General features: G+C 58.8%; 57 protein-coding genes across 57 annotated transcripts; 23 read left to right on the top strand and 34 right to left on the bottom strand.

The window, feature by feature from the left end:
- Positions 1-974: 974 nt before the first annotated feature.
- On the bottom strand, positions 975-2303 carry JKF63_06097 (uncharacterized protein; the record flags this gene model as incomplete). Its single annotated transcript, XM_067902049.1, has 1 exon — positions 975-2303. One exon carries the CDS (start codon positions 2301-2303, stop codon positions 975-977), a length of 1329 nt encoding a protein of 442 aa, XP_067758396.1.
- Positions 2304-4207: 1904 nt separating this feature from the next.
- JKF63_06096 (uncharacterized protein) lies at positions 4208-5746 on the bottom strand (the record flags this gene model as incomplete). The annotated part of the gene is made up of 1 exon (XM_067902048.1): positions 4208-5746. One exon carries the CDS (start codon positions 5744-5746, stop codon positions 4208-4210), a length of 1539 nt encoding a protein of 512 aa, XP_067758395.1.
- A 999-nt stretch (positions 5747-6745) lies between these two features.
- On the bottom strand, positions 6746-9241 carry JKF63_06095 (uncharacterized protein; the record flags this gene model as incomplete). Its single annotated transcript, XM_067902047.1, has 1 exon — positions 6746-9241. One exon carries the CDS (start codon positions 9239-9241, stop codon positions 6746-6748), a length of 2496 nt encoding a protein of 831 aa, XP_067758394.1.
- Positions 9242-11689: 2448 nt separating this feature from the next.
- JKF63_06094 (uncharacterized protein) lies at positions 11690-12409 on the bottom strand (the record flags this gene model as incomplete). The annotated part of the gene is made up of 1 exon (XM_067902046.1): positions 11690-12409. One exon carries the CDS (start codon positions 12407-12409, stop codon positions 11690-11692), a length of 720 nt encoding a protein of 239 aa, XP_067758393.1.
- Positions 12410-13251: 842 nt separating this feature from the next.
- Positions 13252-14241, bottom strand: JKF63_06093 (uncharacterized protein; the record flags this gene model as incomplete). Its single annotated transcript, XM_067902045.1, has 1 exon — positions 13252-14241. The coding sequence occupies one exon, from the start codon at positions 14239-14241 to the stop codon at positions 13252-13254; it is 990 nt and encodes a 329-aa protein (XP_067758392.1).
- Positions 14242-17189: 2948 nt separating this feature from the next.
- Positions 17190-19055, bottom strand: JKF63_06092 (uncharacterized protein; the record flags this gene model as incomplete). Its single annotated transcript, XM_067902044.1, has 1 exon — positions 17190-19055. One exon carries the CDS (start codon positions 19053-19055, stop codon positions 17190-17192), a length of 1866 nt encoding a protein of 621 aa, XP_067758391.1.
- A 708-nt stretch (positions 19056-19763) lies between these two features.
- Positions 19764-25100, bottom strand: JKF63_06091 (uncharacterized protein; the record flags this gene model as incomplete). The annotated part of the gene is made up of 1 exon (XM_067902043.1): positions 19764-25100. One exon carries the CDS (start codon positions 25098-25100, stop codon positions 19764-19766), a length of 5337 nt encoding a protein of 1778 aa, XP_067758390.1.
- Positions 25101-26745: 1645 nt separating this feature from the next.
- On the bottom strand, positions 26746-28731 carry JKF63_06090 (uncharacterized protein; the record flags this gene model as incomplete). The annotated part of the gene is made up of 1 exon (XM_067902042.1): positions 26746-28731. One exon carries the CDS (start codon positions 28729-28731, stop codon positions 26746-26748), a length of 1986 nt encoding a protein of 661 aa, XP_067758389.1.
- Positions 28732-29801: 1070 nt separating this feature from the next.
- On the bottom strand, positions 29802-33635 carry JKF63_06089 (uncharacterized protein; the record flags this gene model as incomplete). The annotated part of the gene is made up of 1 exon (XM_067902041.1): positions 29802-33635. The coding sequence occupies one exon, from the start codon at positions 33633-33635 to the stop codon at positions 29802-29804; it is 3834 nt and encodes a 1277-aa protein (XP_067758388.1).
- Positions 33636-37409: 3774 nt separating this feature from the next.
- On the bottom strand, positions 37410-38366 carry JKF63_06088 (uncharacterized protein; the record flags this gene model as incomplete). Its single annotated transcript, XM_067902040.1, has 1 exon — positions 37410-38366. One exon carries the CDS (start codon positions 38364-38366, stop codon positions 37410-37412), a length of 957 nt encoding a protein of 318 aa, XP_067758387.1.
- A 1078-nt stretch (positions 38367-39444) lies between these two features.
- On the bottom strand, positions 39445-39909 carry JKF63_06087 (uncharacterized protein; the record flags this gene model as incomplete). The annotated part of the gene is made up of 1 exon (XM_067902039.1): positions 39445-39909. One exon carries the CDS (start codon positions 39907-39909, stop codon positions 39445-39447), a length of 465 nt encoding a protein of 154 aa, XP_067758386.1.
- Positions 39910-40927: 1018 nt separating this feature from the next.
- Positions 40928-43993, bottom strand: JKF63_06086 (uncharacterized protein; the record flags this gene model as incomplete). Its single annotated transcript, XM_067902038.1, has 1 exon — positions 40928-43993. The coding sequence occupies one exon, from the start codon at positions 43991-43993 to the stop codon at positions 40928-40930; it is 3066 nt and encodes a 1021-aa protein (XP_067758385.1).
- A 980-nt stretch (positions 43994-44973) lies between these two features.
- Positions 44974-47580, bottom strand: JKF63_06085 (uncharacterized protein; the record flags this gene model as incomplete). Its single annotated transcript, XM_067902037.1, has 1 exon — positions 44974-47580. The coding sequence occupies one exon, from the start codon at positions 47578-47580 to the stop codon at positions 44974-44976; it is 2607 nt and encodes an 868-aa protein (XP_067758384.1).
- Positions 47581-48914: 1334 nt separating this feature from the next.
- JKF63_06084 (uncharacterized protein) lies at positions 48915-86855 on the bottom strand (the record flags this gene model as incomplete). Its single annotated transcript, XM_067902036.1, has 5 exons — positions 48915-64116; positions 68078-70036; positions 72026-74061; positions 81432-83381; positions 85158-86855. 5 exons carry the CDS (start codon positions 86853-86855, stop codon positions 48915-48917), a joined length of 22845 nt encoding a protein of 7614 aa, XP_067758383.1.
- Positions 86856-116789: 29934 nt separating this feature from the next.
- JKF63_06083 (uncharacterized protein) lies at positions 116790-117782 on the bottom strand (the record flags this gene model as incomplete). Its single annotated transcript, XM_067902035.1, has 1 exon — positions 116790-117782. One exon carries the CDS (start codon positions 117780-117782, stop codon positions 116790-116792), a length of 993 nt encoding a protein of 330 aa, XP_067758382.1.
- A 751-nt stretch (positions 117783-118533) lies between these two features.
- On the bottom strand, positions 118534-118914 carry JKF63_06082 (uncharacterized protein; the record flags this gene model as incomplete). The annotated part of the gene is made up of 1 exon (XM_067902034.1): positions 118534-118914. One exon carries the CDS (start codon positions 118912-118914, stop codon positions 118534-118536), a length of 381 nt encoding a protein of 126 aa, XP_067758381.1.
- A 930-nt stretch (positions 118915-119844) lies between these two features.
- On the bottom strand, positions 119845-121995 carry JKF63_06081 (uncharacterized protein; the record flags this gene model as incomplete). Its single annotated transcript, XM_067902033.1, has 2 exons — positions 119845-120612; positions 120649-121995. The coding sequence occupies 2 exons, from the start codon at positions 121993-121995 to the stop codon at positions 119845-119847; spliced, it is 2115 nt and encodes a 704-aa protein (XP_067758380.1).
- Positions 121996-122923: 928 nt separating this feature from the next.
- JKF63_06080 (uncharacterized protein) lies at positions 122924-124966 on the bottom strand (the record flags this gene model as incomplete). Its single annotated transcript, XM_067902032.1, has 1 exon — positions 122924-124966. One exon carries the CDS (start codon positions 124964-124966, stop codon positions 122924-122926), a length of 2043 nt encoding a protein of 680 aa, XP_067758379.1.
- Positions 124967-125737: 771 nt separating this feature from the next.
- Positions 125738-127328, bottom strand: JKF63_06079 (uncharacterized protein; the record flags this gene model as incomplete). The annotated part of the gene is made up of 2 exons (XM_067902031.1): positions 125738-125817; positions 127079-127328. The coding sequence occupies 2 exons, from the start codon at positions 127326-127328 to the stop codon at positions 125738-125740; spliced, it is 330 nt and encodes a 109-aa protein (XP_067758378.1).
- Positions 127329-128066: 738 nt separating this feature from the next.
- On the bottom strand, positions 128067-131156 carry JKF63_06078 (uncharacterized protein; the record flags this gene model as incomplete). The annotated part of the gene is made up of 1 exon (XM_067902030.1): positions 128067-131156. One exon carries the CDS (start codon positions 131154-131156, stop codon positions 128067-128069), a length of 3090 nt encoding a protein of 1029 aa, XP_067758377.1.
- Positions 131157-131827: 671 nt separating this feature from the next.
- On the bottom strand, positions 131828-133762 carry JKF63_06077 (uncharacterized protein; the record flags this gene model as incomplete). Its single annotated transcript, XM_067902029.1, has 1 exon — positions 131828-133762. The coding sequence occupies one exon, from the start codon at positions 133760-133762 to the stop codon at positions 131828-131830; it is 1935 nt and encodes a 644-aa protein (XP_067758376.1).
- Positions 133763-136905: 3143 nt separating this feature from the next.
- On the bottom strand, positions 136906-140094 carry JKF63_06076 (uncharacterized protein; the record flags this gene model as incomplete). Its single annotated transcript, XM_067902028.1, has 1 exon — positions 136906-140094. One exon carries the CDS (start codon positions 140092-140094, stop codon positions 136906-136908), a length of 3189 nt encoding a protein of 1062 aa, XP_067758375.1.
- Positions 140095-142095: 2001 nt separating this feature from the next.
- Positions 142096-144153, bottom strand: JKF63_06075 (uncharacterized protein; the record flags this gene model as incomplete). Its single annotated transcript, XM_067902027.1, has 1 exon — positions 142096-144153. One exon carries the CDS (start codon positions 144151-144153, stop codon positions 142096-142098), a length of 2058 nt encoding a protein of 685 aa, XP_067758374.1.
- Positions 144154-146086: 1933 nt separating this feature from the next.
- Positions 146087-147997, bottom strand: JKF63_06074 (uncharacterized protein; the record flags this gene model as incomplete). The annotated part of the gene is made up of 1 exon (XM_067902026.1): positions 146087-147997. One exon carries the CDS (start codon positions 147995-147997, stop codon positions 146087-146089), a length of 1911 nt encoding a protein of 636 aa, XP_067758373.1.
- A 1840-nt stretch (positions 147998-149837) lies between these two features.
- Positions 149838-150275, bottom strand: JKF63_06073 (uncharacterized protein; the record flags this gene model as incomplete). The annotated part of the gene is made up of 1 exon (XM_067902025.1): positions 149838-150275. One exon carries the CDS (start codon positions 150273-150275, stop codon positions 149838-149840), a length of 438 nt encoding a protein of 145 aa, XP_067758372.1.
- A 700-nt stretch (positions 150276-150975) lies between these two features.
- JKF63_06072 (uncharacterized protein) lies at positions 150976-153372 on the bottom strand (the record flags this gene model as incomplete). The annotated part of the gene is made up of 1 exon (XM_067902024.1): positions 150976-153372. One exon carries the CDS (start codon positions 153370-153372, stop codon positions 150976-150978), a length of 2397 nt encoding a protein of 798 aa, XP_067758371.1.
- Positions 153373-155404: 2032 nt separating this feature from the next.
- Positions 155405-155968, bottom strand: JKF63_06071 (uncharacterized protein; the record flags this gene model as incomplete). The annotated part of the gene is made up of 1 exon (XM_067902023.1): positions 155405-155968. One exon carries the CDS (start codon positions 155966-155968, stop codon positions 155405-155407), a length of 564 nt encoding a protein of 187 aa, XP_067758370.1.
- Positions 155969-158180: 2212 nt separating this feature from the next.
- Positions 158181-158744, bottom strand: JKF63_06070 (uncharacterized protein; the record flags this gene model as incomplete). The annotated part of the gene is made up of 1 exon (XM_067902022.1): positions 158181-158744. The coding sequence occupies one exon, from the start codon at positions 158742-158744 to the stop codon at positions 158181-158183; it is 564 nt and encodes a 187-aa protein (XP_067758369.1).
- Positions 158745-160856: 2112 nt separating this feature from the next.
- On the bottom strand, positions 160857-161600 carry JKF63_06069 (uncharacterized protein; the record flags this gene model as incomplete). Its single annotated transcript, XM_067902021.1, has 1 exon — positions 160857-161600. The coding sequence occupies one exon, from the start codon at positions 161598-161600 to the stop codon at positions 160857-160859; it is 744 nt and encodes a 247-aa protein (XP_067758368.1).
- Positions 161601-162822: 1222 nt separating this feature from the next.
- Positions 162823-164238, bottom strand: JKF63_06068 (uncharacterized protein; the record flags this gene model as incomplete). Its single annotated transcript, XM_067902020.1, has 1 exon — positions 162823-164238. The coding sequence occupies one exon, from the start codon at positions 164236-164238 to the stop codon at positions 162823-162825; it is 1416 nt and encodes a 471-aa protein (XP_067758367.1).
- A 1617-nt stretch (positions 164239-165855) lies between these two features.
- On the bottom strand, positions 165856-171606 carry JKF63_06067 (uncharacterized protein; the record flags this gene model as incomplete). The annotated part of the gene is made up of 1 exon (XM_067902019.1): positions 165856-171606. The coding sequence occupies one exon, from the start codon at positions 171604-171606 to the stop codon at positions 165856-165858; it is 5751 nt and encodes a 1916-aa protein (XP_067758366.1).
- A 1259-nt stretch (positions 171607-172865) lies between these two features.
- Positions 172866-174083, bottom strand: JKF63_06066 (uncharacterized protein; the record flags this gene model as incomplete). Its single annotated transcript, XM_067902018.1, has 1 exon — positions 172866-174083. One exon carries the CDS (start codon positions 174081-174083, stop codon positions 172866-172868), a length of 1218 nt encoding a protein of 405 aa, XP_067758365.1.
- Positions 174084-174992: 909 nt separating this feature from the next.
- JKF63_06065 (uncharacterized protein) lies at positions 174993-176753 on the bottom strand (the record flags this gene model as incomplete). Its single annotated transcript, XM_067902017.1, has 1 exon — positions 174993-176753. The coding sequence occupies one exon, from the start codon at positions 176751-176753 to the stop codon at positions 174993-174995; it is 1761 nt and encodes a 586-aa protein (XP_067758364.1).
- A 598-nt stretch (positions 176754-177351) lies between these two features.
- On the bottom strand, positions 177352-178392 carry JKF63_06064 (uncharacterized protein; the record flags this gene model as incomplete). Its single annotated transcript, XM_067902016.1, has 1 exon — positions 177352-178392. The coding sequence occupies one exon, from the start codon at positions 178390-178392 to the stop codon at positions 177352-177354; it is 1041 nt and encodes a 346-aa protein (XP_067758363.1).
- Positions 178393-179466: 1074 nt separating this feature from the next.
- JKF63_06063 (uncharacterized protein) lies at positions 179467-180114 on the top strand (the record flags this gene model as incomplete). The annotated part of the gene is made up of 1 exon (XM_067902015.1): positions 179467-180114. The coding sequence occupies one exon, from the start codon at positions 179467-179469 to the stop codon at positions 180112-180114; it is 648 nt and encodes a 215-aa protein (XP_067758362.1).
- Positions 180115-180585: 471 nt separating this feature from the next.
- JKF63_06062 (uncharacterized protein) lies at positions 180586-181710 on the top strand (the record flags this gene model as incomplete). Its single annotated transcript, XM_067902014.1, has 1 exon — positions 180586-181710. The coding sequence occupies one exon, from the start codon at positions 180586-180588 to the stop codon at positions 181708-181710; it is 1125 nt and encodes a 374-aa protein (XP_067758361.1).
- A 605-nt stretch (positions 181711-182315) lies between these two features.
- On the top strand, positions 182316-183884 carry JKF63_06061 (uncharacterized protein; the record flags this gene model as incomplete). The annotated part of the gene is made up of 1 exon (XM_067902013.1): positions 182316-183884. One exon carries the CDS (start codon positions 182316-182318, stop codon positions 183882-183884), a length of 1569 nt encoding a protein of 522 aa, XP_067758360.1.
- A 2923-nt stretch (positions 183885-186807) lies between these two features.
- JKF63_06060 (uncharacterized protein) lies at positions 186808-187476 on the top strand (the record flags this gene model as incomplete). Its single annotated transcript, XM_067902012.1, has 1 exon — positions 186808-187476. The coding sequence occupies one exon, from the start codon at positions 186808-186810 to the stop codon at positions 187474-187476; it is 669 nt and encodes a 222-aa protein (XP_067758359.1).
- A 1095-nt stretch (positions 187477-188571) lies between these two features.
- JKF63_06059 (uncharacterized protein) lies at positions 188572-189438 on the top strand (the record flags this gene model as incomplete). Its single annotated transcript, XM_067902011.1, has 1 exon — positions 188572-189438. The coding sequence occupies one exon, from the start codon at positions 188572-188574 to the stop codon at positions 189436-189438; it is 867 nt and encodes a 288-aa protein (XP_067758358.1).
- A 1729-nt stretch (positions 189439-191167) lies between these two features.
- JKF63_06058 (uncharacterized protein) lies at positions 191168-191659 on the top strand (the record flags this gene model as incomplete). Its single annotated transcript, XM_067902010.1, has 1 exon — positions 191168-191659. One exon carries the CDS (start codon positions 191168-191170, stop codon positions 191657-191659), a length of 492 nt encoding a protein of 163 aa, XP_067758357.1.
- A 972-nt stretch (positions 191660-192631) lies between these two features.
- Positions 192632-194386, top strand: JKF63_06057 (uncharacterized protein; the record flags this gene model as incomplete). The annotated part of the gene is made up of 2 exons (XM_067902009.1): positions 192632-193082; positions 193113-194386. The coding sequence occupies 2 exons, from the start codon at positions 192632-192634 to the stop codon at positions 194384-194386; spliced, it is 1725 nt and encodes a 574-aa protein (XP_067758356.1).
- Positions 194387-197759: 3373 nt separating this feature from the next.
- Positions 197760-199850, top strand: JKF63_06056 (uncharacterized protein; the record flags this gene model as incomplete). Its single annotated transcript, XM_067902008.1, has 1 exon — positions 197760-199850. One exon carries the CDS (start codon positions 197760-197762, stop codon positions 199848-199850), a length of 2091 nt encoding a protein of 696 aa, XP_067758355.1.
- A 1514-nt stretch (positions 199851-201364) lies between these two features.
- Positions 201365-202579, top strand: JKF63_06055 (uncharacterized protein; the record flags this gene model as incomplete). The annotated part of the gene is made up of 1 exon (XM_067902007.1): positions 201365-202579. The coding sequence occupies one exon, from the start codon at positions 201365-201367 to the stop codon at positions 202577-202579; it is 1215 nt and encodes a 404-aa protein (XP_067758354.1).
- A 2275-nt stretch (positions 202580-204854) lies between these two features.
- JKF63_06054 (uncharacterized protein) lies at positions 204855-207350 on the top strand (the record flags this gene model as incomplete). Its single annotated transcript, XM_067902006.1, has 1 exon — positions 204855-207350. The coding sequence occupies one exon, from the start codon at positions 204855-204857 to the stop codon at positions 207348-207350; it is 2496 nt and encodes an 831-aa protein (XP_067758353.1).
- Positions 207351-208359: 1009 nt separating this feature from the next.
- JKF63_06053 (uncharacterized protein) lies at positions 208360-208923 on the top strand (the record flags this gene model as incomplete). Its single annotated transcript, XM_067902005.1, has 1 exon — positions 208360-208923. The coding sequence occupies one exon, from the start codon at positions 208360-208362 to the stop codon at positions 208921-208923; it is 564 nt and encodes a 187-aa protein (XP_067758352.1).
- A 3500-nt stretch (positions 208924-212423) lies between these two features.
- JKF63_06052 (uncharacterized protein) lies at positions 212424-213068 on the top strand (the record flags this gene model as incomplete). The annotated part of the gene is made up of 1 exon (XM_067902004.1): positions 212424-213068. The coding sequence occupies one exon, from the start codon at positions 212424-212426 to the stop codon at positions 213066-213068; it is 645 nt and encodes a 214-aa protein (XP_067758351.1).
- Positions 213069-216791: 3723 nt separating this feature from the next.
- JKF63_06051 (uncharacterized protein) lies at positions 216792-219137 on the top strand (the record flags this gene model as incomplete). Its single annotated transcript, XM_067902003.1, has 1 exon — positions 216792-219137. The coding sequence occupies one exon, from the start codon at positions 216792-216794 to the stop codon at positions 219135-219137; it is 2346 nt and encodes a 781-aa protein (XP_067758350.1).
- Positions 219138-223220: 4083 nt separating this feature from the next.
- Positions 223221-224177, top strand: JKF63_06050 (uncharacterized protein; the record flags this gene model as incomplete). Its single annotated transcript, XM_067902002.1, has 1 exon — positions 223221-224177. The coding sequence occupies one exon, from the start codon at positions 223221-223223 to the stop codon at positions 224175-224177; it is 957 nt and encodes a 318-aa protein (XP_067758349.1).
- Positions 224178-225152: 975 nt separating this feature from the next.
- Positions 225153-227552, top strand: JKF63_06049 (uncharacterized protein; the record flags this gene model as incomplete). The annotated part of the gene is made up of 1 exon (XM_067902001.1): positions 225153-227552. One exon carries the CDS (start codon positions 225153-225155, stop codon positions 227550-227552), a length of 2400 nt encoding a protein of 799 aa, XP_067758348.1.
- Positions 227553-232124: 4572 nt separating this feature from the next.
- On the top strand, positions 232125-233564 carry JKF63_06047 (uncharacterized protein; the record flags this gene model as incomplete). The annotated part of the gene is made up of 1 exon (XM_067902000.1): positions 232125-233564. The coding sequence occupies one exon, from the start codon at positions 232125-232127 to the stop codon at positions 233562-233564; it is 1440 nt and encodes a 479-aa protein (XP_067758347.1).
- Positions 233565-235376: 1812 nt separating this feature from the next.
- JKF63_06046 (uncharacterized protein) lies at positions 235377-236342 on the top strand (the record flags this gene model as incomplete). Its single annotated transcript, XM_067901999.1, has 1 exon — positions 235377-236342. The coding sequence occupies one exon, from the start codon at positions 235377-235379 to the stop codon at positions 236340-236342; it is 966 nt and encodes a 321-aa protein (XP_067758346.1).
- A 947-nt stretch (positions 236343-237289) lies between these two features.
- JKF63_06045 (uncharacterized protein) lies at positions 237290-238945 on the top strand (the record flags this gene model as incomplete). Its single annotated transcript, XM_067901998.1, has 1 exon — positions 237290-238945. One exon carries the CDS (start codon positions 237290-237292, stop codon positions 238943-238945), a length of 1656 nt encoding a protein of 551 aa, XP_067758345.1.
- Positions 238946-239662: 717 nt separating this feature from the next.
- JKF63_06044 (uncharacterized protein) lies at positions 239663-242719 on the top strand (the record flags this gene model as incomplete). The annotated part of the gene is made up of 1 exon (XM_067901997.1): positions 239663-242719. One exon carries the CDS (start codon positions 239663-239665, stop codon positions 242717-242719), a length of 3057 nt encoding a protein of 1018 aa, XP_067758344.1.
- Positions 242720-249736: 7017 nt separating this feature from the next.
- On the top strand, positions 249737-250636 carry JKF63_06043 (uncharacterized protein; the record flags this gene model as incomplete). Its single annotated transcript, XM_067901996.1, has 1 exon — positions 249737-250636. The coding sequence occupies one exon, from the start codon at positions 249737-249739 to the stop codon at positions 250634-250636; it is 900 nt and encodes a 299-aa protein (XP_067758343.1).
- A 2260-nt stretch (positions 250637-252896) lies between these two features.
- Positions 252897-253895, top strand: JKF63_06042 (uncharacterized protein; the record flags this gene model as incomplete). The annotated part of the gene is made up of 1 exon (XM_067901995.1): positions 252897-253895. The coding sequence occupies one exon, from the start codon at positions 252897-252899 to the stop codon at positions 253893-253895; it is 999 nt and encodes a 332-aa protein (XP_067758342.1).
- A 943-nt stretch (positions 253896-254838) lies between these two features.
- Positions 254839-256122, top strand: JKF63_06041 (uncharacterized protein; the record flags this gene model as incomplete). The annotated part of the gene is made up of 1 exon (XM_067901994.1): positions 254839-256122. One exon carries the CDS (start codon positions 254839-254841, stop codon positions 256120-256122), a length of 1284 nt encoding a protein of 427 aa, XP_067758341.1.
- Positions 256123-256983: 861 nt separating this feature from the next.
- On the top strand, positions 256984-258735 carry JKF63_06040 (uncharacterized protein; the record flags this gene model as incomplete). Its single annotated transcript, XM_067901993.1, has 1 exon — positions 256984-258735. The coding sequence occupies one exon, from the start codon at positions 256984-256986 to the stop codon at positions 258733-258735; it is 1752 nt and encodes a 583-aa protein (XP_067758340.1).
- Positions 258736-272641: the final 13906 nt, after the last annotated feature.

Here is a 272641-nt window from a genome sequence, read left to right as displayed (position 1 = left end):
AGGGGGGAGGAAGTGAGCAGCGCGCTGATGAGTGTCTGTATGGCAGCTGGCACACCGGGCAATCATTCATGTGGTGGTGGAGGGAAGGAGGGGAGATGATGTGACAGGGGGGCTGTTTATCGTTGGGAGGCGGGCAAATGTATGTGCGCGTGTTGGGGTGGGGGAGTGGCAGGGAGGATGAGGGGTAGCATGACAACACGGTGAGAGAGCATTCAACGCCTGCCTTTCCCTCCTCTCCCTCTTTTGCTCTTCCCCTCTCTTTTTTCCTCCCCCCCGTAGAGGTAGTGCGGTGCATCACACGAAGCGAACACCAACACAGCATGGGAAGACGTGTCCTCCCACCCTTTGTCACTCAGCTGACGCTTGCGTCTCCATAGCACACAGGATGGAAGGCAATGACATGGGCGAGGGGCAACTCAGAGACCCTGAAACGACGAAGACAAGTGGGGCAGCGCTCCTATTGGAAAACGTGGCTCGCTGAGTTTCTTTGGATGCACCATGGTAGCGATACTGTTGTTGTTGCTAGGGCTGCGGAGTATAGCCTGCTGCCTGGGCACCTGCGCGCACATACAGCACTCACAATTTAAAAGAAGAATCTCGCAGAGTTGCAATCGCCCGCCCCTTCTCTCCCCATTCGCGCCATAAACACACAAGTAGATGTATAAATATATTTGAAAAATCTTGGCTCATCGTGTAATGACGTATCGACTCTTTTCATTCATCCCCACTCCCCGCCCCTCTTGACAACGTGTGGCTGTGTTGATGTACGAGTCCACGTGGACGGCTCTCGTTATGCGGAGAGGTCACAGACACAGTTTTGTGGATGTGGAGGCAACAAATAAAAAAAAAGAGGGGGGTGGAGCGCTGCGCTCAACCAATTTTTTCTTTGTAAACAACTCCGCTCGCAGCATCTTCACCCCGAAATCTGCCACGCACACTGTATCTTCGTGCGCCCCACTCTCTCTCCTTCGGCATCAACATTTCATGGTGCGAAGCGTCATCAGCGTCGCCTCCGCCGCAGCGCTCTCCGCGTCACGCCTATTGTTCCACCATCGTGGGGCCTTGAAGCGGGCTGTGCCGCCCTTTTTGTTGAGTAACGGCAGCTCTACTGTGGCGAGGTAGTAGCGCGGTCCTCGGCGGCTTCCATTCTTGCTGTTCTTGACGTTGTGTGCACCCACCAGGCCGAGTTGCTCCAGCGCATCAGCGGGCAGTTCCGCCTCGACCTTTTCATCTACACTGAAGATGCAGCTCTTCGCGACCGGTGTGTAGGGCCATCGACGCTGGCATTCCTGCTCCAACTCTTCTCGTAAGAACCGCATTTGCTGCATTCTCTTTTTTTCTTCCATCGTCTCCTTACTGGGGGCCGTGATGACGTTGCCGCTGGTGCCTTGGTGGAGACGGGCGTTGCCACCGCCACGGCCGACGACAGCAACACCACTGCCACTGCCGGCGCCGTTGTTGTTGCTGCTCGACGCGCTCTCCGATGCCGCGGCTGCTTGCGCGGATGGGGTGCAGCAGAAAGGAGATGTGGCGTTGTTTTTTTTCAGGTCCCGCCTTGCGAGCCCCGTGATGCTGCCGTCAGTGAGGTGATAGACTTTGTTCTCCTCAATGAGTTCCTTGACGGCGACCCACGCAAAGCGCAGCTGGTCCAGTTGGAGGTACGTAAAGTGTTGCAGCTTCTCGGGGCCCTCGTAGTAGAGAAGAAAATGATTGTGGCCTGGCAGAAGCGAAAAGTATACGCTGCTGTTCGTAACTGTTGTCTTTGTCGTGGACCCCGCTACTCCAGGAGCCGATGGCGCGTGAGAGGGCTGGTGCGTGGCGCGGTAGTCACCCTCCACCTTGGAGCGAGTGACGACCTTTGGTCCCTTGGGCGTCGGCACCGTGAGGGACTCGACGTAGTAATACAGATCCGTGTGCTGCGGGATGATCTTGCTGCCCTCCACGAAAAACTTCTCAAAGATCGGGAGCAGCCGCAAGGCGGCACGAACATCCTCGTGCGGAACGGCCTCAATGTCGATGGGCACATCTGCTGCTTCGGCGGAGTTGTTCTGGTCCCCCTTTTTTTTCCTGTGCTCCACAGCTGACTTCGGGAGCCAGTCGGCGAGTTCGTAGACGGGCAGGAGCCAGTGTAATGCACTGAAGATGGAGATGTCAAGAAGACCGGACGAGGACGCTGTCGCGGCAGCCCCAGAAAGCGACTGGAGGTCTTCCTTTGCCCTTCCCGAGAAAGTGATGGGGTACCCCAGCGGCTCCTCTGGCGGAGGCGGGGCGGCCACAGCAGCGACATTCGGCGACATGGGCATTACCGTAAGGAAGAGAGGGCAGACGGGCGGGGTGGGCAGCAAACAACAAAAAAGAAGTGGCTTAGCTACTTTACACTTCGAGAGACACACACACACACGGCTGATTCCGGAAGGAGGAGGAGAGGGTGGTCTGAGGATGCGTATGTGTGTGTGTGTAATATGCCTGTGTTCCAGGTCAGATAGGGGGTAGTGTGTGTGTGTGTGTGTGTGTGTGTGTGGCAGGGGGAGGGGGGTGTGTGGTGCGGCCAGGGGAAACACCAGCAGCTCCTTTCCTTCTCCTCTTCCCCCTAAAAAAGAAAGAAGTACGATGGGTTGAGGCGAGTCCTGCAATATATATATATATATACGTGGAGTCGGTGGGGAGAGTTTTTTTTTTTTGGGTGGGAGGAGTTTCAGAGAGGGGAAGAACTGGTTGGGGAGGGGGGGGGGGTCAGGAGAGGCGTCCGATATGCGCACGTGTGAGTGTATCGAGAAAAATGCCGAGCAGGTCATTCCTTTATTACGCACCGCACATAGACCCCCTGGGCAGACGCGATTACAGCACAGTGAGCCGATTCTGCATATCAGCTCCAAGGGAGCACACAAATAAAAAAGAATAAAACAGGTCTGTGGCGGTGGTGGTGGTGGTGGTGGCGGCGGTGGCGGTGTGTCTTGGGAAAGGGGAGGGGGGGGGGAGGGAACGGGTGAGGAGGGGCAAGGCAGTACCGGTGCGAGTGTAGAAGACGTACGTGCCAGACGTGCATGTACTCCCCCCCCTTCATTATGTCATCACTCAGGAGATCCGCCGAGGCGCGCTAGAAAAGAGAAAAAAGCGAAGAGGAGAGAGGGGGTGGGGGTGGGTGCCCTCTCCGTTCTTCTACGAGACTCTGCTTGCGTGTCGCGCTTTCACTACGATTGCCACCGCCGCTCACCTTGTGTTCCACCACGTTATCTGGATTACATACACGTGTGCGTGTATACTTTGGCTCATCGCAAGGTTCACATATCGACACATCCATTCACCCTCCCCCACCCTCCCGTTTTTTTTCTCTCTCTCTCTCTCTCCCCCCTGGTACTACCTACAAGATACGTATAGTTCAAGGTTATGCAATATAGGGGAAGCATGAAAAGGGGGTGTGGGAGGCGGGGGTAGCAGAGAGGTACAGAGAGACCACCCCCTTCACACACACACACACAGAGAGAGAGAGAGCGCGCATCCCCCCACTTCACCACTACAGAGGCCCTTTGTTCCAAACCACCTCCCCTCCTTTCTACCGCTACATTGGGTCATCCATCCCATCCCTCCCCTCGCCCCCTCTTTCCCGTAACTCTCCCTATCTGCAGCCGACATGGCCGCAGCTGGGTGCGCGTGCGATACATTTGAGCAATCGAGAGAGAGAGTCCACCTGCGGTGAGTTGACGGGAAGGGGTGAGGGGGCGAGGGGACATGTCCGTACAGCGGAGAGAGAGAAAAGGGCAACATGCCACCAAAAGGCACCGGCATTTAATAAGAGAGACCCGGAAGCGGTGTACCCCTCAATCCCAAGAAAAAGGTCTCACACACACACACACACAGACAGACAGACCGACAGCCGCGCGTGAACACAATACGAGAAGAGCATCAACGCCGCCACCACCACCAACAAAAAACAAAACAAATGGAATATCAAAAAGAGGTAAAGGGCAAAAACAGAGGATCCATATCCTACACTGAGAAAGAATAAAACATAGCGCTTCTTCCTCCCCCCCCGCAAAAAAAAAAAAGAAATGAGAGGGAGAAAGAGACAACTCCATCCACCCACCCACCCACTCCGGTCTGCTCACAGGTTGTTCTTCACGACTGCCCCCCTTCCCTGTCCTCGCCGCCGCCCTTTTTTTCTTCAAATCCGCCGAGGTTAGCGGCCGTTTTCCCCCTATCGGGTTGTCTACTTGCGGGAGAGCGTTTCTTCCATCAGCGTACAGAATGCCTTCCATTCCTCCTGGCTGACCGCTTTTCCTTCCTGCGCGTTGGTGAAGATGAACTCGTCCGGTAGCAGCTCCGGCATCACATGGGTGTGGAGGCGCTTGCACGCAGCCGCGTAGTGAGGGTCCTCTGACAGTTTCTTCGGCGGAGAACCTCCATAAAAGAGTGGGGAGCTGATGGCGGTCAAGTGGCCACCGTACCATGAGGGAATGAAGTCCTCGTGGATGTACTCAGCCAGCGCATCGCGCAAGGCGAGGTCCGCCACCTTCTCTGATCCACTCACCACCGGCGGCGCCTCGTCCTCCTCGCTGTCGTCGCGTTGGCGCGTCGCCTGGTCTAGCGGCGTGTTATTCGAGTCGCTGCTGAAGTCAGCCGGTGTGGCCTTGTTCGTTGCGGAGAGCAGCAGTATTTTCTGTTGTGTCTGCGGGTCCAGCCACGGTCGGATGAGCTTGAAAAGCATCTTGAACACAAATCCACCATTCACGATGATCATTTGGCTCATATTCTCGGGGTAGAAGCTCTGCCCCATCAGGGAAAGAAGGCGGAAGAGCTTCAAGGCTTTTTTGAACTTGCTGGATGTGAGGTGCGACACCTTCACGCAACCGACATCCACAAGGCAGGTGGCACCGCCGCCATTTTCCATGAACGTGTCCGCCGACAGCGGCTTTGCCCCAGTCTGCACGTGCAGACATTTCCGAATAATGTGCTGCTGGTTGTAATTGAGGAGGCGCGAGATGCGTCGACCTTTCTCGAGCTGTCGCAGGTACAACCGCGACAACAAGTTTGTGTAGGGCAGCGTGACGGAGTGGAAGTCCGGGTTGCGGCAGTCGTACTGACTCTCCACAAAGGGCCACCGCTTTTCGAGCATCGCCAGTTCCTTTGGATTGGGCCGCTGGTAGAAAACCACATGACCACGCCTGTCTACACCACAGTTCCACGCCGCCCAGCCGGCCTGCAGCAGCGGACGTGTGATTTTGACTTTATCTGCCGGGGTGGAGTTTTTTCTCATTTCTGTCATCACCTGCTGCACCAGCTCCTCGCCATCGAGGCCGTTGAAGATGGACTCCACTTCTCGGTCCCAAAGGATCGTATCGAGGCTGTACTTCTCGCGGAAGGCGATGTAGTGCAAGATGTCGGTTGTGGCCAAGTGGACGTCCATGCGTCGGGCAAGAAGAAATCGGTAGATGAGGTCGCAGTCGGACACTTTGTGGATATCAGGGATAGGCAGAATCTGCTTGAGCTGACGCGGGTCACGGATGGACAAGCTCTCTGGGTACGCAGGCGCGGCACTCTTGTGCTGCGATTTTTTGTCATCTTTTGAGTTTAGCTCGAAGGGAAGTGTGCCCCTCGCTTCGATGTCCTTCTGATAGAGAACCAGCTGCTGGAACACTTTGCGGTTGGCATCCTTGAACTCATCGTTGATGTGCTTTACAGCACAGCAGTGCGTCTGGTTCGCCAGATCCTTCAGGTACTGCTCCTGACATGCGTCCAGCGAGGACATGATGATGCCAAAAGCGTTGCTATAAAGGGGGAGGGGAGAGAGACGGGGTGGTGGTGGTGGTGGGTCAGGACAGTGAGTGTGCGCTGGTTATATGGTGTAAGTAAGCAGAAAGACGCAAGCCCACAGACGTTGCCAGACAAAACTACTTGAGTATGCAACCAATGATTTTTATACAAACACACACACACACAAAGATGGAAGAATGCAGGCCGAATTGTGAAAAAAAAAGAGGGCACACGTGAGCCGGTTGGAGCGGGGGGGCGTCTGTGTTTGTCTGTGTCGTCTGTGTTTGTCTGTGCGGGAGGGCGCCTGCAAGACCACAAAAAAAAAACGACGAAGTCGGGGAGGAGGAGAGAAAAGTATAGCGGGGTGGGGTGGGTGTAGAGCTTCAGGAAACCTCACCTATTAAATGGCGGGCCAGCCGTTGCTTGTGTACCAAAGTGGGGATCGGCCGGGAGGGACACAATCGTTCGGAGGTGGGTTGGATGTTGTAAGCACATGTTCACACGACCCAAGGGAGGGGGAAGGAGGGAGGAGGACGACTGAGAGTCCGATGGACACACAAAGACCAAATCTTTAGGCGAGATGTTTAGAGCAGATGAGCAGCTGGGGGTAGGATGGCGCGGGCTCGTTTATTCTTTGACTGTATCGCTTCTCATGACAACGATGGGGAACAGTCGCGGTGTATGTTGGCACATGTACCCCCCCCCCCTTGTGAGTATATCAAAATATAGTTTTGGCTCATGGTGGTGTGTCGTACAAAGACGGAAAGCCTAACGAAACGGAGATGGGGCAAGAAGGTCAGACGTGTCAGTCGTCATCAACACATACCTCCAACAGATGCGCGTGTCTCCGCATTTGTATCCTGGCTCCCCCCCTCCCCTCCCCTCCACCAACCCTTCTTCTCTTTCCGCAAGCCTGCATCATCATCATCAAAGTCGATTCGAACGCAAGCACGCTTTGCCCCCCTCCCCCCCCCCCTCCATTTTTTTTTGGTCTTCAAAGCAGGCCTTTGTTTTCAATCAATGAGAAGACCTCGTCATCGCCCTCGCCCCCGAGGATGAGGTAGACAATCACCACTACGGAGCAGAACATTATCATCGGCGTTAGCACTGTCTGCATAATTCGCACGTTCTCAGAAGTGAAGACGGTGTCTCTGAGAATGTTCGAAAGGCGCGCGAGTGCGCTCATGGCAGGCGGGCCGTGCTGCTGCACAAGGCCGACCGCTGTGGCGCAGACGACACCCGCAGTCGTGGTGAACAGCCTTGCCGCGACTCTCACCTGAAATCCCGCAACTTTCGAGTGATCGGCAATCCAGTTGAGCCCTTCTTGAGGGTTCATTGAGAAGCTACCGGCTGTGATGTTTGTGCTCGGAGAGGGGCTGTTGATGTTCGAAGAGCCGTTGGCGCGGCGGCGGTATGCCAGCGTCTGGGGCGGCGCAGAGGAGATATCGCGTCTGTGCGCTGAGGAGTGACCCTCGTCCTCCACCTCTACTTTGGCGCTGCCGCTACTACCGTAAAAAGGCTGTAAGGGCTGCGCTGCGAGGCTGCTGGTCAACGTATTGGGGGTAGCCAAACCATCGATGGACGTCCCGGGTGGGGGGGCATTGTCCGTAATCGTAACTCGTCCACCGTTGTTATTGGTGCTGTCAGAAAGTCCCATCGTGGTCGCGGCACTTGGGGAGTCGTCAGCGTTGGTGAGGAGGCCGTAGAGGCGACTCGATGGATTCGACCTGTTGCTCAGCTGCACCCACTCCAGCTTCTGTGACGCAGAGCCGAGAGGATTCGGTCCAGTACTACCGCTGTTCCATGTAACGCTATCTGGAGAGGCCACTTCATCGACGGGGGAGGTCGAAGGGGGCAGCGGCTGTGACTGCTGCGGCGATTCGGGGTGCCCGGGTTGCTCTTGGCAACTCATGTCGTGAAACGACGACCAGTGAGTGGGGGAGAGGGTCATCGCCGCCAGCTCCGCCGTGGCCGGGTCAAGCGTCTCGGTGCGATTCACCCGGATGTTGTCAGAGAGAAACCTCTGCTGTAGGTTTAGCAGCGCCTTGGTGGAGTCTTTCTGGGGCGGCATCGTGGTGGTCACCACACCCGCGAGGGAGGTGTGCGTGGGCGTTGGTGAGCTTGTTAGGGATTCCTCTAGGAGAGCCATTCCAGATCCCGCTTTGAAGCCAAATCGCTCGTTGCCTGGTTCAGCAAGTCGGCGCTCATTCACGCGCGAGCTGCGGCCGCATTTTTCCTCCATATCCATAAATTTATTCATGGTGTACGGTCGTGGGGAGGTGGGGACGTTGCAGGGGCGCGTGTGCCACGACTGCTGTTGATGTTGAGGCGTCGGCGGCTCAGGCGGCTGAGAGAGCGCAGACATGGAGGCGTAGCGGGGGTTCGCTAAAGGCGCACCGCTGGCCCCGCTGCTACTAGCGGTTGTGTAGGGCGGCTGCGTTGGCAGCTGCCGTTGTACTACCCTAAACGGTAAGACCACCGTCCCGGCACCGTTACGCTCTTCCTTAAACATTTTGCGTGCTTTCTTGCTGACCCGATTGCGTCGCGTTGAGGCGAAGGAGGGCGGAAGCACCAGGACAGCTCCCTTGTTGCGGAAGCCGCCCGCGTTGCTGCTAGCGCCACCAGCCCCCAAGTCAGAGGTGCCGTTGCTGCCACCGCTCATATGCGGCATGAATCGACGCATGCCGTTGTCGAGCAAGATGTTGCCGTAGTAATACTGAAACGCAGCAGCGGTGATGGGTGATCGTGTCATTACATCCGAGACGGCGTCGCTGCCACCGCCGTCGGTACGCCACCGGACAAGCTCACCGAGTGTGGGCGGCAGCACACGCCGCGCACCGAGTGGCCGATGATGCAGCGACTGCACTGAGTTATTACTTCTCCGCGTCCACTCTTGCTCGCACTTACGTTGCAGTTCGACAACGGTGCGCACTGTGTTGTCCAGCCACAGCTGATACGCATGCTGTTCCTTCAGCAGCCACTTGCGCGCCTGTTCGACGCACTTATTCTCGTCCCCAAGAGCTGCGTAGTAAATGTAAAAGGTGGGGCGCTGCGATACCGGGGCAGGCGACGGCCATTTTTGTGTGCGGGGCTCGTTGCCACTCGCCAGCTCGGCTGCCGCGTCCACGTCACTTTCGCAGGGTGTGTGTGTCGCACCAACACCCGCTCTGTAAGCGTTCACTGCGAGAGGAGTGCTAGCTTCTGTGGAGTTGACGGAGGTGAGCACTGAGTCGATCGGAGCGGCGCGAGACGCAATGTCAGGCGACCTACGTGTACTTGAACTCTCCTTCACGATGCTCAGCCGCTCTCGCAAGGGCGAAGACTCATCGATGTTCTCCGTGTAGCTCAGATCCGGCTCCCAGTCCGTTTGTCGGCTTCGTGGGTCGTTCTCGGATGGCGTCTGGGCTGCCGTTCCACCACCTTTACGGTGGTTACCCTTGTTGTTACTAGCGTCCAACGGCAGTGCCCCCTTACTTGGCGTGTGCTGCATCTTGCTTATCTGGCCTGCACGGGTGTGTGTGCGCTTGTCGCTGTCGGTATGTCTTCTGCTGCTGCTGTAGACCTGGAGAGGGTCCTTGCCACGCACATTCGAAACTTGCTGATGCCGCCCATCACCACAAGTGGCCATGATAGTCTCTTCCGCGGTGCTCGCAATTCTCGGGGACGGGGCAGGGCACCGCTTACTCGCGCCGTCGATGTCGTGTACTTCCGTGAGAAACCCTTTCGTCACAACGCGTCCAATGTGGAGAATGCCCGTGCCATCAACTGTCGTGGTGCTGTCAGTGGATTGCGCGGGTGCGTGTTGATGCGAGCAGGAGGGGCACGAGGCTCGCGGCGTGCAGTTTAGCTGCCGTGAGGGGGCCGCTGATGCCACTTGCCGCCTTTCGTGTACCAGCGGGGCTACGAGTCGTCGCAGAACAGATGGGGTGTCCACCTCCAACAAGAAGGTGCGCCGTTCCCCGGGGAACAGGATGCAGTCTGCCAACTCTTCACGCACAAGCAGCGGGCGGTCATGACCTTCACTTCGGCTAGGATTCCTGTTGGAGACTGAAGAGTCCGCCGCCGCCGCCGCCGCCGATGATTTTTGCGCCCCCGCGGTCGGCGCTGCCACTGGCAGAAATCCAAGGTCCTTCCACGTTTGCCGCGACACGTCTTCGATGACCGGGTCGGCATCCTCGAAGTTCCATATGGACAAGGTGCTGCGTAGATGCGTGTTGCTGTCCCCACGAATGGCACCACAGCCGGCGCTTCCGGGAGGTGGTGCGTGCAGAGGCGAGGCCACAGATGTGGAGGGCAACTGCTTCTGCTGCAATCCGCGGTAGTAGAAGAATTGCGGGTGCGATGAGCGCAGTGACACGATCAGCGAGCGTGGCTCTTCGCCTTCGGGGATGTCACGAACATTGTGGTGCCTGGTGGTGGTGCTTGGTGGCAGCGGGTTCGCTTGGTTCTGCGGGAGTCCGCTGGTGTTAGACACATCGATCTGTACCTTCCCATCGGCTGTCAGCGACTGTGTCACACGAAGGAGCGACATCGCACGCACAGAAGAGGGGGAGGGGGTGGGGAGTTTTGAGAGAAAGACGAGGCAATGTAGATGAAGAAATACTACAAACCGCGTCAAGAAACATATATATATAAATATATATACAGTATATATATATACTTATACACATATGTATATAAATATAATATATGCAGAGAGGAGGAGAAAGACGCGGCAAATTGTGCGCGTGTGTGGTCAAAGACACGGTGCCCTGCTCGAGTGCGATAAGTGAAACGGAATATTACCTTCGGTCATGGGAGCGCGGAGAAGGCGGATGGGAGATAGGGTGGAGAAAGAAAGAAATACATGTATTGCCCGAGCAAAGAGGTACCTGCGAGCCCCCCCCCTGCCCCGGCAGAGGTTCGTCAGCATCGATACTCTCTTCTCGCTCCCCCCTCTTCCAAACCCACGTAGCATTTGCACAGATGGCGCTAGGGTTAATGCCAGGCTGCACCTTCCGTGTCAATTGACACTAGTGTGCTGTGTGTGTGTGTGACACACTCTCACCCATCACACGACCTCTCCCACTCCCCCCTCCCCCCCAAAAAAAAGGGGGGTTGCGAGGAAGCGGGTGCGGCGCAGTTTTGTGCAGATGATGATAATGCGCTAATTGCACAGAAGAGATTATCAAGAATACACACACACACACACACAAACACACACAGACACCGGCACATGCACAGAAGACACTTGTAAGGGAGGGAGAGGGAGAGGGAGGGAGGGGGAGGGGGAGGTAGAGGAGGAGGCCGCGGATGCGGTGAGCGAGAGGCAAGGGGAGGGAGTGCCACCACGGGCGTCTCTTTCCTCTGAGCCAAAAACGCTGTCCTCCCCTCTGAACAACCACAACCACACAATCCTCCCTCGGCTGCATTTTATTCCCATTTCTTTCTCCTTCCCTCGCTTCTTGTATTTGAGTCTATTTGGCTCAATAGGGAAATTCATCACAGCGGCCTGGCCGCCTGGCCGCCGCCGCGCGAAAACTTTTTGCCTGCTGAGACAAAACATGAGGGGAGGAGGAGGAGGAGGCGAGGGCGGGGGGAAAGTAAAAAACATGCGGGATACATACATATATACGCACAGAGACACAGAGAAATGGAGGAAGGGTGAAGGGAGGGAGGGGGGGTATGGTGAAAGGGCCATGCTGCCCCCCCTCCCTTCACCCTTCCTCCGCCTCTAACTGTGTATGCGCAACTAAAAAGAGGTGAAGAGCAGCCAAGGAATGAAAAAAAAAGGCAGCGGGCGGGGGGGGGGGGGAAGGGAAGGGAAGAGGTTTGTCGTGCGGAGAGTGTTGCAGCACCGTGGTGCACCGGGGGCTTGTGCCCTTCATCTGCACACAGGAGGAGGGAGAGGGGAGGGGCGAGGAGGGTCCCGCACGACGCGCCTAGTTGTCTTTGATGCCTACTTTGGTATGCAGTCGTAGCCGAAAAGCAAGGCGTGCTCCTCGTCCTCGGGTTTGCGATAGGCTCCTATCTTGCGAAGACCCATCTGGCGGTGCGGTAGGGATGAGCTCATCAGTGACGATGCCGACCCCTCGTCGGTGGCGGCGGGAGGCCACCCCACAGTCTGAGCGGTGGTCGCCGGCCCGTGCGGGTAGCGCTTCTGCAGCGTGTGGTTTCTACGGCGAGCCTGGAGGTATTCCTCGGTGGTGGTGCGCGCGGTAAGGGAGTATGCGCTGTCGACTGGGTCCCACGGAGCCCTCGATGCCTCTCCCGGCGCTGCCGTTGCCGTGTTGGTCTGGAGAGTTGAAGATGGGGCCTTCGCCGCCGCCACCGTTGCCGCTGCAGAGTCACACAAAGATGACGGAGGTGCCCTCTTGTACAGGATATTGTAGAGCTCTGTGTTGTTGTCGGGGTTCACGTACGTCTCATGGCGTGCCGCATCACGTGCGCGTGTACGCGCTACTGCTTGAACCTCTTGTTCTGCCCGCTTGTGCTGTACATCATAGGTCGACTCCCAAACCTCTCGAATGCTCTCCTCCCGCTGTACCTGTTTGACCCAGCAGAGCGAGGAGGCTTGGGAGTTCTTCATACCCATGGCAATCGTGGTGGCTGGCGCATGCGAGCGGGCGAACAGCGCCGGATCGATGGAGTACACGAACGGCTTCTTCTTGTGTGGCATTGTTGACCTGGGTGGGTCTATGAGTGTGGTGGGCAAGTGGACTGAACGGTGCTTATGTGGAGTACGAGAGGCAACAGAACTGGTTGGGGAATATTGCTTGATGATAGTGCTGGTTGCTTGCTGGTGTGCGCTTGTGACCGGGGGTGTTCGCGCGCGCGCGCACGTGTAATCCTCCTAAGGAGAACCTCGTGTGTTGAGTGGAGCTGACACTTTGTGAAACAGAGAAAGAATGGCAACGAGAGAGAAAACAGTGTGTATACCAGGAGACGTGCAGAGACCACTGAAGGAGATGCGTAAAGGCACGGAAGGCCCCACCGCCGCCAAACTCGTGTCCGGTGCATTACACACCGATCTCGTACCGAAGAGGGCGGCAGTAAGGGAAGGGGGCGGGGGTCTTCGTTCTCTCTACTACGGCCTTGAGTGTTCTACATCAGAATACGAGAGCTGGGAGAATGTAGTTTGACGCTTGACGTGATGCGAGAAGCGGGGTCACATTCGACTCCGCCGCTGCCGAGACACACGCACACATACGCTCAGAAAAGATCCGCACTCCTCCCCGCTCTCCTTCCCCCCCCCCCCCCCCTCACTCAGCACCATTCTCTCTCCCTCCCACCGGGAAAGAAAAAAAAAACAAAGATATATCTTTTTTTAAAACAATATGCTTCCACACAGCAATCAACACACCGTCGCAATAGCGAAAATATAGCCTAGTTGCCCCAACGGGGGGGGGTGGGGTGGGGTGGGGTGGGTGATGTGCCAGTGCCGGATCGGATACTTTCTTCTTTCACTCTAGCGTCCTTGTTCATTCTTCACAGCCCAACGCGCACCTAGGTCAGGAACACTCAGGATTTTAGCCCAAATCCTGGCTTATAGGGCTCCCATGGGACCGCATTCGCAGAAACTTTTATCTTCACTTGATGCCCAAGAACATCTTCACGCAGAGGTGCCCAGCCCGAGTAGCTCATCACCTGGTAGCGTAGCACCACCTCCACTGTATTGCCGCCGAGGGAGATATCGTCGAAGGCATCCACGTAGTACTTGAAGGAGTCCTTCAGCACGATCCGCTTGTCAATGTGGTCGATGTACAGCGAGGGATGATCGTGGTTGTCACTGCGGAGAGTCCGCTCGAAGTCGGCAAGTTGCTGCCGCTCTGCGTTTGTCAACAACGGTGTCGCAACAGGCCCCTTCACTGCGCTCGTTTTCTCGGTATCACTCCTCGATGACGCAGCACGCCGCTCTTGGCGACGCTTCTCCGCCAACTGCGCCAACTGCGCCGGAAGCGACACTGGGCGCAGCACGGCATCAAGTATAGTTACATCGTTCTGCACCACCGATTTTGACGAGAAGCGCGCGATAAAGGAGACGTAGATTGCTTTTGTATTCCAGTCCCAGCAGGGAGAAAAATCTACAGTGCCCGACAGAAAGAGTGAGACGCGCTCAGTCGTGCGGATGCCGAGGGAAAACCCTCTTGGTATGTTCGCTCGCTGCAACGCCTTGCGCCTGAGGTCTTCGTGATTGTCCTCAGGGCTATCCGCTGTGTCCACGATTTCAATGTTCGATGGGAGCCGCGTTGTCGCCTCACTGTGGGCATCGATACCGTTTACAGGTAAGTAATAGGCTGAGGCGTCAGGGGCCGTGCTAGACAGCAATGCTGAGCTACGCACACGGTAGAGCGCTGAGGTGCTCGACACACGCACATCCGAGACGATCGGACACGGATTCAGGACGACGCCTCGAATAATCGTCGAGGTGGCGGTGAGAAGCGCCCCGGTCAGGACGGCCAAGAAAGCTGAGGCGAGGATGTCGAGGAGGCGCTGTCGTGCTGAATGCATGATTGTTGTGCGTGATCGAGTGCAGATGTTTGTTCAAAGTGGCTTCGTTTTTTTCTCGCTTCCTCGCACACACACACACACACACACACACACACACACACACACACACGCACAGAGATAACAAAAAAAAGAAGGAGGGGGAAAAGGCGAAGGAGAAAGCGAAGACGGGAGTGAGTGGGTGAACTATTGGTTTGTATATAATCATATACACATATGCTGCCTCACATGCACATGGACACCGCGCGCGAAAGGGGCGAAGCGTGCCGGGTGGGGGGGGAGTTGTAGAGTGTGTTTAGTGAGCCCAATGACGATTGTGGCTAGTGAAGACTTACATGGAACGAGGGTCTGCCGCGTATCCCCTCCCCCTCCCTCCCCCTGCGGGCGCCCGTCAGCCGGATGTGTGAGACCGAATAATCAGTCCAGGAGAGAAAGGGGAGGGATACGCGGCAGGATACACTCTGAACACTATCGGATAAAGGGGAGGAGGTCAACTACACACCCATACAGAGGAACGCAGTCATTATGGAAAGATTCGCCACCGTCAGCAGCTGAACGGGGCACATTGCCTGCGATGCGGCGCTGTTGCGGTTCCACTCCGGCTGCAAGAGGCATTCGCTGCTCGTGTCTGGGCTGCTCTTCGCGTCACCTTCAATACGTCCGTTGCAGCAGATTTGAGCTTGGTGATGCACTTGGAGTGAGCAGTGGTACTCCCCCCGTGTGGGGTAGGTCTAGTAGATTCGTGCCACACGGTACCTTGCCTGCATCCGGATATTCGGCGCTGCTGCTGCTGTGGTGGTGGGGGCTGGCTGCGTACTGGCAGCACACGTGCTGAACACTCGCGTAAAGGTAGGCATCTGTGTAGACGCTGGGGATGGCGGTCTGGCAAAAGGCGCGAAGAATCGCCACCACCGTGCACGCGGTCGCAGTTGTGTCGTCATACATTGTCACCGGCGGCAAATGGGGTGCGGTGGTTCACGCTGTTCAAGTGTCTATCGTCGATGAGCGGCATGGCAGGGGTCTCTGTTGCGGGCTGTACATCCTGGCAGCACATCACCGACGCACCGCCATCCTGAGTTCCCGGATACAGCCGGCTGGCGCTGATGCTGCCGCCAGGGGCTGCAGCTAGGCGATTCGAACACACTGACTCGATGTCACACGCAAAGCTTGTTATGTCAAGGCACTTCTCGAGGTTCGTTTCTTCTCTACTCGCACAGCAGTGCTTCTGCGTAAGACAGAGGCCGTTGAGAGGGCAGTAGGTGGACGCTTGCATGTAGGGGAAAGAGCGGGCGTAGATATCGCACTCTGAAGAGACATCTTCGGCGGTCTTGAATCGCGTGTGCACGGCGGACACCGCGGCTCCGGCAACCGTGAGGAAGACGAGGAGGAGTGGTGCACGTAGCATCGGGACCGACAGCGGCGCTAAAGAGGAGGAGGAGGAGTGGGGGGGGGCCCTCCGTTTTTTGCTACTCGTGTCGAGGTGATTTGAACCGGCGCGAGTCATGAATGAATAAAAAAATTATAAAGGGAGTGGTGGTGGCAAAGGCGTGACAGACCCGATCACGCGCACCGGGACCACGCAACCCATTCGGCGTTGAGGGGAGGGGGAGAGCGGAAGGAGAGAACAGAAATGTGTGGGTATACACACACACACACACACACACACACTCCTACCGCCTTCAAGTGTTTGCCTGTCTGTCTGTCTGCCTGTGTGTGTGTGTGTGTGTGTGTGTGTGTGTGTGATGAGGGTTTGTTACACCGTGAGAAAAGAAATGAGAAGGACCAGAAGGGGAGAGGAGAGCGGCGGGATGACACAAAGAAAAAAAAACATATAAAATATCAACAATATGCAGATAATGAGTGATCTGCGTGGGGTGTGTGCCATGGACTCACAAAACACAACACACGCAGATCGAATATATAAATTTTAAGTATAAGTGAACATATTCAAGTATAAAAACTCCTTCTCCTGAGAAAAAAAAAGGTGCGCGTGAAGGATAAAGTCAATGAGAGGTAAAATATAAATATATGCGTATATGTAGACTGTGAAATGGAGGGGGGGAGGGAGGGAGGGAGAGAGGGAGGGGTGTTATGAGGCCGTGGGGTGGTGGTGGTTTGGGAGGCTAGTCACTACAAATACGAGAAGGGCGCAGTCAACTTTCCGTGCGCAACGCCGCCACACACACACAAACACACATGTATATATATATATATATTGATGTTGTGCAGTGGAGACGTCTGCGTGGTAGACGTGTTGGTGTGTTTCTTTTTTGAAGGCTGAGCCGTTAAGCAGTGACAAGTGGCACTAGCGGCAGCAGCAGCAGCAGAGAGAGGGAGTGGGTTGCCGTCATGCTCCGCTGCCTAACAGGGGGGGGGGAGGCACAACTAATAGGGGAGGGGGTGCGGGGAAAGAGGAGGCAAACATCGAGGAGGACTGAGCAGTTTGTTCGGCAAAAGAGAAGCCTACGCAAGAAAGCCATCATCTCTATTCCAACACCTTTTTTTTTGTTCCCATTCACTTTGTCATGAGCAGCCTGACACATGTTTGAGAGGGGAGGGGAGGGGGTACACAGCGGGTCGTGAGGTTCGCGTTTTTTTTTTTTTGGAGCGGGGGACGGATGGGATGCGATGGGGTGTGGGGGATGGGGTCACATGAACAGAGAGAGCGCGCGCAAGAAAAGTAGTCCGAGAAGAAAAGACGGGTGATACCTTGGCAAACAGAGAGAGACGGAGACACACACACACACACAAAAAAAAAAAGGCACCAGCAGCGGCAGCAGCAGTAGTACAATTGCTCTTCTTCTCTTCACCGCATGACGTTGTGCCACGAACAGGCCTTGAACACAGGCGCGCACAGGGGGAGGGATGGTCTCCACTACACTCAATGCATACACACACATATACATGCAAGCAAATGGAGAGAGGGAGGGAGGGGGGGGGTAGGCGCGCTTCTATTCTAACGATCTGCAATTCTTCTTTGCGGCGCCTGCTTCTGTGGTCGCCCATAACGCACGCTGCATCTGCAACTCCTTCTCCAACACATCCGACAGCGCACGGATGCGGTTCTTCAACACGTTGTTTTCCTTCAGTAGGACGTCGTCACCATCAGTGGGTTTGGTATCGGGATGTGCCATCTCGGCTGCTGTCATGCTTTGACGCTCGACCAGGAGGATGTATTGAAAGGCCTGCCTCAGTACCGCGGCCAACTGCTTCGCAGAGGCCGCAACTGCTGGCGGGGTGCTCTCCGGATCCACCTCGGGCGGTACCTCGTCACATACCTGACGTATCCACTCGTACAGAGACCCGGAGTGCGGGTTGAGCGGCTGTGACGGTGAGAGTGGCCGTGAAATACTGAGCTGCTGCTGCTGCTCACCACCTTCACCACCACCACCTCCACCGCCACCACCTCCACCGCCGGCCTTTCGATAGGGCGCTATCCGTGTCGCGGCCGCTGCGGCGTTGTTCAATCCATTGCGCATACCACTGACGGTGAAGGCGGTGCTTGTTTCGCTGCTGCCATGGCCTCTAGCGCCGTTCGCCCCATTCATTACGTCAGCCGCTACCCGCTGCCAGTGACGTGTGTCCTCTTGAGTGCGTTGCAGCTCCGTTTTGTACGCCGCCACGAGCTCATCGTCGGCGCTGCTCTTTTCAAGAATCGTATCCACGTAGTTGCGCAGCGTGTCGAGCTCCGACTTCATCGTCTGAACTCGCGCCTGCAGGGCAGACGATTTTATCCGTTCTTCCTTGAGGAGGTGCTGATGGTGGGCGAGGTCAGCGGTGAGCTCACGCAGCTGCGCTGCCCGTTGCTGCTGCATGATGTTCAGTCGATCACGCGCGTCGTCGTCGACGTCGCGGCGCGCGCGACGCCCCTGGGCGGCGGTGGTGGTGGTGGTGGTGGTAGCGGCAACCGATGGAGCTTCAGCCGTGGAGTCGGTATCCACGGCGAGGAAAGCGCGAGCAGGGGTGTGCGGGGCTTGCGAGTCCGTTCGTGCATCCACTCCGTCGTCGCTGCGGCCGCTCTGCACCACTGCCCTTGCCGCTTCCCGTTGCGCGTCTTTCAACTTGCTTTTCAGGAGGACAATTTCTTCCGCACGACCACGCCAACCGCCCCCATCCGCGCTACCGGCAGATTTTCCACTGACAACTGCTGGGGCTGCCGTTGACCCACCACCACCCGCACCACCATTCAAAGCCGGCGTCGCACGGCGAAGAAGGCCGTCCACTTCCTTGGTGTCATCTCGCAGTCCGACTTCGCGTTGGATGAGGGTGCGCAGAGCAGCATTTTCTCGTAGCACCTCTGCCATGGCAAGCTCCTTCTGATGCAGTTGATCGTACACGCGAGCCACCGCGACCGACGAGCCTACGGCACCACCACTGCCTCCGTTGATTTTGCTGCCACTATTCTTGCCCTCGTCGTCTAGACCGGTATCTGCTGCCGACGACTTACAGTTTCCCTTTCCTCCTCGATCACCAAGCGACGAGACCGTTACTGCAGCGACCAGTCGCTGCGTCTTCTCCTGTTCTGCCTGGAGCGCCTTCTGCGCTGCAGCCAACCGTTGCTGTGTTGTGCCAAGCTGCACAGTCAGGTCCTTGTGTTTTTTGATGAGAGTGAGATACTTGCCCTCCAACGCTTCACTAAACGTTCCTTTCATTGAAGATCTCGACCCGCCTCTGCCACTGCTGCCTTCACCCGTGTCGCGGAGAGCGATCTCATGCAGGGCATCGCGCAACTGCTGGACTTCCGCTTTACTGGCAGCGAGAAGTACCTCAAGCGGTGCGGCAGCAGAGGCGGGGGAGTCCGAAGAAGTGAGCGACATGTGACCCGTAGGTCAGCGGCATCCCAGGGGGTGCACTCAACCTCACAAATGAATGCACACGCACGTACAGAGCAGCAGCACTGCGCCAGTTGGGCTCCCCTACACCCCCCCTTTTTTTTCTCCTCTGACGTGCGCGAACCAGCCCTTAATGCAGATGCGGATGACACCTTCTCTCCATCGAAGAAGAAGAAAAAAAAACAGAGACAACACACAGCAGGTCTCTCTCTCTCTACATTAAATATATATATATATATATATATTTAGTTTTATATATCTGTCCTGATGAGAAAGCGTGATGGCGAGGACACCCTGTCTGTCTGTCTATGTGTATGTATGTGTGTGTGTGTATGAAAGCGGGGAGGATCGAGGCAGCAGGAGACGGGAAAGATCGAAAGCGCGGAAGGGAAACGGACACGGATTTCTACTTGGAAGGGGCAGGCTTGTACTGTGGATATGGAAGAGGCATCAACACAGGACAGAGGGCGGGCGGGGAGGGGGGGGTGCGGAGTGCGGACGGTTCCACGTTTCCCTCGCTTCCTTTTTTTTTCTTTCTGCGCTCGAGGCGCCTACACGCGGGACGGGAATGAAAGGCTTGAATATGTTCCATAGGAAACACCTGCATCCACATTTGCTGTGCAGCGTGGTGAGTTGAGCAGGGGAAGTCTGTGTGTGTGTGTGTGTGTGTGCTCTCACCTGAGCCTCGCTCCATCACACTCGCCATGCGTCGCACAGCGTGTCTATCCACTGGACATACCGTGCACAGGACACAAGAGAGACGCTCATCTGTTGAAATTCCCCTGCCGCGTTCGCACCCGTCGCCGGCACTTCGTGTAAATCGTCGCTGCCTGTCATGGCTGCAGTGGTGGGCGCTGTGTACCGAGTCATCGTTGTCGAAGGGCCTGCCAAGAGAAGATCTTCCTCTGTCGCCAGCTGGGCAAGCAGTGTCCAGCTGGTGCTGGAGTGAGATGGGCCACGAAAGGCTAATGGCAACCATGATGTGGCAAAGGCGTCACGGGAGCACGGGATGTGCCCAAGGAGGTTCTGCCATGGCGGGCATGACCGCTGCAGTGATGGGGGGCCATGCGAAACCTTTGGTGATCCAGGCGAACCAGTTGTGGAGGAGAGCGGGCGGCGGCTCTCATGCGCACGGCTGCGGCCGTCCTCTCTATTCCCAGATGCTGCTGTGGTGCGGCGCTCTTTAGGGGAGATCCACGCGCGGCTAGCAGATTCCAGGGAGCCCAACAAGACACCGTTCCAGAACGGCGTTAGGCGAAGCGCCTCCCAAGCGGAGTGCCTGGCGCTCACATTCGGCGACGGCGCTGCGGCGCCGTCCGTTTTGAGCATTGCCGACGAGTGCTGTGGTTGCATCACCAACATCGTTGCGAGAACATCACAGAGGGCCGCAGGTGGTGCGTTGACGTAGTCGTGCAGCAGGTCATCGATGATGCTGGCGACCGCGTAGAGGCACTGGACAACGCACAGAAGTCGCGGTGGACAATCCTGGTGCTGGGGTTTCTGATCGTGTCGACTTTTATCTGAGGCCGCCGCTGCCGCCGTCCACGACGCGTGGAGTTGCAGCAGTGCGCGAACCAGTGCAATGAAGAAGGAGCCGATTCCGAACTGTGCCTCCGTCGAGAGCGGTGACGGCATCGTGGGTACGGTGGAGGTCAATACGGCGTGGGTGAGGCCCGCGTTGGGGCCCCCGTCGGCATCACCGAGGACAGGAGTTGCATGGGTCGACGTGGTTATCGGGACGGCTTCGGAGGTGAATGCCCGCTGGGGATCGCTCAGCTGCTGCGGCGGCGGCCCGGATGCACATGTGGATGCTCTGGGACCTGGAGACTTTACCTCAACTGTCGCGGCTGGTGGTGGTGGTGGGTGCATGTTCGCCCTGTTCACGGAATGCGTGACGGGCTGCAGGACACCGTGGCTGCAGGGTCGGCTGCGGCTGCGTTTCTGGTCAGTGCTACACAATGCTGCTGCTGTGGCCATGCCACGAGCACGCCTGATGGCGACGGCACTTCTTCTGTGCGTCCAATGTGCCTCCAACAGCAGCCCCGAAATCGCCTGCAGAACATCAGCCCAAAGGTCTCGGGAGGGGCGGGAGGAGTCCCTCACAGCGGCGGAGAGACCCCACTCCCCGCAGGATAGCCTCGTCAGGTCCTTCACCTCCCTACGGTCGAGCTCTGTCGCGGCGACTTGCCTCAGCGACGTTGCGAGGGCTCGGCACCCAACATATGAAGCAGCAACCAAAAAAGCTTCGGTGAATGCACACGTAGCCGCCGCGGGGGATGACGCCCGATCCGGTGCATCACCGTAGCCGCCAACGTTGTTGTCATGAACATCACTGCCGCTCGCATCCATTCTCAGCAGACCGTCCACTGACGTCTCCTCGGTTTGGGTTCCGCAGTCTCCACTCCACAGTGAACGGCTTCGGGTGAAGCCGCGAGCACCCTGACAGTGCCCAAACGGATCCGCGATGCCGCGGGGGGGCGAAGTGGGGTCGTCAGTTCTGCCACCTGCTGGAGCTCCTGATACACTGCTGATGGGCGTTGGCGCGGTACTCACCACTGCTCCCCTGGCAGCCGCCAAGGCGTAGCGCTGCAGCATCTCTGTTGCACACCCCGGTTCGCTGCTCCAGCGAGCCTCCAGCACGCCAAGCTGTAACTCACACATCGTGCGCCCGCTTAACTTCGCATACTCGAAGAAGCGCGGTTGCGTCTGCATCAGATGCATCAGAGCGAAACAGCTGGCGAGGAGGGACACGGGGTCGAGCCGGCGCAGGACGCCGCCCGCCGGCGGCGAGGAGGATGATGATGATGGAGCACCCCACGTGTCGCTTCGCTTCGCACCTTTGACTGCTACACCTCCTGGACTGAGCTTCGTGGAGGTTCGGTGGGTGGCGCTGGCGAGGGGGGCTGAGGAGGAGGAGGAGGAGGAGGAGGGCACTCTACCAGAACGCGTGTTCGAGTTTATAGTGTGAGTGCCTTGACGACCGTCTGTTCCAGCCGGTTCGGTCAACAGCACTCGCCCATTAGCTGGGAGGCGCAGCTGCCGGATGAGTCCTCGCAGATGCCACTGTGCCAGCGCCCCCACGGCCATCACGGTGGCGGCTGATTCATTGCCACCACCGGTGCTATCCACTGCCGTGGACACACCAGAGATGCTGTTAGTGTTGCTTCTATTGCACACACTGCTGCGCACACTCCTGCTGGGTGCCATCACAGTAGACACCTCGGGGCGCCCATTGAGGCCGAAGCCAAAAAAGGTGGGCTTCGGGCTGGCGGCTCGCTTCTCTGTTGCCCCAGAAGCGGAGTATTCGAAATCAGCAACAGCAGTGGTGGTGGTGGTAGCGCTGCGCAGCGCACCTGTCTCTGACGTTTGATTACTCAGCAGCGGTTCACCGAGCGGTACTGAGAACCGTGACTTTGTCGCCGATGAGGACAGACAAAGCGAGCAGCATGCCATGAGGGTGGCCAGCGCTGGCGTCCAATCTTGAGGCACGCGCGCCGGTAGTTCCCATAGGCGCTCCATCAGCCCAGCGGGCGCATAGAGGTCGTTGCTGCTGCATGTAGGGGGCCCAGTGTCCTCGACACTCTTGTTAGCCGCGTGTGGGTTACATTGACTTTCAATTATGGTGGTTAGCGCTTCATGATAGCGAGACGGAGGGATCGAGCTGCTGCTCTGGCTGTTGCGCGGGGTGTAGGGAGGAGATGTAGACACAGGAGCAGCAGAGGGTGCTGACGACACCGAAGGCGGTGGGTGCGATGACATGAGGATAGTGGCATCTGCTGCTGCTGCTGCTGAGACTGGTGTGGCAGTATCAGGTGTGGAGGGAAACCGTACGTCATGCGATGATAGTTCGGCCTCCGCCTCGACGGAGTTGGCGCGCAGCCGCCCTTGGTCCTTTATGAGCTGTGCTGCGGCGTTCTCGTCATCCTCGTCGTCGTCCAACCAAAGCGTCTTTCCTAGCTGAGGTTTTTTTGCTGCCTCAGCGGTAGGGAGGCCATCACCAGACGGGGACCCGTGATGTCGAGAGCACTCGCTAGCGTCACCATTGCCGCTGTGGCTCCCCTGATCGACAGAAGGAGCGTTGACGGTGGAGGAGAATGAAGCTATATTTCTTTGCAGTACCGCTGACATGGCTGCCGTCGCCGTCGCTGGCGACGCGGTGAACAGATCAGCCATGCGCTGCTCGTGACGGTGCAGTTGAACGTGCAGCTGGTGAGCCGTCACACTGCACAACGCCACGACCATATCAGGCGATTGCCAGAGTGCACCGGAATGCTGGTGGTGCTGCTGATGCAGGATTTGTTGAACGGCCCGCTCCGCTGCAGCGAGCAAGCGATGCTGCCGTCCTTGTTCCTTCTCCTGGAGCTTAGCGAGGAGAGGCCCGTGGCGGTGTTGAGGCTCTACTGGCGCCAGTTCAGGGGATGAAAGAGTAGTGTCAGGATCGCGCGTGCTATTTTTGTGGTGCCCAGCTCGGAAAAGGGTGAGCACATCACGTAGAGCCGACACGAAGTGACTGCCATCTCCTGCAAAGCTCGACGGCTCGGACTCGCATGGTTCGTTGCAATGGCCTCCTCCGTCGGGCTGCTGCTGCTGCTGCTGCTGCAGTGGTGGTGGTGGTATAAAAACATCACAGGGACAGATGTCGTTGCACGTCTCCTCGACTATGGTGCACATGACTTCTGCAAGTGCAAGCGTCTTGGCAGTAGTGCTGAGCAGCCCGCGGTTTCCTCGATGCGATGGGGCCGAGACACTGACAAGGATACCGCCATTGGGCTGCGGCTGCTCGGAGTCGATGGAGGCGCTCGCCTCTGCTCTCTTCGACGCTCCTCCACGGCAGACAAAGTCCAGCAGACCCGGCCCCTTCGCCACCGGCACGCTGTCTTGGTGGACCAAGCCCGCCGCACGCAGCCATGTCCCGGCCGTCTCCAGTGCCCACCTGGCCTCCATCAAACCATCCTCATCCTCACCGACGGCGCCCGATGACGGCGGCGGTGCCGCTGGTGCTACCCCAACTTCTCGGTTGACATGGGATAGAGACATCACGAGTGTATCGGACAGGTGCCCTACCGCATAGATCCACTGTTTGACCTCCCTGTTGCACAGATCTCGATGCACGAGACGGTAGGCGCGCCTTTGCCTTTCCTCCTCCTCGGTGGTGCTCTCGCCGTTTTCATGATGGCCACATGAGCACACTTGCAGTGCTTCCACAATCGCGCTCACCACATCACAAACGGCGCGCTGACGCCGCAGGAGCAGAGGCATGTAAAGCGGCAACAGCTTCTGAAGCGCTTCGCGACAACTTCGTTGTTGCGCCGGAGACGGGAACGACACCGGTTTGTCGGTCTCGACGGTGTCGCTGTCGCTGTCGCCTCTTGGCATCGGGGCCATGCTCCCAGTGATGTGCACACCACTGCCACCACGTTGCCCACTCGCGCACTCCAGCAGTGCGACAAGCAGAAGTGGAAGGAAGGCTGCATGCAAGTCGTCTACGCGGGCCACACCCTGTGGGCAGCTCAGGACTGACGGCAAATGTGATCCCTTGCTTGGCTGTTGCGGAGGCGGAGAGGAGCGCTGCGACGAAAGCGGTGCTGCCGTCCAGGGTACCGCCGTCAGGGACGGGGGCTGCTGTTTGCGCACCGGCTGCTGAGTTCTTCTCACGACCGAAGGGACGACCAACCGCACTGCTTTGGTAGGGTCACGGGCATTGCTCATGCTCATGTTGGAGTCAGAGCAGCGATCCAAAAGTCTCTGCACCACAGAGTCTACGAGGATGTCGTCTTCCAGGTGATGCGCGTGCATCGCCGGATCGCTCGCAGTAGAGCGATGAGAATGGGCGTGTGGGGTGTCAGGTGTGTGGCCCATCGAAGTGAATGACGTTGCCGCAGCGGTCAACAGCTGCTGGTTCACTGTCGAGGACACACCAAGGAGGTCTGCCAAGGCGAAGTAGCGGAGGAGCTGCTGTTGCCGCCGCCACGACTCGGAGTACACAGAAGCGGCATCATCAATGGGCCCAGAGGCCGCAGGACACGTCATTTCACTGGGGATGCGTCACGACCACACGTGCGGGGTGCGCCGCGCGGGCATCCACAAACACGACCGTGCGTGACAGGGAGAGATTCGGGTGGGTGGTGGTGATGGTGGTGGTGGGTGGGTGGGTGGGTGGGGGGGGGGGTGAGGCGCTTCCGGCTGGGTTGCGTCTTGTCGAATAGAGGGAGGGAGGGAGGGAGGGAGGCACGTTCACTCGGCTGTAGTGGACGTGTCCGTGTGCGCAGATAAAGGCGTTGGCACACGCGCAAAAACACGCATCTTTTTTTTTCAAATACGAGACAAACATGCTGAGGGGAAGAGGGAGAGGTGGAGGAGGAGGGGGGGGTGAGGGTGGTGAGAGAGAGAGAGAGCGGAGACACACCATACTTGGTGGCTGGTGTCCGTAGAGATGAGCCCGGATGCCGCCAAACCGCTGGCTCAAGTAGGCGTCAAAAGTGACGCTCGACACCCTGTCAGGAGATGTAGGGGGTTTGGGGGACAGAGAAAGATATGACGCGGCTCCTCCCAGACTACTTATGGGGATCCATGTAGGCCGGCGAGGTCCAGCGGTTTGACGTAAACTGCCCGCCCCCCCACACACACATATATATATATATACACACATATATACATATATACACACATATATATATACATATATACACACATATATATACATACACACACATATATATATATACACACACATATATATATATATACACACATATATATATATATATACACACACACAGAGAATGCATCGCTGTCTATGCCCAGGTGGAGGGAGTCGGAGGCCCAATCCGCGTTTCGGTAGCCTTAAACTCGTAGAGACATGCGTTGATCGCTTTTGTTTGGAGATTGAGCACGGATGTGTGAGGGACATCATTGGATAACAGAGATTCAATTGGAGGCTACTGCACAGAGGAGGGGGGTTTGAGGTGTGTGAAGAAGTGAAACAACACACAGACGCAATCACCTGAGGCGTTGGGATCAAGGGAGCGCAAGACACGCGGGGGGGAGGGAGGGAGGGAAAGGGGGCGCGTGCAAAAAAAAAAAGCGCAAGGTTGCGAATGGCATCACATCGTTCACCAACACAAACACACAAAAACGGTTTAGCTATCATACATACATGAGGGGGGTGGGGTAACATACACACGGGGACTCACGAGGGGGCGAGTGACGGGTGAGACCCGTCACTCACATACCACACAGTACATCCATAGGGAAGAGGAGGAAGAGGAGGCGAGATCTCCTTGACAGACATATCATCATCACATACACAAAGATCAAACATGACCACACACACACACACACACACACACACACACACACACACAACATCAAACCCAGCCACCCGCTCACACCTACAACACACGCATATGCAATCAAGAAACACACAGACACACACACACACACACACACACACACCCGGGAAACAAAATACAACGAAGTGTTTTTTTTTCACAAATATCGAAGGAGAAGGGTGGGAGGAGGAGGAGGAGGTGTGGCGGTGGGTGATGTGCACGTGTGTGTGTGTGTGTGTGTCTTCCTCGTGTCAAGGTGAAAAGGCTGGCGTGCAGAGATGCAGCATCAATACTGCTTCTCCTTCACGCGCGACACCGGCCTTTTTTCTATCTTTCCTTTTTTTTTACGCCATCTCCTCCTTGTTGCGTCGCAGTTGCATCTGACGCTTTCGTGCCTTCTGCTGCTCTCGCTCCACTGTGGCCATTGACATCATCTTTAGCTCCTGCCGGTCATGGATCTCATTCTCAGGATAGTCTTCAGAGGATGGAGCAGTCGAAGCACTCGGAGCTGTGCTAGAGAAAGCCGCACAAGCCGCCTGTACGTCGCTATTACTGCCCCAAGAACGCCGCTGCGCTGGCAATGAATGACCACCCGCTGGAGCCATGGTCACCGGCGACGGAGCAGCGCCGTCAGTGAGCAGCGGCAATCCGTGCACGCGCTGCGCCTTCAGCACATCGGGGATTCGCACGTTTGTGCCCGGTATCAGGAACTTGACTTCGCTCATCGTCCGTGCGACGGCCTCCAATTCTCCAGGAGAAAGATCCTCCAGCATTACGCGGAGTTTGGAACCGCAGTTGCGCAGCAGATCGATCACCAGGGTCGTCCGAAAGCCGGGTTGCGAGAAGCTTTCCGGGCTAACGGCGGCGTTTGTTGATGCATTCAGCGTGATGGAAAGCGCGCTGGGGACGGATAGCTTCTCGGCCAGGTACTGGACGCCCAGATCCACTTCGCGGAGGATCTCGGCCAGCTGGTGGTGCTCTTCCTCCGCTGCCTCGAGCTCGTCCTGTCGCTGCTGGAGGTGAAGGCGGAATTCCTCCACCACAATACGACGCTCGTGACGCCGGTCCGCGAGAAGGCCGAAGTCGCCCACCTCAGCGCCTCCAGCTCCGGTCGCAGCGTTCTGGTTTTTGTCCATCGCGCCATCGTTTCTATTGACAGCGACGGAACGACTGGTATCCTCGTCCGCTGCGCCGTGTGTGTCGCGGGCGGTCCGCATCGCACGCGCGGATACAAGCGCGTGGCCGGCGCGGTGATTTACCTCTTCCCACTCCGACTGCAGCGCCTTCTTCTCCTTTTCTAGCTCCTGCATACTGGCGTCAAGTTCTGCTGCTGTGGCCTGCAGCTGCACGTGGTGATCTGAGCGCTCGCGCAGCTTCATGAGGACGTCCGTGACGCTCGTACCCATGGTTACATCACGTAGACGGATGTACGCTATCTTTTGGCGCTGGATTTGCTCCAATTCCTCTGGAGTGATGGACGTGGTGGACATCGTGCGGCTGCGTTGCCCGCGGCGACGGACGCTGCCACTGGAGACGTTGGCTGCGCTCTGCATTGTGCGTGTGTGCCGCTCCTCCTGCTGCCTGAGTTTCAGCAGCATAGTCTCGTGCTTCTTTTCCAGCTGCTGGCGCTTCTCCTCAATGAAGGTGCGGCGTTCATCGAGGTCTTTGCGTTGCTTCAGCCGCTCTGCGGCGAGCTGCGCCTTCAAATCTGCCACCTCCGCCTTGGCGACATCTCGCGCCTTGGCTGCGCTTTTCCAGACGGCCACCAGCTCGCCCAGATCCTTGTTCGCGCACTGCAGGGCCTGCTCCGTGGACGACACCTGTGTATTGAAGCCGGCCTGCTCCAACTGCAGCCGTTCCAGCAGTGTTTCGTACGTGCGCCGGATTGTCTGCACTTCGCTGTGCTTGACAAGACACTTGTCCAGGCGGTTCTCAAGCGCGCGGATCTTGTGAGCGACGGAGGAGTCGCTCTCCAGTGTGCCGTTGCCCTCCATCTGTATGTAGCGGTTCTCCTCGTTGGTTCGATCAATCCATTTGAGCAGCTCCGCGTTCTTACCCTTGACCGCATTGAGGCTGCGCTTCAGCACGCACATTTTGTTATGAAGAAGATCTTCTTCCTTGCTGTAGTGATCCTCGGAGGACACGTCGCGCTTGCCGCGAATGGCCTGGTTTAGCACGAGGCGCAGCTCTTTATTCTCGCGGCGCAGGGAAGTAAGCTGCTCGTTGTTGCGGCGTACCTCGGCTTGGAGTGTCTCCAACTGATTGCGCTGCCCCATGTCGATAACCGACTGGCGCGTCTTGGCAGTGCGCTCTGTAGCAATCGTGTTCATGATTAGCACGGAGGATAAGAGTTGATAAAATAATAAGTGGTCGTGAGCTATGTCGGGTGTAACGTGTGTGTGTGTGTGTGTGTGTGTATGTGGGGAGGGGGTGACTGACTGGGCGCTCGTTTGTCAGGGGAGCTGTGCCATGTAGAACACGTTTAGACGCGAAGTTTTTTTTTCTTTTCGGGGGTGGGGAGAGGCAGGGTAGACGGGCGCCTGGAATGTAAACGCAAAGCACACACACACACACCCAGTCTTTCTTTCCCTGGAATACTTGATGCTGTCTGGGGTGGGGGAGGGGGGCTTGAGGAAAGTTGCAGGATTGGGGAGAAGCAAGCGTGGCCGTGGAAGCGTTTTTTTTTTCGAGGAGATGAGAGTGTGGGGTGTGGGTGATGTATGGGAGGACGGAGGAGGGGGGGGGGAGGGAGGAGCTAGATAGGACAATGGGAATGGGCGAGGCAGTGTGTGTGTGTGAGAGAGAAGGGGGCGGTCAAGGTTTTGACGCTTTACAACTCTCACTGGAGCTCGTTCGTTGATGTGCGCGCACGTGTGAGGCGTTTGAGATGAGAGAGGGGTGGGGGAGGAGGAGGGAAAGTCACTGACTTTTGGTGAGCGGGGGCCATCATTTACTGGTTGAGGTAACACAGAGGCACCTCCCTCCCGCCTCCTCGTGATACCGATGTACACACAAAACATATACTCGCAAAGACTGAATGTAGGGGAGGGGGGGGGTCTACCAGAGCTGTTGTGCCTATCACCCCCCTCCTCGTAGTGCTGGGATGTGTCTAGTGGGGGAGATGAGAGGGGTACCAGAAGAGGCTAAAGCCTATCGCTTCAAGTGGTGTTGACCATCACAACTGGGAGAGGGAGTGGGGGGGGGGGGCAAAGAGTATATGTGGCGTCTGTTACACATCAGCAGTGACCCCCCCCGTTTTCTACTGTGTGCAGTGGACGCAGTTGTAATGTTGAGCAGCTCCACGTTGCATTTGAGACGGACCCACGGACGCATCAAGACATAGAGCACTCCCTTGTTACACGTGTCAAGACGACACCTCCTCTACGTTCGTGTTGCTTGCTCATGTCGCTTCGTGTTGCGGCTCCTCCTCCAACACGACCACCGGCGATGCAAGCGGCGTCTCACGTCCGACGACGCTGCCCCATTTGGCCGCATTGGCTGCTTGCCAGATGCGCAGCAGCGCATGAGGGTCGGCAAATGGCTCGTCGCCGTCCCACCGAACGTGCACGATGGTTGGGTTTATGTATCTCTTCACGCGGCTTCCGTGTCTGGAAGCATCGGTGGTGACGGCTGCATCTGCGGCGCAGTGTTTGCCAAAGTAGGCCGTAGCCAGCGTCTCCGCCCATGAGCACTGCGGGGATGCCGTTTGATCTGCGCTGGTGTTGACAAAGGTCTCGCTGTGGCGATTGATTTGAATGACCTTTGCGTGCTGTGCTGTGATGTGTGACGTAACAGCCGCAGCAACGGTCCAGCCTCGCACAAGCGCACCGCGGAGATGATGCAGAAACACTAGAACCACCTCTGGTAAGAGCAGCTCGGCCACGAGGGCCGAGAACGTCTGCTGCGACTCCGGGCGCAACGTGAGGGCATTCTTGCCGCTGGTGCGTGTGGGACTCGCATACTTCACCGTGGAGACCGTTGACGATGGCTGAGCGCCAGCAGAGGGGGCGGAGGAGCCGTTTCCAGAATCCCGTGGGAGGTCGTGAAGGGAGGCGCACATGCTTGAATCCAGATTCGCACATTTGGGTGATACCGATACGTTCCTTTCACTGTAGCATGCGTCGATGGTGTCATTCTTGCAGTGTGCGACTGCGTAAAAATACGCGGGTGCTGTGGACGGGAAGGGCGGCGAGAGCGGCGCTGGTGCGTCTGTTGTCGACACCGGTGATGTCAACTGTTTTTTTCTGAGGGGTGAATGCAGGCGCACGCCGGATGCGTGGATAACCTCGTCCCATAGATCGGGGGAGATGCCCAGGAACAGCCAATACAGGTACACCAGCACGACGATCAGCAAGACTTTGCACTTGATGCCTGGTAGCAGGAAATATGACCACCACAGCTGTGCGTTGATGAAAATACACTCTTGTAGCTCCTCCATCACTATCGCCAGCTGCTCAAGCTTGGGTGAGTACCACCGCCGTATCGACATCTCACGCCGAGCTGCCGAGGTGCTGACGTGCATCATCGAGTCCCACCACGCCCGCGCTGCGTTCTTCGTGGGCGACGCTACGGTTTCCCAGAACTCAATCCACGAGCGCCACCACTTGACCGACAGTGACGTGCCCTCGGCTGCCGCCGGCAAGGCGGTGCCAAACGCGTCGCGCAGCGAGGCCACGTTCATGACCAGAACGAGTGGCGCCATCACCACGATACGCACCACTTGCAGCACGACGTTGACGATGCCGAGGATGGTCGTTGCCAATGTCCACACCGTATCGAAGACGATCATCAAGGGCAATTTAAGCAGCGCCAGCACAAACTGCACAATGGGCAGATAAAAGAGCTGTACGATGTACGTCTGCGAGACGAAGGAGCCGAGGCTGCCAAAGATGGTCACAACGACGGAGATCAAGTAGGTGACGAGGACGGAGACACGAATTGTGAAGCGCTGCTCCACCCACCGGGTCAAGGGCTCCAGCGTGTGCTCCATGAACCGCTTCAACTGCGGTAGGTGTTTATACAAGTCGTAGAGTCCGACAGCAAGTGACAGGAGTGGCCAAAGATTGGTGAGGCACGAGTAGAACAGGCGGAACAGACGACGGTACGGCAGTCCAGTAGAACTGTAGAGGATAGACCACGTCGGCATGCCGACCTCGACCATGGAGAGGAGCCGCTTCTGCACCGTCACATTTGAAGTGTACGGATGTGTGCCCGGCTCCGGCACCAACAGCTCGCGTAACACACTGTTGAAGACAGGATCGGCTGTGTACACGCTGATGACGACTTCTCCATGCGAGGACGTCAGCCGTGGCTGCACAGGTGCCGCCGGGTGGCATCGCTGCGGCTGCGACGTGTGATCAATGATAGGGTTGTTCGCAGCTTCCGCAACAGGGGTGACTCTGGCATCGTCTGCGGCGTTGCAGGGAGACGTTCTCGGAGACTTGGCAGTAGTGCCATTATTGCAAGGGTTCCGTCGACAAGAGTCGCGTGCACTACTGCAGCTCTTGGGCACCGTGGGGTTGGTCCTTGGTGATCTGTAGGGGTCACTGTTCCGTTGGTGTTGACAAGGTTGGGTGCGAAGGTTCTTGGCTGCTGCTGTGAGCGAGGTGGCGGTGGCAGCCGATGATTGGGATGCACCGCCGCACCTTACGTTTCCCATACTTTTGAAATTTCGCAGCGCATCGGACAGGCTCAGTGGCTGTGAGAGGTGGCTGCGGTCCACTCTCCCCGCAGCCCCGGCGAGATCGACACCCGTGGTGGTGATATTGTGTGCCGCCTCGCGACCCCATTTTGTATCCGTTGTGGTTGTTGGCAGCATCCATGGTGACGATGGGGACTGACTCGACGGGCTGCCATCTTCGTGCAGGAGTGCCTCTCCAGGGAATGTCGACGGCACCGTGACCACGCTACTGCTGCGATCGAGACTGCCGCGGCCAGACGCCGACACGTCGTTTGATTGCTGCAGCCTTCGCTGCCTGTAGCGCTGGTTCGCTGCGCGTGGACGGGGGACCTGATTCGTTACGCCAGCAGACCACTGGTTTTCTATGAGCTCCACTGCTTCTTCACACTGATAGTACGCCAAGGCGTCGCTGAGCAGGGGGAAGAACCACGTCCGAGCCGCTGTGGCTTCGATCGAAAGTCGATGCGAAGTGAGTCGAGGCGCGTAGTCCATCGCCGTCACATCGGCGTGCGCCACCACCACAGCCTCAACGCCATCAGTGTTGGTTGGTGGGACCACACTCACCGCAGTATCGGCCCCTCCGACGGGCGACCCCAGATGATGGCGGCGGGTGTCACCATCACTGCTACTTTCCATGCCGTCATTGTCGATATCGCTGTCGTTGTACGTACTCAGGTCACCTAAATTGCTTCCGATCACCGTGGCCGCATCAGCGGCGGATCGGGTGTGTGTGTTGTTCACTTGAGCATCGCGAATGCGCGCACCTGCGGCTGTGTCGCGGTAGGTGAACCATGGCGCCTCACCAAAGATACGTGTACGAAGCGCCTGCAGGAGTGCGGAGGGCTTATTCCATCTCCAGCGCTTTAGCATGCGGGCGTTACTACGGGATGTGCGGTGGATCTCTGCGCTCCCGCCACTACTGACTACGCCGAGTTCGGACCGTGTGGCCGCACCGCCTTCGCCTCCACTTGACGTCCAAGACGCGCCAGCGACGATGCTCGGCCCGCACCGCTGCGTCTGCTCTGCCTTTGTGGTGGTGCGGTCCTCCGGCACCGCCTCTCCACGGTTCAGTACTGGCGTGACAAGGAAAACAAATTGGTCACGTGGCTTCGCTGTGTGCAGCCAAAGCACCGTGTGGCCCGCTATCTCACCTCCACGCAGGCGGCGATGGTTGAAGTAGTCGCGCCCACCCGCTGTCGTGGACCAGCCAGCGATAGTGAGGTAGTGCAGCTGTACAGGAGCGACCACTTCTGTTCCCTTGGGGAAGAACACACTGTCGTGCGTCGGAATCACTCGCGGCACACCCGAAGGCAGGTGGTGCACATGGCTACCCCCACCGCAGTTTGCGCCGCGGACGCCCCGGCGAACGGCTGATGACGGCTGTTGCTGTTCGCACGGTTTCTTAGAGTACTCTGTGCTTGCCGAACCGGCCGGAGAGGGTGAGTGTGCGTGCTGAGCATGGCGAGGGGACGAGGATAGCAGCCCCCGTTCTTGTTGTGCTACGGATGCTGCTGCGAGTTTTAGCGGCGTCGTGGCCATTCCTGGTGTCACCATATGATCGGCTGACGGTATGCTGGCCGTCTCTGAATACACTTCGCTCGTATCGTCTCTGGCAGTATGTGCGTCATCATCAGCGGCGGATGCTTCAATCGAATGGGTGTCGGGGCCATATACAGTGAGGGGAGGGCGAGACGGCGACCACACTATAGAGTCTTTGTTACATGCGCTGGCTTCTGCCAGGGGGGTGGCGGGGAAACTCGCCCCCGTTGCCGCTGCTGATGGCTCACTGATGCCCAGTTTCTGTGGTTCTCTGAGGTTCAATGGAGCTAGGCGTCGCAACATCGACGAGTGCAATTGTGAGCGCGGCGTCACGGCTAGAGAAATAGGCTTGATGGGAGAAGCTGAGGGTGCAGCTGCCGGCACACCCAGCGCCGAGGATAGTGCTGACAGCTGATGTTGTTTTTCACCTCTCCGCCGCGAAGGAGTTGATGCCCCGAGCGCACTGGAGAGCGTGACGTACGGCGCTGACAGTGGAGAGGTGGGGCTGAGTGGCAACTGTGCGGCCGTGTTATGGGAGTCCTTGCAATGTGACAGGCCTCCCACATTCACCCCGTCACAGGAAGAAGGCATATACATGCAGAGGGGTGGGCTCAGCTGCTGTCGTTGCAGCACCTCTGTGCTGTCGCCGTCGTCGTCGTCGTCTTCGTCGCTGCACCAGCCACTGTTGCGATACACTTTTTTTGTCCGTGCACAGGCCACTGAGCGGGGAGGACTTGGCTGATGCGCAGATCGTTCCTCTACTGGTGAGGGCTGTCTGCCGTGACTGTCACCACAACCACCGGTACACACGGTCAGTGACGACGTTGACCTTATCAGCGTATAAGAGGGAAGGGAACAGGAGGAGGTTTCTGGGGTTGCCTCCATACGAGCAGCACTGCGGCATCCTCGTTCCGGATCGGTGCCCTTGTCAAGTAAGCGGGCGGCATCGCTGCAGACTGTAGCTGCATCCCAAATTTGTGCTGCCGCCTTCTCGTTTGCGGGGACCTCGACCACTTCACGTGTTGAGGAGCTCGATCCTTCAAAGCGATTCGAGGTGCTGCCGGCGGCACTGCCGCCTACATTGACCCTGATAGAGGACGCAGGGAAGGAGGAGGGGCTCGCGACGGGGCGCCGACAACACGGGGTGGATGTGCTGGATAACGGCATTGCAGAAGGGGGGTCTCCACATACAGACACATTATACACTGTCACACAAGTACGTATGCGTACGTCTGAGCGTGCGTGCGTGTGTGTGTGCCCCAGAGAAGCGCAACGAAAAAAAAATAAGAAGTGAAGGGAGCAGACACGGTCCACGAAATTCAGACGCGACACGAATTAACGGAAGGAGGAAGGGAGGGAGGGGGGGGAGGGGGCGTGAGGGAGGCGTGCGCTCGCTCTCTCTCTCTCTCTGACAGGCAGACACAGACAGACACGTGCGCTGGGTAAAGTACCGCAAAAAAAAAAAAGGGTGATGGAGGGAGAACACCAACAGAAGAAACGAGAAGAAAAAGTACAAGGGCCAGTAAATTGGGGGAAGCAAGGGGAAGGAAGAGGGGGGGGGGGGAGGGATGGAGGTGATGATGGTGACACTGAGGCCAAACGACACGCACCAGCACACATCAAGTACGTGTGTGCACGTGAGAGGAGGAGCGGCTCTGGGGAGGAAGCTCTGTCAGCGAGGCCGGGGTATACAACAGTGCCACGTATCGAGGGAGGGGGTAGAGAATTCGTGTCGTTCGCAGACGGTCGCTGAGCCAGTTTATGTTGGCCTGTCTGCTGCTCCCCTCACCCCCCCGTGGCTGTCCACGCCTGGCAGGGGGACGCTCAAAGATCAAAGGTTGCAAGTGGCGAAGGGGGCCGGAAGAGAGAGAGAGCGAGAACAAAGAGAAAGCGTAGAAGAATGTAAAGAAGTGTAATGTAATGCACGCGCTCGTCAAAGTGCATGTTTAGTGAAGTTTTTGCAGTTTCTCTCTGGGTTTGTGCGTGTGCGTGTACTTGTGTGGCAGTTACATACATGTAGGTACGTGTGTATATACCTATCTGCTCGCTTACACACGGAGAGACTCTTCGTACTCTCTGCGTGCGTGCGTGTGTGTGTATGTACAAGTGAGAGGAAAGGGGGGGAGAGGGGGTTAGGGAGAGGCACTTCAAGGTACTTGTTGTCGCTGCCTTCGCCTCAGACGCGAAGGTCATGCATAATAATCAACGTGGGAGGGCTGGTAGGAGCCCGCGCAGGGTTGTTAGGCACCTGCTGTTGTGGTGCGTTGCGTGTAGGAGGGGAAGGAAGGTCTGGCGCATCGGCTTCATGAATCCGTTACCATCTTCTTCCGCTGATACCTCTCTGGCACAAGTTCTCGGATGTCACAGAGAAAGAGAGGGGGCACGGTGGTGTGTGGATGGGCTAGAGAGGGTTTTTAGCCACTGCATAGAGGAGCTCTGTATGCGGCTTGTTCACTGCCCCCCCCCTTCCCTCGCTTGCATGTGTGTGTCATCTTGTGAGAAGTGCCGCGATACACAGAGGGTGGTGTGTGCGCGCATCTCGTCGAGTACGCGACATGTCGTTTCTGTTCCCTCCATTGTCATCCTTACACCCCCCCTCCCCTCCCTCCCTCCCCCTCCCCCTCCCCTCAGTGCCACCAAAGCCCTTGGCGACGGTGCAGGAAGGATGAGTGTAGAGCACAACAGCACAACAGCACACACACACACACACGGACCCAGACAGCAGACAGACAGCCCGACCCCCTTCCCCGAAAATATCAAGACGGAGTATAAAGGTCAAATGCTGTTAAGTTGTTATCTTTTGCAGTATTTGAGGAGTTGGAGGCCGATGCCAAGGAGGGTGTGACCTTCAGGAGGTCGGCACAAATTGCGCCCGTATAATGGGGTGGTGGGGGGAAGGGGGGGGAGGTGAGGGATACTCAGCCGGAAAAAGAATAGAAAAAAAGAAGAAAGCATACACACACACACACACACACGCACACCAAACTTTTGTTTTACACACCTCCTTTTTCCTAGTCCTCCTCACAATTTTTTTTTTAGAGGGGGATTATCTGCATGAAGGCTGTGTACATAGATTGCGCACTACAGGGGCCAACAACGATAGTGGCCAGTGCGGGGCGGGTGGTGGTGGTGGTGGGGGGGGCCATGTGCCCAAGTTGTGTTCCCCTCTACCCTCCCCCTTTTCTTTTGAAATAAAAGGGGGAGAAAAAAAAAAGAAGGCACGCAGTCCACGTGTTCGCAATGGTGAATGAGCGTGTATATAAAATTGAGCGAACTTAGAAGTGAAAAAACACAAACACAAACACACGTGCATACGTACGTCCGTGCGTTGGAAAAAAAAAGAGAAAAGCAGGGCTGCCGAACAAATAGCTCGTATGCCGGTGGTGTAGGCATGTGTAACATTGCGTACGCACGCACACACACGAACATACACACATGTTTATTGATAGGGGGTGGGTGGGAGGGGTGGGTGAGTAGGAAGAGGAGAGAAGAGGGACATAGGAGGAAGCATAAGCTCACAACAAGAGTTACGCTGCAGGGTTATCTTTGAGTGTATCCTCGCCGCAGTCACCCTGATCCCACCCGCTATACATTCATTGTGTGCGTGTTTTTGCATCTTCTCCAGTCACCTAACTCCCCCCCTTACTACTATACCACCATCTCCCACTTCCCTTCCCCCCCCCCTCCCCATTGTGTGTTGTCCTACTTATTTTCAGGTTTGATATTCTGTCAAAGAGTTCGCTTCACTGGCGCTCTTTTTGGGTTCGCGAGCGGAGAGCCGTTGGCCAGCTAAGAGTTGGTGCGGATACGGTTCCAAAACTGTTTGGCCTTTTTTTCGTAGCTGTTGTCCTCTTTTTTACTGGTTGCGCTGCCGCTTCGACTCTTCTTCGAAGTGCCAGTGGTGCTGCGTGACTGCTGTTCCACAGCCCCACGGCGTTCCATCTTCGAGTTCGTCTTCGGAGAAATCTCTGTGGCAGACAGCCAGACACCGCTCGAAGGTGACTCAACGGATATCTGCTTCAGCGGTGCTGACGAGATGGTGTCGCGCTGCTCCGGCACCAAGAACTCCTTCACTGGCTTCTCCAGACTGCTGCGACTGCTTCCATTCGGATGTGCCTCGAGGTCCTCTGTCACCTGACACGCGCAGTCCTCCAGCTCTGAAGTCTGGAGGGGTTGTGCCATGGGCGTTTTCTCAGCGCCTTCCTTCCTTACTGGCGGCATTGTGTCCGGCATATCGCTTGGGTGCTCCTGCTCTCCTGGTGTTTCCTGTGTCCTTCGCACCGGAACAGGGGGCAACGGTTGCAGGGTCAGGGCTTTGGATTGCTGCTCAATCCCTTTTATCCGTGAGACGTTGTCACCCCAGATGCGGTAGCGGACCTCATAGCCCTCAGGAGCGTAGACGACAATGGGAAGCTTGCTGTTGTAAGGGATCACGAGTTTATCATGAAGGGCAACGAAGGTGGCCGCGTGTTCTTTGTTCATCGGGGTGTGATCGACGGTGCGGGTGTCGCCCAGCGCCACAACGTAGTACGGGTAGCCGGAGCCCGGCACCGTTTCCTCAGACACCGTACGAGTAAGCCGGTAGAGACAGCCATCCTCGCAGTGCTCAGGTCGACCAGGAATGATCTGCACATACAAGTGATTCTGTTCGAGAGCGAGATCTTGCTGCGGCAGGCGGATGATCTTACGCACCTGGCCAGGTGCGGCTGCAGGGTATGGCATGTGGTCTCCATCAATGTCGAGCATGATGGAAAAGCCTGGGTGATGGGCTGTGATGCGACGGTAAAAAAAGATCAAAAATTGTTCTGGCAGATTTTCTCTGCCGCATATATGTGTGTGTGTGTGTAGTTGAGCACGACGGCACTACGGAGCAGAATAGATGAGGGCTAAAAAAGGAGAGAGGGGTGGGTGGGGAGTTGTGGAAGAGAGAGCAGTGCTGCGACGTGAGTGAACGCTGCAATGGCTGCGAAAAATCTCCCCAGTTAAAGAGAATAACAACGCACCACACCAAACGGAGCGGGTGTGAGTGAGTGCGTCAATGGAAATGAGCAATGAGTCAAATAATTAATTCATAAATCAAGCGTGTGACCACAGGAGTGTGTGTGTGTGTGTATGTGTGTGGTGATGGCTGGGTGATGGGGAGGAAGGAAGGGAGAAAGAGCCAAGGAAGAAGGTAGAGCCGCGCCTCTCATTTTCTGGCTGCTCGAAGATGTCTTGTTCATCATTTCTCAAGCAGCGACACGGATGCACACACGTGCGGCTGGTGGGGGTTTACTTGGTTCCATCTCTATTACGTAGGCATGGACGACCAGGCAGCCAGTCCACAATCATGTTGAGGTAACGTTGCACGCGGTTGTGTGGGTGGGGTATACACAACATCGCACGCCAATTGCTTTGGCCCCCCTCTTTCACACACACACACACACACACAGTGAAAAAATATGACGATGTAAAAAGAATCGTTCAGGCTATAGCTGCATGGGAGATCAGCTATAAGAAAAAAAAAGTGGAGAGGGAAAGGGGGAGAAAAAGCATAATAAAAATAATAAACATATATATATATATATATATATATATATATGTGAAGCATTCATGAAGGGAGTTGACAAGCGCGGAGACATGTGGAAGGCTGACAAAAATGAATTACCAAGGTGTTTTACCGATGGGGAGGTGTAGGGTGGTGGGGGAGGGCCGCAACACCGATACACGCACACACACACACACAGAGGAGGAGGAGGAGGAGGAGAGGCAGAACAAAACAAATAGCGGTCAACGCAAAGACTGCACCCGTAAGATGCCACAACTTGCGCGGGGTGAGACCTCTTCACATTTCTTTAGCTTTGATGCTCGTGGCCTTGCCATCGTTCGAGAACTGCGCGTGCCAGATGCGATAGCGCAACTCGCCGTCCTTCGGCATGTACACCACAATGGGGAGTTTGCTGTTGTACCTGCAGAATTTTTCTGTGCGCATCGACACAAACCGCGGCCTTTTTTGCGCTGCATCGCCGAGGGCCGCCATCAACGTCCCTGCCGTCACTCCCAACTTTACAACAAAGTAGGAATAACCCCAGCCGCTGATTGTCTTCTCCTCGATGCTGCCCCCAAGAAAGTAGCGGTTGGCACCATCCAAATCTTCGACGCGGCCGGGAATGAGCTCCACCTTGTAGTCTCTGCTCTCCGCTTCGTCGCCCATGGGGTCAAGAAAGATGACGTAGCGGCGCTGGTCCGAATCTGGCTCGGGGTACGGAGCCTTGTACTCGGCGAGCGTTTTACGAGCGTTAGCAGGCATTTTCTTCACGTGTGTCGGGGTATTGAGGTAGTAAGAGGTGCCTCAAGTGTGTGTGTGTGTGGTGGTGGTGGTGGGGGGGAGCGGTGCCGATGGACAAGATGTGTATAGCTACGTGTAGGTGGCAGAGTTTTTTTTTTGGGGGGGGAGGGGAGGGGAGGAGGTAGGGGTGTAAGATGGGGAAGATCAGACGAAGTTTACCGAGCGGCAATTGAACTAATCAGTGATGCCCCCCGCCGCCGCCCCCTTCTCCGTCGCCGTCACTCTGCTCTCATCTCGTTTGCATGTGCATCCATCCACCGAAGTTGTCCTTGGATGGAGGAAAGGGGGTTGGGTGGGGGGATAGGTACCGGGAGTATTGACCAGCTCTACAGACACCACCACGACCACTGCGAGGCGAAGGGCCTGCATGCATGAGAATCTGTACGTTTTCTTGCACGACGAGGTGATGGGGGAGGGGAAAGACAACCCAGGAGCTGCGTTCATGGGCGGCGACGCTCCTGAAAGGGGTGGGGGGTGGTGGGTGGGTGGGGGGCGGGCGATACCTACAGAGGGGTGTGTGCATTATGTTCGCCGATGTGCGTCTGTATAAATGATATGGAGAATTCTAACAAGTGCGAGGAGGGAGGGGGGGGGGAGGACTGCCGAGAGATGCATCAGAGGTGCGCAATATCGTCTTAAAAAAAATTAAACCACTACACAGAGCTCAATCAAAGCGACTGCTGTCAAGGGCCTCCACTTCATTGCGTTGCGTGGCGCCCATTTACCTCTTTCACGCAACACCGCCACCGTCGCCGTCAACTCCCTCCCCCTCCCCTCCCCCCGCCTGTCTCTCTCCCCCCAACTTCCAACTTCTGTTTAGCGCAACCTTCAACAACAACAAAGACGCGCGTGTGTGGATAGATGGACTACAACATAGGCGACCTCGATGACTGCACAAATCGTCGAGGTTTGAACCCTGTGGAGAGGGAAGAGGAGGAGGTGTGTGTGTGTGTGTTTGTGTAAGTGGAGCTAGCGGTCCTCAAATCTCGGCGTCTTGGCACTCGTGACGTGCGAGCGCCTTGTCGTCCTCGTCCTCGTCGTCGTCGTCGTCGTCCTCGTTGAAGGAACCGAAGAGGCGATTCCATTCCGCGTATCGCCGCACCTCCGTTGGCCCCACGCTTGGCTTTAGGCGCTTCAGGGCTCGCTTAAAGTCTTTGCACTGCACCGGTCGCAGATCGGCAGCAGCCACTGCGTTGAGCTGCATGATGGACATCTCGCGAAGTGGCCCCATGGCGGCTTCTCTGCACAGTTGCTTCAAGTCGGCACCAGAGTAGCCCTCAGTGCTGCGCACAAGATTGTCCAGATCGGCGTCAGTAAGTGTATGGGCGACCGAAGGGATTGAGGTCGTGATGTTGGTGCTGGAAGCCTCACTTGTGTTGCCGACATCGCTCACCTTGCCTGCTTCACTTGGGCCGAGCGACTTGAGAAGACGCTGGATTAGCTCACGCCGGGCCGCCTCGTCCGGCAGCGGTATGTATAGACGCTTCTCCATGCGCCGTCTTGCCGCCTCGTCCAGCTCATCTGGGCGATTCGTTGCCCCGATCAGGAGTACACGATCTCCGCGGTCGGTCGCCACCCCGTCCAGCTGCACCAAGAACTCTGTTTTGACTCGCCGTACAGAGTCCATCTCCCCCTCCCCGCGTGCGGACAGGAGCGAGTCGACTTCATCAATAAAGATAACGCTCGGCTGCTTCACGACGGCGACGGCGAAAAGGCAGCGCACCAACTTTTCACCATCGCCCATCCACTTTGACATGAGAGAGGAGGAGGAAATGTTGAGGAAAGTACACGCCGCGCGGTTGGCGATGGCGCGGGCGATCATCGTCTTGCCTGTGCCGGGTGGGCCGAAGAGCAGCAGCCCGCGTGGTGGGTCGCGCAGCCCCACAAAGAGGTCAGGACGGCGCAGCGGCCATACAATGGCTTCCTCCACACTCGACTTGGCGTGCTGAAGCCCTGCAATGTCGTCCCAGCCCACCTGCTTCGCACCGGCGCCGTGATCCAGTATCTCCATCGCCACTTGTGTCACGAGCTTTGGGTCCAGTGGCAGTAGGATCGGCGGAACAGAGCCGTCTGGCAAGAGAAGGGAGGAGGGGTAGCTCCCGCTGTCGTCGTCCCCATCGCGTTGATTATGGTTTACGGTAGCCGAGGCGGCGCTGCCGTCCGCGCCGCGGGCCCCGCCAGCGCCATTGACTGGCCCAGTTCTGCCGCCTGCCTTTCCTGGAGATGGTGCCGTTATGCTCTTCAGCACCGTCTGCACGTCGGTGGTGCCTGCTGGTGGTGCTTGCTGCTGCTGCTGCTGTTGATACGGGGGCTGAAAGCCGGCATTGCGCCGCAGCCCAAGGGCAGGAGAACGATTGCTGAGGTACGCGGAGCTCATGGCACGTCCTTGGCGAATGTCGGTGAGGAGTTGTTCACCAGCCGTTACGAAGCCAGCAGCAGTTGTAGATGGGCCGCCGCTGCTGCACGGCGACAGGTGGTTCCTGGATTCCGGAGCCACCGCTGAGGCATGTGAGCCTCGTTCATCTGCTCGCTCAACGCCCCCAACGCTCCCACTGTTGTCAGCAATGTGGCGCAGGTTGTACTCGTACGGTGGGGCTTTGGAAGGGATGCCCGCTTGCTGCTGCTGCTGTGTCGACTGGTTGAACCAGGAACGCTTCGCAGAAGAGTCGAATGGTGGAGGCGACTGCGGTTGACACCGGTGCACCACTGTCGAGGAATCGTCGCCTCCGGTGAATGCCGCGAGGGTCGTCTGGCGAAGCGGCCTGGGCGGCGGCACAGTGGGGATGTTCTGATTGACTTGCCACAAGGTTTCGTGTGGGCGCGGCGCGCCGTCACGGAGTCCCGCGCAACTTTCCGTGACTCGAGTCGCCCCACCATACACATCAGCGCGGTCCTCCGCCCCTTCCTGCGACGGCTGCTGCTGCTGCTGTTTGGGCTGTAGTGGGACGGCGGCCTTGCCGACTGCAGTGCCGCCACGACGTTCGCCGGTTCGAACTCCAAAAGAGAACGAGGACTGGCGCGTCGGTGCCACCGCCGCGGCCTTAGTAGGTGGTGCGACGAACGGCGGCGGCGACTGTGACCGGCTTCGCGACGGTGGGGTTGCTGATCGTGATCGAGAGGCTGCCACCTGCGCCCGAGCAGAGGTAGCCCGGAGGGGGACAGGAGGGGCGGAGCAGCCGGTGGCACTGACGTGCTCACTCAGGGGAATTCTGGCGCCCGCAACGCGAGCGACCCCCCGAGGTGCTTCGTCGGCGTTGAGCTCTGCAGGACTGCGAGGCCGCCTCCGGCGCAGCGCGCATGTCGCCACTGGAGATCTGGCGCACACAGTAAACGACTCTGTGTCTCGCCAGCTGTTTCCCTCGCCGTTTGACGGGGCGTCATCATTTTTGCGGCGATCTGCCTCGTCGTCCAGGAGCCAGCGCAACATGTCCGAGCCTTCTGTTTTCAAGGCGGCATACATACGCTGCATGCCGGCAAGCTCTGCTTCAATCGGCTGTCCACCCGGCGAGAGGCATTGCACCTGGGCAGCTGCAGCAAGAGAGCGCAGTGTTGGGCAGTCACCGTGCGAGGTGCACCATAGGCGAAGAACAGATCCCCACAAGGTACACCCGGGAAGCGCGTCGTTGACAACGGATAGCTCCGCGTTGCCTTGGGATGGCTCATCGAAGACTTCTGTTGTAGAGAACGGAGCCGAAACTCCAGAGTCACTGCGCTGCGAGTCCGCCAGCATGATGGCTGTCAAGGGCGGGATGTAACGCATGCAGGCCTCTGCGACTTGATGATGCGCAGACGACTCGGCGGCGGTGGGCACAGCGTCACCGCCGGGCCCTGCACATTTGCCTTGGATATCTTCGTTCGCCCCTCCCTCACTGCGCAAGACACGTTGACGCCGGTTGATGAGGCAGAGGTACGGGAACAACCAGCGAAGATCATCTGTGGCGGGGTGGCGGGGTGGGGCAGTGTGGGAGGTGGGGGACGTGTGCTTCTGTGCGTCATTCTGCATAGCGTCGACATGCCCCTTGATGGAGCGAAGGGTGTTGAACATATGTCTGCGCCGCGGACGGACGGGCGGGCGGGGAGGGGGGAAGGGGCAGAAGGTAGGTGATGAGAGAATCCCATATAAGACGCCGCTGTCCTCGTCGGAGCTGCCCACACTGAGTCGTACTGAGTTTCTGCACTTCAGGCAACTGCGTAATACATATAAGTATGCACGTATATGGCTGTGCAGCTCAGTTGTCTGCACTCGCTGCACGGAGGGAAGGGGGCAGTGCTGCTAAGCCCCCAAAGGGTGTGGAGGGAGAACACGCGAGGAGGACCAGCCGTAGCTCAGCGCAAAGCAACAACAATGCGTACCCCATTCAAGGGAGAAGGGTAGGGGTAGGGGTAGAGTAGAAAGGCAATGCAGCTCATATCTGTGAGGGGGGGGGGGTGCACAATAGATGCACAGCAGGTTTACAACGGTGCGTGTGTGCTTGTCCATTGAAAGCTTATGCTTGTGTTTGCGCACCCCGAGAGGCCCACTCGGTGGTTTCTTGTACTGGCGGTGCTGTGGGAGGGAGATGACAAGGCGGTGGGCTGATGCAACCCGACGTGACACAAGTATAAAAAGCAGGGTAGACAAACACACACACACACACACACACGCGCGCGCGCAGGCACGCATAGGGCCCTACTCTCTTTCTTTTCTCACCATGGACAAATACTATGACTATGCCCACCCCGCAGACGTTGACGGCCGAATCCGTGATGAACAGTAAAAGCGATCACTCAGGGAAGAAGGGGGAGGGGAGTCGAGCACACGTATACGCAATCGACTCTCCCCCATCCGTGCGTGCATCAACAGCAGCGGCGCGAGGCGATTTAGGCGGAGGAAGGAGACGTGTAGATGGTGGTGAGTGAGGGGATAGGCCGTGGAATAAAAGATTGCAAGTCCAGACATACGACTTGGGGTGCAACCGCATCGTTGTTACATCAGATGAATGTGTTGCGCTTCTCTCTGCCCCCCCCTCCCTCCCTCCCTCCCCCTCATTCCCCACGCGATCCTTGCCCGTGTGGCGTGTGGGTCACAGGGCCAGAGAGGTATGGCATTACGCCCTCCCACCATGCCAGCAAACCCACGATTCTCAGTAGGTACCAGAGCACCCAGGAGCCTTCCCGCAGCTGCACTGTTGCGTTCTGCATGGCCCTATCGAGGTTGTCGCTGAAGTCCGCTGCAGATGTGGCGCTGGCAGCCTCAGCGACGTGCTGTCTGGTCTTGTTATCGTGACGTATCATAACCTCAGCAATCGCTGTCAAGACTTCTGCTACCCATGGCGACATCTCTGAAAGAGTGCGGGCACCAAGGGCGGCCGCTGTCGGCGTTAATAGCTTCAGGGCACCATCCAGGCCTGCTACGACGTTGGCGTGTACTTCACGAAGGCCAAGAAGTTCGCCGCCACAGGAACAACTTTGTACGAAAAATGTGCCGACTGAAGCCGACGTTTGGCGCACCATCGCTATGGGCTCTCGCTCCTTTCTGCTTTCCAGATTCGTCGCTGCTGTCCGCTGTTCATCACTGACCGACTTCACCGTCGCAAGAGCATACGCCCTACGCCACATGTCAGGGAGTCGTAGGGAGATCGTCTGCCAACCCTCCAGGACGCTCCGCCGAGTTCGCTGGATTTGAGGGTGCTCTTCTCCTTCTAAACTGCCATGTTCACCTGCCACGACCGTTTGCGTGTACGCCGCCACAAGATGCACTACCGTGCCGTAGTCCCTGATGGCGTCGCCGTCGCGATGATGGGAGGTCGCCCTGCAGACCTCATTGTTGGTTTCTTCCTTCGAAAGCTGCCATGCGGCGTGAATACATCTCAGAACTGGGGCTTCGATGGACACAGCGCTGCGATAGAGCTCTGCAGGCGCTGACGTCTCATCCTCGCACGTGTGAGCGATTTTCCCCAGCAGCAGTTGAACTGCGTGCGCCCAGCTCTCTCTCTCCACAGCACGCTCCGCCTCCTCGGCCATCAGTCGTTGGCGCTCCGCTTCCTCGGCCACCAGTCGCTGGCGCTCCGCTTCCTCGGCCATCAGTCGCTGGCGCTCCGCCTCCTCGGCCACCAGTCGCTGGCGCTCCGCCTCCTCGGCCACCAGTCGCTGGCGCTCCGCCTCCTCGGCCACCAGTCGCTGGCGCTCCGCCTCCTCGGCCATCAGTCGTTGGCGCTCCGCCTCCTCGGCCACCAGTCGCTGGCGCTCCGCCTCCTCGGCCACCAGTCGCTGGCGCTCCGCCTCCTCGGCCATCAGTCGCTGGCGCTCCGCTTCCTCGGCCACCAGTCGCTGGCGCTCCGCTTCCTCGGCCATCAGTCGTTGGCGCTCCGCCTCCTCGGCCACCAGTCGCTGGCGCTCCGCCTCCTCGGCCACCAGTCGCTGGCGCTCCGCCTCCTCGGCCATCAGTCGTTGGCGCTCCGCCTCCTCGGCCATCAGTCGCTGGCGCTCCGCCTCCTCGGCCACCAGTCGCTGGCGCTCCGCTTCCTCGGCCACCAGTCGCTGGCGCTCCGCCTCCTCGGCCATCAGTCGTTGGCGCTCCGCCTCCTCGGCCACCAGTCGCTGGCGCTCCGCCTCCTCGGCCATCAGTCGCTGGCGCTCCGCCTCCTCGGCCACCAGTCGCTGGCGCTCCGCCTCCTCGGCCATCAGTCGCTGGCGCTCCGCCTCCTCGGCCATCAGTCGCTGGCGCTCCGCCTCCTCGGCCACCAGTCGCTGGCGCTCCGCCTCCTCGGCCACCAGTCGCTGGCGCTCCGCTTCCTCGGCCACCAGTCGCTGGCGCTCCGCCTCCTCGGCCATCAGTCGTTGGCGCTCCGCCTCCTCGGCCACCAGTCGCTGGCGCTCCGCCTCCTCGGCCATCAGTCGCTGGCGCTCCGCCTCCTCGGCCACCAGTCGCTGGCGCTCCGCCTCCTCGGCCATCAGTCGTTGGCGCTCCGCCTCCTCGGCCACCAGTCGCTGGCGCTCCGCCTCCTCGGCCATCAGTCGCTGGCGCTCCGCCTCCTCGGCCACCAGTCGCTGGCGCTCCGCTTCCTCGGCCACCAGTCGCTGGCGCTCCGCCTCCTCGGCCATCAGTCGCTGGCGCTCCGCCTCCTCGGCCACCAGTCGCTGGCGCTCCGCTTCCTCGGCCACCAGTCGCTGGCGCTCCGCCTCCTCGGCCATCAGTCGTTGGCGCTCCGCCTCCTCGGCCATCAGTCGCTGGCGCTCCGCCTCCTCGGCCATCAGTCGTTGGCGCTCCGTCTCCTCGGCCATCAGTCGCTGGCGCTCCGCCTCCTCGGCCACCAGTCGCTGGCGCTCCGCTTCCTCGGCCACCAGTCGCTGGCGCTCCGCTTCCTCGGCCATCACTTGTTGGCGCTCCGCTTCCTCGGCCATCAGTCGCTGGCGCTCCGCTTCCTCGGTCACCAGCTGCCGAGGCGACAGAGCCGTGGGGGACAAAAGGGCGACTGCACCGAGGCGATTTTTACGTCGCTTTGTCAGTTCACGGCCTTTCTGGTCGACTACCTGTCCACCGGCCTTTGTGGTATTCGAGGGGCGAAGTCCTCGAATGCCGCTGCTGAAGCCGGGCGGCGCGGGCGCGTAGGCTGCCGACAAGTTGGCGTGAGAGGTGACACAGTGCGGCATTGAGGCGAAAGACGCACTGTCGCTAGCCGTCACCTCTCGAAAGGTTGTTTGTGTATGTGGCAGAGAGTGTGGAGATGCGCTGAGGAGCTGCTGCATTGCTGTCTGTGGTGCACCTCGGCGGACACCCGCCGAGGCGTTGTCAGAAAGAAAGACATCGTCGCCGCTGACGGTGTGCGGGTTCCCTGGGGCAGAGCGTATGGGTTCTCTTGGAGGTTCTCGGAGGTTTTTTTGTTCAGGCACGGCCGCCAAACTACTCAAGTCGTCGTTGTCAGTTCGATTCTTCACCTGCGTTTGCCCGCAGCTTGGCGGCTGCGGTAGGGCATCGCTGATACGACGAGGATTCAGCGCCTCTGCTGGGCAGTGGCGCTGGCGGATGTGCGCCATACCATGCAGGTGCATCCGATCGCTGCTTTGGTCGACCACCAACGCACGCGCATAATGGTGCGGGCTGTATTCTTGGACTGTCGGCGCTTTATCGGTAGAAAGGCTGCTGCTTATGAGCGGAAGCGCAGGCGATGCAGCGCTGTCGTCATCGCTGTAGATAGTATCGCTCTTCTTGTGCCGCTGGTATCGATGGGCTGAGCCTGCGTCAGAGGGACTGCGACTGCGTGTGGAGGGAAAAAGTGAGAACAGGGGCCATCTGCGGGTGGTGCTGGTCGCTGCTGAGGCGGCGTTGCTGTTGCTGTTTGTCAGGTGCACCACAGAGGCACTGCCAAACTCTCTGTTATTTCGAGTGCCGCTTTCACCTTCCACCAATTTTTCTTGCGAAGCGGATGTGGAGGGAGAAGACTTCGTTTCGTGACGCCACATGAGGCACAGAGGAGGGGGGGAGAGAGTGGGGGGGGGGGCTGGAGGCCTTTGGATGACGTGCGTGTAGGTACGAAAAAAAGTCTGTGAGGCTTCCAAGTAGGGCAACGCCTTGATGAGCAGGATGTAATGTATCAGCGTGTAAGAAACAAACAAACAATCAAAAGGACTGCAAAAAGGAAGAGGTAGTGGGGGTGTGTTGTTGTCAGGGGGTATCGCGCCAGGAGGGAGGGAGGGGAGGGGAGGGAGGGGGTGCACGCTGTGGTGGTGGTAATGGCGACGGTAGGCGCGTGCGTGGCTGTTGCGTTGACGCATGACGCTTGGAGGGGGTGGTTGGTGGATGGTGTTCGTGGTGTTTTTGTAGTCGTTGTGGCGAGGCCACTGTAGTAAAGAAGCGAAAGTAGAGACCCCCTAAAAGGTGCACACACAAAAAACAAACAAACATAGATGCACACACACACAGACAGACAGACGCGAGCTGGGTTCTTTTCAGCATACACTTGTGATTGTTATTTAGACCTTGCTTACTACTCTGGTTGCGGAGGAGTACTGGCCGATGCGCTGGCGTTCCCGGAGCCGGGTTGACTCTTCACAAACCAGCGATCCGGTGCTGCTGCTGCTGCGGTGCTACCCTCGAATGCCCTAGCACGGTCGCTCGTTGAGTTCGGTGGGGTGTGGATGATTTCTTGCCGGTGTTGCAGCGTGTGATGAGTGCCATTTCCTTCGGGGTGTGGCCGCGGCTCCGAGGAAGGACGCTGCAGCCCAGTGCTGCTGGGTGGAATGGCTGACTTGTCTCCCGTTCTTGCGGCTGAGGCAGCAGCCGAGGAGGGTGTGGAGGCGAAGGTTCGCACCGGCAGGGCACTGCTGCTGACGGCATTGAGGCGTCCACGACGGCTACTGCCTGTTTGCGGCGACGCGGACGGTGGTTCCGGGCAGCGCAAAGCGGTGGACGCCGCTCCCGCCGCCGTTGTCGCACGCGTCACGACGTCCTGCTGATCAAAGGCGCTGTCCTGCTTCATGAGTTCTTGCAAAGCCACCATCTTGTAGAACTTCGAGAAGTCACTGAAGTCGACGAGCGTCGGCAGTACGGCGCCGCCCAGCACATCTGGGAAGAGCAGCCGCTCCACATCTGTGCGACTCATGTGCTTCTCTTCTCCCAAAGTGAGCATGATGAAGTCGGTCGTGTCGGTGCGGTCCAGCATACCAAAATGATCGACATCGACGCCGTCGAAAAAAAACCGCAACGTCTCGACATCCTCCATACTCATCGGGATGTCCGATGTCTTTTCCTTCCTCATGCGCACCATCATGCGCTTGATCAGTCGTTCCGCTTCTTGTTTGCTCTGAGCCACAAAGGGCAGGCGCTGCCGTTTGTCCAGGAACCGATTCGTCTTTCTTAGTCGCGCTGTCAGAATGGCGTCCAACAGCTGCTGATCCTCGGGGTTCTCCACAAGTACTTGCGCATCCTTGACCAGCCGCGTTAGGTCGCCACCGCCACGACCAGGCTGCGCCACGGTCGACCGAGCACCCGGTGCAACGGCATCACGCGTTGTCTCGACAGTGACGCGGACCTTGTCAACATAGCGCGTCGCCCGGCGTCCCTGGGCGGCGGCCGCCTTGGTGCGCGCCAGCTTGCCTACGATGTCCCGCATTTGTTGTTGGACGTGGACGCTCTCCTGGTACGCCCCCCCACGGGCGTAGCGCTGGAACTCTGCGTCGTTGGTGAAGCCCACTTCTGTCAGAGCATACCCGGACGGGAGGGTCGGGAGGAAAGGAAATCTCGCAAACAAAGCCTCGTTGGCAGCTTGCTTGCGTGCGGACCACGAGGATAAATAGTCGGCGATGTGCTGCTGTGAGGCGGCCCCGTTCATCAAATTGCGCAGGCCAGTGTCTTCGTCCAGCTCCTGTGCAGTGAGGCGTGCCCATCGAAAGGGAACCTGCCGTGGGTTTTCGACTGTGTCACGGCTGGTGGCCACCTGCAGACGGCGAGACTGCCGCACTGCCTGGATGTTGGCGGAGGTCGTCGCGCGAGGCTCCATCGCCTCCTTCGACCGCTGCACAATCCAGATCTGCAGCAGCTCCTCCAGCTCCCGAAGTCGCGTCGTGAGCAGCGCACTCGACACGCCTTCGCTGGCTGAGTAGCTGCTGAGGTCGTAGTGCTCGAAGACATACTTCATTGGTTCAGCTCCAGCCTCTACTTCGTCTTGAGTGACCGCCCGCGCTAGACTCGGCTGTGCTTCGCGAAGTGCGCGCTGCACCAGAGCCGCTTCGGCCGCCAGCTCCGCCACCTCTTGACTCTCTTCCAGCAGCACGGCATTGTGGGAGTGAGAGGAGTAGCGCCTTGCCGAAGAAGGAGTCATGCCTTGCGGTGCAACAGAGGACTTCCTTGAGTGTTTCACCTGTTCCGCTGCGATGTTTTCGCGCGACACCTCGCTTCGACGGTGATCACCCCCGGCCGGGTACACCAGTTGCTTCTCCTCCACCGTGGTGTGCATCTCACGCACTTCCACTTCCTCCACCTGCGAGATTTTGATACGAGAGCGCTGGGGGCTCGATGGACGAGATATACACTGCTTTGGCTTGCTCCTTGACCTGCTTGTGGTGCCTCCGTCTTGCTGCTGCTGAAGCTGTGGCCTACGGGCCAGTGTCATCGCCGCAGCAGTGGTATCGCACGGAGTCTCCTGGTGTTCTTCGCTCTCCTGATCACGCAGTAGCCCCACGGTGACCTCTGGCACTTCGTCCACAACGGGAAGTACGCGCGAGCCCATGCGCGAACCACCGCGCTTCTGTGACTTGGTTCGCACCACCGGTGCCGGGTTCTCTCCCCCAGCTTTCGCATCACTTGCTTTGGGCGATGTTCTGAGCTCCGGCATTTTGGCGGGGCGTGCTGCCAGCCTAGGTTTTGTGGGAAGCTGTCGGACGTGCATCTTTCGCCGCTGCTCAGGTAGCTGCAGGGGGCGGTGACAGTCGCCGCTAACTAGGTTCTTGGCGCCACCGGCAGTTGCATCAGAGACACCGGGACGCTGTGTCCTGACAGTCCTGTAGGCGACGGTGTCAATTTTATCCATACCGTGCTCGACCAATTCTCCTGGCGTCTCGTCAGGTACTGTGTCAATGGAGGTGCTACTCGTGCGGCACACACGCAAGCGCTTCTTCAACACGCGCTTCTTTCCTTTTCGTGGCTCAGTCGCATCACCTCGTGGCGACGAGCCTGCGGCGTCACTGCCTGAGGCCATATTTGGCTCCGCTGAGCGAGCGGGTATCGTGTCAAGGACAGTGACAGTGGAGGAGGCAAGGCTGCTTTTCGGCATTGCTGTATCTGCGACCGCGGGCGCCAGCGACACAACGGGAACAATCGTGCCGTCCTGGAGCATCGCGCATGCCTCGTCGTCGGGCACACTCTCGGCAGTGAGACTGCCGTGTCGATGCTGTACCTGAGACTGCGAGCGTTGTCGGCGCTGCTGTTTGTTCGGCGTGAGCTGCCGTAACAGCACATGACTGTTTTGCAGGCGGTTCGGCTGCACTGTCACCACACCATTTTCGACCGTCAGAATTTCACCTGGGCTGGCAGAGCAGGGGAGGCTGGTGTGAATATCGTCTTCCCTGATCTCCGTAAACACGTTATCTGGAATCACGTCTACGTCCAGCCTTGTCCAGCTCATGCTGCGCTTCCGGCGCTCGCGAGACTTGCGTGCCTTCAACGCGCGGCCCTTGCTGGGGTTCGCCAGATCATTCACATCGGCGGTGTCGTCGGGGATGTCTGTGAAGGATATCAAGCGACGTTGGCGGTGACGCAGGCGCAGCTGATGCTTCCATAGCTTCGTCAGCTCTTCTGCACGAAGCCGGCGCAGCGGCTCATTCGCAGAGGTCGCACACGCCTTCGCAGCATCGAGCACATACGCTTCGTCCCCGATAAGTTCAACGCTGCGCTTACGTTCTTCTGTCTCGAGCGACTCCAGCAGCTCCATCTGGTCGAACGTTGAGAGAAGCGACAACCGCTGCGTTTCTAGCCGCTGGAAGGTCACGTCACACCGCAGCGCCGGGTTCACATCCCACACGCTCCACGGGAAGCTCTGACGCAGCGCGGTCAGCTCTTGCACCATGTCTTCGGATGCATCATGAAGCGCCTTCGACATGCAGGCTAACAGCTCGCGGTCTTCGACGGTGGCCGGTGCGTAGACGCCGCTTCTAGGTTCGGTCACCAACACATCGCGCGCCTTGACCAACACATTATGTAAGTCGAGCAGCGACGTCGTGGCCGACACCACATCCGTCACCTGGAGCTGTGTCAGGCGATTTGCCATCTCCACATTCACAGCGATAAGGCGCAGTGCCTGCTCTTCGGCAGACTCGCAGAGAAGGTCCTCGTAGATGCGCAGCTTCTCTCTATCGATCACCTCAGCAGACAGAAGAATTCGCCACTTTCGCATATAAGAGTGAAACATGGGGTCATCAGAAAGCGGCAGCTGCCGCAGCGGCACCCCGTGTACGTCGTTCATGACCAGGAATGGATGTCGGGAGCGCACGGCCTCATCCTCGTCCATCTCGCAGACGCGTCTCGCTTTCACTTTTTCCACTGCCCGGTGGTACAGCATCAGCACCGCCTCTTCGCTGGTCTTCTCCGTGTCATTGCACTCAGGGACATCAATGTCGCCAATGAGCACGCCGCCGACACGCCGCGGCAGGCGAGGATCGCGCAGACGGCAGCGCTCCGTGTTCGTATGTTTCTCCCCGGATAGCTCCATGACGCGCGAGAGAAGAGCGTCTTCTGCCGCACTCACCTCCTCTGGCGGTGTCATTTTCTTGCGTATCTCCTCCACTTCTGCTGCCCTGGAGCAGAAGGTGATATCGGCGTGCGCGCCGATCTCAGCGAGGTGGATGCCTGGGAGTGGTTCCACTGGCAGAAAAGGAAACCGATCAGCGAGGCTTTCGAGATCCATCATGTTGGCAAACTCCCACGCAGCTTCCGCCTCGCCACGGCGCATCACCCACTCGCGCATCTGCTTCTCCAGCTGCTTCTGCGATGTCGTTTTCACATGCGGGCGTGCCGACATGAGGCTACTGTTGCTGGCGAGGCTACTGACACGACTGCGCCGACCTGGTTTAACCATCGTAGTCGTGGTGCCCGTCATCAAAACGTCGTCCTCTAATGTGGAGTTGCGCAGTTCAGCGTACTTCCCATAGAGCCTCTGGAGGGATACATCATGTTCCAAGTGCAGCCGTTGCAATGGCACAGGCAACTCGTTGGCATCCAGGAACGGATATGCGTCACGCAAGTGGTTTTCGGCTGCAACGTACGCCGCAACACGCTCGCTCATGCGTACCCGCATAGCCTCCTCGCGGTCTTTCACGCTCTGCAGCTTTGCACGCAGGGGCCCGATGAGGTCCTCGCGCTGCGATGCCAGCCGCATGAAAAGGGGGTCTGTCTCCAATCCCAGCTCCTCTATTGGCACACCGTTGACCACGGAAGGCAGGAAGGGGTACCTCGCACGCAGGTCGCTTGGCGGCTTCAGTAGCCGATCGCGTTCCGCTGCCAGGCGCATAAAAACATCGTCTTCCTCCAGCCGGAGTTCTGCAAGCGACACGTTCACCAAGTGGCGTGCTTGGAGAAACGGATATCGTCTCAAGATAGCATTGTCGAGACGTTGCCTAGTCCGCTGCAGCCGTGCAGCGTCTCCAGTGAGTTGGCGCAGTCGCCGCTTTAGCAGCTCGGATGCGCAGCGCACGCCGCTGCGGTTCCGCGACGCCGACAAGATTGCCTTTTGGCGCTGCAAGTAAAGAAAAACGGAGTCTTTACATGCCTTTGAATGAGCCTGTCGTAAATGTGCGGCGTACGTGTCGTTGTCTGACACCAATTCTGCGCCATCGTAGTCGAATGAGTCGCCCTGATCCTCAGGAAAGCTCAAGAGCGGCGCTGCCACGTGACGGCGGGCCTGTCGACGCGACCAAAGACGGTATTTGTACTGTGCCACGTCGGTAACACGACGGAGGCCGGTAAGCTGCGCTAGCGGCTGGCGATGCGCCTTGGCAAGACGCAACTCCGCTTCCGCTACGCAGTAGCTGTGGAGGGCATCGGCTACACATCGGTCGTCGCCAATCAGTGCTACGCTGCGTGCCAGGATCTCTTCCTGGACTTGAACCAATGTCGACTCGGTTTCGTCCATGAAGGCTACCCAGTCGGCATACGCATTAAGCAGCGTAGCCAGATAGTCGTCCAGCTCAATGGATGGGTTGACATCTCGCACGCAGTTGGGGAAACTCCGGCGTAGTCGGTGCAGTTGCTTCGCAATGTGTGCTTCTGCTTCCATGTAAGCATCCAGCAAGCTACTTCCACGCTGCCGCATAGCTTTTTTAGCCACCACCTCTTCTTCCGCGTCGCTGTTCGGGTTTTCTATGACGTCCAGCCGCCACTCCACGATCTCCTCGTCCTCTGGAATATGGAGGGCTGCGAAAAAGACTCCAGCGGAACGGCGATGGGCCGGTAGGAAGCGCCGGCGGTCTTTCACCTCCGCAGAACGGAGGCGACCAGCGAGATCCGCAACACGTTCACGCATCTCCGATTCGACGAGGGCCACCCCAGCGACATCGACTACTGCACCGGACTTTAGAGCCAAACGGCGTCCAGCCAAACGCTGTAGTTTTCTGTCCGTCTCGACCTCGACCTCCCGCAAGGGGACTATGGACACATCGCTGTGAGCCAGGTACGGGTGTCTAGCGCGAACAGCTTCGCTCTCATGAAAATGGAAAAGTTCCACCACTCTAACATCGACAGACAGCTCCCGCACACGGTCCTGGGCATGCGCCTCGATCGCGCGCAGCCTTGCCGCGTTCGTGCGAGGGCTTCCCAGCAGCGGGGCGCGCTGCGCCATCAGCTCCTGGAACAGCGCGTCACGCGCCAGCGGCAGATCGCACAGCAACACGCCCGCCACGCGACGCGACAGGAACGGGTAGTGCACACGCGCCTCCTCCGTCGCGCGCTGCTTCGACGCAGCCACCTCGGCAGCGCGACTCGCCAGTGCCTCCTCCGCGGCGCGCAGCGCCTCCAGCGATGTCTTGGGACCCCGGCGCAGGTCCAGCAGCGCGTTCGCCAGCGTGCGGAACTCGGGGTCGTTCACCACGTCCGCCTCCACCAGCGACACGCCCGGCACCGGCTCCTCCGGCAGGAACGGGAAGCGCTCGTGCAGCCCGTCCGCGTCCACAAGGCGATGATGTTGGCGCTCGGCCTCATCCTCTGCAGAACGGCGCACGAGCTCGCCAATCGCCTTCTCCAGCCGCCTCACCTCGGGTCCATTCACCGTGGCCAAGTCCTTGGCCAGCTCCTCTAGCTGCGTCAGCAGCGGCTTCACGTCCGGGTCGTTGGCCATGTCCAGCTCGCGCAGCATCACGCCGCCAGGCAGCGGCCCCACGAACGGCATCAGTCGCCGCAGTGCCTCCTCCTCGCATGCGTGCTCCGCCACCAGCTCACTCGCGCGCGCACGCATCATCTGTTCCTGTGACGCCAGTGCCTGTCGCGGCGTCGTCGGCGCTGCCTTGAGCGCTGCGTACTCAGTCGCGAGACCCACAAACACAGCATCGTCTTCCAGGCCCACCGCCGTCAGCATCTCACCCGTCACGGTGGGGCCGAGGAAGGGGTAGCGCGCCTGCAGTGCCGCCTCCGCGCGCTTTTGCGCCGCCTGTGCGCGCGACGCGTCGCTGTTCAGCTGCGCCACGCGGTCCTTCATCTGCTCCTCCACACACCGGATGCCGTCGGCGTTCCCGGTTTCATCTTCTTTCACCAGCGACGCGCGCAGCGCCGCCAGCTCTCGGTAGTAAGGGTCGTTGTGGTGCAGCGCCGTGACACCGCGCGACCTCGGAGGCAGCGTTGTCTCGTCCTGCTGCTCGTGCACCTCACCAGCAGCGTCCAGCGGCACATCCCGTGCGTCCAGAATGCGGCTACGCCGGTGGCGGTGGCGTCGACCGTGGTAGTCGTCCAGCGCACCACCCTCGAGCGCAATGTCGTTCATGTCCAGCAGGCGCGAGATGTGGGCAGGCCGGCGTCGGCGTCGCTGCCGGCGCCCGCTTTCCACCTCAGAACCGCGCTCGCGCATGAGATCCTCTACGTCGGCCAGCGGTGTCCTGTTGGCTGCAGGGTCTGACAGCAGAGCAGCATGCTGCGCCGCCAGCGACGCAAACATGGCGTCCTTTCCTATCGCCTCCGTTGCGTCACGTACGCACATCGGGTACTGTTTCAGCACGGCTGCACGCGCGCGCGCCGCCTCCACCTCGGCGGCAGCGTCTTCGTCCACCAGCTCCTGCACGCGTGCCGCCGCTGCCTCTTCCGCAAGACGCAACGCTTCACGGTTGGGTTGCGGCTGGCAAGCAAGCGCTGCACACTGCTGCTCAAGCTGTGCCACCCGCGGATCCCGTGTAAGCGCCAACGACGATAGCAGCGCCGCCTCAGGAGACACCGCCACAGTCGCGTACTTGGCTCGCAGCGTCGCTTCCGTCACGAGCACCGCATTTGCCACCTCTGTAGCGCGCTCCTTCAGACGCGCCTCCACAGCAGTCAGCTCTACCTCATTCTCCACCGGTCGCTCCTTCAGCCTTAGGCGGTGATCCATCAGCTGGGCGTACTCAGGGTTTCGCATCAGACCCAGCTCGCGCAGCGGCACACCGCGCACGTCGCTGTGCGGCAGGAACGGGTTGCGCGCACGCACCTCGTCATTCGCTGCATCGCGTAGACTGCCCAGCTGTTTCTTAACGCTCGCGAGCTCCCGCACACGGTCCTGGGCATGCGCCTCGATCGCGCGCAGCCTTGCCGCGTTCGTGCGAGGGCTTCCCAGCAGCGGGGCGCGCTGCGCCATCAGCTCCTGGAACAGCGCGTCACGCGCCAGCGGCAGATCGCACAGCAACACGCCCGCCACGCGACGCGACAGGAACGGGTAGTGCACACGCGCCTCCTCCGTCGCGCGCTGCTTCGACGCAGCCACCTCGGCAGCGCGACTCGCCAGTGCCTCCTCCGCGGCGCGCAGCGCCTCCAGCGATGTCTTGGGACCCCGGCGCAGGTCCAGCAGCGCGTTCGCCAGCGTGCGGAACTCGGGGTCGTTCACCACGTCCGCCTCCACCAGCGACACGCCCGGCACCGGCTCCTCCGGCAGGAACGGGAAGCGCTCGTGCAGCCCGTCCGCGTCCACAAGGCGATGATGTTGGCGCTCGGCCTCATCCTCTGCAGAACGGCGCACGAGCTCGCCAATCGCCTTCTCCAGCCGCCTCACCTCGGGTCCATTCACCGTGGCCAAGTCCTTGGCCAGCTCCTCTAGCTGCGTCAGCAGCGGCTTCACGTCCGGGTCGTTGGCCATGTCCAGCTCGCGCAGCATCACGCCGCCAGGCAGCGGCCCCACGAACGGCATCAGTCGCCGCAGTGCCTCCTCCTCGCATGCGTGCTCCGCCACCAGCTCACTCGCGCGCGCACGCATCATCTGTTCCTGTGACGCCAGTGCCTGTCGCGGCGTCGTCGGCGCTGCCTTGAGCGCTGCGTACTCAGTCGCGAGACCCACAAACACAGCATCGTCTTCCAGGCCCACCGCCGTCAGCATCTCACCCGTCACGGTGGGGCCGAGGAAGGGGTAGCGCGCCTGCAGTGCCGCCTCCGCGCGCTTTTGCGCCGCCTGTGCGCGCGACGCGTCGCTGTTCAGCTGCGCCACGCGGTCCTTCATCTGCTCCTCCACACACCGGATGCCGTCGGCGTTCCCGGTTTCATCTTCTTTCACCAGCGACGCGCGCAGCGCCGCCAGCTCTCGGTAGTAAGGGTCGTTGTGGTGCAGCGCCGTGACACCGCGCGACCTCGGAGGCAGCGTTGTCTCGTCCTGCTGCTCGTGCACCTCACCAGCAGCGTCCAGCGGCACATCCCGTGCGTCCAGAATGCGGCTACGCCGGTGGCGGTGGCGTCGACCGTGGTAGTCGTCCAGCGCACCACCCTCGAGCGCAATGTCGTTCATGTCCAGCAGGCGCGAGATGTGGGCAGGCCGGCGTCGGCGTCGCTGCCGGCGCCCGCTTTCCACCTCAGAACCGCGCTCGCGCATGAGATCCTCTACGTCGGCCAGCGGTGTCCTGTTGGCTGCAGGGTCTGACAGCAGAGCAGCATGCTGCGCCGCCAGCGACGCAAACATGGCGTCCTTTCCTATCGCCTCCGTTGCGTCACGTACGCACATCGGGTACTGTTTCAGCACGGCTGCACGCGCGCGCGCCGCCTCCACCTCGGCGGCAGCGTCTTCGTCCACCAGCTCCTGCACGCGTGCCGCCGCTGCCTCTTCCGCAAGACGCAACGCTTCACGGTTGGGTTGCGGCTGGCAAGCAAGCGCTGCACACTGCTGCTCAAGCTGTGCCACCCGCGGATCCCGTGTAAGCGCCAACGACGATAGCAGCGCCGCCTCAGGAGACACCGCCACAGTCGCGTACTTGGCTCGCAGCGTCGCTTCCGTCACGAGCACCGCATTTGCCACCTCTGTAGCGCGCTCCTTCAGACGCGCCTCCACAGCAGTCAGCTCTACCTCATTCTCCACCGGTCGCTCCTTCAGCCTTAGGCGGTGATCCATCAGCTGGGCGTACTCAGGGTTTCGCATCAGACCCAGCTCGCGCAGCGGCACACCGCGCACGTCGCTGTGCGGCAGGAACGGGTTGCGCGCACGCACCTCGTCATTCGCTGCATCGCGTAGACTGCCCAGCTGTTTCTTAACGCTCGCGAGCTCCCGCACACGGTCCTGGGCATGCGCCTCGATCGCGCGCAGCCTTGCCGCGTTCGTGCGAGGGCTTCCCAGCAGCGGGGCGCGCTGCGCCATCAGCTCCTGGAACAGCGCGTCACGCGCCAGCGGCAGATCGCACAGCAACACGCCCGCCACGCGACGCGACAGGAACGGGTAGTGCACACGCGCCTCCTCCGTCGCGCGCTGCTTCGACGCAGCCACCTCGGCAGCGCGACTCGCCAGTGCCTCCTCCGCGGCGCGCAGCGCCTCCAGCGATGTCTTGGGACCCCGGCGCAGGTCCAGCAGCGCGTTCGCCAGCGTGCGGAACTCGGGGTCGTTCACCACGTCCGCCTCCACCAGCGACACGCCCGGCACCGGCTCCTCCGGCAGGAACGGGAAGCGCTCGTGCAGCCCGTCCGCGTCCACAAGGCGATGATGTTGGCGCTCGGCCTCATCCTCTGCAGAACGGCGCACGAGCTCGCCAATCGCCTTCTCCAGCCGCCTCACCTCGGGTCCATTCACCGTGGCCAAGTCCTTGGCCAGCTCCTCTAGCTGCGTCAGCAGCGGCTTCACGTCCGGGTCGTTGGCCATGTCCAGCTCGCGCAGCATCACGCCGCCAGGCAGCGGCCCCACGAACGGCATCAGTCGCCGCAGTGCCTCCTCCTCGCATGCGTGCTCCGCCACCAGCTCACTCGCGCGCGCACGCATCATCTGTTCCTGTGACGCCAGTGCCTGTCGCGGCGTCGTCGGCGCTGCCTTGAGCGCTGCGTACTCAGTCGCGAGACCCACAAACACAGCATCGTCTTCCAGGCCCACCGCCGTCAGCATCTCACCCGTCACGGTGGGGCCGAGGAAGGGGTAGCGCGCCTGCAGTGCCGCCTCCGCGCGCTTTTGCGCCGCCTGTGCGCGCGACGCGTCGCTGTTCAGCTGCGCCACGCGGTCCTTCATCTGCTCCTCCACACACCGGATGCCGTCGGCGTTCCCGGTTTCATCTTCTTTCACCAGCGACGCGCGCAGCGCCGCCAGCTCTCGGTAGTAAGGGTCGTTGTGGTGCAGCGCCGTGACACCGCGCGACCTCGGAGGCAGCGTTGTCTCGTCCTGCTGCTCGTGCACCTCACCAGCAGCGTCCAGCGGCACATCCCGTGCGTCCAGAATGCGGCTACGCCGGTGGCGGTGGCGTCGACCGTGGTAGTCGTCCAGCGCACCACCCTCGAGCGCAATGTCGTTCATGTCCAGCAGGCGCGAGATGTGGGCAGGCCGGCGTCGGCGTCGCTGCCGGCGCCCGCTTTCCACCTCAGAACCGCGCTCGCGCATGAGATCCTCTACGTCGGCCAGCGGTGTCCTGTTGGCTGCAGGGTCTGACAGCAGAGCAGCATGCTGCGCCGCCAGCGACGCAAACATGGCGTCCTTTCCTATCGCCTCCGTTGCGTCACGTACGCACATCGGGTACTGTTTCAGCACGGCTGCACGCGCGCGCGCCGCCTCCACCTCGGCGGCAGCGTCTTCGTCCACCAGCTCCTGCACGCGTGCCGCCGCTGCCTCTTCCGCAAGACGCAACGCTTCACGGTTGGGTTGCGGCTGGCAAGCAAGCGCTGCACACTGCTGCTCAAGCTGTGCCACCCGCGGATCCCGTGTAAGCGCCAACGACGATAGCAGCGCCGCCTCAGGAGACACCGCCACAGTCGCGTACTTGGCTCGCAGCGTCGCTTCCGTCACGAGCACCGCATTTGCCACCTCTGTAGCGCGCTCCTTCAGACGCGCCTCCACAGCAGTCAGCTCTACCTCATTCTCCACCGGTCGCTCCTTCAGCCTTAGGCGGTGATCCATCAGCTGGGCGTACTCAGGGTTTCGCATCAGACCCAGCTCGCGCAGCGGCACACCGCGCACGTCGCTGTGCGGCAGGAACGGGTTGCGCGCACGCACCTCGTCATTCGCTGCATCGCGTAGACTGCCCAGCTGTTTCTTAACGCTCGCGAGCTCCCGCACACGGTCCTGGGCATGCGCCTCGATCGCGCGCAGCCTTGCCGCGTTCGTGCGAGGGCTTCCCAGCAGCGGGGCGCGCTGCGCCATCAGCTCCTGGAACAGCGCGTCACGCGCCAGCGGCAGATCGCACAGCAACACGCCCGCCACGCGACGCGACAGGAACGGGTAGTGCACACGCGCCTCCTCCGTCGCGCGCTGCTTCGACGCAGCCACCTCGGCAGCGCGACTCGCCAGTGCCTCCTCCGCGGCGCGCAGCGCCTCCAGCGATGTCTTGGGACCCCGGCGCAGGTCCAGCAGCGCGTTCGCCAGCGTGCAGAACTCGGAGTCGCTCATCACGCCCGCCTCCACCAGCGACACGCCCGGCACCGGCTCCTCCGGCAGGAACGGGAAGCGCTCGTGCAGCCCGTCCGCGTCCACAAGGCGATGATGTTGGCGCTCGGCCTCATCCTCTGCAGAACGGCGCACGAGCTCGCCAATCGCCTTCTCCAGCCGCCTCACCTCGGGTCCATTCACCGTGGCCAAGTCCTTGGCCAGCTCCTCTAGCTGCGTCAGCAGCGGCTTCACGTCCGGGTCGTTGGCCATGTCCAGCTCGCGCAGCATCACGCCGCCAGGCAGCGGCCCCACGAACGGCATCAGTCGCCGCAGTGCCTCCTCCTCGCATGCGTGCTCCGCCACCAGCTCACTCGCGCGCGCACGCATCATCTGTTCCTGTGACGCCAGTGCCTGTCGCGGCGTCGTCGGCGCTGCCTTGAGCGCTGCGTACTCAGTCGCGAGACCCACAAACACAGCATCGTCTTCCAGGCCCACCGCCGTCAGCATCTCACCCGTCACGGTGGGGCCGAGGAAGGGGTAGCGCGCCTGCAGTGCCGCCTCCGCGCGCTTTTGCGCCGCCTGTGCGCGCGACGCGTCGCTGTTCAGCTGCGCCACGCGGTCCTTCATCTGCTCCTCCACACACCGGATGCCGTCGGCGTTCCCGGTTTCATCTTCTTTCACCAGCGACGCGCGCAGCGCCGCCAGCTCTCGGTAGTAAGGGTCGTTGTGGTGCAGCGCCGTGACACCGCGCGACCTCGGAGGCAGCGTTGTCTCGTCCTGCTGCTCGTGCACCTCACCAGCAGCGTCCAGCGGCACATCCCGTGCGTCCAGAATGCGGCTACGCCGGTGGCGGTGGCGTCGACCGTGGTAGTCGTCCAGCGCACCACCCTCGAGCGCAATGTCGTTCATGTCCAGCAGGCGCGAGATGTGGGCAGGCCGGCGTCGGCGTCGCTGCCGGCGCCCGCTTTCCACCTCAGAACCGCGCTCGCGCATGAGATCCTCTACGTCGGCCAGCGGTGTCCTGTTGGCTGCAGGGTCTGACAGCAGAGCAGCATGCTGCGCCGCCAGCGACGCAAACATGGCGTCCTTTCCTATCGCCTCCGTTGCGTCACGTACGCACATCGGGTACTGTTTCAGCACGGCTGCACGCGCGCGCGCCGCCTCCACCTCGGCGGCAGCGTCTTCGTCCACCAGCTCCTGCACGCGTGCCGCCGCTGCCTCTTCCGCAAGACGCAACGCTTCACGGTTGGGTTGCGGCTGGCAAGCAAGCGCTGCACACTGCTGCTCAAGCTGTGCCACCCGCGGATCCCGTGTAAGCGCCAACGACGATAGCAGCGCCGCCTCAGGAGACACCGCCACAGTCGCGTACTTGGCTCGCAGCGTCGCTTCCGTCACGAGCACCGCATTTGCCACCTCTGTAGCGCGCTCCTTCAGACGCGCCTCCACAGCAGTCAGCTCTACCTCATTCTCCACCGGTCGCTCCTTCAGCCTTAGGCGGTGATCCATCAGCTGGGCGTACTCAGGGTTTCGCATCAGACCCAGCTCGCGCAGCGGCACACCGCGCACGTCGCTGTGCGGCAGGAACGGGTTGCGCGCACGCACCTCGTCATTCGCTGCATCGCGTAGACTGCCCAGCTGTTTCTTAACGCTCGCGAGCTCCCGCACACGGTCCTGGGCATGCGCCTCGATCGCGCGCAGCCTTGCCGCGTTCGTGCGAGGGCTTCCCAGCAGCGGGGCGCGCTGCGCCATCAGCTCCTGGAACAGCGCGTCACGCGCCAGCGGCAGATCGCACAGCAACACGCCCGCCACGCGACGCGACAGGAACGGGTAGTGCACACGCGCCTCCTCCGTCGCGCGCTGCTTCGACGCAGCCACCTCGGCAGCGCGATCCGCCAGTGCCTCCTCCGCGGCGCGCAGCGCCTCCAGCGATGTCTTGGGACCCCGGCGCAGGTCCAGCAGCGCGTTCGCCAGCGTGCAGAACTCGGAGTCGCTCATCACGCCCGCCTCCACCAGCGACACGCCCGGCACCGGCTCCTCCGGCAGGAACGGGAAGCGCTCGTGCAGCCCGTCCGCGTCCACAAGGCGATGATGTTGGCGCTCGGCCTCATCCTCTGCAGAACGGCGCACGAGCTCGCCAATCGCCTTCTCCAGCCGCCTCACCTCGGGTCCATTCACCGTGGCCAAGTCCTTGGCCAGCTCCTCTAGCTGCGTCAGCAGCGGCTTCACGTCCGGGTCGTTGGCCATGTCCAGCTCGCGCAGCATCACGCCGCCAGGCAGCGGCCCCACGAACGGCATCAGTCGCCGCAGTGCCTCCTCCTCGCATGCGTGCTCCGCCACCAGCTCACTCGCGCGCGCACGCATCATCTGTTCCTGTGACGCCAGTGCCTGTCGCGGCGTCGTCGGCGCTGCCTTGAGCGCTGCGTACTCAGTCGCGAGACCCACAAACACAGCATCGTCTTCCAGGCCCACCGCCGTCAGCATCTCACCCGTCACGGTGGGGCCGAGGAAGGGGTAGCGCGCCTGCAGTGCCGCCTCCGCGCGCTTTTGCGCCGCCTGTGCGCGCGACGCGTCGCTGTTCAGCTGCGCCACGCGGTCCTTCATCTGCTCCTCCACACACCGGATGCCGTCGGCGTTCCCGGTTTCATCTTCTTTCACCAGCGACGCGCGCAGCGCCGCCAGCTCTCGGTAGTAAGGGTCGTTGTGGTGCAGCGCCGTGACACCGCGCGACCTCGGAGGCAGCGTTGTCTCGTCCTGCTGCTCGTGCACCTCACCAGCAGCGTCCAGCGGCACATCCCGTGCGTCCAGAATGCGGCTACGCCGGTGGCGGTGGCGTCGACCGTGGTAGTCGTCCAGCGCACCACCCTCGAGCGCAATGTCGTTCATGTCCAGCAGGCGCGAGATGTGGGCAGGCCGGCGTCGGCGTCGCTGCCGGCGCCCGCTTTCCACCTCAGAACCGCGCTCGCGCATGAGATCCTCTACGTCGGCCAGCGGTGTCCTGTTGGCTGCAGGGTCTGACAGCAGAGCAGCATGCTGCGCCGCCAGCGACGCAAACATGGCGTCCTTTCCTATCGCCTCCGTTGCGTCACGTACGCACATCGGGTACTGTTTCAGCACGGCTGCACGCGCGCGCCGCCTCCACCTCGGCGGCAGCGTCTTCGTCCACCAGCTCCTGCACGCGTGCCGCCGCTGCCTCTTCCGCAAGACGCAACGCTTCACGGTTGGGTTGCGGCTGGCAAGCAAGCGCTGCACACTGCTGCTCAAGCTGTGCCACCCGCGGATCCCGTGTAAGCGCCAACGACGATAGCAGCGCCGCCTCAGGAGACACCGCCACAGTCGCGTACTTGGCTCGCAGCGTCGCTTCCGTCACGAGCACCGCATTTGCCACCTCTGTAGCGCGCTCCTTCAGACGCGCCTCCACAGCAGTCAGCTCTACCTCATTCTCCACCGGTCGCTCCTTCAGCCTTAGGCGGTGATCCATCAGCTGGGCGTACTCAGGGTTTCGCATCAGACCCAGCTCGCGCAGCGGCACACCGCGCACGTCGCTGTGCGGCAGGAACGGGTTGCGCGCACGCACCTCGTCATTCGCTGCATCGCGTAGACTGCCCAGCTGTTTCTTAACGCTCGCGAGCTCCCGCACACGGTCCTGGGCATGCGCCTCGATCGCGCGCAGCCTTGCCGCGTTCGTGCGAGGGCTTCCCAGCAGCGGGGCGCGCTGCGCCATCAGCTCCTGGAACAGCGCGTCACGCGCCAGCGGCAGATCGCACAGCAACACGCCCGCCACGCGACGCGACAGGAACGGGTAGTGCACACGCGCCTCCTCCGTCGCGCGCTGCTTCGACGCAGCCACCTCGGCAGCGCGACTCGCCAGTGCCTCCTCCGCGGCGCGCAGCGCCTCCAGCGATGTCTTGGGACCCCGGCGCAGGTCCAGCAGCGCGTTCGCCAGCGTGCGGAACTCGGGGTCGTTCACCACGTCCGCCTCCACCAGCGACACGCCCGGCACCGGCTCCTCCGGCAGGAACGGGAAGCGCTCGTGCAGCCCGTCCGCGTCCACAAGGCGATGATGTTGGCGCTCGGCCTCATCCTCTGCAGAACGGCGCACGAGCTCGCCAATCGCCTTCTCCAGCCGCCTCACCTCGGGTCCATTCACCGTGGCCAAGTCCTTGGCCAGCTCCTCTAGCTGCGTCAGCAGCGGCTTCACGTCCGGGTCGTTGGCCATGTCCAGCTCGCGCAGCATCACGCCGCCAGGCAGCGGCCCCACGAACGGCATCAGTCGCCGCAGTGCCTCCTCCTCGCATGCGTGCTCCGCCACCAGCTCACTCGCGCGCGCACGCATCATCTGTTCCTGTGACGCCAGTGCCTGTCGCGGCGTCGTCGGCGCTGCCTTGAGCGCTGCGTACTCAGTCGCGAGACCCACAAACACAGCATCGTCTTCCAGGCCCACCGCCGTCAGCATCTCACCCGTCACGGTGGGGCCGAGGAAGGGGTAGCGCGCCTGCAGTGCCGCCTCCGCGCGCTTTTGCGCCGCCTGTGCGCGCGACGCGTCGCTGTTCAGCTGCGCCACGCGGTCCTTCATCTGCTCCTCCACACACCGGATGCCGTCGGCGTTCCCGGTTTCATCTTCTTTCACCAGCGACGCGCGCAGCGCCGCCAGCTCTCGGTAGTAAGGGTCGTTGTGGTGCAGCGCCGTGACACCGCGCGACCTCGGAGGCAGCGTTGTCTCGTCCTGCTGCTCGTGCACCTCACCAGCAGCGTCCAGCGGCACATCCCGTGCGTCCAGAATGCGGCTACGCCGGTGGCGGTGGCGTCGACCGTGGTAGTCGTCCAGCGCACCACCCTCGAGCGCAATGTCGTTCATGTCCAGCAGGCGCGAGATGTGGGCAGGCCGGCGTCGGCGTCGCTGCCGGCGCCCGCTTTCCACCTCAGAACCGCGCTCGCGCATGAGATCCTCTACGTCGGCCAGCGGTGTCCTGTTGGCTGCAGGGTCTGACAGCAGAGCAGCATGCTGCGCCGCCAGCGACGCAAACATGGCGTCCTTTCCTATCGCCTCCGTTGCGTCACGTACGCACATCGGGTACTGTTTCAGCACGGCTGCACGCGCGCGCGCCGCCTCCACCTCGGCGGCAGCGTCTTCGTCCACCAGCTCCTGCACGCGTGCCGCCGCTGCCTCTTCCGCAAGACGCAACGCTTCACGGTTGGGTTGCGGCTGGCAAGCAAGCGCTGCACACTGCTGCTCAAGCTGTGCCACCCGCGGATCCCGTGTAAGCGCCAACGACGATAGCAGCGCCGCCTCAGGAGACACCGCCACAGTCGCGTACTTGGCTCGCAGCGTCGCTTCCGTCACGAGCACCGCATTTGCCACCTCTGTAGCGCGCTCCTTCAGACGCGCCTCCACAGCAGTCAGCTCTACCTCATTCTCCACCGGTCGCTCCTTCAGCCTTAGGCGGTGATCCATCAGCTGGGCGTACTCAGGGTTTCGCATCAGACCCAGCTCGCGCAGCGGCACACCGCGCACGTCGCTGTGCGGCAGGAACGGGTTGCGCGCACGCACCTCGTCATTCGCTGCATCGCGTAGACTGCCCAGCTGTTTCTTAACGCTCGCGAGCTCCCGCACACGGTCCTGGGCATGCGCCTCGATCGCGCGCAGCCTTGCCGCGTTCGTGCGAGGGCTTCCCAGCAGCGGGGCGCGCTGCGCCATCAGCTCCTGGAACAGCGCGTCACGCGCCAGCGGCAGATCGCACAGCAACACGCCCGCCACGCGACGCGACAGGAACGGGTAGTGCACACGCGCCTCCTCCGTCGCGCGCTGCTTCGACGCAGCCACCTCGGCAGCGCGATCCGCCAGTGCCTCCTCCGCGGCGCGCAGCGCCTCCAGCGATGTCTTGGGACCCCGGCGCAGGTCCAGCAGCGCGTTCGCCAGCGTGCAGAACTCGGAGTCGCTCATCACGCCCGCCTCCACCAGCGACACGCCCGGCACCGGCTCCTCCGGCAGGAACGGGAAGCGCTCGTGCAGCCCGTCCGCGTCCACAAGGCGATGATGTTGGCGCTCGGCCTCATCCTCTGCAGAACGGCGCACGAGCTCGCCAATCGCCTTCTCCAGCCGCCTCACCTCGGGTCCATTCACCGTGGCCAAGTCCTTGGCCAGCTCCTCTAGCTGCGTCAGCAGCGGCTTCACGTCCGGGTCGTTGGCCATGTCCAGCTCGCGCAGCATCACGCCGCCAGGCAGCGGCCCCACGAACGGCATCAGTCGCCGCAGTGCCTCCTCCTCGCATGCGTGCTCCGCCACCAGCTCACTCGCGCGCGCACGCATCATCTGTTCCTGTGACGCCAGTGCCTGTCGCGGCGTCGTCGGCGCTGCCTTGAGCGCTGCGTACTCAGTCGCGAGACCCACAAACACAGCATCGTCTTCCAGGCCCACCGCCGTCAGCATCTCACCCGTCACGGTGGGGCCGAGGAAGGGGTAGCGCGCCTGCAGTGCCGCCTCCGCGCGCTTTTGCGCCGCCTGTGCGCGCGACGCGTCGCTGTTCAGCTGCGCCACGCGGTCCTTCATCTGCTCCTCCACACACCGGATGCCGTCGGCGTTCCCGGTTTCATCTTCTTTCACCAGCGACGCGCGCAGCGCCGCCAGCTCTCGGTAGTAAGGGTCGTTGTGGTGCAGCGCCGTGACACCGCGCGACCTCGGAGGCAGCGTTGTCTCGTCCTGCTGCTCGTGCACCTCACCAGCAGCGTCCAGCGGCACATCCCGTGCGTCCAGAATGCGGCTACGCCGGTGGCGGTGGCGTCGACCGTGGTAGTCGTCCAGCGCACCACCCTCGAGCGCAATGTCGTTCATGTCCAGCAGGCGCGAGATGTGGGCAGGCCGGCGTCGGCGTCGCTGCCGGCGCCCGCTTTCCACCTCAGAACCGCGCTCGCGCATGAGATCCTCTACGTCGGCCAGCGGTGTCCTGTTGGCTGCAGGGTCTGACAGCAGAGCAGCATGCTGCGCCGCCAGCGACGCAAACATGGCGTCCTTTCCTATCGCCTCCGTTGCGTCACGTACGCACATCGGGTACTGTTTCAGCACGGCTGCACGCGCGCGCGCCGCCTCCACCTCGGCGGCAGCGTCTTCGTCCACCAGCTCCTGCACGCGTGCCGCCGCTGCCTCTTCCGCAAGACGCAACGCTTCACGGTTGGGTTGCGGCTGGCAAGCAAGCGCTGCACACTGCTGCTCAAGCTGTGCCACCCGCGGATCCCGTGTAAGCGCCAACGACGATAGCAGCGCCGCCTCAGGAGACACCGCCACAGTCGCGTACTTGGCTCGCAGCGTCGCTTCCGTCACGAGCACCGCATTTGCCACCTCTGTAGCGCGCTCCTTCAGACGCGCCTCCACAGCAGTCAGCTCTACCTCATTCTCCACCGGTCGCTCCTTCAGCCTTAGGCGGTGATCCATCAGCTGGGCGTACTCAGGGTTTCGCATCAGACCCAGCTCGCGCAGCGGCACACCGCGCACGTCGCTGTGCGGCAGGAACGGGTTGCGCGCACGCACCTCGTCATTCGCTGCATCGCGTAGACTGCCCAGCTGTTTCTTAACGCTCGCGAGCTCCCGCACACGGTCCTGGGCATGCGCCTCGATCGCGCGCAGCCTTGCCGCGTTCGTGCGAGGGCTTCCCAGCAGCGGGGCGCGCTGCGCCATCAGCTCCTGGAACAGCGCGTCACGCGCCAGCGGCAGATCGCACAGCAACACGCCCGCCACGCGACGCGACAGGAACGGGTAGTGCACACGCGCCTCCTCCGTCGCGCGCTGCTTCGACGCAGCCACCTCGGCAGCGCGACTCGCCAGTGCCTCCTCCGCGGCGCGCAGCGCCTCCAGCGATGTCTTGGGACCCCGGCGCAGGTCCAGCAGCGCGTTCGCCAGCGTGCAGAACTCGGAGTCGTTCACCACGTCCGCCTCCACCAGCGACACGCCCGGCACCGGCTCCTCCGGCAGGAACGGGAAGCGCTCGTGCAGCCCGTCCGCGTCCACAAGGCGATGATGTTGGCGCTCGGCCTCATCCTCTGCAGAACGGCGCACGAGCTCGCCAATCGCCTTCTCCAGCCGCCTCACCTCGGGTCCATTCACCGTGGCCAAGTCCTTGGCCAGCTCCTCTAGCTGCGTCAGCAGCGGCTTCACGTCCGGGTCGTTGGCCATGTCCAGCTCGCGCAGCATCACGCCGCCAGGCAGCGGCCCCACGAACGGCATCAGTCGCCGCAGTGCCTCCTCCTCGCATGCGTGCTCCGCCACCAGCTCACTCGCGCGCGCACGCATCATCTGTTCCTGTGACGCCAGTGCCTGTCGCGGCGTCGTCGGCGCTGCCTTGAGCGCTGCGTACTCAGTCGCGAGACCCACAAACACAGCATCGTCTTCCAGGCCCACCGCCGTCAGCATCTCACCCGTCACGGTGGGGCCGAGGAAGGGGTAGCGCGCCTGCAGTGCCGCCTCCGCGCGCTTTTGCGCCGCCTGTGCGCGCGACGCGTCGCTGTTCAGCTGCGCCACGCGGTCCTTCATCTGCTCCTCCACACACCGGATGCCGTCGGCGTTCCCGGTTTCATCTTCTTTCACCAGCGACGCGCGCAGCGCCGCCAGCTCTCGGTAGTAAGGGTCGTTGTGGTGCAGCGCCGTGACACCGCGCGACCTCGGAGGCAGCGTTGTCTCGTCCTGCTGCTCGTGCACCTCACCAGCAGCGTCCAGCGGCACATCCCGTGCGTCCAGAATGCGGCTACGCCGGTGGCGGTGGCGTCGACCGTGGTAGTCGTCCAGCGCACCACCCTCGAGCGCAATGTCGTTCATGTCCAGCAGGCGCGAGATGTGGGCAGGCCGGCGTCGGCGTCGCTGCCGGCGCCCGCTTTCCACCTCAGAACCGCGCTCGCGCATGAGATCCTCTACGTCGGCCAGCGGTGTCCTGTTGGCTGCAGGGTCTGACAGCAGAGCAGCATGCTGCGCCGCCAGCGACGCAAACATGGCGTCCTTTCCTATCGCCTCCGTTGCGTCACGTACGCACATCGGGTACTGTTTCAGCACGGCTGCACGCGCGCGCGCCGCCTCCACCTCGGCGGCAGCGTCTTCGTCCACCAGCTCCTGCACGCGTGCCGCCGCTGCCTCTTCCGCAAGACGCAACGCTTCACGGTTGGGTTGCGGCTGGCAAGCAAGCGCTGCACACTGCTGCTCAAGCTGTGCCACCCGCGGATCCCGTGTAAGCGCCAACGACGATAGCAGCGCCGCCTCAGGAGACACCGCCACAGTCGCGTACTTGGCTCGCAGCGTCGCTTCCGTCACGAGCACCGCATTTGCCACCTCTGTAGCGCGCTCCTTCAGACGCGCCTCCACAGCAGTCAGCTCTACCTCATTCTCCACCGGTCGCTCCTTCAGCCTTAGGCGGTGATCCATCAGCTGGGCGTACTCAGGGTTTCGCATCAGACCCAGCTCGCGCAGCGGCACACCGCGCACGTCGCTGTGCGGCAGGAACGGGTTGCGCGCACGCACCTCGTCATTCGCTGCATCGCGTAGACTGCCCAGCTGTTTCTTAACGCTCGCGAGCTCCCGCACACGGTCCTGGGCATGCGCCTCGATCGCGCGCAGCCTTGCCGCGTTCGTGCGAGGGCTTCCCAGCAGCGGGGCGCGCTGCGCCATCAGCTCCTGGAACAGCGCGTCACGCGCCAGCGGCAGATCGCACAGCAACACGCCCGCCACGCGACGCGACAGGAACGGGTAGTGCACACGCGCCTCCTCCGTCGCGCGCTGCTTCGACGCAGCCACCTCGGCAGCGCGACTCGCCAGTGCCTCCTCCGCGGCGCGCAGCGCCTCCAGCGATGTCTTGGGACCCCGGCGCAGGTCCAGCAGCGCGTTCGCCAGCGTGCGGAACTCGGGGTCGTTCACCACGTCCGCCTCCACCAGCGACACGCCCGGCACCGGCTCCTCCGGCAGGAACGGGAAGCGCTCGTGCAGCCCGTCCGCGTCCACAAGGCGATGATGTTGGCGCTCGGCCTCATCCTCTGCAGAACGGCGCACGAGCTCGCCAATCGCCTTCTCCAGCCGCCTCACCTCGGGTCCATTCACCGTGGCCAAGTCCTTGGCCAGCTCCTCTAGCTGCGTCAGCAGCGGCTTCACGTCCGGGTCGTTGGCCATGTCCAGCTCGCGCAGCATCACGCCGCCAGGCAGCGGCCCCACGAACGGCATCAGTCGCCGCAGTGCCTCCTCCTCGCATGCGTGCTCCGCCACCAGCTCACTCGCGCGCGCACGCATCATCTGTTCCTGTGACGCCAGTGCCTGTCGCGGCGTCGTCGGCGCTGCCTTGAGCGCTGCGTACTCAGTCGCGAGACCCACAAACACAGCATCGTCTTCCAGGCCCACCGCCGTCAGCATCTCACCCGTCACGGTGGGGCCGAGGAAGGGGTAGCGCGCCTGCAGTGCCGCCTCCGCGCGCTTTTGCGCCGCCTGTGCGCGCGACGCGTCGCTGTTCAGCTGCGCCACGCGGTCCTTCATCTGCTCCTCCACACACCGGATGCCGTCGGCGTTCCCGGTTTCATCTTCTTTCACCAGCGACGCGCGCAGCGCCGCCAGCTCTCGGTAGTAAGGGTCGTTGTGGTGCAGCGCCGTGACACCGCGCGACCTCGGAGGCAGCGTTGTCTCGTCCTGCTGCTCGTGCACCTCACCAGCAGCGTCCAGCGGCACATCCCGTGCGTCCAGAATGCGGCTACGCCGGTGGCGGTGGCGTCGACCGTGGTAGTCGTCCAGCGCACCACCCTCGAGCGCAATGTCGTTCATGTCCAGCAGGCGCGAGATGTGGGCAGGCCGGCGTCGGCGTCGCTGCCGGCGCCCGCTTTCCACCTCAGAACCGCGCTCGCGCATGAGATCCTCTACGTCGGCCAGCGGTGTCCTGTTGGCTGCAGGGTCTGACAGCAGAGCAGCATGCTGCGCCGCCAGCGACGCAAACATGGCGTCCTTTCCTATCGCCTCCGTTGCGTCACGTACGCACATCGGGTACTGTTTCAGCACGGCTGCACGCGCGCGCGCCGCCTCCACCTCGGCGGCAGCGTCTTCGTCCACCAGCTCCTGCACGCGTGCCGCCGCTGCCTCTTCCGCAAGACGCAACGCTTCACGGTTGGGTTGCGGCTGGCAAGCAAGCGCTGCACACTGCTGCTCAAGCTGTGCCACCCGCGGATCCCGTGTAAGCGCCAACGACGATAGCAGCGCCGCCTCAGGAGACACCGCCACAGTCGCGTACTTGGCTCGCAGCGTCGCTTCCGTCACGAGCACCGCATTTGCCACCTCTGTAGCGCGCTCCTTCAGACGCGCCTCCACAGCAGTCAGCTCTACCTCATTCTCCACCGGTCGCTCCTTCAGCCTTAGGCGGTGATCCATCAGCTGGGCGTACTCAGGGTTTCGCATCAGACCCAGCTCGCGCAGCGGCACACCGCGCACGTCGCTGTGCGGCAGGAACGGGTTGCGCGCACGCACCTCGTCATTCGCTGCATCGCGTAGACTGCCCAGCTGTTTCTTAACGCTCGCGAGCTCCCGCACACGGTCCTGGGCATGCGCCTCGATCGCGCGCAGCCTTGCCGCGTTCGTGCGAGGGCTTCCCAGCAGCGGGGCGCGCTGCGCCATCAGCTCCTGGAACAGCGCGTCACGCGCCAGCGGCAGATCGCACAGCAACACGCCCGCCACGCGACGCGACAGGAACGGGTAGTGCACACGCGCCTCCTCCGTCGCGCGCTGCTTCGACGCAGCCACCTCGGCAGCGCGATCCGCCAGTGCCTCCTCCGCGGCGCGCAGCGCCTCCAGCGATGTCTTGGGACCCCGGCGCAGGTCCAGCAGCGCGTTCGCCAGCGTGCAGAACTCGGAGTCGCTCATCACGCCCGCCTCCACCAGCGACACGCCCGGCACCGGCTCCTCCGGCAGGAACGGGAAGCGCTCGTGCAGCCCGTCCGCGTCCACAAGGCGATGATGTTGGCGCTCGGCCTCATCCTCTGCAGAACGGCGCACGAGCTCGCCAATCGCCTTCTCCAGCCGCCTCACCTCGGGTCCATTCACCGTGGCCAAGTCCTTGGCCAGCTCCTCTAGCTGCGTCAGCAGCGGCTTCACGTCCGGGTCGTTGGCCATGTCCAGCTCGCGCAGCATCACGCCGCCAGGCAGCGGCCCCACGAACGGCATCAGTCGCCGCAGTGCCTCCTCCTCGCATGCGTGCTCCGCCACCAGCTCACTCGCGCGCGCACGCATCATCTGTTCCTGTGACGCCAGTGCCTGTCGCGGCGTCGTCGGCGCTGCCTTGAGCGCTGCGTACTCAGTCGCGAGACCCACAAACACAGCATCGTCTTCCAGGCCCACCGCCGTCAGCATCTCACCCGTCACGGTGGGGCCCAGGAAGGGGTAGCGCGCCTGCAGTGCCGCCTCCGCACGCTTTTGCGCCGCCTGTGCGCGCGACGCGTCGCTGTTCAGCTGCGCCACGCGGTCCTTCATCTGCTCCTCCACACACCGGATGCCGTCGGCGTTCCCGGTTTCATCTTCTTTCACCAGCGACGCGCGCAGCGCCGCCAGCTCCTCGTAGTACGGGTCGCGTACCTCCGTGCCCGACAGGAAGGGTACCGTGTCCGTCTCTACCTCGCGTACCTCGCCGGCCTTCTCCCCAGGCACCTCCGCTATCTGCACCTTGTAGGTCAGATGCTCGGGGCGCGTGCGGCGCTTGCGCTGCGCCGCCACCCACACCGCACGCTCATGCATCGCCTCCTCCACCGCGCGCAGCGGCGTGGCGTTGCGTTCGGGGTTGCTCAGCAGTGCGTCACGCTTTTCTGCTAGCTCGCTAAACATCGAGTCCTTGGGGACATCGGGGTGCATGTAGGGCACGCACATCAGGTGCTCACGCACCAGCGCCCGTGTGGCCTCCGCCGGCCTCAGCGCCTCCTGGGCGTCTGCAGCAGCGAGTGAAACTACACGGGCCTGCAACGCCGCCGCCACCGCGCGCAGCGGCAATGCGTTTCGCACCGGCTCCCGCGCAAGCGCGGCGTGCTCCTGTGACAGTTGCTGGAACTGCTCGTCCACCGGCACGCCTAGCGACGCCAACAGCGGCGCACCTGCCGGCCGCACCACGAAGGGATGCTTCGCCAGCAACTCGTCCTCCGCGCGCAGCTTGTCCCGCGCTCGCTCTTCGGCTCGGTCGCGCAGCGCGTCACTCAACGGCCTCGAGGGCGTGTTGGTTCTCCTCCGGGTGTTCCATCAACCGCAGCCGGTCCAGCCACTTGTCCGCATACTCGGCGTCCTGCATCAGGTCCAATTCGCGCAGCGGTACGCCGCGCACGTCGCTGTGAGGCAGGAACGGGTTGTGCGCACGTACTTCGTTGTTGTCCGCGGCCTGGGCGGCATCCAGCTTTTTCTTGGCGTCCGCGAGCCCCGCAGCGCAGCTGCGTAACTGGTCTTCCACGGCACGCAGAGGCTCGGCGTTCGCCTCCGGTTCCTCCAGCAGCGGGGCGCGCTGCGCCATCAGCTCCTGGAACAGCGCGTCACGCGCCAGCGGCAGATCGCACAGCAACACGCCCGCCACGCGACGCGACAGGAACGGGTAGTGCACACGCGCCTCCTCCGTCGCGCGCTGCTTCGACGCAGCCACCTCGGCAGCGCGATCCGCCAGTGCCTCCTCCGCGGCGCGCAGCGCCTCAGGATTGGCTTCCGGGCTCCGGCGCAGGTCCAGCAGCGCGTTTGCCAGCGTGCGGAACTCGGAGTCGCTCATCACGCCCGCCTCCACCAGCGACACGCCCGGCACCGGCTCTTCCGGCAGGAACGGGAAGCGCTCGTGCAGGTCGGCTTCCCTCACCGCAGCGCAGTGCAACGCAGCCGCCTCGTCGTAGGCCCGCAACTGGGCCAGGTCGTTCATGGCCTTTTCCAGCCGCTTCGCCTCGGGTCCCTCTGCCATCACGGAGTCCTTCGCAAGCACTTCGTACTGCACCAGCAGCTCCGCGAACTCCAGACACGACTCTAGCCCCATGGCGCGCAGCGGCACCTTGCCCACCTCCACGAACGGCAACCTCTCGCGCAGCGCTGCCTCCTCGGCTGCAGCCTCGTCCGCCAGCTTCTCCGCGCACTCGCTTATTCGCCTCTCCGCGGCGCACAGCGACTCCACGTTGCACGCGGGCTGAGCAGCAAGCCGCGCGTGCTCCTGCTCAGCCTTCACAAACTCGTCGTCGTCACGCAGCGACAGGTCCTCCAGCGCAATGCCATGGGCCTCTATTGGGAGGAACGGGTACTGCTCAAGCAGCGCGTCGCGCATGCGCTCCCGAACCGCGACGGCGCGCTCGCCGTCCGCGTGCAGCTGCACTGCGCGGTCGTTCATCTGCTTCTCCACCGCACGGATCGTGTTTGCGTTGGTCTTGGGATCCTCCTCCACCAGCGACGCGCGCAGCGCCGCCAGCTCCTCGTAGTACGGGTCGCGTACCTCCGTGCCCGACAGGAAGGGTACCGTGTCCGTCTCTACCTCGCGTACCTCGCCGGCCTTCTCCCCAGGCACCTCCGCTATCTGCACCTTGTAGGTCAGATGCTCGGGGCGCGTGCGGCGCTTGCGCTGCGCCGCCACCCACACCGCACGCTCATGCATCGCCTCCTCCACCGCGCGCAGCGGCGTGGCGTTGCGTTCGGGGTTGCTCAGCAGTGCGTCACGCTTTTCTGCTAGCTCGCTAAACATCGAGTCCTTGGGGACATCGGGGTGCATGTAGGGCACGCACATCAGGTGCTCACGCACCAGCGCCCGTGTGGCCTCCGCCGGCCTCAGCGCCTCCTGGGCGTCTGCAGCAGCGAGTGAAACTACACGGGCCTGCAACGCCGCCGCCACCGCGCGCAGCGGCAATGCGTTTCGCACCGGCTCCCGCGCAAGCGCGGCGTGCTCCTGTGACAGTTGCTGGAACTGCTCGTCCACCGGCACGCCTAGCGACGCCAACAGCGGCGCACCTGCCGGCCGCACCACGAAGGGATGCTTCGCCAGCAACTCGTCCTCCGCGCGCAGCTTGTCCCGCGCTCGCTCTTCGGCTCGGTCGCGCAGCGCGATCACTCAACGGCCTCGAGGGCGTGTTGGTTCTCCTCCGGGTGTTCCATCAACCGCAGCCGGTCCAGCCACTTGTCCGCATACTCGGCGTCCTGCATCAGGTCCAATTCGCGCAGCGGTACGCCGCGCACGTCGCTGTGAGGCAGGAACGGGTTGTGCGCACGTACTTCGTTGTTGTCCGCGGCCTGGGCGGCATCCAGCTTTTTCTTGGCGTCCGCGAGCCCCGCAGCGCAGCTGCGTAACTGGTCTTCCACGGCACGCAGAGGCTCGGCGTTCGCCTCCGGTTCCTCCAGCAGCGGGGCGCGCTGCGCCATCAGCTCCTGGAACAGCGCGTCACGCGCCAGCGGCAGATCGCACAGCAACACGCCCGCCACGCGACGCGACAGGAACGGGTAGTGCACACGCGCCTCCTCCGTCGCGCGCTGCTTCGACGCAGCCACCTCGGCAGCGCGATCCGCCAGTGCCTCCTCCGCGGCGCGCAGCGCCTCAGGATTGGCTTCCGGGCTCCGGCGCAGGTCCAGCAGCGCGTTTGCCAGCGTGCGGAACTCGGAGTCGCTCATCACGCCCGCCTCCACCAGCGACACGCCCGGCACCGGCTCTTCCGGCAGGAACGGGAAGCGCTCGTGCAGGTCGGCTTCCCTCACCGCAGCGCAGTGCAACGCAGCCGCCTCGTCGTAGGCCCGCAACTGGGCCAGGTCGTTCATGGCCTTTTCCAGCCGCTTCGCCTCGGGTCCCTCTGCCATCACGGAGTCCTTCGCAAGCACTTCGTACTGCACCAGCAGCTCCGCGAACTCCAGACACGACTCTAGCCCCATGGCGCGCAGCGGCACCTTGCCCACCTCCACGAACGGCAACCTCTCGCGCAGCGCTGCCTCCTCGGCTGCAGCCTCGTCCGCCAGCTTCTCCGCGCACTCGCTTATTCGCCTCTCCGCGGCGCACAGCGACTCCACGTTGCACGCGGGCTGAGCAGCAAGCCGCGCGTGCTCCTGCTCAGCCTTCACAAACTCGTCGTCGTCACGCAGCGACAGGTCCTCCAGCGCAATGCCATGGGCCTCTATTGGGAGGAACGGGTACTGCTCAAGCAGCGCGTCGCGCATGCGCTCCCCGAACCGCGACGGCGCGCTCGCCGTCCGCGTGCAGCTGCACTGCGCGGTCGTTCATCTGCTTCTCCACCGCACGGATCGTGTTTGCGTTGGTCTTGGGATCCTCCTCCACCAGCGACGCGCGCAGCGCCGCCAGCTCCTCGTAGTACGGGTCGCGTACCTCCGTGCCCGACAGGAAGGGTACCGTGTCCGTCTCTACCTCGCGTACCTCGCCGGCCTTCTCCCCAGGCACCTCCGCTATCTGCACCTTGTAGGTCAGATGCTCGGGGCGCGTGCGGCGCTTGCGCTGCGCCGCCACCCACACCGCACGCTCATGCATCGCCTCCTCCACCGCGCGCAGCGGCGTGGCGTTGCGTTCGGGGTTGCTCAGCAGTGCGTCACGCTTTTCTGCTAGCTCGCTAAACATCGAGTCCTTGGGGACATCGGGGTGCATGTAGGGCACGCACATCAGGTGCTCACGCACCAGCGCCCGTGTGGCCTCCGCCGGCCTCAGCGCCTCCTGGGCGTCTGCAGCAGCGAGTGAAACTACACGGGCCTGCAACGCCGCCGCCACCGCGCGCAGCGGCAATGCGTTTCGCACCGGCTCCCGCGCAAGCGCGGCGTGCTCCTGTGACAGTTGCTGGAACTGCTCGTCCACCGGCACGCCTAGCGACGCCAACAGCGGCGCACCTGCCGGCCGCACCACGAAGGGATGCTTCGCCAGCAACTCGTCCTCCGCGCGCAGCTTGTCCCGCGCTCGCTCTTCGGCTCGGTCGCGCAGCGCGTCACTCAACGGCCTCGAGGGCGTGTTGGTTCTCCTCCGGGTGTTCCATCAACCGCAGCCGGTCCAGCCACTTGTCCGCATACTCGGCGTCCTGCATCAGGTCCAATTCGCGCAGCGGTACGCCGCGCACGTCGCTGTGAGGCAGGAACGGGTTGTGCGCACGTACTTCGTTGTTGTCCGCGGCCTGGGCGGCATCCAGCTTTTCTTGGCGTCCGCGAGCCCCGCAGCGCAGCTGCGTAACTGGTCTTCCACGGCACGCAGAGGCTCGGCGTTCGCCTCCGGTTCCTCCAGCAGCGGGGCGCGCTGCGCCATCAGCTCCTGGAACAGCGCGTCACGCGCCAGCGGCAGATCGCACAGCAACACGCCCGCCACGCGACGCGACAGGAACGGGTAGTGCACACGCGCCTCCTCCGTCGCGCGCTGCTTCGACGCAGCCACCTCGGCAGCGCGATCCGCCAGTGCCTCCTCCGCGGCGCGCAGCGCCTCAGGATTGGCTTCCGGGCTCCGGCGCAGGTCCAGCAGCGCGTTTGCCAGCGTGCGGAACTCGGAGTCGCTCATCACGCCCGCCTCCACCAGCGACACGCCCGGCACCGGCTCTTCCGGCAGGAACGGGAAGCGCTCGTGCAGGTCGGCTTCCCTCACCGCAGCGCAGTGCAACGCAGCCGCCTCGTCGTAGGCCCGCAACTGGGCCAGGTCGTTCATGGCCTTTTCCAGCCGCTTCGCCTCGGGTCCCTCTGCCATCACGGAGTCCTTCGCAAGCACTTCGTACTGCACCAGCAGCTCCGCGAACTCCAGACACGACTCTAGCCCCATGGCGCGCAGCGGCACCTTGCCCACCTCCACGAACGGCAACCTCTCGCGCAGCGCTGCCTCCTCGGCTGCAGCCTCGTCCGCCAGCTTCTCCGCGCACTCGCTTATTCGCCTCTCCGCGGCGCACAGCGACTCCACGTTGCACGCGGGCTGAGCAGCAAGCCGCGCGTGCTCCTGCTCAGCCTTCACAAACTCGTCGTCGTCACGCAGCGACAGGTCCTCCAGCGCAATGCCATGGGCCTCTATTGGGAGGAACGGGTACTGCTCAAGCAGCGCGTCGCGCATGCGCTCCCGAACCGCGACGGCGCGCTCGCCGTCCGCGTGCAGCTGCACTGCGCGGTCGTTCATCTGCTTCTCCACCGCACGGATCGTGTTTGCGTTGGTCTTGGGATCCTCCTCCACCAGCGACGCGCGCAGCGCCGCCAGCTCCTCGTAGTACGGGTCGCGTACCTCCGTGCCCGACAGGAAGGGTACCGTGTCCGTCTCTACCTCGCGTACCTCGCCGGCCTTCTCCCCAGGCACCTCCGCTATCTGCACCTTGTAGGTCAGATGCTCGGGGCGCGTGCGGCGCTTGCGCTGCGCCGCCACCCACACCGCACGCTCATGCATCGCCTCCTCCACCGCGCGCAGCGGCGTGGCGTTGCGTTCGGGGTTGCTCAGCAGTGCGTCACGCTTTTCTGCTAGCTCGCTAAACATCGAGTCCTTGGGGACATCGGGGTGCATGTAGGGCACGCACATCAGGTGCTCACGCACCAGCGCCCGTGTGGCCTCCGCCGGCCTCAGCGCCTCCTGGGCGTCTGCAGCAGCGAGTGAAACTACACGGGCCTGCAACGCCGCCGCCACCGCGCGCAGCGGCAATGCGTTTCGCACCGGCTCCCGCGCAAGCGCGGCGTGCTCCTGTGACAGTTGCTGGAACTGCTCGTCCACCGGCACGCCTAGCGACGCCAACAGCGGCGCACCTGCCGGCCGCACCACGAAGGGATGCTTCGCCAGCAACTCGTCCTCCGCGCGCAGCTTGTCCCGCGCTCGCTCTTCGGCTCGGTCGCGCAGCGCGTCACTCAACGGCCTCGAGGGCGTGTTGGTTCTCCTCCGGGTGTTCCATCAACCGCAGCCGGTCCAGCCACTTGTCCGCATACTCGGCGTCCTGCATCAGGTCCAATTCGCGCAGCGGTACGCCGCGCACGTCGCTGTGAGGCAGGAACGGGTTGTGCGCACGTACTTCGTTGTTGTCCGCGGCCTGGGCGGCATCCAGCTTTTTCTTGGCGTCCGCGAGCCCCGCAGCGCAGCTGCGTAACTGGTCTTCCACGGCACGCAGAGGCTCGGCGTTCGCCTCCGGTTCCTCCAGCAGCGGGGCGCGCTGCGCCATCAGCTCCTGGAACAGCGCGTCACGCGCCAGCGGCAGATCGCACAGCAACACGCCCGCCACGCGACGCGACAGGAACGGGTAGTGCACACGCGCCTCCTCCGTCGCGCGCTGCTTCGACGCAGCCACCTCGGCAGCGCGATCCGCCAGTGCCTCCTCCGCGGCGCGCAGCGCCTCAGGATTGGCTTCCGGGCTCCGGCGCAGGTCCAGCAGCGCGTTTGCCAGCGTGCGGAACTCGGAGTCGCTCATCACGCCCGCCTCCACCAGCGACACGCCCGGCACCGGCTCTTCCGGCAGGAACGGGAAGCGCTCGTGCAGGTCGGCTTCCCTCACCGCAGCGCAGTGCAACGCAGCCGCCTCGTCGTAGGCCCGCAACTGGGCCAGGTCGTTCATGGCCTTTTCCAGCCGCTTCGCCTCGGGTCCCTCTGCCATCACGGAGTCCTTCGCAAGCACTTCGTACTGCACCAGCAGCTCCGCGAACTCCAGACACGACTCTAGCCCCATGGCGCGCAGCGGCACCTTGCCCACCTCCACGAACGGCAACCTCTCGCGCAGCGCTGCCTCCTCGGCTGCAGCCTCGTCCGCCAGCTTCTCCGCGCACTCGCTTATTCGCCTCTCCGCGGCGCACAGCGACTCCACGTTGCACGCGGGCTGAGCAGCAAGCCGCGCGTGCTCCTGCTCAGCCTTCACAAACTCGTCGTCGTCACGCAGCGACAGGTCCTCCAGCGCAATGCCATGGGCCTCTATTGGGAGGAACGGGTACTGCTCAAGCAGCGCGTCGCGCATGCGCTCCCGAACCGCGACGGCGCGCTCGCCGTCCGCGTGCAGCTGCACTGCGCGGTCGTTCATCTGCTTCTCCACCGCACGGATCGTGTTTGCGTTGGTCTTGGGATCCTCCTCCACCAGCGACGCGCGCAGCGCCGCCAGCTCCTCGTAGTACGGGTCGCGTACCTCCGTGCCCGACAGGAAGGGTACCGTGTCCGTCTCTACCTCGCGTACCTCGCCGGCCTTCTCCCCAGGCACCTCCGCTATCTGCACCTTGTAGGTCAGATGCTCGGGGCGCGTGCGGCGCTTGCGCTGCGCCGCCACCCACACCGCACGCTCATGCATCGCCTCCTCCACCGCGCGCAGCGGCGTGGCGTTGCGTTCGGGGTTGCTCAGCAGTGCGTCACGCTTTTCTGCTAGCTCGCTAAACATCGAGTCCTTGGGGACATCGGGGTGCATGTAGGGCACGCACATCAGGTGCTCACGCACCAGCGCCCGTGTGGCCTCCGCCGGCCTCAGCGCCTCCTGGGCGTCTGCAGCAGCGAGTGAAACTACACGGGCCTGCAACGCCGCCGCCACCGCGCGCAGCGGCAATGCGTTTCGCACCGGCTCCCGCGCAAGCGCGGCGTGCTCCTGTGACAGTTGCTGGAACTGCTCGTCCACCGGCACGCCTAGCGACGCCAACAGCGGCGCACCTGCCGGCCGCACCACGAAGGGATGCTTCGCCAGCAACTCGTCCTCCGCGCGCAGCTTGTCCCGCGCTCGCTCTTCGGCTCGGTCGCGCAGCGCGTCCTCAACGGCCTCGAGGGCGTGTTGGTTCTCCTCCGGGTGTTCCATCAACCGCAGCCGGTCCAGCCACTTGTCCGCATACTCGGCGTCCTGCATCAGGTCCAATTCGCGCAGCGGTACGCCGCGCACGTCGCTGTGAGGCAGGAACGGGTTGTGCGCACGTACTTCGTTGTTGTCCGCGGCCTGGGCGGCATCCAGCTTTTTCTTGGCGTCCGCGAGCCCCGCAGCGCAGCTGCGTAACTGGTCTTCCACGGCACGCAGAGGCTCGGCGTTCGCCTCCGGTTCCTCCAGCAGCGGGGCGCGCTGCGCCATCAGCTCCTGGAACAGCGCGTCACGCGCCAGCGGCAGATCGCACAGCAACACGCCCGCCACGCGACGCGACAGGAACGGGTAGTGCACACGCGCCTCCTCCGTCGCGCGCTGCTTCGACGCAGCCACCTCGGCAGCGCGATCCGCCAGTGCCTCCTCCGCGGCGCGCAGCGCCTCAGGATTGGCTTCCGGGCTCCGGCGCAGGTCCAGCAGCGCGTTTGCCAGCGTGCGGAACTCGGAGTCGCTCATCACGCCCGCCTCCACCAGCGACACGCCCGGCACCGGCTCTTCCGGCAGGAACGGGAAGCGCTCGTGCAGGTCGGCTTCCCTCACCGCAGCGCAGTGCAACGCAGCCGCCTCGTCGTAGGCCCGCAACTGGGCCAGGTCGTTCATGGCCTTTTCCAGCCGCTTCGCCTCGGGTCCCTCTGCCATCACGGAGTCCTTCGCAAGCACTTCGTACTGCACCAGCAGCTCCGCGAACTCCAGACACGACTCTAGCCCCATGGCGCGCAGCGGCACCTTGCCCACCTCCACGAACGGCAACCTCTCGCGCAGCGCTGCCTCCTCGGCTGCAGCCTCGTCCGCCAGCTTCTCCGCGCACTCGCTTATTCGCCTCTCCGCGGCGCACAGCGACTCCACGTTGCACGCGGGCTGAGCAGCAAGCCGCGCGTGCTCCTGCTCAGCCTTCACAAACTCGTCGTCGTCACGCAGCGACAGGTCCTCCAGCGCAATGCCATGGGCCTCTATTGGGAGGAACGGGTACTGCTCAAGCAGCGCGTCGCGCATGCGCTCCCGAACCGCGACGGCGCGCTCGCCGTCCGCGTGCAGCTGCACTGCGCGGTCGTTCATCTGCTTCTCCACCGCACGGATCGTGTTTGCGTTGGTCTTGGGATCCTCCTCCACCAGCGACGCGCGCAGCGCCGCCAGCTCCTCGTAGTACGGGTCGCGTACCTCCGTGCCCGACAGGAAGGGTACCGTGTCCGTCTCTACCTCGCGTACCTCGCCGGCCTTCTCCCCAGGCACCTCCGCTATCTGCACCTTGTAGGTCAGATGCTCGGGGCGCGTGCGGCGCTTGCGCTGCGCCGCCACCCACACCGCACGCTCATGCATCGCCTCCTCCACCGCGCGCAGCGGCGTGGCGTTGCGTTCGGGGTTGCTCAGCAGTGCGTCACGCTTTTCTGCTAGCTCGCTAAACATCGAGTCCTTGGGGACATCGGGGTGCATGTAGGGCACGCACATCAGGTGCTCACGCACCAGCGCCCGTGTGGCCTCCGCCGGCCTCAGCGCCTCCTGGGCGTCTGCAGCAGCGAGTGAAACTACACGGGCCTGCAACGCCGCCGCCACCGCGCGCAGCGGCAATGCGTTTCGCACCGGCTCCCGCGCAAGCGCGGCGTGCTCCTGTGACAGTTGCTGGAACTGCTCGTCCACCGGCACGCCTAGCGACGCCAACAGCGGCGCACCTGCCGGCCGCACCACGAAGGGATGCTTCGCCAGCAACTCGTCCTCCGCGCGCAGCTTGTCCCGCGCTCGCTCTTCGGCTCGGTCGCGCAGCGCGTCCTCAACGGCCTCGAGGGCGTGTTGGTTCTCCTCCGGGTGTTCCATCAACCGCAGCCGGTCCAGCCACTTGTCCGCATACTCGGCGTCCTGCATCAGGTCCAATTCGCGCAGCGGTACGCCGCGCACGTCGCTGTGAGGCAGGAACGGGTTGTGCGCACGTACTTCGTTGTTGTCCGCGGCCTGGGCGGCATCCAGCTTTTTCTTGGCGTCCGCGAGCCCCGCAGCGCAGCTGCGTAACTGGTCTTCCACGGCACGCAGAGGCTCGGCGTTCGCCTCCGGTTCCTCCAGCAGCGGGGCGCGCTGCGCCATCAGCTCCTGGAACAGCGCGTCACGCGCCAGCGGCAGATCGCACAGCAACACGCCCGCCACGCGACGCGACAGGAACGGGTAGTGCACACGCGCCTCCTCCGTCGCGCGCTGCTTCGACGCAGCCACCTCGGCAGCGCGATCCGCCAGTGCCTCCTCCGCGGCGCGCAGCGCCTCAGGATTGGCTTCCGGGCTCCGGCGCAGGTCCAGCAGCGCGTTTGCCAGCGTGCGGAACTCGGAGTCGCTCATCACGCCCGCCTCCACCAGCGACACGCCCGGCACCGGCTCTTCCGGCAGGAACGGGAAGCGCTCGTGCAGGTCGGCTTCCCTCACCGCAGCGCAGTGCAACGCAGCCGCCTCGTCGTAGGCCCGCAACTGGGCCAGGTCGTTCATGGCCTTTTCCAGCCGCTTCGCCTCGGGTCCCTCTGCCATCACGGAGTCCTTCGCAAGCACTTCGTACTGCACCAGCAGCTCCGCGAACTCCAGACACGACTCTAGCCCCATGGCGCGCAGCGGCACCTTGCCCACCTCCACGAACGGCAACCTCTCGCGCAGCGCTGCCTCCTCGGCTGCAGCCTCGTCCGCCAGCTTCTCCGCGCACTCGCTTATTCGCCTCTCCGCGGCGCACAGCGACTCCACGTTGCACGCGGGCTGAGCAGCAAGCCGCGCGTGCTCCTGCTCAGCCTTCACAAACTCGTCGTCGTCACGCAGCGACAGGTCCTCCAGCGCAATGCCATGGGCCTCTATTGGGAGGAACGGGTACTGCTCAAGCAGCGCGTCGCGCATGCGCTCCCGAACCGCGACGGCGCGCTCGCCGTCCGCGTGCAGCTGCACTGCGCGGTCGTTCATCTGCTTCTCCACCGCACGGATCGTGTTTGCGTTGGTCTTGGGATCCTCCTCCACCAGCGACGCGCGCAGCGCCGCCAGCTCCTCGTAGTACGGGTCGCGTACCTCCGTGCCCGACAGGAAGGGTACCGTGTCCGTCTCTACCTCGCGTACCTCGCCGGCCTTCTCCCCAGGCACCTCCGCTATCTGCACCTTGTAGGTCAGATGCTCGGGGCGCGTGCGGCGCTTGCGCTGCGCCGCCACCCACACCGCACGCTCATGCATCGCCTCCTCCACCGCGCGCAGCGGCGTGGCGTTGCGTTCGGGGTTGCTCAGCAGTGCGTCACGCTTTTCTGCTAGCTCGCTAAACATCGAGTCCTTGGGGACATCGGGGTGCATGTAGGGCACGCACATCAGGTGCTCACGCACCAGCGCCCGTGTGGCCTCCGCCGGCCTCAGCGCCTCCTGGGCGTCTGCAGCAGCGAGTGAAACTACACGGGCCTGCAACGCCGCCGCCACCGCGCGCAGCGGCAATGCGTTTCGCACCGGCTCCCGCGCAAGCGCGGCGTGCTCCTGTGACAGTTGCTGGAACTGCTCGTCCACCGGCACGCCTAGCGACGCCAACAGCGGCGCACCTGCCGGCCGCACCACGAAGGGATGCTTCGCCAGCAACTCGTCCTCCGCGCGCAGCTTGTCCCGCGCTCGCTCTTCGGCTCGGTCGCGCAGCGCGTCCTCAACGGCCTCGAGGGCGTGTTGGTTCTCCTCCGGGTGTTCCATCAACCGCAGCCGGTCCAGCCACTTGTCCGCATACTCGGCGTCCTGCATCAGGTCCAATTCGCGCAGCGGTACGCCGCGCACGTCGCTGTGAGGCAGGAACGGGTTGTGCGCACGTACTTCGTTGTTGTCCGCGGCCTGGGCGGCATCCAGCTTTTTCTTGGCGTCCGCGAGCCCCGCAGCGCAGCTGCGTAACTGGTCTTCCACGGCACGCAGAGGCTCGGCGTTCGCCTCCGGTTCCTCCAGCAGCGGGGCGCGCTGCGCCATCAGCTCCTGGAACAGCGCGTCACGCGCCAGCGGCAGATCGCACAGCAACACGCCCGCCACGCGACGCGACAGGAACGGGTAGTGCACACGCGCCTCCTCCGTCGCGCGCTGCTTCGACGCAGCCACCTCGGCAGCGCGATCCGCCAGTGCCTCCTCCGCGGCGCGCAGCGCCTCAGGATTGGCTTCCGGGCTCCGGCGCAGGTCCAGCAGCGCGTTTGCCAGCGTGCGGAACTCGGAGTCGCTCATCACGCCCGCCTCCACCAGCGACACGCCCGGCACCGGCTCTTCCGGCAGGAACGGGAAGCGCTCGTGCAGGTCGGCTTCCCTCACCGCAGCGCAGTGCAACGCAGCCGCCTCGTCGTAGGCCCGCAACTGGGCCAGGTCGTTCATGGCCTTTTCCAGCCGCTTCGCCTCGGGTCCCTCTGCCATCACGGAGTCCTTCGCAAGCACTTCGTACTGCACCAGCAGCTCCGCGAACTCCAGACACGACTCTAGCCCCATGGCGCGCAGCGGCACCTTGCCCACCTCCACGAACGGCAACCTCTCGCGCAGCGCTGCCTCCTCGGCTGCAGCCTCGTCCGCCAGCTTCTCCGCGCACTCGCTTATTCGCCTCTCCGCGGCGCACAGCGACTCCACGTTGCACGCGGGCTGAGCAGCAAGCCGCGCGTGCTCCTGCTCAGCCTTCACAAACTCGTCGTCGTCACGCAGCGACAGGTCCTCCAGCGCAATGCCATGGGCCTCTATTGGGAGGAACGGGTACTGCTCAAGCAGCGCGTCGCGCATGCGCTCCCGAACCGCGACGGCGCGCTCGCCGTCCGCGTGCAGCTGCACTGCGCGGTCGTTCATCTGCTTCTCCACCGCACGGATCGTGTTTGCGTTGGTCTTGGGATCCTCCTCCACCAGCGACGCGCGCAGCGCCGCCAGCTCCTCGTAGTACGGGTCGCGTACCTCCGTGCCCGACAGGAAGGGTACCGTGTCCGTCTCTACCTCGCGTACCTCGCCGGCCTTCTCCCCAGGCACCTCCGCTATCTGCACCTTGTAGGTCAGATGCTCGGGGCGCGTGCGGCGCTTGCGCTGCGCCGCCACCCACACCGCACGCTCATGCATCGCCTCCTCCACCGCGCGCAGCGGCGTGGCGTTGCGTTCGGGGTTGCTCAGCAGTGCGTCACGCTTTTCTGCTAGCTCGCTAAACATCGAGTCCTTGGGGACATCGGGGTGCATGTAGGGCACGCACATCAGGTGCTCACGCACCAGCGCCCGTGTGGCCTCCGCCGGCCTCAGCGCCTCCTGGGCGTCTGCAGCAGCGAGTGAAACTACACGGGCCTGCAACGCCGCCGCCACCGCGCGCAGCGGCAATGCGTTTCGCACCGGCTCCCGCGCAAGCGCGGCGTGCTCCTGTGACAGTTGCTGGAACTGCTCGTCCACCGGCACGCCTAGCGACGCCAACAGCGGCGCACCTGCCGGCCGCACCACGAAGGGATGCTTCGCCAGCAACTCGTCCTCCGCGCGCAGCTTGTCCCGCGCTCGCTCTTCGGCTCGGTCGCGCAGCGCGTCCTCAACGGCCTCGAGGGCGTGTTGGTTCTCCTCCGGGTGTTCCATCAACCGCAGCCGGTCCAGCCACTTGTCCGCATACTCGGCGTCCTGCATCAGGTCCAATTCGCGCAGCGGTACGCCGCGCACGTCGCTGTGAGGCAGGAACGGGTTGTGCGCACGTACTTCGTTGTTGTCCGCGGCCTGGGCGGCATCCAGCTTTTTCTTGGCGTCCGCGAGCCCCGCAGCGCAGCTGCGTAACTGGTCTTCCACGGCACGCAGAGGCTCGGCGTTCGCCTCCGGTTCCTCCAGCAGCGGGGCGCGCTGCGCCATCAGCTCCTGGAACAGCGCGTCACGCGCCAGCGGCAGATCGCACAGCAACACGCCCGCCACGCGACGCGACAGGAACGGGTAGTGCACACGCGCCTCCTCCGTCGCGCGCTGCTTCGACGCAGCCACCTCGGCAGCGCGATCCGCCAGTGCCTCCTCCGCGGCGCGCAGCGCCTCAGGATTGGCTTCCGGGCTCCGGCGCAGGTCCAGCAGCGCGTTTGCCAGCGTGCGGAACTCGGAGTCGCTCATCACGCCCGCCTCCACCAGCGACACGCCCGGCACCGGCTCTTCCGGCAGGAACGGGAAGCGCTCGTGCAGGTCGGCTTCCCTCACCGCAGCGCAGTGCAACGCAGCCGCCTCGTCGTAGGCCCGCAACTGGGCCAGGTCGTTCATGGCCTTTTCCAGCCGCTTCGCCTCGGGTCCCTCTGCCATCACGGAGTCCTTCGCAAGCACTTCGTACTGCACCAGCAGCTCCGCGAACTCCAGACACGACTCTAGCCCCATGGCGCGCAGCGGCACCTTGCCCACCTCCACGAACGGCAACCTCTCGCGCAGCGCTGCCTCCTCGGCTGCAGCCTCGTCCGCCAGCTTCTCCGCGCACTCGCTTATTCGCCTCTCCGCGGCGCACAGCGACTCCACGTTGCACGCGGGCTGAGCAGCAAGCCGCGCGTGCTCCTGCTCAGCCTTCACAAACTCGTCGTCGTCACGCAGCGACAGGTCCTCCAGCGCAATGCCATGGGCCTCTATTGGGAGGAACGGGTACTGCTCAAGCAGCGCGTCGCGCATGCGCTCCCGAACCGCGACGGCGCGCTCGCCGTCCGCGTGCAGCTGCACTGCGCGGTCGTTCATCTGCTTCTCCACCGCACGGATCGTGTTTGCGTTGGTCTTGGGATCCTCCTCCACCAGCGACGCGCGCAGCGCCGCCAGCTCCTCGTAGTACGGGTCGCGTACCTCCGTGCCCGACAGGAAGGGTACCGTGTCCGTCTCTACCTCGCGTACCTCGCCGGCCTTCTCCCCAGGCACCTCCGCTATCTGCACCTTGTAGGTCAGATGCTCGGGGCGCGTGCGGCGCTTGCGCTGCGCCGCCACCCACACCGCACGCTCATGCATCGCCTCCTCCACCGCGCGCAGCGGCGTGGCGTTGCGTTCGGGGTTGCTCAGCAGTGCGTCACGCTTTTCTGCTAGCTCGCTAAACATCGAGTCCTTGGGGACATCGGGGTGCATGTAGGGCACGCACATCAGGTGCTCACGCACCAGCGCCCGTGTGGCCTCCGCCGGCCTCAGCGCCTCCTGGGCGTCTGCAGCAGCGAGTGAAACTACACGGGCCTGCAACGCCGCCGCCACCGCGCGCAGCGGCAATGCGTTTCGCACCGGCTCCCGCGCAAGCGCGGCGTGCTCCTGTGACAGTTGCTGGAACTGCTCGTCCACCGGCACGCCTAGCGACGCCAACAGCGGCGCACCTGCCGGCCGCACCACGAAGGGATGCTTCGCCAGCAACTCGTCCTCCGCGCGCAGCTTGTCCCGCGCTCGCTCTTCGGCTCGGTCGCGCAGCGCGTCCTCAACGGCCTCGAGGGCGTGTTGGTTCTCCTCCGGGTGTTCCATCAACCGCAGCCGGTCCAGCCACTTGTCCGCATACTCGGCGTCCTGCATCAGGTCCAATTCGCGCAGCGGTACGCCGCGCACGTCGCTGTGAGGCAGGAACGGGTTGTGCGCACGTACTTCGTTGTTGTCCGCGGCCTGGGCGGCATCCAGCTTTTCTTGGCGTCCGCGAGCCCCGCAGCGCAGCTGCGTAACTGGTCTTCCACGGCACGCAGAGGCTCGGCGTTCGCCTCCGGTTCCTCCAGCAGCGGGGCGCGCTGCGCCATCAGCTCCTGGAACAGCGCGTCACGCGCCAGCGGCAGATCGCACAGCAACACGCCCGCCACGCGACGCGACAGGAACGGGTAGTGCACACGCGCCTCCTCCGTCGCGCGCTGCTTCGACGCAGCCACCTCGGCAGCGCGATCCGCCAGTGCCTCCTCCGCGGCGCGCAGCGCCTCAGGATTGGCTTCCGGGCTCCGGCGCAGGTCCAGCAGCGCGTTTGCCAGCGTGCGGAACTCGGAGTCGCTCATCACGCCCGCCTCCACCAGCGACACGCCCGGCACCGGCTCTTCCGGCAGGAACGGGAAGCGCTCGTGCAGGTCGGCTTCCCTCACCGCAGCGCAGTGCAACGCAGCCGCCTCGTCGTAGGCCCGCAACTGGGCCAGGTCGTTCATGGCCTTTTCCAGCCGCTTCGCCTCGGGTCCCTCTGCCATCACGGAGTCCTTCGCAAGCACTTCGTACTGCACCAGCAGCTCCGCGAACTCCAGACACGACTCTAGCCCCATGGCGCGCAGCGGCACCTTGCCCACCTCCACGAACGGCAACCTCTCGCGCAGCGCTGCCTCCTCGGCTGCAGCCTCGTCCGCCAGCTTCTCCGCGCACTCGCTTATTCGCCTCTCCGCGGCGCACAGCGACTCCACGTTGCACGCGGGCTGAGCAGCAAGCCGCGCGTGCTCCTGCTCAGCCTTCACAAACTCGTCGTCGTCACGCAGCGACAGGTCCTCCAGCGCAATGCCATGGGCCTCTATTGGGAGGAACGGGTACTGCTCAAGCAGCGCGTCGCGCATGCGCTCCCGAACCGCGACGGCGCGCTCGCCGTCCGCGTGCAGCTGCACTGCGCGGTCGTTCATCTGCTTCTCCACCGCACGGATCGTGTTTGCGTTGGTCTTGGGATCCTCCTCCACCAGCGACGCGCGCAGCGCCGCCAGCTCCTCGTAGTACGGGTCGCGTACCTCCGTGCCCGACAGGAAGGGTACCGTGTCCGTCTCTACCTCGCGTACCTCGCCGGCCTTCTCCCCAGGCACCTCCGCTATCTGCACCTTGTAGGTCAGATGCTCGGGGCGCGTGCGGCGCTTGCGCTGCGCCGCCACCCACACCGCACGCTCATGCATCGCCTCCTCCACCGCGCGCAGCGGCGTGGCGTTGCGTTCGGGGTTGCTCAGCAGTGCGTCACGCTTTTCTGCTAGCTCGCTAAACATCGAGTCCTTGGGGACATCGGGGTGCATGTAGGGCACGCACATCAGGTGCTCACGCACCAGCGCCCGTGTGGCCTCCGCCGGCCTCAGCGCCTCCTGGGCGTCTGCAGCAGCGAGTGAAACTACACGGGCCTGCAACGCCGCCGCCACCGCGCGCAGCGGCAATGCGTTTCGCACCGGCTCCCGCGCAAGCGCGGCGTGCTCCTGTGACAGTTGCTGGAACTGCTCGTCCACCGGCACGCCTAGCGACGCCAACAGCGGCGCACCTGCCGGCCGCACCACGAAGGGATGCTTCGCCAGCAACTCGTCCTCCGCGCGCAGCTTGTCCCGCGCTCGCTCTTCGGCTCGGTCGCGCAGCGCGTCCTCAACGGCCTCGAGGGCGTGTTGGTTCTCCTCCGGGTGTTCCATCAACCGCAGCCGGTCCAGCCACTTGTCCGCATACTCGGCGTCCTGCATCAGGTCCAATTCGCGCAGCGGTACGCCGCGCACGTCGCTGTGAGGCAGGAACGGGTTGTGCGCACGTACTTCGTTGTTGTCCGCGGCCTGGGCGGCATCCAGCTTTTTCTTGGCGTCCGCGAGCCCCGCAGCGCAGCTGCGTAACTGGTCTTCCACGGCACGCAGAGGCTCGGCGTTCGCCTCCGGTTCCTCCAGCAGCGGGGCGCGCTGCGCCATCAGCTCCTGGAACAGCGCGTCACGCGCCAGCGGCAGATCGCACAGCAACACGCCCGCCACGCGACGCGACAGGAACGGGTAGTGCACACGCGCCTCCTCCGTCGCGCGCTGCTTCGACGCAGCCACCTCGGCAGCGCGATCCGCCAGTGCCTCCTCCGCGGCGCGCAGCGCCTCAGGATTGGCTTCCGGGCTCCGGCGCAGGTCCAGCAGCGCGTTTGCCAGCGTGCGGAACTCGGAGTCGCTCATCACGCCCGCCTCCACCAGCGACACGCCCGGCACCGGCTCTTCCGGCAGGAACGGGAAGCGCTCGTGCAGGTCGGCTTCCCTCACCGCAGCGCAGTGCAACGCAGCCGCCTCGTCGTAGGCCCGCAACTGGGCCAGGTCGTTCATGGCCTTTTCCAGCCGCTTCGCCTCGGGTCCCTCTGCCATCACGGAGTCCTTCGCAAGCACTTCGTACTGCACCAGCAGCTCCGCGAACTCCAGACACGACTCTAGCCCCATGGCGCGCAGCGGCACCTTGCCCACCTCCACGAACGGCAACCTCTCGCGCAGCGCTGCCTCCTCGGCTGCAGCCTCGTCCGCCAGCTTCTCCGCGCACTCGCTTATTCGCCTCTCCGCGGCGCACAGCGACTCCACGTTGCACGCGGGCTGAGCAGCAAGCCGCGCGTGCTCCTGCTCAGCCTTCACAAACTCGTCGTCGTCACGCAGCGACAGGTCCTCCAGCGCAATGCCATGGGCCTCTATTGGGAGGAACGGGTACTGCTCAAGCAGCGCGTCGCGCATGCGCTTCCCGAACCGCGACGGCGCGCTCGCCGTCCGCGTGCAGCTGCACTGCGCGGTCGTTCATCTGCTTCTCCACCGCACGGATCGTGTTTGCGTTGGTCTTGGGATCCTCCTCCACCAGCGACGCGCGCAGCGCCGCCAGCTCCTCGTAGTACGGGTCGCGTACCTCCGTGCCCGACAGGAAGGGTACCGTGTCCGTCTCTACCTCGCGTACCTCGCCGGCCTTCTCCCCAGGCACCTCCGCTATCTGCACCTTGTAGGTCAGATGCTCGGGGCGCGTGCGGCGCTTGCGCTGCGCCGCCACCCACACCGCACGCTCATGCATCGCCTCCTCCACCGCGCGCAGCGGCGTGGCGTTGCGTTCGGGGTTGCTCAGCAGTGCGTCACGCTTTTCTGCTAGCTCGCTAAACATCGAGTCCTTGGGGACATCGGGGTGCATGTAGGGCACGCACATCAGGTGCTCACGCACCAGCGCCCGTGTGGCCTCCGCCGGCCTCAGCGCCTCCTGGGCGTCTGCAGCAGCGAGTGAAACTACACGGGCCTGCAACGCCGCCGCCACCGCGCGCAGCGGCAATGCGTTTCGCACCGGCTCCCGCGCAAGCGCGGCGTGCTCCTGTGACAGTTGCTGGAACTGCTCGTCCACCGGCACGCCCTAGCGACGCCAACAGCGGCGCACCTGCCGGCCGCACCACGAAGGGATGCTTCGCCAGCAACTCGTCCTCCGCGCGCAGCTTGTCCCGCGCTCGCTCTTCGGCTCGGTCGCGCAGCGCGTCACTCAACGGCCTCGAGGGCGTGTTGGTTCTCCTCCGGGTGTTCCATCAACCGCAGCCGGTCCAGCCACTTGTCCGCATACTCGGCGTCCTGCATCAGGTCCAATTCGCGCAGCGGTACGCCGCGCACGTCGCTGTGAGGCAGGAACGGGTTGTGCGCACGTACTTCGTTGTTGTCCGCGGCCTGGGCGGCATCCAGCTTTTCTTGGCGTCCGCGAGCCCCGCAGCGCAGCTGCGTAACTGGTCTTCCACGGCACGCAGAGGCTCGGCGTTCGCCTCCGGTTCCTCCAGCAGCGGGGCGCGCTGCGCCATCAGCTCCTGGAACAGCGCGTCACGCGCCAGCGGCAGATCGCACAGCAACACGCCCGCCACGCGACGCGACAGGAACGGGTAGTGCACACGCGCCTCCTCCGTCGCGCGCTGCTTCGACGCAGCCACCTCGGCAGCGCGATCCGCCAGTGCCTCCTCCGCGGCGCGCAGCGCCTCAGGATTGGCTTCCGGGCTCCGGCGCAGGTCCAGCAGCGCGTTTGCCAGCGTGCGGAACTCGGAGTCGCTCATCACGCCCGCCTCCACCAGCGACACGCCCGGCACCGGCTCTTCCGGCAGGAACGGGAAGCGCTCGTGCAGGTCGGCTTCCCTCACCGCAGCGCAGTGCAACGCAGCCGCCTCGTCGTAGGCCCGCAACTGGGCCAGGTCGTTCATGGCCTTTTCCAGCCGCTTCGCCTCGGGTCCCTCTGCCATCACGGAGTCCTTCGCAAGCACTTCGTACTGCACCAGCAGCTCCGCGAACTCCAGACACGACTCTAGCCCCATGGCGCGCAGCGGCACCTTGCCCACCTCCACGAACGGCAACCTCTCGCGCAGCGCTGCCTCCTCGGCTGCAGCCTCGTCCGCCAGCTTCTCCGCGCACTCGCTTATTCGCCTCTCCGCGGCGCACAGCGACTCCACGTTGCACGCGGGCTGAGCAGCAAGCCGCGCGTGCTCCTGCTCAGCCTTCACAAACTCGTCGTCGTCACGCAGCGACAGGTCCTCCAGCGCAATGCCATGGGCCTCTATTGGGAGGAACGGGTACTGCTCAAGCAGCGCGTCGCGCATGCGCTCCCGAACCGCGACGGCGCGCTCGCCGTCCGCGTGCAGCTGCACTGCGCGGTCGTTCATCTGCTTCTCCACCGCACGGATCGTGTTTGCGTTGGTCTTGGGATCCTCCTCCACCAGCGACGCGCGCAGCGCCGCCAGCTCCTCGTAGTACGGGTCGCGTACCTCCGTGCCCGACAGGAAGGGTACCGTGTCCGTCTCTACCTCGCGTACCTCGCCGGCCTTCTCCCCAGGCACCTCCGCTATCTGCACCTTGTAGGTCAGATGCTCGGGGCGCGTGCGGCGCTTGCGCTGCGCCGCCACCCACACCGCACGCTCATGCATCGCCTCCTCCACCGCGCGCAGCGGCGTGGCGTTGCGTTCGGGGTTGCTCAGCAGTGCGTCACGCTTTTCTGCTAGCTCGCTAAACATCGAGTCCTTGGGGACATCGGGGTGCATGTAGGGCACGCACATCAGGTGCTCACGCACCAGCGCCCGTGTGGCCTCCGCCGGCCTCAGCGCCTCCTGGGCGTCTGCAGCAGCGAGTGAAACTACACGGGCCTGCAACGCCGCCGCCACCGCGCGCAGCGGCAATGCGTTTCGCACCGGCTCCCGCGCAAGCGCGGCGTGCTCCTGTGACAGTTGCTGGAACTGCTCGTCCACCGGCACGCCTAGCGACGCCAACAGCGGCGCACCTGCCGGCCGCACCACGAAGGGATGCTTCGCCAGCAACTCGTCCTCCGCGCGCAGCTTGTCCCGCGCTCGCTCTTCGGCTCGGTCGCGCAGCGCGATCCTCAACGGCCTCGAGGGCGTGTTGGTTCTCCTCCGGGTGTTCCATCAACCGCAGCCGGTCCAGCCACTTGTCCGCATACTCGGCGTCCTGCATCAGGTCCAATTCGCGCAGCGGTACGCCGCGCACGTCGCTGTGAGGCAGGAACGGGTTGTGCGCACGTACTTCGTTGTTGTCCGCGGCCTGGGCGGCATCCAGCTTTTTCTTGGCGTCCGCGAGCCCCGCAGCGCAGCTGCGTAACTGGTCTTCCACGGCACGCAGAGGCTCGGCGTTCGCCTCCGGTTCCTCCAGCAGCGGGGCGCGCTGCGCCATCAGCTCCTGGAACAGCGCGTCACGCGCCAGCGGCAGATCGCACAGCAACACGCCCGCCACGCGACGCGACAGGAACGGGTAGTGCACACGCGCCTCCTCCGTCGCGCGCTGCTTCGACGCAGCCACCTCGGCAGCGCGATCCGCCAGTGCCTCCTCCGCGGCGCGCAGCGCCTCAGGATTGGCTTCCGGGCTCCGGCGCAGGTCCAGCAGCGCGTTTGCCAGCGTGCGGAACTCGGAGTCGCTCATCACGCCCGCCTCCACCAGCGACACGCCCGGCACCGGCTCTTCCGGCAGGAACGGGAAGCGCTCGTGCAGGTCGGCTTCCCTCACCGCAGCGCAGTGCAACGCAGCCGCCTCGTCGTAGGCCCGCAACTGGGCCAGGTCGTTCATGGCCTTTTCCAGCCGCTTCGCCTCGGGTCCCTCTGCCATCACGGAGTCCTTCGCAAGCACTTCGTACTGCACCAGCAGCTCCGCGAACTCCAGACACGACTCTAGCCCCATGGCGCGCAGCGCACCTTGCCCACCTCCACGAACGGCAACCTCTCGCGCAGCGCTGCCTCCTCGGCTGCAGCCTCGTCCGCCAGCTTCTCCGCGCACTCGCTTATTCGCCTCTCCGCGGCGCACAGCGACTCCACGTTGCACGCGGGCTGAGCAGCAAGCCGCGCGTGCTCCTGCTCAGCCTTCACAAACTCGTCGTCGTCACGCAGCGACAGGTCCTCCAGCGCAATGCCATGGGCCTCTATTGGGAGGAACGGGTACTGCTCAAGCAGCGCGTCGCGCATGCGCTCCCGAACCGCGACGGCGCGCTCGCCGTCCGCGTGCAGCTGCACTGCGCGGTCGTTCATCTGCTTCTCCACCGCACGGATCGTGTTTGCGTTGGTCTTGGGATCCTCCTCCACCAGCGACGCGCGCAGCGCCGCCAGCTCCTCGTAGTACGGGTCGCGTACCTCCGTGCCCGACAGGAAGGGTACCGTGTCCGTCTCTACCTCGCGTACCTCGCCGGCCTTCTCCCCAGGCACCTCCGCTATCTGCACCTTGTAGGTCAGATGCTCGGGGCGCGTGCGGCGCTTGCGCTGCGCCGCCACCCACACCGCACGCTCATGCATCGCCTCCTCCACCGCGCGCAGCGGCGTGGCGTTGCGTTCGGGGTTGCTCAGCAGTGCGTCACGCTTTTCTGCTAGCTCGCTAAACATCGAGTCCTTGGGGACATCGGGGTGCATGTAGGGCACGCACATCAGGTGCTCACGCACCAGCGCCCGTGTGGCCTCCGCCGGCCTCAGCGCCTCCTGGGCGTCTGCAGCAGCGAGTGAAACTACACGGGCCTGCAACGCCGCCGCCACCGCGCGCAGCGGCAATGCGTTTCGCACCGGCTCCCGCGCAAGCGCGGCGTGCTCCTGTGACAGTTGCTGGAACTGCTCGTCCACCGGCACGCCTAGCGACGCCAACAGCGGCGCACCTGCCGGCCGCACCACGAAGGGATGCTTCGCCAGCAACTCGTCCTCCGCGCGCAGCTTGTCCCGCGCTCGCTCTTCGGCTCGGTCGCGCAGCGCGTCATCAACGGCCTCGAGGGCGTGTTGGTTCTCCTCCGGGTGTTCCATCAACCGCAGCCGGTCCAGCCACTTGTCCGCATACTCGGCGTCCTGCATCAGGTCCAATTCGCGCAGCGGTACGCCGCGCACGTCGCTGTGAGGCAGGAACGGGTTGTGCGCACGTACTTCGTTGTTGTCCGCGGCCTGGGCGGCATCCAGCTTTTTCTTGGCGTCCGCGAGCCCCGCAGCGCAGCTGCGTAACTGGTCTTCCACGGCACGCAGAGGCTCGGCGTTCGCCTCCGGTTCCTCCAGCAGCGGGGCGCGCTGCGCCATCAGCTCCTGGAACAGCGCGTCACGCGCCAGCGGCAGATCGCACAGCAACACGCCCGCCACGCGACGCGACAGGAACGGGTAGTGCACACGCGCCTCCTCCGTCGCGCGCTGCTTCGACGCAGCCACCTCGGCAGCGCGATCCGCCAGTGCCTCCTCCGCGGCGCGCAGCGCCTCAGGATTGGCTTCCGGGCTCCGGCGCAGGTCCAGCAGCGCGTTTGCCAGCGTGCGGAACTCGGAGTCGCTCATCACGCCCGCCTCCACCAGCGACACGCCCGGCACCGGCTCTTCCGGCAGGAACAGGAAGCGCTCGTGCAGGTCGGCTTCCCTCACCGCAGCGCAGTGCAACGCAGCCGCCTCGTCGTAGGCCCGCAACTGGGCCAGGTCGTTCATGGCCTTTTCCAGCCGCTTCGCCTCGGGTCCCTCTGCCATCACGGAGTCCTTCGCAAGCACTTCGTACTGCACCAGCAGCTCCGCGAACTCCAGACACGACTCTAGCCCCATGGCGCGCAGCGGCACCTTGCCCACCTCCACGAACGGCAACCTCTCGCGCAGCGCTGCCTCCTCGGCTGCAGCCTCGTCCGCCAGCTTCTCCGCGCACTCGCTTATTCGCCTCTCCGCGGCGCACAGCGACTCCACGTTGCACGCGGGCTGAGCAGCAAGCCGCGCGTGCTCCTGCTCAGCCTTCACAAACTCGTCGTCGTCACGCAGCGACAGGTCCTCCAGCGCAATGCCATGGGCCTCTATTGGGAGGAACGGGTACTGCTCAAGCAGCGCGTCGCGCATGCGCTCCCGAACCGCGACGGCGCGCTCGCCGTCCGCGTGCAGCTGCACTGCGCGGTCGTTCATCTGCTTCTCCACCGCACGGATCGTGTTTGCGTTGGTCTTGGGATCCTCCTCCACCAGCGACGCGCGCAGCGCCGCCAGCTCCTCGTAGTACGGGTCGCGTACCTCCGTGCCCGACAGGAAGGGTACCGTGTCCGTCTCTACCTCGCGTACCTCGCCGGCCTTCTCCCCAGGCACCTCCGCTATCTGCACCTTGTAGGTCAGATGCTCGGGGCGCGTGCGGCAGTTACGTTTCACTTTTGCAGAATCAACTTTTTGCCTCAGCCGGGTATCGCAGTCAGCACGCTGCATATCCTCAGCGGCCTGCTGCAGCACGCTCCCCAGCGGGAGGTGCTGGTCCTCGCTCGCCGCGCCCATGGACCGCTCTAGCACAGAGTCGCGGTCGGCATGCTGCATATCCTCAGCGGCCTGCTGCAGCACGCTCCCCAGAGGGAGGTGCCGGTCCTCGCTCGCCGCGCCCATGGACCGCTCTAGCACAGAGTCGCGGTCAGCACGCTGCATGTCCTCAGCGGCCTGCTGCAGCACGCTCCCCAGCGGGAGGTGCCGGTCCTCGCTCGCCGTGCCCATGGACCGCTCTAGCACAGAGTCGCGGTCAGCACGCTGCATATCCTCAGCGGCCTGCTGCAGCACGCTCCCCAGCGGGAGGTGCTGGTCCTCGCTCGCCGCGCCCATGGACCGCTCCAGCACAGAGTCGCGGTCGGCACGCTGCATATCCTCAGCGGCCTGCTGCAGCACGCTCCCCAGCGGGAGGTGCCGGTCCTCGCTCGCCGCGCCCATGGACCGCTCCAGCACAGAGTCGCGGTCGGCACGCTGCATATCCTCAGCGGCCTGCTGCAGCACGCTCCCCAGCGGGAGGTGCCGGTCCTCGCTCGCCGCGCCCATGGACCGCTCCAGCACAGAGTCGCGGTCAGCACGCTGCATATCCTCAGCGGCCTGCTGCAGCACGCTCCCCAGAGGGAGGTGCCGGTCCTCGCTCGCCGCGCCCATGGACCGCTCTAGCACAGAGTCGCGGTCAGCACGCTGCATATCCTCAGCGGCCTGCTGCAGCACGCTCCCCAGCGGGAGGTGCCGGTCCTCGCTCGCCGCGCCCATGGACCGCTCCAGCACAGAGTCGCGGTCGGCACGCTGCATATCCTCAGCGGCCTGCTGCAGCACGCTCCCCAGCGGGAGGTGCCGGTCCTCGCTCGCCGCGCCCATGGACCGCTCCAGCACAGAGTCGCGGTCGGCACGCTGCATATCCTCAGCGGCCTGCTGCAGCACGCTCCCCAGCGGGAGGTGCCGGTCCTCGCTCGCCGCGCCCATGGACCGCTCTAGCACAGAGTCGCGGTCAGCACGCTGCATATCCTCAGCGGCCTGCTGCAGCACGCTCCCCAGCGGGAGGTGCTGGTCCTCGCTCGCCGCGCCCATGGACCGCTCCAGCACAGAGTCGCGGTCGGCACGCTGCATATCCTCAGCGGCCTGCTGCAGCACGCTCCCCAGCGGGAGGTGCCGGTCCTCGCTCGCCGCGCCCATGGACCGCTCCAGCACAGAGTCGCGGTCGGCACGCTGCATATCCTCAGCGGCCTGCTGCAGCACGCTCCCCAGCGGGAGGTGCCGGTCCTCGCTCGCCGCGCCCATGGACCGCTCCAGCACAGAGTCGCGGTCGGCACGCTGCATGTCCTCAGCGGCCTGCTGCAGCACGCTCCCCAGCGGGAGGTGCCGGTCCTCGCTCGCCGCGCCCATGGACCGCTCCAGCACAGAGTCGCGGTCAGCACGCTGCATATCCTCAGCGGCCTGCTGCAGCACGCTCCCCAGCGGGAGGTGCTGGTCCTCGCTCGCCGCGCCCATGGACCGCTCCAGCACAGAGTCGCGGTCGGCACGCTGCATATCCTCAGCGGCCTGCTGCAGCACGCTCCCCAGCGGGAGGTGCCGGTCCTCGCTCGCCGCGCCCATGGACCGCTCCAGCACAGAGTCGCGGTCGGCACGCTGCATATCCTCAGCGGCCTGCTGCAGCACGCTCCCCAGCGGGAGGTGCTGGTCCTCGCTCGCCGCGCCCATGGACCGCTCCAGCACAGAGTCGCGGTCGGCACGCTGCATGTCCTCAGCGGCCTGCTGCAGCACGCTCCCCAGCGGGAGGTGCCGGTCCTCGCTCGCCGCGCCCATGGACCGCTCCAGCACAGAGTCGCGGTCGGCACGCTGCATATCCTCAGCGGCCTGCTGCAGCACGCTCCCCAGCGGGAGGTGCCGGTCCTCGCTCGCCGCGCCCATGGACCGCTCCAGCACAGAGTCGCGGTCAGCACGCTGCATATCCTCAGCGGCCTGCTGCAGCACGCTCCCCAGCGGGAGGTGCCGGTCCTCGCTCGCCGCGCCCATGGACCGCTCCAGCACAGAGTCGCGGTCAGCACGCTGCATATCCTCAGCGGCCTGCTGCAGCACGCTCCCCAGCGGGAGGTGCTGGTCCTCGCTCGCCGCGCCCATGGACCGCTCCAGCACAGAGTCGCGGTCGGCACGCTGCATATCCTCAGCGGCCTGCTGCAGCACGCTCCCCAGCGGGAGGTGCCGGTCCTCGCTCGCCGCGCCCATGGACCGCTCCAGCACAGAGTCGCGGTCAGCACGCTGCATATCCTCAGCGGCCTGCTGCAGCACGCTCCCCAGCGGGAGGTGCCGGTCCTCGCTCGCCGCGCCCATGGACCGCTCCAGCACAGAGTCGCGGTCGGCACGCTGCATGTCCTCAGCGGCCTGCTGCAGCACGCTCCCCAGCGGGAGGTGCTGGTCCTCGCTCGCCGCGCCCATGGACCGCTCCAGCACAGAGTCGCGGTCAGCACGCTGCATATCCTCAGCGGCCTGCTGCAGCACGCTCCCCAGCGGGAGGTGCTGGTCCTCGCTCGCCGCGCCCATGGACCGCTCCAGCACAGAGTCGCGGTCAGCACGCTGCATATCCTCAGCGGCCTGCTGCAGCACGCTCCCCAGCGGGAGGTGCTGGTCCTCGCTCGCCGCGCCCATGGACCGCTCCAGCACAGAGTCGCGGTCGGCACGCTGCATATCCTCAGCGGCCTGCTGCAGCACGCTCCCCAGCGGGAGGTGCCGGTCCTCGCTCGCCGCGCCCATGGACCGCTCCAGCACAGAGTCGCGGTCGGCACGCTGCATATCCTCAGCGGCCTGCTGCAGCACGCTCCCCAGCGGGAGGTGCCGGTCCTCGCTCGCCGCGCCCATGGACCGCTCCAGCACAGAGTCGCGGTCGGCACGCTGCATGTCCTCAGCGGCCTGCTGCAGCACGCTCCCCAGCGGGAGGTGCCGGTCCTCGCTCGCCGCGCCCATGGACCGCTCTAGCACAGAGTCGCGGTCGGCACGCTGCATATCCTCAGCGGCCTGCTGCAGCACGCTCCCCAGAGGGAGGTGCCGGTCCTCGCTCGCCGCGCCCATGGACCGCTCTAGCACAGAGTCGCGGTCAGCACGCTGCATGTCCTCAGCGGCCTGCTGCAGCACGCTCCCCAGCGGGAGGTGCCGGTCCTCGCTCGCCGTGCCCATGGACCGCTCTAGCACAGAGTCGCGGTCAGCACGCTGCATATCCTCAGCGGCCTGCTGCAGCACGCTCCCCAGCGGGAGGTGCCGGTCCTCGCTCGCCGCGCCCATGGACCGCTCTAGCACAGAGTCGCGGTCGGCACGCTGCATATCCTCAGCGGCCTGCTGCAGCACGCTCCCCAGCGGGAGGTGCTGGTCCTCGCTCGCCGCGCCCATGGACCGCTCCAGCACAGAGTCGCGGTCGGCACGCTGCATGTCCTCAGCGGCCTGCTGCAGCACGCTCCCCAGCGGGAGGTGCCGGTCCTCGCTCGCCGCGCCCATGGACCGCTCTAGCACAGAGTCGCGGTCGGCACGCTGCATATCCTCAGCGGCCTGCTGCAGCACGCTCCCCAGAGGGAGGTGCCGCTGCATATCCTCAGCGGCCTGCTGCAGCACGCTCCCCAGCGGGAGGTGCCGGTCCTCGCTCGCCGCGCCCATGGACCGCTCCAGCACAGAGTCGCGGTCAGCACGCTGCATATCCTCAGCGGCCTGCTGCAGCACGCTCCCCAGAGGGAGGTGCCGGTCCTCGCTCGCCGCGCCCATGGACCGCTCTAGCACAGAGTCGCGGTCAGCACGCTGCATATCCTCAGCGGCCTGCTGCAGCACGCTCCCCAGCGGGAGGTGCTGGTCCTCGCTCGCCGCGCCCATGGACCGCTCCAGCACAGAGTCGCGGTCGGCACGCTGCATATCCTCAGCGGCCTGCTGCAGCACGCTCCCCAGCGGGAGGTGCTGGTCCTCGCTCGCCGCGCCCATGGACCGCTCCAGCACAGAGTCGCGGTCGGCACGCTGCATATCCTCAGCGGCCTGCTGCAGCACGCTCCCCAGCGGGAGGTGCCGGTCCTCGCTCGCCGCGCCCATGGACCGCTCCAGCACAGAGTCGCGGTCGGCACGCTGCATATCCTCAGCGGCCTGCTGCAGCACGCTCCCCAGCGGGAGGTGCTGGTCCTCGCTCGCCGCGCCCATGGACCGCTCCAGCACAGAGTCGCGGTCGGCACGCTGCATATCCTCAGCGGCCTGCTGCAGCACGCTCCCCAGCGGGAGGTGCCGGTCCTCGCTCGCCGCGCCCATGGACCGCTCCAGCACAGAGTCGCGGTCGGCACGCTGCATATCCTCAGCGGCCTGCTGCAGCACGCTCCCCAGCGGGAGGTGCCGGTCCTCGCTCGCCGCGCCCATGGACCGCTCCAGCACAGAGTCGCGGTCGGCACGCTGCATATCCTCAGCGGCCTGCTGCAGCACGCTCCCCAGCGGGAGGTGCCGGTCCTCGCTCGCCGCGCCCATGGACCGCTCCAGCACAGAGTCGCGGTCAGCACGCTGCATATCCTCAGCGGCCTGCTGCAGCACGCTCCCCAGCGGGAGGTGCCGGTCCTCGCTCGCCGCGCCCATGGACCGCTCTAGCACAGAGTCGCGGTCAGCACGCTGCATATCCTCAGCGGCCTGCTGCAGCACGCTCCCCAGCGGGAGGTGCTGGTCCTCGCTCGCCGCGCCCATGGACCGCTCCAGCACAGAGTCGCGGTCGGCACGCTGCATATCCTCAGCGGCCTGCTGCAGCACGCTCCCCAGCGGGAGGTGCCGGTCCTCGCTCGCCGCGCCCATGGACCGCTCCAGCACAGAGTCGCGGTCGGCACGCTGCATATCCTCAGCGGCCTGCTGCAGCACGCTCCCCAGCGGGAGGTGCTGGTCCTCGCTCGCCGCGCCCATGGACCGCTCCAGCACAGAGTCGCGGTCGGCACGCTGCATATCCTCAGCGGCCTGCTGCAGCACGCTCCCCAGCGGGAGGTGCCGGTCCTCGCTCGCCGCGCCCATGGACCGCTCCAGCACAGAGTCGCGGTCGGCACGCTGCATATCCTCAGCGGCCTGCTGCAGCACGCTCCCCAGCGGGAGGTGCCGGTCCTCGCTCGCCGCGCCCATGGACCGCTCCAGCACAGAGTCGCGGTCGGCACGCTGCATATCCTCAGCGGCCTGCTGCAGCACGCTCCCCAGCGGGAGGTGCTGGTCCTCGCTCGCCGCGCCCATGGACCGCTCCAGCACAGAGTCGCGGTCAGCACGCTGCATATCCTCAGCGGCCTGCTGCAGCACGCTCCCCAGCGGGAGGTGCCGGTCCTCGCTCGCCGCGCCCATGGACCGCTCCAGCACAGAGTCGCGGTCAGCACGCTGCATATCCTCAGCGGCCTGCTGCAGCACGCTCCCCAGCGGGAGGTGCTGGTCCTCGCTCGCCGCGCCCATGGACCGCTCCAGCACAGAGTCGCGGTCGGCACGCTGCATATCCTCAGCGGCCTGCTGCAGCACGCTCCCCAGCGGGAGGTGCCGGTCCTCGCTCGCCGCGCCCATGGACCGCTCCAGCACAGAGTCGCGGTCGGCACGCTGCATATCCTCAGCGGCCTGCTGCAGCACGCTCCCCAGCGGGAGGTGCTGGTCCTCGCTCGCCGCGCCCATGGACCGCTCCAGCACAGAGTCGCGGTCGGCACGCTGCATGTCCTCAGCGGCCTGCTGCAGCACGCTCCCCAGCGGGAGGTGCCGGTCCTCGCTCGCCGCGCCCATGGACCGCTCCAGCACAGAGTCGCGGTCGGCACGCTGCATATCCTCAGCGGCCTGCTGCAGCACGCTCCCCAGAGGGAGGTGCCGGTCCTCGCTCGCCGCGCCCATGGACCGCTCTAGCACAGAGTCGCGGTCAGCACGCTGCATGTCCTCAGCGGCCTGCTGCAGCACGCTCCCCAGCGGGAGGTGCCGGTCCTCGCTCGCCGTGCCCATGGACCGCTCTAGCACAGAGTCGCGGTCGGCACGCTGCATATCCTCAGCGGCCTGCTGCAGCACGCTCCCCAGAGGGAGGTGCCGGTCCTCGCTCGCCGCGCCCATGGACCGCTCTAGCACAGAGTCGCGGTCAGCACGCTGCATATCCTCAGCGGCCTGCTGCAGCACGCTCCCCAGCGGGAGGTGCCGGTCCTCGCTCGCCGCGCCCATGGACCGCTCCAGCACAGAGTCGCGGTCAGCACGCTGCATATCCTCAGCGGCCTGCTGCAGCACGCTCCCCAGCGGGAGGTGCCGGTCCTCGCTCGCCGCGCCCATGGACCGCTCCAGCACAGAGTCGCGGTCAGCACGCTGCATATCCTCAGCGGCCTGCTGCAGCACGCTCCCCAGAGGGAGGTGCCGGTCCTCGCTCGCCGCGCCCATGGACCGCTCTAGCACAGAGTCGCGGTCAGCACGCTGCATATCCTCAGCGGCCTGCTGCAGCACGCTCCCCAGCGGGAGGTGCCGGTCCTCGCTCGCCGCGCCCATGGACCGCTCCAGCACAGAGTCGCGGTCAGCACGCTGCATATCCTCAGCGGCCTGCTGCAGCACGCTCCCCAGCGGGAGGTGCTGGTCCTCGCTCGCCGCGCCCATGGACCGCTCCAGCACAGAGTCGCGGTCGGCACGCTGCATATCCTCAGCGGCCTGCTGCAGCACGCTCCCCAGCGGGAGGTGCCGGTCCTCGCTCGCCGCGCCCATGGACCGCTCCAGCACAGAGTCGCGGTCGGCACGCTGCATATCCTCAGCGGCCTGCTGCAGCACGCTCCCCAGCGGGAGGTGCCGGTCCTCGCTCGCCGCGCCCATGGACCGCTCCAGCACAGAGTCGCGGTCGGCACGCTGCATATCCTCAGCGGCCTGCTGCAGCACGCTCCCCAGCGGGAGGTGCCGGTCCTCGCTCGCCGCGCCCATGGACCGCTCCAGCACAGAGTCGCGGTCGGCACGCTGCATATCCTCAGCGGCCTGCTGCAGCACGCTCCCCAGCGGGAGGTGCCGGTCCTCGCTCGCCGCGCCCATGGACCGCTCCAGCACAGAGTCGCGGTCGGCACGCTGCATATCCTCAGCGGCCTGCTGCAGCACGCTCCCCAGCGGGAGGTGCCGGTCCTCGCTCGCCGCGCCCATGGACCGCTCCAGCACAGAGTCGCGGTCGGCACGCTGCATATCCTCAGCGGCCTGCTGCAGCACGCTCCCCAGCGGGAGGTGCTGGTCCTCGCTCGCCGCGCCCATGGACCGCTCCAGCACAGAGTCGCGGTCGGCACGCTGCATATCCTCAGCGGCCTGCTGCAGCACGCTCCCCAGCGGGAGGTGCCGGTCCTCGCTCGCCGCGCCCATGGACCGCTCCAGCACAGAGTCGCGGTCGGCACGCTGCATATCCTCAGCGGCCTGCTGCAGCACGCTCCCCAGCGGGAGGTGCCGGTCCTCGCTCCCCGCACCCATGGACCGCTCCAGCACGATGTCGCGGTCAGCACGCTGCATGTCCTCAGCGGCCTGCTGCAGCACGCTCCCCAGCGGGAGGTGCCGGTCCTCGCTCCCCGCACCCATGGACCGCTCCAGCACGATGTCGCGGTCAGCACGCTGCATGTCCTCAGCGGCCTGCTGCAGCACGCTCCCCAGCGGGAGGTGCCGGTCCTCGCTCCCCGCACCCATGGACCGCTCCAGCATAGAGTCGCGGTCAGTACGCTGCATGTCCTCAGCGGCCTGCTGCAGCACGCTCCCCAGCGGGAGGTGCCGGTCCTCGCTCCCCGCACCCATGGACCGCTCCAGCACGATGTCGCGGTCAGCACGCTGCATGTCCTCAGCGGCCTGCTGCAGCACGCTCCCCAGCGGGAGGTGCCGGTCCTCGCTCCCCGCACCCATGGACCGCTCCAGCACGATGTCGCGGTCAGTACGCTGCATGTCCTCAGCGGCCTGCTGCAGCACGCTCCCCAGCGGGAGGTGCCGGTCCTCGCTCCCCGCACCCATGGACCGCTCCAGCACAGAGTCGCGGTCAGTACGCTGCATGTACTCAGCGGCCTGCTGCAGCACGCTCCCCAGCGGGAGGTGCCGGTCCTCGCTCCCCGCACCCATGGACCGCTCCAGCACGATGTCGCGGTCAGCACGCTGCATATCCTCAGGGGCCTGCTGCAGCACGCTCCCCAGCGGGAGGTGCCGGTCCTCGCTCGCCGCGCCCATGGACCGCTGTAGCACAGAGTCGCGGTCAGCACGCTGCATATCCTCAGGGGCCTGCTGCAGCACGCTCCCCAGCGGGAGGTGCCGGTCCTCGCTCCCCGCACCCATGGACCGCTCCAGCACGATGTCGCGGTCAGCACGCTGCATATCCTCAGGGGCCTGCTGCAGCACGCTCCCCAGCGGGAGGTGCCGGTCCTCGCTCGCCGCGCCCATGGACCGCTGTAGCACAGAGTCGCGGTCAGCACGCTGCATATCCTCAGCGGCCTGCTGCAGCACGCTCTCCAGCGGATGCGCGGCGATATGAAGGACATCGTGAAAAATAGTAGTTATAACGCGCTCTTCTAAGCGCCGGTAGTGAGGGGTCTTCTGGATGACTCGTGAGAGAGAGTCGCCGTACGGGTTCGTCTCTTGAGTGGATTGGGATAGTTGTAATCCGGTGATGTATTTGGAAATGTCTTCAGGGGCTGCACTCATGTGGTGTTCTCTCAAGAGCAGAACGGCGAGGAGGGCGCTGACGTTCCCGAACTGGGCATCCTTGATCACGCAGATGGGGCTCGGGGCTCCTTGTATAACATGTTGTTGTTGTTTTTGCACTTTTGGCGAGCGGGAAGGTGGGCCGTCGTGGTACTCGAAGATGGATGGACTCCGTAGGAGTTGATGCCGTCGCTTGGGTTGAGTGCGGTCGTAACTTGGCAAGATCGTGAGGGAGGTGTTGGTAGACGGCGAGGGGCTAGCAGAAGATCGCTCCTCGGTGGCGGTGGGGGTCTTGTTGTGCGGGATGGGACCCAGGTGACGTTTTAGAGGCGACTGCCAAAGCCTCATCCATGCACTATCGTCGCCATCTTTGTCCTTGCTAGAAAGTGAACGTTCTGCGTCATCCTTCCGGTGAATAGTTTCTCGCGGACGGCCGTTGTCACGAGGAGGGGGGTGTCTGCAGCTGCTCGACACCATGGACTCCTCATCCCCTTCACCGTCGGTGAGGAGAGCGTCCGCGTGCTCCTCGGCGGAAGGAAGGGCTATCTTGGGTAACGCTCCGACAGATATCTGCCCTAGACGGCTCTGAGTAAGAGGGAAGAGTCCCTCCTCCTCCTCCTCCTCGTCGTCTTCCGTCGGGACAGGAGACCGCTGCTCAAAGGCTTCCGGGAGTTGCGGTACACGGGATTGTGTCTTCCGTTCAACACGGCTTCTCGACTCCACATGGGACACCAACGGTTCATCATGGGCGTCGTCAGTATCCGAATCTGTCACGGCAAGGACTTCCTCTTTTGAGAACGGGGCGACCTCTGGGCGGTGGGCTGTTTTGCGGCAAGGTGCATCCCGCACAAAAAACAATTCTAACGCTGAGTCGTCTGTGCTTTCATCTCCGGACTCCTGTCTGGCTTCGGCGACCTCTGGGAGAACATTACAGGCTGACTCACCTGTTGCACGCCTCACCATAGGATAGATGAACCCAATTTCGATCACCTCCTCGTCATCGTCGTCGTCGTCGTCGTCGGAGTCATCGGCTCTCAGACAAAACTCGCCGCTCGCAAGGCCGACCGCCCGTGTGGTTCTTCGCGCAGCTTTACACACCAAGTGCTTCTCGTCCCTGCCCTCCCCGCCTTTCCTCCTTTCGGCGCCATCCACGGCCTCGGGACACGGGCTTCGGAGAGACGGACCTACAAAACGCTGTGGGCTCACCAGGAACGACGGTTCCAGCTGCTGCTCATCGGAGCTGCTCTCCTCGTGTGTCGCGTCTCGGCTATCCTCCGCAGGCCGCATCTCGGTGGAGGCAGGGCGCCCGGCCGCACGCTGTGGGCCCACCAGGAATGACGGTTCCAGCTGCTGCTCATCGGAGCTGCTCTCCTCGTGTGGCCCGTCTCGACTATCCTCCGCAGGCCGCACCTCGGTGGAGGCGGGGCGCCCGGCCGCACGCTGTGGGCCCACCAGGAATGACGGTTCCAGCTGCTGCTCATCGGAGCTGCTCTCCTCGTGTGGCCCGTCTCGACTATCCTCCGCAGGCCGCACCTCGGTGGAGGCGGGGCGCCCGGCCGCACGCTGTGGGCCCACCAGGAACGACGGTTCCAGCTGCTGCTCATCGGAGCTGCTCTCCTCGTGTGTCGCGTCTCGACTATCCTCCGCAGGCCGCATCTCGGTGGAGGCGGGGCGCCCGATCGCACGCTGTGGGCCCACCAGGAACGACGGTTCCAGCTGCTGCTCATCGGAGCTGCTCTCCTCGTGTGGCGCGTCTCGGCTATCCTCCGCAGGCCGCACCTCGGTGGAGGCGGGGTGCCCGGCCGCACGCTCTGGGCCTACCAGGAACGACGGTTCCAGCTGCTGCTCATCGGAGCTGCTCTCCTCGTGTGGCGCGTCTCGGCTATCCTCCGCAGGCCGCACCTCGGTGGAGGCGGGGCGCCCGGCCGCACGCTCTGGGCCTACCAGGAACGACGGTTCCAGCTGCTGCTCATCGGAGCTGCTCTCCTCGTGTGGCCCGTCTCGACTATCCTCCGCAGGCCGCATCTCGGTGGAGGCAGGGTGCCCGGCCGCACGCTCTGGGCCCACCAGGAACGACGGTTCCAGCTGCTGCTCATCGGAGCTGCTCTCCTCGTGTGGCCCGTCTCGACTATCCTCCGCAGGCCGCATCTCGGTGGAGGCAGGGCGCCCGGCCGCACGCTGTGGGCCCACCAGGAATGACGGTTCCAGCTGCTGCTCATCGGAGCTGCTTTCCTCGTGTGGCGCGTCTCGGCTATCCTCCGCAGGCCGCACCTCGGTGGAGGCGGGGCGCCCGGCCGCACGCTCTGGGCCTACCAGGAACGACGGTTCCAGCTGCTGCTCATCGGAGCTGCTCTCCTCGTGTGGCCCGTCTCGACTATCCTCCGCAGGCCGCATCTCGGTGGAGGCAGGGTGCCCGGCCGCACGCTCTGGGCCCACCAGGAACGACGGTTCCAGCTGCTGCTCATCGGAGCTGCTCTCCTCGTGTGGCGCGTCTCGGCTATCCTCCGCAGGCCGCACCTCGGTGGAGGCAGGGCGCCCGGCCGCACGCTCTGGGCCTACCAGGAACGAAGGTTCCAGCTGCTGCTCATCGGAGCTGCTCTCCTCGTGTGGCGCGTCTCGGCTATCCTCCGCAGGCCGCACCTCGGTGGAGGCAGGGCGCCCGGCCGCACGCTCTGGGCCTACCAGGAACGAAGGTTCCAGCTGCTGCTCATCGGAGCTGCTTTCCTCGTGTGGCGCGTCTCGGCTATCCTCCGCATGCCGCACCTCGGTGGAGGCAGGGCGCCCGGCCGCACGCTCTGGGCCTACCAGGAACGAAGGTTCCAGCTGCTGCTCATCGGAGCTGCTCTCCTCGTGTGGCGCGTCTCGGCTATCCTCCGCAGGCCGCACCTCGGTGGAGGCAGGGCGCCCGGCCGCACGCTCTGGGCCTACCAGGAACGAAGGTTCCAGCTGCTGCTCATCGGAGCTGCTCTCCTCGTGTGGCGCGTCTCGGCTATCCTCCGCATGCCGCACCTCGGTGGAGGCAGGGTGCCCGGCCGCACGCTCTGGGCCTACCAGGAACGACGGTTCCAGCTGCTGCTCATCGGAGCTGCTCTCCTCGTGTGGCGCGTCTCGGCTATCCTCCGCAGGCCGCATCTCGGTGGAGGCAGGGCGCCCGGCCGCACGCTGTGGGCCCACCAGGAATGACGGTTCCAGCTGCTGCTCATCGGAGCTGCTCTCCTCGTGTGGCGCGTCTCGGCTATCCTCCGCAGGCCGCATCTCGGTGGAGGCAGGGTGCCCGGCCGCACGCTCTGGGCCCACCAGGAACGACGGTTCCAGCTGCTGCTCATCGGAGCTGCTCTCCTCGTGTGGCGCGTCTCGGCTATCCTCCGCAGGCCGCATCTCGGTGGAGGCGGGGTGCCCGGCCGCACGCTCTGGGCCCACCAGGAACGACGCCGTCAGGTGTTTCTCGTCCACCTCGTCTTTGTGGTGGCTATGCAGGGGTTCAGTGGATATCGGGGAGCCGTTCCGCGCTATTTGCGTTGGAGTACTTCGGTAGAGCTGCACGCCCCCCTCGTTGCGAGGGAGGGAGAGTTGATGCGGTGCGGTGACTTTGCCTGGAGAAGCGATGGTGTTCTTGTCGACTTCGTAATCACGATTATCTTCGTACCCTTCATCCGTCCAAGGAGCCGGCTGAGGGGGTTGGATAGTGGTCACGCAATGAGATCGCGTACCGGGGTAGGGGTGAGGGGTAGTCAGTGACATACAGTTGTTGTCGGCGAAGGCAGACACCTCGGAGAACGCGAGTCCTTGAACCAGATGTGTGTACACGGCGACGTCGTTTGAGGCTCCAATGAAACTGATTTGCTCCGAGTCCCAGCGTTGGCTCGTAAACAAGGTGAGGGGGGAGCGGGGAGGCGACGGCGGGTGTGCCTTCCTGCATCTCACGGTCTCCCTCATCCCCTCCTGGCGCTCCTGGAATTGGGCGGACGCAAAGTGGACCTCCACGTAGTCTTCCAAGTAGCTATGGCGATCGGCGCTGTGATTTGCAACGGGCGATATGGCGTTCTCCTGTGACAGCGTCATCGCTTTTACATTACCGGGCAGAGATTCCACCACACTCTCCAGAGTGTGGATAACACTGGGAGTAGGGGTATCCCCCTCATCTGCGACATCGATCCCAATAGCGAAGCTTCCGTGCGCGTGATTGACCGCGTGCTTTGGTCTGCAAGGGACGTTATGTGTCAACTCTTTTTCGCTGTTGCTGCCCCCTTCCACGTGCTCTTCGGCAGCCGTGAGTATGTTGGCCAGGTGCGCCCCACACGTCCTGTAAAGTTCCGCTTGGTCTGCCATTTGAAAAAGAGTGAGGAGAGGGCTTTCCGTGTCGTCCTCGTTGTGGTCTTCTGCACGTCCGTTACGGCAGTTCTTTTCCTCGCTTGTGAGGACCAACTCATTCATCTCGCCTGTCTGCTTTAAGATTGACATGCTTGACGCTTCCAGGACCTGCGAACTGTTGCTCATGTGAGAACGAGCACTACTACTCGGGCACTCCCCTGGCTGTGCCAGGCGCTCGATCCAGGCAGCCGCGTCGAACTGTGCGGCGTCGTGGAAGCTCTCGAACTCCTCTGCCGGCTCAACAGGGACAGTGAAGCGGTAGCTGCTAGTCTGTCCCACCGCGACAGACGTCATGCGCTGAGACCGCGCCTCGGTAACCTCTTCGCGTTGGTGAAGAAAGTTGTATGCTGCGTCGCTGTCTCCCTCGCCCGACGGGAGTCCTTGTCTAGTCGCCTTGCGCGCCTGCTGCGGGTAGTGATAGTCGTGCGCACCAGCCTCGTCCTCTGTGTCGGTGCGACGGAGCTCAGCTCGGCATGAAGTACCCTCGTGCGGTATCATCACATCGCAGAGATCGTCCAGCTCATCTTCAGCGAGGCACTCGATGTGAAAACGATAGCGGCCCTCTGTCGAAAAGAGATGCTCAACGCGCTCGGCAAAGCTCTTCTCTTTGGTCGGCGGGCTCGCATGGCCGATCAAGGCGCTCGCCGCTGCAGCTGCGGCGCCCTTTGTAGGTTTGCCTGAGTTTGTTTCGAGACGATCACCGCCTGTAACAGTCATCGCTGTACGCGGCGCGTGTGCCGGGTCAGAGGCTCCTCGCCCAGTTCCATTCATTACGGAACTCATATCGTTTGCTGGGCTGTCACATCGACTATGGGCTGCGTTCGAGCTGGGGCCCTGAGTGGTGCTGCGCAGCGTCTGCTGCACTAACTCATGCTCTGTGGTGTGAGTACCAGCCGCAGCGATAGCAGTGGAGCTGGCGACTTCTGTGGACGTCCGGTTCATTGTTGTGTGTGAGATCTGAGGGAGTGAGCACCTCAAACACACAAACTAAAAAAGTTGGCGAGCCTGGAAAGAGGTGGCTTCGCTCCGTCCTCTCTCCTCCCTTACGCAATATATGACTACCCCTTTCCTGACTCTCTCGCTCTCTCCCCTCTCGGTGCAAAACAAAACTGGTGAGAGTGTACAGAGCGTGTGGTGGTTGTGTGAGTATGTGGTAACGTCTCGAGAAGACACGTTATCACATGAATTGACGACAGCTGCCCAACCACTGCAACAAACTTTTTCCTCTGGTGCAGCCGTTAGATTGGGGGGAGAGAAAAAGGGTGTGTTGGGGAGCGAGGCGGACAAGACACGCGTATGCGGAACCGGGAAAGACGGAGAGCCAGTTAACCAGGAGGAGGAGGGGGGGGGGGGGATGGGGGAGAGGCGTTGTGCGACTGTTCTCGCAGTTGAAGAAACACACACACACACACACACACACACCAACGTGTATGTATATATGTATGTGTGGGTAGGTGAGAAGGGTAGGGAGGGGGGGGGAGGGGGCGATAAAAATATTTTTAAAAAATCCTCTCCAAAACACAGACAAAACAGGTTGAGGGAGATCGACCGGTAACACGAAGTGGTCACCAACAATAGAGAAACAACAAAGTAGAAAAATATATGTGTGCGTGTGCGATATTACAATGCAAATATGTATATATATATATATATAGTATATATGTATATATAGAGAGAGGCACGGCAGCAAATTCAGATATTGGGTCCTGATGAAACACGGGGATAGACCGACACACACACACACACACACACACAGGCACAGACAAATGAAAAATGAAAAATGAGACAAGTGGGGCCACTATTATGAAGCGAAGCGGGGGGGAAAGATAAGAAAAAAACTTGACGGACAACGACGACGATAGCAGTGACAATAGAAAAACAAGTGGGATCGAATACGGCACAGCTGCCACACGACAGGGGAGAAGAGAGGGGAAAGGGTAAGTGATCTATGGTTTGACTACCGCTTGTGGACACACACACACACACACACACACAGACTGAAAGAGAAATAGACGAAGGATAGACTCACTAAATACTGTTTGCCGGAGTAGCAATGACAAGCAGAAGAAGCCGACCAGGAGTTCAAAAGGAAAAGGAGAAAACAGTTAGAAAAAAAAAACGAGTGAAGAAATCTCTTTTCAAATGTCTACTTGCCTTGATTCGTGGACGGCTGCGTCTCGCAACTTTCGTTTTCAAAAAAAAAAAGGAGTTGTGAATGTGTGTGTGTGCGTGTGTTTATACCTCAATATAACGATGGAAAGATTTCCTCGTTTATTTATATATATACATATATATAAATATATAAATAGCTTTTTTTGGCAGAACAATTTTTAGAGGTGAGTGGTCACAGCAGGGAGACACGACCACGGGAGAAAACGGGGAAACAGCGGGGGAGGGGAGGCGAAGGAGGAGGACGAGAAGGGAGGGGAGGGGAGGAAGAATTGATGAGCTGCGTGAGCCTCGCCAAAATGCGCTAGTAGTAGTATAGAGCGGAGAGAGTGTGAAGGAAGGTTGCGTAATGGACAGCGCAACTTCTTCTCCAAATTGCGCCCAGCCACCAGGGACACAAACACAAACGCAGTCACACGTAAAATGGAAATGAGTGACAACACTAGACCGACAAACAGTTGAACACCACAGAACAAATGGCGAGTGAGGCCTCCAACTCCACAAACTACACGAACCCCTGCGTTGTCCTGTATATATATATACACATATACATACAAACCTATTGGCACGGCCAATGTAGACGTATGTGCTTTGCGTGCCTTTGGAGAGCTCTACTAAAAAAAAAATGTGGGTGTGTGGCTGGTGTGGACGCTTCAGCAAAAAGCAATGAGAACAACAAAAAAAAATGGTGGCAGGACGCGCGAACCAGCCGCCTGATAGACAAGCCCAAAAGAAAAAACACCAACACACACACACACACACACACACAGAGAGAGAGAGAGAGAGTAGGTGAAAGGAAACAGAAAGGAGGAGGTGCACACACCTACGGAAGAAATCGAAGAAGGGAGAAAAACAATGATGGACACGATGCTGAGAGACAGAAAAAAGGTAATAATGCAGAGCGCACAAACGTGCACACACACACGCACACACACACGCACACACACACAGACACACACACAGACACACACACAGACACGGACACACAGTCTGCGGCTACACCTGCGAGGGGAGGGAAGTGAGTAAAACTTTTCTTTTCTCTGAAGTAAACGAATATTCACGACAAATATAGATAAGAGAGGGTGAGAGCGTGTGTGTGCGTGTGGAAGGTGGGCGGGGGGGGGGGGGGGGAGAGGAGAGGAGAGGAGCGTCACCAATGAAGCAAAAGGGAATAGGGAGAGAAAAACTCGTGAAGAGGAAGCGAGGGGGGCAGTGGATGTTGTGGATGTGCGTGTGCTTGATGCGTGAGGGGAATGGGGGAAGGGGGGGGGGTGCTGGGTGGGGGGAGGCCAACAGTCCGTTTGACGTCCTTCAGGGAAGATATCACACAAGCACACACACACACACACACGAAACACCGGGAGAAAGAAAAAGAGAAGGTAAAAAAAATAAGAGTCGATCACGGACCCGAGCAAAAAAAAAAGAGAGAAGAAAAATGCAAAGTGAGGCGTGCAAGCGCGCGCACACACACACACACGCACGCGCCCTTTATCTTCTCGTTCGTTTACCCACACCAGACAAGGAATTGATTAGAGAAAGAGAGAGACGCGCACCAAGAAACCAAACGCATCACACGAACAGCAGTGTGTGTGTGTGTGTGTGTACACATATATATGTTGATCAGAGCAATCTCAGCACACAGGGGGGAAGGCCTCTCTATGGAGAGGTGAGAATGTGACGCACTTTTTTGTGTAATTAAACTAAAAACAGAGATGAGGAAAAATATTGCAATGCGGGCTGGGAGGGGGGGAGGGGGAGGAGGACAAGTGGGGGGGCCGCGGGGGGCCTCAGGCGTTGGTGAGTGCTTCGTCCGTATTTGCCTGAATCCGGTTGAACTGGATACCCTCGTTTCGGTCCTGGTCCGCTCCCCTTCGTTGCTGCGGATATTTGGAGTGGAAGAGGGGAGGGGGAGAATGCTAGTGTGCACGCGCCTGCAACGTTGCTGTTGTCACCGTTGGTCTTCCACGGGTTTCGTGTGTTTGAATTCGTGGCACACGTGAGAGCCGAGGACTATGCAACGGCAAACGAAAGGCGGTGTGGAGTGTTTGTTTACAGAGAATGGCACTATGTAGAGACTCGTGTTTCCCCCACGCGGGTGCGCGCGCGTGCGACAGACAGACAGACAGACAGAGATGACTGATGAGGACACGATATGTTGAGATGACACTTTCAAATAAAACTTTCACACACACACATACACGCGTACGCATTCCGATGTGTGGTAAGTGGCGGGCGAGGGTGTGCCGCATACATTTATCGGTTGGAAGCACGTCGTGAAGGAGAGATGAGGGAGTGGAGACAGGAGCCTCAGTCACCTGATGGAGAGCGCACGAAATAGAGAGGACAGGGTCGATGTACGCACGCGTGCTCGTAGAGTGTTTTGTGACCCAGACCCCCTCCGACTCCCCCCTCCTCCCCGCACGGGCGCATAGCCCACTTTTTCCCTTTTTTTTGTGATGAACTCCACACTGCGCACGGCAGGCGCACACGACAGTGTGAACGACAAGGGTAGCATGTATATATATATATATATATATCGGCCGCCGGGGAATGGGGGGGGGGGGCGGCCTTTGCCGGTGAAGCTGTGACGTCCTTTTACACTGATTGGTGAATGATATGGCACTCCCCCCTCGTGTTGAGCTCTTTCCTTCCCTGCCCTCAGTATTTTCTTTTTATCTTTTTTTTTTGGGGGGGGGTGCATCACACCTACTCGCACCGACACACACACACACACACACACACACACACACACCGACCCATGAAAATACTACAGAAGAAAAAACAACTGGAGAAAGAGAAAAGTAAATAACAACGAAAAAAGGGCGGATTAAGAGCCGATCGCATATATCACGCAACACTGCGCACACACGACACATACGCCAAACGCATACTCAGAGACAGAGGGCGGCACACCACGATGGACAACGTCGACACCTCCCCCCCCCCCCCTCCCCACCCACAAGAGACGATATGGTCTAGGGCTACACAGAGAGAGGGGTAGGTGGGGCACGACTCGTGAGATACGAAAGGCACTCGCGACGTGGTTAATGTGACGCGGTCAATCCAGTGAAAGCAGAAACAACAACGCAAATATGCGGGATGATGCCCGGACACAGTCATGCTCATGAACCTTACACACCTAGTACATACCACACCCACGTAGCCTCTCATTTCTTTTTACTGATCGGTGTCTACGCCGGAGCGGGTTGTGTTGTGCAGCAGAACAACAGCGGCGCGTTGCCGTCCTCTCCGTCTCCGGCAAGATCGAGCAACAACTCCGTGGCGGTGCAAACCATCACCTGCTTGGTCGAGTGCACTTGCAGCTCCGCCGCCGTCCACCCAGATGAGTAAGCACACAGTGAAGGGGCCGAGAGGCATGCCGGGGAGACAGCCACCGCATCCGTCGACGGCGCGCTGCCAGGCTTCGCTGTGTTTGACACCGATACTTGAGACGCATCAACGACGTCCGTCCTGTCCGATGGAATACGGGTGCCGATGTCTGGGGTCGTTTCGGTATATGCGGTGGCCTTCGCCAGCGTTGCCATGGAAGTCGGCGTGACTACTGCAGAGGCAGCAGTAACACCACTGCCAGCAACCGAAGCAGCGCTCGCTGTTGCCAGATTGGCTGAGCACGGGGTCTGTTGGGTCAGCAGACTCCACCGCAGTGCGATTTCCTCACACCCATTGGCGCTTCGGTTGTTATTTTTTGTGGCAACGGTGGTCACGCTATTCCCCACTGCCGCCGCCTGTTGCTGCACCGCCATTGCAGAGGTGAACCCTCGCAGTCGATGGGTCTCCGGGATAGCGTTGGAGGACAGAAGAAACATCGGGTATGGGATACCGGTGGAGACGGCGGCGATGCTGCTCGTATATGCCGTAGTCTCTGGCGTGGGTGGGATCATAGAGTTCCAGTTGACACTTGCTGAACCAGCGCCGCCGCGGCCAGCACCGCCACCGCGACGGTCGGCGCTCTTGTCTCCACCTACTCCGCTGCCTTGCTCGCCGGCCCCGTCTGGCGTCTCAGCCCTGATCATGTCCTTGATGCGCATGGTGCTTGTACCGGCATGATGCAGCTGAAGGAAGAGTCGATAGATGGAGATTAGTTGTTGCCCCTTCTCCGCTGAGAGACTACCGGGGTCGACACCCCCGCTCACCAGTAACCCGTCCGACGTGTACACGTTCATTTTTACTTCCTTGAAGAGGGGGGAAGAAAAAGGGGAGACGAGTGTGTGTAGAAGAGAGAAAGTGAGTCGGTGTTCCTCTGCGTGCGTATGCTCGACGGAGAGAGTCACAGCGTGTAACACAGCCACACAGTGCAGCCAAACACACGAGATGCAGGGATTCGCGAGAGCAGCGGCACTGTACAGGGATGGGGGGGGGGAGGAAGAAGTCGGTACACGAGAGGAGAGGAGTGCCGCTGGGCCCCAGACAACAAGCGGTGGTGTATGGTGTGCGTATATATTTGTTCTTCAAAACATTGAGTGTCTGAGCAAAGAAAAGTTTACTCACACACACTTCGCTAGTGTGTAGTGTATACTGTGTGATCGAAGGAGGGGGGAGGGGAGGGAGGGAGGGAGGGAGGGAGGGAGAGAGGGAGGGGGGGAGAGAGGGAGGGAGGGAGGGAGAGAGGGAAGGCAAAGTATCAAGTGAAGCGGGGTTTCTCGATTGCTTTTGGATGGTCTTTCTATATATGGGGGGGGGGGAGATGTGGCAACCATACGGGACATCACCCCATGTAAGAAGAGTGTATGTGTAGTCGAATATTAGACGTCGACCACCCATCACGAACCGTAACGGCATACATACGAGTGCGCTCAGTTTGTTTTTCCTGAGGTGAGTGTGTGTCTGTGTGGGGGGGAGGAGGGAGGGAAGGAGGGGGTAGCACACACAGCAGGCAATGTTCGGGAAGCGCAATTACACGCGCTTCTCCATGAGTCAGTCAAGTGCTTCTCGGTACCCCATCGCGATGTCTGTCGTGAAGGAACGTCGCTGGGCCTCGCGCGCCCGCGCGGCGCGGGCGCGTGCTTGCCCTTTCTGTAACGGCTCGATCAGCTCACGGAGCAGGAAAAAGGCGAAGATGTGATAACCAGCGATGGGTGAGATCGTCTCGGTGAAGCCCTTTCGGCGCACAACTAAGAGCATGTACAACATGGTCACAAGGAAGCCGAGAAGGATGCCTGGGATCTGGCTGGCTACCCTCATGATGGTGGGAATGTAGCGCATCAGCTGTGTCATGTCCGGACCGTTGGGGCCGAAAGCTGAGAAGGGCATCCCAGGGGCTCCATTGGGCTTTGGCGCGCGCGGGGCAGATCTCATCGCGTGTGCGCTGCGCTATAAAAAAAACAGACGGCGGCAGTGGGGGAGGGTGAGAGACAAAAAAACGAATCGCTGTGCGGATGATGCGAGTGAAGGTGCATGTTGAGGGAAGAAAAAAAAAGACGTAGGGAGGCGTGGTGGTGGTGAATGGGAAATGGGGGAGGGAGGAGGAGGAGGGGGAGGAGGAGGAGGGGAGGGTTGAAGAGTGCTGAGGGGTGCAAACAACAAGAAAACTCAATGCAGCTTCTTCAATAAGCCTGTGCGCCGTATTTCATTGAGAGGGCGGGTTATACAGAAGCGAAGCAGACGAGCCGAGCACATGCGCACAAATGTCTGAGCATGTGAATAGGTGAGACTACTACTCCCCCCCCCCCTCCCTTTCCTTTGCGTGTTCACCATGCGAACAGTCACGGTGGTCTGCTTATAGAGGGAGGGGGGAGGGGAGTGGAGATATATTTATAACTCTCCAGAAACCTCTGGCCCTGTGTGTGTGTGTACAAGTATGCGATGTAGGGAGCGAGACAAGGTAAGAAGTGCGTCGAACAGGAACGGTGTTCAAGCGGCAACTCCACCTACACCACCGATACGCCTTTCCCTTCCGCCATCAAACACACACACACACACACACGCATACACATAATTTGTACTCGCTTCTTTTATCTCCTTTCCGCCTCTGGTAATGTGCAGATCGACCGCGTACGTCACACATACACACAAAAAAAAAACGTGCAGAAGTGCGCGCGTGAGTGGGCGCATCAGCAATATCACACACACACACACACAGTCACACAAAGAGAACCGAAGAATGGGGGAGCAGGAGAGGACGCGAGCCCCTCTCCCTTTTATTGCCCCCCCCCCCCCCAACTCCCCCGCTCCTCCTTCTCTGTGGCCCTGGCGAACATGTGAATGAATCCAGACTACCACCACCACCTAAGCCTCCTGCAGCCACAAGATGCGCATGCGACCATTAAAGCGGGTGCGGCTCTCCTCAACCATCTGCGTGCGCAGCTGCGCCGACTCCTGAAATAAACCCTCAGCCACACCACCACCAGCTGCACGGCCATACTGTTGTGTGTGTACAACGCAGAAATCCAATATGCAGCGCAGCACCACCAGCAGGGCTTCCCAGCACTCGAACTCTGGCTCCACTGACAGGCCATGCGTCTCATATTGCCGTGCTATAAAGTGTTCCATGTCCTGGCGCAGCTGCTGTACACACTGCAAGAGTTGTTGCCAGACATCAAAGTCCAGATCTCTGGCGTAGAGCTCAGTGCTACCCTTATCACCACTGCGGCTGTTGTTGTGCACAGCGCCGGCTGGGACTGCCTCTGCGTCTCCGTGGGGTATCGCATGTGATGCGTGCTGCTGCTGCTGCTGCTGGCCATCTCCCACCGCTTGAATGGCGAGGGCGTCCGCCAGTCCACCGTAGCGACAGCCAGTGGCCACCCCACGCAGGAACACCGCCGCACCAGTGAACACTTCCATCGCCTGCTGCGCGATCTCCTGCGTTGGTACAGCGGTGCTTGCCGTGTCGCTAGACAGATTAGACTTCAACTTGAGCACACCAGTGATGTCTATTAGCTTGCGCACATCGTCCCATCGCTGTTGCAACGCCGCCGCCGTCTTTGGGACGACGGAGCGATCACCATTGCTGTCACCACGCTGTAGTACCCCTGCTTCGGAGCTGGCATCGGAGGTCTGCGGTGCGGTGCTGGGAAGCAAGTCGGCACTCACACCCTCGAAGGCCTCCTCTGGTTCATTCGACGCAGCCGCCGCAGCAGCGGCAGCAGCAGTCGCAGCAGCGGTGGGAGAGCTCCCGCTGATTTGGCTCTTGGCGCTCAGATGTGGTGTGGGGAACATTCGGAATTGAAAGTGACGGTCATGACAGATGTGAACTGGCGTCCACGGGTCCCTGCTCGCCAAATAGCGCCCCACTACGCGCGCGTCGACTGCAGGCGCCACAGCCCGCCACAGCTCGCGGTAAGCGGCGTCGTCAGCTGCCGAGGACCCACGCAAGGCATACCGAAAGAGTCGCTGAGCATCACGATCGCGGCCACGCTCGTCGCGGGAGTACTTCACAGTATCCATCATCTGCGCCATGAGATCTGCCGAGTAGAGAACACCACTGGAGGTGAGTATAGTCAACAGGGCGAGGTACATGCGCCGCTCCGACACCGGCCGGCTGTCATGGAAATCGCGGTCGACACAGCGCTCCACCGCTGCCAGTATCACGCTACAGACATCCGTGTCCTCAAAGTCGGTCGGCTTTAACTGAGCCGGGTCCGCTGTCAGTGGCGGTCGCTTCATCACGGAGGCGACGAATGGGATGCGCAACTGCAGTGACGGCACATCCATTGCAGCGTGGTCAGCGCTGACATACTCCCACAAAAAGTGGTGCACCTCTTGGATTAGTGTCTCACCGAGGTCGATGACTGCGAAGTACCGTCGGTACACGGATGGGCTTAAGCTCGCGCTGAGCTCTTTGAGGTTTCCCCTCAGACGCGCGACTTGCGCCGTGAGCAGCGCGTCGACGTGGTGCGGGGCGAGGCGCTCGATTTCTTCCAACGCAAGGTGCTGGTAGAGCTCGACAAGCTGTCGACGGCGTGCCTCACGCCACTCCGGCGGCTGGTGCGCCGCGTGTTCAAGCACCGTGTGCAGCGTCTCGACGGACGCAATATCAGGCCGGGCACCAAGGGCGGTGAGTTCGTCGAAGAGAAGAAACACGTCATCGACTTGGATGTGCTCGTACCGCGCGGCGCGCGAGAGCAACGCGTTCATCGTGTCCACATCAACCTTGACGCCTCGCTGCTTCATCTCCTTGTAGTAGACTAGCATCTCGGGAAATGTTGTGCAGGCACGCAGCGCGCCATTGTACGCGTAGGCCAGATTTCGGTAAGAGAAGCGAAGCCAGTCGCGAGGGGTGCGAGGCTCCAGGCCGATGGACCACCTCTTTGCTGGCCAGTGTCGACGGTCAGCGATGCTTGTACTGTAACTATCCACCCAGTTTTCATTATGGTGCGCCGGGTCCCAGACGCTCCGTGGGATGTTCGGAGCCAACACGACAAGGCTACGCCGCAGCATCTGTCGCTCCTCTTTTTTTTTTCCTTTTTCTCCTGTGAATGTTGAAGCAGAGGGTGGGCAAGTGAAAAGTTGGAGAAAAAAGGAGAGAAGTGAGTGACATCAAAAGAAGGCCAGCATAAGTCCCAGCGACGGTTGAATGGGGGAGGGGAGGGGAGGGGGGGGGGAAGGCATACTCTGCGCGCAGACACACGCCTCTGTGCCTCCCCCCCCCTCTCCCCTCTCTCTCTTCCTCTCTCTCCGTCGCTGGTTCACTTGGTTGTGCACGACTGAGATGGCGGCGTCTGTTGTAAATGTTTAAAAAAAAAACGGGACTACGGTTTGGATAGGTTTTTCACGCCGTGAGGTCTGTAGCGCTCCATTACGTTGTTGCATGTGTGTGTGGCTGGTGTGTGTGTGTGTGTGTGTGTGTGTGTGTCTGTCTGTTGCGCGTACTACTTGCACGGTGTCTATTCAATACTCACACATGCAGAATACACAGCATCCTGCGTGTGTCTCTGTCTGTCTCTCCCGCTGCTGCTCAACCTCTCTCTCTCTTGATCCACTTGTCCGTGTCACTGTGGCAATGAGCCACCACAGTTAAGCCCATCACGGTGAACCTGCGTGCCTTTTTTTTCTGCCACCGCTACGTACGCGCAACAGACACACACACACACAGACACACAGACACATATATATATGTATACATATATAGATAAATGAACAACAAAAAAACAGCACCAAGGCATCATGGAGAGAGAGAGAGAGGTGGAGATGACCCAGACGATGCATTGGGCCACACAATGGTCAGGAAAGGTGGGGGGGGGGGGGGAGGGTGCGGTGAGAATGCCCATGTGCAGGTAATTGCGGAGGTAAAGCTGCGATTACGTCAGGACTGTGACATCTACCCCCCCCTCCCTCCCTCCTCCCCCCTCCCTTCCTCTCTTCCACATCATAAGACATGCACGTTGGCGGATAGAAACCTGTCACACTCCTCTGGCACCGCATAGCGTGCGAGTAGTAGTCGCTCATTGAGCTGATCGCATGCAGCATTGACCTCATGCATGGAGAGGGTGGTGCAGCTTGGTAACGCCGACCCGTTCGCTGTGCTAGCTCCACCGCAGCCGCCACTCTTGATGTTTTCAATGCACACCTTCGCCCGTAGAGTCGCCATAGAAGCCAGAATGCACACATCAGCCGGGTCACCGCTCATGCAGTCGCCGTCTAGCGGTTGCACTTGGCTGGGCACAAGCACATCCGCTGACAGCTGGACAAGCTCAGTCGATCCGCAGACGTCTACAATCGTCATGAGGAGCGACGCTGCATGGAGACTAGCATGGAGAATGGCGCGGTTGTTGTAGCTGCGATAGACACACCGGTGTTCGGCCTGCCCGGTTCTGGTGTGTATGGTTAATACATGTACGGTGCCACTGCGAGCACATACGGCCAAGGCGACGGAGTCACTCAACACAACCTGAGTGATGATGTCCTCCGCCTTCCACACACGCGTAGCAGTGCGTGCGTCGAAGTGGACGAGAGACACCAGGGATACGCCCATGGCGACAAGAGTAATCGAGCGATGCGTGGCGATCGCTGTCATGGTCGCTGACCACGGGCCCTGCAGTGTGGTGCTCATCGAGATCGGAGCGGCCGCCTCCAGAGATTCGGGATCGCCAACGGAGTAAAGGGATTTGTGCAGGGGCTTCGGCGAGAGCGACGCGAACTGGCGAACACACAGCCTATGGCTCAAGGAGGTCGCTGCGTGGAGGAAAATTGAGGGTGGACACGACAGCTCGGCATCCATGGCGGCCTCGCGCTGGGAGGCGGGTGTCCACACCGACAGCAACGTCGGGATGGCGATGGGATGATGCACAGTGTAGGCAACACGACTGTAAAAAATAGAAGGACGCACCACGACGATAGGACTCATGGCACCCCTCAAGTGCCGCCAGAGGAGCACTACGCCATCGCTGCCGCTGGTGATGAGGCCAAGGCGCTGCGTGGCACGCGCCAAGCAATCTTTCGGGTGTAGGCATGTAGTGGGCGTCGACTCGCCAGCTGCTGCGGCCGCTGCTCTGTTGGAAAACGCGACAGTGCTGTTGACGCGATGCATGGGGGAGGTGGTGGTGGTGGTGCAGCTCATGTTTGCTGAGACGTACCCATCCACTGTGCAGGGCGGCAGTAAAACCGCGTCCACTTGCGCGACAGATACTTCGTGCGCCGCAAAGCTCAGCGTGTAGGATGTGGTGGTGAAGAGGCTGACACGGCCGTCGCTGCTGCCGACGATGCCGCGGAGATACACAGCATCTTCGTCCGTCTCCTCGCCTGGGGGGCCTGGGGACGATCGGCTAGTCGCTGCTGTGGTGGTGCTGAAAGGGGCGGGGATTGGAATACGGCAGCAGTAGGCGATGTGGAGCGGTAGGAGAGCGGCGCAAGTCGCCTCCGTCCCATCGCCGCAGATGTCGTCAGAGTTGCCGAGATCAGCACTGCCACTAGAATGCTGCTGCCGTGCGGCACTCGCGGCGTCATCTGCGTGAATGTGATGACGGCCCTTCTCGCGCGCTGTCGCGAGCTGCTGCGTAGTGGGGAAGGGCCGAATGCGATATTTTTCGTAGGGTGGCGTGCTCGGCCGGTCGAGGCCGTACAGGACGATGTCGCCCGTGCGTAAGACTGCGATGACTGTGTCGGCTCTGGCGCTACCGACAGCGAACAGCATAGGGCACAATGGTGCGGAAGGCCGAGAGGACAAATCTGTTGCATCCTCGCCTGCAGCCTCGAGGTGGCGACCCGCCTCCGCGAGGGAGAACCGAGAGGCCTTTGAAAGAGAATTCCTTGTCTCGGGTACTGTCCGGAGCGGTGGCTGTGATGTACGTTCCCCTACCGCAGTTCCCTGGCTCGGGACGTGCGCGGCGTTAGGGGCCAGGAAGACGTCCGCAAAGACTGCCCGCTCATTTGCTGCGAGAGGCAGAAAGAGAGTGCGAAAATCGTGCGACATGACTCATTGACAAGACGCAGCTTTGTGTGTGTGTGTGTGTGTGTGTGAAGGGGGTTGTTGTTCTGTTCCCGCTACGGAGCCGCTCCTCTCTCTCCTCTTTTGCTGGTGAGGGGGGAGGGGGGGCCAACGGGAGGAGGAGGGGAAGTGAGTGGAGGGTGGGGGATAAACTTGTGAGCAGCCAACTGACCGTCCACAAAACCAGGGGGTCAGACGCAGGCGAGGGCATGTAAGCGCGGGTGTATCTCACTCTTTCTCTGCACGTCTAGGCTTCACAGTGAGAGGGAGAGCGGGAGGAAGAAAAGTTCCGTGTGGTGTTGCAGCGCAGACATTTTTTTTGGGGGTGGGACAGGTGTCCCACCCCTCCCTCCACCGACTGTGCCACCTTCAAAAAACGTCACGGTATATACACACGCCCACGTGCGCATACCGCAGGGACGTCGTGCGGTTCAAGCGTTTCTCGTTGATGCGTGACGTCATTGACGTCACGAAAAAAAAATGATCCAAAGAAAAATAATGAAAAAAAAAGTGAGGCAAATACGGCACACACGGAGGCCCGCACAAACCACCATGGTAGTCGAGAATCATCTGTGTAACCGCCGCCGCCGCCACCTCTGGGGGATGAGGGGGAGGGGGGACGCGGGGGGGGTGGGTGACGTACGCATGTGCACTCAACCACCAACAACCCTCGGAAAGCCACCCTTGTAAACTCCGTTCACACACACACAGACACACACATGCATGCACGCATTCCTGGGGATGCACCCATGAGCCTTAGTCGAACAGACCGAAGCCCATGTCGTCGTCGGCCTCCTCCTCGGGCTCCTCCTTCTTCGCCGCCGCAGCGGGGGCCGCCGCCGCAGAAGCAGCAGCGGGGGCAGCTGCACCACCAGCGGCCGCACCGCCGAAGCTAATGCTACGGAGCACCTCGTTCACATCGACGGAGGCAAGGGCGTTGGAGAAAGCGGTGGCCATGCCCTGGCTCACCTCCACGCCGGCGGCCTTGGCCACGGCGCAGATGGAGCTGGCATCGGTCTTGCCGGACTCGCTGAGGATGAGCGCGGCGTAGGTGCAAGCGAGTTGCGCGGTCGTCATGTTGCACAGAGAGAAGCGGGTGTTACCTATGTGTGTGTTTTTTGTGAGAATCGTGTAAGACACAGAGGACGAGGGAAGAGAGGGAAACTCAGGACAGTCCGTCGAGAACGATCGATCGGGCGACACGAAGATACACGTTCGAAGTCTCCCACAAGTTAGTTGACAGCAAAGGTGAAGAGTGGGGGGAGAGGACCAAACAGTGAGGGAGACATCGACCATCAAGTGACCTTCGTGATGCAGCACCCCCCCCTCGGAGGATGCATCCGGCTGAGTCGGGGATGTTGAGAGGGAGGAGAAAGGTGGAGCGTACCTTTCTTTTTTGCGTTAGTTTTTGGTGCTTAGCTCTCCTCAAACAGCAGCAACAGCAGCACTTCCCGCTGCACTCACATTTCTTTTTTTGTCTGCTGCCCCACCCCCGACGCTCTCATTGTAGAAACACACACACATACACACACACATCCCCCCTTCTTTGCCGGATTCCCTTTTCCCTTGACCAGCGGGGTTGTGATCTTATCCGTGGGGTGTGTAAAGTGTACGAGTGTTTTTTTTTTTGGGGGGGGGGGATAAAAATATTTTGTTTGTTTCGAATTTGAATGCTTTGGAAATATCCCTGAAAAAAAAAATGATAACGAAAAACGAGAGAAGCGAGCGGGGACAGAGGGTAGGGCGACACTCAACGCACACACATACACACACGCACACACACACAAACGAGAAAAACTGATGAGATATCGAGTGAAGAGTTCACACGAAGAGCGGGGGTGGGGTGGGGGGGTGGGGGGCCGCATACGTCACTTGGGCACCCCGGCACACCTGTCATCCCTCCCCCCCCATCCCGCACTCATCCTCGCAGGCAGGCGTCCTGACCTCATGAGACGTGTACATGTTGTGGGCGCATACACACACAGACACATGCATGCACGCATTCCCGGGGATGCACCCACGAGCCTTAGTCGAACAGACCGAAGCCCATGTCGTCGTCGGCCTCCTCCTCGGGCTCCTCCTTCTTCGCCGCCGCAGCGGGGGCCGCCGCCGCAGAAGCAGCAGCGGGGGCAGCTGCACCACCAGCGGCCGCACCGCCGAAGCTAATGCTACGGAGCACCTCGTTCACATCGACGGAGGCAAGGGCGTTGGAGAAAGCGGTGGCCATGCCCTGGCTCACCTCCACGCCGGCGGCCTTGGCCACGGCGCAGATGGAGCTGGCATCGGTCTTGCCGGACTCGCTGAGGATGAGCGCGGCGTAGGTGCAAGCGAGTTGCGCGGTCGTCATGTTGCACAGAGAGAAGCGGGTGTGACCTATGTGTGTGTGTGTGTGTTTTGTGAGAGTTTCGTGAGAATTACAAGTGTGTCGCCAGCGTTGTCATGTGCGAGTGAGCGCGTCAACGGGAATAATGATACGAGGAACGCAAATGCACGTACGTGTACGCGTGGACGGAGAGATGCCATAGCGTACACGAGCACATCATCGGTCCCAGAGTCGTGCAGCGGATGGGGGCAATAGGGAAAGACAATGAAAAAAAAAGGAGGGAGGAGGAAGAGAAGGAGGAGTGTGAGGACATGCAGGAGGAAAAGCGAAAGGAAAAAAAAGAGAGACGCTCTGCGACAGGATAAACACGCGTGCCGCGTAGATTAGGAAGTCCGACACGATCGGGTGTGATGTTTAGAAACGTAGACGGAGTATCATGAGTCGAAGCTGCCTCCCCCTTCCCCCCCCTCCCCCAACTACACATGCAATGCGCAAGCAGTGGAACAAGGAAAGAAAGCCAAGGGGGATAGGAGGGTGGTGCCAGGAGTCCACTAGACAAACGTATCGAGATATGCGTCACAGAAGACTATGAGAGCGACGCTCGTTACTGTCACCGTGACCACGGCGCTAGTCGATACAGTATCCGCAGAAGCTGGTGCTCACAATCGGGGAGTGGAGAAAGAGAGAGAGAGAAGCCAACGTGCGTGTTCCCAACTAACCAAGATGCCCCCCCCCCTCTCGGATAGCCCCTCACGGTCACTTTTATTGTGCCCACGAGGGCAGTGGCACTTCAAAGGACACAGTTTCATTGTCTTCGTAGACAATTGTGTACTGCCAAGCGTGCAGATCGATGGCCTCCGGACAGATGCAGCCACGCGAATTGCGGCTCTCTGCGAACCCCCCTGATTGCCATCTTCCCTCCTCCACCGCCGCAGCGGCGCTGCTTCCAGCATCCGCGTTGACGGTCGCTGCAATGCTTTCGTAGAAGCTCATCACCGAAGCCTCCGAGGCGAGAGACTTTTGAGGGACGGGGATAGTTGTGGCGGTCTCGCTACCCTCTACCATGCTGCATCGCTGGGATTTTGCTAGGGTACGCATGTGTGCCTCCAAGGCGATATACTTTCTGTCACGCACGATTGGGTGTCCCAGAGAGGCGAGGTGGACGCGCAGCTGATGAGTGCGACCTGTGCCAAGGGTACACTTTATCACTGTCTGATCCGTGGTCGCATCGTAGCGCATGACCTCCACAACTGTTTTGGCAGAGCGAAGCGTGTCCAGGTACTGCTGCACATGTCTGGTGCTACTGGAGAAGAATTTCAGGGTCTCTTGTGCCGCCGGAACCGCTGCACCGTCCTTCACACGATGCGACGATGCCTCCACTGCACATAACGAGAGCGGTATACTACCTCGTGTAAGCTGACGCATGCGCTCGCGCTTGGCTGCAACGGCCTCCGCTGTGCGGGCGGACTTGCCCCGGGAAGCCGAGAGGGAGGGGTTGCGCGGTTCGTCGTGTGTCTGTAGCTCGTACCGCTTGGCGTCTGCTTGGTGTTTCTGCCACAAATCCGTGATCTCCGCATCTGGAGACCAGTAGAGGCTGTTGTGGTGGTCTAGACACCCAATGGGTCGACAAACAAGAAGCTCGGTAGCAGCGTTAGGTGGTGTTGGTGGTGGTGCGGGGCCGCTCGTAACAGTGCTTGCGACTGCAGAATCGGGCACTCCGTGCTCATTGCTTGTAGCCTGCGTTGGTGACGAGCGGGTGCGCAAGACGCAATGATGCTGGCTGCGTGCGAGACTCGCGAGATCCACTTTCCCGTGCACACGCGCACAATAGACCTTGCGCGACGACGACGACGACGTTGGCGGAGGTGGGGAGGGCAACCGCAGAGCAGCACAGCTGCGCGCGTCACTCTCAATCACTGTGTCGCCGGCGCAGCCGTCGTTGTCGAGCGCTGCTTTATTTGAAATCGCCGCTGCCGTGCGCCTCGCTGTCTCACTGTTGAGCCCGAAGAGAAGCACACCGCTGGTGGCCGCGTCGAGGCGATGTACCACAAAGGCCTTCATAGAGTACGAGGGCAAGACACGCACTGCCGTGTCGTCGTTCGGTGCACGCGCTCTCCTTGTGGTAGCCTCGTGACCGCTATTAGTTAATGACAATTTTTTGTCCTCGCTTCCTTCGGCTTCGCGTGGACGCTTCGCGCTCAGTCCCGACTCTTCTGCGAGGCTAACTGCGTCGCGGTGGCGCATCCCTTTGCCCTCGTGCGGATTGCCCCGCTGGGCCCTCTGCGTCATCGTCTCGCGTTTGCCCGTGAAGAGGGCTTTGAGCACCGCCCAGTCTTCGGCAGACACGCCATGCTCGTCTCTTGGGGTGACCAACGGCAAAGCGCCACCAGCGCACTCGTCGCCGGGGTTCGTTGAACGCGCAGGACGCCGCAGCCAAACTCGAATCAGCTCGAAGCCGCCCTCCCTGTGAACAACGGAGGCGTATGGCTGATGTAGCAGAGGACCACCGGTATCGGCATCGCCGTGGTGCTCCTCGACGCGGTAGAAGCGGCGCGCGTCGTCGTCGCTGCAGCCGCCACCGAACATGTCTTCAAGGATGCTGGTGACTGCGTTCTTGCGGTAGCAGCCAGAGGGGTGTACTGGCAGCCCGGGGGGCTTGTTAACCACGATCATGGCGAGTCTATTTGTCGGCGACAGCGCTTTGTTGACGTGCTCGTCAGGAAGCGCACTGGACCGAGCAGCGGCAACGTCGCAGCGGATGATCTCCAGCGGCTGATGCGCAAATGCGCGTCCCTCGCGGCGCCACACGAGGTGGTGCACCACATCCCTCTGTTGGAGTGTGAGAAGCGGCAGAGGGGTGGCACGGACGGTATCGGCCTGCACAGGGGGTGGAGCAGCACCTTGTTGCGCAACAACGTCAGCCCTCGATGATGATCGAGATGCAGCCAGCAGCACGTCCGGCAACAGCGTATCGACCTCGGCCTCTGAAGGCAAATTCGCTAACCACTGTACTGTACGACACCATGCAGCCCATTCGCTCTGCGCAGCGCTCGCCTCCCTCTCCCTGTTTCGCAGATTGCAGGGCATGGTGGTTGCCGCTGGCGTCACGTCGGCGCATGCATCCAACGTCTGCAGCTGCACTTCGACCGCGCCGCTGATGGCTGGCTCACCACCAGCGATATCTGTGCTACCGGTGCTGAGGTCGCCGCGTTGGGCACGTGCCACAACGTCGATGAGCGCCCTCTGGTAGCGACGCCCAGCCGCTCGGCACTCCGCCTCTCGACCGTGCAGCCACAGCACGCCCTCGCAAAGCTCCTCGATGTATGCGGGGAGTGTGAAGCGACGATCAAGCGTGGCGCCGCCACTGACACTTGTCGCGGTGAACACCGATTCGGTGAGTGACGGCAACAGTGGCGATGCCGCTCGCCGCTGAAGCAGGAGTGGCACCACGGCTGAGCGAATGGCGCCACAAGTCGTATTTACGGGTTGAGCCTCCGGTGTCAACGGAGGCGGCTCCTTTGCCGCCGCGGCGACGGAATCGAACGGCACGAAGGCGAACTCCCGCAGGAAGAGCTCGAGGAGGCCACGGCCCAACCACCGGCCCTTCACCGGTGCGCGAAAGAGGAAGCTGTACGGCCTCACTGCGACCCACGCTACGCTGCTCCCCGCTGGGGCAGCAGATGAGGGAGTACGCTGTGCGTCCCCTTCCTTGGCGATATCCTGCGCGGGTGACTCGGTCAGCCGCTCCACTAACCCATCCCTGCTTCGGTGACAGCATTGAAGGCAGCAAGGCTGATAAGTGAGGTAGCGGTCTCCGGGCTCAGCCGCAGTGGAGGCAGCGGCGGCGGTCATGCTAGGCGGTGATATGTGTATATGGGTGTCTTAGAGAGAGAGGGCGGAGGGGGGAGGGGGTCATAATCGTTTGAGCGTGGCAATGGACACACACACACACACACATATATATATATATATATGAGAAGAGCCTGCATAAAATATCGGTTCATGAACGATGTGCGGCACACAGTGTGTACGGGGGGGGGGGGGGAGGGGGGAAGCATGAATGAAAAAAAAAGGGGGGGAAGGGAGGTGATGGTGTCAGAAGCGTTGACATATATGCCTATACATATATTTGGATGCCTGTGCGCGTTGCCAAGCCCTCACATTCTTCCATGGCGCTTCTCTCTCGACTGCTGCGCACACAGAAAGGGGAGACAACCACACAGAAAAAAAGAGGTCACTGCTGTCCGCGGCCCATTTTTGAGGTGGGCGGGACAGACGAGACCAAAATAACGCGGCGAACTCCTCCTCCCCCGCCACATCACCCCTCCACAGACACCATTAGGAGGTGGTGATGTGCGTCCCCGCTAAGTCCTTCCGAAAAATGATAAACATATATATATATATATATATATATATTTGGGGAGGGGGGAGAGCGCGGGGGGGGGAGAGCAAAACATATAGCGGAGCAAAATGGATTTTTCATAGTGCCCGAGACGCACACATACACATTGCTGGCATCATCATCACTGCGCCTCCGCGCTGCGCCGTTGCACTTGCAGCACCAGACGCATGTGCTCTTCCTTGGCCAACTCCGTTTTGCGGCGCAGGTACAGCACGACGCCTTCCATGAGCACCAAGGCAGCGCACGCGGCTGCGAAAACGCCGAGGAGACTTTTGCGTGGTACGCAGTTGAACTTGTCTGCATCCAGGGAATAGAGAAACACGCGTCTACACATCAACGAGACGCACCGGTTAAGCGACGGGTAGAACGTCTGATGCTCGACACACGTGGTGCTTGCGACGCACAAGGCCCCCCCAGTCGCATTCACATCCGCGGCAACCGCCGTCCCGCGCGGCACCGCTAGGTAGAGCAGCGGTAGGTTGGAACCAACATTTGAGGCACCGATGATCCACTGGGGGACACTTGCGCTCCGTGTCACCGCGACGGTGGCCCCACGCAGCTGCTGCATTCCCACAACGATGACAGGCTCACGCATGTTGACTATGGAGTCTCTGTGGCGCGCAAACTCATCGGCGAGCGACCCTGTAGAGTAGAAACGAAGTGCGGTTCCTTCTGGATTCATGCAGGAGCTGAGCGACACGGCGATGCCGCACGTGTTGCTTGTTTCCGCTGTGCTGATGATGGACTCACTGCGCACCGAGAGTACTAGCGGAGGCAAGGTCGGGAGCGCCGAAGGATCGAACAAGCACTCGAAGTACTCGCCGGTGCGGTAGGCGGTGGCGAATCTCGCGTTTGAGCGCCAGGTGCACTGCTTCTTCGTGCGCAGGAGGCTGTGCTCCGCGTCTGGGTAGTCAGGGGCGGTGCCCGGTGTAGAAGTAAGCCACGACGCGATCCCCACGATTAACTCCTTTGGAAAAGAAAGCTGCTCGACGCCCTCTGCTGTCGACAGTACTGCGGTGTAGCCGCGCATGAGAAGCGTGACGTCATGCACATCGATGCGATCGCTGATATCAACGCCGCAGATGGACGCGTTCACGGAGAAGACAGCACCGCCGTCACCTCCCCTCGAGCGAGTGCTGCCAGCGTAGAGGAATGACGGGAGTTGACGCACTAGGCAGAAGTCCATTTCCTTCGACCTATCCGGAGCGGCATGCAAGGGATTAGCGGCCCCCGCCCCCGCGAAGACGGCGCTCGGTGCCTCCCCTGTCGTGGAGGGAGACGACTTCGACGAAGAGGGTGCTCCGCTCTTGGCGCCGCTCCGGCGGCTCCCGTGGAGAGAATAGCGTGCATTCTCACGATCCACAAAGGCGCTGTACAGCGCTGCTGCTTCTTCGTTCAAGGCGATCAGGGGCAATGTGGCAGACTGAACAATAAGACCGCGCGTCATGTAAAGCACAAACGTGCTGTTCGTCGAGCCACAGCATGGCGTGGCAACGCCAAGGCCACCAACAGCGGGAAGCGGCGCCGCGTAGGTCCCGGTTGTGGAGTTGGTGAGTCCCTCGCTAGTTGTCCGTCCAACAAGAGTGTCCTCCATGTCGCACGAATATGTGAGGCAGTCCCATGAGAGCGCGCGGCTGCTGACCATCGACGCGTCGCGCCGCTGGAGGCCAGGCGGCGCCAGAGTACTCCAACACACTGACTGATTGATCAGAGTGCCCTGGTGTGAGGCGCACCACCCCTGCAGAACGGTATCACCGTCGGCAGCGCCTGTGGGTCTCGCTTCCGTGCCGCCGCCGACAGCGCAGAGAACGTACGCGTCGCTGCAAAGTGGATTCCCACTGCCCAATGCAATCACGCGGCTGGTGAGCTGCCCCGCCTCGTAGACGGCCCGCACCGCCGTCCCGCTTGTACGAAAGGCATTCGGCACATTCTCGAACGCGTCACTAATGGCGCTGACGCAGAGGGTGCTCAAGCACACAAGGCCCACAAAAGCCGCTAGCAGAGTCAACGCGCGTCGGCGATATTGACGTGGGATAATCGAGAGGTCGTGCACCATGCCGGTCGGGGTCGTGACGAGTCGTCTCCGCAGCCGGGGAAGACACGGCGAGAAGCCCCCTCGCGTCATTACTCATCCCATAAGGATGCACGGGCGATGGTATGTAAATAAATATATACTTTCACTAGGCAAACCACTGGTGCCACTTCAGCAATTCCGAGGGGAATGGGGGGGGGGGAGGCTTGAGGATTCCAATGAGATCAAAAAGAAAAGGGAGGGGAGGGGAGGAGGATAAAAAAACGCATGAGCAGTGGTTGAAGGCAGCATTCGCTATCAACACAAACCGAACGTCGCTGTGTGCCAGGCGGGGGAAGAGGGAGTGGGAGGTGTGTGTGTGTGTGTGTGTGGGACAACTCACCATGGCGGCAAAAGGCCAGGGACGTACCAAACGGCTGACGCAAACATCGCCGGGGCACGGAAAGCGCTATCGTCCAACATCAAAGGGAAGACCACACTGCTTCGACTTGCGCGCGCATGAACGCTTGTGTTCGTGTGTTTGGGCGTGCGTGCTACTGCGATGTGTGTGCGTGTGTGGGGCGGGGGGGGGGGGGGGGCTTAGCGTTAGACGCCCAGCGACGCAATCTGCCGTAGCGTCTGCTTTATCCTATCCAGCTCCTCCTGCAGCTGAGCCAGGTATTTTGCCCGTCTCTCTACTACCGCATTCTGGTGTGCGAGCTGATTTTTTTTCACCCGGCACATCAAGTTTTGCGCGTTCACGTCGACGAGCGCAGGCCGAAGTCCCCCAGCGCTCACATCGCCGTTCGCTGGGGCGTGCGTGAGTGCCGTGGAGGGGGTTGGATAGCGGTTGACTCTGGGGCCCCCGCTCTTGGTGTCGCGGCCACTGCTCGCTGATGTCTGATAGGGGATTTTTGACGTCTGCCATGGTAAGCAACGCTGCTGGCGCCCACGTGCCGCGACGATCCCCCCGTCAGTCGATAAGTGGGGTAGATGAGAAGCGCCGTCGACTCTGCGCAGTGCAACCCACAGAATGCACTTCAGTCACGACTCCTCCCCTTGCGCCTCTCTCTCTCTCCAACAAAGCAGCGGTGCGACGGATATTTCTACTGCGACTGCCGTTGGGCGCGTGGGGTCTGCGCAACGACGGAATCGGCTCGGTAACTCGCAGCCCCAAATGAGACTCAAGTGGCACTGTAGGTTGACCTGTCCAACAACGATGTGCTGTGCAGCCGCTACGACGCAACTCTGCGTCCCGGCGGCGCCGTTGCACCTTCTCCAGCCGCGCGAGACCCGGGCTGTTAGCGCGGCCATCGCTCGAGAGGGTCCCCCCCCCCCGCATTTGTGATATCCCCCGCCTCCTTCTCCGAGGGTCCGATATATCTGACCTGAAAGTGCACTTGATCAGTGTCGCATCCTCCTCCTCGCGTCGCCTTGCCCACGCCTGCGACTTCACGTATGTGGCGTCCGGTGTCAACGATAAGCGGAACCGCCCCGCGTAGCGCGGCCGTTCATCGATACGATAACCCATGTCATCAAGTCCACTAGGAGACGTTCTTCGACGAGCGGACGGCGTCGGCGCCAAAGTACTGGACGTGCTGCACAGTTATAGCGATGGCGGAGCGTCGCTGCTGCTACGGCGTCGGCGACGAGGACGACGGCGTACTGACGTGAGCTCTATGGTCATATTGAGTCGGCCCCTCCAGACCGTCCCCATACGCTGCGATGGCTTGAGCGACAGCGGCTGCTGCCGACGACGTCGCCGACGCGCATGCATCTGGGTTTGTATCACTGTTCGTGTAATAGGAGCTATCTTGGCGTTTCATTTCGGAGTCTACAGGGATGGTGTCATTGAAGTCACTACCATCACGTCCCCCGTTTGAGGTGGATGCTTAGCATGATCTTGTTGGAGTCCTCTCTGCGCTGGTGCCTCGCCAGGAACTCCTCCACATCGCCGGGCATCGTGGACACACCACAAAACGTTTTCCAAGACGAAAATGGGGTTGTAAAGGAGTCTCGAGTAGGCGTAGTGGTGCGTCTGGCTGCTGATTAGAGCATGAGCCTCTTACCAGGCAGTGCCACAAGGGGGGGGGAGGGGGGGGGCACTCCCAGGATTCGGCATGTACGGACGTGGGGTACTTCCGTATCCCTCGGAGCGTGAGGGTGCAGATGCAGTGGGAGAGATCGGATTAGCCCTGACGGCTTTCGCTCACAGTGGCAGCGCCGACCCGCTAAAAAAAAAAAAAAAGCAGCGAGCAAAACAAATATGAGGCGAGAGGGGTTGAGGGGGAGAAGGAGAGAGAAAAAAAAAGAGGTGGAAAAAAAAAGAGGAGGTGTGTGTGTGTGTGTGCAGAGCTCACGGGCTCTCCTTTATGAGTACGTCCTCCCTGTGCACGGTGAAGACGAATACGCATTCGTTGAGTGTGAGAATGGAATGCAGGCTAGAAGGCGACGTTGCGGCAAACGCTTCTCTCCCCACTGATCCATACCCGCCCCCGCTCTGCCTCCCTCCGGCTACTGCGGCTGCCGCCACCGCCGCGCGTCGAACGGATCCTCTTTTCTATATTCAGCAATCACCGCGTCACAGTGCCTCCCCCACACGAGAGAGCCATCTACGCAGGTGCTGCTGCGACGATGATTTATCATTCTCTTTGACGGTTCTGCTGTTTGCACGTCTGACTTCACATCCGCCGCTTCACCTTTGCCGCTCCTCCCCCCCCCTTTGCCAGAAAAGGAACGCGGAGGAGGAGGAGGAGGTCGGGGAACGGCGGGCGAAAAAAAAAAGACGACCACGGCTTTGTTGTTGTGTTTGCCCCTTCCCCTCTTTTCTTCCTCGCATTGACACATACACAAAAAGGCGTACACCAGGGGACAAACACACACACACACACACTCGCAGCCAACCAACAACTGCAGAGCTACTCCCCCCCTCCTCCCCTCTTCCCCCTCCCCTCCCCTGCCTCGAGGCAGGGGTGCATGCAAAAACGTCACACGAGCACATCCGTTTGCGCGTGTGCAGGTACCCCCCTCCCCACCCACACCACCCCGCCCCCTTTTTCCACCCAGCTGTGTGAAATGGGTGAGAACATCGAAGTAGCCGTTGTGTGTGTGTGTGTGTGGGGGAAGAGGGGGAAGAGGGGGAGGGGAGGGGGGATGAAGGAGGACGCGAGGAGAAACTGCCGCGTCGTTTAGAAGGGGCAGATCAGTGTGCACAGTCGCAGCGGCAGCGAACGTTCTTCGTGCGGCACAGCAAGCGGCAATACAGCGTCAGGCATCACCATCATCCCCGGCACATTCACCCACATGGATGAATTCCTTTTTGCCTCCACAACGGGCGAGGTCTGCACTGAGGGGCTGATGGTCCCATCAACACCCCTCTCGAGGCCCTGCCTGCGACACACCGGCGACGCTGTAGTGTTGCTGCGTCCGGAGTTGACCACCGACTCGTAGTCGCAGAGGAAGTCAACGCAGGAGCTGCGGCTCGCTGCGATGCACTCATCGACGAAGGCGTCCAAATGTCGGCCGCCAGAAATCACGATGAAGCAAAGATCCACCGGTCGCTGAATGTAGTCCTCGCGTGCAGGGGGAATGATAGGGCGAATGTTCGTCGGTGTCATCACCGAAACAGCCGGGGGCACCACCGCATGCGACCGATCCTGTGGTTGCTGCTGTGTCGAGTGCGGCTGTACATCGGTATCGACAAGGTCGTTGTCCAACATCTTTTCCTGGTTGTCAGACGAACTCGCTGCCGCGTCCAATGCCCCATCGCCAACAATCGCGGAGGTCACCTCTACAGCGGGCTGTGACCACGACCGAGCCAATAGAGGCGGGAACACACCAGCCGCTGTGGTCGTGCTGCTGATCTTCTCTTCACCCGCTGCGGCAGCCATAGGCCTCGGAAAGAATCGACGACTGCGCTGTGCGTGGCGCCGTGCCTCCTCGTTGCGTACATTACGCCGCAGTGTATAGCGCGCCTGTGCCGCTCGCAGCATCCCGACCAGTGACGAGCTCTCGCCAAGAGGGGCACACTTGTCCGCATCGCCATGCATGAAGAACATGCGCTGTGGGAGGAAGTCAAATATGTTGTCCGGCAGCACCTCGCCAGTGTCACCGCCGCGGCGGTCGTCGAAGTATGCGTGAATGGAGTAACGCGCCATCTGCGCCTTGCCACCAGCGATCTGGTACAGCACCGGCTTGCTGAGACCCCGGGCCTGGAAGTGGTCCACCAGACCCTCAATGTTGTACATCCCGCTGAGGCCAACGTAGCGGTGGATGGATTCGCGCGGGTTGTAGCGGGGGACGTTGTAGGCAACGTCTGACGGTGGCGGAACGCCTTGGTGAATGCCTTGCTGGGCGTTGTACTGGTACGCGGAGAGCTGGGCCTGTGACAGCAGCGACATCATCGTCAGGTGCGCGCCGGCAGACTGCCCAATCAGCGTCACGTTGCTCAAGTCACCGTTGTAACGCTCTGCGTTGTTCAACACCCATGCGATGGCGTCTGATATGTCCAGCGTCATGCCCTCCATTGTCGTCTGCGGGAAATTTCGGTAGTCTGGGCAGAAGACGATGTAGCCGCGTGCAGCGAAGAGACGCGCCATCATGGTGCTCCACAGATGGCTGCCAATAATCCACACCGCCCCTGAGACGTCGATTATAATGGGAAAGCGCTTGCGACGCAGTTGCGTGTTCTGGCAAGCGTACTTGAGTGTCTTCATGAGGGCGTCCAGTGGCGTCGGTAAGACGATGTCGACGGTGGCGCGGTTGTGCAGGTTCAACCGATCTTCCTCGTCCTCTTTATCGAGACCAGCGAAGAGGTTTTCGGTGGAGAAGGCCTCGCAGACGTGCGGCATGCTTAGCGTTCGCGCCAGCGGCTCACGCGCAGCGGGCCCGCAGTGTTTCTGCGGAGGTGCCTCACTTTGCCGCCGTGGCCGCCTCGGAGCCGCACTGCTGGGCTGTCGGCGCGCACATGGCCTTGACGCTTGGTCGCGCTGTGAGGGTTCCACTGACATCTCCGACACCTCCTCCAAGTTAGAAAGCACATCCCGCAGTATCGGATCGCTCGAGGCGTTCGCCATAGGCAGCGTCTCATAGTACACAGGGCGGCCTGCGAACACCCGCGTGCACTCCTGACTGCCATTGAGGTTGCGTCCGCCCGTTTGCTTTTCTGGGCTGTCCCCTGGCACTGCTCGCAAGGCGGGAGGATCGTTTCGAGATGGATCACACCAAGGCGTTTGAGGGTGGACCGCCGCTGAGGTGCTAGACGACGAGCTGCCGTGCGCTCGTTTGCCATTCATGGCAACCATGAAGGGACCGCTGTGGACCTGCTGCTGCTTCTCAGTACCCTCAAGTTCATGTGAAGAGAGCGCAGTGGCTTCTTCGATCGTGCACAAATGAGAATGGGATTCATGGCGCCTCTGGAGCGGCGAGCTACGCGTGAGCGATTCACAATATGGACTTGTGTGGCGCATGGCGATGTGCGTCGGTTGCTCAACCGCTGTCACGTCAGGCGAGTTCCTCGTCAAGTCCTCCGTGCCATCGCAGCGTGACTCGGTCGGCGCAGAACGCAATGGTGGTGGTGGTGGGCCGCGGCGGTGGGGGCAGCAGCTCTGCAAAGGCGAGGTTACGACACCGATATTGTCGTAGGCGTCAGGGTAGAACCCCAATGCCTTGTTGCTGAGGCCAAGCGTAGCGCGTTGAGCGTACACGCCGCGAGAGGCTTCCCTGCACCCCCGAGGAGAGCGGCGGGAAGAGGGGTGCCACTGGAAGAGAGCATGATCATCGACTTCGCCGTCGACAGCATGGGTCAGGCGATGGCAGACGCCAGCGCGGTGCGGGCGCCTGCCCACATAAGACGCCTCCTCCTCGCCCTTCATGTGTGCGGTGGACGACGGCGCCAGGGATGCAGCGAGGCGGCGATGTGGCGCCGATGAGAGACCGCAAGCGGGTCTCTGTCGCGACTGAGTGTCATTGGAGTCTTTTACGGCTCCATCTTGTAGCCTAGTTGCAGCCAAAGTCGCGGGACGACGCGGGCGACGTGCCGCTGCAGCGACAGCGGCTGTAGACGGTAGTGGCAGCGTGGCTTGCGCAGAGTATCTGGACGGCATTGCACCGAAGTCCACCATGCCTTCCGCCTCCAGCATACGCAACATGTTTCGCCGCTTTGTCGTCTCGGAGAGGCGGTATGACACGCGATGGATGATGTTGGGTGAGGTCAGGTACCACCACCAGTGCGGCACGAAGCAAACCGCAGCACAGGCGCCGTAGAGGAAAAGACGAAGCATCTGCGCCACCCACACCACCCCTGTGCTGAGCGCGTATAAGAGCTGCAGGGCGCTGGTGAGCATCCACACCAGCTGCCGGATGGCGTACGGCAGCATCTGTAGCGCAGGCTCAGCAAGTTAGAGTTGCGCGTGTGTGTGTATGTGTGTTTGGGTGGGGTGGCTGGCCACTGGCGCAGCCACGTGAAGAGAGATTCTTTTTTAAAGCGAAGCAGAGAAAACAGATGAGGGAGGGAGGGGGGGGGGCCGCCAGCAAGTTCAGGCCGGAAAGAAAAAGGTGGGCGCTACTTGCAAGGGAAGGGGGTGAACACACGCACACACACACACACACACAGACAGGTGCACACGAAACACAACACCTGAAAGCTGTTGAAGGGAGAAACCCTAAAAACAAAGTGAAAGTCTCCCTCCGTGTGTGTGTGTGTGTGTGTGCGTGCGTGTCAGAGACGGTGTGAGCACAAACACCTTCGATATATATATATAAACACGTGAAAAGGGGGGGGAAGCAAAAGAGAAATATAAAGTGTCTTCTCTCCTCTTCACCGTTGGGTTCCGTGAAAAGCGCACATCACATTAAACACACATGGAAAGAGAGAAGGAGAAAGTAGTGACGAAAAATAGAGGCGGCAAATGCCTGCTTTTAATGATATGGAAGGAAGGGGGTGGTGGGTGGGTGGGTGGGGGGGCAGAAGCGTCAGCGATCGTGAGTGTACCGACACGTGCAGCTAATGGCAATGACGATCTATCTTGAAGGATGCACAAAAAATCTTACGAAGATGATTAGTGGCAGCGAGGAGAGAAGAAAAAGGGGGGTACAAGGGGCGTTGTGTGGTGTGGTGTGGTGGAGAGCCTAGTGGGAAGGAATGATTGATATGAGTAGTAAAAACAGATGATAATATGCCTTGGTTTTCTTCTTTCGAAGAATTCCTTATCTGAGGATATTTGGAGTGCGTGTGTGGAGTTGTAGTGGTGGCCCGTCGTGGTGGTTAGTGGACGTTGGTGAGAAGGAGCGATCCGGGGCGTTGGCAGGAGAATGAGGGAGCATGGGGAGGGGAGGGTGTGACGTTACGGCACAAGAACGTCACTGTCCTCAGCATTGCGCCAGTGTAATAGAATCAAGACGCCAACTGACACACGTGAGAATGGTAGAAAAACAGTGTGTGCGTGGGTGGTGGTGATGGGGGGAAGGGGAATGGGGGAGGGGGAGGGAGGGGAAGGGGAAGGGGAGGGGGGGGCGCGAAATCGAAGCTACGTGGTAACCGTTCATGGCTATTGTACGTGTGTTCGTCTGCCAATGTGGGTGAACTCACAGTGCCCCCCCCCCGAAATCCCGGTATCTCATCACACCGAGGCTGTGCACGCATACAAACACGCACACTAGTCCCCTGCTTCGCCCCCCCCCCTCCCTCCCTCTCCCTCTTCCCCGAATTACATCCTCGGTTCATACACCCTGAAAGACGCGAGGCACGCAGAGGACCGATGAGCGGTGAAGCAAAAAAAAAACGTTTCCCACATGAGAGTCACCCCAAAATGCGCATCGCCCCTCAAACCCTGGAGAAAAAAACTGAAAAAAAAAGTTTGTTCGAATAAAAAGCGTAAAAAAAGGGGGAAGGGAAGGAGTGGGAAGCGGAATACCGGAAATGGGGAGAGGGGGCAGATCGCATATATACAACACTTGGACTACGTACCCGAGTGTGTGACCTTTCCAAACGTTCTCAGCACCCCTCCCTCCCTCCCCCCCCGTCTTCGATCTTAACAGAGAGAGTTGGGAAGAAAGACGAGCGGACGAGCAAAGGGAATGGGCGTGCCCTCCTCCAGATGATGTGAATGCGCAGCAAGAGCACCAAAAAACAGGAGATGTGTGTGTGTGTGTGTGTGTGTGTGTGTGTGTGTGTGTGTGTGTGAAAGCCTTTGACCTCGCCGGCTGTCTGGCGGGCGAGGGCGCCCCCCCCCCCCTCCCCCCCCCACACACACACACTTACACACACAGAAATGCATAGTGACAGGCTATCATACGCACTAATTCAAATCCCTCTCTCTCTTTCTCATCGAGACAAAAAAAGGGGAGGGGGGGGAGGGAGAACGAAACGGTTTCATACCTCAGAAAGGGCAAATATAACTTGCCAGACGCATCAGCCGGGGGCGAGTGGAGGAGGGGCAGGGGGAGAGAAGGATGCCATCAGGCCGAATGGGGCAAAAAGACGGGAGTATATGTAGCGGATCCGGCGAGACACCGCCTGCCGCACTACTCGTGCCTGTGCTTGACGTTCGGGAATGCGCCAAATCCGTCATGACTGCCTGGCCATCCTTGTTGGTCGACACTGGCGCCTGTGTGCGCCCTTGCAGCTGCGCTTGCCGGCGTTCGTCGTCGTCGATGTCGTAGTACAGCAAGAACTCCACGATGTGGCTGTTTCCGCAGAGTGGCTCCTCAATTATGGCATCTGTGTGCGTAGCGCCCGGAACGAGGATAAATTCGATTGTCGCGGGCTTGGGGAGTGTTACAGCCGCTTCTGGGTTGTTGCGAATGAGTCTAACGATCGCGTCTCTCTGCGCGTTACGCATCAGATACACGATGCTCGCACTCTCTGTGGCTGGTGCACTCTTGTCCGCATCGCCATGCATGAAGAACATGCGCTGTGGGAGGAAGTCAAATATGTTGTCCGGCAGCACCTCGCCAGTGTCACCGCTGAGGCGGTCGTCGAAGTAGGCGCTGAGCGTGTAGCGTGTCATCTGCTCCTTGCCACCAGCGATCTGGTACAGCACACCACGATATAGCCCACGTTTGTCAAAGTGTTTCACGAGGTGGGCGACGTTGAAGATCCCGCTGAGGCCAACGTAGCGGTGGATGGATTCGCGCGGGTTGTAGCGGGGAACGTTGTAGGCAACGTCTGACGGTGGCGGAACGCCCTGGTGAATGCCTTGCTCGGCGTTGTACTGGTACGCGGAGAGCTGGGCCTGTGACAGCAGCGACATCATCGTCAGGTGCGCGCCGGCAGACTGCCCAATCAGCGTCACGTTGCTCAAGTCACCGTTGTAACGCTCTGCGTTGTTCAACACCCATGCGATGGCGTCTGATATGTCCAGCGTCATGCCCTCCATTGTCGTCTGCGGGAAATTTCGGTAGTCTGGGCAGAAGACGACGTAGCCGCGTGCAGCGAAGAGACGCGCGACCAAAAAATTCCACAGGTAACACCCAATAATCCACGCGCCGCCGTTGATGGAGATCAAAATGGGGAAGCGCTTGCGCTGCAGCTTGGGGCAGTAATGAGACTCCCCGTTCATTCGCTTGCCGCCGGATTTCATGTGCGTCGCTTCGCTGGACTTGCGCTCCTGGTCCATAAAGCGAAAGAGAGAGTCCAGAGGGACGGGCAGGTAGATGTCCAGCATGGCGCGGTTGTGCAGGTTCATGCGGTCTTCCACATCCTCATCGTTGTCGGAGTCCGTGAAGCTGTCATGGACCATAGTGGGCGACGAACACCTCGCAAACGAGCTCTGGTGGGCCTCATTTCCCTCCTCCGGCTTCTGTCGCTTCTGACTGCGATGCTCGTACATCCGACGAAGGGCCTCGACCGTGTCGACGAAGGAGTTATTGAAGTTCAACGCAGTCTTGGGCCGAGACGCCGCCGGGGAGCCGTCCTCGTCCGCGATGTTCACTGGCAGCCCGTTGACGAAGGTACCGTCGGCCGGGTTGATCGACGAGGCCCACCGTTCCACCGCGCCCCTGTCTACACCCTCGGGCCCATTCCCCAGGTGCCGTGGCGATGAGCGGACGCCCGTGCCACCGGCATGGCCAATCCCACGACCTGCCTCCGGGTGCGCACCGCGGCGGCTGTTGAAGGGGCGCCAAGAAAAGGAGCCAAGCGACGCCAAAGACGCGGGTCCATCTTGCAACACCTGCTTCGACAGCAGCGCCTCCAAGTTGCGTATCTTTGTCGTGCGCGAGGAGCGGTACGACACACGACGGATAACATTTGGCGTCAAGAGATACCAAACTATGTTCGGCATGAAGTAGACAACATTGAGCATGGAGAAGGTTGCACAGCGCAGCGTCATGAACATCCACTTGATGCCGACACCCATCGCGGCGATGAGCTGTGCGGCATTGCTGATCAGCCACATCACCTGCTGAAAGACATATTCGATAGTTCTCGAGACCATTGCTGCGTGTGGGTGTGGGTGTGGGCGTGTGAAAAAGAAGAGAGATGAGAACAACAACAACAATACATGTAGTGAATAATTTGAGGTCTAAAGGGAGGGAGGGTGAGAGAAAGAGAGAGAGGAGATCTCTGTGTGCGAATGTGCGCGAAGGCGATCGTGAGAAAGCGCGTATGTCCGCGTTGTCCCCACCCCACCCCACCCCCGTGAGTAAGTGGATGTATGAACGTACCTTTACCCACAAAAGCATGCAGATATATACATATATACATATACACACATATATATGTGTGTGTGTGGAGGGAGGGAAAGAAGGAGGGAGGGAGGGAGGGAAGGAAGGAGGGGGGGGAAGGAGGGGAGGGGAGGAGAGAAGGGGTTCCTGTGTGAACCCGCAACGAGCTCACGGGCAACAAAACACACACAAAAAAAGAAAAGAGCAAACAATCAGAAATAATGAGAGGGCGCGGGAGAGGAAGCTGAAGAATAAAAAAAAATCACACACATGCAGGTACACGACACTGCGCGTGATGTACAGCTCGCCTCTGGTACTCTCAGCTGGTGCTCTTGTTCCCCACCACCACCACCACCAACGGAGAACAACTGTGGGGAAAAAGTATGGGAGTGGGTGTGGGTGGCGAAGAAACAGAGAGACACAACACGGCTGATCAGGCAGCAGAGAATTCGTTTGCTGCGTCGTCGTTGTCGTAGCTAGTAATACTAGTGCTAGTATAGGGGTACCCTGGTTGGTATAGAATGACACCATCACCATTCGCTGAGATGCACACGTGTGTGTGTGTGTGCATGGCGAGGATGGGGGGGGCAAGGAAGGTGAAAGAACACGAGTCAAGGGGAAGAGTAATAGGAGGAAAGTCAAACAAAGCGGTGGACCTGTGAAGCAAGTGTGTCGCGGCGTTCGAGCGATTCCAGGCAGTTATTATGGAGAGGGGAGGACGGGGGGGCTAGGGGTGTGGGATAACCTGCTGCAATACAACATCTGTGAATCCCCACCCCTCATGACCCCCGCACGAAGCAGAACCAGTTCCAAATAGTCGAAAACGAGTTACGGGAGAGGAAGCAAGAGAGAGCGCGCGGGCTGTACTTTTGCACCCAGGAACACACACCGCACATCTCCTGAGCTCCCCCTCCCTCTTCTCTCTCTCTCCAGCGCACCTGAGCACGGACATGCACCACCCCTGGTGGGGAGGGAGGGGGGCATCATTGGTTTAGCGTCTGCCATTCCCTCCGCCCCCCCCCCCTCCGGCATTGACATCTCTCTTTTCCTTCCCAATGATCGGGTCCTTCCGTTCATGTATGCCCCCTTCAGTGTTTGCAACATACTTGCGTCAGCGGGCGCTCATATCCTCCATCCTGCTTCGCTCCTCCCCCCCCCCTCTCCCTCCCCTCTCCTTGTCATCCGTTTTGGCTGTGCGGCCGCGTTAGCTCTAGTGGCACAAATACAAACACTGGCATTGAAGGACAGCCTTGGGGGGGGGGGGGGGAGACGCAACTGCTGGGAAGCGAGGAGGAGGGGGTAGACAAGCGGCCTCACATCATGCAGAGAAGGGGAAACATTATCTAACATCGATGCCAGTCAAACAGCAGCAGTACAGAACAGCGGGACGGCAACGGTGGGCACAAGAACAACGAAAGCAGAGAACAGCCATGCCACCAAGCACACCTGTGGCACACCACTGGTATGGGGAGAAGGCAATACCTGGGGTGGAGGTGAGTGGGGGAGGGGAGGGGAGGGGTAGTTGAGAGAGAGCAGCGGTGGTGACGCACGCACGCAGAGTACCGGCTCCGATATCCAACATGGTCGAGCACACGCTGACTTTTCCACCTCTTCCATCGCCTAATTCTACGCATCGATAGCGCCTACGGCGGTCGTCTCGCTGCAGAGCCCCCCCCCCTCTCTTCCCCCACTCCCTTCGACTGTTCACGGCCGCTCCCCCATAGCGCTCGCCCACAGATCGTGGAAGTAGGGGTGGCTGAGCGCGACGCGGAGGCTTAGAGCAAACGGGTTCCCGTGGACGGGTCCAGTCGGCTTGGTCCAGGCAGGAGGCGCTGTGAGTGCGGCGGGAGGGGAGGTGTTGGGTTTGCCCAACGTGCCAGTCTCCGTGCATCCACGAGAACGATTCATATCCGCAGGTGCTCTAGTGGACACCGACTCCGCAGCACTGGGTGAAACTCTGGCGCCCTTCTCTTCGTTCCCCTGTGCGTTCATCCTCGAGGCTCGAATGCGCGCCACCAGTGCGGCAAATGACTCCTCCTCATCTGCCTCTGTGAAGCCGACGCTGTCGGTGCCGCACGTCGCACCACTGGCAACGGCGATGCTACGATGGCTTGCCGCCGCCTGGGCTGGGAAGGTTTTCTGCCGCGGGGAACGAGCCCGAGGAGGGTCGATGATCCTTGCAGGTGTGCCGCAGGGTTCCCGCGAGGTTTCTCTAGAGCCGTCGGTGGCGGCAGTCGGTTCCCAGGCCCACCGCGGCCCGGCAGCAGCAGCAGCAGCCGTAGCCATGTCTGTGCCTGCGGCTGAGTCCACATCACAGCCGCAGCGAGGACAACAGCACCTCGAGCCCTTGTCCATGCCCTCCGCTGCCTGTTGGCCCCCCCTCGACGACGAAGGCAGGTGCTGTGGCTGTTGCAACGAGCGCTCAAACCACATGTGACATGACGAACACACAGCCAACGTCACAGGCGCCCTCATATGCGTCCGCCACTCGAGTGCCGCAGCGCCGCCGTTGCCTCCGTCAGGGTCGTCATCGCCGCTGGGAGGCCACGCCGCGGAGGTCGAGTTCGACTGCGATGGTGCACCCCCGACAATGTTCACTTGTTGACGATGCGTTTGTACAAGCTGACGCAGCGCCTTCGCGTACGTGGCCGCGGAGCTGCGCACCACCACCGTACCCTCAGTGGATAGAGAAGAGGACGCACCAGCTCTCCCACCATGCGAGCGCAGCACCGATCCATTCACTCTGCCCGTCGAGACCGTCGTCGGCAAAGCAGATGCGGGCATGATGGACGCCTGCGAAGCAGGCAGAGAAAGCGTTAGTGGAGTGGAGAGGCGGCTAGGGGCACTGGCGTGAGCCGTAGACAGCCGTGAGGGTGGCGCCGTGTACAGCTCGTGCGAAGCGGCCATACTTCGATCCCTCGCCGCCTCTACGCATCCACCAAAGACCAGACGCAAACCCCGTCGCTCCCCATTGTCCACAGAGGCCGTCATCGCTGCCGTCGAGCTGCAAGGCCATGGCGCCGATGGGTAGCGCCGCGTCCGCCAGGTGGTCGCCAAACCCGTCTCAGCATCTCGCGTCTCCACCTGACGAAGCGCCTCCTCGTGCGAAAAGTCGTAGTCGACCTCCTCCGCAGCGGTGCAAAGCGCCTGGTACATGCGAAGGACCTCGCTAGAGACCGGTGGCGAGTCGGCAGTGCGGTTGAACGACGCGACGGCCTCCCCCCCAGCCGGGCGCATACTCCTGGATGAGGGCGCACCTGCCCCTCCGTCCTCGCCATCACCAGCCGGCTCGAGGTGAAAGTCGCCTTCCAGCCACGCGGACGGGATGCCAGCAATGTTGCCACCCGCTCCGGTTGATGTGGCCAGAGATCCGCAAGATACAGAGTCCATGGTATGCGACGGCTCCCTACGGTCACGTGCACAGATACTAGAGTAAGCAGAGAGAGGCGGTGTAGGTCGTCGCAGTCCCTCCTTGATAAGCGCGCGACGCACATCTTTCGAGCTCAGCCCCGTTCGCGCCTCAGCTCGCAGCCTCTCGACATGCTCATCGAGGGCTCGCAGCGAGGGTTCGATGGGACGTCGGGCAGCGGCCTTTGTGCCGCGGCGCGTGTTCATGAGATCAGCACGTGGTAAGATGGGGAGATGAAAGAGAATATGTATAAGTGTCACAATCCCCCTCGATCACACGATCCACTCCTTTCCCACCGCCGTTTTTTTTTTCTCGGGGTGGAGGAGGGGGAGAAGAGTAAAAAAGGGCAGATGAAAGACAAATGACAAATGAACACACACACACACACACTCCAACGAGCGGGGCGTACCGTGCGGGGTGCTCGCCTTCCCAATCAACGACTACTTCCCTGCCCACTATGAATAACTCGGGTGTGTGCGCGTGTCGTGCCTCATATGAGAAGGCTTTGTTTTTTTAAAAAGTAGGGCATATATGAATATATATATAGATAACAGAAAGGATCAGGGAAGTGAAGCTTAACGATACGAGTCACACTCCAAAGTGCGCGTGTGTGTGTGTGTGTTTTGTCTGCGTGGGCACATCCTTTACAACAAGACTATCGGTAGGCCCCTTATTTTTTTTTTGGCAGCGCTTGTGAGGAGTTATCATCTCTTTCATGCCGTCCCCCCCCCCGTCTTGGAGGAAGAAGTGGACGTGTGACCAGGGCACGTCGCAGCTATAGCCCCGCGACTGCACAGTCTCATTGGGCAAAGATTCTTAGAGAAGCTTCAGTTGACCCTCCCCTTGCGTGAGTGTATGGGGGAAAGGGGTGAGGGCACGGGGAGGGCTGAAGCGCGAGCTTCATCCACATCGGTTTGCTTGCAACGCTTGGACTTCGTTAAGCACATAAAACCAATTCGATCTGAGAATTTTTTTTCTTTCACTCGCTCTCTACAGATACGGAGCGCCCTTTCCACCTTTTTTTTTCTTTTACAAAAACGCTGACACATCACGCTCATCACCACGTCAGCGCTGTCAGCATGAATGACGTGAGGGAGGAACGGGAGGAGGAGCTGGGAGGGAGTGAAAATATGGAGAGAGGGGGGGTGGTGGTGAATAATAATAATTAAAAAAGAACAGGAAAAACACAGCAGCGGGGCGATGATGTTTATACGTACATTTGCCCTTGTTGTGCCTGTGTGATTCTCTTTTTACGAGTATGACACGTGGATCCTAAGTTCACCTTCTATATACATATATATATATATATATGCTTATATATATATCTGCGTGTGCATATGCATATGTGTATATTGCTGCGATGCCTTGATGGCTTTCATTACCTCCCTCTTGACATTGTCCTTTTGGTGTATATACATGTATATATGTCCCCGTCCCCTCCCCCCCCCCCACCACACACACACACCAGATGTGAAAATCATAAAGTGAAAGGGGATAATGCGAGGATGGATGATACAGAGAGGCGAACAGCGCCGACACATGTATATGTATATACACATATATATATATACATATATATACCTATATATACACTCGCAGCGGTATACAACTGTACACAACTCTACAAGAAAACAACAACAAAAGGAAAAAAAAAATGAGGGGCAAAAAAAAAGAGGGGGGCCAAGGGAGGAAGCCCAGAGAGTTCCCTTCCCTCAAATGTGAAGGCAAACCACTACGCAAAACTTGAAAAGAAAAAACAGGGGAAGGAGGGGGGGGGGAGAGAGAACAAGGCGAGAACAAAGCAAGGAAAATGGATGAGCCACTATTTGAGAAGGTGCGAGATGAGAGGGGGGAGGTGACGAAAAGGAGGCGCGAGTCGCCTTGTCCGGTGTGGCACACCCACACAAACACAGGGGCGCGCGCGTGTAATAGAAGCAAATACAAACGTACTGAGAAGAAAAAAAAAGCCCACACAGAGGAACAATGAAGAAAAGAGATCAAGAGAGAGGGGGGTGGGGTGAGGTGGGAGGACGTCGGGCTGTTACCTTACGCTGTGGCTGACTGCATGGGCTGACCTCCGAACCAGATGCTGTAACGCAACTCCGCATCTTTGGGCAGGTATACTACCACCGGGTGGCGGCTTGTGTACGGGAACAGAGTTGGGTTGGCCATGCCCACAAACACGCGAGCTTGATCGGCGTTGCCTTCACTGCCGGTGTCCACATTGGTGGAGGCGAGCTCCTTAGCCAACTTCACACGGAAGAACGGAGCATCCGAACCCTCTACAGTGCACTGCTCAATGGTACCCTCGAGCATCTGACCTGCGGCGTCGCTGGGCGATACTTGTAACATACGCCCAGGGATGAGCTGGATCATGTACTCGTCTCGCTCCGCATCGTCGCCCTTCGGGTCGAGGGGAAATATGATGCGCTTATCGCCCGACTCCGCGTCCGGGTACGGTGCCTCAATCCTGCAGTAGGACATAATACTTAGCGATGCGTTTGGGTGTGTGTGTGTGTACGTGTACGTGTGTGCTGTAAATAAAAAATCTGGAAAGTGGACAGGGGAGTGCGTAGAAAAATAAAGGAGTGGTGGCAGCGCTAACCGACACATACCCACACCCACATATACACGTGGCATGCAGATGTGTGTGTGTGTGTGTGCAGGTGCACCGTCCAAAGGAGTGATGTGTGGCGGAAAGGTGAATAGGAAGAGCAAGTATCGAACAACAAAGAGTAACAAGAAGACCCTGTGCTCTTGGGGGAGGAAGGGGAACGGGGGCACTTCGTTGCGCGCATCTATATCAACCATATTACCTTCTCCTTCCAGCCTACCGGCTAGTCCTGGGGGTGACTAGCGTTCTCGCGTCATGTAGTATGGAGGGATGCGCATACGCAGACACCAACCCATGCCCGCGTGGAGCGAAGCGGAGGAGGGGGGGGGTTGAGATTTTATTAAAGAATTTCACATCATTTGTGGCTTAGGTATTACACGGAGACGGTGAAAAAAAAAAGACTCACCCCCCCCCACACACACACACGTGCACGTACCCAGACACAATGGCTGACACCCTCCTTGTTCAGCGATGTGCAGGCATCGATGATGAAGGTACACGGTGAAGGGAGGGGGCGCGAGAAAAAAAAAGTAATACTCGGTGGAAGTACTCAGACACACCACATACGACCTAGAGCGCGTTACCGTCAGAGGGTCGAGCACCGTCCTCGGGCCGCGGTGGAAATGACTCCTGCGCGTGCTGTCGTCGGCGTATGGACCGCAGTCGCCTCTGCCGCTGCAGTAGAACGTCCGCTCGGTTTTCCAACGCTACAGATTGGGAGGATGCAGAAGAACCACCAGCAGGTGGCGACGACGACGAACGTGCCAACACTTTCGCGTACCGCCGGAGACGTTTCTGGGCCGTCGTAGTGGGTGCCACCAGTGTGTGCAGCGGCGGGCGATCGGCCACGGAAGCGTCCAGGCCATCCTCGGCCCACGCCAGGGCTGCCTTTTCCCTGCTGCTCTCCTCAAACCCGCTGAGCTCCTCTGCACCCACAGCGAGCTGTTCTGCAGCCGAACTGAGCAACATGGTGCCCTCAGAATCGCCTGCATGCGTTGAAGACTGGGACGAACTCGGTGCTGTCTGCTGCACAGCAGGGTCTCCCTCCTCACCTGGCGCAGGGAACGGACCATCACCCACTGCCTCACCTGTACCATCGGCAGAAGAGATGCGCCGCCGTGCGCGTGTAACTCTCCTCTTCCGCCAGCGTGCTGGCCTCGCTAGGGACGCGGACGCCGCCTCCGTGGTTGGTGGTGCTAGTGGGTTCGGTAGTTGCTCAGCCGGCTCCACGTAGTCAAGCAGCCCACTTCGCATGCCGTAGACATAGCCGCTGTACGGCATGTTTGACTTTTGGTTCCACCACTTGAGCGGTCGCGCGCTGGGGGCATCATCGAAGATGTAATGGTCCACGCCCTGGTGGAGGTTGTATTCAAAAAGACTCAGCGGCACCCCTTTCACAAACGGCGAGCCGACGGAGCCGCCAGTGGGGAAGCCGGCAGTCGTCTTCGTGCCGTTCCCGCTGCAGCGCGCATCGGTGTGGATGACGGCCGGGCGGGAGAGCTGAATGCGGAAGGGAAGGTCTGACTCGAGCGGCACGTAGGGTGGCGGGGTACGGGTCACCCAGCTGACCGGGAGGAAGCGCTCCATCCCGGCAAGACGGCGCAGCTCGCCCAATCGTGGGTCCTCAAATGCGGCCGGCGCTGCAGTATCCCCGGCAACCCCCTCCGTCACTGCGGGCCGCAACAACCGATGATGCAGTGCGGTGCGATGGATCAGCTGATGCACAGCATCCAGGGCAGTGAGCACCGGTGCCTCAAACTGGCCCATGTAAAGACGCTCGTTCTGGGCCACCTGCGAGGAGGCAACAAGGGCAACGGCATCGGCCCCACCCTGGCTGCCTATCAGGCGTACGTGCGGCGCGAGCAGCGAGACTTCATACGGACGAAGCCTCCCTACCTCAGCGCAATCGCATAACTGGTAGTCGTAGGAGCCCATCTGACTCTGTAAAGCGCCAATGCGACGCGTACGTTGCCATAGCATCGGCTTACGCTGGAACCAGGTGCCGTAGCCCTCCACAGTGGAGACGGCTACCACGCCGCGGCGCACGTGCGGCTTCTTCAGATTAAAGGACACGCGCAGAGTCTCGTGGTTAATCTCTAGGACCTCCCGCACGTCAACAGGACCGGTGTGGATGATGTGTGTACGCAGCCGTTCTCCTCGAATGCCATACGCGCAGCTCACGTAGGAGGCCTCCACCAACCCACGCATTTGCAACACCGAGTGCTGGGCAAAATTTACGAGATACATGGCGTGACCCTTCTGGACAAGGTGACGCAATGCGTAGTTGGCATGTCGCGACACAAGCTCCAGCATCGTGAACTTATTGTAGTCAATGAAGACGTCGTGGCCGTCTGCGAAGGTACGCTGATCCGCAGAAAGAGGTGAGGAGTGGCTCGCCACGCACTGCTGCTCGTGGGTGCTTGGATTCTTCGGTGTGTCGGTGCTAGCAGCACGCGCCTTGGGCAGCACGTGGACCTCCGGCAGCAGTAGCGGGCGCCACTGCGGGTCGTCAAACTTGTACGTGGCGATGTAGGAGTTGATGCGATTGATGTTGTTGCTGCGGTGGATGGAGGCAACGCAGAGCTCGTCGGCATCTCGGACCCACCGGCGTGGAGCCGGAAGTGTGTGATGGGCGTTGGTGTTGTCGTTGGCGTTGGCGCGCTCTCCTCCAGCGGTGGTGACAGCGGACGGACCCTCCACAAACTGGTCGTTCGCTATCGCTGCAGGGGGCAGTCGAGCCCCGCCATCACCACCTCTGTTGAAGCAGCTCAGTGTATCAGCAAGCGGCCGCGCGGCTGGGACATCGGCAGGGCCAAGGTTCAGTGTAGGGCTGTGGATAAGTGGAGTGGTGGCACCTCGCTGAGCAAGCGCCATGGGGTACGTAAGTAACCGCATGCGCTCTGTGTCTGCAGCAGCACGTGCCGATTGGCGGAGTCGCACCGTGCGCGTCGCTGCTCGTGGTGGCATCTTGCCTCAACGCCGGTGTTCAGACCCCCCGCGGAACCCTGCCCTTGACTCCTCGGCAATGAAAAACAGCAGAACGAGGAAGGGTGAGTATGTGGCGGGGGATGGGGGGGGGGGGAGGTTACGTGGAGCGGAGGGTGCAAAAAAAAAAAAAAGCGTCGCCCTACACGGCGAGAGGAGGAATATAAGATTGAGTGAAGCAACACCCCCTCACGACCCTAATTTTGATAGCGTAACGTGGATATGTGGAGACAAGAGTGTGTGTATGTGTGTTGTGTTGTAATGAATAGAAAAAAGGGGGTGTGTGTGGATATCATCCTCAGAGAAAGCTGCAAGAAGGCTTGCCCACGCGTACCACCCCGCCCAGTGGTGGTGGTGGTGGTGGTGAGAGGCAGAGCCATGTTTCTAACCGCCAGCACACTTCATCCGAATTCGTTCGAAAAAAGAGGGAGACGAACCTCGACGTGATTCAGTCAACTTTGACAGCATCTCCATGGGTCTGTGCTGTGCACCTACGCCGGTAGATGAGTGGAGCTGGAGAAGAAGGAAAGCTTTGCGGGGAGGGGGGGGGGCAGCAGCCGGCTGCCCCTCTCCCCCCCTCGATTTTACACCTCTATAGAGTTAGCCTATATCATACTAGCACCAATGAGGGGGTGGGGGGTGGGAAGCCATCGAGTATGTTGCCCCTCCTCCTGAGAATTTTGATTACATTCGTTACCTTTCCTACTAAGTGCAAACACACACACACACACACACAGCGACGAGACGGGGCGAAAGGGGGTGGGGGGGTCGCCAAAGTAATGAAGACTCCATTGTCTGCCCAAAGAGAGCCATACGTGGTGCTTCAACCCCGTCCTCCCAGCACGACCGCACAAGCCACAGCTCGAACCATCACAACCGCATCTAGGCTCTCTGTCGGCTTCTTGATTCTCTGAGAGTGAACAGACCACAATACAGCTGTTTACCGTACCACGCGTGGGCATCAAGACACACAGGTGTCCACGAAGGAGAGAAAAAAAAAACGAAGCGACTGTCAGGGACCAACCGAGAAGGAGATCACAAGTGTGCGCGCGCGTGAGTAAGTGTGTGTGTGTATGCACCTTCCTATATTATACGTCACGGTTCTCGGCTGGCTCGCTCCATCAGGGGAGTGCAAAGTGGAATGGGGGGTGGGGAGGGGAGGGGAGGGGAGGGGGCGGAGTCAAACGACTCCCTTCCTCCTTCCCTCCCTTCCCCCCCCAAACTGGCGATGCCTTCCCCCCCGATCTCTACTCCGTTCATACTCATCCAGTGAGACTGAGCGAGGCAGGGGAAACCAGAACGGAAAAATATATAAAAAAGAGAGAAATCGAGGTCAGACGAAAACATGAGCGAGGCACGCCGTGCACAACACAACAAAATGAGAACGAGGGTGGGTGAGTGGGTGAGTGGGTGGGGGAGGGGAGGGGAGGGGAGGGGAGGGGGCGGTGTAAAGTTTTTCGAAGCATGCTGATGTAAAGTGTTTCAGGTGGCGATGGCGTGACCATAAACGCTACGGCAGTGAAGATCGTACTATGAGAAAATGAAAGAACGAAAGAGATACGAGCCGTTGCCTGTGATGCCCTTCCCCTGATGGATACCTCGAGCCGCTCTGTCTGTTGCCCTCTCCCCCTCCCCCCTCTACGACGTAAACAAATATTCACACACACACACACACACACACACACGTGGGCGCGCGAACATGTACGCACTTCCTGTACTCCTTTTGCATGAACGTGAACCCCTCTTACTCGTGCACCGTCGTCAACGACAAGTACAGTGGTCCGCCAGCGCGCGCCGAGACACATCCCACCCATCCCTCACAACGCAGCAGCGAGTCCCACAGCTGTTTCTCGTCGTGTGTCTCATTCGTTGACGATACGAGCGGGATTCAACAAGCCACCGTCACGCGGATGCGGTTAGTGCATAGCGCATAATTCACCGGCTACAATCTGTCCAGAGGGTAACGCAGAGGAGTACCGGCAGCTCATCACTATCACCCCAACACCGCTACAGATTACTGGATCTTGATGTCGAACAGGCTCTGCTGCTGAGCCAGCGTGCTTGGATGCTCCTTGCCGTCCGCCTTCGCCTTCGCAGCGTTCGCCTCGTTCTGCTTCACGAGGTCTGCCGGCACGCTCTTGAACTCGGCCTCCATCAGCTTCGCAACGCAGTAGCCGAGGCGGAACTGCCCGCTCTGCACGCACTCCTTCATCACCCAGGTCCAGGACTGCTCGTTCGGCTTCACCTTATTACGGTGCTGCATCTCCTCCATCAGATCCATCATCGCGCAGAACTTGCTCTCATTGTCCACCGGCTGGCTCTGCTTGCTCGGCGCTTCGAAGATCTTCTGCAGCGTCGCGTTGTACGTCTCCAGGTCTGGCGGGCAGTTCTTCACGTTCATGCTCACCAGCACCTCGCCGGCCTCGTCGTAGTACTGGCACTTCTTCACCTTCTCGATCCACGGCGCCGTGTTCGTATCCACCTCGTAGCCGAAGAGATCGTACTTCTTCGCACCACTGGCGGACGCGAAGCGGACCGCTGCAGCGGTGCACACAATCTGGCTAGACAGGCGGCGCATGACTTACTCCTCTTTTTTAATTGTTTTTCTTGAAGGCAGAGAAGGGAAAAGACTGTTATCGTGTTCTCTCTGCGTGTGTGCGTGTGTGAGGTGTGGGAGGTGTGGGAGGGAGGGGGGGGGGAGATGCGTGTGGTGCAAAAAACGAGTTGGGGCTATGAAAAAGGGGGGAAGATAAAACAAGAGGATTTTCGGGGACGGTTTGGGAGCTCTTTTTTTTTTTTATGGGGGAGCGCTTAGTGGAAATGCCACACAGCGATCTCGACCACACGAGGAAGAGAGAAAGAGAAGCGAGAATACACACACACACACACACACACAATAGCACTCAAAAGGAGTGGTGGTGGTGGTGAGGTAGGGAGGGAGGGAGAGGGGGGGGGGGGCAAAGCATGCAGCCGTACCTTCGCATGTGGCCAACTTTCTTCGTGTCCACCGGTGGTGCTCTCAGCGAAGCGGTGATGAGAGCAAGAAGGGAGAAGGGGGTGAGAAGATGACGCCATCGCCCATCACCGGCCTTCCTCTTCTACTCTTCCAGTCCTTTTTGAATCACACAACTCCACATCCCCCTTTTTCCCCTCTTCGCCGCGTTCGTTGCCCTGCGCCACTCCTCCACAAAGAGATCTCAATATGAAACACAAGTGGCGGTGGTGGGAGGGAGGGAGGGAGGGAGGAGGAGGAGTCAGGGGACGAGGGGGGGGGGAGGGGTTGACTGTTTGATCCACCGTGTCCGAATCCCTGTTGGTTTGTTCATTATTCCCTGTGTTGGTGACTAGCGCTTTTTCATTTATGCCTAACAAAAATAAACAGGGAAAGAAAACGGGGGGAGGGCGTACAGAGAACGGCAAACGTGGTGGGAGACACCCACACGTCAACACACGCAGACTCTGACACGAATGCGTGTATGTGGCTGTATCTGTGTGTTACAGATACGCTGCCGAAGGAAAAGAGAATAGAGGGGTAAAGTTGAGCATAGATAGATGGAAGGATAGAAAGAGAGAGGGACGTCACTCGAGTCCGCAGGTCCAACAACTCGCTCCGTTCCACCATCCACGTAAACCTACGTAAAGAAGTACCTGCGACACCGCCATAGCTATACACACACCTCTCACCACCCACTACCCCTCCGCACCCCCGTCTGCCCTCTCCTACACCCTTCCGTTCGCGTTTTACATCCCAGCGTCAGCGCCATCGAAACACGAACACCACAAGCGTTGCTTTCCTACAATGCAGAAACGAATACACACACACACACACACACACACAAACACAGAGGGGGATGAGAGAGATTTGTGTGGGTGATAAGTACATGTATACACACACACACACATACATACATACACATGTACACATTGTTGTTGTCTTGTGTGAGCACGCAGGTGTATTCCACTGCATTGCCGATGCCCAGGACGAAGAGCTACTCATCCCCCTCCCATCCCATCCCATCCCATCCCATCCCTAAAATATATACCCACACGTGGCACAAACAGTAAAAACAAATACGTAAAGCCGGAAGAAAAAGGAAAGGGAAGGAGCCGGTGGTGTGCGTTGTAAGCCGTGGAGAATTACGGCTGCCCATCGAGGGCGCTTTGTTTTGTTTTTTGTTTGTGTGTGGGTGTGTGTGGATGCGCCGAGAACACCGCTTGGCGAGGGCTCGGCTACGCTTCACAAATTTGTGCTGCACAATGCGGGCGTGCCTCGCCCCCCCTCCCCTCCTCTCCCCAACCACCACCACCCCCTTTGACCGACATCACCACACCCCCTTCCCTGCGTCGACTTGAAATCCGCATACGACGCCTAATGTTAGAGCAACGATGCGCAGAGACCATATGGGGGAGCAGGACAGAGGGAAGGGACGCCAAGAAGGGTGGGTGAGGGGGAACGAGGCCAGCTTGTGTGAACACGTGACCAGAGGGCCATTTGTCATCGGGCATCGCCCTCGCCGCATATATACGTATATATATATATATATATATAGGTATGTATATGTATATATATATATATATAGGATTCTCAACAACAAAGTGATATAGGGGGACAACGGATATAGCGAGAGAGACAGTCGGGAATGGGATAGGAGATGAATGGGGGACCCTTGGAGACGATATACGTAACACAGACACCGACGCTCTCTCATATAAATATATATAATGACGTCACCCGTTCTTCCCATCTGCTATCCACCAGCTCATCACTATCACCCCAACACCGCTACAGATTACTGGATCTTGATGTCGAACAGGCTCTGCTGCTGAGCCAGCGTGCTTGGATGCTCCTTGCCGTCCGCCTTCGCCTTCGCAGCGTTCGCCTCGTTCTGCTTCACGAGGTCTGCCGGCACGCTCTTGAACTCGGCCTCCATCAGCTTCGCAACGCAGTAGCCGAGGCGGAACTGCCCGCTCTGCACGCACTCCTTCATCACCCAGGTCCAGGACTGCTCGTTCGGCTTCACCTTATTACGGTGCTGCATCTCCTCCATCAGATCCATCATCGCGCAGAACTTGCTCTCATTGTCCACCGGCTGGCTCTGCTTGCTCGGCGCTTCGAAGATCTTCTGCAGCGTCGCGTTGTACGTCTCCAGGTCTGGCGGGCAGTTCTTCACGTTCATGCTCACCAGCACCTCGCCGGCCTCGTCGTAGTACTGGCACTTCTTCACCTTCTCGATCCACGGCGCCGTGTTCGTATCCACCTCGTAGCCGAAGAGATCGTACTTCTTCGCACCACTGGCGGACGCGAAGCGGACCGCTGCAGCGGTGCACACAATCTGGCTAGACAGGCGGCGCATGACTTACTCCTCTTTTTAAATTGTTTTTCTTGAAGGCAGAGAAGGGAAAAGACTGTTATCGTGTTCTCTCTGCGTGCGTGTGTGAGGTGTGTGAGGTGTGGGAGGGAGGGGGGAGATGCGTGTGGCGCAAAAAACGAGTCGGGGCTATGAAAAAGGGGGGAAACATAAAAAACAGAAGTGAGTTGATCTCTAATCCGTTTAGCAGGGAAAGGGCTCCGCATTGTTTTTTTTGTTATTCAATCCGCCCCCCCCCCACCCCCAATACATCACACAAGTGGTCCCGGTGACTCCTGCAGTGTTCGTGGGTGAAGGAGTAGTGGGAGGGAGAGGGGTCAGCGGCGTACGCGTCTGTCTTGGCGAGCACGGTGCCACACCCAAAGGCTGACGAACGTCCAGCAGAGCTGTTGTTGGCTCCTCCCCCCTCCTCCCCGAGAGTATATCCCGTCTCATGTCACTTTTTTTTCTAACCCCAGTTAGAGAGGCACACACACACACACTTCCTGTGAGCGTGCACGCACTTTGGGCGTCGAGGGAGATAAAGAGGAAGATGCGGTATAGGGTTGTGGGAGGGGGGGGGGTGGTGGAGAGGCTTATACGGCCAGGAAACCATCGTCCCCCCCCCCTCCAAAAAAAAAAGCTCAAACACCACAACCGGGAGGGAAATCCGTAAAGAGAAGCCGTAGGACAACTGCGACCCGTGAAGAAAAAACCGCTCCCTTTTAGCCCTTCACACCACCACCACCCCACCCCCCCCCTTTCACGAGTCGCGGTTGGTTTGCCTTCTCTCCTCCCCCCCCCTCCTTCCCCTGAAGGATTGGGGAGAGGAGAGGGTACGGTCCCACCGGCCTCCACAGAATGAAAGAAAACCTTAGAATGACGATTGCCCGTGAGGAATAAAAATATATACGCCGATCAGAGATGACCAATGACAACAACGACGGGAAAAAAAAAACGAAAAAGAGGCGGAGAACTCGTTTCACTGGCATCAGTGCTCATCGCGCATCGCCGTTTGCCCCTTTCCTCTATGCCTTTTTGTTTTTTAAAAGGGGAGCGATGGTGGGAACAGGAGGTTACTCAGAGGAATTCCCCCCAACCCCCAACCCAGACGCTGGGTGGTGTGCTGTGTGTGTGGTGTGCTGTGTGCATTGGGGGGGAGGGGGGGGGGGGGGGGGGGAGCACGTTCTTGCACATCTCCCCTTCCTCCACCGATGCACTGTCACTCAACATTGATTCGCTCCAGCCGACGCTCCTTCAGAAACTTTTTTACTTCTTTCTCTCATAGAAGCGAAAACCAATCCAACCACTTCCACAACAAACACACAAAAAGGAATATATGGAGAGGGAGGGCACCAGAGAAGGTCCACAGTCACTCACACAGACGTACCACTCACATCACCTCCTCACATGACCCGCCCCCCGCAGCCGCCGATCCGCTTAAACCGTGAACTCGCAACACCAAAAAAGGGGGTGTGTGGTTCTACTCTGCCGCTGCAGGCATACCGCTATCGGAAGAGTCCAAAGACCACACTCGACCCTAACCGGTACACCGGCCTCCCTCCGCGTGGTGCAAAGCAGCGGCAGATACGCGTTGGTGCGATGGCCGACGGAGTCACCTGGGCACCACCTCCGCATCGAGATTCTGCACACCCTCCCCCCGCTTCGCAGATCGTCCCAGAGCCGCTCCCATCCCTCCCCCCCCCCCTCCATCAGCGGGGCAGTGAAGGCCGGGTGGGACACGCTCGAGTGACGCTGATGCTACGCCTAAGCATATGGATGGTGTGAGCGGGTGGCACGGTCACGGGTTACTCCTACGCAGTAACATCCAGGACCCGGCCCTGCCAGCGGGCTCCGCGCATCGCTCTGGCTTCCCCATGACGCAGGTACTTGGACCCTGCCACCACTGGAACTGCCTGGGGGACTCGTAGAAGGGTATGGGGGCGGCCAAGACTTCCCGTCCGAGTGCACGCTGCAATCCCTGAGATGCCACGCGGAGGTGCGAACCACATCATCGAAAATTATAAGTGGAGGGGCGGGAGGCCAGAAAAGTGATAAAGGAAAACTGTATATGACAAGTCTGATGGGCATTCGTGCTTGCCAGCGCATCGTCGCTGCTCAGATGCTGAAGCGGTTATCATGAGTCTGATAGACCTTACCCTCCGCTGCCAGCGTCCGCATTGCCGTGCGCACGTCACCATAGGTGAAGTTGTAGCGTTGCGCCAACATGGTCAACTCGTCCATCAACATGCCTGCATCACCGTTCCCGTGTTGCTTGATAAAGGAAATAAGAAGGTCTGTCAGCAGCACTTTGTTATCGCCGCCGGGCAACATATTCTGGATGCCAACGGCAGAGGCCGTGTTCTGCATCGAGGCACCAGTGCTTGCGGCATGCTTGTTGCCCTGTGTGAGACGAAAATGGGTGAGGATGGCATCCAGCATGTGGTAGTTCAGCTCGTTGCTATCTGCCATGCTCACCACGGTTCCTGTAACAATGGGCGTTTGCTGCCACACATTCACAGTGCCGGACGCGCGAACGTGTGTGTTGAGAGGAATGGGCTCTTGGGCTCTGTCTGCGTCAACCCACTGGCGCACGACGAGCATGCCCGTGTTGTCTGTAATACGATACCCAAAATGTTTGGCCGTGATAGCGCCACCGCCAGAGGCCATGTTGGCGTTTTCGTAGCCCACCACACGGCCTACAACAGTAGCCTGCGTCACCTCGCGGCCGTCCACGACCAGCACGCCACCACCCACGCTCTGGGCTTCCAGCATCTGCTTGATAGTGAGAGGGCGAATTGGGTGCATGCGACGTTGGGTCTGCTGGCTACCGAAGTTGCTGCCAGAAGCCGACGCGAGCATCGTGTCCTGCTTGGCTGTGGCTGTGGTGACTGTAGTGGTGGTACGGGGATGAACGGAGCCCTGAGGTTGGCGAGAGCAGCCGGACGACGGGGAGCCACTTCAGAAAGCAAACAGAAAAGCACACACGCACAGTAGAGAAGAATAAAACACGCACGTCTAACCGAATCGTCTATTTTGCTCTCTGGAATACGGTTACATATATAAATATAATAATAATAATAATGGGGAAACGATTGTGTGTGTGTGTGTGTGTGTGAGTGTGTGTGTGGCCAAATCAGTCTGAGGTAAGGGTCATCTTCATTTTCAGGTTTTGTCGGGGGGGAATGTATGGGAGGGAGGGAAGGGGTGGTGGTGGCAACATTGCTCATATGAAAGAGCACACACACACACACACAGACAGACGCACCGCCCGCAGTAAAGGGGGCAGGGGAGTGGGGTACGGGGCGAGGGGGGGGGGGGGCAGAGAAACACGGGGGCCAAGTTGCTTTCACCCCCGTACTCCTGCAGGCTCAGGATCGTTCCTTCACGCTTCGGATGTGGCCGCGGTCGTTGATTATGTCTCTGCAATGCCAGAGAGAGAGAGAGGCAATAGTGGGTGGGGGGGAGAGGGAGGGAGGGAGAGAGGGCGACAATCTCATAGAACAGCGCTCTTCACGTTTCCATCAGCCTCTCCACCCGCGCCGCCCTCATTTCCTTTGTATTAACCACTGGGTTTTCAAGTATCCCCCTCCATCCCCCTCCCCCCGCCTTGCGGTTTGCGAACGTGCTACATCTCAGATGTGTGTATGTGTGTACAACTGAGGATGTGGTCTGGGTGTTTGCACCTGAGATAGAGAGAGCGAAGGGGGGAAGGGGTGAAGGAGGGGAGGAAGGAAGGGGGGGGGGGGGAGGTGAAGTGCCAAAGCGAAGGTCTGGGGAGCAACCGAACGAGCCAGAAACAGAGAAAGGCCAGAACAAAAAAAAAAGATATAAGAAGGAAAAAGAACCATACAGACACACGCACATCGAGCACACGAATCCCCCTTCCCTCTCCTCCCCCCCCCCTTCCCTCCTCCCCCTTCCCTCTCCTCTTCCGCAGTATTGTACATGAACTAAGATTTACATCAAAACCAATCATGAAAAGAAAAAAAAAACGTCGTGGTTCCATCGCGAGCGCCTGCAGGGACACACTCAACATGTTCGTGTCTAAGCGTGTGTGTATGAGATTGTGTTCACATGTAGCCTAGATCGCGGGGCAGCGGTAGAGATACGGCAGCCCCTGTGTGCGCTCCTTGGATTGCTGTATCTCACGCAGAATACGACCCGGTTGTGTGACGGCCGCATACCCGGTGGTGGCCCCATCTGCGCTACTGGAAGGCCCGGGTATCGCATCCGCACCGACCTTCACGACTAAGGGCTCCGGAATCGCCGGAGGGACTCCCGCTGCAAGGGGCGACGATCCTGCCCCACCGACACCGATGCCGCCTTTCCCTGCATTCTCCTTCGACGCCCGGTGCAGTAACATGGACTCCGTCACATTTACGCAGCCTTCCAATGCACACCGCTGCAACACCCGCGCAAGACTGTGCCGCGTGTGGATCTTCTGCAGCGACGGCGAGGCGGCAAACAGACGCTCTGCCAAGGCGAGAGCATCACGACTGATCGCCTTCTTCAGCAGCCGGCTACGGCCAGAGCTGCTGTGATCCCACTCGTGTGCGTGCACCGCCATCGCTTCTGGAAGTGCGGCGCGCGATTCTGCAGCGGCACCACCACTCCTCGGCAGCTGTTTGCTGGAAAGAATGAGCCGCGCCTCCGACGGAGTCACAAGAGAATTGAGGTCATCGTCATCATCGGTGGTCACACGGCGAATGTCCTCTACTGACCAGTTGTTCGCCTTCGCAATCTCCTCCACGCGATCTCGCATCACGCTTAGAGCCTCTGCGACCTCCAAGTCGGAGATGAACTTCTCGTAGTCGAGGTTCTCCGCGAAGTCCAGCAGGTCCCGGTCGATGTCCAGCTCCGCGTCCAGTGCCTCTTCCTCCGTCAAGGCCCACTTCGGCTTGCGAGAAGGCCCGCCTGCGGGAGCCTTGCGGATGGCCTCTACATGGGCCTCCATGGCTTTGTGCATGTTGTACGCCGGGGCGCCGGAGTTCTCTAAATCGACGGCCATTGCAGAGCTCTGCCGTTGCAGGTGCTGCTGCTCCGCGCGCTTGCGCCTCTCCATCTCTCGCACTCTGTCAGCTCGCCGCGCTGCCTCCACCTCAAGCTGCCGGTCCGAATCTTTCATGGTTTTCATCTGCCGCGCAAAGCTGTGTAGCCAGCGACGGTGGCGCGAGAGGGCCTGCGATGACTTGGTTTGACGCTGCCGTTGATTCGCAGCCCGCAACGCCTCCTGCTCGGCGCGGGTGTCGCGACTCTCCTTGGAGGGTCCGTAGCCCAGTGGGTTGCCGGTGGGGTTCGACGGAATAAAGGGGTGAAGAGATACACCGTCGTTGCTGTAGCCATCAGTACCTCCCAACCCCCCTATTGACCCGAGGTTCGACGGTCGCTCGCAGAGCAAGATGCCCTTATAGTTTTCTACGGCCAAATGTGTCGTGTAGCCTGATTGCCTGTACATCGCCGGCGGCTGGCTGACGATGACATCCTTGTGGGACTCCATCCTCACGCGTGAGAGCTACGTGCGTGTGAGTGGAGGGTGTATGTAGGGTGAACCAACAGCTACGAGAGTGAGTGAAGTCGATATACGAAGAGAAAGAGAAAGCAGAACGTATGCATACACACACACACACACACAATCAATAGTGGACTTGTGTGAAGATAAACACACAAAAACAAACATGCACAAGAGAGACGCAAGGCGCATATATGCACGTTGTTGGGTTGAAGAAGTAACAGGCCGAGGAGGAGGAGAGGAGGGGAGAAGGAGGAGGAGGGGATGGAATAGGTGTGAAGACAATGAAAGTATTGCCACAGGGCAGTCGGAGCAACGAACACGCTGTAATGGGCGCCTGCGGCCACGTCATCGAGTCACAGAAACACGTGTCGATGTAACTGACAAATAACACTTCGGAGTACACGTAGCCATACCGAACACATCCGCTCGCCATCCCATGTGTGTTGTGCACAACCCCCCGTTTGCATATCCATTGCGGTACTGCCTCGAGCTTCAACAGCCGCACCTGCACATCGGCGTCGGGTAGAGAGAGCGCGCGTGATCGAGTCTGAGGGAGGGAGGGGGGGGGGAGGGGGAAACTGCGCGAAGACGAAGAGTCATCGTCATTTTCTATACGTTACCCCCCCCCCCTCCCCCCTCCTCCCTCAGACTTACAGACTCGCTCCCCCTATCAGAGCTGGTACAAGATTGCCCCCATAATTTTGGACTTACGCGCGACGTATACGGGACGTATGCGCGCCCGTTCCAGGACGCCACGGCACGCCCTTTCACAGCAACGCTTCGCTTTCGTGTATGGGGAGAAGATGCGGGAGATGTGTTGAGAAAAATTTGCATCGAGTGGGGATCCACTTCAAGGAAAGGGCGAGGATATGTGTGTGTGTGTGTGTGTGTGTGCGGGTGGGTGGGGGAGGGCGGGGTCACAACAACAACGAATGAAAAAAAAAAGCAACAATAGAGATCTAATATAACATAAAACGCACATGTCAAAGAAAAAGATGGAAACAAACCGAGGGCAGGAACGCCCCGGTGGTACAAGTTATGCAAGGCCCGACCATCCACACATCCCACCCACCCACCCCCCACCCCCTCTCTCCTCTGTCTTTTGTGACCCCCCCCTCCCACACACACACACACACCACAGGCGTTCATGCATATTCAGTCCGAGGGGAGAAGAGGGGGGGGACTGAGATTTACTGTACATCTGGACGTTCTTTTTTCTTCTTTTCCTTCCCCAGGAAAGATCGGTGTGTTGCTATCCGTAAGCGTGGAGTATGCGGGCAGTGTTGTCGGCGGTCGAATCGGCCGCTGCCGCCATCATCCACTTCGCAATTGAAAAATATGAAGTTCCCAGAAGCCTCACAAATGTCACACAAAGTGGGGAGGGAGGGAGGGAGGGGGGAAAAACAGAGTGACGCACTCGTTTGCTTCTCTCCGGCCCAACGTTCCCACCACGACCATCTCTAATGTGACAATTGGAGTTTATCGGCAAGCTACCAACATGGGCATTGGCGTCATACCATGTGCACTCGGCGCAGCTTCCTGGGTGTAGCCAAGCCTGGCCATTTTCTCCTTACCTCGCCGCGCGCTGTCGTCCCTAAAAATCTAGAAGTGCTCCTTCATCAAAAGGCTAGCCCATCGCGACGAGAAGAGTAGCGGCAGTGTCACGCCCTCCGTACCCTCCACCTGCAAAAGCAGCTGCACATCTGTGAAAAAGTTGTGCGTGCCCTTCACAAATTCAACGGTCTCCGCCGTCTTCGTCCTCGTCGCAGGGGCGTTGTTGTCCACAGAGCGAGCAGTCGGACTCAACAACCGGCCCAACGCAGCACATTCATCAGCTGTGAGAACCATGTCATCCTCAATAAACATAACTGTGTCGGCATCGGCATCTCCCCTCGCCATACCAGTGTGGGCCTCCAGATCGCTTGCACGCACTCGACGCAAAACCGCCAGGCAGTGGAAAGCACGCCGCACTCGCTCCTCCATTGAGCCAGCACGCCTACCGATTCCAATGAGGAGGCGTAAGAGGGAGGGCAGGAGAGGGGCCATCGTGGATGGGGTCGAGACCTCGCATTCGGGAGACGAGGGTGGGGGGGTTGGCAGAACGTGTCCCAGTAAGATCCGCCACAGCGCATAGCACCGCTGCACGTCCTCCATCTTGCTTGACGCATCCTCGCCGCACCACGCGCGCCACCACCACTGTGCGAGCATCCACTCCCAAGGCATCTCGCCCGGCGAGGGAGGCGGGGTGGAAACCAGAGACGGCCAAAACGTCATCGGTGTCGCACAGAGCATAGTGTGTTGCGCCAGCACCGAAGTGGGGAGCGTGGCTATGGTCTTCCGCATGGCGGCAGAGCTCGGCACTGCAGCGCACGCTCGAGTGCACTGAGAGATCTGCTCCTCTGCACGGCCGGGTTGGTCACAACTCGCACCACACCTATCGCAAAAACAGCAGCGCTGGAGTGCGAGATTTGCCAACCACAGCTCCAAGTCAACCATTGTTGCTGGTTCTGCGTCGGGTGTCGCAGTCGCTGTCTCGGCCACCGCCGCTGCAGTCAGACATTTCACGTCTTCTACCGTGAGGAAAGGAAACGGCGGCTCCGCTGGGGGACGGCAGGGGCAGCAGCTGGTCAACAGGTACGCATCGAGCGAGGAGTCGGGGAGTGCGAGGCTTCCTGTCGTCAGCGAGGCGAAGGTGGCTGGCCGGGACACACGCGGCGCTGGCACGTGGAAGTCTGCGTTGTGGGTGGTCAGTAAAAAGTTTGCCTTGGCTGCCAACTCACTAGATGCGTCGGGAAGGAAGCGCCAGAGTCGCTGCAGCTGATGCACAAGCAGCCCACGCTCGAATTGGTCTATGGAGACCATAGTATTCGGTGTGGCGGGGCGAACAGCACTCAGCAGCATTTCCAGATGGCTGCATTGCCACAGGCTGGGCCGCCGCAGACTCGTCGCATCGTCGACGTCGATGCGTAGTACAGCCAGAGGACCGTCAGCAAGTTCGTCAAGGCTGCACGGCCGTCTGTCGGGTGTCGGACTAGATACCGGCGCTGCCGAGTGCATGGCAAGAGCCTCGCGGTACAGTAACTCCACCCACGCCTCAGCACCGTCCCACACAGCCCACATCATACGATGCGACTCTTGCATAAGAAGTCCGACACGCGAGAGAGGCGCCGGCGCGTTGATGGCGTGCTCGAGGAGAAGCTGCACAACTGCAGGAGCGTGCTCCTCTGCCATAATCTGGGCTTCCGGTTTGCAGGCCGCCGCGTCACTCGCCACCCCTGATTTGCTCTCCCCCACAGCTTCGCACCCTTCAACTAAAAGCTGACCCTGCAGCTGTCCCGGTGGTGTCTCCGTGGTCGACGAGGAAGCAGGGCTGGCTAGGTTCTCTCTAGAATGGCTTGTGAAATACTGCACTGCCACCTCCGTCGCGGCAGCTGTCACCTGCGGCCAGTAAACCTCCGCTAGGTTAGCAGACAGCAACACACTCGTCTCCCCACCGTCCGGGCGGCGTAGGGAGTCTACCAGGGCTCGCGCAGCCTCGGCAGAGAGCCGTGGTGCGACTCGGAGAAACCGCTCGCCAATGTCGTCGTCGCTGTCTCCAGACCCAGCGGCAGAGGTCAGGAGACTGCAGAGCTTGCCCTCTTCCACTCCGCGATGGCGTGCGATGCTATGGCAGAAAAGGCGCACCGACGCCGCGAGCTGGGTAAGACACACATCCACCGAGAATCGAAGCAGTAGAGCGAGAGAATCGTCGAGGTGGGCGATAGCGGAAGCCGTATAAGCCGCGATCGCCTCCTTTGCCCCTGCGTAGCTCTGGTCGACTCTGGTGAACCGGGCTGTGGTACTAGGAGCCACTGGAGCCGGCAAGTCAGCAGGGAGCTCCGGGTGTTCAACGCCGTCCCGGAACACCTCCTCCGCCACGAGGTGATATAACTGCTCCGAGTACTGCAGGACGGTCGCCCACACCTCCATCTCCGCCGTGAGCGCGTCCCGAGCAGCGGCGGCAGCAGCAGCCTCCCGTGGGAACCCCCCACCGCGCTCGGACGACTGTGGCACCGGTGCAGCGGGCAAGACGCCGACAAAGGCCTTACTTGTTTTCTTCAGGAGGGCGCAAGTCGCCTCGGAGAGGCGGTAGTCCCCCAGACGAAGAGGCTCAGTCAGCTGTCGTGGCACCAGGGATTCATTCGTGAGGACACGACCAGTACCAGGGCGGCAGAGCAGCCGCAGCTGCGCCATCAGCTCATCCACAGTTCGAGCCCGAGCCTCAGCGAACCCGTGCTGCGGATCTCCCACCTGAGGTTGGGTGGAGGCAGCACGCCAAATCGCTGTGCCCAGCCTCGTGTGGTCCAGGTGGGGATCGTCAGAGATGGCCGACTGCAATGTGGAGTCACTCACGTCCTGCACGCGCACAAAGAAAAGTGCGCGAGGAAGGCCCCCCTCATCGGGCCCTTTGGCGGCTGTCGCTGACGGCGTCTCAGCGACCCGAGAGGCGATTGACATGCTGGCACGTTCTGTGTCGAGGTTGACGCCGGCGACGTTGCTGACTGCATTCCCCATTGGCTTGTCGCGACGCTTCGCAGAGTGACGCTGAGAGGACACGGAGCTGGGCAAGACCCCAGCGGGCTGCTCACCATCCCCACCGTGCCCAGTGGCCACCGCCGCAGTCCACTCTTTGCACTGACGCTTTTGCTGTGCGTGCTGATGCTTGAGTTCGTTGCGCAGCCGCTCCACGTTCCAAGTGTGCACACAGAGAGAGGCCGCCGCCGCCGTCGCCGTCGAGAAGGACAGAGCAGAGGCGGGCGACGGCGAGGGAATGAGGGACGGCGAGAAGGGCGCAGTAGAGGCGCCACCTGGACGTAGGTTGGTGGACCGCGTCGGTGCGAGGTCCTTCGGCAGTGATGGAAGTCCGCAGCTTTGGATGTCATCCGCGGATGGATTATACACAGGATGGGTGAACTCCGGCCCCATGCTGCGCAGCACGACCCCGCCAACCGCCCCCGCTGTGCTGAGATCATCCTCGCCATCCTCGCCACCCGGCCGCTGCGGCGCCGCCGCGTCGGCTACAAGCGATGCCGCCTCGAGTCGCCGGTGGCGTGTCGGCAGGTCGTAGACGAGAAAGGTTGCCAGCACTACAAGCGGCGGCAGTGCAATTGTGGCTTGTAGCGTCTCCATCATGGCCGACACGGCCAGCTCCTCCGCGCCGGCCATGGCCTTAGCAGGCCGGTTTGCCTTGGAGCGCGACGGCTGGGCCGTTGAGCCTTTTGAACCCTTTGAGAGTAAGACCGAGCGCTGCCGGCTCGACTCTACCGCAGCCGCAGCGGCGACAGTGGCCTGCCGCTCGGCGACACGCCGACGACTTTCCACATCCATCAACTCGGACTCCGCAGCCGCCGTCGCCTGCCGTAGCCGCCGTGCTAGCAGCTCGGCAAAGGAGGCGGTGTCTGGGAATCCAACCAGGAAGAGCGTGCGGAGTGGAACGGACGCGGACGCGCCGGGGTTAGTCTGACTGACATCGGCTTCCGTTTCCACCAAACCGCCAACGGTGGCGGTACCCGGTGACTTTGATGCCCATGATGGCATGCGATCACCTGCCAGGACGCCCAAGTTGTGGCGATGCACTCTCACGACTTCCCGCACGACAGCGTCAATCAGCTGCTCATACTCGCGTCGGCTCTCCGGGGACAACGCCCCAGGTCGCTGATTGGAGCGGGAGCTCGCGCCGCTACTGCCGCTACAGCTGACGGCGGCTGCACTTCCCTGTGACCCGCCGTTGCCGCCAACAGGATTGCCGCCGCCAGAAGAAGCGTGCTGCTGTGTCCGCTGCTGGCGGCCTGCAGAGCCGCCTCGCTTGGCATCACCACTCAAGGCGCCCGGTAGGCTGTTGGCTAGCAACGTGCGCGGAGTGACATACGTGGCCACTGGGCTCTTCTCGGGTAACGCAAGGTCGCTGCTTTCGACACCGATCTCGTTCACCACGAAGAGGGAGAAAAGATCATCGGACTGTGGAGTAGTGGTGGGTGCGGTAGGGAAAAGAGCCCCCGGGGTAATCTCAGGGACTTCTCCCACCGTGGTTAAATGTTGGCGCGGTGGGACTAACCGGCGATGCGCCAACTGTAGAGTGGAGTGCTGCTGTTGAAATTTGCGCTGCACGCACATGTCCACCGTGTCAGCCAGCAGCCGGGCCCCGCTGAGGTCATCACCGTAGACGAAGCACGCCGCCGGCGGCATCCGCTGCGCCCACCCTGGCAGTAGTTCCTCGCGGCGGAGGACACCCGGGGCATCCACTTCACCCTCTGGGGCAGGTGGGGCCGGGAAGCTGGACTCGTCAGCAGCTAGACGCACCGCCTCCTCGGCGGCCTTGCGCTGACGGGCCACCTCCGCATGGAGCTTTGCTAGTACACACGCAACAGCCTCTGTCTGCGCCCCTGCAGCCAGCTTCCCCTCAGCCTCCGTCGCGGACGTGATGCAGTTTGCCGCCTCGCGCCACAGCTCAGCATCGCTCGTCTGCCGCTGAACATCTTGGTTCCCGGGAGCTAACAAATCAGCAACATCGCCGTCGTTACCAGCAGCTCCATCATCGGCGGATAGCGGACTTATTGCAACATCGGTCGAGGACGACGTAGAGAAAACCAGTTTCTCTACCCACTGTCGCCACTGCGTAACAGACAGATCCTGGTGTAGTCGATACACCGGTCGCCCGCCAAGCCCCGTAGCAGGCAAGTGTCGGTTGTCAGACACCTCTATGGCTAACTCTGCCAGTCCTCGCGCCACTCCTCCACACCATGCTGTCATCTCCTGACGCTTGCGCTCCCGCGACTCCGGCGCTAGGACCTTTGAAGCGAGTGGCAACATATTGCTTGAGAACGTGTCGATCAGCTGGTTTTGATCCACCGTGCGGGTCAGTTGGTGGTCCGCAGCTGCTTTTAGCGTTCGCTCCGCTCGAAGTTGCTGCTCGAGATCACTCTTACCCCTCTGGCCTGCTCTAAGAGCGGCATCGGCGACGTCGCTGGCGAGCACGGCCTTGTCAACCACAGCTATATGACCCTCGCGGGCAGTTTCTGCACCACTATCAATAGCTGACAGCGCAACAGCGGCTGTATTAGGGCTCGTAAACCCCTGCTTCTCAGCAGCGGCTGCCAGCCGCGCCAACCTGTCCAGACGTGCCTGTTGCTTCTCAGCCTTGGCTGCACGAATAGAGCTAATGTACTCTGCACCGCTGTGCACCGCCGAGGAAGGGCAGGATGACGGCGCGGTGGTGGGGTGATTTACGTCCAGGCCGAGACGGCGCAGCTTGTCCTCCATCTCATCGAGATCGGCCATCGTCCGCGCCGCCGACCCGTTTGAAGAGGCGTGCATTTTTTTTCTTTTTGTAATAACCGATGATTCGCTCTTTTTTTTTCTATTGAAGGGAGCAAGAGGGACACCCTATCATCTCTTGTGGCACTGGTATGGCTCACCCGAGTTACGTGAGAGACCGTCCGTAAAAAAAAAAGCCAATTGAATGCAGAGTAGAATTAGATGTATGTGCTGGATGCGACCACACCTGCCACCTCACCCAGCGATCCTTCTTTCTTGCTCTCTAGCCCTCTATGGTGAGGGGTGGGCTGTACATGGAAAGTATCAGAAACGCAGAGGAAAAAAAAGGAGACGCAAGTGTGAAGGAAAAGGGGGGGGGTATCCGGAAAGAGATGATGGAGGAAGGGGGGGGGGACACACACATACACACACACAGACAACTGGAAGTACTAGCAAAGAGACAAGGAGAGCACAAAGAAGATGAGCCATTACGAATGCTACACTAAAGCATCATAGTGTAAGCGGGTAGACAAGAGGTGGTGGTGGTGGGGGGGGGGGGTCAAGAAAACTGTGAAGCCGATTTTGGCGACGGTGGGGAAATGTGGACAAATGCGCGCAAAGGACTCACTTTCTTTTTCTATCCCCGCCTGGCACTATCCACGGCAGATGTGTGTTTGCCTTTGGGGGGTGTCCGTAGTGCACCGCAACTAAGATACGCGCATGCGCATATTAGCAGGTAACCAAGTGCTGCACACACACACACACACACAGACAGATATATATATATATATTTCGTTATATCCGCTCCAACAGACATCAAATACACAACACCGTGGAGCAGGGAAGCGTGCATAACGGAGGAAGCTCTGACAGAGCTCGTGGCGTGTTCTGCCCTTTTAGGTGACTAGAGGAAGACAGCCGCCTTCGATGGGGAAAAGGTCGGAGAGCGGTGGGTGCCACGCCGGTGATGGGAGGGGGACTGACCGCGCCCAGCAACAGCAGTAAGCCGTGCGCAGCTGCGATTCAGACCCGCATGTGAGCGTGGAGCCTTACAGGACAAACCCCGGCTCGCGCACGAGGCCAAATAATGAAAAGAGACATGCATCGGCAGAAAGAAAAAAGACCGAGGGAAGGGGGAGGGGGGACTACTTGACGACCGCAAAAAAAAAAAAAGAGTGCAACAACAACAGAGCACAGATGCCTCGTAACATTGTCTGCAGGAACGCACCAAAGGCACGTCTGTTACAGTCGCCACAATCCCTTTGAGTCAGCCATTCACTGCATGAAGAAGTAGAGGTCGTGTTGTGGGTTGCAGCGGCCTATGGTGCGTCGCTGCTGAGGATCGCCACCGCCGAGGCAGAAAAAATACCCCCGTTGCCGTACACTAGCGCACGCCGCGGTGTGGGGTGAACTTGCCGCGGCCCCGCTTGCCCACCGAGCTGCGCAATAGCCTCAGCTACGTTGTACATTGCCGGCACCTCCCATGGCGCACCGAAGCACATGAGACCACCGTGGGTATTAATGGGAAATTCGCTGGGATCCACTTCGCCGCCGCGCTGCGCCGCCCTGCGGTAGGCCTCCTCCACCATCTGCCCACCCTCACCCTCCCCGCATAGCCCAGCCGCCTCCAAAGCGCGAATAAAACAAATTGGGAAGCAGTCATACAAGCCGAAGAAGTCAATGTCAGAGGCAGAGAGCCCACCCGAGGCTTCGTACGCCAGGCGCATGGCCCGATGACATGAAAACGTCTCCGGCGTCACTTCATCCTGCGTGGCTGGCGGATAAAGTGGGCCGGAGGCTTCGCCGACCCCGAGAACGTAGGGTTTGCGACCGTCGAGTGGTCTAGCAGCAACGTGCTGCTTGTAGTAGTCCTCTCTCGCGAGCACGATGGCGACCGCCCCGTCTGCACGACGCGCGCACTCAGGAAGATTTGTCACGGGTGCGATTTGGCGAGCTCCGAGCACGTCCTCCAAGGAGTAGCGCTTCCTGGACATGGCATCGGGATGCCGTGCAGACATGGCGCTCATGAGCACCGGTACCATGGCCAGCTGCTCTCGTTTCAACCCATACCGCATCATATGCCACTGCGCGTAAAAGTCGTAGCCGTGTGGAATGTGTGGCTCTGGCAGGTGAGGCGACGGAATACTTTCGTTTGAACGTTTTGCAAACTCGGCACTCGGCAGCGTGTGCACCGCATCGCTTGACACCACCACAGCTGTGTGAAGTTGCGGCATGCGACAGAAAAGGTCTAGCGCAGCGCCGATGCTGCTGATCGGGCTGGCGCCACCCGTGTCAACCGTTTTTAGCAACATTGCCGGATTAGCTGCACTGAGCTGAAACTTTGTGGCCAGGTAGTGCGCTTGCATGAAGTGCCCAGACGACAATGAGGGGGTTGCGATTAGGGCATCGACATCTTTGGCAGAAATGTTGGCGTCGGCGAAGGCCAGCTCCAAGGCCTCTCGTGCGAGATCGGTGCTGTCTCGCTTCAGTGCACCGATGGCAGTTCGTCCCACTCCCACGAGACGGATGCGCTGCATTGCTACCCAGGAGTCGCAACACAAGCAAATCTCAATGTATTGAAAGTGCAGCCGATAATGGCGCTACAGTGCAGACACTAGAAATGTGAAAGCCTCTAACGACCTGTCGGTGTCGGCAAGAGGATGGAGAGCAAAAGGCAGCTGAGCTGCTGCAACAAAAGCTTGCCGTATCAGTTCCTGTTTTACTGTCTGTGTGTGTGTGTGTGTGTGTGTGTGTGCTTGCGTTTTGCGCACACAGGTGTGTTGCGCTTTGTGGTGTAACAGAAGTGCATTCGGGGAGTAGGAGGCGGAGGAGGAGGAGGAGGAGGAGGGGGGGGTGTACTTGCAGCGATAAAGCGAGAGAGTCAGACTGAGCGCTTCGTGTCACCCCAAATTTCAGCGGCTTCGTATCGTTGTTCACTCATCCACTACGGCAGGAGCGTATGCGAATGACATCAAAGGTGTGGCTGGATGGAGAGCGGGTATCCCGTCTACTTCTTCATACTTCAATACTAACGAAGTACCATCAGTTTTTTTTATTTCTCATAGTCTCGATTATTATTTTCTCTGCCTGGTAGACATATCCCTACAGAATATATATTTATATTAAAGAAACGAGAAGAGGGGAAGCAGAACACAACGAATTAGTGAAGTGTCTTTCCACACCGGGATAGCTTAAAGAATGATTTTGGTGTTGACGCCCCTCAGAGCAGTGCTCCTTTTTTTTTTTGCTTCTCTTTTTTTCGCTCGCTCCCCATCCACACACGAGGAGTGTATATATGGAGAGAGGGAGACACTGTTGGACAAAGGAAGACCTGGAAAAATCGTTTTCTGCTTTGGACTCTGCTGCCTCCTATTGCTACCGCTTTGGCAAGAAGAAACACCACTAAAAAAGGGGGGAAGAGGGGAAGAGGGGGGGACATTAGAGCTCTATTTTAACAGTGGAACCCCTTGGCCGTTGAGCATTGTCCCTGGAGGGTACCGGATTGTGTCTTTTCCCTCGCGCTTCATGGCAGGGAACAGAAGCACCTCCTTTATGTTCGATTGGCTTGTAAGGAACATCACAAGGCGGTCGATGCCAAGTCCCCAGCCACCAGTGGGCGGAAGTGCGTGCTCCAGCGCGGTGACGAAGCCCTCATCGATCTCCATCGACTCATCATCGCCTTTGTCTCGGTTCAGCATCTGTTTTAAAAACTCCTCACGCTGAACGATAGGATTGTTCAACTCCGTGTACGCATTAGCAAGCTCCTTTTTGTTGACGAAGAGCTCGAAACGTTCTGTCAGACGAGGGTCGTTGCGGTGCCACTTAGCAAGAGGCGACATCACGCGCGGGTGGTCACAGATAAAGCAAGGGTCGTGGCATTCGGGTTCAAGAAATTCAGCGATGAGGGCATCCAGTAGGCGAGGCGCCGTGTGCGGCGGCGGACACTCAGCCTTGTGTTTCTTGCAGAGGTCAACCAGGAATTGGATACCCGCATCCGACTCGAAATCAACGTCGTCAAAAGACACCTGCAAACGCTTCTCCAACTCAGGAACAATGTGCAGTCGCTTAAATGGCTTATTGAAGTTGAAGGTAACCTCTGGGAGCGGCTTTCCCTCCGAGTCCTTCGGTGCATAGCGCACAATTGGCGAGCCGTGAAGCTCCACGGCCAGACCGTAGAGAAGGTCTTCCGTAGTGGTCATCCAATCATTGTAGTCCATGTATGCCCAATAGGCCTCGCAGCTCGTGAATTCGGGGTTGTGAGTGAGATCAATTCCCTCGTTACGGAACTGCTTGCCAATTTCGTACACACGGTCCATGCCACCAACGACAAGCTCCTTCAGGTAAAGCTCCGGCGCGATACGCAGAAACATTGTCTGGTTGAGGTCGTTGTGGTGCGTCACAAAGGGACGCGCCGCAGCCCCACCAGCAATTTGGTTGAGCACTGGCGTCTCAACTTCCACAAAGTCACGCTCATCAAAGAACTTGCGAATATACTTGATGATGTTCGCACGCTGAATGAACGTCTTGACATTGCTGCGGTTCACAATCAAGTCAAGGTAGCGCTGACGGAAACGTTGCTCAAATGAAGAGAGTCCGAAATAGTCGTCTGGGAGCATGTGGTAACAAGTCGAGAGAAGCGTGATTTCGGTAGCATTGAGGGAAAACTCGTTACTTTTGGAAAGGCATGGCCTGCCTGAAACACCGATAATGTCACCACGCTTTATCCTTGAGTGGACGCTGGCAAAAAGCGACTGGTCGCAGTAGTCGGCAAGAGCAGAAATTACCTGCACAGTCTCCATATCGCCTTGAATAGTGATGAAGTGCAGCTTTGAACCGGAGCTACGCTTGTTGATGATACGGCCCGCAATTGTGACCGTTTCGTCCAGGGATGTACCGGGGTCAGAGAACATGGGCGAGTACTTTTGGCGGTACTGCGGAATCGTGTACTGACAGTGGAACTTGTGCGGATAAGCTGCTCCCATAAGACCCATTTCTTTGACCATCGCCAGGCGCGAGTCAAAGTACGACGGTTCTACCGTCTTCTCCTTTGCCTTCTTCTCACCCTGTGGAATGCGGCTGCGAAGCTCAGCCATCTGTTTAACCAGAGCCTTGTACTCATTGCTGTCAATACCCTTCGCCTTCTTGGTCTCTGCAATCTGGGAGGCGATAGCCTCAATCTGGCTACGGAGCTCTTCAGGAGACGACATGGATACGGCTTAAAACTCTTTTTGTCACGATTAGGAGAGGGTGTGTGCAAACAGGGCTTTTCCAAACAGTCGAAACGAAATCAGGCAGCAGTATTCGTAAAAGAGGAGATGTGCAAAGCAGTTTGACTGGGGAAAGATGCAAAAAAAAAAAGTGATGTTGGCAAGATGCGGAGACATTTGGGGAGAGGGCTTCATGTAGACAAAAAAACAGTCAAAATAAAGCACTAGTAAAGAGGGGGCTCTCCATTCTTTTAAGGGGGCTGAAAATGGGGGCCCTTTTTTTTTACATACGAACAGCTATCATCATTGGAAAGCATAGCTTGCATTTTTTTGCGTACCATAGAGCTCAGAAATACCTAAGTTGATACAAAACTCCAAACAGCCTTTGTTTCCTCCCCATATGCCATTTTGCAACTACAGTGTGCAAAACCATCGCTAAGAGCAAACAAAGCCTGGAAGCCTCTATATCGATAATGCGCGCCATCTTTGAAAGGCAGTTTGCAGAACGTGTAATCGGCGAACAACCGATCCAAGCTCATTTTTTGTTGTTGAGGGAAAAGGTAAAATAAGTGTGTAAGCCGGGAGATCTCCACCATCATCACTCACGCCACTTCTTTTCATCAAGCAGAATACTCATTTTTTTCTCGTTGGGAACAGTGTCGACGAGGAGTTTTCCGTTGAAGGACAATCCTGCAAAGACCCACGGACTGCTGTCACTCCAGCAGAGGGCTACCACGCTGTCTCCATAGTCCGCTAATCGCCGAAGACATTTAGGCTCGTGGTCCTGCTCGAGATCCCACAGCTTGAGAGTTTCGTCTGAGCTACACGAGAGAACAAGCTCGTCACGAAAAGAGTTGAACAAGCAATTCTGGACCGCATGCTCGTGCGCTTTCATATGCCGCAGCGTTGTGTGGGAGCAAGAGGAATTGTAGCGAATGTCGTGGATATATACGTAGCCGTCTGTGCCTGCGGAAAGAAACTGCCCGGGCTTCAGGCGATCAAAGTCGATCGCCGTTGTGTAGCCAAAACCGTGGTTGTACGTGGTGGCGTGAAAGGAGGATGCCTTTTTGCTGCGCAGGTCAACGAGCTGTAGCCCATGAGCATCACTTGAAATAAGACATAGAGTGGGGTCGTAAGGAGCCAAGGCGGCGCAGCGAATTGGCTTCCCCTCGTTTGAGTAGTTGATCGTTTCCGAGCCCAATTTAGACGAGCTTAACACGACCGTCGTAAGCGTGTCATGGCGGACCGCCTTGAACTCACTTTGGAGTCCATCCAGATCCCACAGTACGCGGCTGTAACTCTTTTCCATTGTGGCAACACACCTAGGCTCATTCATGATGTTTTCTGAAATTCTAAAAATCTCCAGTTTATGCGGCGAAGAAACAGCAAGGAGACTATCCGCCGAAAGAGATGGGGAGCACCATAGCCCCATTACTGGTTCGCTGTGCGACCATACCGTGGCACACTCCAGCGATTTCGTATCGTCTTGATACTCGATGGCGTGAATCTTATTCTCTGCTAGAGCATTGGCAGTTCCGATGAGAAAGCGATGACATTCCTGTGTGTTTAGCGATGGGTGATACAGCGGACAGAGCGACCTGGCCTGCCCATCTAGGCCATAAGCAGATGCGGAGCTCATCACAATCGAAAACCAGAAATAAGTCACCCTACTTTGTGGCCGGGCGGGGGGCAGGCCTGTAAGAAGGAACGCTTTACACCGCGTCAAGAAGAGGGGAAAAGGGAATAGCAATGAAGAGGTGTGAAAACGGAGGGGTACATTTTTGCCGCAGTGATGCTATAAAGTGTTCCATGTAACAGCGCTGCAATTGGTAGAAAGACGCATACTGAGTGCATACTTGTGAAGGTGCACCTGCTATGGTGCAGGTCGGACTTGGCTGCGCGTGCGTAGAGAAGCCGGCGGTCGAGAGACGATTGTTGCGTGAAAACACTTTGCAGTCGAGGGATTTCCTCTCAACTCAAAGAAGTCAGCGCTTCAAGGATTCACATTCGTCCCAAGCTCTTGAAAGGAGGTGTAGAATGAACAGAGGCGAGAAATCAGGAAACAAAGCTTCAAGCATTGGCCCGACAGGTGGCTCGGCGCGTGAGATCGTGAGCCACATGCCGGTGATAGCGATAAAGCAGGTGAAAACAAGGGAGCGCTTTTGCCACCCCTTCAAAGTGCTGCTATCACCACCAACAACCAGGGGGGGGGGTTAAAAAAAAAAAAAACAGTGTGTGTACTTGTGTGTTGGGAAGGGGGGGGGAAGCACTCACAGACCGCCTACCCCCCCCCCCTGCACAGACAGCTTTTTCGAGTGCACTACCAAATAAACGTGCACCAGCCCCCTTATGCCTCCACACAGTGTGTGTGATATCCAGTCGCTCGAAAGAGGTCTGGAAGGGAGTGCCGTTGCCAACAATCAAACCCAATTTAGCCTCAAGCGACATCCTCGCTTACTGCAAAAAAAAAAAGGTAACATTAGTCGCCTAGAATCGCAGCCGCAGCCGCCGCCTCCTCTGGTTTGTCTCATTATTCCATGAAAACTATGTCCGAAGGGTCTCCTTTCTGCCCCCCTTTTTTTTTGGATTAGCGAGCCTGTTAAAACTGCCGTATGTCAAGCCTTTTTATCCTCCTCTTGCTTCCCACGTTTGATCGTGTTTAATTTTTTTTTGTGTCTGTGAGGAGAAAAGTCTCTCTCCTGTAGTATTCATCATGCTTGAAAAAGTGGGACTACCATTTAGGAAATCCCTTCACTCTGTTCTCGATGTAGGAAACGGGCTGACAGATGTCCGGATGTTCTTCTCAATTGAGGTTGAAGGGGTTTCCGGTTCCATCACAGAAAGCCATTCAACTGTCCTGCAAGTACCCGCAATACCAACGTTGAACTCAATCGAGTTGTCCTCTGTCCTCTTCAAGGCAGCAGGGCGATCTTTGTTGCGAAGGGTGTACCTCTTTATACAACGCCTTGACTTCGATGGTAGAATGATCGGTCCGCCAGTTCCCCTGGCAGCAAACGACACTGCTCAGTCTTCCGTGTCGCTAAACCTAAGGCTTTTCAGTGGAGATAGAGTTCGCCTGCTGCTGTTGCAAGATGGTACCGGTCCTGGAATCACTGAAGTTATCTTGAGTGGGTGCATCCTCAACAACCCTGATTCCTTTTTTGTCTCTAGCACACACACCGATGCTCTCCTTTCCTGGAAACCAGAGCCGTTCCGCTCTGTATGCGAGCAAACAGTCTCTGAATCCCGGATGCGGAGTCTCTCCCCCCAGCCAACGACAGAGCCGAAAGGATGTGCCTCTGATGACGAAGCCCCCACTCTCCTATATGCCCCGGTTTATGGTGGGGATGACGAAAGCTAAGCACGCATGACGTCAGCGTACTTCTCCACCTAATCGATTAACAGAAAAATAAAAGATATAAAACAGTTGGTTGCTGAAACCGAGCATTCGCAGAGGCCTCTTGGTGTGCCGCTGTTCTTATTTCTGTGGCTTTGCAGAGGAATTTGCAATTTACTCATGATCGTCATCTCTACTTCATGGAACGCGGTCTGGCAGGCCATTTACGGGCATATTGTGTAACCGTTGGGGAATCCTATCGGAGCATCATTCGGTCGGGGAGAAAACCGCTCTCCGTTTCGTTATTTTTGCTATTGTGCAGTGGTTCCAGTCATTTCCTCAAATCCTCTCAAGATTTCGTTTCCTTGTCTCCACTGATGTTGTTTTAAGTACGCATCGCCTTTCAAAGCAGCGCCACCCTCCTCCCCCCTAAAGTAAAAAAACTAGGCTCAGCTTGAGGTTCGACAACTCAGAATCCTCTGTGATCATGCATAAATGGCGCAAATAAAGCGAGGTCGACTCAATGTGGATCTGTCCATGTGCCTGCTGAGTAGCCTTCCCACTGACACTCTTTCAGTCGAAAAAGAAAATGATGTGCTTTTCCGCCTTCTCGAGCTCCTTCCTGAGCACTACACAAGCAAAGTTTCTGAAGAGCAGCGGATTCCGGAGGGTCTTATTGTGCAGATTCTGATAAAGGCACGCGCAATAATCGCTAGTGAACCGATGCTTGTCGAATTGGATTCACCTGTTTACGTCTGTGGTGACTTACACGGACAATACTACGATTTGATAAACATTTTCAAGCGATGCCCGCCACTCGGGGGCACTGTTTTCGGAACAGATGCAAAGAAAGCGCGCAACGAGCCGAGCCCCTCGGTTGATGATACAATGTACAGCTTTCTCTTCCTTGGCGACTATGTTGACCGTGGCGCTCGCTCTGTTGAAGTCCTTGTGACGCTGCTAGCTCTCAAGATTATTTCTCCGCGACGCATGACGATGCTCCGCGGCAACCACGAAGACGAGCAAATCATGCTTCTATACGGGTTCTACGACGAATGCAAGCGGCGCTACGGTATTAAACTATTCAAGCTGTTCACTGATTTCTTCCGCGTTTTGCCTGTGGCGGCTCTGATCAACGGCTCTATTTTTTGCGTGCACGGCGGTCTCTCTGCGGAGCTTCGTTGTGTGCGAGATATCCCAGACATGCGACCGTGCAACGTTCCGCACTCGGGCATCGTTTGTGATCTCCTCTGGGCAGACCCTGAGGCAAATCTACCGTCTGGTGTAGACTGGGCACCGAGCTCGCGCAGAATATCGTTTGTGTTTTCCGAACACGCCCTTGAGCGTTTTTTAGCCGAGAACGACATAGATTTGGTGTGTCGTGCACATCAAGTAGTCGAAGAGGGCTTCCATTTTTTTCCGGATCACAAAAAGCGGCATTTGCTCACTATTTTTTCTGCGACAAACTACTGCAATGAGTTCGGAAACAGAGGGGGCGTTTTATGTGTGGATAAGAAGGGGGTATGCAGCATAATCACGCTAGAGCCACCAGACTTTGTTCAGCAGCGGGATATTTTGCTTTTCCGGGACCCCCTCCCTAACCCTCTGAACCGCGACTGACAGGGAGAATAGATGAATTTCACAGGGTGCGTCGTACCCATGGATGGGTGTGTGTGCGGCAACCTTTTTTTCTCACACAAAAAAAAATCGGTTCACTATCTGTGCATTGAGGAGCACCTCCGAAAACCATTGCAATCTCCAGGGGAGCGGTGAAAATAACTACCATCACCAAAGGATGAAAGGCTCTTTTCCAGAGAGAACTCATGTGGGTGGACTTAAAAAAAAAACAAACGAGCGTGCCATATTCTTTTCCCCCTCTGAATCCAGCTCCTGCCTCCACGTCTCATGAAAGGGGAACACCCGCACTCCACGCGAGGGTATGTTCTCTCCTGCTAGTGAATAAGGTGCTTGCTTTGATCAGCCTCCCTGGACAGGCTTCTCCTTGGCTATATAACTTCTCTCGTGTTTTTTCTCCCCTCTTCTCCCGACTTTGCATAACCATGAAACGCACATTTTCACTTTTTCCTTTCTAGTTACGTTGGAGAGTGAATATACCCACAAACACAACAGGGGCGCGCCTCAGCGCAGTCTCACACTCAAGTGTGTTTCAAAACTTCAAGTAGGTATTATTATTATTTTCCCTCTTTCTCTCATAGAACCCGGAGATGGCCACTACGTTACAGCTTGTCATGGAGGCAAACAATAAGCTCTTGACGTCTGCAAAAGTGATGAATCCACGGGGGTGTTCCATTGACATTGACAAGTGCATTCAGCGGCCGGTCCTCATCATGAAAGGGAAGCCGTCTCAGACCCGCGTGCAAATTCCGCGCGAGGACCGTCCTTTTTCGTCCTTGCGATTACACAGCTCTCTTTTAGTTGCTCAAATCTGCCTCGATTCCATGGACCACTTCGCTGTGGAGGTTGTCGTTAGCCAGTACACAGTGAACCAAACAAAGCTGATAATTGGAACCTATGTTAAAAATGCACGATACGACGAGACGGCTGGTGAGCTGACGACTGGCTACCTTCCCCTCATCATTCCACGCAACAAGTGGGTGCAGGTTGTCTTTCATATCGCTGGCATCACGCAATCCGTGTTCCATCTCCCATCTATCACCACCATCGACAGGGTTACTCTCACTGGAACAGGAAAGATGTCCCGTGTGTTCACAAGCAGTGACGAACGGTCGTGCATTGACTCCACACCAGAAGGCATGGCCCTTTTTGCGGTGCCGGCATATGCTCCACCGATATGGAAGACGGCTGTCCCATCACGTGAGCTTCAGTCGTCTTCGCTAACGCTTGACACCAGGCCTGGCACATCATCGGCGGGCGACCTACCTTTAGGCACAACAATCCCTTCCCGCACTGAATCACCTCCCTCGGTGACGTCGTCGTCCCCCAAACACTCCGTAATGCCGCCGCGGCTGCAGCCGCTGGAAAGCACACTCATGTCACCTTCCTATTACTTAATGCCTTCGAGCAGGACGACATCGGAGCTGGTTGGGGTACCTTCAAGAAATGGCTCGTCTCGGTTGCCTTCCAAATGCGATTACATTCGTCTTGTGGACGACGACGACACAGTCTCAAAAGATGGGCTTGTCACAGGCTCCTGCTTCTACGGTGATGGCCACCGAAATCAGGCGTTCCAAGAGGTAGGTCCAAGCAGGTCGTACGGAGCAGGGCGAGGGGCAGCGAACAGTGCTGTAGGCAGCCTCAGTGGCTGGGAGGAGCCTCCTGAGGATCGTGCTAGTGCAGTTGTCACCGCTTCGTCGGCACGCGTGGGTAAGGTAGACACAGTCAAGCGGCCGCCACAAAAACTGAAGAGTCGTCCTGCTCCCCCGGGTTCAAGTGACAAAGAAAGGCTCCAGCGTATCATTGCGTCTCGCAAACTGAGGGTGACACCGGGTTCGGGGCTCCTTAGTGGCACTGGTGGCGATGGCCGGAGCAACAGCTCGCGGCGACAACAGCAGCGCCTTCGACGTCGCATGCGGGTTTTGCGGGCTAATGAGCAAAAAGTTAACAAGGCAGCAGCAGCAAAGACGCTCGTCGCCTCCAAGGTTCCACTTTCCCAGCGGGTTGAGGTAGCAGAAGACTCAGCGGAGGCAGCTCCGGTTTGCGGATACGGTTTCGGATATCTCGGCGTGCTAAAACCAAATGGCGAGTACGAGGAGGACGAGAGCGCAAACCTCAACCTGGAGGGTGCGCTGACGTTGCTGACAGACAGCGAGTGAGATTTTGTTATATATATTTTTTGCTTTTTTTTGGGGTGGGAGGTGCCATATACGGACCCATCCCCATTCGGGTAGAAGGGAGGGGGGGGCATCAGTGCACACCTTCGAGACCTCCCGAAGAAGTAAGAGAGGGCATGACGCGATGTTCACGCGGGGACTTCAATACTCGCGGTGTCCTCTATCCGTTGCCTGTCGCTTCTCCCCCCCTTTTTGAACAACCACTGGCTTTCTTCTTTTCGCCTTCCTTCTCTTGACTCATCCAGATTCTCACCGCTCTTGACCTCCACTCCCCTCTTTTTTTTGACGACGTTGCTGTGTATGTGTGTTCCCCCTATCTTTTCTTGGACATCCTTCTTCGACGGTTGCGCTGTGTTAAGATACACACACACACACACACACATACACGAAGAGTTGTCCAAACGCACGGAATGATGTCCCCCTCCCTCTCCTCTCTCTTCCCCCCCCCTCCCAGACCTCAGATGAGTGTGCTTTCCATTTGGGTGGGTTAAATGGGGGGGGGTCCTGTGTTGCCGTATCGTGTCTGTATCGCGACATCCGGGGGTGTATTTTTGGTCACTTAGGGTGGGGGGGTTGAGGCCCATGCACGCCTGCTGTTTTTCCGCTTTCTTGTTTTACCCACACCGATGTTCACTAGAGTTGTAGAGAAGTTTTTTTTTTTTCAGTAAAGAAATTCGAATCGAGAAGAGACCGAACAAGGCGGCCACCGCATCTGCCAGACAGCAGCGACATAGTGTATATTCCCGCTCTTGCTTCATACTGGGGGTCCCCCCCCCCGCCTTGTCATCCTCTTGTTTCCTTCTCCGTCTCTCCTTGCTTCCACCCTTCTGAGAAGGGGGAAAGAAACAAATACGATACAAGGCCGAATAAACCGCACAATGAGAGGCCGTCAGGCTGGAACGTGCCCGCCCATCTCTCTGCGACTTCGTCTTCTTTTCCACCCGTATTTATTCCTGCTGCGCAAGATGTTTCTGTATTCCCTTTGTCTGCGTGCGTGTGTGCGCCCACTCATCACAAACTGCTAAGGCGGAGCTCCTTTTCTCCCCCCATTTTTTTTTCAGGGTTTGGGAAAGCACTGTCAACGTGGTTCACACCTCCGCGTGGCATCTCAGGGATTGCAGCGTGCACTCGGTCGGGAAGCCTTAGCCGCCCCCATACCCTTCTACGAGTCCCCCAGGCAGTTCCAGTGGTGGCAGGGTCCAAGTACCTGCGTCATGGGGAAGCCAGAGCGATGCGTGGAGCCCGATGGCAGGGCCGGGTCCTGGATGTTACTGCGTAGGAGTAACCCGTGACCGTGCCACCCGCTCACACCATCCATATGCTTAGGCGTAGCATCAGCGTCACTCGAGCGTGTCCCACCCGGCCTTCACTGCCCCGCTGATGGAGGGGGGGGGGAGGGATGGGAGCGGCTCTGGGACGATCTGCGAAGCGGGGGGAGGGTGTGCAGAATCTCGATGCGGAGGTGGTGCCCAGGTGACTCCGTCGGCCATCGCACCAACGCGTATCTGCCGCTGCTTTGCACCACGCGGATGGAGGCCGGTGTACCGGTTAGGGTCGGGTGTGGTCTTTGGACTCCTCCGATAGCGGTATGCCCGCAGCGGACGAGCACCTGAAGAGGAAGGGTGCTCGTCTGTCGGCGCTCAAACATATTCGACGAAGGCGTGATATGTCCTTCTTTTTTTTCTGATGTACTGGGTCTTGTGGGAACATCTGTTGAAATCCCCTGAGAGATCAACGAGTTTCTTCTCGTATTCCAAGAAGAGGCTTCTGGCGGCCACTGTGGTGAGATGCGCTCTTGTTTTGCGAGGGGGCTGCTGTGTGTAGAGAAAGTGGTTAAGCTCTTGTCGCTGGCGAGACGCGGGGTTCGGCGGCAGCATACATGTTGATGTGGGCATGAGCCACATGATGTTGAATCAGCCCATCAGCCCTTTTGGCGCACAGCCTTCACGCGCATTTACCTGTTTCCTCACAGAGAGCACACAATAACGTACACAAAACGTACACACCAGCTTCGCCGTTTATCCCGAAAAGATGAATAAAAAAAAACGTCGCCCCCGTGCTGTCCCTATGCCAGCGGGTAAAAGGGTGGTGGTGGTGGTGGTGGTGGTGGAGAAGTGTATGTTGCATCTCCTCTCCCGTTTTTCAATTATTATTTGTCTCTCTCTCCTTGTCACAGAAATCCCCCCCCCTTTGGGCGCTCAGAATCAAAATGCAATCGACGGGACGTCTCGTGGTTTCTCCTTAGCCGTGCGGAGTATGTGTATCGCAGTGCGTGTGTGTGTGCGTGTGTGTACGATACAAGCCGTGTGGGTGTGTGGATGAGTAAGGTCACTGACCCCCCCTTTTGAGCGAGGGAGAAAAAGGGGACACAGACAGGTGACATCTAGGCCCGAGTCTTTGTTACTCGATGATGACGTGGCGCCAACCTTACTTTCACTAATGGCCTCGCCAACACGAAGAGGTATCGAGAGATCGCAGGAGGTGGTTGGGGGTGGGGGTGGTGGTGGTGCAGTTTGCCTCCACCGTATATTCTTTGCAGGAAAAAAGGAGGTTCTCTAGCTAGGCAGCAGTTGGGAGATGTATTAGGCTCGCACACGCATCACGCTGTTTCGCGAACCTCATTGACTCCCCCTTTCCTCGTTCCGCTTTCTTTTTTTCCGGCGGTTCTGGTAGTTGTGTACACACGTGACTGTTCACATCACTTTTCCCTCTCCTCTCTTGCTTCCGTTTCTTCGTTCCTTTCTGCGTCTCCATTGACAACAATGATACACACACACACACACACACACACACACACATCTCGCACGTATGCCTCTCCCTACCCCGGTACCTTCATGATTTCCCCACGACAGGTGTTTTCGCTGTTTCGTGACTGAACACTTACACGCACACGTCGTGAGAAAATATGGCCTTCCCCAGCCGAAAGGAGGCGTCTCGCGCGCAGCGCAAGAGCGCCAAGAAGCACCGCCCCGAGATCGTCGTGATCGACCTGAAGGATCACGTGCTCGGTCGTGCGGCGGCTGTGGTGGCTAAGCAGCTGCTCCTGGGCAAGAAGATCACCGTGGTGCGCTGCGAGCAGCTCAACATTGCCGGTACCGAGATCCGTAACAAGATCAAGTACCTGCAGTACTTGCGCAAGCGGAAGCTGACGAACCCCACGAAGGGTCCCTTCCACCACCGCGCTCCGTCTGACGTGTTCGTCCGCACCGTGCGCAGCATGCTGCCCCGCTACACGAAGCGCGGCATGAGGGCGCTGAACTCGTTGGTCGCCTACGAGGGCGTGCCGGCCAACGTGGTGCGCACCGGTGGTCGCGCGGTGATCCCGCGTGCCCAGCGTCACGCGTGCTACCGTTCCGAGCGCCCTTACACCGTGCTCGGCAACATGTGCAAGCACGTCGGCTGGAAGTACAGCGACGTCGTCGCCAAGCTCGAGCAGGCTCGTGTAGAGAAGGCGTCCCGCCACCACAAGAAGCAGGAGAAGCTCCGTGACGCGTGGAAGGCGGCCCGCAAGGCGGCTCTCACGAAGATGCCCAAGCACAACGTGGCGGTGCTGAAGAAGTTCGGCTACGCGTAATTGTGTTTGTGCGTGTGTGCACGCGTGATGGGAAAAAGGGGGTGCTGATGTGAGGGTTAAAAGACTTGTTCGTTCTTTTAAATCCCACTCACGCCCTCTCCCCCCTCGCTCATCGAAACACCCTCCTTTTTCTCTCGCCTTCAGAGCGCTGCCGCTGCGACTACACCGGCATCAGTCTTTCTTTCACTTGCCTTCATCTCGCTTTACTTGGCGGTGATGATTGGCGTGCGCAGCGGTGGCGCTCTGATTTCGGGCTCTTTTTATTTTCCCTTGTGATTTGACACTCCCCTCTCAAAAAAAAAAAGACTAGATCAAAACAAGAAAAGTGAACAGGCAGTGAATCGAGCCCTGTCTCTCATCAGATCAACTCATGCGTGTCGAGTTTTTACTCTGTGCGTTAGTCTGTAGGGTGGGCTCCAGTCGATGTCTTTCTTCCTCCTTCCAGGACCTGGTGTCCATGTGCCGGTTTGGGCTGAAGAGGAGAGGGTGATGGAGGTTGGGAGGCGGGGGGTCGACGAGGGCGCCAGGCCGCATTGCCACTGCAATGGCGCACCCGCGCGCACATCTCCATGCATGTAAAGGGACGCAAGACGGAGCTCTACGTGGAGAACTGGAGAGGGGAGAGAGTGCCACTCAAGTGGTCACAAGGCTGACTTGCACTGCCCCCCTCCCCCTCCCCTCCTCTCCCCCCCCTCCTCTCCTCATCCCCCGATTGCCTTTTCATATTTTCCCCGGGAGAGAGGGGTTAGTTCCAACAGCGGTGCAGTTTGTATGCAACTGTGTAGAGTCTTGCATTCGCATGGTGCAGCACACGGCGCTCAGATGATCACACCCAACAAAAAAGGGGTGGAGACAGAACATGTCTTTTCCCCACTACCCTCTGCACCGCTCTCCTCTCTTATTTGTCTCACTCAGTTCTTCTGCCCCCCCGATATACACATATACACACGCACACCCCCCTCTCCCCCCGTAAGGCCAACCCTTTCACCCACTCACCACCCGCACAAGTGTGTTTTTAGTGTGTGTGTGTGTGTGTGGAGTCTATTGTAGGCCAACGCCGCTCTCTCCCCTGCTTCATTCCCTATACACTTCGCCATGTCCGCGTCCCCACCACAGGATGAGCGGGCAGCGATGACATCTTCGCTGCCCGTGCAAGCAGCTCCACCTCCAATGGGACCACCGACAGACACGGCCGCTGTGAGCGGGTCGGATACGAACGTCGCATCTCCCGAGGGCGATTTGCAGACGTCGGAGCGGCGTATGATGTCGTTTGAAGAGTTTCGTCAATTCTATGTGGCATCCCGGAGACTTGACTACCTGAGCGATCGCGATGATTCTACGGGGGGCTCAGTGCGCCTAGAGAGCGGACACGTGAGAGCAGACAGAACTGGCGATGTCGACACGTTGTCTGGGGGGGCGAAGCCACGGCTGGATGGGGCCGCTGGCCTTCGACAGCGCTTGTTCAGATCAGACGGCGGTGCCGCCAGGGCAGTTGACGCAGCAGCTGTCGCAGCTACCCCTCCCCCGGCAGCGCACGCACCACCAGGTCGTCTTGCTCTCGCTGCCCATGCTGTCGGTGTATGGGTAAACTGGCTGATGCAGCGTGTCATGCAGAATATGGCTCACGTCTTCCAATTGCTGATTCTTATTTTCTTCCTCTACAGCCAGGTTGGGTGGAGCGGTGCCCATGTCCTGTGCCTTCTCGCTTTCTTACTTCTTATGAGCGGCTTGAAAGAGCTGGTACAGAATTTTCAGATTACCCACGAGGCGGGGACAACCGGGGCACCGTCCTTCCTCGGGCGTCTCTTCAAGCCAGAAGGGCACCAAGGTCCAGTCTCAACGCCGCGTAGGATCGGCTACATTGTCGCGAAGTGTGTGGAGGCATTCGTACTAAGCTTCTTTCCGATGTACTCAGTGGAGAATCTGGAGCGCGAGCTCGGCGTGGACGGGATTGTGCGATGAAAGAGAATTACAGATGCAGTGGAGCTGCTCCCCTGTTGTGGTGCATTTTTACTTGATAAATTCTACCCTGTTGGCTGGTGGCTAGTGTGTGTGTGTGTGTGTGTGTGAGGGGGGGGGGGGGGGGGGGGGGAGGGGGAGAGGGAGTGCATATGTTGTGCTTTCCTCTCTGTGTTTTTCTCTTGGCTATACGAGTATGTGTTTGACTTGCTCTCTTAGGCCCCCCCCCCTCTCGTCAGCTTCATGGGCTTGTACGAGGCTGCGACAGCTCTTGTATCCACGTGTTTATTCTGCCATAAAAACTATGGCTCCAAAGACCGCACTCGACCCTAACCGGTACACCGACCTCCATCCGCGTGGTGCAAAGCAGCGGCAGATACGCGTTGGTGCGATGGCCGACGGAGTCACCTGGGCACCACCTCCGCATCGAGATTCTGCACACCCTCCCCCCGCTTCGCAGATCGTCCCAGAGCCGCTCCCATCCCTCCCCCCCCTCCATCAGCGGGGCAGTGAAGGCCGGGTGGGACACGCTCGAGTGACGCTGATGCTACGCCTAAGCATATGGATGGTGTGAGCGGGTGGCACGGTCACGGGTTACTCCTACGCAGTAACATCCAGGACCCGGCGCTGCCATCGGGCTCCGCGCATCGCTCTGGCTTCCCCATGACGCAGGTACTTGGACCCTGCCACCACTGGAACTGCCTGGGGGACTCGTAGAAGGGTATGGGGGCGGCTAAGGCTTCCCGACCGAGTGCACGCTGCAATCCCTGAGATGCCACGCGGAGGTGTGAACCAGGTCACGAGAATACATGACAACCTCGCCAAAGAAGCAGAGGAGTTTATGTGCAGGTGTTGCGAGGGGTTGTTGCACTCTTTTCAAACCTTCGCAGGACGCCAGAGGTCAATGCATGTCTACACTAGCGCACACACACGAGCTTGCTCTGTTCATTCTCTTCTGTTCGCAAGAACGCGAACCCGCTGTGAATTTCTGGTCTCCTCGGATATTTCTTAGCTTTTTGCCTCTCTCTTTCTGTTTTTCTCCCATTCTTTTTTTTTTTGTTCAACGGTGAGCGTCATGTGGGTGTCCTCCTTAACCCGCCTCCACACACGGCCCTGTGCTTGACACACATCTGAATACCGGTCTTCCCTCTTGTACTGTGTGTGTGTGTGTGTGGGTGCGTGCTGGAGCGTACCGTGATGGATTTTGGTAATGTTGTGCGTGTGCATGTCTCGTTTTGCGTCTTTACTGCTGTGATGGGATGGTGGTGGCGGTAGTGATTTTTGAGAGCCTTGATCATACCCCATCAGCGCCCATTGTTAATCGTTGGATCCATTGTTGAGTGTCTTGATCTCTCCTTTTTTCCCTCTGCCCATTGACTTATTCATTTGCTGGTGCTACGGGCGCATCTTCTCGCCCCGAATCGCACAACTGTTCTTCCCCCATCGCTGTCTCTTATCGCCTCGTTGATGTCCTGAAAATATCGTCATTACACACACACACACCACACGCACGTGCGCTTCTCAGGTTTATTACATCCGTCATCTTCGTTTCTCCTTCCCCCGTTTTCCAAACGCGGCTCAAGACACCTCTGCCCATCGCACAGGCCAACACCAAGCTCTGAGGAGACTGACTTTTTGCACAAGGTCTGCAGCGTCTGGCGACTCGCAGAGCAGTAGCTCTCTGCAGGAGGACAGGAATATACAAGGGCGGGAGCTTAGACCGTTTCTCGTCATGGCAGACGCACCCGGATGGAGTCCACGTGAGATGACGCCATTTAGCGTGGTGCTCGGCGTCTTCCTGGGTGCCCTCGTGACACTGATCGTGCGCCTGCAGCTCAAGGGTCGACAGCGGCTTGCAGAGAGGCCCATTATGGACGCATTCTTGCCGCGTGCCTACACAGTGGAGGAGTTGGCGCAGTTTGACGGGAGGAAGAAGCCGCAGGTTTTCGTGGGGGTGAAGGGAATTCTCTACAACGCGTCGCTCGAGTGGTACGGGCCCGAGGGTCCGTACAGCGCCTTCGCCGGATGCGACAGCTCTCGCCAGCTCGGCAAGGTCATCGTAGCCCGCGACGAGATCAATGCGGACTGGACCACTCTTGCACCAGGGCATCTTCAAACGCTACACGAGTGGGAGGAGCGCTTTCGCAGTAAATACCCTGTGGTGGGTTGGATCACAGACCCGAACAAGGACTTCGTGAAAAGGGCGATCTCCCTAGCACCGTGATGAGTCTGTGCGTGTATGTGTGGGGTGGTGGTGGTGGTGGTGGTGAAATGAGCCCATTTTTGAAGGCCACACTACGGGTTGTGTGTTTTTTCCTCTCCACTTTGAGGGAATGCTGATTGACGTGGTCGGACGGGCACCAACCCCCTCCCTCACCTTAGTGCGTACCCTACTGTTCAAGGTGTTTCTTCCCCCCTCCCCATTCATGTTCATCTGCTCGTTCACCCACAAACATATTTCCAACATTGAATATATATATATACATACAAAAATGCGTAAGTGTCTATGTGTGTGTTTTTTTCCCTATTGCCGCGTATCCCCTCTCCCTCTTTGAAAAAAAGTTTTCTCCTATCAACCCCCTCACCCCCCGGAGTGCGCGCCTTTGCCTACCCTTTCTTCCCCCCTGTTTTCCGCTGCATCCGTGGTTTCACAGTTTGGTGTGTGGATGATTGCGCATTCCTTTCTGCCGCGTTGGGTAGCAGCCACCACTGGCGAGTCTGTCTGTCATGTGGTTGACGCAGAAAGCGAACTACTGGCGTGCGGAAAAAGGACGAATACGTGTGTATGTGTGTCTGTGGAGGGCTGCATCCGATACGAGTAGCCACTCTTTGTTCAACCTCCGATCACCACCACCACCACCACCACGTGGATTAAAGTCATGGGTACCGATTGTGTGCCCCTTCCCACTCCGATCCTCTGTTTTCTCTATTTGAGAAAAGCTGGTTCCCGTTCAATTCGGTTCGCCAGACCGACGCGCCCTTACTCTCACACAGTGGACACACTCGCTCCCCCGTGTTCCTCGTGTCTTCGACTGCAGCTCTCTCGTCGCCCTCTGGTCTCCACCACCCCCTTTTCTTTTCAAACCCCCTTTTTTTTGGGGGGTGGCACTGTCGTCGTCTCCACCCCCCTTCACCCCACTTTTATTTCCTTTTTTGAGGGGCGTCGCAGACTTCTTTCCTTCACTAGTTGAGTACCATGGCGGTTTCTGCACATCATGATGCCGTTGCTTTCTACGCATACGATGACGCCCGCTTCCCCGAGGCTTCCACTGTGGCTGTGGCACCCTCGGCTGCGTTCCAGGCGGCACAGGGCCAAAGTGGAGAGAGCAACACACCACCATTGGATGCGTTTTTTGGTTCACCACTCACCCTGGCCAAAGTGCCACTCACTAGACTAGAAAACGATGTGCAGACGAAGGCCTTTGCGCTCAGCGCACCTGTGCCATCGTCGACCACCACCCCCGCGGCGCGTGGGACATCCCCGCACTCCCATCAGCATCTTCTGCGCATCATACAGCAGCAGCAGGAACGCATCGCCACGTTGCAAACATCCCTGGAACAGGCGGCGAGGAGTGCACAACATTCATCTGAGGCGCTGGAAGCCCTGAAGGGAAAACGGTGTGCCTCAGTTCGCCAGGGTCGCATCAGTGCCATGGACGTGGCGTCTCCAACTGCTGGTCACGTGTCGCCGTCGCCGTCGCCGTCGTCGTCGTCGCCATTAGCATCGACGTCAGGGGCGGTTTCAACAGTGGCCGCTACGGTGCGGTGGGCGGACAGCGCCGCCGCTGTGCTGCGGGTGCCACAAGCACAAGAGCCATTCCCGGAGTTCCAAGACGACTCGCCGCGGCCTGACTGTGGCTCGCTCGCTTGCTCGTTGCCCTCAGCCGCACCAGCAAAGTGCTCAACGCTGCCGGTGATTCTACTGGACATTACGTCGATGTTCACAACGAAATCTGCACATGCGGGTGCCACACGCACTCATTCGCAGCAGCCAAAACCCTCGGCTCAACGCCAGAGCACGGATACTCAAACAGAGTGTGTTGCAGCGGAGTCGGCGACGCACATCGACTCAGGCACTCATGACAGCAGTGACGCCATGGAGCGGCTGGTGGACCAACTGCGTAGCGAGCTGGACGAATCGCAGCGGAAACAACATGCAGCTGAGAGCTCGATAGTGTCGCTCCGGGCGAGTATGCTCGCTCTTAAGCAGCGACACGCTGTCTCAGGTGTTTCTTCTTGTCGGTCTTCCGATGCTGTGTCGCCTTCTAATGATAGCGCAGGGGCGTCAAGAGACGTTGGTGTCGTCTCCGGCGCGAACAGGGTTACTGGCAAGGACGGTCCGGAAAAATCTGTTGTGTACCAGGGGGCAAATAAGGAAGCGGAGGAGTTGCGGCGTCTTCGACTGCTGCTGCGCTTCTCGGAGCTGAAAAAGGACAGTGATCGTCTCGAAGGTGTCGAGAACACTCTACGAGAGTGCTCTGCCGCCCGACTGCACCTGCAGGAGCGCTGTGATGGGCTGGTGCGCGAAAAGGAACAGTTGAGGGTCCGTCTGCAGGAGATCGCCTCGTCTATTGAGACGGTTCTGGCTTCCACAAACAGCAGCGCGTGGCGTAACCGCATCGATGACCGCGCATCTGCCACTTCGGTACCACTTTGGATCTCAGGGAGTCCCATGGCATTCCTTGAAAGTGTTTTGCGCATGTGCAGAGAGGGGGCGGCGCCGCCTGTGGGTGGTCAAAAGGCGCCGCCGCCGAGCGCACACGTTTCTCCTCCGCCGTCTCAACAATCTTCTGTGCCGCTACGTCAGCATCGCCTACACCAGGCTCTCAGCGACAGCCGTGACGACGGAGTACTTCCGCCGTCGTCTTTACTTCCTCGAAAAGCGTCATGGCTCGGCACTCCTGCGTCAGCGGCTGCTGTACACGGCCAGCGACGTGCGAGCAAGCGCTGACAACTGCGCAGTAAACAGCTTTTGGGAGTTGTAGCGGTCGAAGGGCAAGGAGGATGAGGAGGGGGGTAGGGCCACTCCCACCCCCAGCCCCCTTTCCCCTCGGTTTCGCGCTGTGCTGCCAGGGGGGGGGTACCCCTTCTTACTCGGCCACTGCCAGCTCCTCCATGCTTGCGTTCGCGGGGCTACTAGATGCGAGGAGGGGGGGAGGGGGAGGGACGCTCATTTCTTCTCTATGTGCCTCCTCCCCTTCCCTCCCTTCTCTTATCCCACCCTCGTTCAAAAGAAGACCTTGTACATCGATGGCTGTGTGTGTGTGTGTGTGCACGTGTTTTTTTTTTCGTGTATGGGTAGGCATGCGCTCCACTCTCATCTACTGATGTGTTCTGAGAGGGTCTCGTTCATCGTCGCTTCCACCCTTGCGCTTCCTCCTCTCAAGTCCCGTGTGAGGGACTCTACTGACCGTAAGCTGGGGTCGGTTCAGGGGCACGGAGGGGAGGGGAAGGACGGGTCACAGAAGGCCCTCTGTATGGATATCGCCGACACTTCTCGCACTCGCAGCCGCAACCGCAACGGTGTCCCCTGTGCATGTCTTATCCTCATTCACCGTTGAGCATGAGAAAGGTTTGGACAACGTACACACACACACACACACACACACACACACAGACATACCCCACCCCACCCCACACGTGCAACAACAAAATCAATACGTTCAGGGAGCCACTATACTTCCCCTTCCCTCCACCCTCCACCCTCCCCCGCCTCTTCTTCCCTTGCACCTCTTCAACGAGTAGAAGAGGGCCGGGATGGAGCGCAAGGGTGAGGGAGTGGGTGGGCAGCCGGTGCAGCGGGCGCCCCCCTTTTATTTTTTGTTCCGCCTCGTTTCATCGCTGTTTGCTTACAGTGGGCGCGGCGGCACTTGTGGTAAAAGTGGAGGCCCTCTGCGCCGGGTGGATGTCTGTAAGACCGTTTGCCCTGCACACCACCACCACGGTGACGGTGAGAGGCGGCACATATTCGTAAAACGAGAGCAAAGGTGCCATCACTCGCCCCTTCCCTCTCGTTTTCTTCCTCTCTCTCGCGCCCTTGCGCTTGTGGCGCAGCTTCTGTGTCTTCGTGTGTGTTCATTTTTTTTTCACTTCTATACTTCACGTAACCTTTTTCTTGTCTCTATATCTCTTCTTGTGTGTGTTTTGTCTGCGCGCGCGTCCGGCCTTCCACTACTTTGATTCTCACTTTGTGGCCAACGCCAATATATGACACACACTCACACACACATGCAAACGCGTACCTCTACACCCCCCCGATCAGTTACTTCATCGAGAAGAGCAAGCGTTTAGTAGCCAGCACCCAGACCTCTCCACCGGTCTCTCCTCTTCCCCCCCTTTTTATATTTGCTTTGTGGCAGCAAAAAGAAACCAAACTCAGAAGGACACACACCTCCAGACGCGTGGTAGGGAGAGAGGCACGTGGTGACACTTCTACATCATATTTACATACATACAGGCATTCACACAAACAGGCAGGCAGACAGGCGGAGGGACACACGCGCAACCCTTCCACCGCACCCTATTTTCACAGACACACACACACACACACGCAAACCGACTGCCAGAGCGAATACACGCCACGTTGTGATTTCTCCTTTTTTTATTCTGCAGTTTTGCATCGACACACTGCTCAAGTGTGTGTGTGTGTGTGTGTGTGTGTTTGTTTGCCTCTGGGAGTTCGAGGGTGTGCAGTTCTAAGTATATATTCATAAACGTAACCTGAACGGGGGAGAGAGGGAATCAGTCATACGTCACTGAGCAGCGCTCCCTCCATCCCCCTCAACCCCCTTATCCCACACTCACGCATATCTGTCCGGCAGGGCAGCTGCAACCGATCCATCGCTGTTATTCCAGAGTCCAGGAAGACCACCTCAGGATCCTTCCTACCTCTTCTCTTCTCCCTCATCCGTTCCCATCGAGGAGACGTCTTGGGCTGATTGGATTGTTCGCTCTGTTCTTTTTTGTTGTCCTCTAACCTTTCGTTGGCCGCTGTGCACCCCACAGGAGAGGAGGGGGGGGGCTCACAGATTTCCAAGCAGCGTAAAAGAGAGCCCCAGTATCAGACCTACTGGTCGCTAATAGTCTTCCTCTTTTCCATTACCTTCCCGCGTCCTCCCCGACGCGATAAATCAGATCTGCTCCCTTTCCAACGGCGGGCCTTGGCCAGATACGCGCACTCACGTCTAGTGTAAAGAAGACTTCATCTGGCAGGAGGGAGGGCTAAGCTTCTTCGTGCCCCTTCCGCATTCGTTGTCAAACCACCAAGGAACATCCCTTTTTTTTTTTTCCCAAAACGGCGACGACGTTTCGGTATCAAAAACGTGCGGAACACTGCGGCACAACGAGATAATACGGTTATTATTATTGTTTTTAGATAATCACGTCGCCGGATCGTCTGCTCCTCCTCCTGCACTTGTCACACATTTTATATCGTTCTCATCATTGTGTGCCGTTGTGCGCGCTCCCCTCATCATTTCCTTTTTTTCTATTTTGCCCGTCGAAGTTTTCTAACGTAGATAATTTTTCGTCTCTCTCTCTCTCTCTCTCTCTCTCCCCTCCTCCTCCTCCTCTCGCATATCTCGGTCGGCTTAATTGTTTTCTCTCTCTGCTATTTTTCATCACCAGATTTTTTTTTCTGGTTGGGATTCGGCCTTGGTGTGTGCCTTCTGTTTGTTTGTCTGCGTGTATGTGATTCCTTTCCTACTTTTTTTTTTGTTTTGATGCGCTTGACTTCTTTGTTTTTCATTTTTTTTGCAAGTGTTTTCTGTCGTCTCTCGTTGGCGTTTGCTGGTTGAGTTTCCTCCTTCTAGGGCTTCCTCTCTGTGTGTGTGTGTGTGTGTGTGTGTGTGGACCTGCTCTATTCTTATTGTTCTGCACACATTTCCTTTGGAGATAATCTTTCACGTCTGGGCCGTGGCGTGCGTGGTCTTGGGGCCGTTCTAACGTCTGCCTGGCTGTCTCCCATTTGTATTGGACTTGTTTTGAAGTTTTTTCAGGCTTGTGGTTCTCATTGCTTGTGGTCCCCCTTCCCCCCTCCTCCTCTCCCCCCCCCCTAGCTCTGCCACCTTTCTGCCCAGAGGTTGTGAGAAATGTAAGGCTGCATTTTGTGTTCACTTTCCCAGCCCTATAGTGACCCATAGTTGTTGTCGTTGGTGCCCTCTGCACTTGCACATATTCGTGCTCACTTTTCTCCTGCCTGTCTCTCTCTCTGTGTGTGTGTGTTTGTTTTTGCTCTTCGCCTCGGTCTCTCATCTCCCCCCTTTTTCTATCTGCTGACCCCGCGTTTCTCTGAGCCTGGTCACGTATTCGGGCGAGTCACAGGGATGACCGACTCCGTGAAGGCAGCGTCATCGCAGGTGAGCCCGGAACCGCTTGTTCAGCAACACCCCTGCGAGGCTGCGATGCAGGAGGAGGAGACCCATGCGCCCTATGAGGTGTGCGCAGAAGCCACACAATTCAATAGGAGCCGTCGGCGCGACACCCACTACGGCAACGTTGCTCATGTAGGGATCAGGTCCTCTTCCGGTGCCGGCATTCCCAGCACCGAGCAGCGGAGCGTCGCTGGGGAGCCTACCGCGGAGTCGAAAGAAGCTCTCGTTGTAAACACAGTGTCCGTTCCGACTGCAAGTAGCAGCAGCGGCAGCTGTCCCCAGGCCTCAACTTCTGCCTCAGATCGACCTCGCCCTCCGCCATCGTACCTGTCACCCCGCACCGTTGGTGAGGGTCAGTCATCGTCTTTGGCGTATCACTCTTCTTCTGTACACGCAGACCCAATGGCGCTGTCGACTTATGCAATGGCGTCCGGTGTCGCAAATGGTGTCGACCTTCCCGCTGCGTCTGCGTCTGCCGCCTCGGCTGCAGGTGTTTCATCGGTCCCCACATCGTCATTATTAGCCGGTGGGCCGCCTGCGCTGCCAGCCGCACCGCCTAATGGTGCAAGCACCACTTCTGCCACCATGAACCATCCTTTGGCATCCTCCACGACGCGCACTAGAACGGGCTTTAGTAACGGCACTCTGCCGCCTCACCCAGGGATCGCCGTCTCCAGGGCAGCTTGTGCCGCGCCACCGTCCTCGTCTCACCGTATCGCAACTAGCGCAGCGATGGTCTCAGAGGCCGCGTCCACCTCCAGTGCGGTCGGTAAGGAGGGCAGCAGCACTCGCGCCGGTGTAAGTACCTCCAATGAGGCGGACCCCTACGCTCGCCCAGCTGTTGCGCTCAGCGTACATCTGCTGGAGCTGTACAAAATGGTGAACGCTCAGTACTGCGCGCAGCGCCGACTGGAGTCGCCGGGGCCAAAGTATAACAACGGCTACGATGACAAGGATGGCCACTATGTGTTTCTGCCAGGGGAGGTTATTTTTCAGCGGTACATTGCGCAGGAGGTGCTGGGCAAGGGGAGTTTTGGCACCGTCATCCGCGGCTTCGATCAGAAGCGGACCGAGGCGGTTGCGATGAAGATCACACGGCGCGGCTCGAGCTTTCGGAGCCAGGCGAAGGTGGAGCTCGACATTTTGCTGCGGCTCAATGAAAACCCGTCGCTGAACCACCTCGTGGTGCGACTGCTGAAGGTGTTTGAGTGGCAGAACCACCTTGTATTAGTTTTTGAGCTGTTGAGTTTTAATTTGTATCAGCTCATCAAGTGCACCCGGTTCAAGGGTGTGAGTTTGGACCTTGTACGCAAGTTCGCCTACCAGCTGACGCACACACTGCTGCAGCTGGAGTTGCAGAAGCCGCACCCGATCATTCACTGCGATCTAAAGCCGGAGAACATACTTCTGCGCAACCAAAACAGAAGCGGCATCCGCTTGATCGACTTCGGCTCTGCCTGTTACACTGCTAAACGTTTCCACCGCTACATCCAAAGCCGCTTCTACCGCAGCCCCGAGGTAATACTGTTTCTCGAGTATGGCACGCCAATCGATCGTTGGTCGCTGGCGTGCGTGCTGGTGGAGCTGCACACCGGAGTCCCTTTGTTTGACGGGCGCACAGAGGCGGCGCAACTAGCAAAGTTCGAGGCCACCCTCGGTCCGATACCTGCGGAAATGGTGGCGGGATCGCCCAAGGCGAATCGGTTTTACCGTGGCAGCTTAGCCACCGGATTCCAATTGAAGGAACCCATCCCGGAGCGGTGCACACTCGAGAGCGTCATCGGTGTCACAACTGGTGGTCCGTGCGGCCGGCGTCTCGACGCCTCAGGCCACAGCGAAGAGGCGTACCGAGAGTTCCACGACTTCATCGCGCGCTTCCTTCGGTATCAGCCAGGGGAGCGGATGAGCTGCCGTGACGCACTGCACCACCCTTTCTTGTTGCCCCTGTACATATCCGATCTTGAGCTACAGCAGGATCGTGGTGCTGCGCATCCCACAGCCCCCGCCCCGATTTCACAGGAGCAGCAACACCCACAGAGCTAACCGAAGCTCTCACCGCCGCATAGTACGCCCTAGCAGCAGCACACCGCTCTCATATTGACAACCGTGCACACGTCCACGGTGCACAGTCGTGCTCTCCTGCGACTTCCCTCCCCCCCTCTCTCTCCAAACCTCGTAGAGACGGGCGACATCCCCCACCGATTGGAAGGATGACTCAAAAGAAATGCATGTCGTGGTCGCTAAGCCCCAGCGACTTTTCATCCCTCTCTTTTCTCTCCAGATGCGTTTGCATGCTAATGGCCTCGTGTTGTGTGTGTGTGTGCATGTGTGTGTGTGTATATATGATATATATATATATATATTTATAGATCTCTTTCTCCCTGCGTGTGTGTGTGTGTGTGTGTCTATAATCGTATATATATATATACATATATGTGCACACACATGTTGATGTGTGTTAATCCCTCGCTTGTTTGTTTGTTTTTCTTCATATTGCAATGGTGTTGTCTCCTCTCTTTCCTTTCACCTTTGGCACAATGGTTTTAGCGCTTCGATATACACGCACGTCTATGTGGGCTCTTGTGCGTATTTTGTGTATCAACGTGTACACTTCTAGATGATGCTGTGCCTTTCATCTGTTGTTTTTTCTTCCCTCTGCGCGTTGGTCTCCGGGAATGTGTGTGTGTGTGTGTGTGTGCGTGTGTGTGTGTGTCTGTCACTTTTTCTTTCAGTGGGGGCGTTGTCGACATTACCCCTCTCACCACTTCCCCTGTTTCGGTACTTCTGTGTGATGTGCAGCTCTCTATTAAAGGTCGGCACATTGCGTCAGAGGTAAGGAGAGGGGAAGAAGTGGTGATGGGGGGGGTAGCCGGTCGGAGGAGTTCATGTCTCCACCGCGTGTGTTCTTGTCACTCCAGTTTGTGCCGCGATTCTTCGCTGTTTTGTCTTTGCGCGTGATCCCAGTGGCCGTTCATGCGTATGCGTGCGCATATTCCCGCCGCCTCGTTCCTGCAAGGCTAGGAGAACTCTCTCTCTCTCCACTCCCTTCCTTTTTCCTTTTTCGACGCTGTCTCGCCGGTGCTCTCTCCACACCAAAAGGGAAGCCAGATTAAAGGGATGGCTTCGTCAACTATCTGTGCCCGCCTACGTGACACGCCTTGGACAGGGCTCAAAGCAAGCTTGCCTTTGAGAGCTGCTCGATGTAGCTGTCTGGGGTACCTGCACACACAGGCTCGAAGGGCTTTACTTCCCCGCTTCTTATTTCCACACCGTCTCAGTCTGTCTGTCTGTCGTCGAAGTGGACGTGCTCCTACCCCCCTTTTCTTTTTTTCTTTCCTCTACTACTCAAGTGTGCATTCCCTTTCCCTTTTTCCCCCCCCCTCTCTCTCTCTCTCTCTCTTTACTTCGGCGAGCATCCCCTGTCCCCACACTCGCGACTAACTCTCGGTTTAGTGCTCGCACTTGTACACACCCGTTTGTGCCTCCATTACACCTCCATTACACCCACACAAACAGAAACACATCAACCTCAACCGAGGCTGCATATCGTTACTGAGATGCCCGCGAAGAGAAAGAGCGGTAGTTCGAATGGACACGGTAGCAAGGACAGCCGTGCCCATAGGAACAGCAGTGGCAAGGTGAAGAGGCTGGAGGCGGGGGATGACTTCGAGGTGTTCCTCTCCGAATTATCCAAGACTACGCAGTATATCGGCACAGAGCGCGCGGAGAAAAATCTCAGGGAGAGTAGGATGCGTGAGGACCAACGCAAGAAACACGCCGACTTGGCCAAGAAGCGCTCGAAGAATGAGGTGGAGAATGCGCTTCTGAATAGCCAGAAGAATATGCAGCTGCAACAGCTCCTCGCGGAGATTCTTAGCGCGCAGCACCCGTTCGCTCTCAAACCCTCGACAGACTTTCATAGCGAGACGCACACCGATAACCCCAACTTCGATGTCGCGGTGGGTGACATGCAAGGCTGGCGCGCACAGATGGAGGACGCGCACCTGGTTGATCTCAAGTTCCTCTCAGCCGGCTCGGATAGCAGGAGGGAGGCCCTCTTTGGTGTCTTTGATGGTCACTCCGGCGTTCAGAGTGCCATCCTCTGCAGCCAGCTGTTCGCCGAGACTTTGGAGAAGTACGCGAAGCCAGCGGGCCATTACCACCACCACGTCATCGACTTCAAGGAGGCCTTCCTCGACGTCGACAACCAACTCCGGAGAGCGCTTGGCGATGGTGGCTCTGGCTGCACCGCTGTCATTGTGTACGTGTCCCCTGAGGAGATTACGTGCGCGTGGGTGGGTGATTCGCGTGCAGTGCTGTGCCGCAATGGCCACGCTTTCGATCTCTCGCAAGACCACAAACCGCTTGTGGCATTTGAAAGGGAGCGCATTCAGGCGGCGGGCGGTTTCGTGCAAGACAACCGCGTGAATGGACAGTTGGCCATGAGTCGCGCCATGGGTGACTTTGTGTACAAAAACAACGGAGAGCGGGATGTGACGGAGCAACTCGTGGTGGCGGTGCCCGATGTGATCGCAACGAGGCGAGGCGCCGAGGACTCGTACGTGGCCATCGCCTGTGACGGCATCTTCGATGTTCTCAGCAATGAGGAACTCATTCAATTTATCAACGAGAGGAAGGCAAGCGGTGTGGCAAACGTCGACATATGCAGGGATGTGTGCAACCGGTGCCTCGCACCGAGCTCTCCCGAGGGCGGTCCAGCCATGCCGGAGGGCACGGACAACATGACCATAATGATTGTGGACCTCAATTAAGGCGCCCCAGGGCGCAAGTCAGAAAGTCGTGGGGAGGGGAGGGAGGGAGGGGGGGGGCAAACCCGAGAAGTTACAGAGGCCAGGAAAGGGGGGAGTCGGCGAGAGGTGTGTGATGTGCGGGGATGAACTGCGCGTGTTTTTATAATGCTGGGGGGTTTCCTGTTCTCTCGCGTCTTGTGATTTCCATGTCCATGTAGAGAACAGCGGAGGGGGCCCAGACGCATTGTGTGTGTGTGTGTGTGTGTCTGTGGGGGGGGGGTGGGGGGGGGGTGGGGAGGGGCTTCTTTTTCTCTTGGGGTGCCCGCAATGAGACATTTATTCGCGGTGTTGATGATGTCGTCCATTTCTGTTGCTTGTACACAACGTGGGTCGCCTTGCCGTCATGGTTTCCCCTGTTCAGTTGTCGTCGTTGTTAGGCTGATGTGCGAGAGTTCCAAGGAGTGTTGCTCATAGAGTATCTGATATATATTTATTTATTTATATTTTAGGCTCCCTCCCCCCCTCGTGTGAAGGAGAACGTGTGTGTGTGTGTGTGTGTGTGTGTGTGTCTGTGTCGTCCATCGCACGCGCGCTCTGTTTGCATGCCTGCTTGCTTGTTGTATGCATGCGCGCACCCATAGGCTCATCGGAACCTCCCCCTTTCGCAAACTCCCCCCTGTTTGTATTCCCGCTCCACTCTTCACTCTCTGCGTAGTCGAGTTGCATTGGCATGTAGGGGTGGGGGGCCTGGGAGGCCTGGGAGGCGGGCGTGTCAGAGTGGTGGAAAGATGCTCAGCAGCCTTTCATATACGTTTCTTCATGACTAGGGAAGGAGGTGGGGTGGTGTGGACTCCCCGGGGTTTCCGTTGGCTTGCCGGCGCAAACACACACACACACACACACACACGCACACACACACAGTAGTTCCACATTTCTACGCACCACACAAAAAAAGTGGACGCAATAAGGCAAATGCCAAAGTTCATGTCAAATTCTAAGGTGCGCCCCTCCCTCCCTCCCTCCCTCCCTCTCCCCCCCCCTCCCTCCCCGTATTCACAATTGTGCAAGGTCAGTGTCTACACGTTTCGTATAGGTAAAAGAGAAGGGGGCCCAGGAATGTGTACTCGGGCAGAGAGGAGCAGCGGTACCCCCCAAGACTTATCTCAGCAGCGGCATTCTTAAAACTCAGATGAGTGGTTGGAACGGTTCAATACCGCAGAGCACCTAACAACGTACCTCAGGGGGTTTGTGTGAAGAGACCCCACACCTGCAAGGGGGTGTGCCCATCGACTGGACTCTGCGGCCACACATGTTCACTTGCGCGATACGCATTGCAAACCGAGGCGACTGAAGAAGGTTGTGATGGCGCAGAGTGCGTGTCTATATACGGACTCACATTTAGGTAGTGGTCATCTTCTCCTGTTCTTCTCGGGAACGCTACCTCTTGTCTGTGTGTTCTCCGTTTGTGCGGGTGTGCATGTCTTGTCTCCACACACACACACACACACATGCAGGCGCAACTCTCCTCTCCTTCGTCTGAGCTCCTTTCTTGAAAAATTCCTCTTTAAAAAAAATAGTTTTATTCGGCAGTGACTCTCCCACCGCAAAGAAGATCTCCCGTGTTCGTTCTGGTAAGCAGCACTGCGTGATCGTATTCGAGGAGCTCTTGATTACATGGAGCAGTGGGTTGACATAAACCGTCACTCTCGTCTTCTCTCCGCCCCCCCCCCCCCATGCTCACATATCCACACACACACACACACCGTTTCTCTTCGCTTCCATGTTTGAGCTCGCTTCCTCTTTTTTTAGTTTTTCCACCGCCCTGTCTCACTGTTGTTGTTGACTGTCGCTCGTTCTGGGCTGTTGGTTCACGTGCCTCTCTCCTTCTCCCTCTTCGGGTGGTCGCCTGTTTTGGGTGGTGGAAGGGGCGGGAGTGGGGTTCAAACGCCTCTCTCTCTCTTTTTTTTTTGTTCACTTCCATGCGGGCATAGTTAGCTCGGTTTGGTGCCTCCCTCTCTCTCCCCTTTCTCCCTCCCCCTTTTTCCCAGTTTACTTGACTGTGAGTGTCCATATAAATAAACACTTGTATATATTATCAACCCGCCTATATAGATAAAACCCATTCAGGCGCGCACACACACACACACATACACCTTTTTGTTGTGTGTGTGTGTGCATGTGTGTGGGTGTGTGTGTGTGTGTGCATGTGTGTAAAGGTATCGGTGCCATTGATCACCCACATTCCCCTCTTCATCCTCCCCCCCCACCCCCACCCCGCAGCAGACTCTGAGCTATAATGACGAAGAATAGGCGGCACGACATTGTAAAGCCCTCCAAGTATAAGACGTCTATATGCACGTTCTTCTGTAGTGAGGAGGGCTGCCCGTTTGGTGAAAAATGCGCCTTCGCCCACGGGGAGGATGAGCTGCGGTCCGATCCGAAGGCCACGGCTCCACTGCCGGAGGCGGCGACAGCAGTACCAGCGACACCTGCGAGGGACACCTTGTCAACACCCAACCCACCTCGCTTGAAGCACGTCGACTCGAAAACAGCTGTGGAAAACGGGCAGCGGAAAGACGCACCGGCGCATCAGCTGCAGCGCGAGCCGCCTGTGACGACGACAACGCTTGTGGGAGCGAAGAGGAGGACCAAGAAAGGCAGCTGTGATTCGTCTTCGCTGGTGCCTGGAAACATGCGCACCTTCCCAGGCGGCGGTCCGGGAGACGACAGCACCAGCGCAGCCAGAGGAGACGCTCCCGTTCCTCGAGGGCGTGCCGTGCTGAGTTCTCGCGATCAGCGGCGGCCGCGGTCGCGACCCCCGCCTCCCGGACATGGGATGATACCGCCACCTGCGTTTGGTTTTGCTGTTCCGCTATCGACACCAGCTTCATTTGGTATTCCCGATGATCTCAGTGGTCTTGCCTGTGGTGGCGTGCCCGCGATGATGGCAGGGATGCCGTACTACATACCGACCATGGGTCACTACCCCTTTTCTGTCATCAACAACAACCAACACGCCATCAACGTAGCCCCGGCGATGCATAGCTCTGTACCGTACACGACTTTACCGTGCACCGGGCAGCTGCTGGCACCACCGCCACCGCCACCGACACTGCCATCGGCGACGGTGGCGAGTTCTTCCGCGTCTACAGATATGACAGGATCAGGCAGCAGCGCCGCTGTCGCGGCTGCATCGCCAGGCGAGGGTGCAAAGCGGCGTCAGCTTCAGCCAGCCGGAAATGTCGTGAGTAGCAATACTATGGCCCATCGCTCCTCCCGGCATGTGACCAACGAATCATCCACAGTGCCATGTGAAAGGGCCACGCCGCAATACGTTCACAGCCTCATGGCTACATCCGGTGGATTTCAGAGCGCCTCACCGCCACCAGGGAACAACGACCCGCCGAACACTGATGTTGAGCAGAACGCGCAGCCTCGCCTAATAGTAGTTCCCAACTCTTCAGACTCGTGCCGCTACACGGTACCGACCACCGTCACGAGCTACCCACACGCAGGTCCTCAAAGTGTCTTCGCCATTGGCGGGGCTGCTGTTGCGCCTTCACTCCAGCGCTCGACGGCGTCGATGTCAGAGGGCAGCGGCAGCGATCTTCATAACCCTTTGCCGGCGCCGGTGACAAATTCGAGTAACAGCGCCTCTGCAGAGCATCCCCATCCATCAAATTTTGTGGCAGCAGCACCAGCGCTGGCTGCGGCTGTTGAGCACCCCTCATCGAACAGCGTGAACAACGGCCAGGGAGGCGGCATGTCGATTGGTGACAGCCTCTGGGGCCCAACGGAGGGCTCCGTGTGCCCCATTACTCCATCCCTCGCTAGCCGCACCACCACCGCTACTCTGTCCAATGAAAGACACAGCGTCAGTACGGGGAACTACGACGCCATCTTGTCCGGTCTTGGCATTGGCGGCTCCTCGTACACCACCATTCCCCTGGACTCCCTCATGCGCCAACGCAGTACCGCGCTCAGCGAGGACGATGCCACCCTGGGAGGAGACCTCGATTGGACAGGCGCGGTGGAGCGCTGGCTGCAGGCTGCTCGCGAGGATGGCATGATGGCTGGTACGACGACACCATCGGCCGACGGAACGCTGCACTCCGGCGCCACGGCTGTACCGAAGGCCGTGGCGGCGGCCACCGCCTCTCCTGCTGAAGAAACCCCCACCGCGGCGAAGAGCTCAGCAGCAGCAGCAGCAGTCACAACGAAGACGCACCACCCGCAGTCTGTTGGCTGCGTCATGGCCGCCCTAAAGAGCGATCCATTTCTTGTAGCCGGGGAGACAGCGGGCAAAGCTGTCAGCACACTCTCTCCAGTGAAAGAGGCGAAGCGCCGAACGGCGGCGGCGGTGTGCCAGGTGTCAAAGGGGGCGGTCGACAAGCCCGTGAAGTCGCAGCGCCGCGCTCCTGTCACAGTGAACCACTTCAAGAGCTCCTGCGCGGCGGAGGCGGGCTCCGGATCGGTTTTGCTCTACTGCGCCGAGAAGAACACCTTGGTGTACATTACCTCTGGTGGCTGTGCGACGTCCGTGGCGGTAACCCCAAGAGGACATGATGGTGAGGCTGCTTTACCGACTGGGATCTCAAGTGTTGCGCCGTCGCAACGCGATGTTATGTCGCCTATTGCCAGTGCGGCATCCGTGCCCGATACATCTTCAAATATCCCCAACACCGCTAGCAGCATCGTAGGCCTTGGTGTATGTGTGCGCTTCGTTCCTGGTCGAAAGAAGCGTTCAGTCCTGGAGGTGGTCTCTGACGACGATGCCGAGTATTGCATCTAAAAACAAAAGAAAAAAGAGAGATCACTCTGTGTGTGTGTGTGCGTCTGAGGGGGTGTCCCCCTTTTTTTAAAAAATCTCTGTTTTTTTACATTTTTTTTCTGTACGGTTTTCCCTGTCTTTGTCCTCCTCACGTGCTCCCCTACTGCCTCCCCTACCCGTGCGCTTGCGTGTGTGTTCTCTCACGTTCGCTCAACACATCACAGACACACAAGTGCGCACACTTACACTTACACACCCCCACCCCACATACACACACACGTAGAAATCGGGGGAGAGGGGTCTCCTCACACAAACAAACAAAAATATTGAAAGACACGAGTCATTCAAAGTGAACACCCGAAGGCCATATTCCCTTTCTTTTTCAAATATTGAGCTGTTGTGACGCGTGTCGCCTCTCTCCCCCCTCCCCTCCCCTCCGCTTCCTTCCCGTCTCGGTGTGTTGTTTTTGTCGACGCAGCCTGTTGTTATGTAGTTCCCGCTGGGCTTATCGATCTGACGTATGATGATATCAACTTAGAGTCGCCCTGGTTGTGCTATCCCCCTCCCCCGAAACATAATGTGATCTTCGCTCATTCTACGTGACTATCAATGGCGCGACAGTCTCACACACGTAACACCGAAAGAAAAAAAGGGGGATAACAAAGGTGTGTGTGTGTGTGTGTCTTCATTAACACTATTGACCCCCCCCTCTCTATCTGTGTCCCTACTCTTCTTCTTGACATCGTACTTGATCCCCTCCCTCCCTCTTTCCTCCTCCTCCTCCTTCCCACCCCTTCTCTTCAACACACACACACACGAGTATGAACGCAACCTCAGAAGTTCTTTCCACGTATTTACTTGCCACTCCTCCTCGTCTCTCTTACGGCATTCTGATCCGCTAGACACTGCACGCTCTTCTCGCTTCAGCCATTGATCTTCCCCTCGCCATTCTTTATCCTTAACCGAGCGCACACACACACACACACACACACACACACACACACACACACTGTTTTCCTTCTCTGCTAAAATGTCGTTTGAAACACGTCACTACCTCGCCGAGGACGACATGGAAGACTCCTCTTACATGCCACTGAAGCTACACTCATTATCGGAGTTCCTGGACACCAGGGCGATCTCCACGGATGGCCACAGCACAGAGCAGCAACATGTTTCTTCCAACGCATCGGAAGAGAGCGAGGGGGAGTCACTGGGGTTTGACATCCGCCGTTCGCTGCACCTCGCGCAACTGAATGGGGCTACTGACCGCCCACGTGAGTGCTTTTGCCTTGACAACGTCCACTGCATTTGCGGTAAGTTTTTTCTTCCACCTCTTGTGACGCGGAACACCGCAACAGCTCTGCAGCCGCTGACGCACGGTTTGACCACCAGCAGCTCGCAGACAGACGCCGTTGCTGCTCCGCAAAACTCGTCTACTGCAACGACAACTGCCTTCGGCGAGACCGTATATATTTCGCTCTGCGCCAAACCTGTGAAGCTCACAGCGCCTATGCCAGTGATGTCGTTGGGGACACTGTCGACGGCGTTCACGGGTGCGACAACGGCGGCGGCGGCGGCGGAGTGTCGATGTTAAACCACGCCCTCGCCAACATTCTATTTTTCTACAGAGCTGCGTGGTAACACTTGTTCTTTGGTATCATGATGAGCAGAGAGAGGGAGGGAGGGAGGGAGCGGGGAGGGAGGGGCATGTGCATGGAGTGAATAGTGCGCGCGCAGTCATGGCAGGTGTGGTGAAGTGTCTTCTTCACCCCGCCCCGTCGCCTCTCTCCACTTCTCGCGGCGTCTTCCACATCACCAGAAAGGAATTGCCTTGCGCTGGTAACAAGTGCGGGCGAGGTGTGTGTGTGTGTGTTGTGCCAAGCCCCACCTTGAGGTCACGCGTCTATTTGCATGTCGGTGCCGCTGAGCTATATGCTTTTTTCTCTTAATGACCCCCTCTTCACCTCTCCCCCCCACCTCGTTGCAGACACACTCACACACACACACCGATATATATATATATATACCCGTGTGCATCGATCATTTTGGTGGGAGTATTAATGGGAGTTAGGAAGGCGGCAAATGGCGAGCACAAACCGCTAGACCAACCATGCAGACGTGTGTCTGCAGCGGTGCAGCAAGAGCTTTAAGTTGGCAGGCGTGTGGGCTAAACGTGCATAGCGCTTCTCCGTTAGTGTGATTGTTCGACCCCCCCCTCCTTCTCCTCCTTTCACTATACACACACACACACGACAAGTACGTTCTTCCATCGTTCCCCCCTCTTCGAGATGGTCGCAGGCATGTGTATGCGTGCTCGTCTCTCTGTGTGTGTGTGTGTGTGTGTGTTTGTGCTTTTTTGTTTTTTATTTTCTTTTCTTCTTCCGTTGATTCATGTCTTCCGCATGTGTGCGCATGTTCAAAGGGAGAAAAGAAATACATGCCATTGAGTCTCACTTTGCGTGCGTGCGGACCCGCGACGTACCTTTTTTTTTTGCGTGTTACCTCCCCGCGGTCTGACCCCGTTCTGTTTCCATCATCGACAGCGAGACGTCGGGGGGGGGGGGAGGGAGTCGTCGAGGTGTGTTCATAAGGGGGGCCATCATGCGCATGTGCGCCTTCAAACAGAATCGCTGTCTCAGACAACTAGGCATACCTGCTCTTTCTGCGGCGAGAGGGGAGGGGAGGGGGCTGCGGCTGCCGAACGCTGATGGCGTCGTACATTGCATTACGTGTTTCCATCGTGATCCTTGCACTAGCAAGCGTTGGTCCAAACAGGGATCCCCCCCCTGCCCCCTCTCCCTCCCCTCCCAGGTCCAGGAGTGCATCAGACTCGAGGGTCTATACACACAACTGGAAGACTTGTGGGCTGCATATATGTGGGTGTGCGCGCGTTCTACTGTCACGTCACTGCAAAACTTGCGGGTGACGGCGGGAGGGGAGGGGGGAGGGATCTCTCAACCCCCCCTCCTCCCCCCCCTTTTTTTTGCACTGTTCAGATAAACACCCTCCATGTATTTTGTGTTTCTCTGCGTTGTTTGTGTGTATGGTGTTTTTTGTTTCAAGGGACTACGGTGCTGATATGTGTCGATACGGGAGGGGGAGAGGGGGGAGAAGATGAGGATAGGGGAAGGTGGAGGAGGGGGCTTAGACATGTCCGATGAGCTTTCAGATAACCGAGCGATCCCCTTGATGCTCCCCCCCCCCCCCCCCCTCTTAGCCCCCTCCCTCTTCCCTCTTCTTCATCGCGTTTGAGCATACACCATATCGACTGTGCATCACTTTCGACGTATCCGTGTACATTTCTGGGCATTTATGTGTGCACGCTTCCCGCGCGGCTGCAAGGGAACTCTTTTCACTTTTTGATTTTTCTGTGCATTCCGCAGCATGCAAAGGTTGAGTCGTTCATGAAACTCCAGTGAAGGAGGGTAGTTAGGCGAGGCGGGAAGAAAAAGGGGGAGAGGAGGGTGGGTGAGCGGTGGGCTGCAGCGAGAACTCAGTGTTCGCAAGATTACTTGCTTCAGCACTACGCTTCTTATCATCATAATCCGCATCAGCAGTAGCAGCAGCCCTCTGTTTTCTTGATTGTTTTACCCCCCCCCCTTCGCTCCTCCCTCCTTCAAATATAAAAAATATACACGTATTAGTCTCGAGGATTGGGCAATCGGCAAGGCGCCTAGTCAGCACGGATGTGTCTCTCTCTCTCCTTCATGTCATTTTATTCGAGAGTTGGGCACACACAATATATATATATGCTCAAAGAGAAACCGAGAAAGATGGAGAGAGGAACAAAGGGGAAAAAAGGTGACACCAGCATCTCGCACACGCGAGGACTTTCAGAGACGCCGATGCGACGAATAGCCATATGCGTGTGTCTGTGTAGGTCCCTGTGCACATGTGTGCGCTTTCTTATTGAGGAGGTTTTTTCTCTCATAGTTTTCTGGTGTTCGCTGACTTTTTTTTTGTTCTTGAGTCGCTCTCGTGGTGGCCGGCATGTTCCCCTTGCCGTCTTTTTGCACTCATCCCCCCCTCTCCTGTGTTTCAGTGTTGGCTGTTTCGCCTTCCACGTCACTCGCTCAGTGTTTCTTCGTTGGATCCGTCGGTTTTGTCGTATGTAGTTGACTGCGTTTCTTTGTCTTGTTCTTTCTCCTCCCCCCTTTTTTTTTCGAGGGGGGGGGGAGGCGCAAAGTTTACTGAAAAACATTTTCCCCTGTTCTCTTGCTGCTGCTGCTTTCCTGATTTTGTAGACGAGCGAAGTCAAGGAAAACATTTGTGTAGCCTCGACACATATCCACCCATCCGAACACACACACACAGCACACAAATACTTATTTACGACGTAATATACCCCGAAAAGAAAAAAAAATGGTGTGGAGGCAATAAAAATACAGTGCAAACGTTGAGCTGGATGCGCAGGTAGACTCCTTACCTGTAGTCTTGACTTCTTTCAGTATTCTGAGCCGTTGTAGGTGTATCTTGTACACCCCCCCCCTACGGTGCGACCGAAGTCATTCACAGAAGTCAACCAAAGGCGGGACAGAGTAGATGTTGTCAAATGAGGCCGTTTTGGGCAATGTGCATGTTATGCCCTTTTTTTTTGCATCAATCTGTGGGGTTGCACCGCCGCCGCCGCCGCTGCTCATTTTTCACACCAAAGGGAGGTGATATCGGCTCACTTCCGTAGTGCTTCCATCTAGTCTCTCTCACCTCTCTCCCCCCCTCCCCCCTGAACCAACTCGGAAAGTCCACGGACTCACACTTCATGTGCATATACACGGCAACTCTTCTCCTCCTCCTTCCCCCCTTTTCTCTCTCCCTACACGAACGTACGTACGCACATACATATCTGCGACATTCACACACACACACACACACACTCACCTGCGTGTTCCCCTCTCTTCAGCTGTGCGCTTTTTATCATTCTACAGACCATTCTCTCCGCCTCCCCGCCTCCCCGTTTCTTCTTTTTTATTTTTGCGCGCTTTCCTTTCACCTTTTTTTCCCTTTTCTTTCTTCTAGTTTTATCTTTTGCTGCTGTCCCCTCCCCTCGCCTCCCCCTCCCCCTCCCCTTCCCCCAATACACACATACAAAAAAAAATGCCGAAGGCTAACAAACATGCTGAGGTAAAGCCGTCCAAGTACAAGACGAGCCTTTGCCAGTTCTTTTCGAAGGGAGAAGAATGCCCGTACGCCGGTCGCTGCGCGTTTGCACATGGTGAGCACGAGTTGCAAACGGAGGTGAAGAACGTCGAGCTGCTCAAGGCTACGGGACTGCAACGCCTCGACGGTGCACCCGTGGAAAAGGTTGCCATGCTTGAGTCCCACACGTCGTCTAGCAACTCCCTCACTGACAATGTCACGTCCGATTCGCAGGGGCTTTCTGGGCTGTCTACTCCGAGCCCGCTGACAGCGCGTCCCCGCCGCCGCACTGTGATGGTTTCTCTGCCGAAGCACAACACGCGTAGTGAGGTGTACCAGTCACCCTATAGTGCGATTCAGAGCTATTCTTCCTACAGCGAGTATAGCCGCTCCGAGTGCGGTGACGCGACGCAGCCGCCACAACAGCCATCATCCCACGTTCCCAGCAGGGGATCGTCGTATGTCAGCCTTTACAACATGAAGAATATGCACGACAATCAGTTCTGTGATTGCCGTTTTTCGGCCACGTGCAGCCAAGGCCAGCCGTCCAAGTACAGGCACAACCCGTACGACATGACGGGTCGTATCGCCCAGTGCGCGTAAGGGTGAGATGGTCTTTGATCTCCGATGTGCTGTTCTCTGGTAGGAGGATTGGGTAAACACCACGAACTACGCGGTATCGCAGTAAATGCCGAGGGGGGGGAGGTAAGATATTAGCGGCTTGGGTGCGCGTCTCTCAACCCACTTTGTGGGTGTCTTGGGCTTCATGAGTGAGCACGAGATGCGACAGATTTTCCGTTGGGCCTCTTACTCTCTTCCCCCTCCACTCCACTGTAGGTGTTGCCGTGTATTTCTGTCTGCTTTGCGGTAAGGGGCCGCGCACTGTTTGTCTGAGAGTAGTGCACAGCCCCTTACGAGCACCAGAGGGACGATCAGTGGTGTCCAGCGTGGTAAGAGGGGAAGGGGGGAGGAGGCAGTTCGGTAGGATTCAAACAAACACACACGCACACACACAATCGGAGGTGTGTACATGTGTGTGTGTGTGTGTTTGTGGAGGATCCCTCTTTTACATCTTCGGGGTTTCCCCCCTTTTTTCCTCCTCGCGTGTGCGTTTGCCCGCAAATCAAAAGGAGATGACGTTTCTTCCCTCTTTTTGTTTTTGGTGTGCGTCTGTGTGGGAAAAATTAACTGCCGTCCCCTCCACCCCGCCCCTTGCCACACCGCGTTACTTCACTTCTTCTTTCATCTTGCTGGCTTGCTTCTCACCACCCCCTTTCCCCCTTCATTTTCGATTTTTCTGTTTTTACGTAGATTTTTGCTTCACCTCCGTCGGTACTTCTCCCTCCTCTTGTTCTTCCTTCACACAGGCGGAGGGTGATGGTAGGTGTAGTAGCGGCATCAAACGGCCAAACGGAGTTGGCAGCGGAACACGGGGACACGCGTTCAAGTCAGTGTTGACTTACGCGGGTTGTCGTCTTCGCCGTTTCCCGTACGCCAAGTCAACAGGACAAAGCGAGGATATGGGGGATGAGGTTGCACCAAAGGATGTCAACAGCAGGGTGAGACATAACCGAGGGGGGGGGGCGTCGGGGTGTGAAGGCGGACACCGAAGAAGAGGAACAGATTATACTGGGCTGCTGACCTCTTTTTTCTCTCCTCGAGGGGGGGGGTAGGGCAGTGACAGGAACCGTTCAACTCACCACAATGACATACGCACACGCACGCACAGGCCTTCCAGCCTTTCCGGCCCATGTCAACGAAGTGGTGGAGACACCTTAAGCAGATGTGTGGCGTTGGCGTATAAATTTTTGATGCATGGTTTCACTGTGTCTGTCTTTATGCGTGTATTTGTCTTTATGTATGTGTATGGACGTAAGGTGCTGTACAGGCTGCGCTCATCTCTCAAATCGGTGGTGCATAGTGTAAGGGGAAGCTGTTCTGCAGCGCACTGGGCCTCACTCACACATTTGGCATTTATGGGGCAACGGCACGTTCTTGCTCTGTGTATTTTTATGCATATGTTTCTTTGTTTGCACACGGGTGGTGCGTGTGTGATGATGAGCCCCGTGACTCGCTGGCGTTGCACCCTGCTCCTCCTCCATCTTTACGATGTCCCCCCACCCCTTTTTGTGGTTCCCCATTTGCGATGACCGCACAGGTCCTCATTCCCGCGTTGTGGGTGGGAGGGCAGAAAGCCTCCAGCGGGCACCGTTGTAGTGTTCGCCCGAGCTGAGCGACCTGCGGAGGAACGAGGGGAGAGGGGGGGGGGGAGGGGAGGGGGTAGCGCGAGGCCGTTATGTCGGAAAGAAAAAGAGGGATACATAGTGACGTATATGAGGGGGTGGTGGGTCTTCGAGAAATGGGCGAGGTGCGTAATACACAACAGTCGGTGGTGGTGTGTGTCTGCGCGCGCGCGGCTCTCCTTCTCCTTTCTTCGCTTCGGATTTTCACTTTGGTAACAATATGGCCGAAGTGCGTGGGAGGAAGGATGGCACTCAACGCAGTGCAACCGTGCTTTCCCTTCTTCATTCACCCATATACCCACACACGGGCCGACAAGCGTACACATCCTTGCGTGTTTCTCGCTCCCCTCCCCCCCTCCCTCCCCTCGTGTGTGCGAGTCTGTGCGTCAAAAGTTCGCGTTGCGCTGTGCAGATAGGCATTCTTGGCTCCTTGTCGTTGATTCTTCCGTGTCTTCGAGTCGTCCATCAACGTAATACGCGTGTAACGTTTTAACGAGGCGTTCACTCCCCACTTTATATATAGCCAAACTGGTTCTCGAAAAATTATTTTTTCTCGTATTTGAGCAGAGGGTCATCGCGGCCAATGCCCTCCCCTCCCCTCCCCCTCGTCCCCACAAACCCGATGCTCTGTATAAAAAAAATGCCTCGACACACACACACACACACACACACAAAACCACGTTTTTTTCCCCCTGTTGTTCATCGCTTTTCTTTTTGTTTTCCTCTTCGTTTTGCTTCATGACTTTCACTTCCTTTACTTTCTGTTTTTTTTTTGCCGAGGAAATCACATTTTGTTTTTCGTTTCTGGACGTCCGGCAGGATAGCGTGGAAGATCATCCCCTCTTCATTTGTCAACGTGTGCTTCCTTCCTTCCTTCCTCTGTGTATGAATGTGTGTGTGTGTGTGTGTGCTGAGCGTTGATTTGCGGTCGCTTCTTCCTTTTCACCTTCCTCTTCATTTCCTCCCTTTTTTTTTACGTGTTGTTTCGAGGTCACTCTCTCCACGTTTTTGTAGTGACTCTCTCCCCCAAATTTTGCTGTTTTTTTTTCACTTTTTATTCACCTCGAGTTTCACCTCGTTCCCCCTCCCCTTCGTACAAATTTTTTGTTGGTCTTTTTTTCCCCCGAGGCCTCTCTCCTCGCCCCGTGTGTGTGTACACATGTGAGACAGCGAACCGAGATGGGGGTGCGCTGAGTCTTTTTTTTGGGGGTGGCAGGGGGATTCGAATTAGGAGGCCCTCTTTTTCGTGTCCGTGCTTTTTTTTTTTCGGGGGAGGATACGAGGCAACTGAAACCGGAGTGAGAGAATCGCAAAGAAAAGAGAATGAGGGAGACGTGAGCACCAAGCGCGACGCGGGTGTGTGTGAGTGGGAAGTCGACGAAAATATAGAGAGAGTGCGGCATATGTTTTTGGGAGCCTAGTGCGTGTGCATGACCTCCCTCCTGTGCTTTCCCTTTGTCGTTTGCTTCTCAACTTCTGTGTGGATGCGTTGTGTAGTTGTTCTGTGCTCTTTTTATTTTCTTATCCTTTTTTTTGTGGTACTTTTCGTGTGCGTATGCATTGGTAGACTGAACGTTATGCCTTCGCTCGCCTAGGTACCTGGCGACCGACAAAGAAAAGCCACAGCGAGTTTCTCAACCCCACTCGCTGTCCCCCCCCCCCCCCTAAGCCTCTGAGCCGCGGTGATTAAAGGGGTGGTCGCGCACAGAGAAGGAGGGGGCACACCGCTTTGTGGTCTGCGTGGGCCCGTATGTGCGAGTAAGCACACAAACTGTTTGTCGGTGTTTTGTGTGTGCGCTTCGTCTTCCGACGTCCATGGTATGATGCCGTACTTTTTCTTTTCGCACCTGTCGATCCACTTTACTCCCCTCCCCGGTCTCTCTCTGTGTGTGTGTGTGTGATTCCGTTTACCGTTACCGTATATGAGCCCCATCGGTTCCCTCTCCTACTTATTCCCCCCCCGCCACTCACGTAGTGGTGGTTCACAGCGCAGTAGTTCTTCCCCATTGTTCCTCGCGCCTCTCTTCGTGATTGCCACGAAACGTACAAACACACACACACACACACCTGCTTCTTCGACGGCATGCGAGGCCGCGGACGTTCTCCTGGAAATCGTGGCCGGGGCGCCGGCGAGCAGCACCCTCGGGGTGCTCCTGGTAGGTACCGCGGCAGGGATGGTCGCGGCGGCAGAGGTGCACTTACGCCGCGGAGTATCAACTCTGCTGCGCAGGCAACTGATGACCTTTCGGAGAGCACGTCTCTGTTCTTTAGCGACCTGACGGGTGGGCGCGGCGTGGCGCGGGCAGCACCTCTGACGAACGGTGCCACCACCTCCTCGTCCTTCGCGTTTCCACCGTCGGGGCTTTCCTCAGCGATCCCGCCTGAAGGCGGCGAAGAGAGCTCGCCAGGGCGCGCCGCCAGGGCCGCGGGAGCTGCCGTCACCATAAAGGGCAGTGAGCAGACGCAGGAGAAGATTATGTGGCTGGAGCTGGGGTTGTGCAAGGCTCTAATCCGCGCCGTGTCGTTCCTGGGCTACATCGCGCCCACGCCGATCCAAGCGGAGGCCATTCCAGCGGCGCTGCGCGGGGTCGACGTGTGTGCGCGAGCCGTCACGGGGTCCGGCAAGACCGCTGCCTTCTTGCTGCCGTTAGCGCACCTCCTCCTGTCTCGACAGCCCCAAAAGGCAACCGCGCTGAATAGTCGGCGTCGTTTTATACGCGCCATTGTGCTGTTGCCAACACGGGAGCTTGGTGTGCAGTGCCAAGAAATGCTAGGTCAGCTTCTCCAGTTCACCTCGGGGTTGTCGGTGGCCCTGGTCATTGGTGGCGTCGCGCCCGCTGCGCAGGAGGCCGCGCTGGATGCCGGGCCAGATATTCTGGTGGCGACCCCTGGCCGGCTTGTTGATTACATCCATAACTACAAGGACGGTGCCGGTCTTGACCTCACCGGTGTGGAGGTGCTGGTGCTGGATGAGTGTGATAAAATGCTTACCGTCACTCTACAAGATCAGGTGTTGGACATCATAAACCACGTCCCAGAAGAGACGCGCCAGGTGCTCATGTTCTCTGCGACCATGACAGAGGAGGTGGACATGTTTGCCAAGGAGCATCTTTTCAAGCCCGTCAACATCGACATCGGTCACGTCGCTTTGCAGTCGAAGCTCCGCCAACAGTTTGTGCGCATTCGCACTACCACCGCCGCGTCGACGTCCCCCATCGACAGTGGAGATGCCGCCGCCAACGCTGCAGCATCGACAGCAACACGGGACGGTGAGACACCGCGTGAAAAGCGTCTGCGGCAGAAGCGGCGCCGGGCAGAGCGGGCGTCAACTGACGATGTAGGGGACTCCCAGGAAGGCGCGGTCGCCGCGGAAAGCGAACAGGAGCACATCGCCAGGGTCAAGACGCGCTACCTCGTTGCCCTCTGCCAGAACTACCTAATGGACAAGACGATTATCTTCTGCCGCTACCGCACCACCACGCATCGGCTGGCACTCGTCTTCAACGCGTTGGGCCTGCCTGCCGCCGAGATCCAGGGCAATCAGCTCCAGGACGAGCGCTTTCAAGCTTTCGAGAAATTTGCGCGTAACGAGGTACGGTACCTGATCACGACGGATGTAGCGTCGCGTGGGCTTGACATTCAAGGGGTGGCCACAGTGCTCAACTACGACTTGCCGCCCACCCTTACCGCCTACATTCACCGCGTGGGGCGCACCGCGCGCATTGGGCAGACCGGCACTGCGGTGTCCCTTGTGCACGAGGTCGAGGACGCCAACATTATGCGCAAGATCCTCTCGGTGAGTGGTACCATCAACGAGCACCAGGTGGCTACTGTGAAGCGCCGAGATGTGCCAGATGCGCTGCTGGCCAAGGCGACGAAGGATATCGACGATGTGTTCCCGCAGGTGCGCGCGCAACTGGTGGCTGAGCAGCTGGAGGAGAAGATTGCCCAGACCGAGAAACGCTACGGTGCCACCGGCGATGGGTTTCTCAGCGAGGTGACGACAAAGGCTAAGCGGGAGTGGTGCCTTAGCCGTGAAGAGCGCAAAAGGCGTGACGAGGAAGCGCGCCGACTGTACGAGAAGGAGGCGGAGGTGACAGTCAACCATTTCCAGAACGAGCTATCAAACCTAGAGCGTCAGGAGGCCGAGATCCTGCAGCGTCAGCGCAAGGTGCGCCGTCTGGAGCGGGAGAGGAAGGAGCGCGATGCGGACAAAGTCAAGGCCCGCGCACGCGAGCTGCGCAAGAAAGGCGAAAAGAAAATCCAGGCAGGAGTTGTGAAGAAGCTCAAGCAGCGCAAGCTCCGCGAGGCTTCAAAGGAGCGGCGGGCAGCGGCGCGCGCACAGAAGGGTGTTGCACCATACAAGCACGGCGACGGAAAGCAGCGCAGCAAGAAGTCCCGCCACAAGAAGCGCATGAAGAAGCATTGATGCCGCGTCACCCATGACGAACATGGGCAGGTGCAGTCGAGGGGTGCGCTCAAGTGTCATGCGAGGATTCGAACGGCACAGCTGGGGTACAATCCCTGGAATAGTGAGAGTTGAGATTTTTCCCATGCACGTGGGGTTTTTGCAGTTTTTGGCCTCTGTTTTGGGATTCTCTTACGGTGTGCCTCGATCCAGTGTTTGACCTGATTGGAGATGCATGATCGTTTCTTCTCTTCCGTTGAACTCTATTGGTCCATCTCCCACTCCCTTCTTTCCCACGTTTGGCAACTCGCGCCGCCGAGATGTGGGGCACCCGTGAGCACAAGGCGTATAATTATCATCATCAACCCCCCCTCCTGCGAATTAAATGATCGAATTCGGGAGAGGTGAGAGGAGGGTAGAAGAGGGAAGAGAAGGGGGCGTGCCTTCACCCTTTTCCCTCTCCTCCGTCCCCCCCACCTCTTCTTGTCTCGCCGAGGTGCATAAGAGTCAACTAACGTATAAAAAAAGGAAAAATAAGAGGGGACACAAAATAGGGAGGGCGAACGACCGCGTTCAGCGACACAGACAAATTTACATGAAGTCTGCTGCATCCAAACCTATCACCAGATGTAGCAGTGGGTGCGAAGGGCTGCGATAATGAAACAAAGAGAGGGTGTCACGTTCTGTAGATGATCTCTTCGCTTAATGACCACCGCTGCTGTCGCATTTGTGAAGGAGGATCAAGGCATCTTGAGACCACCGCGCTCTCAGTTCACCGTGTATGTGTGTGTGTGTGTGTGTGTGTGTGTGTGTGCACTTGTGCGCGCGCATTCACTCGGGACCACCCTTATCGCCCCCTTCCAATCCTTCTCATTCTCTCTCTTGCCCCTCCTTTCTTTTCTCTCCTTTGTTACACTCATTATTTCATGGCGGCGTCTCCCTTCAACTGCGATGGTGTCCAAGGCCTCGGGGCGGGAGTCGTGGTACCGTGACGGGGAGCGATTAAAGTCGAGAAAGGAGGCCTCTCGGAGGGGCCGTCCCTCTCACCTTCACGACATTCTCTCCCCCCGTCTCACTTCAAGTTGTGCGAAGTCTCTCTCCTCGATCGAGCGTCGGAGCGAACTAATCGAACGATCAGCATCGCTCTTGCTGCGCATCCCATACGTGTCCGATTCGCTCGCATATTTCTTGTTGGGACGGCGGGCTTCACTTCTACACAAATGTCTTCGTACCCAAAACTCCTGAGCATTCCATGGGTCTGCACGATGAGGTTGTCGTCTGTCACTACCGCGCTCCTGGTCTTTGAAGGGGCAATCATCTCATCGTAGCCCGCGCAGGGTGCAGCGGGTCGCTACAGAAAAGAGCTCGTCTTTCATGACAGTAGTAGCGGTCTTTCTATCAGCGCCGTCGCGTGGCTTCCACGATCCTGCCCCCCCCCTCCCCCCCCTCCCTCCCTCCCTCCTGTTCTGCCATCGTAGGATTGCACACAGCCCGCCCCGCTTCAAAGAGAGTAGTAGTGGTAGTGAGGTTGTACACGTGCTACTCTTCTTCGATGCGGATGTACGGGGAAGATGTACTGTCATCTATTCTCTGGAGGATCGTGAATTCAACATGGACGTGGGGTAACTTCGATTGACTTGGAAGTGGGGCAGGGCGGAGGGGGGGGGTGAGGCGTGTCATCCCGGAGTTTTGCACCTGTGTTTGCCTGCACAAATTATACGTCTCTATTTATGGCCCTCAATGAACAAAATGGTCGACGACTCTATTCATTGTCGTTCTCTCCATCACAGGGATGGTCCGGGTTATTCAGGTAGAGGTGCGCCTGTTCATGGACGACTCGGGGGGGGGGTGGGCACGGGCCGAGAGGCCCGCACCGGGACTGCGCAATCGGTTTCACTGCAATTTGCATTTATGCCAGCGGTCGCCGTAACGCTGGCGCTCTTCGCCTCGGAAATCTGTGAATCCATGCGCCATCGGGGTGAGCCCTTCACTGGATGCGGCCAAGCCGCCCTCGCGAAGCGGGGCTGTCGGGCGGTTTGCCGCTTGAACTCTCCGCATGACTTCTCGAGTGACGTCAAAAATTATCCAACTGATTCATCCTGACTTCCTACAAGATGCTGTTAATAATGATGTGTGGATCCACTGCGTGAGGGAGGGGGGGGGAGGAGGAGGAGGAGGAGGAGGGGGGGGGCGTAATGTCGGCGGCGGTGTTTGTGATCGCTTGCCTCATGGCCACGCTCTAGCGGGCGCCGGCAAAGGGGGGGGGAGACATCGCATCATTTCTACAAGGGGGGTTCTGTACTCAAAAAAAAATGTCTGTTGCTCGCTTCTCTCTCTCTCTATTAAACGTTCAAATTGGCAATCTGAAGACATCGTAGATGACGTCAGACTCTAATTTGCAGTGCACTTGTCCCACCTTTATCGCATCCTGCAGTCGTGTAGGTCTCGCGGTCTGTGTCACACTCGGCTTGCAAATCCGGTTACTGAGGTGCCGGCTGAAGCTGAAGTCTTTCCGTCCGCCTTTTTTGCTCCAGCGTATCCACAACACACGGTCGGCGGAGTGCGCACATTTCGATCCAGTGAGGGTGACGCAAGTGACCCGGGCATCGCTTGAGCCCACCGTTGCGCCTGGGAGAACCCGAGCCTTGCCGGATTCAGTCTGGTGAGTCGAACAGCTGAAGAGAGATGAAATATTTTTTTGTGTGTGACATTTGGGGGTGGGAGGGTGGGGCGCGGTGACTTTGTGGTGGTGTTGGGATCGTTTAATAGGTGTGGGAGCTCCTTCCGCCAGATTGTGAGCTGCTTCTCTCTTATCAGCCGGTATGAATGAACTGTTTTTTGAGAGGTGTGTGCGTATCTCTCTGTGTGTGTGTGTGTGTGCGCTGGGTCTATGACACACACGCGTAAGCGACCGTGCGGGTGGTGAGGGCGTATGGCCGCGGACTGTCTCGGGGTCAAGTCTTTGGAACATCTTTTTTTTTCCATTGAGCCGATCGCTGACTGCGATCTCGATTTCTCCAAGTTTGCGGTTGCGTGTGTGCCTGCCTTGTGTTGGACCTTTGAGGAAAAATCGGGGCGCCACCGTGTGCTTACAAGCCGTTTCCAGCAGTAGGTTCTTGGGCATGTCCAAGGTATGGGGGCAAGGCATGCAAATTGTTGTACGTCTGGTTACATCTACCGTGTCCCATTGGAATCTCATCTGTGGCAGATCATAGGCAGCCGCTTTATATACCAAAGGAATCTCAAGGGTTTGGGTTGTCTTTGTGGAGCGCCGAACCCCATTCTCGTGAGAGCTGCGGGGCAGGGTCCTTTGATCAGAGTCTGCTCGCCCATTTCACTGAGTACATTGTGTGCGTCAGTCTCGATTCTTCCTGACTGCTGAGGCGGGGTGCGACCGGGTGCAGTTCATGGAGATGGGTGACCTCGTCTCTCCTGCAGGTCAGACTGACCGGGCACGTGTCTGAAGCTGTTGTTTGTGTCGTCACGTCCCCGCCCCCTCCCCCAGTGCTGCGCGTATTCTTGGAGTTCTTCTCTCTCCCCCTCTTCCCTCTTCCATTCTTTCTTTCCCTTCCACTCGAAAACAAACTTTCTACAGGATGCGGTGGCTCTCAAAGGAGAGAGCATCATCACTGGCTCAACCTCCACCGCTGTACACCGCAAGAAAAGCGTATATCAATCAGCTGAGAGACTTCGTGTTTATGCGTGAACGGCCCTCCCCTCCCCCCCCCTTCCCCCCCTCCTAATGTGTCCTCTGTTGATGTCTACACTTGTAAAGCTGCTCTGCCTTGCCTCCTCCTACTCATCCCTCTCTTTTTTTTCTTTTTACACGCACCGATACCTGCGCACTCCCCCCCCCCTACAGATACGCAGCCATTTGAACGTGTGCGGTGTTACGTTCCCAGATTGTCTTCCTCTCGCGATTCCCCCTCACGTCGTGATCTTTTTAGAGGGCTTCTCTCCCTGTCATCTTGTCTTTACTCCCACCGCCAGTTGATGCTGTCCCTGCTCTGTTCCCCTCTCTCTCGCCCCGCTTACGCACGTTGAGCTGGTCGTGCATTCAAAGTCTCTCTTCCTTTTCCTCTTCTCTCCCCTGTCCTGTGCATAATGACGTCCACGTCGCGCGTCGAAGGCGACAATCTCGTCTCTGTCTTCGCCGGCGGGTTCGCCGGTATCTGCTCGACATGTGTGACAAACCCCCTCGACACCATTCGCGTGCGCCTGTCAGTTGATCGTTCTGCCACGGGAAAAATGCACAAGAGTCTTTTTTTAACCGCACGCGACCTGTTCAAGGAGGGCGTTCTCCACGCGTTCAGCCGCGGTCTCGGCGCAAACATCATGGCTTCTATGCCATCCAATGCGGTGTATCTCCCCACCTATCGCTTTCTCAAGAACGAGCTCACCGATTTAGGGGTGAGAGAGGAGGTTCGGCCAATGATTTGTGCCTTTGGTGCCGTTGTCGCCACTAACCTCATCCTTTCCCCCCTCTTTCTCATCCGGACTCGGGTGCAAGTAGATGACAAGCTCACCATCCGTCAGGTGTTTAGCGACGTCATGCGCCGCGACGGCGTGCGGGGGCTTTACCGTGGTACTGTCACTAACGTGGCAGGTCGATTTGTAGAAGAAGGCTGTTTCTGGACTGTGTATGAGCTCCTCAAGCGTACGACGCACGAAGGTGGCTTCGGCGAGTGCAGCTTTTGGTGGGCCTCCGCCACGATGGTGTCCTTGACAATGATTGCCAAGTTGGTGGCAGTTGGCGTGGCGTACCCGTACAACGTCGTCATGAACCACCTGCGCACGGTGAACAAGACGACAGGGGAGCACGACTACGTGCGGGTGCTGCCGACATTGCGGCATATATACCAAGTGGACGGTTTCTTCGGTTTCTACAAGGGACTGGCCCCACAAATTTTACGCAGCGTCGTCAGCAAGGCCACGCAAATCTACGCGTTCGAGTTGGCGCTATTCACGTATGCGCAGATGTACCGCCGCAAGCCGCTGCCTGTCCCGTTGACAAGTAGCATAGCACCCGCCGCTGAGTCTGATGGATCCACTTTAGGGTAGCACCTAACCGGCATCAAAAAAGGGAGGAGAACACAAGACGTGCACACACTTTGATAAGGACAGGGGCGCGCGGGGTGAAAGGAAGATGTCTCTATCGAGAGATGAAAGGCGGGTAGTCATGCGGTGACGGGGGAGAGGCTCTTTGTATCGAAGGCGAGGCGATGTTTCCTACCGCCTAACTTTTTTATTTCACATAACCGCCCCCCCTCCCCTCCCCTCCCCATGTGAGCACAGATGGATGAATGAGGAAGGGAGAATCCGCATTGTAACCTAGACAAACATACAAGACCACACAGTCGGATAGACACAGACACACAAGCAAAACACTTTGAAGGGGAGCGCCAACGCGTGCCCAAAAGCGGTTTGGTTCACAAAGAGGGGGGTGGTGAGGCTTCCTCACCCTTCTTATCTTTGAACCTATCCCTCCCTTTTCTTTTTCAACTCTCTCTCTCTCTGTATGTATATGTATGTGTGTGTGCGTGATTGCTCGCTGTTCTTCTTGGGGGGGGGATGGGGGCGGCAGGGTCGTCCTCGCCCTTTTCGGATGAGTAGACCGAAGCTGTTAGCCGCGTTCAGCGGCTGCCCCCAGGTGCTCAGCAGAGGGCTCGCATACAGACAGAGAAACAGAGCTGTGCAAGGTGCATGAAGCGGGCTGCATACGTCTCTTTCCGATCTCCATGTGTTCACGTTTTTTTTTCATGGACTTCGCACCCTTACATTTTACTCGTTTACTCTTTTTCTCGCCCCGTTTCCCCTCCTTCCACCTGTTGACCTGGTCGGCCCTTTTCTCTCGCTCTTTCTCACTCTCTCCACACATTTCTGTTCTTCCGGGGCAGTAGCTGTGGGGGTCCCCCTGGGGGAATTAAAGGTCACCGGCATCGTCTCGTCTTACATCCTGAGTGGCAGCGGCAGCAGCCGTGCACATCGTTGCAGGGGTTTCATTTCACTTGTTTTTTTTTCTCTCTTAATCCCGCGATGAAGGCAGCTAACACGCCGACCGCCGCGGCCCAGGCTAAAGCCGCTGCACAGGCCGAGGCCGCCGCTGCCACCGCGGCTATGCATTCTTCTCGTGCTTTTCTTGAATACGGTGCCTCGCTATATGAGGTGTACACCCACCTGCCCGAAGACGCCACGGCGCGACTGCCCCACACTCGCTACGCGGACTACTTGCATCACTTCGGCTTCAGTATTGAGCGGGAAAGCAAAATCGGGGATGCCTCGGTGACGGCGGTGGCTGCGGCGGCTCACCACAAGGGAAAGTCACATGCCAAGACGCAGGCGCCACGGGGCGATGGTTGGGGCATGGGGGTTGATGTGGTTTCCCCTTGCGACCCCGACGGGGTCGCTGGCTGGGGTCTGCCGGAGGCCCTGCGCGCCGAAGCGGATTCACAGTGTTGCGCTGTTGGGGCACTGCGCGACGCCACTGAGTGGACTGTAATTGCAGAGCAGCTTGCGGCCCCCTTCATGACTGTCACGTGGCGGCAGACGGCCACGCAGTGTGCCATCAAGAAAGCGCGCTGCGTGTACATGTGGCTGTGCTCCCACATGACGCTCCAGACGGCCGTCCCAGAAGCAGAAGTGGAGACAAACGTGAACCGTGAAAAGGCTTCCGTCAGCGGACGATCGGCCTCGCAGCAATCGGCGTCGTTACCGCGAAAATCCCCACGCGTGGCTCGCAAGGTCAAGGATGTGGCGACGTCGCTAGAGCCCGCCGATCCCCCTGATGCACTGCTGGTTTCTCTGCAGACGCGGTGTGCGTCAGCCCCTCTTCTGGCCACCGTGTACATGCGCATGCTGGCCAGCGTTGGTGTCTCGTGTGAGGTTGTGGTGGGACAACTTAAGGGTGCGGCCCCAGAGGAGTCGTTTGAGTGGAGTTGGAACATTGTGGCCATCGACGGCAAGCAGTACCTTGTGGATGTATCAGCCGCCTTGTCGAATGGGGTGTTGCGCCGCTCCCCGAGCCCTACAGATGCTTCGGCGTCTGAGGTGTCGCTGGAGGCGAATAAAGGGCATCGGGGAGCCAACGCTTCATTCCGGGGAAAGGCGGCCGCCCCGTTGCCGACCTTTTCTTTGGAGGCCGGGACATTGCCATCGAACGAATCCGTTCAGCTGCTCCCCTTTTCACCGGAGGGGATGCGGCGGAATTTTTTTTTCTTTGCCCACCCGACCGCTTTCCTCGTGTCACATCTCCCCACCGACCCCGCGAAGACGCTCGTGCAAACCACCGCCATGCTGGCGGAGCAGTGGGCACAGCAGCCGCGCCCCACACCCGCTTTATACCACTACGGACTGCAGTTGGCCTCTCACCAGACGCGCAGCGTCGTGGTTGCGACCAAGACACCCGTCTACATCTCGTTAGTAAATCCCAACTCCAGCAAAGTGGAGCTGTGCTGCGTTCTGTACGCGGGGACTCTCCAATCCCTACCCGAGGATCTCTCTAAAACAACCCCTTTAGGGGCAGAGTGGGTATGGCATCAGCGCGAAGAGAGCACCAGCACGGACACGTTCACCCTCACAGTGCCACAGCCGGGCTACTACGTGGTGGTGCTCGGCGCCCGGCCAATCCGTGCCGACCCATACAGCGCCGCCATCACTCTCCCTGGAGAGACGGCGTTCACGCCAGTGGTTTCGTACGAGATACGCATCGGTTTCACGCTGAAGAACTCCCCGGTGCTGCCGCGCCAGTACTTGTCACCGTCTGTTTGTCGCCTCATTGCACCGCTGTGTTCGCAGCTTCTACCAGGGAAAAATCACTTCTGCGTAATGCCGTCGTGCAGTAACGTGTTGGCCGTCGCCGTGGTGAATTACGCTGTTTCGACAGCCACTCGCACTCTTCTTGCGTTTCTGCCTTTCCAACCCTACCGAGCCGCTTTTGAAGGCCCCGTGGACGTGCGCGTAGGGGACAATGTGGAGGTGTGGGTACTCTACGGTGCGCCGGATCGCCATGGGCAGCCGCTCAGACAGCGAGTCGCACTTGCAGCACCCCCAGAGCCTCCAGTATCCCCTTCTGCGTCAACTCCCTCAATTGCAGGGTCCAAGTTAGTTGACAAAAAAAAGAAGGGTGCTGCCGCCCTGGAGCAGCAGCAGCAAATCGCTGCGGAGACCCAGCTGACCCTCCTTGTAGAGGCACTGCGCAGAGGCGAGGTGTTCCAGCGTTGCTTCGGCGGTATTGAGGTGCGTCACTTTCTTTCTCCTGCCGTGGTGGATGTTATTGAACCGCAGCCGACAGTGGAGCAAGAGCAGGGCAACACGCTGCGCCAACTGGTTGGCGTGACGAGTGCGCTTTTCTGCGAAGCTGATGAGATAGTACGACATCAACCAGATCCGGTCGGAGGCTACTTTAGAAGAGTCACGTCCTCTGCCTCGAGGTCGTGAGGAAGTACAGATGCAATTGAGCGGAAGCGGGGGGGGGAGGCTGTTTTAAGTGTTATGTGACGCTGGGCGTGATGAGAGCGCTGCGTTCGCGCGGATATGCTGCCCAGAGCACCGCGCTGCAGCACACTTGCGCATAGGCGTATAGGTGTGATTGCCCCCCCCCCCCCCCCCCAATTCAAACACACACACACAAACGCATGTCGGCTTCTATCTTTGTTTCGTGTCTCTTCCTCTGAGTAGGTTGCAGCATTCGCCTCGAGCCTCACAAGTCTTCCCCGGCACCTAGCGAGAGCGGGTCCACGAGAAAAGTCCTCCAGAGGCACTAACTGACAATCCGATGTGCATATGAGAGAGCAGCGGAAGGTGTTTGGTGTGTGCGTCTATGTGTGTGTGTGTGTGGTGCTCTGGGGACTTTCATGTACATTAGCTGCCTGCTGCCCCAATGGAGGGGGGGCGCGGTGGCCAACCGCGTTTCCTGTCGGTTTGTGTTCGCCTTCGTTCCCACCTCAGGTCTCAGCTGTGTTCTCTCCTTCGCCGCTTTGGTTTTTTTCCCAAATTGATGTGTAGTATACCGCGTCTTCGACGCGCTGCACCCCCTTGCGGCTTCCCCCCTGCGAATCCTTGCATATATGACGCAGAACAAAAAGAACAAATACCATCGCAGACCCAAAAGTTTACTCGTATGCAGAGCACTCCGTGGGTACATCGATCGTTCACTGCGGATGCACTGTGTTTGCTCTCTCATGGCGCCCCCCCCGTGATTTCTGGGTACTGTTGTTGGCACCGCATACGTGCATAGCATATATGCTTGTGCGTTCGTGACGTAAGTTTCTCTGGTGCATTGACCCACTGAGATGTCCTGCTGAGGGTTTAGAGTATCAATGAGGTGTTCGGTATGCGTGCACGCCTGTATACGTGTGTGTGTGTGTGTGTCTGCCGATGGGTAGCTACATGCAGTGCCATGTTTTTTTCCTGCCGATGCTCCTCCTGTGTGTTGTCGTCTTCTAACTTTTCATTCCCAAACTCCCTTTATCATTTTCGTGTGACCCGCGCAGCTGCCTAAGCCGGCTGCCCCCCCTCCCTCCGTCCCTCCCTCCATCGCCCCGCCCTCCCCCCTCCCTCCCCCGCGGTGTAACGCCCCCCAATTCCCCCTTTCGCTATCAAGTTGTTTTCCACAAGACCAGGAGACATCAAGGCGCGGTGTCGAGCCATTTCTGTTCTGGAAGACTCCAGCATGCGACGTCATGCAGTCGTGTGCCGTGATCGGGTGTGGCCCAGCTGGAATGGTGGCGAGTAGGGTGTTGCGGCAAAGTGGGCTTCTCGTCACGTGCTTCGATCTCGCCCCAGAGCCAGGCGGCATCTGGGCCAGCAACGCGCGTGACATCTACTCCAGTCGTGGGTGCGTTTCACCCATTTATCCGTCTATGCGCTGCGTGCTGCCCAAGGATCTCATGTCGTTCAGTGATGTCCGCTTCGACTACGCCGTCCCACAGTTTCCGCACCACACGGCGGTGCAGCACTACTTGCACCAGTATGCCTCTCAGACGGGTGTCCGGGGGCTCACGCGGTTCAACACAAAAGTGGAGTCTGTCCGTTTTCACCCTGCAGATGACACGTGGAAAGTCATATCGGTGAATGTTGTGAATGGGGATGTCATGGAGTGGTCCTTCGACAGGGTCTGCGTGTGCACCGGCCAATCGCAGGAGGTGCGTTTCCCTGCCGGGCTGCGGGAGGCGCTTGAGGGGTACGTGCGCGAGGGCGGAGAGGTGCATCACGCCGCGCATGTGAAAGACTTTCGTTGTTTTCACAGGAAACGCGTCGTCGTGGTTGGCAACGGTGTCTCCGCTCACGACTACTGCATTGAACTGAAGCGGATGGGCGCAGATGTCTATCAAAGCATCACTGCACAAGCTTCTTCCTTCTGCGTATCTGCTCCACAGAAAGGATTGGCGCGTACCTCGCCCGCCGCTGCGCATCGAAAGGGTTTGGGAGCGACGTCCCCGTGTCGCGAACAGGCGAAAAAAGAGGTGTCAGACGTACGGGTGGCCGCTGACGCTGCCACGCGCTTCCTCGTCCTCGCGGCTCGCCTACCGTGGTTGCGCGACGACGTGCACGCTGCGAATGATTTAGTGTGCAAATGGCTACAGTACCGTAATACGCGGCTAGAGAACATCCCAGCATTGGGGCCACCTATCGGAAATGACGGTCGCGGACTGCGCTTTGCTGCGAATCCGTTGGCACGACAGAGCACCGCAGACATGGTTTCCATGGCAAAGGAAGGGGTTTATCGCCGCAGCGAGTTTTTATCTGCGTCGCCTGCAGAGCTGTTTATCGATAACGTCGACGCTGTTATCTGCGCCACAGGGTACACACGCCGATATCCTTTTTTGCACCCAGACGTGCGCAACATGCTGGAGGAGGATCAGCCTCTGCTCACTTTGTCTTACTCATTTTCTTCGCCAAGCACTTCCGGCGACCTAGAAGGTGACTTCCCTGCCGCCAATCGGCATGGTCTGTACCTGGGTACGCTCTGGTCCGCGGAGCCCTCGTTGGCGCTGGTAGGTCATCGAAAGGAGCTGATGCCCCCCTTTTTACTCTTTGAGGCACAGGCGCGCTTCATCGCTTACGCTTTTACTCAGCGTGTGTCGCTTCCCGAGGGGGTGGAGGCGATGTGCGCGAGGGAGGACGCTTTAGTAAGGGAAAACGCAGCTCCGTCCCATTTCCACAGCGGGAACACGGCGGGACTCCACTCGGCGGTGTACTTTAATGTCCTCCAGCGCGAACTGGGCGTGAGCTCCCGCGAAACGTACACCGCCAAGTTACTGCAGCGCCAGAAGTGGCTGCTGCTGTCCACGCTGGTGCGCATCTACCATAAAATCCGCTCCATGGCCCCCCTCAAGCGCAAGAAGCAGCACCTGCTGTTCAGCAACAAGGTTTAGCGATTTGGGAATGCGGTTTGGGTGTCTGCGGAATGAGCGGCTCAGTGTGGAGGAGTGCATCTAGACAGAACTGGAGGGATCTTGACCCTACACGCACGGGGAGTGGGGTAGGAGAGAAAGAGGGTCGTGGAAGAGCATGCACGCCCGCATGTGTGTGAGTCTTTAGAGATTCATTTGTCCTTGCGCCGTGCACCCACACATTGGCCCCCTTTCACTGACTCCACGCCTCCTCTCCTATTCTCCTGGATCATGGCCCCGCCTTCGCCTTCATTTTCTTTCTCAGCTGTTCTCATCCATATCGGCATCTTGCCGCTGCTGCCTTTGTGATTGGAGTGTCTTTTCGCTCTCCAGCTGAGCCGTTGTCACCCAGTCCCCCTCCCCCCCTCTTGGCCCAGCGTACCAGGCATGCATCTTTCTTTTTTAGCGACCCGAATATATCGATGCAGTGACACATTGCCCACACACGCGTGTGGGTCTATTCGCTGTCTCCCCTCTCTTCCGCATCTCTAAAGGGCATAAAAGCAGGCGTGTTACTCTGTTCGCTCTTGACGTTGGTGAGTGAAGGACAGATAGGCAGTTCGTGTCTGAGGTATGTATGCGTGCCTGCATCGCCACCATACACGCTCACCTTTTCCCACGTGTGTGTCCTTGGAATGGTTGAATGGTCCGCACATACAGGTTTTCTCATGGACGCTCCTCGTTCGAAGTGCGAGAGAGGCGGGGGGGAGTGGGGGGAGGCAGCGACACAACGCTTCGAATGCATCTCTCTGCACATGTGCTTCAGAATCCAAGAGCACATGGTGGACTCCCTCGTCAATGTGCAGCCCATTGGCAGTTCTTCCCTGTCGCTGCAGGACGTGCGCATTCCATCACCCTTCTTTTCGCTGCCCCTCTCTTTGTCTCTCTACGGGTTGGTGCCCCTCCCTCTCCCCTAAAACCCCGAACACCACATCCACGCCCGCCACTCAGTACGAAGTCAAATACGTCTCCTGCGCGCTTCCCCTTTACCTCCACCGTGACCTGGCCAATTTGCTGCTGCTGCCTTGTTTGCTTTTTTTTTTGCTCCCGAGTATACATCAACTCACACATACGTACTTCGCTTTTCACAAAGACGCACACGTATCCTTGTTCATCTTGTTTGACCATCGTACCTCTTTCTGCCGCCGCAGGGCGTGTCGCTGTGTTCGAAAGACACATTGACGAGCAAGAGCTCAATACACATTCCACTTGTCTGCTGCTCGAGCTGGCTGGTATCCCCCCATCCCCCTTCTCTCCTCTCCTTTCCCCTCTCTCCTTCCTCTTCCTCCCTCTCGTACTGCGCTTCACCCGCATCCTCTCTTTTGTTGTTATTTGATAGAGATTTCCTTTTTTGTTTCCAATTTCTATTTGTGTCTTCCTTCGCGCCCCCCCTCCCCCCTCCTCCTCCCCCTCCCCCCCCTCTTTCACTTCTCTCCCGCCACCCCCTTTCTACTATCACCACAACACCGGCAGCGGGATCCACGCACCGGCGTGCCATCTCCGCCACCCCACCCCTCCCCTCACAAAAATCAACGAGGCGGTTCTTCGCCGAGCGCGTCTGTTTTTTTTTTACAAAGTTCCATTCGAAACATTCGTCTCGTTTTCACCAGGCGATATGCATCGCGCCCTCTCGCTGCCCTGCCGCTCCGCTGGAGCGGCTGCTACGTCTTCGCAAACGCTGCTCACAGCCGTGCGGTGCTGCAGCACAGCTGCCGCCCCTGCGCCTGCACCTGCCCCGACTGCACCCCTCACAGACTCGGGTTCCAAGACACTCATTCGCGACATGCGTCCGCGTGAGCTGATGAGGGAGCTGGACCGCTTTATTGTGGGTCAGAGCGAAGCCAAGAAGGCTGTATCTGTGGCACTGCGCAATCGCTGGCGCCGTCACCAGGTGCCAAGCGACATTCGCGAAGAGATTGCACCGAAGAACATACTGATGATTGGCCCCACCGGCGTGGGTAAGACGGAGATCGCCCGCCGCCTTGCGAAGCTCGTAGATGCCCCCTTTGTGAAGGTCGAGGCCACCAAGTTCACAGAGGTGGGCTTCCATGGCCGAGACGTGGAGAGCATCGTTGAGGACCTCTACAAAGCTGCCTTGTCGCAAACAAAACAGAATATCCGCCGCCAGCATGAGGAGGAGGCAAAGGTGAAGGCGGAGGACCGCATTCTAAAATCTTTGGCTGGGGTGTCGGATGGCTTCCGGGAGCACCTGCGCAGTGGTGCGTTGGATGATATAGAGGTTATGGTGGAGCTCCAAGAGAAAAAAGAGAAACCCAAGACGGCGGGTGGCGAGGGCGTCTTTATTTCCCTCGACATTCCCTCCATGATGAGCGGGCAGCGCCAGCAGACCATTAAAAAAGTGATGAAAATCAAAGACGCCTTTCCAGCGGTGCTGCAAGAGGAGCTGGACAAAATGATGGACACTGAGGACGTCACAGCCGAGGCGCTGCGTGCTTGCGAGGAGGACGGCATCGTTGTCATTGATGAAATCGATAAGATTGTGACAGCTGCTGGAGGGTACAAGGGCCACCAGGCTTCTGCCGAGGGTGTACAGCAGGATTTGCTGCCGTTGGTGGAAGGCACAACCGTGTCAACAAAGTTCAACGTGCAGGTAAAAACCGATAAGATTTTGTTCATCTGCAGCGGTGCTTTCCACAGCGTAAAGCCTTCAGACATGTTGGCCGAGCTGCAGGGCCGTCTGCCCATCCGTGTTGAGCTACAGCAGTTGACCAAAGAGGACTTCCACCGCATCATCACTGAGCCACGCTTCAACCTCATCGCGCAGCACAAGGCGATGATGGCTACCGAAGGCGTCGACCTTGTCTTTGAAGACGATGCGCTTTGGGAGATTGCTAGCATCGCTGCACATATCAACGCAACAGTGCAGAACATCGGTGCACGCCGCCTCATCACGATCACGGAGAAGGTTGTGGAAGAGATCAGCTTTGAGGGGCCGGAGCGGAGAAACGAGAGGTTCGTCATTGACGCCGCCTACGTGAAGAAGGCTGTAGACAAAATGGTCAAGAAGGTGGACATCAAGAAGTTCATCTTGTAAGTTGATCTGCGCGCGCGTGTGTGTGTGTATGTGGTGTGTATGCGTGCGTATGTCCATGCATACGTTCACCTTTTCTTTTTTCTTGTATTTTGTTTGCCCCCTTCCCCCTTTTCCCGTTCGCATGTACACGGTTCGCACCATTTTCCTTTTTTTTCTGTGCTGTGAGACGTGGGGTGCGTGCCTGTGGTGCAGTTGAGCAATGCTGAGTCGGGGCTGTCACTAGCCACGACTGCAACTCGGCGATGTGGCGATGATGATGATGCTGGGGTGGGATAGGGGCAGACTGGGATGTCTCTGCAGAGGAGGTCTAGTAATGCAGGGGGTCTGTTGCACCCCCATGCTCCACTGATGTAGAGTGCATTTCCTTTGTAGGCGACTGCTCTGGCTGCTCGGTGCTTGTGTGTCTCTTCTTCGGCTGGCGTTGTCAGCGGCGCTTCTCTCTTCTCGTCTTGTGGCCTCCCTCGTGTTCCGCTGTTATTGTTGTTGTCTTTTTTTCCCGTTTGCTTTTGTTTTCTCACTCGTGTGAAAACGTTGTGCTGTTGCGGCGTTGGCACCCATCCGTTGATACGCTGAGAGAGAGAGAGGGGGGGGAGGGAGCTCGCCGATTGCTTCACCTAGAGTGGCTTTTTCTGTCATTGGACTATTGTCCATGCAGGTGTAGTTACGCCTCCGAGGCGCTGCAGCGAAGCAATCGTGTGTGTGTGTGTGTGTGTGTGCGTGCGTGCGTGCGTGCGGGGACGCTGTTGGAAAAGGGGACTGAGGGAAAAGAGGAAGAGGGGAAAGACGACCCCCCCCCTGAGTCTTTTCCTCCCTCCATCCCCCAGCCCACGCGTCCTCTGCCCCCCCCCCCTCCACCTCCCTCCACCTCCCTCCACCGAGGGTGAGGGATAACATATCTTCTGGTATATTTGCTGTTGGCTAAGAAACTGGAAAGGAACGTACAAGAAGCGACAACAACGGTAAAATTATAAAAGGTGTGAGACTTACTTCCTCTCTCCCGCCCCTTCAACTTCGACTCCCTCCCCCCCCCCAGGTGGATCGAACGCGTGCTGGTTTGTCCGTGGTATTAGAGGACCCAGTGCGCGAGTTGCGCGTGTCGCCGATATGCACAGCTGCACACCACTCCCCCCTACATCATGTCCTCCAGCGCCCGCGCTCTGCGACATTCCGTTCGGGCGTGCAGGGATGCTGCCGTTCGCTGTTTCTGCATTTCCTCGCAATTCTTTTTCTCGACTTCCGGAGCTCCCCTCTTCTCCGTCATCGCATGGCTCAAGCAGCGGTGCAGTTGTAATGGGTGGCGATAGATACAAGCCCCCCCCCCCCTCCCTCCCTCCCCCACCGCTTTTATCCCTCACAAAAATCGATCTCTCTTCTCTTTTCGGTCTTCCCACTCTCCCCTTCTATTGGCTGTTGCTCCTCGATATCTTTCCCCCATGTTTTTCTCTCCTTTGTTTTGACCTGTAGTGTACCCGAGTAGTTCCCAAGGCGGAGGGCCGTTTCATTGCCTATCCAGCTCCGGCACCGTCCCTTGTTCTCGCTTTTCTTTTCACTGCCGGGCTATCAAGAGTCTTGGTGTGCTCCCACGGCTTCGTCATCTGTCTCCCCGCCCCTTTCCAGTCTTTCTTCCGGCCGAGGCACAGAGGGTGAAGGGAACGGCCAGTGGCAACGGTCGCGTGTTTGTCTTCGTGTTCGTAGAAGACACACTGTCGCTCTGTCACTCTCTTGTTCGCGAGTTTCTTCCAACGTAGTCCCCCCTCCTCCCCACAACGCACACACACACCTCCTCTCTCTGTTCTCGTGCGGCTTTATATCATGCGGCGCTCTTCGTTATGTTTGTACAAAATTCCCAAGAACATGGGTGTGGCGCCGCGCTTTGACACGTGGAACGAAAAGTATGAGCCGTGGGAACACCTTAAGCGCATGGGGCGACTGGCGGGCACCGGTTTTTACATTCCCCCTGAGTGGTACAGTCACTTCCGCATGTTCCCGCCCATCAATCACAACTTCCAACAAGAGAGAACGCTCAACCCACACAACGCAAGCGAGCCAACGCAGGATGACACCGATCGCCTTTCCGCCGAGCGTATCGCACTGCGTGATGAGCTATCGCGGAAGAGTCGCCTCTTAGCGTCAGAAGGAATGCGGTATTACAACGTGTTTTGGATACGTAAGCCGCTCGATCGCATGGAGCGGCACTACTACGAGCTGAAGCGCAAGGGTGTAGCGCACTCGGAGGCCATCAAGCGGGTGCTGCAGGTGTTCTACGATGACCTCACTGTGAAGAAGCGCGTAGCCGCCATTCAGGCAGAGGAGGCGAAGCTGTCTGGCAAGTACATCTCCATGCGTGAGGCAACAGTCATAATGGGGGTGCTTACACAGCTGCAGAAAGAACAACTGACTCCGCATCAGGTGACGCTCCTGGCAAAGGAGCAGCGAGAAAAGGCGCAAGCAGGCGAGTCGTTTGCAGCTACAGTAGAGCGCTCTACTGAGCCAACCGCTGACGCTACCCAGGGTGCCGCAGAGGGCGATGAGGTCATATCGGCTGGCACTCTCGCCGACTTGCTCTCCATGGAGGGGGACCTGGACCACACCGCGCCAACCGTCTCGTACAAAGTCATGATCCACGACACGGACCACGACAGTGTGAACCAGCTTCAAGAGGCAGCACTGGATCATACTGGCAGGAGCGACTGGTACACGGGTGCGTCACCTGTGCTTCACACAGAAGATGCAGGCTCTACCGCACGCACTCCCTCCAGGAAGAGGACGGGGAGTTGATGCTCAGTGGCGGCGCCATCGCCAGCTAGCATGTGTGTCTTCTCCTGCGTGAGGCGTCGATGGGTGTCAGTGAGTAATTCAATAGCCGCCGTTCTCTCTCCTTCGAACCTTCTCTTCCGTTGTCCTCTCCTCTCCTTGCTCTTGCCGCTTGTCGCGAACTCTCCTACTCTTTATACACTAATGATCCAATGTGTCACTGAGGGGAGGGTAGCGTGGTGTTGGCCCTGACAGACGGAGCCGGTTGCGCGTTACATGCGTTCGACTTGAATCTTTTGCTCATTGGGCCGTTCGCCGATTGTCCTGCATTTCACCTGAGTGTCTCTTTGCGTATCAGCCGCTGTGTGCTCTGTGTGTATGTGTGTGTGTGGCTCTGTTTTCCACATTAACTGACAAACAGCAAATAGAGTGAAATAGACAATGATGACATGCACCCTCGAATTCCGCTACAGTCGCCAGTGGGGATGGTGCCAACTGCGCACGGGCAGCGCCTTCCTGTGATTGTGCATTCTCTCCCCCCTCCTCTTCCGAACACCACGATGTGTTTGCGTGTCTGTGGACGCGCTTGTTTGTCTGTTTGTCAACTCACGTTGCGCATCTTCCCCCTCGACAATGTGTTATCTGAGCCCGTCTTCTTTCCACTTCGTCCCCCCGCCCGATCCCCATTCTCTCGGTATATCGCGTGACTTCCGTCACGCCCTAGTTGTTTCAGTATGGCGTTCCATGCGGAGTGACCAACTCGGCATTCCTCGACCTCACCTAGCTGACCTTGCATCCTCTCTTCTTCTCGCTGCCGGCAACTGCAGCCGTTGCCGCTTAGCGTCCCTGCAGCGGCACCTCTGCTTGGGGCGCCCCTCTCCCGGTTTTTCCCCTTCCAGCCACTCCGGGCGCTTGTGTGCGGCCTTCGCGTCCATTCGTCCGCTTCGGTGCCCTGCTACCCTGGGAAGGTTATGAGTGAACAACCGCAAACGAGCTCGCCACCAGCGGAGGCTACTGGCTCAGAAGCCTGCGATGGTGTGGGTGTGTATCGCGTACCCAAAGTGCAGCGCGATGTTATCATGTCTCGCCTCACCATGCACGACCTCCACCTTTCTGGGGCATCGAAGGCGTCGTCGCTTTCTTCGTCGATTCTGTCGTTCGTCAGCTGCGGCGAGGAAGGAGATGAGACCCCCGATGGCAGCAGCCGGGTAAGAGACGCTGCGTTACGCCCAGGGCCGATGCGGATGCCCCTGTCCTCCATCGCCAAGGCCGAAGCCGCCTTGCAGAAGACAGTGAACCTCTCCAAAGGTGGCCTCTGTGCGGAGTTCACTGTGGAAGACATCCGGCGCATCGAGGATGCTGATGTGCTTCGCTATCTCTCTACTAGCTCCAGCGCACAAGCCGAAAGCAATGGCGGTTCCAAGACATTCCCTGTGGAAGGGTCGAGCGTCCCTGCGGCGACGACCGCGATAGACATTGAGGCACACATGGCCGCTTTGCAGAAAGAGATCGACACTTTCATCACCGCTGTTGACAACGAAGGACGCACCTACGAGATCCGCGTCGGGGCCTCTGGTCACGTGGAGGTGCCCATCGGCGACGACGACGACGGAGTTTCTCTGCCTGGCGGCGAGAGTGACACGGTGCTGGTGCCAACAAGCGACGCTGCACATGTCGCCCTGTCTGACGAGGACGCAGCAAGAGCCAAGAGACCCCCAGAGTCCACGTTTTCCCTGCCCGCTAGCGAGGCAACGCTGTCGGAAGCCGACCCAGCAATCCGGCCTGGGCGACGTGCCTTTCCGTCAAAGCCGCTCGGCCCGACGCGGCCGGCAGTGCACTTCAACGCACGGGTGCGCCAGCAGAATCGCCTCTGCACATCCGTTCCACGGACGCGACCCTCGCAGCCGAGGCAGCTATCTACGTCAAAACCTCCATCGATTCCTGTGCACCCACAGGCGAGCTTGGCGGACGGCGAGGAGGCGCGTGTTCAGCACTTGCTTGACCAGTCCAATGTTGCTGCTTTGATGATAAACCCATTCGTGCCTGGAGAAGAGATGGTGCAGCGTCTTCGCGGACTCGAGAGGGAGGTGCGGCGCTATGAAGCTGTCCGCGGTGTTGCAGTGACCGAAAGCATTTTGCAGTCCCTCAACGACGAGACAAACGACGCGCCCCATGTCGCCAAGACAGCCACAGACCTCGGGAACGCCTATATGCTCTACGCACGAGAGCAGGAGAAGGCGGCGCAGCAGCGGCGCTCTGTCAATGAGCGCCTCCGTGCACTGCAGCGGAGAGCAGAGGAGGTAGCATTAGCCCCGGCTGACGACTTGCCTTCGTCTATCGTAGCACTAAGGCCATCCTGGGCACAACCCACCGCACCCATTGTGGAGGAAGCACAGGTTCAGCGTTTGCTTGAGATCGCCCGCGAGGAGGAAGTGAGGGCGAAGGAGGCAAATCTGGGCGGCGCTTCACCACCGCCAACTGCTGAGCCACTGGAAAGCTTACACCGCCTGATGAACGACGTCTGCGCGCGCGCAACAGATCTTTTGGCTACGCATGAGTCTGCACCACTCGCGCTCCGCGCTGTACCGGCGCTAGAGGATACGTCAGATGGAGACCCTGAGGCCTGACGTAGCGGGTGCGACTGTCGCCGTGTGACTTTTTTTTTTCGGAATGTGTATAGCAAATGCAAACCACCATGAATTGGCGGGGAGGGGGGTGAGGGCGGGAGGTGGAGGTTGAGGATCTCTTCTGGCGCCCCTGTGTGGGGCGTGTGTGGATGTGCTCTTCCCCCCCTTTCCTTCCCTATCCTTCTCATTCCTATTGGAAGAAACGAAAAGCTTTTCCGTTCGAAGCTGGTACACATTCACCGAAATCACAACACAAGTGCAGTGCTGGCGCTCAGGGAGACTCAGTGACACGTGTAAGTCGGCGCCAGACTTTTGCACAGCTGCCCGTAATGAGTGGCTTTGTCGCTGTTGGCTGTAGCCGAGCCTTTACGATGTGCTGCAGAGGCACACTTGAGCGTCTGCACATCGACGCCTCGGTGCTTCTTCGCCATGTGTTTCTCGACGTTTTCTCCACACCGCAACGTCCATGTCCCCGTCCCCCCTTTCTAAAAAAACCCTTACCGCTTCTCACCTCTAGAAGCAAGAGATTTTGCTTTCTTGCCCACCGCCTGTACTCCACTTGTCGCTCCCTCCATACCCTCCGCAGCTTTTTCGAGATTGTAAATTTTATTTTCTTGATTGTTATCCCTGTTCGGGTGCGTCTCCATATTAGCCCACCCCCCTTCATTCTCCTCTTCTTCCACATTTTTGTTACATCTTCTCCACTCAGCTCACCAAATGATGCTGATGGAAGCACAGACGAGCCGTTCCCTCATCGAGAGGGAGCGCCGCACCGAGTCCGTCTTCCGCCCACCTAAGTTCACTAAGTCTCTTCCCCCACATAAGAAAACGCTGACGGCTACGGCTCGACCGTGGTACCCGACAAGTGCTGATACTGAGAAAAAGCTGCCAGCCCCCCCTCGCTTTATCCTGGCGCCCCCCACAGCGTTAGGTCAGTCACCAGACGTCAAACCGAAAGTTGCCCCTGTGGTGGCACCGCTGACGGATATGCCGACGCAGAGTCCTCAAAGCAGCCTTTTCTCCCCGCTCAGCACTCCAGTGCACACTTTCTTTCACACCATCACGGAGGTGGCGACAGCGGCACGTGTTTACCCGGTGGGGATGTTCATGTCGGTCCGAAGGGATGCCTCGCACACGCCACACGGCGTACTCCGCTGGTGCGTTCAGCAGTACCTGGAAGTACCCACGCTGAAGGTACCGAAGCACCTGGAGCTATCCATGAGCGAGGTGCTGAACTCCGAGGACGGCATCAGCCGCGGTGCGCTGGGCTCCGGCTTGAAGGGCAGAACACGCGCAAAACCGGTGCGGCAGGTGCACCACAAAGTGATGTCGGTGCTAAGCCGCATCACTCCGCAGAAGTTCACAGAGTTGTTGCAGGAGCTGATGCAGCTCCCGCTACGTCAAGCGGACGAGGCTGAGCTGCGCGAGATAGTTAAGGTGTTCTTTGACAAGGCCGTACAGGAGCCGGAGTACAGCGGGCTCTACGCGCGGCTCTTCAGTGAGCTCTGCGAGATGAAGGATAGTGAGCGCGAATTGGAGGCGGAGCTGCGGGACCGCCTCTTTTGCAACCGCATCAATCGCGAGCTGCTCCACATCTGTGACGAGGAGTTCCGGCGCCCCATTGAGCTGTCAGCCGACGAGAGAGTCGACCGCACCACCGGCAAGCCCTACAGCGAGGAGGAGGTGGATATGAAGCGTACCCGCCTGAAGAACCGTCTCGTCGGCAACATTAAGTTCATGGGCGAGCTTTTAAAGATCAAACTCGTGACAGAAAGCGTCGTAGAAAATATGTTTAAACTGCTGGTCGGCGGCTTTGACCCAAGCAATCCTCTCGAGCGTGAAGACTACGTCTATGAGGTTTTCTCGACGCTGATCCACACGGTCGGTCCGATTCTAAAGGACTGCCGTCCATATTTACTGGCGCGTTACCTCGGCGTGGCCAAGGTGGTCGAGACCTCGCACCCGCGTCTCCGCATCCGCTTTCTCATGATGAACCTGGGCGACATGAACAAGAAGCAGGGCTGGGTCACCAGCGAGCGTGTGATGCGTGAAGTGGACTCGTACGATGACCTGCATCGATCGTCGTGCATGAAGCATGTCGACAGCGTAGCCAGTACCTCCCTACTGCAGTCCTCCATCTTGACCCCGAGCGAGGACAATGCGACGCAGCGTTTCGACTTCGCGCTGCCTCGTCCAGCCTCCGTAGTGCTCCGCGACACCTCCGGCCTCGGCAACAGCATATCAGTTTCTCCTTCCAGCCCCAGCAACAGCCCCACATTCTCGCGCACCTACGTCCCACCAAAGCCAGCTGCTCTGACCCCGTCACAGTTGCACCCCTCTAACGGTGCGTCTGGGCAGAACATGCCGGAGCGGCGGTCCCCCGCTTCCGTTTATGTCCGCCCGTCGAGTGACCTGCATGTCTCTCGCACCCTCCATGATGCTCCACCGAGCGCCTTGCTGTGTCGTGGCCGCCCCTCAACGGCGGGAGTAACAGAGGTGGTAAACATCCAGGAGGTCGCGCAGCAGCTTATGCAGAACTTCAATGACCCCAAAGAGGAGGCGACCGTATTGCACGGTATTGGGGAGATGAGTCTCAAGAACAAGGTGCTATGCTTGACGTGGTGGCTTCGGCAGGTGACGACTGATACCTCTCGTTTTAACGAGCGGCAGCGCATCACGGAGCTCCTCTCCGCGCTGCTCACTTCCTGCCCTTCTTTCCAACCTAACGATCTGATTTCTGCCATCATTGAGTGGATTCGCTTTGATATCGAGAAGGCTGAGTACCACCAGTGCCCTCGCATGTTCGAGAACATAGGCCATATGATTCAGCGCTGCTACGCAGCTGATGTATCCGCCTTGCCAAAAATCGCTGAGGTGCAAAATCTGCTTCACCTGGGCCTTTTTAACGTTATGCTGCACGACCTGACAACCACGAACGGCACGGACCAGATGGTCACCCTCGTCAAGAGCGCCCTATCGATTTCTACGTCGCTGTTGAACACCATCGTTGACCGGAGGTGTGAGCGGGCGACGCTCCGCGTGGCGCTCCAATGCCGCTTCCGTCTGTTGCCGTACCTCCTTAGTCTCAGCAACGTCTCCGAGAGCGGCATACTGGGCACGGGGACTTCATCGGGGTGCCGCACACCAACGACTCCACATTTACGCCAAAGTCCGCTGATGGAGTCCGTCTCCAGCGTTGGTCACTACGACCCTTTGTCTCAATGCATGCTGTTTCACAAGGTGACCGACGATGCCGAGTTCGTGGTGCTGCGCCGCTCCCGCGTTGATGCCAGCGAACGCAATGCAGCGTGGAAGGCGAGTCTGGTGAACCTCGCCCTCGCGGAGACCGGCAACGGCTCCACCGTCTCGCAACTCGTGCAAATGTCCAAAGTAATTGGTGCTTTGCTGGCGTGCTCGACCATCTCAGTGAAGGGCTCGAACCTGCTGTCGGCCACCGAAGTCGACGAGCTGGTGAGTGAGATTCTGAAACGCCGCTCTAGCCCGCTTTTTCAGGCCATGGTCGCCATGGAGGTCATCATGCACCACACGCTGTCTGTTTCTGGCTTGAAGCCGCGCAAGAGCATCCGCGTCCGACAGCTGCGCCTCATGTATGCCCGTTGGTGCACTCTAAACATCCTCGACACATCTGTTGTGATGAATTTGCTGCACAGCCTACACGCGCCAGAGAGTGGTGCTGACGTCTACGCTGTGTACCACAACGCTCTTGTTGATGCAGAGCTGCCGTGGGCTACGGTCCTTACATACTTATCGTAAACGGAGAGGGAAATGAAAAAAAGATAAGTTTGTGTGTGGGTCGTGTCATGCTCACCCCGGGGTACGTGGGCGCACGAATCCTTTGCGGTTCCAAAAGCGGTTTAGAGAGAGGGAGGGAAGGATGCCACACGGGCGGTGTGTATGAAAGACTTGTGTGGTGAAAATATAGAGACCCCCCCTCCTCTCCACCGACCCCACTTCCAGAATGGAAAAAAAAACCACAACAAGAGCAGCCAACAACAAGTGTGCGTGTGCGACTAACTTAAAAGACGAAAGCAAAAAAAAATCATCACCATTGTAACCGAAATACAGGGCGGGTAGGTGGGTGGACTGCCTTCACAGTTTTCCTTTTCTTTTGTATTTGTTTTACAGAGACTGTATTTACTTCTTCTGTGGACGTTTGTCTGCTTATCCCTCATCCCCTGCAGAGTTCTTCTCACGTAAGACGGATTTCTTTGCGTCACGTGCTCTGTTTTTTCTTGATGTTTGTCAAGGTCAGATGGAGAGGGAGGTGGCGAACAGAGCAGTATCGGGGTGGAGGTGGAGGAGTTGAGTGGCACCTGCGAGTCAAGTCCATTACAGCACGGTGCGGTCTTGTGTCTTGGCTGCTCTCCTTTTCCCTCTTCACGCTTTTTTTTATATTGGGGAGCACCAAAGTAATGAACTCATCATTAGAAAAGAAATTCGATCCGTTCAAGCAAACGGAGGCTCTTCATCTCGTTCCCTCCTACCGCTGATCTCTTCTTTGCGACTGCGACTGTCCGTCCTGAAACGATACGCTAGACAGAGAGGGGCGGGAGGGAGAGAGGCGTGAGGGGGAGTGGGAGGGAGGGGCAGAGGCGACAAAGAATCGGTCACGTCAATGCCATCACGATGCAGGCTGAAAAAAACGTAAAGTAACGAACACTTAATGGTTAACTCGAAGGATGCCGTAGAGGAAAAGGGAAAAGGGAGGGGGGGGGAGAATAGAAGGAGTACATCCCTGAGGCGGGGATGGGGGGGGAGCGACATTCTTGAGTAAGACGAGTGAAGAAACGAAGCTGAAGAACGCTTCTTCCTCATCTATCTTTCCCTCCGTATTGACTGACCAGACCATACAAATACATGTCCATGAGCGCGAGTGTGTCAGTCGATGTACCAGCAAGGAGATGGAGAGAGAGGGGGGGGAGGGGGGGGGGGGACGCGATGTGATTTTCAACGCGGGGCTCAATGGGAGAATCGGTGAGGGCGGTGACACGGCGCGGGGGTCGGGGGTGAGGGTGCAGTGTTGAAATATGATGATGAGGGATTTGATTGGTGTGTGGCTTTTAGGTTTGTTTCTCACGCTTCCCTCCCCTCTTCGCACGTCTTCTTCTGTCTCCACCCTCTTCGTTGTTGCCCTCTATTGGGCTGCCCGTGCCGTGCGTCGCTCGATACGCGAGGTCTTTGTGCATCTCGTATCTGTATGGTGTTTTTCTCTCTCTCTTCCTCCTCCCCCCCTTCTTCTGCTCTCTGTGCATGTGTACCTGGAACGCGCCATATCACGTCCGTGGCGATGTGGGTGCTGCGACTTTCACTTCGTTTTCGACGTGCTTGTTTCCCCATCTTTTCTCTCTACGTTATTGCCCCCCTTTTTGCGTTTTTTAAAGGTTCTCTCATTTTTCGTGTCAACAGAAATCTCCCTTCGTGACTGTATTTTCCATCTCTCTCTCTTGAGGTGTATGCTTCCCCCTTTCCCCTCTCCCCTCTCCCTCCCCTCCCCTCCCCTTCTCCCTCTTCCTCTCCCCTCCCCTTCTCCCTCTTCCCCTCCCCTCCCCTCTCCCCCACCTCTTTATCTCTAGTACGGTCTTCTTTTGTGCTGCTGCTGTGCTTTGCGCCACTGTCTTCCCGTGTCAGCTCATGATTGCCTCATTTCTGTGCACCCCCTTTTCTCGTGTGCCTCATATATATCTATATAGGTTGCTTGTTTCTTCTTCACCATTTGCTCCTCGCGATTCAGCGTTCCACTTCTTTTTTTTTTTTTGCCTGCTTTCAAAAAACTTTTTCCCCTCTTCATTGATTTGGTTCACGTGTTTGTTCTCCACACCCTCTCGCCCTTCCCTTCTCTTAACCTTTCCCTCCCTCCCCTCCCTCCCTCCCCTCCCCTCCCCTCCCCTCCCCCCTTCCCTTCTCTTCCCTCTCTTTTCATCGGTATGGGGCAAACATGTATATATGTGTGGATGTCTCCACGTGCCCGGTGCTGTCCTCTGGCGCGGGGGTGGGGAGGGGGCATAAAAGAGACCCAATTGGCGTGTAAAGACACTTCGGTGCATGTAATGGAGGGGTGGGGTGGACATTTTAAATTCACAAATTCTCTCTCGGCAAACCCCATCCATTTCGTATTTTGCTGCTCACCACATGCTTCGGCGTGGCTTTATCGACCGCTGACTTCCTGCGCTCTATCACAACCATTGGAAACCACACACGCACCCAAGACAGAGGCAGGCAGACGGATTGATAAACTACGGTTGCCTTTCTTTTTTCTTCTTTTTCTATTTTGCCATAATTTCTTTCTTGTAATTTTATCCCCCTTCCCTGCCTGTCTCCCCCCCTTGATGAGCTCGTCACGAAGTGCGTTTGATTGTATGTTTGGGCGCTGTGTGCATGCGCGTGTTGCCTCCCTTCTCCCACCTCTTCCTCATCTATTGGTCCCTCGGTTTGGTGTTCTCCCCCCAAACATTTACAGCGTGATGCTGCGCGGAAACAAAAACAAAAGGACAGGCTCACACGCCAACCAGCACGGCGCTCATTTTCACCTCTCTTTCCTCTTTCCGTTGCTCTTTCTTTCCCTTTCCCATCTGCGTATCTAAAAAAAAAGAGTGTGACAGGCCGGATGCCCTCGCGTGCACGCCATCGACAACACACGCGCACCTTTTTTTTTCTGAGTCTTTCTGGTCTTTTCGCTGTATTGTGTGTGCCCCCTCACCACTCTCGTCGTCTTCCGGAGCATTCGTCTTTTTTCCTCTCCGTCTGCGTCCCTGCTTCAGGCATCTGCACACTTATACATACATCTGCATATATCTGTGAATATATATCCATCTAATACATATATGCGTGTGTGCATACGTGTGTAGATGTAGGTGCGTGTACCTTTCCGCCTCTTTTTTGTTCTTTTCTTGCCTCTTTTCTCTGGTGTGATGTTTCTTTTTTTTTTTTGTGAAGTTTTTTTTTTCTTTGTACCTTCCAAGTTTTTCATTTGTTCGCTTCATCTGTATGCGGGGCATCGTGCGAGGTTGCTTTCCAAGGGCTTACCCGCGGCATATCCAGGCTGTTCTCAGACTCCGTTGCACTCCTCTTTTCACCCTCCTATACACGTTTTTCAACGGGCTTATATTGCCTGTATGGTCTTCGAGTGCTTGGGCGAATCTACTGGGCTGAGAACAGCTTAGGCGTGCAGATTGAGGAGATGCAAGAGACCGGATTAATTTTGTACGCGGCGGTTCGAGGCTGATGACAGCCGACGTGAGAGAAGAGAGAGCGCAAGAGCAGTTCGGGTCAATCGAGCGGCAATCGTCTCGCACCGCTGTCAGGCAAGCAAATGTGAATCTCATTGAGGATCTCGTAGGGATTCTGTCAACAAGGTGGAAAAAGAGTTAGGGTTGAAGAGGCCATTCCATGCACACGTGCTGAGAGGCACACAGAACTTTCTCCATCTACTCGTACATACAACACCTACGCAAGGCGGCGCGCACGCTAAACGCTGGTGAAGTAGTGCGCTCAGCTGTTCGCACCAGTCATTGTGTAGCCGTGCTCCCTGTTCCGAAGAACGTAGTCGCGCCTTGCAAGTTGAAGAGGCGGTGCAGAAAGCAACAACAAGGAAGTGTCGAACGACATTTGAGGAGGCTGGCATGGATAAACAATGCGAAGAAAAAGAGGGAAGAGGAGGATGAGGCGACAGAAGTCGTAAAGAGGCGGGATTCGCTCGAAAGGACATAATGAGCCAAACGACCCAATCCAATACGTGGCATCAAGGGTTGTGCTCGTTTTCTTTTACTTCCCTCGCATCTCTAAAAGGCAGCTAGATGATGTACTTTGAATGTGCCCCCTCCCTCCCCCTTCTCTTTTTCGTCGCTCCCCCCCGATGTCTCCTCTCGTTTCCCCATGCAGTAGAGCGGGATGGGAAAATACATGTCTCTTTCCCGTTGTGGTCCTGTGAGCAAACGGTGCGCACAGCAGTCGACTTGGTTCTACGCCTTTTCTGGACGGCGCGTGCTCTGCTTAGTTCACGGGGTGATTTTTATTGACGCACCTCAGTAAATGCCTTTGGCTACTTGTCAACTCGCTTTGAGTGTCCCCTCTCTCCCTTTTGTTGGTTGGTGCCTCTACTCGAGTGCTCCAAACGTAGCGTACTCGTGGTTCTGCTTGCGTGCGTACGTGTCTCATCGCTCCGCTGTCCTTTCACTTCGGTGTTTATGTCTTTTTATCTTCTTAGCCTCCCTTGTAGTGATTCTGTTTGTCTTGCTTGCGTGCTTTCTTGCTCGCTCGCTCTCTCATGCTGTTGTGCGTGGTGTACCCTACCCTTTCACCTCATCTCGTCTCTCGTGTTTTTTTTTCTTTGCCTCTGTTCCTCTTTCAGTTTTTTTTTACTCTCTCCCTTCACTCCTTTACCTCAGCACGATGGCCAGACCGCTGCCGGCAGCTTGGCGTTCAAGAGGAAGAAAGTGAAACATTACACCCCCTCCTACCACACCCACACAGTCGCTGCCGCTTCTGCTACTTTCGCGTCATTCCGTACTTGACACACGAAAAGGCGATAGAGGAGAGGGGCCCGCTGTTTGAGGTGCGGAAAGCAAACTTAAAGGGGAGAGGTGCACCTTCGGTCTCTTTTTTTTTCTACAGCCTCAAGTCCCGCGCTACTTTAGGCAGCTCTGGTCTTTTTCTTCTTCTCCCCAAAGTGACGAGGTCTTCCTTGCCGTCATCGTCTTACAACTGTTGCCTCCACTTCTGTCGTTTTAGTGCCTCCTACGATCCCTTCCTCTGTCGTGGCTGCCTTTCCGCGCTTTTGATGAGCTCCATGCGTTATCTCCCCCCCCCCCGATCAACTCCACCCATATAGGTCTTTCGTCTCGGTGTGCATGAGTTATCGTTTTACTTCAACCGTTTCTTTGTTGTTTTCCCTCCTCGCATTTCCTTCTTGGCGTGCCCTCGGGGCGTGTGGCCGACCTCAGCGAGGCATTGTGTGGTCCAATACCCGCTGTGGAGGGGGAGGCCTCCCCCCTCCCTGCTGCCAATACCAATCCACTACAGGTGGGTGGTATGGCCGGGTGCCTGGGGTGTGGGGGCACTCAGCTATTTATCTCTGTCGGTGTCAGCAGTCATGCGTTGAATGACGCTACACCTGTGTGACCTGCGGCAGCGAGCGCGTCTGTGTCGTTGAAATAAGAGGTGCAATGTCAGAAAGGTTTGTGTGCACAATGTCCGGTCCTCACTGCCCACCGACGAGGAGTCTGAGTCACCCTGAGGGATGCATAGCGTTGCGACCGGGAGAATAAGAGCGGTTGGGAGGTAATCTGCGAGGTGGAGGTGAGTAAGAGTGTGGTGTAGAGGTCATGCTAAGATGACTAGGCCGGCACTGCTGCGACACGCGTCTATGGCTTCATCACACGACTCAAATGGGCCTGTAGATTGGTTGGTGACCGTGTGTGTGCAGCTCGGCTCATACGATGTCGTCGGGCAAAACGGACAGGCAATGGGAAAGGATCCCCCCCCTCCCTCACCTATATATATATATATATATATATATATAGGCATTGATGCGCTTGTATCTCTTTTTCATGTTTTTTTTTCTTGTGGCCGGCGCTTTTCCTTGAGTGCCAATTTTTTTCCACCTTAGTTTTGTGCATTTTTCTCTTGTTGTGTCTTCATCTATTATTGTGCATGCGCGTGCTTATGCCTGTGTGTGTTCATGTTGGCTTTTAAACAAAAAAGCAGGAGGTTGCAGACCCAAAGAAGTTCTACTCACTTCGTTTAGTGTTCTTTCCCCTCGTCCATGCGTGTCCGTGACTTCTGTGGCTCCGGGCCCCTTTTCTGGATGTGTTCACGGACGAAAGATGTACCGTTGGGCTGCTCCGCAGGTGCTCTGGTGTGTCATTCTCTTTCCTAACCAAACGATAGGCTAAACTCCGAAAGAAGCATCCGTATACACATGGACACATGCGTAGATGGAGTTACCGGCACTCGCGGGCGCATGAGGACCCGAGGAAGCCCGGCCAGAGGCGCGCTTTGCGAAACAAGGAGAGGTAGGCCACACACGCATTTCTTACTTTATTTATTTTTTGTTGTTTTGAATGGTTGTTCCCATCAAAGTCTGACCTCGTTTGCGGACACACCCACAGCCACACACATACACACGCACTGCACATCTCACGCCCGCATTTGCTTTTCATGTATTTGCACTGAAAAAGAGAAGGGCCATTTGCAAATGTACGCGCCGACCCAAATGGCCACTCCCTTCTCTCCCCCCTCATTCAGGGGCTTTTTTTACCCCTCCTCCCGCTCCTCTAAAGTGCCGCTGTGGCACATGCTGGAATGCCAGAACGCCGTGTGTACGTGTCTGAAGCAGAGATTTCAACTCCAAACGGAGGCCCTGAAGGGCGACGGATTTCTTTGCAACTGTGATTTGCCTGCCTTCGCCTCATTCATCGAGTCTCTCTGACCGTTTTTTTTTTGCCCACTACTCTTCTTTCCCACTTTGCGTGCCGCACCTTTGCTTCTACGTTTATCCTCATGGACTCCTCTGACTTCACCTCTTTTTTTTTTTCGCCGGTGACGTCGTTCTCATCCGGTTCCCTCCCTCTTTATGGGGACCGTGTTGAAGCCATATATAAATATAAATATATATTTATATCCTTTGACGGAAAGGGTGGTGCAGGCAGCCACACCGTCGCTCATATTCCCCATTCACCCCTGCACTCCCCCACTTTCTTTCCGTCAGGATTCTGCACACGAACGTATCCTAGTGTAGAAACTTAGTAGTGTATTTATGCTTCTCTGCACACCATGGCTCGTTTTCTTGTGGGCGCCCTCGCCGGCCTAGTAGGTGGTCTTGGTGGCGGTGCCGCTTGGAGTACTGCCCAGCAGTCAGAGCACGTGGCCGCCAGCTGTGCCAAGAAACCGATAAACACGTTTACCCCAGATGAGTACAAGCCTTTTAAGTTGATCTCCTCTCGCTACGAGTCACACGATACGCGCCGCTTCTACTTCGCCCTCGATAACGCTGATGAGAGCTTCTACATGCCAGTTGCCTCGTGTATCGTTGTGAAGTACACAGACGCAGACGGCAAGGATGTCGCCCGGCCATACACCCCCATCTCCTCTAATAGCACCAAGGGTCACTTTGAATTGATCGTGAAAAAGTATCCCAAGGGAAAGATGGGCAACCATCTTTTTGGGATGCAGCCAGGCGACGAATTGCTTGTCAAGGGACCTTTTGAGAAGTTTGCCTACAAGCCCAATATGTGGAAGCACGTTGGCATGATTGCTGGCGGCACTGGCATTTCCCCCATGTACCAGGCGATTCGTGCCGTGCTAGAAAACCCCAAGGACAAGACAAACATTTCGCTCATCTACGCCAACAACCAGCGCCGAGACATTCTCCTTGCTAACGAGCTCATTGAAATGCAGAAGATCTACAACAACTTCAACATGTATTTGACCCTTCTGGAGGTGCCACACCGGTGGCTAGGAGGTATAGGCTATGTGAATGACGCTATGGTGACTACCTTCATGCCGAAACCGGGGGAGAAGAACACCAAAATTCTCGTGTGTGGTCCCCCTCCGATGCTTCAGGCCATCTGTGGTGACAAGGTGTTCGAGGCTGGCAAGGCGCCCCAGCAGGGCCCGATAGGCGGTCTGTTGAAGACGCTGGGCTACAAGGAGGACCAGGTCTATAAGTACTGAGCACACACCACCGACGATGCACATACCGGGGGTGAGCAACACGATTTTGCGAGTGACGTACGTTCCAAACCGTTCCAGTGGCTCACGTATTCTCATGTGTCCGGGTGCTCTTCGGATTAGAGCTCCTTAGGTTCGACGTGACGCTCGACCGCGTCTCTGGTGTCGAGATTGCACTTGCGAAGGCTGTAGAGGGGTGGCCTGGGGTCTTTCAAGCCACTCAAGCTTTGAGGGTAATGCTGTAGGATCTCAGTCGAGCACGTCCGTTGGGTGGTGGGGGCGTCGGCTTGAAAGTGACGGTGCAGTGCGTCTTGTTGTCTGTCAGTGTTTCTCCTTTGCCCCCCCCCCCTCCCCCGCCCTCTGCGCCTCTTCTGCCTGTCCTTTATTCTTTTCACCCGAGGGCTTTCAGGGGCATTTTGCACTAATGCCCATTCGTTGCTGTTTAGTTTCCCCTCCTGATTCGCCCTTTTTTTTCGATTTCCTTGTCCGACAGTTTACCTTCCCCGCATTTCCTTCTTGGCGTGCCCTCGGGGCGTGTGGCCGACCTCAGCGAGGCATTGTGTGGTCCAATACCCGCTGTGGAGGGGGAGGCCTCCCCCCTCCCCCCTCCCTGCTGCCAATACCAATCCACTACAGGTGGGTGGTATGGCCGGGTGCCTGGGGTGTGGGGGCACTCAGCTATTTATCGCTGTCGGTGTCAGCAGTCATGCGTTGAATGACGCTACACCTGTGTGACCTGCGGCAGCGAGCGCGTCTGTGTCGTTGAAATAAGAGGTGCAATGTCAGAAAGGTTTGTGTGCACAATGTCCGGTCCTCACTGCCCACCGACGAGGAGTCTGAGTCACCCTGAGGGATGCATAGCGTTGCGACCGGGAGAATAAGAGCGGTTGGGAGGTAATCTGCGAGGTGGAGGTGAGTAAGAGTGTGGTGTAGAGGTCATGCTAAGATGACTAGGCCGGCACTGCTGCGACACGCGTCTATGGCTTCATCACACGACTCAAATGGGCCTGTAGATTGGTTGGTGACCGTGTGTGTGCAGCTCGGCTCATACGATGTCGTCGGGCAAAACGGACAGGCAATGGGAAAGGATCCCCCCCCTCACCTATATATAAATATATAGGTATTGCTGTGCTTGTGGGGGATCTGCAGTGTGGGCTCGATGATGGTGAAAGTCTTTTGATGACAACATCTAGGTTGGCAACATGTTGTACTCACCGGGACAGCCCACTCACTGATATACCCTAAACATATACCGCAAGCCAAGGTAGATTAAAAAGAGGCAATATAGTAGCAATATATGGAGAAGGTCTGTGGAGCGAGGGGTGTGTAGATGCTGACAGGTTAAGCAGCTACGAAATTAGCGGTACGGATACTAGTTGAGTGCATAACGCATCATCTTCGAAATACGGTGTCAGGCTAAAGGAATGATTGGCTACCCCCATCTACCCCTTTCTGCTTTTAGATCTCTAGGAAACAAGCGTTGGCAGCACTCAAGTCCACTTTACTGCAGCAAGTAAGGGCAGTGCGGACGCCGCACCGCAGTCGATGGACTTGTCTCCACTCGTCTCTGCTGCTCCCCCACGGCCGCCCTTTTTTTTTTCGCAGGGAATGCAAACCCCAGGAGAAACGTCTCCCCCCCCCCAATGCACACAAAGAGTGACCTTATTTTGGTTCCATCACGGGTTGCTTCTTCTCACGACCGAGAATCTACACCGCCTTTGCACACTCACACCTTGCACATCTCTGCGGTATCCGCTTCCTTTTCCTGTTTCTCCCCTGTCAATCTCGCACGGCTGTCACGACGTCGGCATACATCTTTCTCTGTCATCATACCCGTGCGTTCATTCTCCTCCCTTTTCGTTGTTCTGCATGTCTTTCTCACGCTTAAGAAAACCAAGTCGACTTTCCCCCCTTTTACCTTCAATTGTATGCCTACAGGCTTTCTCCAGTACCGCAACAATTCACCCGTGTTGCCTTTTTCCTCCCCCCTTCCCCCCAAACACACAAACACACACACACACACACACACACACACGCACACGACATACAAGTTCTTATTCTGTATTCCTGTGATTTCCACCGCAAACGGGATCGAACGAGAGGCAACTGAGCACACGTCTTCGGCCTCCTTTCTTTCTTCGTTGCAGTACCCCAACTGGCGCAGAGTCATTCTCTTAAGTGACCTTATCAAGACCCCCTTCTTCCTTTCACCACAGTGAGACCACAAACAGGTAAATCAAAACTGCATCTCAAATCAGAAGCCATGTCATCCGCGCAACCTCCAGGTGTGGCCTCCCCATATGTGCAAAAGGAGGAGGACCTTTCTGGCAACAAACTAACACTGACCACAAAATCCTACAAGAACATGGAGTTCCTCAGCAGTTTTGAGGGGCGTATCGTCCGCATCATGTGCGAGTTCGAGGAGCCCCAGCAGCGTCTTCAGCGCAACTTCATTCGCTCCACAATTCTCTTCTTTGGCAGTGCTCGCTCTATGACTCAGGCGCAGTATAACACCACTGTTCAGGGCCTTCAGTCGCAGTTGGCGGTCGCAACTGAGGAGGGTAGGAGGGCAAGCCTCCAGAGTGAACTGGATCGCCTTCAGAAGACGCAGTGGATGTGTAAGTGGGTGGATGTGGTAGAAAACCTCGCGAGGATGGTGACTGAGTTTGCCAGAACGGAGCAGGACATCATTAATCAGAGCTTCAGGTACATACCAGACTATTTCAAATTGGTACCAGAGGACAGGGCGGAATCTTTGCACACCCTGCGGAAGCGCTTTGACGACCTTGTCGTCACTACAGGTGGGGGCCCCGGTTTCATGGAGGCGGCGAACCGCGGCGCTGCATCTGTCCCCGGAGCTGTGACAATGGGCATGGGCATTTCCCTTCCGTTTGAGAAGGGCCTTAACCCATACGTGACTGACGGTTTGGCGTTCGAGTTTCACTACTTTTTCACTCGGAAGTTTTGGATGATGTACTCGTGCCGGGCCATTGTCGTCGCCCCAGGTGGTTTCGGCACCCTGGACGAGATGTTTGAGTTGTTGACTCTAAAACAGACGAAGAAAATTCCTTCGCTCCCGGTGGTTTTGCTGGGTAAGGAGTTTTGGCGGACAGTCATCAACTGGCAGGCCCTAGCCGACTATGGGGTTATATCGCAGGCGGAGGTCGATGGAATGCTTTTCACTGATTCGGCAGAGGAGGCGATGCAGTACATTAAAGCATTTTACAGCCGCTTGGCTGAAGGTTCCGCTAGCGAAGTGTAGATCCGCCAGTGGCTGCCCAGCTAAGCCCCAGGCCTCCCCCCCCCCCCCTACCCCCCCTACCCTCCCCGCGGCAATCACAACCACAGGTATGCTCCACGCATTTTATATGGCTTCCTTTCGCCCAGGAGGTGCGCTCGTATGGGTACCAGCTGGTGTTGGTCTTCCTGTTCGATTTTCTCTCGAGTTGCGCCTGTGTGCTTGTTACTCGGTCAACCTACATTTGTGTTCTTCCTAGAAAACACTGCTTTTCCTACCTTGGCGTTTCCTTCTTTGCTTCCTCTCTTTCATTTATTCCCCTTTTCCTTCCCCTCCCCTCGCCTCTCCCCCGCTCTCGTTGTGTGCAAGGAGAGGAGGTTGCATCGTTTTTTTTTTTTATGCCTGTAGAGCTTTCAAGGCGCACAGCAGAGCAACCCATTTCGTATGCGTGGGAGGAGAAAAGTCGACGCTCTGGGGGGGGGGGGGCAGACACGTGACTGCAAACTTAGAAAGCACTATTCGTTTCCCTAATTTCTGTTCCGTGGACACACTATAATGTTTATTCGTCAATGCACCGCACCATTTCTATTTGCTAGAATCCAAAGATCGAGGCTATGGAAAGGCGTAAGAATAGCGGTCGATGTGCCGCTTACCTTCGTTTTTATCTTCGATTGAGGCTTTAGGCTATTACTTGTTCTCAGCACTATGTTGTCTCGCACAGCGACCCAATGTTTTCTTTTCCCTCTCCCTGCCACTCCCCGCAAACAGACCCCCCCACCCCTGGCCTCCTCGTCTCTGCTGGTCTTTTGATGTCTGCTCTCTCTCCATTTATCACAAACTTCATTCCTTTGCATCTTCACTACCTCACGTACGCAGTGCCTCTTCCTTTCCTCTGCGGGCTCATAATTTCCTGCTGCATGTTTGGCGCTCTTTGATTCCACACTTATGCGCCAGTTCTGCATTCCACATGTTGATCCAACCGTACTCGCCACTACGGCGCCTGGTTCAGCAATGGGGGCGATTACGCAGGATCAGCGCGCTTGTGCTTGGCGCACTCGTTGTGATCAGTATTATGGTCTATAATAAAAGTTTGTTGCTCACTTCATGTGACTCGCCGCACGCGAACATATACGACATCGTAATCGACGCTGGCAGTACTGGCTCTCGTGTTCACGTGTTCCAGTACGAGCGCACCAACAGCGGTGTGGTACTTCTGGGAGAACGCTTCGGACGTGTAGAACCAGGGCTCTCTTCGTTCGCCACCAAGCCGGAAGATGCCAAAGAATCGCTTAGGGGACTCTTGCGCGTCGCTGAGGGGCTGGTGCCGCAGAGTTGCCAGAAGTTTACTTCTGTCACCCTCAGAGCCACCGCTGGCCTTCGGCTCCTCTCTCAAGCAGACCAGCACGTTGTTCTAACTGCAGCTCAGCAGACGCTCGACGAATCGCCGTTTCATTCTCGTGGTGCCGCCATCCTCTCTGGCGCACAGGAGGGTGTCTATGGATGGCTAACGGTCAATTACCTCCTGCAGAAGCTCGACACGGAAGGCGATACTGTCGCCACCGTTGACATGGGCGGTGCCTCCACACAGGTTGCCTTTGAGACACAGCGTACGTCCGGAGAGTGGTTGCCATTTAACTACGTTCACAAGCTGCGCACGCCTGTGCGCTCCATCGTCATGTACCAACACAGCTACCTCGGCCTTGGGATCAACGAGGCCAAGAGAAAACTGATGACTTCGTTCGCCAAGGTGAACGGGACGTCGTCCTTCATGTGCTTTCCGAGAGGGTATACATATCACCTGAATGACGTGGTCCTGCGAAATAGCGACGCCGCTGATTTCGATGTATGCGCAGAACTGTTTCGTGAACACGTCATAACGAGGCCGGTCTGCAAGTTCGATGCTTGTGGCGCACATGGGGTTCCACAGCCACCACTGTCGTTACAGCCGCATCCCATTTACGTATTTTCATATTTCTACGACCGTCTCTATCGCTTTCGTGAAGAACAGGGCCCGGTGTACGTCTCTTCCTACAAGGTGGTTGGGCAGGAAGTCTGCCGGCTGGAGTCTTCGGGCCGGCCTTTGTCCTCCATGGAAACGGCCTGTATGGAGATGGCTTACTTATACACCTTTTTGACACACGGACTAGGCCTCAGCGACGACACGGTCCTCCAGGTGCGCAATCGCATCAAGGGCATAAGAGTCTCCTGGTCTCTGGGCTTCTCTCTTTCTTCCCTGCTCCAGATGGATTGAAATCCCCATCCACCCTCCCCCCCTTTTTTTCTACGATTGGGATACTCACGCGTTGACTCCTTTGGGGAATTCGATACCAGTTTCTCCTCCATACGCGAGCACATAACTCTGTGCGAGCTCCCTCGCATGATTTAAAGGAAACACTGAGAGGCCTATTCGACCCCCATGTCGTTTAGAGACAAACAAAGAGGGAGAGAGTCGTGCAGAGAGCTACAGCGTCGCAGCATGACTCCAGCAGGGTTCCCCAGCGAGTGTGAGGCAACTGCGCCCAGAAGGCAAGGGTCGCCGTTACCTGGGAAACGGTATGCGTGTGTCAATCTGTGAGCGTAGCGCTACTGCTTGCCTGAACCCGTACTGAGTCCGTGAATGGTTATTCTCCCCTCCAGAAGAGGGGGGTCCCCGATGTCGCGGTCATATCGCTCACTCCGTGATCGATATCAAGGCTCTCTTGTTCTCCTTCCACCCTCTTCTTCTCCTATTCTTTCCTGGTCCACCTCTCTTCGTCATTGAAAATTCTCCTCGGGATTGCAAATTTTCCACTTCTTTCAGATACGACTTTTGGCTGTGACTGCCGTGTCAAGGAGGAACTAAAACAGGCGCCGGACTGGCGCAATTTCGCTGAGAACAAGAGAAATCGGCACTTTCACCCTCGCCCAGCCCTCATCCCCACTCGTTCAAGCCAAATCCGCTTTCCGTGGTGTTGGTGTTGCATTCAGCATGGTCTCCACATTGATGGAAGAACGGAAATACAGCACCACTTCCAATGTACAGTGGTTGCAGCGTTTGAAACGGCCAAGAGTAAGGAGCCTCCTTAACAATTGGCGAGAGACAAGTGTACAGCGTTTATTATGGGGGAACGATATGTCTGCTCACTCTCGCTATTTTGTGGACCGAGTGCCCGCGTGGCGCTTACTGCTCTCGGCACTACTTCTAGCGCTTATCTTGGCCCTTGTTGTGGTCCCAGGTGCCAGAGTCTTCGAGTCATCCCACTGCCACTCTTCGACTGGCCCCTTCGGATTAAGACAGGTGCCCGCAATGGGGCACATTGAATCGCTATCGCAGCGCCGCACACGCACACAATCAGATCCCAACGCCAAACTGCAAAAAGACATCAATGCGTACCTGGCAGCCCACAACCGGACGGATGACGTTAATCACCCTCCGATACGCATTCACTTCATTACCGTCACAAACAGGACAGGCTGGAGCTCTTGCATGGTCGCGGCATCGCTGGCGCTTGCTGGCGTCAAACTTCGATTTCTCGGGGTCGATGTCCCCTACTCTCATGTCTGGCGATTTGAGCGCTATCTGGACTATATTGATCAGGAGGGCTTACGCGACGAGGACATTGTTGTCACGCTAGATACAGACGTATCGTGGATAGGATCTGACCTGCTCCCGTTCTTGCAGAGGTTTGCGCTGTATTCTCCTCCCACGGAGGCAGCTCTCGATCTTGCCGCTGTGCGCGCCTGGGAGGATTACGGGGAGGACCTGGGACCACAATTTATGGAGACGCTCCCCAACTCATCCCAGAAACGGAGACGTCCGCGTTTGCAGTATTCGCCGATCATCTTCAACGCAGACGACGATTGCTACTATCATCAACCAGTCGGCCGCTTCTTTCACTGTTTCACCGGCGACTACGTCATGCAGCACCTCATCGCAGCCGCTCGTAATGGCGCGACATTCTTTTCCTCTAGCTTAGCAGCCCGTGCGTCCCGTTACAGGTGGAAGACTTACAAGGAAATATACAACACTTCTTTCCTTGAGGGTATCGGAGACCGTCTGCTCAAGGCACCTTTGCAGGCTGTAAGTTCCCTGCGTGCACCCAGTGACAAATTTTTCTACGACGGTGCGATCTCGGAAGGGCGAAACCCCTCGCACTATCTCAACGCCGGCGTGCACATTTCCCGCGTCTGGGCGCTGCGGGAGATGGCTGCGGCAGTGCTACGGTTTGCCAGGGAGCAACAGCCTCTTACAGGGGGCGACTGGTTTTGTGATCAGTCCATAATCGGTATTCTGCGTCACTATTCACGCATCTTTGAGATCAACCAGAATCTTTTGTTTGAGGATGGACACCAGAAAGACGGCCGCCTTGTGCGCGACAAGTTTGGGCTGCCGGTTGGACTCATCTCTGTTGACCGCAACACAGAGTTCACGTTCACCTCACATCTGCAACGCCGGCTAGGGCTTGGTAAATTAGCTTCTCTCTCAACTTTCCCCCACATCGCAATGAACATGCGGGTGGTCGACAGTGATCTCGTCGCTAGCAGCTCGGGTGCGCTCGTCACCCGTTCACTGTGGAGTCGCGAGGTCTCGCCGCGCTGCATCGATGTACCCTTCCTTAACGGATCGGTGTCGAGAAGGTGCTCATCCTCACCTCAGCGGGATGTGTATCCCTCTCTTCTACACTTCGCTGCCGGTAGCAAGCGCAAGTTATATCAGAAATACCGTCAGTGGTTCGCCTGGTACTTTGCGGCGAAGCACAACACCAAAGCGCTGTCAGCTGCCATGGGAGTATTAGAAATGACAAAGATTGAGCTGTGGCACACCGACATTGTCCAAACACTCCGTTTCTTCGACGTATGCCCAAGTCCGTTTCACAGCGCTTGAGTGTTTTTGACTGCTGTCTTTTTTTTTACGTGATGGGCGCGTGGTATGCGACGTCGTGTATTGGCGTCAGCTCTCCGTATAGTTGTGCGGCCAAAACAACATGTGAACACACGTTAGAAACGCAGTGATGTGGCCACCGACAGGAAAAAGGAATGAGACGTAAAACAGTGCGACTGACGCGCTCCTGTTTTCCATGCCAACTGTAGAATCTATGATGAGCCCCGGTACTTCATTACGGGTGTGTCATTATGTAGGCACCCCCTTCGTCTATGAGGCCGCGGGCGCACAGTCCCTGTTCTCGAGTACGGCTGCAGAGTCTTGATTGTACACACGGACGCCAAACATTGCTGGTTGATCTGGTTCCTAGACGAATCCTCGACAGGAGTTCGTGCGTTGTCCGAGAGTCGTTATTTCAGCTTCACGGGTCTGTACTGGAGTTGGCCTGCTGCGGGGCTTTTAGCCATTCGATGTGGGGGGTGGGGAAGAGATGAGAAGTATGAGGGCGGCGTTGTAGATTGTTTTTTTTTTTTGTGTAGACAGGGACACCTTCATGCACGAATCTCTTCTGCTTTTCACACCCGTTCTTGTCAAGGGGTGTGCAAGTGCTGAAGGGGGCGGAGGGTTCTTGCCGTCACGGTACTCGTATCAGGTGTCTGATCCGTCGCGACATGCGCGGGCAAGCCACACAAGTTTCCTTCTTCCCTCCCTCCCCAAATGACACGATCAGTCGTGGGGGATGAGGACATCGTGCCCTTAATCAACGGCGTTTCTCTGAACAGAGACTGGAGACTTAATGGAATCAAGAGCTGAGTACACGCGCTGTCGGTCATGGCGAGCGATGCGACATCCTCTCGCGTAGCTAAACATGCATCGATGGGGGCCAGAGGGGCGCGCAGTGACGGATAAGAAGGGTGTGGTGGGGATCCTCCGTACCAGTTAGCTTTATCGTGTAGTTGTGTGCGGAGCACGCCGCACCGCGCACACCCGACAAGATGAGGCGGATGGAAGGACATATGGTGGGTGCAATAACATAGGTGTACCACATGTCACACCATGAATGTTGTGCAGACCCCCGCGTGGATATTCTCCACACCTTCTTATGGACAACCCACACACCTGGAGCGTCTCCGGGAGAGGATTGTTATTGCGGCGGGGTGGAGGTTCTCTCATAAGGACCTGACGCAAAGCTCACCAACTGCTTCCTCGAGTTCACTACCAACGCTTGTTGGTCCCCCCCCCCTGCTACCACGTGTCTGACGGACGGCACTGCCTCGGTTCTGGAGCAGCACCGAGAAGGCTGTTCGCTCGGATGAGAGCATGCAGACCCACCCCCGGTGTGTCTGGCGCCGATGGCGCACACTGCGTATCGGGGCATCAGGTGAGACAGGGTGAGGAAAGGGCCGTTGGACACCTGACCTGATGTGAGCAGCACCGGTTGTGCTCTGCAGGGTGAGCGTATGGCCGAAGCTGCAAAGCATCAGATGTGTGCTTTCACCGTATGGCGCGTAATGACTGGTGAGACTCGCAACAGTGTGTAGTAAAGCGAGAGGTCGATATGGGGGAGGTTCTCATGAAGGCGTCTGTGTGTGTGTATGTCTTACTGGCTGTGGACTTTTTTTTCGGTTCTTGTTGCCGGGGCGACTGCTTTGACGAGAGTGCCCTTTGGCCCTGGTGGCGGAGGGTCCGTCCCCCTCCTCGGCAGATTTCCTCGTTGACTTGCTGCTTTCTATTGTCTTCCCTACCCTGGCGGGCCCCTGCTTTAAATTTTGCAACGAGGAATATCTCACTCTGTGCGCTTTTCGAAGTCTCTTTTGTATTCGGCTTGTCCATCTCCGTCGTGGGCTTGGACTGCCATGCATGACTTGCACCCGTTGCTCTGTTTTCCTCGCGGGTGTGCACGCGCTCGTCGGTGTCCAGCCGAGTAGTTGCGCGTTTGTTTTTTCAGGCCTCGTGATGCCCCAATGTATTTCCCTTCCGTTTCTTTTCTTTTCCTAATTTTATGTCCCAGCGTTATTCTTGTGTGTTTGTTCTGTATGTATGCTTATGTTGTGCATCTGTCAAACTAAAGGGAACATCTTTTTTTTTTGTGTGTGTGTGTGTTGTCCGTCCGCGTTTGTCGTCGTTGACAGGAGTCTCGATCGGTTTGCAGGGAGGTACGGGCGACAAATAAGCGGCGTCATCGGCTGGCATCACCGGAGGAGCTGATGAGGCCGCCCGGGAGAGTGTATCATAGACACGCCGAGGGGGAGAGGGAGGCGGGAGGAGGATTCGCTGGCTGTAATATGCCTCCTTCCCCGCTTCCCCGCTTCTCCGCTCTTTTCCGTACGTATGGACGTCCGTTACCACGTGTTGCGTACTTCGTCGTCATCTCGTACACCCATGTGTTATGCCCTTTCCTCTCCTTCTCCGTCCCCCTCCATGCGCATGCATTTGTATGTATACCAGCCATATATATTGCTCCTCGTGTTTTTATTTTTTGGGCTCTATCTGTGTCTGTGTGTGTGGGGGGCGGAGGGGAGGGGAGTTGTTTTTTGTAAAAAAAAATTGTCTTCTGTCAGTTGATGATGCGTCAGACAAAACGAAGGGGAAAAGAAAACGGAAGACCGCCATGTTGGATCATTCACACAGTTGGGGGCGCTCGCGCGCATGCGTGTGTGTGGGGGGGGTGAGGAAAAGGGGGAGGGGCACCATCATCGGTAATTCTGTCGTACATGTTCTACACCGTTTAACTGCGCTCTGACGCGTCTGTTTGTGTGCAACCGTGCTCCCCTGCCCCCCCCCCCCCCTAGGCCTCTGAGCCGCGGTGATTAAAGGGGTGGTCGCGCACAGAGAAGGAGGGGGCACACCGCTTTGTGGTCTGCGTGGGCCCGTATGTGCGAGTAAGCACACAACTGTTTGTCGGTGTTTTGTGTGTGCGCTTCGTCTTCCGACGTCCATGATATGATGCCGTACTTTTTCTTTTCGTACCCGTCGATCCACTTTACTCCCCTCCGCTCTCTCTCTGTGTGTGTGTGTGTGTGTGATTCTGTTTATCGTTACCGTATATGAGCCCCATCGGTTCCCTCTCCTACTTATTCCCCCCCCCCCCCCTCCCCCCGCCACTCACGTAGTGGTGGTTCACAGCGCAGTAGTTCTTCCCCATTGTTCCTCGCGCCTCTCTTCGTGATTGCCACGATACGTACACACACACACACACACACACACACACACACACACACCTGCTTCTTCGACGGCATGCGAGGCCGCGGACGTTCTCCTGGAAATCGTGGCCGGGGCGCCGGCGAGCAGCATCCTCGGGGTGCTCCTGGTAGGTACCGCGGCAGGGATGGTCGCGGCGGCAGAGGTGCACTTACGCCGCGGAGTATCAACTCTGCTGCGCAGGCAACTGATGACCTTTCGGAGAGCACGTCTCTGTTCTTTAGCGACCTGACGGGTGGGCGCGGCGTGGCGCGGGCAGCACCTCTGACGAACGGTGCCACCACCTCCTCGTCCTTCGCGTTTCCACCGTCGGGGCTTTCCTCAGCGATCCCGCCTGAAGGCGGCGAAGAGAGCTCGCCAGGGCGCGCCGCCAGGGCCGCGGGAGCTGCCGTCACCATAAAGGGCAGTGAGCAGACGCAGGAGAAGATTATGTGGCTGGAGCTGGGGTTGTGCAAGGCTCTAATCCGCGCCGTGTCGTTTCTGGGCTACATCGCGCCCACGCCGATCCAAGCGGAGGCCATTCCGGCGGCGCTGCGCGGGGTCGACGTGTGTGCGCGAGCCGTCACGGGGTCCGGCAAGACCGCTGCCTTCTTGCTGCCGTTAGCGCACCTCCTCCTGACATTCGGAAGTCGCATCCGGAGCGTTAACTTGAGTGGAAAGGCTGCTGGTCTCGGCAGCAATCGCGGCGATGTGGTTCTCCCGCAAAAGCTCATATTCTCCAAGCAAACTTTTGGTGAGGACTCCACCGATGAAATTCGTCTGTGTAACCGCAAGTGCTTAAACCCGGAGGACATCACTCCGCTCCTCAGTAAGTCGTGCTCGGCAAAGGTTCTCCGGGGTACGTGCATCACACTACCTGGATTTATGCTTCACAGCCAGCCAGTGCTCAAGTTCTACCAAACCGTGCACGGCTGCACTGCGGTGGACATGCAGAGCAGCTACGTCGCCCGCCAGTTGGAGGAATGTCGCCGCACCGGTGTGCGCCGCAAGCCAACCACCAGTCGTTACCTCTTCTACTGCGACGACATGCCTCTCGGTAATGAAAACGGATAGGAGCTCAAGCCTCAAAAGAGAAAGATCATCTCCACAATATACGCCACTGCGCGGGCACTACTGTATAAGATACTGGATCCTGGATCGCAGCTCACCCATCCCCATGAAGCGTCATGGAACTAGCGGATAGATTTTCTTTGCGCGTGCGTCCGGCCACACCAGCGTTTCTCGAGTGACGGATTTAAAAGTCACCCCCACTCCCCAGTCTCTCCTCCTCTCCTTCCCCTGTGTCATCACAGCGGGGGCGCTTTCAAGCGCAATCAGGTACGTGTGTGTTCTCTGGAGAGCCGAGAAGCAACGAAGTCACGGGAGCTTTGACGTATTTATAGGAGCGCATCATGGCTTACTGTTGACACCCTTTTCAATCACTTTGTTTTACTCGCGCGAGAGCGTCGGCGGTGTATTCGACATGAGTCGCACAGGAACGGCACCAAACGCTGCACAAAACTGTGTTTTCAGGCCGGCAGATTTTTGTCAAAAGAGTAAGGAGAGGGAGTTCAGTACCAACCTCTCGAGGCCACAAGTGGACTGCTGGAGCACAGTAGCGCGCCAACGCCCCGGAAGCACGAAACAACACCTTTTCTTCTCCCCAACCGTTGCCTTTTCGTTGTATGTGGGTCGTCAAATATGTCGCGATAAAGCATGGCATACCGCACCGACGCGCATACCACAGCACAGCGAAACTGCAGAGTCTTTGTACATGCTGAGAAGCATCGGTGATTTAACGGAGAGCCAACGTCCGTTTCCCCTCCCCCGCCCTCTTGAATGTTGAATACGCAACATCGCTGTCGATCGAACCCCTCGGTGCTTCCCTATCATGCACGCAACACGAGGTTTTGGTCTTCTCGGCCGTCTCTGTAGTGCACACGGAGTACGCCATTTGCCGATGCTGTTCACTGGTGCAACGTTTGAAAAAAGGCGGGAGAGCTGCAAGAAAACATGGCATAGGTGTGCCGTGTGTTGGCGGCTGTCCCGCGAGGGATGGTTGGGTGACCCAGGGGATAGGGCGTTTTGCTCCGCTGCGGTGCTGCACGACACCCAGTTTTCGTCGCTCTTTCGGTTGGGTTCGGGCAGCGGTGTGACATAAAGTGTGTGTGTGTGCCAATAGGGAAAAAGTCACTCTTTCCACTGATTTGCTGCCCGGTTGCGTCTTCGCCCTTTGTGTCATCGCCGACGTGCCCGCGTCGGGACTAGACGTTCATGAGCGACGCCTGATGTGAGAGCCACCGAGTATTAATTTGTGTTGACACGCAGATGTTTCCTCTCATTGCCACCAAGCGCATGTGTACAGAAAGGGCGCTACAGAACACCCGGGCTCTGTGGCATGCATTCCTCGCTACAACAAAGTCTGCTCTGTTTGCACTGTTTTAATTTTTTTTTTTGAACAGGGCGGCAGGAGGATGTCGTGTGTCCTTTTCATCTCTTCCTAGCCTCCCCCTTAAAAAAAACAAGAAGAATCAACCCAGGGCGGAACGTCCGCACACACAAAAAGAGCAACCGTCCCCTTGGAGCGACGCACATTGCGTGGAACCACTTTGTGTGCATTCTTTTTTTTTATACGTTGGTATTTCTCTCTTTTTTTTTCCCAGTGTCTATTTTTCTCTGTTTGCACTTACTGTGGCACCGCCGCTGGGGGTCCCCCTCTGATGTAGCCTCTCGACGTCACACACACGCGCCTCCCTTCTTGCGTGCGCAATTGCTCTCGGTCTGCTGCTCCAATTGCGTCTGCGTATGGGTGAGCGTTTGCAAGAAGTGGTGTCACGGGTGCCTCTCCTCGTCTCTCCTCTCCTTCATAAGGGGAAGTTTCTCCGCTTGACTTTTTTTCCGTATTTGTTTTACAGTGTACTTTTCACGAATTATTCTTTGGCTCTAATGGGGTTTAACCCCCCCCACCCCCGACATACACACACGAAGCTCCACCACCCCGTTGTTGCCCTCTCGTGCGTGCTTGTAGTTTCTCTCAACTCTGCTTGTAGTGCAATTTTTTCCGAGGGATCTTTGCTTCCCTTTGGTCCCGCTCCCTCTGCCCTCTGCTCTCTGCTCTCTCTTTGCTTTGGCCTGTGGGTGTCTGTCTGTGTCTGTGTCTCTGTGCGAGTCTCGCTTTTCATGTGTGTCTGCGGATGTATGTGATGAGGCAACCAGGTTGCCGCTGATATCATGCACAGGAAGCGAGAATTCCCCGACACAGGGGCGGCGTGCGCAATCGCAACGCTTGACCGGCAGAGGGAGCACACAATGAAACCTGAAAAAACATTTTTTTTGAACACAGTGATCTTTTTGTTAGCAAATTAGGACAAACAGTCCCCGAGATAAATATGCGTACGCCACATGGGCGGTATTGCATTATGCATCTCTCTCTCCACCCCTCCTCTTCCTCCTTCGGTGATCCCTTGTGCATCAGAGGTGCGTGACGCACAGATGCGTCCGCATGCTCTACACACCCACATGTCTTTCCTTACAGTGGTGACGATAATGTTACCTGTGTGTCCATGGTGCTGATCTTCTCTGCTGGCACAAATGATCCCCTCAGCCCTATGCTCTCTAGGATCTGCAGCGCAACTGCACACGGAAGCGGCATGGGGGGTAAGCAGGGCTGTATCTGCTTCACCCGCCGCCGTTCTGCGCCACCCACCATGCGGCATACCACGCGTGGCATTGATTATTGTTTTGTCGCTCGTTTTCTCGTTTTGGCGCGACCCCTCCCCAGACAAGACAAAAGTGTAGGCATGTTTGTTCTCGTGTCATCCTCCATTGGTGCAGCCGCCACTGTATTACCTCTGAGTCGACATCCAGGCGGGGTCACCGTTGAACAGCAGTGTCTGGGGACCATTTTCGACAGGGCCACCTTCCCACAACAACGAAGGAATAGTAGTGCTCCGCTGTTGCGATGCCAGGTCTGCATCGGTGGCGATTGGTGTGCCACACGTGTGCTGGAAGTGGCCTTGCTTGTGCGCAGGCGTGTCCGCAGAGCTCTAGCTGCAGTGCTCCCTGGATTGTCAACGGCTGCGCCGCCTGGTATGGTGCTTGCGTGACCCCTGTGCTAGGTGGTGGTGTCACTGCGGGCTGGCCTTTCTAGTGTGTACCCGGGCATGCTGGCAGCGCTGCGGGCCGCACATCGCGCGCCAGAGGAGAGCCGTGATACTACGCCGACAGCCCAATTCGTGCGCAGTCTGTGTGGCGGCGACTGATCCTCCAATGGTGTTCTTCGTGGATATAGGACAGGTGAGATGTCGCCAAAGACCCTGGTGCTGAGAACCGAAACGGGCTTCGTTCCTACAGCGGATTTGTGTGTCACCCCATCATGTATGTCTCGCAAAGAATACCTCTGCTCACCCCAGCTTCGATGCTTGGAAGGCTATGGGCTCTAGTTGCACCGGGTTTTCCGCACTTGCGAAGGCCACGGGGAACCTCACTGCGAAGAGCGGTGAAGATTTTCGGGGCCGCTTTGGGCGCCACCTTGATCCCTGACGATTCATTTGAATGGTTGCATGGGCGGGGAGAGGGGTTTGGCAGGTGGACTTGTTTTTTTCTGCGGCATTGGTGGGGGCTTCGGTATTTGATGGCAGTTCTTTTACTAGGGTCATAGGGTTGGGGTGCATAGGGTTGAGGTGCATAGGGTTGAGGTGCATAGGGTTGAGGTGCATAGGGTTGGGGTGCATAGGGTTGGGGTGCATAGGGTTGGGGTGCATAGGGTTGAGGTGCATAGGGTTGAGGTGCATAGGGTTGAGGGTTAGGGTGCATAGGGGTTAGGGTTAGGGTTAGGGTGTATAGGGTTAGGGTGTATAGGGTTAGGGTTAGGGTTAGGGTTAGGGTTAGGGTTAGGGTTAGGGTTTCATTGGCGAAGTCTTTTCGACGGAGGCAATCGAATGGTACATGATTTTCTGGATGGATTGAAATGGGCTTTAAGCTCGGCACGGGGGGGGGTCCGAGCGAGGGGGTCGGGTACCATGTGGTCGGCCGGCTTTCCGAGTGAGTGACGCACATTCACTGCTATGCAGTGTGTGGTGCGGGGGATTTCTGAAGAATGCATGTCCGGGTTTTCGTCCGAGATGTCTGGTCCGAATGTATTTTGGTACCCCGGACCCGGGTGTACCCGGGACGGTTTGGTCCAGTGCACCTTGTGTGCCGATATGCTCTTGAAGTGGTTTTCTACAAATGTGATGTCACATGCGTGTATGTTTGTTATCTCTTTACCGAATGATTATTCGTTCTCTCTCCTTCTACTTCTGTCTCTTATGGAATTGGATACAAATCCAGTAAGTAATCTAAGTGGGTTTAATGCGGTCTCTGACGCAAAAACGAAAACAAAAACACATTTTGCACAAAAAATACCGTACGCACGCGCCCAGGCAGATCCGCAGCTTCTCGTCATCTAGCCGTTCAAGAAGTTCCGCCACGTCACAAAAAGACGATTGTACTTCACAACATTCGCGCTTAACAATGAGCAACAAGACGGATATCGCTTCGCTTTCCACCGAGGAGGGCGATGTGGACATCAGTTTCTTTTTGAACAACCCAAGCACGTCGACTAGAGCGAAGACGTGGAGAGGTCTCCGCAAACAAGGGATCATTTCAGCGGAGAAGTATCACGAAGAGCTTGTGCGCCTGGCTGAGGGTCTTGAAAAGGACAAGGAAAGGGACCGAACGGTGCCGTTGGACGGTGACGCGAGGATTCAACACAACATGATGGAAGCGCAAACCATCTACGCGGACACACGGCTCCGCGAATGCATGAACACGGAAAATGCAGACAAACAGGCTATCGAGGCGCTCCGGAGCCTACGCCAAACAACAGGAGACCCGTTAGAAGGGGCCCTGGAAAAACTGGAAACGGCAATCGAAGCATCACAGGTGACACCAGTCGTGGCGGCGTCGGCGGTAATCCTGCTCGGCCTATCCGGGCCGGAGCTGAAAGAATTGAGCGATAGGGAGCGGATCGCGTTATGGCTCGATATGTTTCTCGAAGAACCCAAGCCGACGCGCCTTTTCCGGTACAACGTGCATGTTGCAAGGGCGATGGGAGCCCAGATGCGTACATGGCGACAAATTATCCAAGAAGTCAGCGAGCCATTGCTTCCACAAACGCCACGCCTGGCGAGATTCACGCGAGACATTATGGAAACAGCGCAGGCTGCAGTAATGACTAAAAAGGCGGAATTTGAAGGCGGCGCTGGTTACACCAAAAAACCCAAAAGCACGTTCCGGAACTCAAAGGACGATAAATGTGACCCGCTTGAAGGTGGAGCTGCGTATGCGCAAATTGTGGGCACGGACGGGTCACCAATTGGAGCGTTGGACTTGAGCAGCTGGGATGAATTCGCCACCACTCTTTACGCAAAGTTGGACACCCTCAATGCCAATGATCGTGAGCTTGTTTCTCGGATGATGAAAGAACGCATGCGCGCGCAAACGCGCCAAAGCACTCAATACCGCTCGGACGCCCCGCAAATTACAAGAGTTACCAAGGACGAAATTATTCAAATGGTAGCAGGCGAGGCGGCTACGGCAACGGAAACGCAGGAGGCAGAGGCCACACATACCGCGGAGGCGAACCGCAGGAAAATCAAAAAACTGATGCGCGACGGAACGGCAGCCGTCGTTTTGAAGGAGGAATCCACACACACACCAAAAATATGTCGAATATTGCCCGCGAATTCGGCAAGGAAGTGTGGGGCGGCGACATGCTCGAAGGCAAAACATCAAACATAGAACTCGACGCCATTTACGAGCAGTACCTCCCACCAAAACGCATCGTTCCGTCGGATACAATGGTGTACTTGGACCGCGATAAAACCCAACAACTTACGAAGATGGTGCGCGAGCACGGCTTTGTTTATTTTCCAATCTTTATTATGAAGCATTGGATAGCGGGCATTTTGGAGCAAGACGACGAGGATGCAACAGGCATTCAGTTATCCCTTTATGATTCCGCACCATCCCCAATTTTGGAGCAACAACTCAATGAGAACCTCAAAAGGTTTGGCCAGCTTTGCGTTTGGTGAAACAATTTTCGCCACGTCAGGAACGCTATAGCAATGATTGTGGGTTGTTCATGTCCGCGGCATTTTCAGTCATTATTTACAATTAATGGTTGATCACCGTCGTGATTTGCCACGGTGTTTGCGACGACTATTTTATGCGGCGTCGCAGTATCACCCGCCTCGTGATTATTTCCTCACGAAAATGAGAAAGGTGCTCACGAACCACCCGGTGTCTAGGAAAGATTTCTTTTACGATGAAATCGCGAAGATGCCATGGAAGCGTGCAAAAATGGATGACGCAGTCCAATCATCCGGATCACGCGACGCTCTCCACGGAGGTGGTGGTGTAAAGCAGTCGAAAAAGTCTCCGCCGAATCGGAAACGACCAACGACACGCACCACACGAGCGGTCCAGAGCATTCCAAAACCATCTTCGAGACAGAAGAAAAGGAAACCAGGATGCAGAGGAACGTGGACCGAGCTGCGCGAACGAGGCGCACACCACAGGAGAGAAAATCGACATCGCAGGCGTCGTCCCGAAAACGTCCGGACAGGTCCTCGATGGATGCTCCGCTTCCAAGGCGTAAGGCTGCAAAGAAACGTGGTAGACAAATGTCCGTGGATCCAGTTCAGGTGACAGAAAACACATCACATTCCCCACTGGTAAGCGACCCCTCATCCGATGATGAGGACATGCTGCTGATTGATGCGATCGCGCGTGCCGACGCACGCGCTGCAGCACTACGGGACAACGTGCCCGTCAATGAAACAACCAGCGCATCAGCACGAGACGTGGCTCACGAGCCTGATGGCGCATCAGCACGAGTCGTGACTCACGAGCCTGAGAGCGCATCGGCGAAAACTCCCGAAAAAGCATCAGAAAATGAGCAGAGGATTGTCCCAGAGAACATCCCAGGGAGTATGCCAGCGAACGCGACCGTGAGTGTAGCTGAAAACGTGCCGGCGAATCCATCACCACCACCTCCACAAGGGAAATGCATCTCCGAGTGGATAGAAGAAACATTCGCAGAGGCAAACAAACACGCCAGGAGGGTATACGAATTTGTTTTGGATCACCTATGGGCTGCGACGGCTCTGGCGAGAGCCGGCGATGGTGTCGCGCGCGGTATGAGCGACACAGCCGTTGGACAGCAGCGTGTGCGACACAAACTGACACCGCTGCAACCCTATAGTGTTCAAGAGATGCTGAAACTTCTCCACAAGAAGATCCACATCGTGGATCCATCACCGACCGATCCGAATGAGGTGATTTTCCGTGAGGAGAACGGAGCCGATGAGGTGTCGATGGACCCTCCGATCGACGGATTGTATCTCGTTCGAGGGCCCTCGATGTCGGCGTTATCTGACCAGTTTAGAAACTATAAGTTTCTCCTCGGAGCGAGACTCCGTGAGGCACCGGAAGACATGAACGGGGTGCGATACCCGAGCTATTACGTCCTCACAAAAGTGGCGTCGGAAGCGACGGTGGGTGTGTACATTCCCGCCGGGATGACGCATTACCCGACCTCAAAGCCACAGCGTGCGTCACGCCACGCGTCCCGATACGTGCCTCGTCCAAGAGGTGCGACGCCGGAGACACATCAAGGTCGCTCGGATGATCCAGCGCCACGCCTGACCAGACGGAAAAGATGGCCAGGTGATGGAGTGAACGTCGATCCGGACATCAACGATGAAGGCGATGAAGGCGAGACATCCAGGATTCCTGGCAACAGGAAAGGTGATGGATACGCCGATGTCGACGCGAACATATCGGAGGAGGCGAAACGAGCACTCGAGGATATCCGTTCAAACCCTTTAAACATGCAGGGCAGGCCTCTTTCGCAAGCAGAGGAAGCAGAGGCCTGCCCGAGAACTGGTTCCTCTTCAGCGCGAAACCGCCACACGTCTCACAGCTGGCATGGAGTCTTGTGAGGCCGGACACGCGCGCACACCATCTACGATGGCTGACGCGCATAAAATGCATGAATTCAGAGCAGATGCTCATGCGTCTTCCGTCGGCGTGCATCGACCTGATCCTGTCGACCGCTCGGGCACGCAAATGGAAGTGGGCAACGACAGCGAAGGCGTTTGCGGGAGTAGCGGGTGCGCTGCGCGACCTGCCGCTCTATTCCACCCAATCGCGAGGCATTCGCCTCCAGGACGACCCGGAATGGCGAAGCGCTTTTGGCACGGCGCAGCGCTTCATGAAGGAGTCGGTGCCAGACGCGCCTCCTTTCGTATCGCGTATGCAGGTCGAGAAAATCCTCGACCGACTTCGCCTAGGCCATCCTCGGGCTGCACTTTTCTTGGCAATGATGTGGGGATTCGCGGCGCGAGCGTGCGACATATCCACGCTGCGTGTGAAGGACGTGACGGTGTTTCCGACACCCGCTGCGGAGCCGGACCACCACAGCAGGAGAAGAGCGACCACCATCGCAGAGGAGGAGCCGTGCGTGCGAATCACCCTGACGATACGCAAAGGAAAAGGTGCCAAGACGAGGGCCCATACCCTGTGCCGTCGATGCTGACCAGAGACGCTTGCAGCCACGCTGCAAGAGATGATGGCAAAACGGAAACCATCAGAGGAGTTGTTCGCGCCTCACTCGGAGGAGCTGAGGTCGCGGATCGCACACGAGGTGCGGACAGAGATGCGAGGCGCACAGCTGCCCTCGATTCGAAAAGGCGCACTCCGCTGCATGGCGGAAGCGGGTGTCCCGCTGAAGGACTTGATGACGATATCAGGCCACGCCAAACAAGCCACGCTGCTGCGCTACGCTGGGTATGGCCAGCAGCGCTACGGTGGAGGCCGAGACCGCAAGGGAAAACGCAGGAAGAGCGTTATTCCAGACCCGCTAGAAGCGGCGACTTCGGTGTTTCGTTTCCGCTCCCAGGAATCGTCATGTGCGAACCTCGCGATTGCACCGCAAGAGGTGTCGGACATGGTGGATCGCATGTCCGGGTTCGTCCGAGTGATGGCGGAAAGGCCGGCGCTGGTAAAGCACTGGCCGCTGCGCTTGAAACAAAACACGCCGCTGGACATGGAGGCGGTGCTGACGATGCCGACAAAACGCGCCTCCACAAAGCGTTTTCTTCGCCGGATCCAGTGCTTCCTGGATCCCTGCTTCTATGACGGATTGCGGACCTCGCGGACCATCAAAAAATGCGCCCTGACAGCGGACGAGATCCGCCAGGCAGTCGACATGGGAAAATTCGAGCCGTGTCCTGCCAACGGAGTGGGTACCCAGGCGCAACTGCCTGAGGGAGTGCATGGCGTGAACGTGTTCACGGTGCCCGAGTTGAAGGGCAGACGGCGCCTCATCACGGAGCCGCTGCTGAACCGGGTGATCCCGACACATCACGTGCCACGCGTCCACTACGACACCCGCCTCGGAAGGCGGCAGCGGTTGCGATACGCCCGCTACATGCTGCAGATCGATTTCGAAGCTTATTACGACGCTATCCCGATCGCGGCGACACTCCGCAACAAGTTCGTGTTTCGAGCACGACATGACGGACGCGCTGCCGTCTGCGGACGCTTCCGACCGGTGCGCGATGGAGCGTTGCCGTGGGTCAGGCCGTGACGCTGGACGATCGTCGACATCGACACGCCAGTCACCATCACCACCCTCATCGACAACATTCTGATCGCAGCGAAGGAGGGTCAGGAACGTGAG

This window comes from Porcisia hertigi, chromosome 15 (genome assembly GCF_017918235.1).
Source record: "Porcisia hertigi strain C119 chromosome 15, whole genome shotgun sequence".
Lineage (NCBI taxonomy): Eukaryota > Euglenozoa > Kinetoplastea > Trypanosomatida > Trypanosomatidae > Porcisia > Porcisia hertigi.
This window is presented reverse-complemented; position numbering and strand designations above follow the sequence as displayed.